The sequence below is a fragment of the Phodopus roborovskii genome, unplaced genomic scaffold (assembly GCF_943737965.1).
Source record: "Phodopus roborovskii unplaced genomic scaffold, PHOROB, whole genome shotgun sequence".
Taxonomy (NCBI): Eukaryota; Metazoa; Chordata; class Mammalia; order Rodentia; family Cricetidae; genus Phodopus; species Phodopus roborovskii.
Genome location: NW_026125264.1, coordinates 2,365,874 through 2,610,528, shown reverse-complemented (window position 1 = coordinate 2,610,528; position 244,655 = coordinate 2,365,874). Strand labels below are relative to the sequence as shown.

General features: G+C 45.6%; 5 protein-coding genes and 1 pseudogene across 7 annotated transcripts; 4 read left to right on the top strand and 2 right to left on the bottom strand.

The window, feature by feature from the left end:
- Positions 1–16,681: 16,681 nt before the first annotated feature.
- Positions 16,682–59,862, top strand: Hck (HCK proto-oncogene, Src family tyrosine kinase). The gene is made up of 13 exons (XM_051193326.1): positions 16,682–16,874; positions 31,683–31,800; positions 35,790–35,832; positions 36,538–36,637; positions 37,363–37,461; positions 38,493–38,596; positions 41,263–41,412; positions 41,833–41,985; positions 43,247–43,426; positions 44,818–44,894; positions 51,478–51,631; positions 57,415–57,546; positions 59,351–59,862. The coding sequence occupies exons 2-13, from the start codon at positions 31,684–31,686 to the stop codon at positions 59,551–59,553; spliced, it is 1,512 nt and encodes a 503-aa protein (XP_051049283.1). The 5' UTR covers positions 16,682–16,874; position 31,683; the 3' UTR covers positions 59,554–59,862.
- Positions 59,863–70,558: 10,696 nt separating this feature from the next.
- Positions 70,559–114,379, top strand: Tm9sf4 (transmembrane 9 superfamily member 4). 2 transcript variants are annotated; one of them, XM_051193162.1, is made up of 18 exons: positions 70,559–70,793; positions 87,202–87,315; positions 90,566–90,665; positions 95,325–95,493; positions 95,592–95,724; positions 96,890–97,013; positions 98,277–98,395; positions 98,494–98,605; positions 99,449–99,519; positions 101,891–102,023; positions 102,848–102,929; positions 103,028–103,103; positions 104,852–104,935; positions 107,235–107,410; positions 108,011–108,074; positions 109,999–110,118; positions 110,477–110,566; positions 112,527–114,379. In XM_051193162.1, exons 1-18 carry the CDS (start codon positions 70,779–70,781, stop codon positions 112,674–112,676), a joined length of 1,932 nt encoding a protein of 643 aa, XP_051049119.1. In that variant the 5' UTR covers positions 70,559–70,778; the 3' UTR covers positions 112,677–114,379. The 2 variants fall into 2 exon arrangements, with proteins under 2 accessions (XP_051049119.1, XP_051049109.1); XM_051193152.1 differs by having other exon boundaries at positions 87,199–87,315.
- A 9,826-nt stretch (positions 114,380–124,205) lies between these two features.
- Positions 124,206–125,156, bottom strand: LOC127229006 (putative testis-specific Y-encoded-like protein 3; annotated as a pseudogene).
- Positions 125,157–128,091: 2,935 nt separating this feature from the next.
- Plagl2 (PLAG1 like zinc finger 2) lies at positions 128,092–141,795 on the bottom strand. The gene is made up of 3 exons (XM_051193096.1): positions 141,657–141,795; positions 136,240–136,612; positions 128,092–133,052 (listed from the first exon to the last, which is right to left on the bottom strand). Exons 2-3 carry the CDS (start codon positions 136,497–136,499, stop codon positions 131,822–131,824), a joined length of 1,491 nt encoding a protein of 496 aa, XP_051049053.1. The 5' UTR covers positions 136,500–136,612; positions 141,657–141,795; the 3' UTR covers positions 128,092–131,821.
- Positions 141,796–141,855: 60 nt separating this feature from the next.
- Positions 141,856–166,847, top strand: Pofut1 (protein O-fucosyltransferase 1). Its single transcript, XM_051193108.1, has 7 exons — positions 141,856–142,095; positions 143,984–144,105; positions 148,517–148,699; positions 149,584–149,696; positions 158,187–158,379; positions 160,157–160,399; positions 164,747–166,847. Exons 1-7 carry the CDS (start codon positions 141,960–141,962, stop codon positions 164,933–164,935), a joined length of 1,179 nt encoding a protein of 392 aa, XP_051049065.1. The 5' UTR covers positions 141,856–141,959; the 3' UTR covers positions 164,936–166,847.
- A 19,156-nt stretch (positions 166,848–186,003) lies between these two features.
- On the top strand, positions 186,004–228,262 carry Kif3b (kinesin family member 3B). 2 transcript variants are annotated; one of them, XM_051193072.1, is made up of 10 exons: positions 186,004–186,151; positions 189,034–189,115; positions 210,815–212,282; positions 215,968–216,069; positions 216,279–216,401; positions 216,485–216,603; positions 220,381–220,494; positions 221,118–221,223; positions 226,925–227,103; positions 227,416–228,262. In XM_051193072.1, exons 3-10 carry the CDS (start codon positions 210,879–210,881, stop codon positions 227,510–227,512), a joined length of 2,244 nt encoding a protein of 747 aa, XP_051049029.1. In that variant the 5' UTR covers positions 186,004–186,151; positions 189,034–189,115; positions 210,815–210,878; the 3' UTR covers positions 227,513–228,262. The 2 variants fall into 2 exon arrangements, with proteins under 2 accessions (XP_051049029.1, XP_051049040.1); XM_051193083.1 differs by lacking the exon at positions 189,034–189,115 and having other exon boundaries at positions 186,022–186,151.
- Positions 228,263–244,655: the final 16,393 nt, after the last annotated feature.

The window sequence follows — 244,655 nt, the reverse complement described above, 5'->3', positions numbered from 1 at the left end:
TCTTCTCCACACCAAAAACCCCAGACCCACATGTCAAAATTCATCCCTGTCCATAAAACAGACAGTGCTGGCCTGGGAAGATTATGCCATGAGTAAAGTGCCTACCGAGAAAGTATGAAGGCCCAAGTTCAGATCCCCAGCACCCTGTAAAAAGCGGGTGTGATCACATGTCTCTAACCCTAACTGGAGCCAGGAGTACAGAGTGGCCAGCTAATCAGTAAGTATGAGTGAGAGACCCTCAGCTTCTAAAGTACTTATTGCATAATCCTGACCACCTGAATTCAGGCCCCCAAACCTATATAAAGGTGGAAGGAGGGAACCAGCTGCACAAAGTTGTCTTCTGACCTCCACACATGCATACTAAAGTGTTTTCAAGGGCACTTTGGCATCATCGCCATCACCCTGTACATACACTAGCACAGACACTAATTATGATAATTTTTGATTAAAAAAAAAGAGAGCCTTTCTTAACAGGTAAGGTGACGAGAGACTGGAGAAGACACTCAGCACTGACCTCTGACCTCTACATGCATGCAAACCCAGACATGTCCACTCACACACTATGCAATGCTGCATGCACATGAACACAGCATAAGTGATGTTGGAATGAGTTCTAATTCTTCAGCTTCCTTTCATAAAGTTTGTCATTTTGTTATTTGGGCTGGATGGTTAGTGCTGTCATATTTGTTCTTTTTTTTTTTTTTTTAAGATTTATTTATTTATTTATTATGTATACAGTGTTCTGCCTGCATATGTACCTGCAGGCCAGAAGAGGGCACCAGAGCTCATTACAGATGGTTGTGAGTCACCATGTGGTTGCTGGGAATTGAATTCAGGATCTCTGGAAGGTCAGCCAGTGTTCTTAATTCAATTCCCAGCAACACACACACCAGACAAATATACATATAGCATGCATTCTATTTCTGTGTTAATCCTGAGATCTGTGTTGCTGTTGGAGATAGTGCCTCATGTAACCCAGGCTGGCTTCAAACTTCCAATCCACCGAAGTTCTGGGACTAGAAATGTACACTGATACATGACTGGCTTGAGGAATGCTCACCATCAAGAATGCCAGTTGAGCACTCTTCCAACTAAGGATCCCTAGCCTCATCCTGCGATTTGGACAGTGAACTTTCCTCTGCTATGGACTGCTCCTTTACTGTTTGCTTCCTTCCATTGGGTTTCCTGTGTTTTTTACATCCATTTGTAAGAATAGCATTCAGATTTTAGCTATTACTCCGGTGTTGGATGTTGGTGTTCCACATATCTTCTCCCAATATGTTGCCCATCTGTTGAGTTTCTCCATAGCATTGATTGACTAACTTCAGTGCACCCTGGAGCCTCCGGGAAGGCTTTCTAGAACAGACTGTTGAGCTGCATACTCAGCAGTAGGATAGACATGAGACCGGAAGTTTACACTGCCAACATGAATGCTAGTGATGCTGCTGATCCGAACTCAGTGGAGAGCAGCTAGTCCACGGTGTCTGCCTTTGAACAAATGTTTTCTATTGAACACACTCTTTAATTCTCATGTTGCCATGCATCTCTCCTTAGCCTGTGAGTGAGTGGCCTGGAGATCAAGGAGGAGACATTAAGAAGCCATGTTGCATAGTGAACTGCACTATGAACTTAACAACAGGGCTCATCTTTTCAACGTCCTCCTGCCCCAAAGAAGGTGGCCATGCGAGGTCACACTGGGATCTGAGGCCCTCGGATCTGAGGAAGTTACTGAGGGAAGCAGTCTCTTTTAAAGGCCTTGGGCTTTTAACACCTCAGATTTTGCCCATAGTCCTAGTCAGGGTACCATGGCAACACTGTGCGGGGGGGCACTAGAATGGTTCTTACCCCACATCCCTGAAATGGGGCAATTTCCCTCCCAGTCAGGGAAATTCATGCTTGCCCCAGAACTATCCTATTACTGAAGTCATGTGACCACTGCTGTCAGAGGTCCTATGGGTCTGGCTGGAGTAGCCTAAGCAAAAAGCCTAGGAACTCTGGCCACGCTTCCTCCTGTGACACACAGACACCCTGCCAGGGTCACTTCCTACCATGGTTCAGTTCCTGGCATCCAAAGAAGGGGAAATCCCCCAGGGTAGGACAGCTGGCTCCCAAAGACCCCTGGGGATCATGCAAGCGTGGAACTTCATCACCAGCTGGCCCCTCTGGGGACTTTGATCCAAGTGGTAAGTGGTGAGATTAGTAAAACTATCTCTCAGAAAGTGTCCTCTACAGGGAGGTCTCTCCTACCTGAGGATTCTACAGCTTCCCCTCCTTCCTTGCTTCTTTCCAGCTGGAGACTTGTCTTCTGGAAATTTCCAACTGTGTGAAAAGGAAGAGTGCTGAGACCCCTGCTATTCAATTCAAGCATTTAGGGAACACCCGTGGCTGTGCCCAGTTTTGTGCTAGACACTAGAGGAACAGAGCTTACTTCCTGCCAATGCAGTTCCTGGGAATGGGGTGGAGTGGGACATGTAGTCTGGATGGAGGTCTCAACACCAGCTGAGTGTGGTGGAACATGATTGTAACTTCAGCGTTTGAGAGATTGGTGTAGGAGGATGGTGAATTTGAAGCCATCCTGGGCTATGGAGCTATCATGGATGATGATGATGATGGCAGAGTTTTATCAGTTATAAAATCAAAGGGTGATAAGCCCTCTCTTTTGAGGGATCTGGAAAGGAGTTTGAAACAGAGGTGATTGCTGAGCAAGACCTTCCATGACAAACAAGGCTCTGGGTAGGTGGACAATGGAGATGAAAAGTCCTCCAGGCAGGGACAGAGGCAGAAAACTCAAAGGAACATGGCAAGCAGCTCATGTAGTGCAGTGAGCAGGAGCTGTGGTGGAGGGTCAGATCAAATGGGTTTGAATCACAAAGCTGTTATCTGTCAGTTGGGGAAAGTTGGGTAATCCCTTGAATGCTTCTGGTTCTTGAGGTCCTTGTCTGTAAGATGGAGATAGCAACACATCACAGTCATGGAGAGTCGTGCAGCTTGAACAACTATGTAGCTAGGATCTCTAGGTCTCAAGTTCAAGACCAGTCAGGGTCATATACTGAGAGATAGCTCAAAAATAGATAGATAGATAGATAGATAGATAGATAGATAGATAGATAGATAGAGTACATGTAGTAGGTGCTCAATAAATGTAGTAAATGCAGACATTATTATTGCTGGTGGAGCAAGGGGTGAGATGGAATCATAGTGGGTAGAGCTCATAGGAGACGATCTCAGAGAAGCAGGAAGATTAAGGAGCCCTGCAGGAGCAGGCCAGGAGCTGCTGGAGAGGGGGAAGAACTAAAGAGCAGAGGAGAGTAGGGTGGGGTAGAGGCTAGAGTAAGGGTCAGGTGGTAAGAAAATCTCAGAGGAGAGGAAAGATGAGGGTCCATTCAAAGAGGACTACTTAGCACTTACATGCTGGCCTCTTGGAATTTAAAGTCTAGTAGTTGACAGTAATGGGTTTCAGTTTTTGGTTTTTTGAGGCAAGATTTCACACTCTGCCACCCAGGATACTGTCAAACCCTCAGCCATGCTCTGTCTTTGCTTGAGTCCTGGGATTACAGGTGTGAATCACCTGTAATCTGGGTTCATGCTACTGTTAAATGATATTCCTTGCAATCTCTGGCTCCAACTACTCCTCATCCAGGCCAAAGGAGCAGGTTTGGACATGCTACTCTTACATTTCCATCCTCCCTGGGGTGTTTCAGATACAGGCAAATAAGCTGAGGCCATAAAGCTAGGCCAGCCTGCCTTGCCTGAGTGCAGAGTCTTTAGTGCCAGCCCCTGCCACCAAGTGCAAAGCTGACAAATGCCCTGTCACTCCTCCTGTCTTCCACCACTGTAGGTCCTAGCTTCACTTGGTAGGCTCTGTACAATGATACGCAGAAAATGATGTCCATAACTAGTTCACAACACATGAAGGTATTTCCCGCAGTGCTCTACAGCACACTGCCCAGCGCTTTGTCAGCACTTACATTAAGTTGGAAATACTTCTGTGTCAGCACAGAGACAGCCTTATGTATGGTTGCATGGTATTCCATTTTCTTCAGAACCTACAGTTCGTCTAACCAATCCCCCATCATTTGGTGTTTGAAACTCCTGTCAGTAACACGTCCATCCATATGAGTAAGGATGGATAGGCTTCCAGGCAAGGAACTGTATTGAAATACTGGCATCAGTGTCTGATCCCCATAGCTTCAAAATCAGTCATCAAACATTCTGAACATTGCCAATCACAAAGCTGGCAAATGGCTTCCCAGTGTGGTATTGATTTTGACCTCTTTCTTCATGAATGAGGTTGATTGTCTCATCAGAAACAACAGGGTTGCTCATATTTTGTTTTTTGCAAACTGTGTGAAAACATATCCTGCTCATGCGGATCTCTTTATTCGTTCTATCCCTTTGTCTTGAGAACTTGATGAACTTGAGAAATTAGTTGTCTTTTGAAACAGGTGTGGGCTTTGAGGTTTACTATGCTCAGGATACCACCCAGTGTCTCAGTTGACTTCCTGTTGCCTGCAAGACTCTCAGCTAACACTCCAGTACCACATCTGCCTGCATGCTACCACGCTCACATCTGCCTGCACAACGTCATGCTCCCCATCATGATGATACTGGACTGAACCTCTAAAACTGTAAGTGAGGCACCCCAGTTAAATGTTTTCCTTATTAGAGTTGCCATGCTCATGGTGTCTCTTCATAGTAATAAAGACCCTAAGACAGGGGTCAGTATCTAGCACCTACATGGCAACTTGGAACTGTAACTCCAGTTCCAAGATATCCAGTGTCCTCTTCTGACATCCATAGGCACCAGGTATACACATGATACACAGACATACATGTAGGCAAAGCACCTGTACAAGTAAAAGAATGAAACAAAAACATTTTAAATTTAAAGAAATAATTTATTATGAAATGCATCTAGAAATAATGTTAACAGGATCATCACAATGGCTCCGTAAAGCACTTGCTGTGCAAGCCTGATGTCCTGAGATTGATTCCTGGAGCCCATGGAAGGGCAGAACTGACTCTAAAAATTTGTCCCCTGACCTCCACACTCGTGCAGCGGCATGCCATCAAATACAACCCCCTTATACACACTCACAATAATAATGAATGAATATGTTTTTAAAGGAAAGGTAAGTTGGTGCTGGAGAGATGGCTCTGGGATTCAGAACACTTGATGTTCTTGAAAAGGGCCCAGGTTCAGTTCCCAGCACCCACATGACTACTCACAGCCGCCTGTAACTCCAGGTCTCCAGAGTCCAACACCCTCTTCTCACCTCAAGGACACTACATGCGTGTGGTACACTTTTACACAAGCAAGCCAAAACAAAGCCAGGTGGGGTGGCACACTCTTTAATCCCTACACTTAGGAACAGGGGTAGGAGGATCTCTGTGAGTTTGAGGCAAGACTGATTTATATAGCAATTTCCAGCCAACTGGGGTATACTGTCCCAAAAAAGAAAGGAAGAAATGATAAACTGGGAGGGATGCTTGGCTCAGTGGTAGAGCCCATGCCTACCATTAGAAGTTTCTTCCACAAAGATGAATTGTGGTTTGGGAAGATGGCTTAGCACATGAGAGTGCTCGACACCCACAAACGTGAAGACCTGAGCATGAATCCCAAGCAGCTGTATAAAAAGCTGAGCATAGCTACGCATGTACCTGTGACCCCAGCAACATGGTGGGACCTTGCTGGCCAACAATCTAGCTAGCTTCAGTATCAGTGAAGACTCTGCCTAAAGGAAATAATTGGAGAATGTTCTTGAAGGACACAGAACATGAGCACACAAATGATGTGTACACACACGACACACACAGGATGAATTGGTAGGCACACGTGGGATAAAGAAGGTAGTACATTCACAATAGAAGAGAGGCAGTGAACACAGTATTGCAAAACTCTTTCAATCCTGTCCCATGTTTAAAAACGTCATAGTAAAGTATTTGTGAAACAGGACACTTCATATCAGTATACCCATTCCTTTGTTTATTTTTATCATTTTAATTGCACAAAAGCATTCTAGTTTAAAAAAAAAAAGTAAAGTAAAAGCCAAATATAGAAAAAGTCACTCCCCTCTCTGACCCCACATCCCTTCCTCTTTAGTGCCACCCTGTTTCCCATGGGCTGGGTGGGTGGCTTCCAAACTTTTCCCTAGTGCATTCAAAGGGTAGCAACCTCAAAGGACTGGGCTCTCCATGCTCTTCTTTGTTCGGGGTGGGGGAGTTGAGAAAGGGTCTCATTCTGCAGCCCAGCCTGGCCTGGAACATGCAACAATCCTCTCACCTCTGCCTCCCAAGGGTCAGAGTTACAGGGATGAAAGAGCATGTCGCCCAGCTTGTTCCACGCTCCTGTACACACGTGTCATGGGACTCCTTGGGGTTAAGTCACACACATCACCAAGTTGCCAGGTGGGGGACTTGACTTCACTAAGATGTAGTCTCAGAGAAGAGGAGCTTTGACTGGTGCACGAGGCATGTTAGATGTGCAGACAGGAGCAAGAAGATGGTGGACCAGGAGCCTGGGCCCCAGTCCCTACCCTCACCACCACCCCAGAAAACAAAACAGAGAGGGGAATGTTCTCCCATCTCCCAGATCTCGCAGCCCTGCCAGAGGGTGCTCCAGCCAAATAGGCTGGATAGGGAACATGGCCATGCTCAGGCCCTTGTAGAAGAACCTGCAGGCAGGTCTGGTTCTGCCCCTTCAGGAAGGAGCCTGGCTTGGTATACCCTGACCAAGAGGAAGTCCACAAAGTGCTTCCTCTTTTCTTGCCCTCTGGAGACACTGGGGGAAGGGCAGAGGATGTTATGAAACTTAGCCCTCCCCCAGCCTCCTGGGAGGACCTCTCAGCTGGAGGTCGCCCTACAGATGGGGCAGAAAAAGCAGTTTCAAGGGTTTCCCCAGCCACCCCCAACCACCCCCACACCCGAATCTCCTATCCCACCTGGCCCCGTCCCAGGAGCAAGGACCGTGCCTGGGGAGGTAAGTTTTGAAGATACCCAGACAGGTCTCAGCCTCACTGTGGCCCTGTACCAGGTGGGAAGTGGGAGTTCACAAGCAGACCAAGCCCCTCCCATTGCTAGGCTTCCCAGGCTGCCTGTGACACACTGTACACCCGACTGTCTTGTTATTTTACCATCACTGTGACCAAACACCCGACAACCCCAAATCCAGGAAGGAAGTCTCAGGGGAAAAGCCCGGTAGCAGGAGGCAGCTAGCTGGTCATGCGGCCTCCAGTGTCTGTTTTATTCCCTTTGAGACCTCAGCTCATAAATTGGACTGCCCACGATGAGAGTGAGTCTTCCTAAATCCGTGAACATAATCCAGACAACTCCTCACAGACATGGGTTTCAATGGGGATACTGGACCTCACCAGGCTGACAAGATTAGCCCTCCTATCAAGCATCTGGTGCCCTTGAGCCTTAACTCATCTAACAGGCATCTCAGGTACTCCTCCTTGGTGCCACCCAGGCTGGACTCTGTGTCCTTCATCAATATCACTCTTAGTGCTGGTCCCCTACCCCCGCCCCATTGCATACACAGTATTTTCCCCTCTCAATCTAAATCACAGGTTTCCATGTTTGCCTCTGTAACTGAATGGTTGGATAGACACTTGGGAAGTTATTGGGCACCAAGACCATCTTGTCCACTTTTGTGTTCCCAGGCCCCAGCCTGTGGGGCCGGTGGGTAAAAGCACTTGCCATACAAACATGGTGATCTGAGTCAAACCCCCAGAACACATGTTTTAAAAGAAGAGTTGGATGCAGTAATAAGCCTGTGTAATTCCGACAGTCCTACTATGAGATAGGAGTCTAAGGCAGCAGAATCTCCTAGAAGCTCGGGACCAGCTAGCCTGGGTTATGAAGCACAGCAGAAAGGACTGCCTAAGACATGGGGGAAGGAAAGAACCGACTCCTCGAAGTTGTCCTCTAACCTCCATGTGCACACTGGGGCACATGCACACACGACGATGATGAAACTTGCAAAAAGAAATGCATACCACAAGCCTCTGTATGTACTATCAGAACTGGAGAATGAAGACAGAGTTGGGATACCATCCTAACATTCACTGCTGGCTCCTACCTAAATGAGCCTCAGTTTTTTCACCTGTGAAATGGGCACATCGGCACTCCCCGCATAGACCTTGAAAAGCAAGAGAGAGGACAGGCCACCAATAGATTAAACATGTGACTGTGCCACAATACCCACCAGGGACAGGTGACAAGTTCTATGGTGACGAGTGGGGCTAGGGGTAAGAGCTGGAGATGTTTGGAGAAGGGAGGAGATCTTTTGGGAAGCAGGGTCAGGGTTGCTAGGAACATCTTAAGCTTTGTCTTCCCAGGCTAACGCTTGCCCCTCTTGTTAAGGGGGCAGCAGTGAACTTCTGCCGGCAGAATGTGTGTGAAATGACTGTGACTGCTTTGCAAACAAAAGGGGAAATAGTGGAGGCCTGAAGTAATGATTGCTGCACCCCCCCACCCCACCCAGCTTGTTTTGAATAGGAGATAATCAACAATGGTCCCAAGGAACTTAAAATATGAAATGCAAATGCCCATGAACATAGGAAAATGTATTCTGGAAGAATCCAGCATCCTGTCCACTACTAAGTGAAGCCTGTGTTGTTTCCTGGGTCCTGCCCTTCTGGGATGAGATCTGTCTGGGTCCTCCGATCACCAGTGCCCCACCCCATCCCCTGATATGTTGATTGTACATATTGCAGACATAGCTGTTAAAGGCACACAAAGCATACCTATTGCCATGAGAATTCGAGTCCTTGCTCTGCTACTTTTTGACTGTATGACCATTGTCAAATGCCTTTACCTCTGGGAGTCATCCACTTAGCACCATTTCAACTCGTTAAAAATTACGAGCTAATGTAGCTGAAGGCAGAGAGATCCCAACTGGTGAGCCGCAGTGAGTCCAGCCTCTGCCCTTGGCTCTGTCTCCGCTCCACCCCAGGCCTAACTGTCAAGGACACCATCAGAACGACTCTCCTAATTCTTCATCCTCTAAAATTCCTGCCCAGCCCCAATTTTATTTTGTTTACGAAATCTCTAGGGTGTTTGCGTGTTACAGGGTCTCTTGTAGTTCAGGCTGGTCTAGAACTCTCTATGCAACTGAGGGCCACCTTAAACCCATCATCCTCCTGCCCCCCAAATGCTGGGGTTACAAGTATGTACCATGACACTAAGCAAGAAGTTTCTGACTTAGCCTGTGTTCCTTTAAAAATCTGTGGGCTGGAGTGAAAGGGCAGTGAAAAGTGCTTCCTGCTCTTCCAGAGGACCTGAGTTCAGTTCCCAGCATCCACAGGGAGGCTCACAAATGCCTGTAACTCCAGGGGATCCAACGCCCTCTTCTGGACTCCTCAGGCAACCCACACATATGGCACACATTCACACCTACACATAAATACAAAGTCTTTAGAAACATTAAAGAAGTAAAAGGTCATTGTGCTGTCTGAGAACAGCTAATATATTCACATGGCTCACAAGAGACAGGTGGAAAGGACATCCTACAAGTCCCCTCCCAGGGGGAGACCATCCAGCTGTTCAATTGACTCAACCCAGATTGGGTCTTAGCTCTTTCTCTTGTAACTAATAAACAGTATAAGAACTGTACACCGTTTTTCTTGTTTCCCAATTACCCATGTATCTTGGCATTTGGACTCTATTAGTACATTTGGAGCTTCTTGTTCGTTTTCTTTAAAAAAAAAAAAAAGTGTCTAATTGGGACTGAAGAGATGACTTAGCTGTTGTTAAAAGCACTCACTAGCTACTCTTCCTGGGTTCAGTTCCCAGCACCCACCTGAAAGCTCACAACAGTCCATAATTCCAGAAGGAGATCCAACTCCCTCTTCCTACTTCCACAGGCTCCTTTATACATATGGTGCTTATAAACTCATCAAAGCACATGCACATACAAATAACAAATACATCTAACAAAGAAATCTTTTTAAAGTGTTTGCATTGAAGAATTATTTACATGATACAGAATTCACCATTTTAGTTTTTACAGCCCAATGGTTTTTGACATATTCATCCTTCACAGAGATGTTCACCTTTATTTTCCCAGGCCCCAAATTATAGACTTTCAGGTTGTTTCCAAATATCTATGATTCTCCCAGTACAGCCCATGGGGCCTTTTAGGCATCCTACTCATCTCTCTGCTCTCATGATTGTTAAGTTGCAAGCACTCAAGTGCAAGCCACCACCGTCTCCTCTGATTGACTACCTTAGCCTGTTTGCCCTCTTGGAGTCCACGCTTTACACAGAAGCCAGAGGGACCCTATTCAAAATTAGCCTAGTTTGCTCACTTTTCTACTCAAAACCCTATCGAGTCTCCCTTCTCTATCAGAGGCAGTGATGGCTAATGCCTTTAATCCCAGACAGGTAAACCTCTGAGTTCCAAGCCAGCCTGGTCTACAAAGCAAGTTCCAGGACAACCAGAGCTACACAAAGAAACCCTGGTTTGAAAAACAAAAACTAAAAACAAACAAAAAACAGAAAAGTTATTATTGGTACCATTCATGGCCTTCACACTCCAGCCCACTCACTGCCTCTGTCATAGGCTCTCTCTCGTTCTCCTCTGCCCCTGCACTCTGGTCATGCTGACCCCTGTACTCAGTGAACAAGGGCTGTTATCCATCAGGGCCTTTGCACGTCCTGCTCCTTCACGGGGCTCTGCTGGGCCCTGCCTGCTCCACCTCCTCGCTGTAGCAGGTCTTGCCCTAATGCTACGGCCTCACAGAAGCCTTCCTTGACGGCACATGCCACAGCCTGTGGCCTCTTGCCTTCACCTCTCGTGTTTTGTTTTAACCCATATCATCCCCTACAGAAGATGTGCTTGCAGTCTCCAGTTCTTGTCCACTTTCCCTACAGAAGGTCAAGTCCAAGAGCACAGACGTTAGCTTTGTTCATCACTCGTATCCACAGCGTCCAAAGCAGAATACAGCAGGGAGTAGGTATTTCGCAAACCGTTGAATAAGCGATTGATCCTGCCTATCTGTGTAAAGCAAGCCAGTGGCTTTCTGTGGATCTTACTAAACGATACCCTCAATTGCAGAGGTCTACAAGGGCCTCATCTCCCAGTCAACTTTGTAGTCTTCACCTTGGGCCCCTAACTACCACACTAGAGCTCTTCAGACACACAAAGCAACCTCCTACCTTGAAGGCTGAATCTCACATTAGTTCTCAACATTGTACAACAAATTACCCCAAAACCACTTTGAATTGTAAGGACTTAGCTGTCTTACCCAGTTCCTGTGGTTCATGAATCAGGGTGACTGCTGAGACTTTAGCCAAGGTGTTGCCAAGACCACATCACTCCAAAGCTTCAGGGAAGGACACACTGAGCAAGGAGCTCTGTGTGTGGCTCCCAAGCTGCTGGTGGTTATTGGTGGGAAGCCTCTTCCATGGGCAGCTGTGTGGAGCTCTGTACACAGCAGGATGGCTGGCTTCCCCCAGAGGAAACAACCCAAGAGAAAGCCAGACAAAAGCCGTGTTGCTCTTGCTGAGGGCACACAGAAGGACAGAAACAATGCTACCAGATCTAACTTACTGCTCCCTGGAGTGTGTTCAATGAACTGTTCTTCCTTTAAAAAGAAGAGAAGGGGGAAGAAGAATGGAAGGAGAAAGAACTGTGGATGTCGCTCAGTAGGTACGTGCTTCTGTGCAATCATGAGGACCTGGGTTCAGATCCCCAACACTTACACCAAAAGGTGGGTGTGTGGGTGCCCATAACGCCAGCATTTGGGAATAGGTGAAAGGTGGAGAGCCGAATAGATCTCTGAAGCTCATTGGCCAACAAGCTTACTTGTTAGGGAGAAATCTTGTCTCAAAAAGCAAAGGAGGTCAGAATCAAGGAATGGTCTCCTGCTTGACCTCTGGCCTCAACATTCACAGATGTGTACACATCCTACACTGACAAGTACATATACCACACATACACACCATACCACACATACATACAGACAGAGAGAGAGAGAGAGAAAGAGAGGGGGAGGAAAGAAGGAAAATAAAGAAAAAAAAATCAAGGAGTTGGGAAAGGAAGCCTCTTGCTTTGGAGTTTGGATGAAGTATAATGCCAGCTGCCAGTCAAGAATCCCAGCCTAGAACACAAATGTGATGTGAAAGCCGCCTACACAGAGACCACCACATACAGGTGTTTCCGGGAAGCATCACTAGGACAAACTGTGTGAGTGTGTATGGCATTGAGTGTGGTCTTCCCCCCTGGCTGTAAACCTGCACTTTTCTAGGAAACAAGACAAGAAATTCCATTTATAGTAGAAGATGTTGGTGAACCTGTGACCAGCAGTTTACCTTCTCACACTGTAAGCTCACCAAGGCACCACAAACTGCTTTATAATCCTATCTCCTGGGGGAAAGGGAGGCTGGAAATGCTCCGTAGCAATTCTTTGGAATGTGACTGGAGAAACGTCAACTGTCGGGGCACTTATATGCAACTCTCTTGGGAAAGCTCCATCCACACTTGGGTGTGTCTTATCCTTTCCCTTGCTAACAATGACAGACTCCAGTTCTGTTGGTGTAGCCCATCCTGTGGCCAAGTTAGGAGCCTCAGCCCCACCTGATGGGAAAATCTGTAAAGAAGCTGGGCTGCTCCTGGTCACAGCTCAGAGCTGGGGTTACTGGGCCACACCCTTCACTACTGATGCAACCTAGCTATAGAAGCCATAACCATCTTTTTTTTTTTTTTTTTTTTTTTTTTAAATGTCTTAGTGACAAAGTTCATCTGTCTTCAGAGAGGCAGGGAACTGATCCTCCAAAGGTCTGAATGTTGAGGCAGGGGGCCTCGTGGAGAGTGGGTACCACACACCACTATTCCCATTGCTTCTTTGCCTCTCTGGCTCTGATTCAGCCTGCGGTCTCAGCCCCTTGTCTTGGCTCACAAGTCCAGGAAGTCTTTGCTTTCTTCCCCTGTGGGTCTCTGCATGAATTCCCACCTTCCGCAAAGGGTTACAATTCTAACCTGTCCTTGTTTATGTAGCTACTTAGTTACACAAACTTCGCTGAGATGAAGCCCCTGAGGCCCTGGCCAGGAGCTGCCTCATCCTCTGTTTCCTTAGCTCCACAACAGTGTGCTGATGGAATGAACTGGAGATATAGAGTGGCACACCCGGGGTTACTTCTGGAGACAGAAGGAACACTAGAATCTAAGTGTAGATACTCCCAATCAGAACGGCTTCCTGTCCCCAGAATTTCAATGGCAACAAACATCTTTCCAGGATTCCCATAGCCCATGGTCTCAGGGTCCATTTTTCCTCCCGGGGATAGCTTCTTTCTAAGTTGCATGCTGCTTTTTGTCTTTGGAACAAATCAGGTGGGTCAACACTGGCTCTAAAATGCTGATCCAATCAGAGCTCAATCCGAAGTTTCAAGTCTCAACAGTGCAGGCAACAGTAGAAATCAGACCAGGCTTTGTATGTTTGATTTTCTTGGTGACCTCCTTAGGGCATTTTCATCTTCCCTTCCCAAGTGCAATGATCACAGGTGTGTGCCACTGTGCCCATTTATTCGGTACTAGGGATCAAACACAGGGCCTTTTGCATGCTAGGCAGGTCCTTTACCAACTGAGTTGTAATCCCAGCCCAAAATATGCTGTATTCTGATTAAGGGAATGGTTCCATGGGCAAGTATTACTTGACCAGATTTACCAAGCTTAATATTTATAATTGTACCACTAAAAATTTTTGCAGGTACAGGAGGTTTCAAGACAGGGCTTCTCTGTGTAGCCCTGGCTTTCCCTAGAATTCGCTCTGTAGACCAGGCTGGCCTTGAACTCAGAGATTCACCTGCCTCTGTTTCCTAAGTACTGGGATTAAAGGCATGTGCCACCATCATCCAGCAAATCCTAAAATTATATTTATTTATTGGATGTGTATGTGTGTGGGTGTTCATGTGACATGACATGTATGTAGTGCTCAGAAGACAACTTGTGAAAGTCTGTTCTCTTCCTCTACCAGGATCCAACTCAGAACATCAGCTTAATGGCATGTGCCTTAACCTGCTAAGCTGTCTCCCCAGCCTTAATTATGCCTTTTGTTTATAAAAATTATGTTTCAACAGGGTTGATGAGATTGCTCCGTTGGTAAGGATGCTCGCTTTGCAAGCCTGGTCACTTCAGTTCAGTCTCTGGAACCCACAGCAAGGTAGAAGGAGAGAAACAATTCCACAATGTTGTCTTCTGACCTCTGTGTACATACTACATGTGTGCACACCAGTGAACACCACAAACATAGTAAGTCATCTGGGACAGAGAGTAGGTTAAAGCCCTTGCCATCTAAAGCTGACAACCCAATATATAGTAGGAGAGAACCAACTCCCAAAAGTTGTCCACGCATGTGCCATGGCTCATATGCATATCATGCACACAATAAGAATGAAATTTGAAAACATTTTTGAAGTAACTCTACTGGCTGGCCTGGAACTTGCTGTGCAGACCACGCTGGCTTGGAACTTACAGAGATCTGCCTCTACCTCTCAAGCGCTAAGGTTAAAGGTATGCACCACCATACCCAGCCTAATAAAAATATTTTTTAATTGTGCCACAAAAAACATGGAACTTTAGGAATATGAATGCGGACTTTAATGGCAATACTATTTTAACAAAAAAACTTCTAGGAAATGGTTTGAAAAGGGAATGTGTTGGCTCTCTGTGGTTCTTTGCCATCAAATGGCACCTTATCAACAGAGATGTAACTGATGTTGGTCATATTTAATATCCCCTGGGCCTGTCTTTCTCTTCCTGGAGATCCTGAGAGTATGGTTGGGGCAGGCCAGAGTGCTGGAGGTCTGGTGCACTCCAGATATCCCTCACCTACTGCCCCACAGAAGTGAGCGTTTAAATGCCCAGGCGTGTGTGTGTGTGTGTGTGTGTGTGTGTGTGTGTGTGTGTGTGTGTGTTCCCAGCAGGACAGAACCTCGGTTACAGGTGCCAGTAGTTAGTTCTGTGATGCTCCCTTCATTGGCTTCCTTCCCATCCCAGTCTCCTCCACTCCTTCCATAACCAGTATTGTTTACTTCTCCTACACAGACCAATTCCGCTTCTGCGTTGAAGTCAATTAAAACAGCTCAAGACTCAGTCTATTTTTATAAATAAAAGTACATAAGAAACATGTAAGTGTAGGGTGAGTGCCTTTCTCAGTAGTGGTTACAGCTTGAGGGGGAGGGGCAGAGAACAGTTGACCAGGCTATGGGGCAGCTCTGGTTGTCAGAACTGGGGGAGGGGTACTAATGGCCCAGTGGGTGGAACTCAAGGGCGCTGCTAATACTGGGTCTTTTCAGAAGAGTCCATAGCCAGTACACAGTTCTGCTGCTGAATGCGTGCAAACATAAACTAACCAATGAGAGACACTGGTGGTCTGGCCTGGCTGGAGGATTCCTACAGGTTTTTGCAGGCATGTACCACAGTGTCAGTCCCTGTCTTTTTGAATGAATGTTCACTGCCCCTGTCTCATGCTGGGCGGTATGCCCTACAAACAGGGCCTCAGTAGTCGGGGAGCTGGACTTTCTTCCTCGTCACCTTTAAAGGCCCTCTGAGAAATCCCAAATTCTACCCAGAACAAGGCAAAGAACTCCCGTGTGTATGTGTGGGCTGTGGGCGCCAAACTTTGCATGGAGTTTGAATAAGTGCTGGGAGGGTAGAGAGGAAAACCCTTGTGTGTGGGAGGGACTGAAGGGATGTGGAGACCCGCCAGAATCTGGGGGAGGCGTGGTTAGACTTAAAGGGGGCTACATTCCTTCAGAGGCTGGTTGAGAATCTTTGACGTGAAAAGGTAGGATCGCTTGGTAGTTCAAGTGCAGGATTCGAGATTTGGGACCTATGGGATTAGAATCCAGGAGATGGTTGGTGGTGTAGTACAGACTATCTGAAACAAGGCCTTGGATTCCATCTTCTATAACACACACACATACACACACACACACTCGATATTAAAATCCTTTCAGAAGGTTAGATTAAAAATCTAGAGAACAGGGGTAAGGACCCTTCACTTGGGTGGGTTAGAAACCTTAGGGGCAGAGCAGAAAGTGAGATTAAAAATCCTTGCGGGGTGGGGGGGGCTGGGAGTTAGCTGGTAAAGGCGCTTGCCACCAAACCTGGCGACCTGAATTCAATACCGGGAATTCAGAGTAGAAGGAGAGACCCTGTCCTCCTAACCTCCACACCTCGCTGAAGCACGAGTGCACTTACACGTAACCAACCAACCAATCAATCAATCAATATAAAATAACAAAAGCCTTGGGGGGGGCGCAGGAGTCTTTGGGTATTGGGTCTCTTGGGTGGGAGTCTGGATCCCTAGGGTATGGTTTAGAATCCTTTGTACCGGTTCAGACCGTCAGGCAGAGTTTAAATTCATTATTTGGGGGGCGGCGAGGGGAGGGGACTGGGAATCTTTGGAGAATGGGGCAAAGCTTGGGGTCTGAGTGAGTCCTTTAGGGACTGGTTAGGGCCCCTTGAGGACAGAGTTAGCAAGGAAATGTTGAAAATCTTTGGAGGTGGATTAAAAACTGGGGACAGAAGGACCGAGTAGGGTAAGGATCTTAGGAGGAGGAGTCTGGTCATTTGGGGGCGGGATTTACATCGCCTAGGGCGCGGCTAAGGCTCCTAGGTGGCCAGTGAAAGCCACGGGGTCGCGGTTTCCAGCACTCCGCGGTGGCTCTCAGACGGGTGGGAGGGAAGCAGAGTTGCTGGGGCCAGCGCCTTCGACCCCCTCGGAGCGCCGTCGCAGCCTCCGCAGCCTGCAAGTCTTCGCCATTTGCTCCAGTCTTGCGACTCCTGGGCTGCCAGGGACCGCGGAGCTGGGGGGTCGTTCGAGCTGCGAGGATCCGGGCTGCCCGCGAGGAGAGGAGCGGGCGCCCAGGTGAGTGAAGGGTTGGGATGGGACCCCGAGAAACCGTGGACCTTGGGCACCAGGGAGTTGGGATCCTGGACGGCTGCAGAAGCGGCGAGGAGAGAAGGGACAGTCCCAAGTATTGGTGGTGGGATGCGCCGTCGACAGCTGGTGGAGGGTAAGCAGGTGGCCAAGTGAAGCGAATTGACGCTGCCCAAGGCGACCATGGGATAGCCCTAGATAGAGGAAGCTCAGGCAGGGGAATGACAACGCTGAGCTAACGCTTCTCTGACTGTCCAGGTTCCCCTTCTGCGCGCGCGTGCGCGCACACACACACACACACACACACACACAGAGAGAGAGAGAGAGAGAGAGAGAGAGAGAGAGAGAGAGAGAGAGAGAGAGAGAGAAGAAGAAGAAGAAGAAGAAGCAGGAGGGGAAATGCCCGTTCAGTTCCCAGTGGGGGTGGGTGGGTGGTAGGTCACGCAGGGTAGGCAGTGGGCAGAGCTAAAGGAGCAGCTGGGCCAAGACATGCCAATGCCTGCCACACCCAGACCGGGCTGCAACACTAAGTCTGAGTCCCCTCTTCAACCTCTTCCCCTGCCCTCCTGGATGACCCCTAGCAGGTCTACATCAAACTCCAGAACCTCTTACACAAGGGCCATAATGTACCACAACCTCCTGCTTGTGAGACCCTAGGCCGTCACGGGCGGCTGTCTGAATTCCAGCTTCCTCCTCTGTAAAATGGGCTATTTTAAATCTCCCGTTGAAGCTGAGGGGTCCAGGCAGGGAAGCAAGGCTGAGTGACAGTGAGCTGGGAGTTTGGCTTTTCTGTGCCTCTGCTTGCATAGTTGAAAGATGGGTTGTAAGATAGGGTGAATGTCCCGTTCAAACTGCTTAGAATTGGAGGTGTTTAGAATTTCAGATTGAGGCCGAATTTTGGATATTAAGTGCACACGGTGAGGCATCTGGGGGATGGAACCTAAGTCTGAAAAGGAAATGTGTGTGTGTTACACATACTTCTGTGTATGTGTACAGTTTGGTGTGTGTGTGTGGCCAGTGGACAGCCTCTGTATTGTTCTTTGAGCAAAGTCCTCTTTGGTTTTGGAGACAGTGTCTCTCATTGGCCTAGGGCTTGCTGGGTAGGTGGGGCTGGCCGGCCAGTGAGTCCTCTCTCTTTCCACCTCTACAATACTCGGATTAGCACAGCACAATTCCCAGCTGCTTTTTGTTTTGTTTTTTTCATGGATTCTGGGAGGTATAACTCAGTTCCCCCTGTTTACAAGACACTTGCTTTACCAACTGGGCTATGTCCCCAGCCCATGATTTTTACATTGTACATTCATAGCCCAGAGACAACTAATGACTTATTTTTGGTTGTGAGCCTAGCCTTTAACAGCTGAGCCATCTCTCCAGCCCTAATGCCTTATTTTTAATAGCACCTACATTTTTACTTTAACTCATAGCTTCAGATCAGGTGTAAACTTTTCTGCTTGGATCATCCTGTCAGGGCTCAAAATGTTTCAGATTTAGGGTTGGGAAGGCTCCCTCACTACTGAAGACAAAACTAAGAACTGACAGAAAGAGGGGAATGGCTATGCAGTTGGGGGCCCTCACTGCTCTTTCAGAGAATTCTAGTTGAGTTTTGAGTTCTCACAACAGTCCAACAAATGCCTCATGGCTGCCTGTAACTCCAGCTCCAGGGAATCCAATGCCTTCTTTTGGCCTTGTGGGCACTAGCACACACACACACACACACACACACACACACACACACAGAGTCTCAGAGAGAGAGAGAGAGAGAGAGAGAGAGAGAACTGGAGGAAAAGCCCTTGGAGCACTGACTATTAAGTGTATTTTCCATTTTTCCCATCCATCCCTGAAAGTCTCATACCAGCAGCACCAGGAAGCATTGCTAGGGCAACCCTCAGAGGAAAGTCTGGGGCAAGATACTGAGGTTTTTTTTTGATCTCAGGACTGCTGATGCTGCCCAGGAACCCCACTTTGAGAATGCTGGCCAAGCCTAGCACTGAGCCAGAGAGACCTCACAAAAACAGTTACTATCTAGTGATCTTCCCACCTGCCACTCTCCTTTTCTGGAGGAGGAGGGGTGCTGTTTGAAGGAATATATATCCTGGTGTCCCAGGAACATGCCACCCAGAATTAACTAATGGCAGTGTGTGGGCATGTTTGCCTCAGACTTTTATAAAATAAAATGGCTAAGCCTAATGGGTAAAATCAAAATCCCCTACCTGGGATTCCTCTCAATCTTCTTTCTCCTTCTATAGGAGACCCCAGTGTCAAAATCCAATCCTTCCTGTCTGCCTCTACAAACGCAAACATGTCTTCCATGCTGTAAAGATTATAGCAGAGCTAAGTGTAGTGTGCACACCTGCAATCCCAGAACTTAGGAGAAGAGACAGGAGGAGCAGGAATTCAAGGTCATCTTTGGTTTTATAGCAAGAGCTGGCTATGACATCTTGTCTGTAACAAAACAAAGCAACCTATAGCTATTTACTTTGCTCAACAAGGGGGGGGGGTGCATTCCAAGATCCCAGCAGATGCCTGAACTGTGGACAATGCTAAGCTTCATGTATACCTTTTGTATATATATGAAAGCTTTTTTTTTTTTTTTTTTGAATTCTGAATTGACAGCATCACTACTCCTGTGCCTGGGGTGTGTTTTAAACAATAAGCGTAGCTTAAACACAAGCACAGAAACTATAAAGTAGGCAGTGCATACAGCATGAATCCACTGGATTACAGGGTGGTTCCTTCTTGGGGAGGACAGGGTATACTGTATGATTTCATCACTCTGCTCAGAAGGGCATGCAAACCTAAAACTTAGGGCTGCTTGTTTCTGGAGTTTCCCCACATGATAGTTTCAGTTTGTGTTTCACTCTGGGCTTAAAACTGCAAAGCTAACCCTCTGCCCAGCAGTGTATTGGAACTACTCTACATGAGTACCTATCTAACTATGAGGTTCTTCTGCAACTTGTTTTCTCCTACCTATCACCAAATTGGGATCCACCAAGGATAGGACTCGAGGTCTAATTCATTCCTGGTTGCTGTAGTGTAGTCATCCTGGCTGGTGACCACTGTTCCTCTTTTTTCCTACTCACCCACTGACAGATATTCAAGTTGCCGCCAGTGTTACTACAACAAATAATATTGCTGGGACCATCCTGTGTGTGTGGCCCTGGTTATGTGTGCAAGTGTTTCTTTAGGAAAACACTAAGGGACTATATAGCTCTCTAGGTGGCAGTATCACCTGAACCTTTTTAATGAGAAGAATATAGAGTCGTGAAAGGTTGCTTATGGAGTTTAGGGGGAGAAAAAGAGTCAGCTCTGTGGACCTCTCAGCTCACAGTTTACCAGGCCACATGCTCTCTGCTGTGACAAGCTTCAGTTGCCTGGTGCATAGCACATTTGCAAGAACTGGGAACATGAATTTTGTTAGTGCAAATTTCTTCTACATAACTTTTATTTAACATGACAATTCTCATGCTTGATCTTGTGTGTGCCATTTTTGTCCTACTTAAATGTTTAGCATTACATTATTAACACTTTCCCATTCATTAAGATCTCCTTGAATTTTGAAATGACTGTATAATATTGCAATTTGGGGCAAATTATTTTTAACCTTTCTAGACTAATACAAGGTTTTGCAATTTTAATGTGTGCAAGTGTTTCCCTGCATGTGTGTGCCTGGTGCCAACAAAGGCTAGAAGAGAGCATTGAATCACCTAGAAGTGAGTTACAGATTTTTCTTAGCTGCCATGTAGGTTCATAGAACTGACCTTGGATGTTAACTGTTGGGCAATCTCTCCTGCCCATAATTTTTCAACATTTTAAATTGACATACGGCTACCTTTCCAGCGGCTGGTTTATTTTGGCTCTTAGTTTGGGGGCCCAGTCACAGTAGCTCTACCCGTAGTGTGGTAGGAGCCACTGCCACCTCCTTCTCTTCATAGGACAGCCTAGAGAGGATAAATAATGTTCCCGAAGTTACACAGCCAATTTCCCTCAGCCTCTATTCCTCAAAACAAGCTTTGGTCCCCACCCTGTCTCTATAGGCTGGGGAGTGGAGTGAACTTCTAGAAGTGCAGGTGATGATAGAGAAGAAATCTTTTTTTGGATTTAAAATGTGTCCTTGCTCTTGGCCTGTGGCTGTGGCCACACATCCTGCAAGTCAGCATAACTCTGTGTCCCCTGGTTGGTGTTCTCTTAGGATTTGCATGCCCATTTTTTTCTGTGATGCACCAACTGAGCTCTCAACACCTCCCTGAAGTGCTTGGGTCCTGGTGAAATGGAGAGATGAACCACAGATAAGCCTGGGTTTGAAGGCCTGCTTGAGGGCCTGTCTCATACAAGCTGTGGCTCACCGTGCTAGCCCCTTCTCTCAGACTTAGTCTACTTCGCTGGAAAGTGTGCACAAGAAGGATACCATGCTCACAAAACACTCACTCACACGCATGCACAAACACACACACACACACACACACACGTGCACACGCACACGCGCGCACACACGCACAAACATATTAATGATTTCAATGGGTATAAAGGCCTTAATGTGTGTTTTCTCCAGAAGCAGACCCTAGACCAAGTTTCTCTTGCAAATAATTTACTTGGGAGTTGATTCCAGAACCCTTGATAGAGGAGTAGGCAAGAGAAGGAAAGAGGGAGCAACCCAGCAGTTCTCGCTGTGGCCCTCAGAGCCCTATCCCACAGGCTATCTGGATGCAACACAAGGCTGGTTCCAAGGTGAGAGGCCTGGAATGTTGGCCTCCTGCCTGCCAGTCCTTGGTTGAAGGCTGCTCCTGTGGGTGTGACAGTTTGTTGGCGTGTTGGCTTGTGAAGCTCAGACAGAGCAGGCACCTGTAGTCACAGAGAAACTTCTATGGCACAGAGGTGCTAGCCAGCAGTTGGAGGTCCAGCCAGAACGTTCCAGAAAGGTTCAGTGCTGAGGGTCAGGGACAGGGCATGTATAACACCTGCTTGCACATACAATACACAATGGTTAATAAGACCAAGGCCAGATGTTAGCAGAGGTTACCCAGGTCAAGGAGAGAAGGGAGCCACGGGGGGAGGGGAGAGGCGGAGAAGAGTAGCCTAAAGGGGCCTCAGGTTCACTTGTGAAGTTTAAACTTTCAACGAGTGTGTGCCAGTATCTCATTAGAGGGTAACAGAAATTCCACTACATTTATTTATCTGCGTGTGTCTACATACACACATGTGGGTGTGCATGGGGGGAACCAGAGGACAACTTGTGAGACTCGGTTCGGTCCTTCCAACATGTGGGTCCCAGGGATCAAACTCAGGTCGTGAGACTTGACAGGATGTGCCTTTGATTCTGAGCCACCTCACCAGTCCCAAGAGATGTTTTTCAAATCAAGCATGTACATTCCGTAGGATGAAAGTACATTATATACATGTATGAAATGTCACCATGAAACCAACTGCTTTATACAATTATATATCCAAATAAAGTGTTCTGAATCTACACCCTCCTAGAGACTGGAGAAATGGCTCAGTGATTAGGAGGATTTACTGGTCTTCTAGAGGACCCAAGTTCAGTTCCCCACACCCTCATCAGGCTATAACTCCAGGGGCTTCATCGTCTATGGTCTGCACAGGCATATGTTTTCATGTGCGCATACCCACATGTAGGTAATACAAAATTAAAAGTGATGGGAATTAATCCTTAAAAGAATACCCTCCAAAACATAAAGGAAACCAGGGCCTAGAGAGCTATCAACTGGAAGATGTGAAAATGTATTCTTGTGGCTTTTCCTTTGGGGTGTGTGTGTGTGTGTGTGTGTGTGTGTGTGTGTGTGTGTGTGTGTGTGTAGGCTGCAGGTTGATGTCAGGAATCTTCTTTGATTGCTATCTACTTTATTCATTGAGGCAGAGTCCCTCAGTCAAACCCAGACTTTGCCAATATAGCTAGTCTCCTTACCCAGTTTGTACTACAGATTCCCTGTTCCAGCTTCTGAGGCTGGAATTACACACAGGCTGCCATGCACACCCAACATTTATGAAGGTTCTGGTTATCAAACGCCAATCCTCTTGCTTTAACTACTGAGCCCCACCCTAGCTCTCTCTGTCTCTGTCTCTATCTCTCTCCCCCTTCTTTTCTTCCCTTCCTTCTTTCCTTCTTCCAAGGAGGGCTTTTGATTCTTCTGCTTCTACCTACTAAATGCTGAGGTCCGGGGTACATGCAGCAACCCTTGGCTTATGTGGTGCTGGGAATGGAACCCAGGGCTCTGTGTACGAACGCTAGCTGAACACTCTACAGCTGAGCTACATCCCCAGACCATGGCTTTGAGGAGTGCATCTTTGAGACACGGTTGGGTTTCTGAGTTGGGAACAACACAGCAGATGAGAGTGAAAAGTTGTCTGTTGCCAAGCTGGCGACCATGGCCTGTCTAAAAGGGACAATCAGCCTCGGCCAAGGAGCACCTGGTTTTGTCAAGGAAAAATGAACAAACTAGAGAGCTCTCCCTACCCAGACACCTTTGTAACTGCTAAGGAACCTGGGTACTGAAGAGGCTGATGTCCTCAGGAATTTGCTATGTTGGCTGTGTTTTCTTTTTTCCACATTCTCCTCCTTATTCCCTTGAGGTAGGGTTTCTCACAGAACCTGAAGCTAAGCTGGTGGCCAGAATGCCCCAGAGATCCTCCTAGCTCTTGTCTCCCAAAACACCGGGGTTTGCAAATATGTGCTGCCACACCCTGGTGCTAGGGATTTGAACCCAGGTCCTGTGCTTGCATACCAAGCACTTCTGCCCAAGAGAAGAGTCATCTCTTCAGCTATGTTTTAAAGAACTCTTGTATTTCTAAAAGAATGAAGATTCTCACCCAAGTGATTTCACCCTGTACTTCTCAAACTGCTGGCCTCAAGACAGCTAATATGAGATTAAACACATCCCAGGAAAGTTCACAGATGCTACAGATCTTTGGAGCTGACCAGTAGCCTAAGGGTGAAGTCCTAAGAATTTGATTGAGAGTTGAACCAGCCACTGGGGTTCAAGCATCTCATACCAACTTTTTAGCTGGGTCACACTTGGGAGCAGAAGCCAGCATCTTCCTCTGGGTAGTGGGGTCCTTAACTTTCAGGAGACCCAGGGCCCACTGTGAATCCTCTCTTGAGATTTCACTCCACCTGAGAAGGAAAGGCTGCACCTGCAAGTCTCTTCCTGTATGCACTGAACTCACAGTTTGGCCAAAGGAAGCAAAGTCTCCAAAAGAAGGTGTGTGAGGAGTGACCCCCAAATGTCCACTATAGACAAGTCACATAGAATAAAGATGGTTCTCCCAGAATGTGGCCAGGGTGCCTAGGGGGACTCTGCACCCCAAAAAGTGCCTTAGCAAGGAACTTCTGGTTAGAAAGATGCCCCAGCCCCATGGCTGAGCTGTTCCAAGAACAGACAGTTCCTCTAAGCCGGCAGGCAGTCGTAAGCCACAGGCCCTATAGTAGCTGCAGCCTCTCTGAGCTTCCTTTTTGGGTTCCTCGCTCCCCCACACCTTGTCCAGTAGCCTCTGTTGCTGACCCCAAGGGAAGCAACAGGAAGGAGAAATCATTCTCCTTGCCACTGCTCTTTGCCACAGGAATTTCTTCTCTGAGCCTTCATTTTCCAATCTGAAGAATGGGTTTGTAATTCTGGGCTGCTGGCTTACAGCTATGTATGGTAAGGACTATCGAAAGGAGAACACAATGTACTCTTTCCTCAAACCCAGATGGTGGACCTGTCATGTGCCAGGCACTTACTAGGTTAGCTATGGCTTCATGGCACCAGCTCAACGCAATCCATATTCCCCCGTCCCCACTGTCTGTGGACCTAGTAGTTTAATTTCTCTTATACCAAAGCCTGCTAAGAGAAGTTTTGGCTAATCAGCCATTTACTCTTGAGTGTGAATTTCAACCCCCTCCTAAGAATCTTCTATGTTCTGGGCAGAACTCTACGCATGCTATTAAGGAGCAAAAAATATAATTTAAATTATCCCCAAGCAGCAGAGGAGATTATTGGAAAGTCCACAAGACTCCAACTTCAGGCCAGGCTGCACTTGAGTTTGGAAATCTGGATGTCTCTATTTCATGGCTTTTTCTGGCTACTTAAGAAAACATCTTTCCCAGAGAGAGGCCACAGACTGATGCTCCTTGGTCAGAACTGAGACACACCCAGCTTGGCTTCTGTAGCTATAGCTCTGATTGGTCCAACTTGGTTGCAGACCTACCCTACACAAGATGTGGGAGAGTGAAGCCAAGGCTACCTCTGTCCATGAACTGAGACAGAAGGAGGGGTCCACAGAAGAAAACTGGGGAGCTTCTGCTAACAGGGGCAAACAGACACCACATAGGAAGAAACTACAGCTATCTCCCTCAGAAAACATCTCACTTCTGAGAAATGGAGGCTTGCCTTGGGTTACATGGTGAGCTTTTGGCAAAGGCAGGACTAGAGAATAAATACTTTCAGAATCCCATGCCTAACCCAAGGATGCTCAAGCAGTCCCAGTCCCCTCCTTGGCTTGAGGTCTAAGAAAGCCTGCAGTCAGCAAGACAGCACTGGGAAATGGCCAACCAGGATAGCTGGCCTTTTTCTTTCTCTCCCATGGAGCACCTACAGAACTGAGATGTCTTAAGAGTAGGGTCGGGGGACTGAGGATTGTCCTAGACACAGTCAATAGTTCTGAGTCAGTGTCTGGCTGAGGGCTACTTCTGCTCTCAGTGTCTTTTAAGAACCACATTAGAAGGGTGCTGTCATGGTTGGGTTGTTGAAGAAACTACCGGACTGGTGGGATCAGCTGTGTGTGACACTCCACACAAGATGCTAATGATATTACGAAACAGTTCCCTAAACATGCTGCCTATAGAAAATACACAGAACAGATCACCAGTGAGAAGCTGGTTATGGTCAAGGCAGAACCAGATGTTAAAATATTAGAGACCTTGCTTCAGGGTGGTAAAGTAGAAGAGGTGATTCTTCAGACTGAAAATGAATGGAGTCTGGCAAGGAAAATGATGTAGTGGAAGCCAGGGAAGCCACTGGTGTAAGTGGCCAATACGATCACAGGTTCTGATGGTCGATGAGAATTAAATGTTCTGTTATGCAAAAAAAAAAAAAAAAATAGACAAGAAATGTTCATTTGGAGAGGTTTTGAAGTTTGTCACGGCTTTGTCTCAGCAGACTCCAAATCAAGTCTGAGAATCGAGTGCCTCCTAATTACAAAAAAGAAAACAAAAATCAGATAGGGAGGGCGACTTGTCCAGTCTCACAGTCAGTCTGTGGCAAAACCTCAGGACCCAAACTCCCTTCACTCCACGACACTGGGAGTCTCAGATTTTACTGTTTCCTTAAACTGTTCCATAAAATAGAAAGAGAAGAAGACTAATCTCACCCAAACTAGCTTTATCCTGATGCAAAACAAGACACACACAGCCATGTTCCTGACAAACATGATTGCAAAAAAGAAATCGCAATATTGCAAACCAAATTCAACACACTTAACAAACCGTACACTACAGCCAGATTGGTTTAACCCCAGAGATACAAGCATGGCTCAACATTCACAAATCAGTAAATGTAATATAACTCTATTGATGTGCGATTAACACATAGATAGACTTAGGGACAGAACTCACATAATCATCTCAATAGATTCAGAAAATATCTTTAATGAAGTTCAACATCTCTTTGTGATAAATAGCCCTGAGGAAACTAAGGATAGAAGGAATAGTACTCAGCATAATAAAGGCTTTATCCTCAGGTTGACAGCCAGCATGATATTAAGTAAGGGAAAACTGAAAGAATTTCATTCCAAATCAGGAATAAAATAAGGGTGTTTATTCTATCCACTCTTATTCAATACAGTGCTTGAAGTCTTAGTCAGAGTAATAAGAAAAGAAAAAGGGAATACAAATAGAAAAGGAAGAAGTCAAATCATCCCTATTTTCAGGTTACATAATCCTGTACTCTTGGGTTTGTTTGTTTGTTGTTTATTTTGATTTGGTTTGGTTTGTGCATTTTGTGAAACAGGGTCTCTCTGTAGTGTCAGGATGGCCTTGAACTCTCTGTGTAGCTTAGATTAGCCTCCAATTCATGGCATGCCTCCTACCTCTATCTCTCAAGTACTGTGTTTATAGATGTAAGCTGCCATGTCTGGCTTATGATCCTACACATAAAACCCTCTATAGAATTCACCAAAAAAAAAAACAAAAAAAAAAAAAAAAAAAAAAAAAAAACTCTTAGCCCTAACAAACACTTCTAGATAAATTATTCTAGCATGATAAAACGTCAACATTAAAAATCAGTAGCTTTTCTATATCTGAATAATGAACTTATGGAAAACTAAATCAGTAAAAAGAATCTTATTGACAACAACTTAAAAAAAGTACCCAGGGATAAATCTAACCAAAGAAGTAAAAGATCTTGATAGTAAAAACCTTCAAAACACTGAAGAAGACATTAGAAGATGGAGAGGCCTTCCATTCTCATGGATTTGCAGACTCAATATTGTAAAAATGACTGATACTGAAAGCAATATACAGTTTAAACATAATCATTAAAATCCCAATGGTCTTATTCACAGAATTAGGAAAAACATTTTTCTTTCCCCTCATCCCATCAATTACCCCTTTCTAGTTTTCTGGATTCTACAGGCATTTCAAATCTAAAAATTCAGAGCTAGAACCCACATGTGAGTGAGAAAATTTGACATTTGTTTTGCTGGGTCTAGGAGACAATTTCTAGCCATGGGAGCAATAATGGTATAATTGGTAGGGGAGAAACAAGAACATTATGATCGGATCGAAAGCCTGTTCTGCAGAAGGAAATGCATGCCCAGATTTTTGTAAATCTGTCCAAGAACCCACAGTTGGGGGAGTGCATAGGCTCCAAGGGGGAACATACTACTATTATTTTGCTAAAGGACATAGTACCAAACTACCCATAGATTAGTGCTACTCTCAGATCTCATCAGAGAAGTTTCTTAGTTCAAGACACGATGGTTAGTGTAGAAATTCAGTTTATAAACTGAGTGTGCATATGTAAGAGACTGGAACTAGATTCACATATCTCACTCTGTACAAACATCAACTCAAAATGAACCCTCATGTGAAACTGCCAGGGAAAGCATAGGCAATGCACTTCAAGAGAGAGGCATGGGCAAGGACTCTCTGTAAAGGGCTTGTGGGAAATTGCTCTGAAGTCTACAGAACCGAAAAAGTTATTTTCCAGCTGTAAGCTAGAAAAGTGATTAATAACTATAATATCAAACACTGCCAAAGCTAAATGTCAAGAGCCCAAAACTGTAAGTGGGATATGAACTGAATAGGTGGTTCTCTAAGAAAGAAATACAATAGCCAATAGCATTTGAAAAAAAATTCTTCAACATCTTTAGCCAACAGGGAAATGCAAATTAAAACTACACTGAGATTCTATCTCACCCAGTCAGAATGAAAACTATCATCAAGAAAACAAATGGGGCTGAGGTAGGAGGATTGACGTGAGTCTTAGGCTAGTCTGAGATGATGAGAGCCTGTGTCAACAAACGAAACGAAAAGACAGTGACAAATGCTGGTGAGGGTGTAAGGAAAGAGCCCCTGTCACTGCTGATGGGAGCATAAGCTAGTGTAGTCACTGTGGAGATCAATGTGAAGGTTCCTCAAAAACACTCAGAACAGAGCTACCATATATGACCCAGTGGGCCACTTCTGGTATATCCCCAAAGGGTTGGGAGTCAACACAATTGCACATCCTTGTTTATTGCTGCACTAGTCACAGTAGCCAGGAAATGGGATCACTACAGGTCTATCAGCAGCTAAATGGGTAAAGAAAATGAAATACATATACGGAATGGTGTCTTCTAAAACCAAAGATGCCTCCATTCAGCAAAACTCCCCACATCCCACTCCAGGCCATAACCAATCTACCACTGTCTCTAACGGCGGCTTCTCCATGTGTATGTGGCTTTGAAATGTCATTCTGTGTGTTCATGTTTCACTTCTCAACTTGATCCATGGAGCAAAAGCCATATCCTGACACTTCACTCTAAAGAGCGAGGTGCTCTGAGCAGGTGGTCAGTCACTGGAAGATGTAAAATGCTCACCAGCAAGCCTGACAACTTGAGTTTGGGTCCCCATGTATCCTTATGGGAAGTGGAGGCAGGAGAATGAGAAGCTCTCAGGCTAGCCAGCCTGGCAGATACACCAGAGAACACAGGGCTATGGACATCCCTTTTGTAAGGAATTAGTTTATTATGGAGCATAGTCAGGAATGCAGATCAGTTTACCCCAAACTCCTTGTCCCAGCATGGAGTAGTCTCATGAAGGTTGTTTGATTTGTTTGTTTGGTTGGTTGGTTTTTTGAGACAGGGTTTCTCTGTGTAATAGCCCTAGCTGTCCTGGAACTCACTCTGTAGACCAGGGTGGCTTCAAACTCAAAACTCAGATATCTGCCTGCCTCTGCCTCCCAAGTAATGGAATTAAAGGCATGTGCCACCACCACCCCTTGGCTCATGAAGTTTTTATAATAACAAAACGAAGAGAATTATGACTCAAGACACATTTGAAATGCATCATTGGGAACATGAGTTAGGTGGTTATGGCAAAGCAGGAAAATCTCCACTATAGGCTTCAGAAGCTGTTGGATTGCTTCCATTGGTGGAAGATGGGGTTTTGTTAAATCAATACATTCCAAAAGGTTTTCTTAATCTGTTAGCCACAGGGTGCTAGAGGTGGTCAAGGAATGGCTATTTGACCTGCAGCCTCTGTACATCACCAGGGATCTAATCTGTTAATCAGCCTCTGTAGACAAGGCTCCATTCCAGGAATACTCCTTTACAGGACCCTGTCTCAAAACACGGTGGAGAGGAGGGCCAGCTTCCAAGGCTGTCCCCTGAAGCCCCTACACACATGCCGTGGCACATGCACACCTGCTCCACACTGATGGGAATTTCCTGTTTCGAAAGTTCCTGCTGTGTGAGGTGGCTGAAGCTCCTGGCCAAAGGACTGCAGGCTCCCCTTGCCTCCTAGCCGCTTGTTTGTTATCTGGAAGGGGATAGGGCTTGAACCCAAGGCAGCCCTATGCCTAGCAAGTGCTATACCACTAAGTCACACCTCCCACCACACACACCCCCATTTGGTGGCACATTTGTTCATAAATAGAAATATTAGGGCTGAGGTTTCTGTGGGGCTCACTGTGCCCAGAACTTTCACTTCTGTCAGCTCCCTTAGACACCCCCACCCGTGGGACAGAGTCCACATCCAGGCTGAGGGCACAGCTCAGGGGTCAGGTTCTTGCTCGATATTCACAATGTCCTGGGTTCCATCAATAGCACCAGGAAAGGAAGGGGGAAAGAAAGAGAAAAAACAGAGGACACCCCCCTACCCCCCACCCCACCCCCACTCCCCACCTTCCCACCCCCCCACCTCCCCCACCTCCCAGACCCCACTCCCAGGATAGACAAATATTGGCAAAAAGAAGACATCATGCTGGTTGTTTTGCTCTTGTTTGAGATTTAAATTGTTTGTTTTGAGACAGGGTCTCACGTAACCCAGGCTGGCTTTAACAACTTTAAGTATCTGAATTTTCCCACCCTTCTTAGCTTCTTCAATCTGGTGAGATACAGTGTGTTTGGGTGGTAGCCAGTCTGGAAAATAAGAGTAAAGTGAAAAGCAGAAATTGAACCCCAAAGTCTCCACAGTTCCCACCCTCCTTAAAGTCTAATTCCTCGCTGGCCTGTGAGATGTGGCGGCCTTGCCACATACCTTTCCTGCTTGGAGAGTTCCACCTCTCCAAACACATCCTGGCCTCAGGGCCTTTGCGCCTCCTGTTTCTGCTGCCTTCAGAGAGTCAGTTGAGCTGCTCAGAAACCTGGGCTAACTTCACCCCAGGAAGGCGGTCGCCGCTGCCCTGCCTCCAGAGCCCTGCCTACTTACCCCCACTGCATCTGTGCCAATGCCTTCTTCTCACTTGCCACTAAATTTGTCATATTGGGTACCTGTTTGCTACTTTGTTACCTTATCTCCTTTTCATCTACAATTGATCTCTATAGGACATGAACTGGCCTGTCTTATTCATGGGTTAGAAAAATAACATGAATGTTGGGCAGGGAATGGGACTCAGTTGGAAGATTGCTTACCCAGCATACACAGGGTCCTAGAAATAGGAGAACGTGTCTTTAAAAAAAAAAAAAAAAAAAAAAAAAGAGTATAACTTGAATGAACAAATGAAGGAAGGAATGACCAGATAAATCTACCAGAAGGAGGAGGAAGGGAAGGAAGAAGGGATGAGACAGAGGAAGGATGGAGTTATAAGCTAATCCAAATACAAGGGGTATGGTGCCCGGGTATTTTTTCTGGATTATTGGAGCTATGTTATACATCTTCATTGCTGGGACTTAACACATGGTGGCAGTGTAGTTTTATCTCACATCAAGCTCTTCGGGGTGATGGGGTGCCACCCAGAGGCTGTGCTGAGCGTCCCCCATTGCCATAGGTTCCCCCATCCTTTCGGTGCTCTGGAGTAGGGGTGCGAATGACAGTGAGGTGCGGGGGTGTGCAGGCGCCAGGGATCAGGCCAGCTTCCTAACCCCAGGCCAACACTACCCACCACTCACATCCCCACGCTGCTCCACAGCTCCGGTGTGCGTTTTCCTTAACAGACTCCCCATTCTGCTGGTCCTTGGAGCCCAGGACTAGAACACCATGTGGGCTCTGGCCAACCAGCAGGGCAGACAGACCAGGGAGAAGCTGAAGGCCCAAGCAGTTTTACTCCAGGCTGGCAGGCAGGGTGAGGATTTGAAGACTCCTGTTGTCCCTTCTTTTGGCTACAGGATGGGATGCGTGAAGTCCAGGTTCCTTCGAGATGGAAACAAGGCCTTGAAAACAGAGACAAGTGCCAATCAGAAGGGTCCTGTGTATGTGCCGGATCCCACGTCCTCCAGCAAGCTGGTGAGTAGAGCACACCAGGGACTGAGTTGCCCAGCATTTGCCATAAGTCCTTTGAACCCTTTCTCAACCTGGCCTAGTGATGTGAACTTAGGGTGAGATGGTACCCATGAGCCACCTCCAGGATGCTTCTCTAGGCATGAAAACTGCCTCTTCCATGGCAACCAGGGCCTGGCCCAGGTCTTTGCCCCTCAACTTGAGTATGTGCCTTAAGCCTGGGTCCTCTCTACAGCAGTGTAAGCAGACCCATGACAACAGTAGTAACATGGCTGCCCATCTGCCTGACAAGGGTATAATAGCAATCCCAGCAAGGAGAGTGCCAGTTGTAGTAGAGGCTAATGGATGGATCAGTGGATAAAATACTGTTGCTTACTTGTGAAGACCACACTCTGGATCTCCAGCAGTGTCTATAATCCCAGTTCTCCTAGGCAGAGACACAGGCTCTCCAGAGTAAACTGACTAGGTAGACTAGCCAGTCAGACACCCTCCCTCAATATATAATGTGAAAAGGAAGGAAGGAAGACATCAACTTCAGGGGCTCCATACATGTGTGCACCCATGTACACACATACCTGTACATAGATGTACGTCTACACACATGAGAACATGCATAAATGTACATCACACACATGCAAACAAAAGACAGCAAGCAATAGTGGCTATATTAGTTACTTTTCTATTACTGTGATTAAACACCATGACCAAGGTGACTTATAGAAGAAGGGGTTTATTTGGGCTGATGGTTCTAGAGGACGAGAATCCAAGATGCTGGAGCAGAGACAGCAGGCAGCCAGCATGGTGGCTGGAGCAACAGCTGAGCATTTACAACTTGAGCCATAGAGAAGGAACAAGAATGGTATGAGTCTTTTAACTCTCAAAACGACCCCATGTGCCACGCCTCTTCCAGCAAGGCCACACTCCTCAGCCTCCCAAACAGTGCCATCAGTCGGGGACCAAGTGTTCAAACACAGGAGCCTTTGCAGACCACCACAGTGGCTGCAGGGGCAACAGTGAGGACAGTCAAAAAAGTGAAAGTATAATACAGGAAGCAGCACACAGTCCAGCCGATACAGTGCTTTCCACACAAGAGCCCAAGCTCCATCTCTAGAACCCGTCTTTTAAAAAAAGAAAAAGAAAGAAACGAAGCCAGATACAATGATACACGCTTATAACCCCAGCACCGAGGAGGCGGCCGCATGCAGATTCCTGAGGCTTGCTAGCCAGACAGCCTAACCTAATCAGAGAACGCTAATGAGAGGTCTTGCTCCAACAAAACAGAGCAAATGCATGGCTCCTGAGGAAGAATGACCTAACAAAGACCACATGGTCAACAAGAGCGTGAAGTCAAGAGTTGCTGAGGCAGAAGCGAACACTCACACAGGGTGCTGTGGTTGAGGTGGCGCTAGGGTAACAGTGTTGACAAGCACAGCAGGTGGCTGGTCCCACACAGCCACTGTGGTGGTTCCCATGGGCTCATGAATCTCAGAGCTTGACAGCAGGGATGATGGGAGCTAAGGTCATGGCTGGAGTCACAGCAGCATAGCAGGTGTGATTGCTGTCCTCTAGACACACACTCTGTTCTGGGTACAAGAAGCAGTTGTGTCCCTGAGAATCTTCACCTGGGCCTGGGAAGGGGGAGGCTGCTGCTTGCTGTCGGGGTGACTAAGGTTCAAAGTTGAGTGGTGGGGTGAGGAGATAAGCATCTGAGAAGCCATCAAGTCTGGGGTCTTTCAACTCCAAACCTGGAGCTCTATCTGCTTTGTGGCCCTTTGGTCCTTCCATCATTTGGTAGTGGAGAGGGGAACCCACTACTCAGTGTTTCCCACAGGGGAATGCGCCCCACATCTGCTAGTCCTTTAGAAGTCAGGGAGGTGGGTCTGGGATGAAGGCACTTGCAATGCAAGCTTGACAGCCTGAGTTCAAGCCCCAGCAGAAACACAAAGGTGGAAGGGAAGTGACTTCACAGAGGTGACTGCAGACATCCATACTCACACCATGACAGGACACCCACATTCTCACACATGCACTCACAGAATACACACGATAACATTTTAAGTTCTTCATCGGCCAGGTGGTGATGGCACACACCTTTCATCCCAGCACTCTGCAGGTAGACGCAATCGGATCTCTGAGTTCCAGGACAGCCAGAGCTACACAGAGAACCTCTGTCTTAAAAAGAAAACAAAAAGTTCTTCCTCTCTGAAAGGAGGTCAGTTACATATAATCCCTCCAACTTTATCCCAAGCCTGCCCCAAATATGTAATGTCCCTCCACCCTGTGACAGCCCACTGTGAAGGCAAAACCTTACCCAGGTTCAGTCCTTCTGAGCCCTCTTTTTTTGGGATGTGAGTCCTATGTGTCCTTTCCCAAGTGAGGCTCAGAATAAGACTATTCCTGGGAAGGGGAGGATAATTCAGTGGTCGCCTTTCTTCTCTTTGCACTTGACCTCTGCTAACACAGCCTGTGGTAACACAAACATCTCTCGCTGGTGACATCCTGATTTGGTTACAAACTGTTACCCTTAGCCATCCATGGGTCTTTTCCTCACTTGGAAAACCCTGGTTCGAAGGACAGCTTTGGGTTGTCCTTCCTAAGAGCAGATGAAAGGGTGCAGTTGTCAGCTCAAGTTGCTCCCTCTTTCTTGGTGCTGGCCCAGAGATGGAGTAAGTTAAGAGAATGTTTCTCAGAGAGGGTATTCCCAGGCCAAATACGTTTGAGAAACCCTGGACGACCCAGGCATCTTCCTTAAGAACATCTCAGATCCTTTGAGAATCTTTCAAAACAAACAAGAATCAAGTATCCTTCAATGCTTCCTCAAACCACTATGTAATGGCATGTGTGACAGGAGACACACTCTTATTGAAGATACAATCATGAATTACAGAGCTCTGCAAGTGACGCATTCCCTAATGTATCAGTCATTAACAGTTTGATATGGACACTAAAAAAAACCCTTTCCCATGCATTTATCAACCCTCTACAAAGTATGTGTCCACGGGAAATATGTATGAGTGTTTGATATAAATATTTAATGATTTGTTTGTTTATATGCCTGCTTTTGAAGACGGAGTCTCACTCTGTAGTCCAGGCTACTTGGTACTCACAACAGTTCTGCTTGTCTCCCAGCGCTGGCATTACATGTGTGCACACCACCATGCCCAGCTTCAATAATGTAGTGTTCAACAGATGTCTTTAGAATTTCTATTACTATGAAGAGATACCATGACCACGACAACTCTTATAAAGGAAAAACATTTCATTGGGGGGGTGCCTTACATTTTCAGAGATTTAGTCCATTATCATCATGGTGCAACATGGTGGTATGCAGGCAGATATGGTGCTGGAGAAGTAGCTGAGTGTCCTACATCTTGACTTGCAGGCAACAGGAAGTGATCTAAGATGCTGGGCATGACTTGAGCACATATGAGATCTCAAAGCCTCTCTCCATGGTAACACATTTCCTCCAACAATACCACACATATTCCAACAAGGCCATACCTCCTAATAGTGTCACTCCCTTTGGGGCCATTTTCTTTCAAACCACAACAGCTGAAGTAGCTGTTTTCACCCAGCAATGCCTGTGAAGTCCTCTAAGTGATGCTTAGAGCCCCATGGTCCTGGTGGCCAAGCCCCTTTGGCTGACTGAACACTCAGATTGCTCCACATGCATGATGGAGTCTGTCCATGAGAAACCTGGTACCCACGGTACCTTAAGACATCTCTAAAAACATTGATCTGGACCAGCTCTCTCATTCTGTGGAAGGATCAGTCCATACTTTCTCAGTATTTCAAGGCAAGAGCCCAGGTCACAAGCTAAGAGATCTTCATCCTTGAGTAAGCCCTGCCCCTTACTACATCATGTAATTATACTTATGCTTGTAGCAATCGTCTCCTATCAGAACCCAGGGCCAGAGCAAGATATCCTTAGGTATCCTTTCAACATAGGTTCCTTACACTTTAGATCCATGTCCTTCTCCTGTTTCTTCCTGCAGAGGCCAAGCAACAGCAACAGCATGCCCCCAGGGTTTGTGGAGGGTGAGTATTTGGAAGCCGGGGTTGTGGCATTATGTACCATCTATTAGCTTAGGGTCTGAGTTGTAGCTAGTAGGAAAAAGTTTAAACCATCTGTATTAATTTGGCTTTGTTTGTTTGGTTTTTTTTGTGATGCTGTGATAAAACACTATAACCAAAAACACTTTGTGGGAGGAAAGGGTTTATTTCATCTTACAAATCCTGTCACAGAGGGAAGGCAGAGCAGGAACTCAGCAGGAAGCTGGAAATAGGAGCTGAAGCAGACATCACTGAGGAACAGTGCTTGCTGGCTTGCTCAACCTGCTTTATTACACAATCCAAAACCAGCTGTTCAAGAGAAACACAGCCCATAGTGGGCTGGACCCTCCCACATCAATCATCAATCATCAATCGAGAAAAAAAAAAATGCCCCACAGAGTTGTCCCCAGGTCAATCTGATTTAGGCAATTCTTTATTTGAAGTTCCCTTTTCCCAGGTGTAAAGTTGATGAAAACTAACTAGCACACCATCCTTGAATATCCTCTGAATTACCCCTGAGTTCCTTGCCTGGGCTCTTGTGATGTGGACAGAGTCCTGCAGGTTTTAACCAGTACCACCCCCCCCAGCACTGGGGGCTGCTCGGTTGCCCTATGAGACAAAGCAGTGAGCCCAGAGTGGGGTTCTGGGGGCTGGCATGGGGTCCCATGCTGGCATCTTCCTTCCTGGCAGGCTCTGAGGACATCGTTGTGGTTGCACTATATGACTACGAAGCCATTCACCGTGAAGACCTCAGCTTCCAGAAGGGAGATCAGATGGTGGTCCTGGAGGAGTGAGTTCTAGCCTGGTCCCCCTAAGACACACCCACCTGTAGGGCTTAGTTACATCCCTGTTTTGCATCATTAAAGAACCGTAGAGCCTGTCTCATTCTGGGAGTAAATGACAGATGAGACTCTGACTGCATACTATAGAGGAGGAAGGTTTGCTACATCTTGGGTAACAGAAGCAGTGACAGCAGGCTCTCTGCAAACCTTCCTAAGGCTCCTGTGCCTGGGCTCCAGGTGTCCCTGTAGGCCTGATCCCTTCAAAAAGCTTTGCATTCAGACATCCTGGGGTCTCTGGGTTTCCCACCTGTGGTCATCACAGCTTTCACCATCAGGGCTGCTACAATAGTTCAGATTGTACTGAGATCCCTGAATGGGACCAGGCCTTCCACAGTCAGAATCTGAGCCCACAACTTTAGCCTCTGGGCCCCAAATGAACTAATCAATGTGAGCACTCCCTGGACATAGGTCCTGGATTGAGTCTGGGTAATCCAGTCAAAGATAAAAGTCCAGGAAGGAAAAGGAATCCAAAGATCCAGGATGTGGTCTGTGCCTTGGGGACAGACTTGACCCCAGACTCCTGTGGAGACTATCAGTTCCCCTACCCTAGTCCTGGACACATGATGACTACTCTGCACCTCACCCTCCTGGCTTCCTGGGTGTGGGGAGGGGGAGCTTTCTAGACCAAAGTGGAGGCTACAAGTGGAGGCCCACTGACCATTCTTTCCCTTAGGTCTGGGGAATGGTGGCGGGCACGATCCCTGGTTACCCGGAAAGAAGGCTACATCCCAAGCAACTACGTGGCTCGTGTTAACTCTTTGGAGACAGAGGAGTAAGTGTTCCATCCCCAAGGTCTTCCAGAAGGCAGCCTGAGACAAACTAGCCTGTGCCCACCTCAGCACCTTTGAGCATACTCTCTCCTGTCCGGCACTCTCTTCCTGGGGCTCTTGCTCAGCTGCTTCTTTCCTATGCTTCAGGTCACAGAAGCCTGTCCTAACACTGTCCAAAATGGCTCCCAAGAAGCCTGTTTCTACTTCCTTCTGGAAATATCCCACTGACAAAAGGGGACTTTGGTTTTTTTGTTTTTGTTTGTTTATTTGTTTTGTTTTGTGTCTACATACACACTATCTGCCCCCTTTTTGCGTATGTGCTCTGGGCTCTGGAGTTAGACTGTCTAGGTTCTAATCCTGTCCTTTCCACTTCCAAGTTGTGTGACCACAGACAAGCTATTTGTCCTGTTGTTTCCCCAAATAAGAATAGTAAAAGTAAAAAATGCATAGAGTTAGGTCTCTTGTTGAGTTGGGACTCAGGAGGCAGGGACAAGCCGATCTCTGTGAGTTTGAGGCCAGCCTGGTCTACATAGTGACTTCCAGGACAGCCTGAGCTACATAGTGAGACCCTGCCTCAGAAGGGGGAAAAATGATAAATGTTAGCTATCCTTCTCCATTGTTGATAACTGAAGAAACAGAGGATAGAATGAAAGTCACCCGGCAGGGTGAGGCACGCTGACATCTTTCCAAGACTCTCTTACCCATGTTGGTACATGAACTACTCCTTATCCCAGTGAGGGAAGAACTGCTTTCAGCTGCTACAATAGGAACTTTTCCATTAGTACCCAGCATAGCAGGAGAAAGAGAGAGAGGGAAGGAGGGAGGGAGGAAGGAAGGAAGGAAAGAAAGAAAAGAAAGAGTTGTTTCCCACCAACCCACCCCAAAAAGTATGAAAAAAAATTGATGCTACCTGAAGTCAGGTGCTTGGACCCTCACCTCTGGGTGCTCTCTGCTGGGTATGGCCTGCGCATCATTTGAGCAGGACAGATGGGCCCATCCTGAGGCTCACACTGACCTTATTCATTCCTGGCAGGTGGTTCTTCAAGGGTATCAGCAGGAAGGATGCAGAGCGCCACCTCCTGGCTCCTGGCAACGTGCTAGGCTCCTTCATGATCAGGGACAGTGAGACCACCAAAGGTGATACCATCTCTTCCTGCCTTCCTGTGCCCCCTGGTGCCACCGCCGACCCCAAGGGACATTCTATGAGTAAGGCTGAGCAGCTCAGTCAAGTGGCCTGCTGCCAGATTTTCTCCCATCATTTGCTGCTCTGAGAGATGGGAGGGTTAAGGGTTTTTGCTGGGTGGCTCTCCTCAGTTTGGGTAAATGCAGGCTTAGGTCAACGGAAGTGGTTTGAGCCCTGGTAACAAACAAACATCCTGCTACCACTTGGTACCCACTAACTAGCTCCTGGACCAATTTTTTTTAAACAGCCAGCTTACTGTGTCCTGTCCACAAGTCCCATTCCTCCCTGGTGAGGAAACAATGTGCAGTGAGGTAAAGCTAGACCCAAAACAACCTCTGCGACTCACTTAAAATTCTCTCTTGGTGGGGGCAGTAAGATGGCTTAGCCGTAGATGTCTGATGTCGACTTTGACAACCTGAGTTCGATCCTCAGGATGTACAGGTAAAAGGAAAGAACCAACTCCTGAGAGTTGTCCTCTGACCTCTACAAGCATAGCATGATATGCATGCGCCATACCCCATAAAGACTTAAAGGGGGAGAAGTTCATTGGGGACATGTGGATAGGAAGATGTCATGGATGGGTAGAAGTCAGGAGTCATGTCCTGATTATTTCTGTGCTGAAAGAATGGCATCTTGAGTGGGTGACCAGAGTTAAAAAAAAAAAAAAAAATCACCTCAAACCACAGAGTGGTCCCAACTAGCACCGCCCTGGTGAGTTTCCACAGGGCAGCAGTGCCTCAGGCTCTACGTGAGTTTAGACTCTACAGGTGCAGTGAGCCTCTGGCTGTCATTTGTTCTCAAAGTCACTTGATTTGAGCAGGTCAAGCCACTTGTATAAAGTGTGGCTTGGTTGGTACTGTGAGGCACATCGTTTTCAGGACATTGAAGGCATCTGTGTGTCTGGGACCATTTCTTCCATCTGTGTGAGTTCAGCAAGCTCTTGCCTCCAGCAGCTGTGCCTAGGATAGCTTGGAGATCGGGTTGTCCAGTTCTGCAGAGAAGCAGAGAGATCAGCAGGCACTGTGGTAGACCTGTGGACAGGATGGGATGGGCTAACTTCCACAGCCCTGGGGCAGGGGCAAGGGTTTGCTGGGGATCAGGAAGATTTAGAATGAGGCCCCAGGCACTTGGCTGCTTCCCAGATCCTGTACACTCTGTCTAGCACCAGCTACTCTGGCCCCCTCTTGACTGGGACAGGGTGGCTAAGAAGGGGCCCTGGAGCCAACTGGCTGGTTTGGAACCCAACTGTGCCACTTACCAGCTATGTGACACTGGGTAAGTTATGCTACCACCTCAGTTTCCTCGCCTATATAAAATGAGGCTGATAATACTATAAAACCTCTACCTCATGAGACTCTACACTAGGATGAGCAATATAATCCATGTAATTTTAATTTATTAAAATGTATACTATTCCCATTCATTTATCATGTAATCTTAATTTATTGAAATGCGGACTATTCCTATTCACTCGCTGTTCCTTTAGCCAGCATGCTTAGAACAGTGCTTGGCATGTACGGTCAGCTGTCACTCAGCAACCAAAACCTCCCCCAAATCCTATGGCATTGTGCTATTAAAAAAGAAAAAAGAGAGAGAGGCAGAGAGGCTAGTGAGCTCAGCTCATACATGGCGAACTGTGGTCATGGACTGGAAGACTTGTGTCCCTCTGGTCTATGTGACAATCTGTGTCACAGCTGCAGGCTTGGCAGCTTAGAGCAACCTATCTATAATACCTCACGATTCTGGAAGGCAAGAGTCTGAGCTTGCTGCACTCGGGTCAAGGTGTCTGAGACTGGCTCCTCCTGGGGGCTGTGAGAGGCCACCAGCATCGCTTGGCTCATGGCTTCTCCTCCCCAGCATCTGTTTCCGCCTATCCATTCACTAACCACCTCCCTCCAATAAACACCTCACTGGGATCCCCCGAGGATTCTATGTCATGTAAGGTCACATATTCCCAGGTACAGGGATCCACATCATGGACCATTATGCAGCTGACCCCAGTGCCTTTTTCACATTTCTGTAATCAGAACAGATTTTCTTCATTCTTTCCATTTATTTATTTGTATATTTCTGTCTCTCTTTACCAAGTTAGTATGCCATCTTGGCTTTTAAATAAGTGACAGATGGATAAATGGTTGATAGATAGATAGATAGATAGATAGATAGATGATAGATAGATAGATAGATGATAGATAGATAGATGGGTAGATAGATGATAGGTAGATAGAAGATAGATGATAGGTAGAAGGATAGATATAGACAAAAATTATGAAGTGATGGTGACAACCAGCTTACTGGCTGTCTCAAGTCAAGTACGAGCATTACTTCTGTTGATCACTGGGCAATGTGATGAGATGGAATGGCTAATCCTATTTTACAGGTGAGGAAACTGAGCTATAGAAAGGCCGTGCAATCATTTGTCCAAGAGCTCACAGCTGAGAATGGCAGAACTGGGATGGGAACCCAGGCAGCCTGATGCCTCAGCCCACTCAGTGACATGAGCCCAGGTGCCCATGTGCTCATGTGATGCCAGCAGAGGCCTCACAGGGAATCATAAGGCTGTCAAGATACTGACATCAGAAGGCCAGGCCTCTGAGGGGCTTCTCTTGGACCAATGCAGGGAGCTACTCGTTGTCTGTTCGAGACTACGACCCCCAGCATGGGGACACAGTGAAGCATTATAAGATCCGGACACTGGACAGTGGAGGCTTCTACATCTCTCCGAGGAGTACCTTCAGCAGCCTGCAGGAACTTGTGGTCCACTACAAAAGTGAGTCCTGCCCAAAGCCATGCCCCACATTTGACTGTAGAGCCTAAGCTGGTCACCATTGCACAGGGTGCACCAGCTGGGATGCTGTCACTAGCCACAGCTTTAGCTCCTCAACACTTTGGCTGTGTTTTACAAGGGTTGTTTGGTTCTGGGGAAGGAATGAGAGGCTGGTGCATGATAGGCAAGTACTGGATCACATCGGTCCCAACTGAGAAGGGCCTGTCTCTCAGAACCCCAGTCACATGGGATTCTGCATGACAGCCTTGAGGCACTCAGAGGTCCTCCTGGCCTTGCCAGGTGAACAACCACTCAGGGCAACCCTGAAGACTTAGGCTTGTTGGACACGGGGGTGGACATACATGGGTAGCATTCTTCATGCTCTGCTCTTGTACAGCCTGCTGACTGGGCACTCTGTTTCAGAGGGGAAGGACGGGCTCTGCCAGAAGCTGTCAGTGCCATGTGTGTCTCCAAAACCCCAGAAGCCATGGGAGAAAGATGCCTGGGAGATTCCTCGAGAATCTCTCCAGATGGAGAAGAAACTTGGAGCTGGGCAGTTTGGAGAAGTGTGGATGGGTAAGGAGCTGGGGCCAGAGTCCACAGGGCCATACTGGGAGGGCCCTGCCAGTGCAGGGTTATCACAGAGCACAGGGGCATTTAAATAATAACCCCAGAGGGCCACTCCTCAGATAACAAACCAAATGTCTACTGAGGAATCACTGTTTTGCCTTTGTGGCCAGGCTTAGGGGTCAAAGAATTTCCCTTTAGGAGTCCCGAGTCCTGAATGGTGAAAGCCCTCTGTTGTGTGAAGCTGACATACCCAGGGCCTCTTGGGATGGTGAAAATCACATTGGTGGAAAGAACTTGGGCTTTTAGGTGAGTCCAATGCTGGCAACTGAAGACTAAGCTGTTCAGATCATGAGCCACGATGCCCAGTTTCAGATGTGGTGGGGCACCAGAAAGTTCTGGCACCCCTCTGTGGTCCTTGCCCCAAAACTTTAAGATCAGCAGTTCTTGTTTCATGGGGAGGTAGGTGTTCAAATGCCTGGCCCACTGTATTATCGCTCCCTGTGTGGCTGTTTGCTTGTTTGGTTGGTTAGTTTGGTTTTTCAAGACAGTAAGACCCCTGTTCAAAATAAGAAGTGAAAGGGAACTGGAGGCAGAACTCGATGGTAGAGCACTTCCCTGGCATGAGGCCCTGGCTCAGTCACTAGCTGTGAGTGTGAATTGGGGGTGACCTTGGTGGATGACAAAGACAGAAAAGCTAGCATGGCCAGGCCAAGCAGGGTCTGTGGGGCACAGCAAAGCTGGTATTTATTTCAAGGCAGTTAAGCACTGTGCGTGCAGGCTTGGGCTACAATCTAATTAGTGGTTTAAGGGTTACTACTGTTATTACTATTATTTCACAGTGCTGGGAATCAAACCCAGGGCCTTGCATGTGCCAGGCGAATGTTGTACCGCTGAGTGAGCTCCAGTCCCAGCCCTTATTTGAGACATGGGCTGGCCTGTCTGGAGCTGCCAGTCCTCCTACTTCACAACCTTGGGAGATCTAGGGCGACATGTGTGTGCCCCAAGCCCAGGCAGAAGGATGTCTTTCACTCTTGCAAACAACCCTTCCTTCCGAATGAGTCCTTCTTTTCATTTCCACTTGGCAGAAGAGGAAAACACAGCGCAGAGAACTCAGGTGCTTTGTGCAGTTGCTCTCAGCCAGGAAGCAGAGAGAGCAGCTGAGGCCGAAGTGGCCCCCTCTCTCTGTCTTACAGGGCTAGGTAGGCAGGGAGGGCTCCTGCAAGGCTGCTAGATCCTAACCCCCTTCCTCGCTCCGTGCTTTCTCCAGCCACCTACAACAAGCACACCAAAGTGGCGGTGAAGACCATGAAGCCAGGGAGCATGTCTGTGGAGGCCTTCCTGGCAGAGGCCAACCTGATGAAGACGCTACAGCACGATAAGCTGGTAAAGCTGCACGCCGTGGTCACTCAGGAGCCTATCTTTATTGTCACGGAGTTCATGGCCAAAGGTGCGTGGGCTAGGACGGACTGTGGTCCAAGCAGACTTCTTTCAGACTCAAAGATGACCTTGACCTGGCTCTCCTGGCACTTCCAACAAGCTCTCTCACAAAGCACCACAGTCAGTCCAGCCTCCTGGCTCAGAGTGAAATCGTGTGAAGGGTGGTTTGTGGATAGGAAGGGCAGGGGCTTCCGAGCAGGGAGCATGCGGAGCCCCTCGGACAAGAGAAGAGGCATGTGGCTTCCTTGTGACTTGCACCTTGGAACCTTGATGCTGGGCTGTAAAGAAGCCCTGTGTGAAGTACTGAGGGACAAGAAGCCACACGGAGAGAGACATCATCTTGAATGCTCCACCTCTAATACCTCACGTCATGGTGTGGCCCACCTAGCTGGCCATGTTCAACCCACAGAATCGTGGGAAACGTCCATGTCACTTCAGGCTGCCCTACCTGTTATCATTCAGCATATCTAGGAATGTTTGAGACAGGATTCCACTCTGTAGCCCAGGATCTCCTGGCACTCACTGTGTAGCCCAAGCTAGCCTCAATCTCACAGCGGCCCTTTGCCTCAGCCTCACAAATACATGTGTCTCCACACCTGGCTTCTCAGGGTTCTGTTTTTAATTGTTATTGGTTTGTTTTTGTTTGTTTTGTTTTGTTTTGTTTTTGTTTTTTGAGACAGGGTTTCTCCATGTAGCTTTGGAACCTGTCCTGCAACTAGCTCTGTAGACCAGGCTGGCCTCGAACTCAGAGATCTGCCTGTCTCTGCCTCCCGAGTACTGGGATTAAAGGCATGCGCCACCACTGCCTAGCTGTAGCTTTATTTTTTATTTTTATTTTTTTAAAGATAGCTGTTCCATGGCCATTTTCAGCCCCTGCTCATTTTTGGAAAAACATCTCACACAAGATCATTTATGTGATTTGAAATCTCAAAACCATTTCCACTTTCCAAATTGACAATCAGTCGACTTCCTAAAGCCAGGCCCCGGGGCACCCAGTCTCATGAAGCTGCATCAGACAGAGTCCAGCTAGCAAGCAAAGAGTCCTTTCAGAGAGATTCAGGCTCTAGCACTCAGATGCTAGGAGCAACAAGTTAACCTTTCTAACTCTAGCACCTCAGCCAGGCAGTGACAAAAGCTATTTTCTATTCTGCTAGCTAAATGGAAAGATAGCTGGAGTCCAGGAATAGGAGACCAGCCGGACAATACAGCAAGATGCTGTCTCAAAAAGGAAGTCAGTTGGAGAGGTAGCTCGGGGTAGAGCACTGGCCTAGCATGTGTGAGGCCCCAAGTTGAATCCCTGTACTACAGAGACGGAAAAAAAAAACCTCTACCGCTATGAACAAATGTTACCTAGTTTTCCTAAGGACTGGTAGAAATGTTCCTTCTTGCTTCCCTCCTTAGGAAGCCTGCTGGAGTTTCTTAAGAGTGAAGAAGGTAGCAAGCAGCCACTGCCAAAGCTCATTGACTTCTCAGCCCAGGTGAGCCAACAATGCTCAGGAAAAGGTGGTGTCACTTGAGTGTTCTGTGTCCTTTTGTGTGAATTCTCATCCCCTCCACATGCAGAGGGATTAGTTCCAGGACCCCACAGACACCAAAAATGTGTGTATGCTCAAGTCTCATAGAAAATAGGGTATTATTTACAAATATCCTAGGCACATTCTCCTATATACTGCTTAACTCATTTCTGGTGGCTTATGGAATTTAATATAAACACATAAATAGTTGTCAGTTTGTATTATTTAGGGGATAATAATCTTTTTTGTTTGTTTGTTTGTTTTTTGTTTTTTCAGACAGGGTTTCTCTGTATTGCTTTGGAACTAGCTCTGTAGACCAGGCTGGCCTTGAACTCACAGAGATCTGCCTGCCTGTACCTCCCTAGAGCTGGGACTAAAGGTATGCACCACCAATGCCCAGCTAATAATCATTTTTAAAAGTCTGTAGAGACAGAATGTAGAGCAATTGTTTTTAGAATGTTCTTGGTGTGTATTAGTTGGATCTGCAGGTGCAGAACCCACAGACATGAATGTTCTTCATATGGACCAATTCATACAGAACTCACATCACTATAGAATGGGTGTTTTAGAAAAGATTTATTTTTTTTTTATTTTATGTATATGGGTACTTTGCCTGCATGTAAGTCTGCATGCCACATGCATGCCTAGTGCCTGCAGATGCCAGAAGGGATCATCAGAGCCTCTAGAATTGGAGTTACAGATGGTTGTAAGCCACCATGCAGCATGGGGACCTAACCCAGGATCTCTGGAAGAGCAGTCAGTGCTCTTAACCACTGAGCCATCTCTCCAGCTCCTGGAATAATTTTGTTGGTTGGTTGGGTTTTGATATGAGGCATGGAACCTAGGGCCTCACATGCAGAGAAGGACTTTACCTTTAGCTAGCCGTGGAAGTTATTCATTCTTTATGTGACAGATCACCTCAATGCTTAGTAGCCAGAAATAACTTTGAATATTTCCCATGAATCTCTGGACTGACTGCAGCAGGCTAGGAGGACCACTCTGTGAACTGAGGGGATGCTAGAGCGTGTGCAAGGTGATCCTTATAATCTCTCTCCATGTGGCCTCTCATCACTCAGCATTTCAGCACAGCTTCTTTATAGCGCTGCATCAGAGCCCCAGGGGGGACCCAGCCAAGGAGTGGGTAGGTAAGCCTCTGTTTGCACGGACTTGTCAATACCCTGTTGGCTGAAACCAATCACAGTAGCCAAGACCAGAGTCAGTGCTGGACAGGAGCGATGAGACCTGGTAGGCACGTAGAGTCTGGTCACAGGACCTGAATGGAGGTGTGAAGACCTTAAGTACAAAGGGCATGATGGTCAGTGTAACCCTCCTGAATGTTAATTCAGGAGGCAGAAGATGGATGATCAGGAGTTCCAGGCCAGGCTTGAGCTACAGACTGTCTAAAAAAGAAAAAAACGTTAAACACCAATGAGGAAACTGAAGCCCAGGGAGGCTCTGCTGGCCTCCCTGGCCAACTTCAGATTAGGGGGAGGGGTGGGTGCAACAATGATGAACAGGCAAACACTGCTGGCCTCTTGCAGTTCTCTTGCAAATGAGACCATGGGGGTTAAACAATGGGCTCCCCTGACCCCACCACCCCATGGCCTGGGCTCACAGTCTGAAGAGCAAGAATCCGGCAAAGGGGATATGTAGGGCTTGGGGACAAATCACAAAACCCATATAAAATGGGTAAGCACAACGAAAATGGTTCAGTGGGTCAGCTATGCTCGGTGCACAGCACCCTGGTTTTGTACACCAATGCTGTACAGAGAGAGAGAGATTCTTTCTTACAAACACACACACACACACACACACACACCCGCCACACACAGCACAAGTGCTGTTTTTCTCCAACCCTGGCTCATGCTTTCGCCTCTCTGTGGGAAAACATGCTGCTGTGGGAACTCACAGCTTGGTCCAGCTTGGTCACAGAAGGATTCACCAGGAAGTGGTCTCTAGGAGGAGCCTGGGGATTAGAAATTCTGCACATGCAGAGGAGTAAGAAAGGAGGTCTAGACAAAAGAAACAGCCAGTACAAAAGCCCTAAGAGAAAATGAAGGGGCTGAGCCTGGGCAGCCAGAACGAGGCACAGATGAAAGGGATGTGTCGTGCAGCCCAGGGGGAGCTGAAGGAGTTTGCAACACAGCCTAAGGCTGAGCCTGGTGGAGAGGCCTAGGTCAGAGCTCATTTGAGTATGCAAACACCAGGGGCCCAGAACCACTGGCAAGATCTAACCAGAGATTCTACTTTCAGAACCCTGAACACTAGAGGCATATGGAAATCAAGGCCTGGCACTTCCATTTCAGTGGGCCCCAGGCCTCCTGCAAACAATAGTGTGGCCTGTTACTAAAGTATAACCATCAACCAGCAGAAGCCTTGCAAGAGCTACTGTTCAGGCTAGGGACATAGCTGGGTCAGTAGAGAGCTTGCCTAGCACACATGAAGTCCCAGGCTTGACCCCCAGCCCCACATAAACCAGATGTGCTGGTGCATATCTGTAATCTGAACATTTGACGGGTAGAAGCAGGAGGATCAGATGTTCAAAGTTATCCTTGGTTATTTAGTGAGTTCTAGGTCAGCCTGGCTGCATGAGATTGTCTCAAAAAAAAAAAAAAAAAAAAAAACCACTCTCCCTGTTTCACAGCTGAGGAAAGCAAACAAGGCCGGAGAGATATTCTGGTCATGGTACATTCAAAAGCAGAGGTTGGTTCTGAGTCCAGGGTGAACAGATGCTACCTGGGGACCTGGTTTTGTGACTTCAGTCCTCCTCTGCTTCTCGGGCTCCCTGTCTACAGTTTGATGTTTTATATAATAGATCTGTTTTAATGGCCTAAGAGAGCTATTCCTGGACTGGAGATATGGCTCAGAAGTTAAGAACACTGGCTGCATTTCCAAAGGACCCAGGTTCAACCCCCAGCACCCACATGGCAGCTCACAACTATAACTCCATTTCCAGGAGATCTGACACCCTCACACAGACATGCATGCAAGCAAAACACCAATGCACATAAAATAAGAATGAATATATTTTAAAGAGAGAGAGAGAGAGATCTAGTCATAATGAAGTTGGCAAGGAGTGGCCTTATTTGTGACCGTTCTTTTGTCCTGAGCATAAGTCCTGGGCTAGAGACTGGGGATGTAGCTCCAAGGTAGAGCACTGGCCCAGTATGCAGGTCCTGGGTTTAGTTTCCAGCAGGATACATACATATACACAAAAGAACCATGGACTAGAATCTGCTAACCAGTTCTTCTGGGACTCCCTGATGCTCTTGGAAGCAGATCCAAGTTCTCCTACCTGACTTCATGGGGATCTGCCTGGTGGTTTTGAAATCTCATTGGCTCATCACCATCAAGTCCCAGGGACACCTGATCGCAATTCACCTATCCTTACATAGTTGGCAAACATTTGAGAAGCAACATTCTACAAGTGTAGGGTTTGAGTGACTTACAATGTGTTTGTGTTGGTCCTAGCTCTGCCAGTAAAGCTCTGGTCAAGACACTGGGCCACTCTATTGGCATTCATTACTAGCCACCTCTGTAAGGGCCTACTATGTGGAAGACTGTCCTTATCTGTGCTCCAAGCTTCAAGGTTAATCTCCTTATGAACCCTGGGAGACTGGCTTGAGGTCACAGAGCTTGGGGATTGAGATGAGCTGGTCCAACTCTGGATCCTTTAGCCATGATGCTCCATTACCTCCCAAGCAGAATTAGTATTCCTGCCCCATTGAGCCCCAGCGGTGTATGCGTGTCAGCCAATGGGAAAGCACTAGGCACAGAGAGTGAGTGGACTCAGCAAAGCCATAGCTCACAGCCCTTGTTCTGGAACTTTCATGCTATGCAGCTATGAATTGGTTATTTACTTCTCTGGGCTTTCATTTTCCCTCCTGTGGAAAGAGATAGCAAGAATACCTCCCCAAGCACATGGGGTGAAAAAAAGAAAAAAACCTGTTATCAATTTATAATAAATCAGCTGCAGTATCATCCTAATAACATGTGCTGTTCTTTTAAGGATGCCCTATAAATTTTCCACACTCTTCAGGTCAATACTGGTCTCACTCCACTACAACCTCTATTCCAGACAAAATCAGTTTGGAGATTGCATTCAGAAAGTTGGATCTGTTTCCAGTGCCTTTGACGCCCCCTGCTGTTCATTCTTTGCAAGTGCACTACCTGTCCCTTTAGGCTTTGCAGTTTACTAGACAGCCCTGCTTTGGTCTGTCTGATCAGAGGCTACCACTCAGGGTTCCCCAGATAGTCTCACCTGATAATTCAGTCTAGGCTTCTAGAGTCAGCCTGATCTGAAGCTGATATTCAGGACAAGTATCTCTTTGAGTGGATTGTGATGATTCTACCTTCACAAAGCTCCAAGATAGTTTCCTAAATTGTACAACAACCAAGATTCATCTTCCACTGCTTTTGTCCTAAACTTTGTAGGTAAGAAAATCTCCAAGTCACAGCCATCTATCTTTCTACCAGAAGTTTCCAGAATAAGAATTCTTCACACTGGCCACATGTCATGGGCTGGCCAACTCGGCTGCCATGACGGCTGAGATCTAGTGCTTCAAGTCGGTCCACCCCAACAACTACTTCATCTACGAGCTGCTAGAGCATGTGGAGGGGCTGGCGCTATAGAGCCAGATCCAGCAGCATGCCATAGCCATCAAAGATGGAAACCTAAAGCATGGCTCTGACTGAGGATGGGAGCAGCTCCAAGGAGCCTGAGAAACCCATGGAGGCTTACAAGGGAGATGCATCAGTGCAGAAGGAGTCTGAAGAGCCACAATATCTGTGGAACAACTCTGTAAAAAGCAGATCCTATGGGAAGATGCTTTTAAAGAGTGCACTCACGAAACTGGAAGATGGCAGAGCAGAACCACGCATGGAGAGTGTGACAAAACTAAGATGCAGAGATGGGAGCAATGGGGGAGGGTACACTGGGGCTGCCACTGCTGCTCACCCTTGTGGGAGCAGCACAATTGTGCCCTGTGAGCCTTGGGCCTGCCAGCACCAAGAGCAGGGAGGTGTGCTGTGGACTGGTGTTCTCTCAGATCCTGCCCCTGGATGCCCTGCCTAGCCACAAGATCACCCTGACTCTGAGCAACAACCAGATATCCAAAATGAGTCTCAGTGACAGGCCAACATTTATGGTGCTTTAGAAACCAGCTACTTTGAACCAAACCAATGACCCATTGCAATGAATATTTGCATGTAAAGCTGTTTGGGGTGTGTGTGTGTGTGTGTGGGTGGGTGGGTGTGTGTGTGTTGTGTGGGTGTACTATGTGACACACTGCAGTTTTCAATGCCATTTCAACAAACAAATATGAGATGGATAGGTGGGAAAGAAGGAGGAACAAAGCAGCATGTGCACGATGGAGAGAGGCAGAAATAGAGATGTGACATCGGTGACAGGTGTGGGAGAAGGCTGCAGTGGACATGGGACAGAGGGGCATGTCATTGCTGAGTAGCAGCCTGGAGCTTATGCAGGCTCTTTTCCCAAACACACTACCCAGGGCACTATTGCCCTGGCTCTGAGAAACAAGATGTCCAAAGTGAGGAACAGCTCATTCTCTGGGTTGAACCTCCTAGAAAGATCCCCATCATCCCTGCTGCCCCCGGAGGCCTTGTCAGTATCTGTGGTCCATGCTACAGCTGGAGGACATGCTGGTATCTGTGCTGCCACTCTATCCATGTTGATGCCTGTGGATGCCTGTGGTTTGTGCCACCACTGGAGGTCATGCTGATGTCTGTGGGGCATGCTGCAGCCGGGGGCTGTGTTAATGTCCATGAACTGTGCTGCCACTGGAGGATATGTTGAGGTCTGTGGTCTGTGTTACCAACAAAGATCATGTAGATGACTGTGGTCTATGCTGTCACCTGAAGTCACGTTGATGTCTATGATCTGTACTGCCACTGGAGACCACGCTAAGGTCATAGCCATATAGATCTCTGTGGTCCATGCTATTGCCAGAATCCATGTGGAAGTACATGACCCTTGATCTGTGTTGTCACTGACTGTAAAAAGCAAGGAAGCTACTTTTGCAGTGGTATGGATGACTGCAGAGTCACCATTGAAAAGAGGTCCATAGAAGGCTTCTGTGACAACCTCCCCCAACCCCCACCCTTCCCTCCCTGCAAAAAGGAACAGTCTAGATAGGAAGCCATTTACAGGAACTCTTTAAAACTGTGGTAGGGATGCTAAAGTATAGTTCTTCCCAGGTGGTGCCTTCCAGCAGGGGTGAGGGTGAGGAAGGACTCAGTCTTCTTTAAGGGGCTGACTTGGGCATTTGATCATGCTACAGTCAGTATATAGGCTACACAAAATGGAGTTGTGGAGTTTTGTTTTGTTTTTTTCCTTTTTTTTTTTTTTTTTTTTTTTCTTTCCTTGGAGGAGGTCACAAGGGTGGGGGTGGACCTGAGGAACTGGGAAGTGATTGTAATCAGGTGCATTATGTGAAATTCCCAAATAAAATTATGTTAGAAAAAGAATTCTTTGGAATTCTTTATTAGAATTTAGTAGTGGGGATGACATTGTCTCTTTCGGATGCAGATTTCGGAGGGCATGGCCTTCATTGAGCAAAGGAACTACATCCACCGAGATCTCCGGGCTGCCAATATCTTGGTCTCTGCATCACTGGTGTGTAAGATTGCTGACTTTGGCCTGGCACGGATCATCGAGGACAATGAATACACAGCTCGGGAAGGTAGGGAATGCTGCCCTCCTGAAAGGGCTGTGAGATCTGAGGGTGGACACTTGTAAGAGAGACTGGAAACACAAAGACCTGTCCTAGACTAACTCTTGCATCAAATTTGGCAAGATTCTTGTGCATTAGTTGACAAAATACCCAACAAAGGGTACTTAGGGAAGACTTTAATTTGGCTTACAGAGAAGACAGTCCATCATGATGGGTCACTAATAGTATAAAACTGGTCACATTGTATCCACAGTCAGGAAGCAGACAGACAGATGCTGGTGTTGAGCTTGCTTTTTCTTTTTTATGTGGTCCACCACCCATCAGATGGTGCTGCTCACATTTATTGGTCTTGCCATCTCAATTAACCCTATGTAGGAAGTCTCTCACAGACATACCCAGGGTCCTTCTCCTAGGTGATTTTATATCCTGTCAGGAAGACAATGTTAATGTCACACACACACAAGACTTGAAGAGGAACATTTCAGATTAGATTGTGAAGTGACAACTTCAGCAAGTACAGGTAGCAGTGAGAGGTGAAAGTAACTTTATGCCCAGGAGAGAAAAACAGCAATCTAAATGTCCCCAAACAGGATGTGCATATCAACTATAGCACTCACAGAGTGTGGCATCGTACAGCAGCGAAAAAACCCATACCAGGGGCTGGAGATGGCACTCAGGGATAGAGGCTAGACTAACACAGACGGCTATAGGTGCAATCCCCATCACACCGTGCACCAATGCCACCTGCAACTAAAGGGGAAAGGTGACATCCCAAAGAAAGAAGAGCAGATGCCAGAAGGTTCCACAGACAGGGAATCCAAAAGCAGGCAAAAGTTATTTGTGAAGCCTCATACTGAAACATCATCCTAACTGACACCCATCAGTTGATGAACACATGAAGAAAATGTGGAGAATTCAGAGCACAGAATAGTGTGTGTGATAACAAGAAATGGAGTGTTGAAAGGTACTGCAGCATACACAAGCTTTGGAAGCCAAGCACAAATACAGATATCTGTAACTCTTGGTATGAAATTCCCAAGAGAGGCAAAGAGAGCTGTGGAGGCAGAGAGTGGAGCAATGGTTGGATAGGACTGGGTGGGGGGCTCGGGAGAAAGGGGTTCTGATGGGACTGGATGACATGTGATGAAATAGTCTAAAATTCACAACTTTTCCGCTATTATAAAAGTCACTGGAGTACACACTTTAAATGTGTGGGTTTTAATGGTCTGTGAATTATATCTCATTAAAGCTGTAAAATTCACTTACTGGTGGGAGGTACTGCCCACAAGCAGCTGGAAAGAGCCTTCTGAAAAGCTGCAAATGTTCTCAGCCTTAATCTGATGATGATCACACTCAGCTATTGACCACCAAGTTAGAACTTAAATATCTGTATACTTTAGCTGGGCCTAGAGGTGTAAGCTTGTAACCCCAGCTACTCTGGAGACTGAGATCACAAGTTCAAGGCCTGCCAGTAGACAAGTTAATGGCCCTGTCTCAAAAAAAAAAAAAAAAAAAAAAAAAAAAGGCAAAGGGTAGTTCTGTGGCAAAGCACATAGCTAGCATGTGCTTTGTGCTAGACTCAATCTCCAGTAATACACACACACACACACACCATTTGATTTCTATCATGATTGGATAAAGTGATATAAAATGAAAAGTTGGGTATATAATCTAAGTATGCAGAGAATAAGTGGGATATGAAGAAAACTCTCTAGATATAAAAGATGGCAGCTGAAGATGTGGTTTGGTAATAGAGAGTCTGTCAAGCATGTTCAACTAAAGCTCTGGGTTTAAGATTTTGTGCCACCCAAACAAAAGTACGAAATAAAGAAAACAGCTGCCTTAGAGTTAGGGCTGTAAATCCTAGCACTCGAGAAGCTGAGGATTACCATGAGTTGGAGCCAACCTAGGATGTGTAGACCCTTTCTCTTGAAAAAAAAGGAGAGGTTGGGGTGGGAGGAGGGGAGGGGAGGGTGGTCAGGGTGCATGTGAGGGGGCAGAGAGAGTAAAAAAGGAGGGAGGTAGGGGGAACTGGGATCGACATGTAAAATAATAAATTAAATTAAAAAAAAAGAAAGGAAGGAGAGGCTGGAGAGATGGCTCGGTGAATGAAAGCACTTGATGCTTTTGTAGAGAACCTCGGTTAAGTTCCTGGCACCTACATGTTATTTACAACCATCTATAACCCCAGTTCTGTGAAGCAATTATCTAAATTGCTCTATTATTAATAACTCAAGAGTCAGATATTGGGGTAAAACCCTGATAAATCAAAAAGCAGAGAAGAATGACCAGCTGGACCTGTCTCTAGACTTCCCAGATCAATAGGACTTGAAAATCTTTTTAAGGCCCTCCCTATTCCTTCCTGTGTCTCTCTATCATATCTTGGGTCCTCCAAAATCTCTTTGGCTAATTCCAATCAGCTAATCATTGGCTCCACCCTTTGATTCAAGGTCAACTTTATTAATAGTCTCAGAGTGTCACAGTTAAATAAAATATCCTGCAACATTTCCCCCTTTTTGTCTAAATAAAAAGGAAAGGTTTTAATTATAACACAGTAAAATTATATATAATAAGAAAAATTACCAGGTATTACCTAAAGAAAAAGGAAAGGTTTTAACTCTTAACATAGCAAAACTATATACAATAAGAACAATTATCAGGTAAGAATTACATTTATAATATCTAATCCATTTTTATTTAGCAAATTCAGAGAAATTACTCTATTATCTATCTTACTTTGATGAGTCTTAAATTTTACACTTAAATCACTTGCTATCAAAACTTGCATTACCATCCTAAAAATATCCTTAAAACATTTTCTTAGATAAACAACTTAAGCTTTTATGTCTTTCAACCTTATAAACTTTACATCTCTTTTGTAAGTTTCTTTTCTGAATTTGGTAACAGAAAATGTTATAATCATCTAGTCTTCAACCCCTCAGAGACCCAAGAAGGATATAATATTACCCAAGTAAGCAAGAAGTACAAAGCAAACAACTTTCAAAACAATAGAAATGGCAGAGACATCTGGCTGCCTGGACAGTCACCCCAGGTTCCTCTGCAACACTGGGGCATGCATCTTTGGCCTACAGGCCTAGAATATCTTCTAGACATTTTTGTGGAGCAGGAATTTTGAAGGACTGTTCTACCTTGTCTTGGCAAACTTTGGCGTTGTCTTATTTTGTGTCCTGCTTACCCAGTTTGGACAACATAATGTCAGCAGTTGAGGCAAGAGCAGTTTCTTGCCCAGTGGCTAACTTTGCCACCAATGAAAGAGACTCCATATGGAGGTTCTTTGGTGCCCATCATCTTCTCTGAAGTAGATCGGTGCTTCCAGGAGCAGATGTATCTCACTGTCATGAAAATCCTTGTGTTATTAAAACATCTTAAATGTCATATTCTGTAGATCTCTGAAGTGTTTGAAGACCATCTATCTAAAATATAGGTCTGACCTTGAAAACACACCTAACATGACTACAAGTTTGATTGTTATAGTTGACTAACTACTAACCTGCATTTCTTAATTATCCTAAGTAGTTTATAATAATAGCTTTCAAGGACTAGAACATTATATTTTAAAATGAGCTGCAGAGGTAAAATACCCTAAACAAGGGTATATAGACATATATACAGTATGTTAAAATAAAAACAACCTTAAATTTATACCAATATACAAAAGTCCCTTAAATAAGAGTAGAAACACAGATACAATATTTTCTAACAAAAACAACTTTAAATTTATATCAATATACAAAAATCCATACCATGTAAATTATTTGAGATTAATAGTTGCTTGCTAGTTTAAAAGTAGGTTCAATAATCTACCCTTTTATCCCATCATTCTTATACGCCCCCCTTTTATCTTTTCAAAAAGAGATCCCTGAATCTGACCTCCTTTTCTTAGTTTCCTCCCTGGCCATTACCAATAACAACTTGCAACTAACCCCCGCAAGTGGTGATAAACATCCATAATCCACCAAATAACCAAAAACCACCCCCACCTCTTGGGAATGGGGGTGTCATGTTCTTAAAATGATTTCCTGTTTTCTGGGGCAAGGACATCTTTAGTGGATTCATCATTGCAGAGTACCATCATCTTCTTGGAGAACTCAAAAGTCACTTCTAGGAATGGCCATGGTTCACTGCAGAAAATTTAAACATTTAAATATGTCTTCTATTTTTAATTGAATTGGAACCACAAAAAGGCCATTTGCCTTATATGTCTGTAGAGAAGTTGCAACGATTGGGAACTAATTCAAATTAGCATCATGTGACAGAGGGTGACAGTGGTCCTGGTGTTGGGGGCGGAGCTCAGTCAGTGGTTTTGGGGTGGCCCTGGCTCTTTCCATAGGCAAGAACCAACCCTAAGAGGAGGCATTAGAGTCAACATGGCAGTTTGGACTGCAGCAAGAACTTGGGGCTCAGTGTCCTCAGATCCCTCCCTGAGTCCTGGTTAAGTCGCTTTCTTCCCCTGATGCTGCTACTTTCATGATGAAGCCAGTCAGGGTTATGGCAACTCTGAAAGGCTCCTGTGTTCATGGCTGCTCAGGGTGATGTGTGCCTTGTGGGCATTAAAGCATTCAAGACGGTGGCCTGGCTGCTCATCCTATAGGCCCGCTTTGGCCATGAAGCCAAGTGCCCTGCTGAAGTCTTTGAAAGGGAACCCTAGAAGCCCTGCTGTTTGGCAGCTGCTGGTCCTGCCCCTCATCTTTCAGCCTGTGTGCTCTGCCTGCCATGATGGGGCATGGACAGTAGGTGGCAGCAGAGAGTGGTTGAGAGCTGGGCCATAATCGCGAACACTGACTTTCAACGTTGTGATAGTGCAGAAATAGTTGCATTCAGAAGAAATGATGCAAAGGTGGGCATGATGGCACATGCCTCCAGTCTGGGCAATAGGGAGGTGGAGGCAGACTGATCAGGAGTTCAAGGCCATTCTCTCTATGAAGTGAATTGAGGCCAGCCTAGGCTGTATGAGATCCTGTCTCATAAGAATGAATGAATGTATCAATGAATGAATGAATGAATGAATGAATGAATGAATGAATATGCTCCCCCTTTGGATATTGATTTCTTTCTCAGTCTAATGATAGGCTGTCCTCCCTCATGATACTAAGACAGGGCAGTCAGCTCAGCTCTGCTTTAGTCACCAGAGGAAACAACAAAGAAGCCATGATGTGAAGTTGCTGAACTAAGTGAGCTAAGTGTTCAAGGCATTTCTGAGTTCTGGTTTCTGACTTACCGTGGGTTCATCAGAACATAATCCTAAATCAAGTATCGGTTACAAACCATGGTCACCAATCAGACTGTAATGGAGACAAATACCCACAAACAGCTAATCAAACCCATCCCAGAGGGAAGGAGGGAGGAGTCAGGAAGGAACACCCAGTGACTAGGGCAAACCTCTGGCAGCAGCTGAAGTCCTCTCCTGTACCCCATAGCTGGGGGTAGGCTAAGTATCAACTGTAACCTGGACTAAAGCCACCCTAGAGCTCCTCCATCCCCAAAGACCTCCAGGACTCCACTTCTCAGAGTTATGATTCACCTGGTGTCAAGGAGGTGGTCCCCAAAGCGAGCGCCTGCATTGTATCCTTATTCCCGTTCCTCCTTGCTTCAACTGTCTATTCTCAAGACAAATGTCTCTTGATATCATGGATCTTGGAAGCATATTGCAAAGGCAACACGGTTTGCAAGCGGCAGCAGGTGTCCCTGTCCTGGTTCCTCTTTCCCTAGCAGAGGCCCAGCCCTCACTGTTGTCCAGACTCACTTTGATTCTGCTCTGTCCAACCCTGCAGGAGCCAAGTTCCCCATCAAGTGGACAGCTCCTGAAGCCATCAACTTTGGTTCCTTCACCATCAAGTCAGATGTCTGGTCCTTTGGTATCCTGCTGATGGAAATTGTCACCTATGGCCGGATCCCTTATCCAGGTAAGGAAAGGGATGTCGGTCTAGGGGTACGTCTAAAGCCCAACCTGGCCATGATCCATTCTGTCAGCATGTCTATTAAACTGGGCTCTTGATCATCCCCCAACCTCTCTTCACCTCTCCCATTTCAATCAGAGGTACCACCATCCGCCATTCCTCAGCCTGCACATATAAGGGATTTGTTAACTGTTTCCTCTTTCACACGCCCTGTTGCACCTAAGCAATCAGGTGCAGGTAGTGGATAAGAAGATCTGGAGAAGCCAGACTGGCAGGGTGTGTGTTCGGTAATGAATGTAGATGTTCACTAAAGTGTCTAGGAAGCCATGACATGGCATGGGGCTGGGAAGAAGTCCAATGAGTTGTTTTTTTTTTTGAAACAGGATCATATGATGTAGCCCTGGCTGGCCTGGAACTTGCTATGCAAATCAGGCTGGCCTTGGAGATCCATCTGCCTCTGACTTCCAAATTCTAGGCCTAAAGGTGTACACACATGGATGCTTTCTACCTTTAAGAGACATATGCTTGAGGCTGGAGAGGAGAATCAAAGGTTAAGAGTACTCTTGCAGAGAATGGTAGTCCCATTCCCAGCACCCACATGGCAGCTCACAGTAATCCATCACTCCAGTTCCATGGGGTCTGATATCCTTTTCTGGCTTCCAAGGGCACCAGCATATATATGGTGTATATATGCACATGTATATATGCATGTATGCATATATATACACACAGAAAATATAAATAAATAAATTATGTGAGGGATCAGGCTTTGGTTTAGTGTGAATGGATGAGAGGATGTGAACAAGGTGGCTCCAGGCAACTGGGGACAGGGTGCTGGGACTAGCAACAGAGATAACCTAATGAACTGGGCCACATTTCAACAGAAGCAGATAGATTTGAGGATGCCTGTCCTGGCATGGAAGGAACTATGGACGTTTGATTCACTTGGGGTGATATATAGACATCCAAGTAAGATGTTCAAGGTTTCTTTGGTTCTTAGGTTCTGCTCTTAATCATTGAATCATCTCTTCAGCAAACCCCAAGTTAAAAAGCAAAACTAAGAATAAAAATAAAGTTGGTGATGATAGGTATTTCATGATTGTTTTTATAAATAACAAATGTAAAGTTAAATAGAATAAGGAAATGATCCTATTCAGAGTGACCTTGAGTCTGGCCAATGGTTTTGTGTGCATACTAGTAAAATCCAGACAGATTACATAACCTACATCCATTCAGATGCCTGAGGCTGCAATTAACAAAACTAATGGACAGCCAGCTGTGGTAGTACACACCTTTAATCCTGGCTCAGTGAACTTGAGGCCTACTGTTCTACATAGTGAGTTCCAGGATCAGAGCTACATAGTGAGACCCTGTCTCAAAAATAAAGATAGGGACTGGAGAGATTGTTCAGCTCTTAAGAACACTGGCTGCTCTTCCAGAGCACCTGGATTCAATTTCCAGCACCCATATGGCAGCTCACAACTGTCTGTAACTCCAGTTCTAGAGGCTCTGCTAGTCTCATACAGACATACATGCAGGCAAAATACCAATGCACATGAAATAAAAATAAATAAATAAATAAGATAGAAAAATGAGAGAGAGAGAGAGAGGACATCCAAGAGTGGGGGAACAGTAGGTTGGTTAATGCTCTGCCTCCTATGAGATCTGGCATGGTTTTGGTGGCCGGACAAACTCAGCAACTGGACAGCTATCGGGACTTAGTTTCTGTATCTTCCCCATATATTCAGATGGGAACTACAGCTCCACTTGTCACTTCTCACCCTGACTAAATTCCACACCTCTTTCTCAGGCATGTCAAACCCAGAGGTGATCCGGGCACTAGAGCATGGGTACCGAATGCCTCGACCAGAACACTGTCCAGAAGAGCTCTATAGTATCATGACCAGGTGCTGGAAGAACCGACCAGAGGAACGGCCCACCTTCGAATACATCCAAAGTGTGCTGGATGACTTCTACACGGCCACTGAGAGCCAGTATCAGCAGCAGCCTTGATGGGCAGGACACGAGCAGAGCCAAGTCCCAGGAGTGCCTGTGACATGCTTAACCTTCTGAGTCCACTCCCAGACACCAACCCCTCCTTTACACACTCCAGCCACAGATTCTTCAGCTGACGAGTGGGTGGGGTGGACTTCACAATCTCTTTTTGACTCTAGTCATCTGCAATCTGCCATTCTCAGGGTCCCCATGTTGATATTTCTTATTTGCCTGAGATGATTGAATTCAAGCTATAGTCTGTGGTTTAAGTGGGAACCTTAAAATATTATTTAAATAAAGATATGAATGTCAAAGGCTTTCCCCAAAGGTCAGCTTCTCTGTTCCCAAATGTCTATTTCTCTTCTTGCTGTGTGACATATTAGAAAGAAGAAGAACCTTCCCAGAGGCCAGAAGTGTGAAGAAAAGAGAGAATCTAAATGGGGAGATGGCTCAGTCAGTAAATGCCTATCCTGCAAGCACAGGGACCTGAGTTCAATCCCCAGAACTCATGTAAAAATGCTGTGTATGGTGGTGTGCATTTGTAATCTCTGGTGGGGGTGAGGGGTACTGGAGACCAGAGGATGCCTGGGACTCACTATCCAGACAGTCTAGCCTAATTGGTGAGCTCCAGGTTGGTGAGAGACTCATCTCAAAGGAGATGGATGGCATCCTGGACAGTGACACCTGAGGTTATCCTCTGACCTCTACACACATGTACACACATATGTAACTCCATACACACAACACACACCTATGCATAAAAAGGGGAAAGATTAGAAGCAATGCTCAAGGTTTTCCAACCATACTAAATTACTTGCTGGCTGTACCAGCTTCCTTTTGTTTCCTTAACAAATCCCCACAAGCTTGGGTGGCTTCAAATAGCTTGGGCAGCGTGGGGAAGCCCTGCCAGCAGGGCTCTGCTGCTCCTGTAGATTCAAGGGGGAGAGATTGCTTCCTTGCCTCTTCTGGCTTCCAGAGGCTGCCTTCACCTTTGACTGTTTCTGCACACCACTCCAAGTCCTACTTCTATCTTCTGGTCTCCCCTGCGCCTTCATCTACCTCATCCTCTAGCATAAGTACACTGGACTCACTTAACTAAGCCAGAAGAATCCTTCCACTTCATGATCCTTAATCACAATTGCAAGTCCCCTTTGCCACAGCAACATCTTTCTCCGCTTCTAGGGATTCACACATGCACACCTTTGAGGGACCATTACTCTGCCTACCACACTGTGGGCCTGGGTGCTCTATGGTTTTGCTTTCCTTTCAGAAGCTGGGCCTGACAGGACACCACATATGACCTCTTTCCTGTTGAGCCATACTAATACACAAGCTAGGTCTCCCTCAGGGATGCTGGCCATTGCCCATGGACACACAGACATTATGACTGCTAAATTGGCTCTCATTGGCTGCCTATAAGCCAGGCTCTCCACAGCTCCCTCCTTGGGTTCTATTAATGTTCTCAAGCTGCTTAGGGAACTCAGGAAGAGAATGGGGTTTTACTGTTTTATCATAAAGGATACAACAAAGGAAATGATGACAAAATGCACAGTGGGAAAGGGCTACGTGGCACTTCCACGTCCTCTTTAGACCTGTGACTCCATAGAAATCTCCACATATCCAGCTATCTGGAAGCTCTCTGAACCCTGTCTTTCAGAGTTTTATGGAGACTTTATTGCCTAGGTGTGATTGCTAATGAACTGGGTGGGAAAACCTAGCAAGGCCTGTTTTGTTTTGTTTTGTCTTGTTTTCCTCTCCATGTGGCTTTTCTACCTTCAGGCTATGGGTTAGAATCCCACTGGAGTGAGGAGACCCTTATCACATACTATACAACAAAAGACTTTATGGCCAGCTCCCAGACAAAAAGCCTGGGGAAGGATAAGGACTGTTACGACCTACTTAGGGAAAACAGCTTCGCTTTTATGGTCTGACTTGAGGAGGAAGTAATAAAATGGAAACCCTGCACAAAATCTAAAACTACATCACACACACACACACACACACACACACACACACACACACACACACGCACCCCACAACTTACCTGATTGCTTTCTTGCTTTGAGGTTTGGAATACATACTTTGGAAAACAAACCCCAGGGCCTTACTTACAACCTTGCACTAGAAATTTGTTCTATTTCCATTCATTAATGCATGGGAAGGAAGAGCAGCCGTCCCTGTCCCACTGATGCTGGGCTTGGCCATGAGACTTGTTTCGACCAATTGCACATTAGCAAAAGCAAAGGAAACAAGTTTAGAGAGTTGTTTCTGGTCTTCCCCTCCAGCCTTCTTCCCTGATTGAAATGTGGCCTATGGAAAATGAGTGACATGAGGAGCAAATCTGGACCAGTCTTCAGGTTGGCACCAAATCCAGCTGAGCCCAGTCTAGGCTGGCTGAACCCCAGCTGGTCCTCAGACATGAGAAGGAGAAACAATTACCTTAAGCTTGTGCTTTCTAGGGTTGTTTTGCTACATGAATATTATGGTAATGACTGACTAACACAGGCCTGGTTTCATTTTCTTAACAAATATTTTTTCAATATTTTAAATTATTTCTCTTTTGAGACAGGGTCTCACTATGTAGTCCAAGCTGGTCTCAAGCTCCTGATCCTCCTGCCTCTGCCTCCTGAGGGCCTGGATTATAGGTGCATCCTACCACAGCTGTCCAGTTTCTTATTTTTAAACTTCCTCATTGCAGGGGGTTAGCATGTGCCACAGCACTCACGCGGGGTCAGAGGACAAACTGTAGAAGTTGGTCCTCTCCTTCCACCATGTGGGTCCCAGGCTTGAACTCAGGTTTGGTGGCAAAGCACCTTTATGTGCTGAGCCATCTTGCCAATCTCAGTTTTTAATTATAATGAAGTACAGTCAACCAAAACATACTGTGTTGGGGGCTAAACAGATGTTAAAAGCACTTACTGCTCTTGTGGAGGACCTGGTTTAGGTCTCCAGTTACAACTATCTATAACTCCAGTTCCAAAAAATTGGATGCCCTCTTCTGGACACCTCAAGAATGGCATGCACATGGTGCACCAACATACAAGAATGGTGTGTGTGGGGGTGGGGGCATATCACAGTAGCACATATACAGAAGTCAGAAGACAGTGTTGTCAAGTGTAGGTCCTCACCTTTGACCTTTCACCTTATTTAAGACAGAGTGTCTTGACGCTTCCATCTCTGTGCCAGGCAAGCAGCCCTGAGAGCTTTTGCAGCCTCTGTTACAGTTTAGTGGGTGCTGCCTGCTTCTGTTTAAAGGGGTGCTGCCTGCTTCTGTTTAAAGGGGTGCTGGAGTTACTGGTGCTTGCATTACTTACACACGGCTACTTTTTCATGGAGGAAGAGTGTGGGACAGGGTCTCACTATGTAGACCAGGCTGGCCTCAAACTCACAGAGATCTGCCTGCCTCTGCTTCCCTGGGGTTTAGAGGCATGGCAATCATTCTTGGCCCATGCCCAGCTTTTCTTTTTACCTTGGTTTTGGTTTTGGTTTTTCAAGACAGGGTTTCTTAGTGTAGCTTTGGAGCCTGTCCTGGAACTAGCTCTGTAGACCACGCTGGCCTTGAACTCACAAACATCCACCTGTCTGTGCCTCCTAAATGCTGGGATTAAAGGTGTGCGCCACCACTGCCTGGCCCATGCCCACCTTTTTATGTGGGTTCTGGGGATCTGAACTCAGATTAACTCAGTCTGTCAAGAGTACTTTAGTCAACTTCTCTACCCCTCCTCCCTGGTTTTTGTTTTTTGTTTGTTATTTTTTCAGGCAAGATTTCACTAAGTTGCTCAGGCAGACCTCAAGTTCCTGGGCTCCAGCAATCCTCCTGCCTCAGAATAAAATCTTCTTTCACAGACTTATGCTCTTGGTGTTGTATCTGTCTCCATGCTTTCAACTGTCTTTTCTGTGATCTGGGATGAGTCATTGTTAGATGAAATAGTAGGAGAGAAGGAACTGACTCATTGACCTTGTCTATATAGTAACAAATTCTAATCCCTGTAACTCCAGCACTTGCAAGGCCAAGGCAGGAGGATTGGTATGAATTCAAGACCAGCTTGGGCTGCATAGCAAATACCAGGCCAGCCGGGGCAAAACAGAAGAAGGGAGAGAGACAACTCCTAAGCTTGAAGAATACGTTTTCAAAACATTTATGTAACTGGGGACTAGTATCCAAAATATACAAAGAGTTCTCTTGACTTAATAAGAAAACAACTCGATTTCAAAGAGCAAGATTGGAAAAGGCACCTCATGAGTGGCACAAGGACAACAGATAAGCAGGAGAAAGATGTTCCACATCACATGTCACTGGGGAGATGAAAACTAAAGTGACCAGGACACACTTAGACTGACTGAGACTCCAAATGCTGACAACACCAAACCCTACTGCAGCACACTGTTGCTCGGTGCTGCAGGAACTCAGGACCCCACAGTCCCTTGGGAAGATGACCCAACACTTCTTCTACAAAACTAAACAATCTCTTAACTGTGTGACTCACCAGTTGGGTCTCCTGGTGTTTTGCATAAGACTGGAAGATGTGCATCCACACAGGACCATCAGAGCAGCTTCCTTCATTATTACTGAAGCAGGCAGATGGCCTTCCAAAAGGGAATACGGAAACTCGGTAACAGAATATTAGTGCTAAAAGGAAATCAGGTATGAAGCCTGGAAAAGAGAGAAGGGAATCTTACCCAATTCCTGGGAGAAGCCAAGTTGGTTCTGGGGATCTCAGTGATCAAGCCTCTGCCTGGCATACACAAGGTCCTAGGTTCCACCCCCAGCACAAGGCGGGGGAGGGGGTCACTGGCCTATAAAGAATACACACTATAGATTTCAGTTACATGACATCCTGAAAACAGAAAACTGAAGAAAATAACCAACCAGTGGTAGCTCAGAATTTGAGAAAAAGGATCAAAGAATGATTAAATAGAACACAGGCAGTTTTTATGGCAGCAAGCTATTCTGTATGTTACTACAGTGGTGACAACTTACCCTTAAGCCTATGTCAAAACCTATTGAAGGTATGGCACAAAGAACTGACCCAAACAAAGCCAGGTTTGTTGGCACATGCCTTTTGTTTGTTTGTTTGGTTGGTTGGTTGGTTTTATTTGGTGTTTGTTTGTTTCAAGACGGGTTTCTCTGTAGCTTTGGAATCTGTCCTAGAACTTTCTCTGTAGATCAGCTGGCCTCAAGGGCACAGAGATCCACCTGTCTCTATCTCCTGAGTGCTGGGATTGGAAGCATGTGCCACCACCTCCTGGCATATTGTGGGAGGGGGATGCATGCCTTTAATCCCAGCACTTGGGAAACAAAGACAGGTGAATCTCTGAGAGTTCAAGACCAGCCCAGTCACATAATGAGTTCCAGGACAGCCAGGGCTACATAGTAAGACCCCAAAAATAAAGATGAGGGGCTGGAGAAATGGCTCAGCTGTTAAGAGCAATGGTTGCTCATCCAGAGGACCTGGGTTCAATTCCCAGCAGCCACATGGCAGCTTACAACTGTCTGTAGCTCTGGTTCCAGAGGTGGGATCAGATAACTTCATACCAATGCACATAAAATAAAGTTAGATAAATTATTTTTAAAAAAAAAAAAAGGAGGAAAAGGAGTAGAGGAAGAGGAGAAGACCCTGAGGTAATGTATGATCTTGAGTTTGTTGAGCTACTAGTTCATTAGCTTCCATAAATGGACCCATGCAAGGTATAAAACAAGGAAAACCAAGTATAGGATGGAAAGTTACATGAACCTCTGTTCTATCCACTCAGTACTCTATACTTAAATTTGCTTCAGTCCATTTGGTATTGCTCTAACAATTACTGAGACTGAGTAATTTGTAAAGAACAGGAATTTTTTTCTTAGGAGTTTTAGGGGTAGAATGCTCATTTCAGCAACATGCATAATAAGATTGTAACAATATAGAGATTGGAGCCCTGGCTGGACCAGAACCCACTGTATAGACCAAGCTGGCTAGAAACTACAGAGATCTGCCAGCCTCTGCCTCCCAAGTGTTGGAACTAAGGGTATACCCACCACACCTGGCAAATAAATAAGTGTGTGTGTGTGTGTGTGTGTGTGTGTGTGTGTGTGTGTGCGTGCATGCGTGTGCGCGCACGCACGCGTGGAGTACCCACAGAGGCCAGAAGAGGGTATCAGGCCCCGTACTAGCTGTGATTGCAAACAGCAGGGAGAATTTCTAATTGCTGGCGCTTTCCTAACTGCTGGACCCTCAGTAACTTTTTACCTCTCCTCTTCTGCCTTCTGCCTATAATAGATTTTTAAAAATAGATTTATTTATATATTATGTATACAACATTGTCTCTCTGCTGGGCCCTCAGTAACTTTTTTTTAAACAAGTCAACTGCTATAGGCTCTTTGTCCCTTATTTTTTACCTCTCCTCTTCTGCTTTCCGGCTATAATGGAAGTCCCTCTTTTTAAAAAAAAAATATGTATTTATTATATATACAACATTTTGCCTCCATGAATGCCTGCAAGCCAGAAGAGAGTACTAGATCTCACTATAGATGGCTGTGAGCCACCATGTGGTTGCTGGGAATTGAACCCAGGTCCTCTGGAGAAATAGCCAGTACTCTAACCTTTGAGCCATCTCTCCAACCTTTTAATAATGGCTTTCTTTAGAAGCCATACTAGACTCTGAGGAAGATGAATGACCCAAAAGGAGCATAAAGCTGGGTGGAGCCTGAATTCCTGAGTAGTGTTTAGAGTACTAACACCATATCAGCCTGGTCTGTCCTGCCCCTGGCTTTTACTTCCAAGGTCAGGACTCCTTTCTCTTATGACAGGTGGTATGCCTTGGTATGCATTACTGTGCCTGGGATGGATATATTATGTATATTTTTAAACTGCTAAGGCCTCAGAAGCTAATGTTCCCAGAACGCCGAGGTGTGATGGAATTAACACCCTTTGGAACAGTACTCCTTTTATGAGTCCAGCTCCCTCTCCTGGATGGTCAGGCTTTAAGGCAGCAGTTCTCAACCTGTGCACCAAAACCCTTTGCGGGGCAGTGGGGGACAGTGTCAAATGACCCTTTCACAGGGATCACCTAAGACCATCAGAAAGCACAAATATTTACATTACAGTTCATAATGTAGCAAAACCATAGTTATGAAGTAGTAATGAAAATAATTTTATGGTTGCAGTCACCACACCATGAGGAACTTATGAAAGGTTTGCATTAGGAAGGTTGAAAACCACTACTCTAAGAGATGTGTCTTCCCAGATTGCTCACTGAAAAAGCTTCAGATACTCATGATGGCAACTTGCTTGATGTCATACCCTTTCCAGATAGAGTTCAAACATTAATACAGGTTTAGGCTTTGTCCATATTCATGAATGATGTGAAAGAGAATGCTGGGCATAGTGGTACATGCTTGTAATCTCAGCACTAGAAAGCTGAGGCAAAGCTTGTGCAATTGAGGAACTGTTTTAGCATAGAAAACAACGAAAGATGAAAGTGAAATAATGAAGACCTGTCATGACTTGACTCATCAGTGACTTGAGCAACTACGTCAAATAAGTTGAGAGTTTCAAACTATCACATATTTTTGTGGTTATAATGTAACAGCATTAGACATTACAGGCTGTGAAATATAATCTACAATACTGGGCAGACCAGATGGTTCAATGAGTAAAGACACATGTAACCAATCTCAAGATCTGAGTTCAATCACTGGGTCCCCCACTGCAGAAGGAGAGGATCAACTACTGAAAGTTGTCCTCTAAATTCTGTATGTGCAACAAGGCATGCAGTCATATGTGCACACCCAAAAACATATATACACTAAATATATGTAATAAAAATGTTTAAAAATCAACAATATTGGAGCTGGGCAGTGGTGGCACACAGCATTAATTCCAGCATTCCAGGTGGATCTCTGAATTTGAGGCCAACCTGGTCTACAGAGTGAGTTCTAAGACTACACAGAGAAATGCTATTTCAAATATATTCATTCATCAATATCAATATATTCTTTTACATTGTCTGTAGTGGGGTGTTTTGCTGCATGTATGGCTATGCACCATTTGCATGCCTGGTGCCTGCAGAGGCCATAGGAGGGCATCCAATCTCCTAGAAACTGGAGTTACAGACAGTTATGAGCAGCCATGTGGGTGCTGGGACTTGAACCCTGATCCTCTGGAAGAGCAGCCAGTGCTCTTAACTGTTGAGCCATCTCTCCAGCTCCATTAGTATTCTTCTTTAAGCAGACATAGAAGAGAATTCCAGGATTTAAGCTGCAGAAGAACTGGTCACAAGTCTGCAATTCAGTGTTACTGCAAGACTCTGATAAACCCTTCCAGTTTCTCTAGCTACCTGCCCTTTGGGAATATATCTGTTCTTTGAGATGACAGGTATAGCCATTCATGGATTTGTATTTCAGGCTACATAAAAAGCCATCCCTAAAACTAACACAACTAAATTCAACCAACTAATTCTTTTGTTCTACACAGTGTCAATAAGGTTATTCACATAACTCTATATTTAGTAGTTAGTAATTTGACTAGGTTTGGATTGTCCAAACTAATTTTATTCATATATTTAATGATGAGAGGTGGAACTTCTAGGATCCCTTGAGAAACAATAGGGCTCTCCAATGAGACACCTAGCCTTATTTATACCCTTGGGTGAAAGAAGCTGCCAAGCCTCCTATGGCCTAGATGTAGAGCTGGAAGACACTTGTACCTCATTTTACTGGTCAAAGCAAGTAACTCAACCACTATATTCAACAAGAGGAAAACAAAGTCACCTTTTAATGGAAGAACCAGTATGCTCATACAAGGATAAGAAGACTGTTAGTAGACATTTATACAAAAGAATCTACCACAGTGGTGATCAGTGTTGACCATAGTGATGGTTAGAGTTCAACTGTTCCCTGACAAGATGCAGAATGAGACAACTAGGAGTCATTGTTTTGTTTTGTTTTCAAGACAGGGTTTCTCTGTATTGCTTTGAAGCCTGTCCTGGAACTCGTTCTGTAAACCAGATTGACCTGGAACTCACAGAGATCTGCCAGCCTCTGCCTCCCGAGTGCTGGGATTAAAGGTGTGTGCCATTGCCTGTCGAAATAACTAGAAGTCTTAACAACTGTTTGGCACAGAACCAAGAGCTATAGCATTCAGCAATGCTGAGTGTTTTTTTTTGGGGGGGGCTATTGGGAAGTAGCCAGTAGCTCTCTCTATAGCTCAGACTGGACTAAAACTCACTATCTAATGCAGGCTGACCTTGAACTCACCACAGCCATCTTTTCTCAGCATCCTAGGCTCTAGAATTACCAATATAAGCCACCAAACCTGGCTGGTCATTATTTTTATTATTATTGTTATTATTATTGAGACAAGGTCTAATGTATCCCAAGATAACCTAGAATGCTTCTTGCCTCCACCGTCTGAGTTCTAGAATTACAAGTGTGCTCTAGCATGCTTTATGTGGTGCTAAGGATTAGGCAGGCACTCTGTCAAAGTGAACTATATCCACAGACCTCATTATTATGCTTTTAACAATTTTTTTGATCCATCTGAGAAGACAACCCTCACTCTGCATTACACACTTTATAGTGATATATATATATATATGGACAAAATGAAGTCTTTCTTCATCATGATTCAGAGTCATTTGCCCTCCCCCATCCCCAAACACCCCTTTTTTTTTGTTTTTGTTTTGTTTTAATTTTTCAAAACAGGGTTTCTCTATGTAGCCCTGGCTGTCCTGGAACCAGCTCTGTAGACCAGGCTGGCCTCAAACTCAGAAATCTGCCTGTCTCTGCCTCCCAAGTGCTGGAATCAAAAGCATGAACTACCACTGTGACCCCCAGCCCTTTTTAAGCAATCCAGAAAACTGATGTTCAAGATGACTAAGTAATTTGCTTCAAGTCATACATTAAACCAGTAAGAATGGAGAAATCCACATTAAAGATGTCTCCTTCCAAGGTACACACCTGTAATCCCAGCACCGGGGAGGCAGAGGCAAGCAGATCTTTCTGAGTTCCAGGCTAGCCTGGTCTACACAGTGAGTTTTAGGACAACCAGAGCTGTTACACAGAGAAATCCTGTGTCAGAAATAAGATAAAATTAATTAAATAATTTTGTCAAAATTTAGCAATCAAGAAAATGCCACATAGATATGCCCACAGGCCAAAACTGACTGAGGAAATTCAATAGAGGTTCCCTCTTCCCAGGTGTCTCTAGATTGTGCTAAGTTAACAATAAGAACTCACCTAAACATATTAATCCCACAGATACAAAGAGAAAGATCACCAACCCAAATCACCATGGCCAAATTAATCAAAGCAAGCTTTTTTTTTTTTTTCCCCGTGTACATTGGCTGTCTCTCCCTAAAATCTGGGTTCAAGAGATCAGCATTGGACATGGGTAAGATAAATAAATGTTTTTATAGTTCAGAAGGGGGGAGTTCCAAATAGGGGATTCGGAGGCAAATAGTTGGGGTTACAGAAGCAAAAAATAATCATAATAAGTTGATTATATCAGCTTTTTGAAACAACAACAAAGGATGTCTCCTTCCCCTACGTATGCTGCTTTTCATTCACTCATTCAAAAAAGTGTATCGTTTGAGGCACCTACCATCTATGTGAAGAAATGTACATAATCATAATGACAACCATTTATCGAATACTTCCTGTGCAAGATTGTATCAGTAAATAATCAACATAAGTCAATAACGAAAGTAATCTAGAAATCTCTGTCCCATTTTAAGGATGACAAAACGGCAGTGCAAGGTAAAAGACACTGAGTCCTACCTTCATAGGGATTACGGCCGATTAGTATTACAGGATATAATAATCAAATAAATACTTAAACATATAATTACAAATTACTTGGAATCCAGCTGCTGTCAGAGAGGGTTTACCATGCCTTCTGTCTCACAATTAAGGTCTCGGGTAACCCTGGCAACGGGTCTTTCTGCCAATAGTAAAGATGGTATCAGAGAGCGTGCATGTTCCCACACACCCTAATTACCCACAATGCAAAAGGGGTAGGGGGAGGAGCGGTGTCTGCCAGGAGTTAACATGGCTCCAATAGTTACACCGTACTCTCTCTTCACCTAGTCAGAGATCTCACTGCTAAGACCAGTTTGCTAAGGAGAAATTAAATCTCCTTTACCTCTACAATACTGCGACTTCAGAAGCAACTGAAGCGAGGCGGACCCCTTGTTGAGTTACAGTCCGTACCCACGGAAGCACCACTTCCGCTGACGTCATCACGCCGACACGTGGATCCAAGATGGCGGCGGCGATGGTGAGTGAAGGAGACTCCGGGAACCGGAGCTGGAGCAGGGTCCCCTGGCCAGTCCAGGACCTTCCGGCACCCCATGCTTGGTCCGCAGCCTCCTTCAGAACCCCTGCTCGGGTTACCCTGGACCGGGTTGGCCTCTCACAAAATCCCTTTCTCCAACCTTGGCTTCCACCTAGGCTTGTCAGGGCCTGGAGTTTTAGGGGAGGTGCCGCTTGGAAGGAAGACCTCAGCTAGAGTCTCGACTGTTCTCATTTCGGCTTTCGTTCCCGCCCCCTTGTCACCCTCATTTCCCAATTTTCACCTCCTGGCCTTGTGTCATTCTGAGAATCCCCCGCTATTTCTACCTTTGCTCCTCACGTTGAGATCCAGCTCTCCCCACATCCCCATCGCCTTGACCAGTCTGCGAATGCTAGGATGCTACCTCGCCTCGGACCAGCCTCTTAGCCTAAACCCTGTCCTTAAATGCACCCTCAGCTGTCCCTATAGCACGCCCCGCTGCAGGATCAGTATATCTTGTGCCCAATTTTCATCCCCAAGTCCTTCCCTCCTCCTGCCTTTTTGTCAAAACTCATTGCCTCTCCTAAAGTGTTTTTATCTGATTGGTTCTTAACTGTGATGGGAATCTTGGGTTCTGGATGGGGAGGCATGTTAAAATACGGTTTCCTGAGCCTCACTCTCAGTGCCATTCCTTAGGGTTAGGCAATGCTCAGGAATCTACACTTTCACAAGCAGTCCTGTGATTATAATGGAGGTGGTGCCTGAGCTACTGTTTAAAAACACCTCTGGTCCTACCTGTCTGCATCCCCTTCCCATGCTATACAGCTCCTTATAGATGAAGGCTCACTGTCATGAAGCCGGCTAGAATGAAGTCTCTTTAGGGATGAGAGTGGAGATAACAGAACTGTGCCTAGAAGGTGGGTCACAACTTGCTGGCTTCTGTTTTGGAACCACAGAGTTAAGTTTTTGAAGGACTGGCTTTTCTTTGAGAAGTTCAGCTCAAATTCTCTTTGCCAAGGAATAAGAACAAAGATCCAAAGTGAATTTTCCTGGGTGGTCCTGTATATTGCTTCCTCAGAAGATAAATTTTATTTCATCCTGGTAGTGAATAACAAGAAAGACTCAGAGATAAAGCTTGTGACATTTGACTCTACCAAAGGAAAATTCTTGCTTAAACCATTTTGGTGTTGGTTTTCTCTAAACAGGGCCATGCTAATTCACTGGAAGAATTCCCTTCTGTTAGCAGATTGCTAACTTATCTTGTTTTTGTTTGTTTGTTTGTTTTGTTTTGTTTTTCTAATGAAGAAAACTCCTTGTTTGTAAACTTGGACATCAGGTAAAAGATTCCATGGCTAGGAGGAGTGTAGCTCATTGGTAGAGCACTTGCTGAGCCTACACAAGATTCTGAGTTTGGTCTCTGGCACTGTTTTGGGGGAGGAAATGTCTTGAAGCCTTAACTGGTTTCTGAGGCCTCAGGCATCAGTTTGAATCTATGAAATGGGGCAAATCCCCAGAGTGGAATGTTGAACCCTTTTTCTCCTTGGCCACATTAAGAACATGGCTGTTGGGAGGAGAGGAAGTCACACCCTTAGAGAGTTCAATAAAGTGGCATTTATAGCACTGCACTGGGAAATTTCAGTCCTGTTCAGTTTTAAGAGTTTATACATTAACGGTATGTATTTCTAGTATGGGTTTATTTAATCAGCAAATATTTGAGTGCCCAGTTAGTGCCAGGAACTAGATGTATAATTGTCAGAGGGTCAGGGTTCCACCTTTGTGGAGCTTCTCTCATTCCAGGAAACCTTCAGTGAGCAGTGCCGTAGTAGGATAATGCTTGGTGGTGCCAAGTGCTTTGAAGACAGCAAGGTGAAGTGATTGGTGATGATATAATTGTGATTGAGTAGCAGAGTCTTCTCAGAGAATGTGATATGAATTGAGGCTCAATTCATCACAAAGAACCAGCCTTGCAAAGAATGGCCCAGGCAAAGAAAGTGGCAAGTGTGAAAGCCAAGTGGTATGTTTAGGGTTATACAGAAGGCTAGAACACCAAAACATGGGGAAAGGTGGGGTAGGAGACAGTGATCAAAGATGAATTGGAGACAGATAAGAAAAAGGTTTCTATACATGTGCTTGTGATTAGGTGGATTGTAGCTCACAGTTTACAGTCTGTGTACTGTATTTTGAAATTGATTGTTCTATTAGGCTGGTGTCACTTCCTTAGGGGAACACATTAAGGGAGCCAACTTGTTCTTAGTGTACAAACAAGCCATGGCAACTAGTTTAACACATTTCAATAAATGGAGAATGTGGTGCCTAGGAGACTGAAGAAGGTGGCTGTCTATGAGTTCAAGGCCAGTGTGGTCTAGTAAGTTCCAGAAGAACCAGGACTGAATAGAGGCCCTGTAGATAGATAGATAGATAGATAGGTAGGTAGGTAGGTAGGTAGGTAGGTAGGTAGGTAGAATAAATGGAGAATGTGTTGTATGCAGAGACCAGTTTAAAAGGTACAGAAGAAACTGTATGCTTAGTGAAAAGGCTCAGAAGCAGGTTTGTACAGAGGGATATGTGGAGTCACAGGTAGAGATATGAATTTGGTCTGTGCCAAGTACATTACTACACAGAAGTCGGAACCATCCCCACGCCCTTATACACGTAAGCTATTTCACAACCTTCATGGGTGGGGCATATAGATCTAATTTGGGGTGGATCAGCTTCTGAGGCAAGTCATGCAAGGAGGAACTTAACTAGTGGACTCAGGGGCCATGTGAACAAGCTGGGGTTTGAGCAGGCTGTTTGCTTTGAAAGTTAAAGTTGTGGATATACAGTTCAAGGGATTCTTTCATGAATGATTCTTCCCCAGTTGTGCAGATGCTACCCAGGTCAGCTAAACACAACAATGTTTCCTTAATCTACAGAGTAAGACTTCTGTGGCTCTAAGGAAAAGAAGCCATGAGTTTTCCTGCTGCCCTGGATTTAGCCCACCTTATAAAGTTACAGGATAGAATTCATTGGGCTGGGTCAGAATTGAGAAGCAGGCTCATATCTCATTACAGGAAACTGCTCTTGGGAATATTTTAATGGGAACTTGGGAAATGCTCATTGAGTACATTCATAGGCATATAATACTCTATTTCCCTTATGTGTCTTCTCCCTCACACTGTTTTAGCTTTTATTATAGTTTTATCTGTGGATATAATTCATATACCACAAAATCACCCCTTATTAAAAGATCTTTTCAAATTTTATGTGTTTGCCTGTGTACATATATGTGCATGCCTGGTACCTAAGGAAATTAGAAGAGGTTATTGGAACTGGAGTTACAGGTAGTTGTGAGCCACCTTGTGGGTTCTGGGAAGCAAACACAAATCCTCTGCAAGAGCAGTGAATGCTTCTAACACTGAGCTCTTTTAAAGTTCACAGTTCAGTGGGTTTGGTGTATTTAGAGGATCACTGTTTAATTCCAGGACATTTTCATCAACCTAAAAAAGAAGCATTCATAGTCATTCCCAGGCTTTGCTCCCCCTAGTCCCTGGCAACCATTGATTTTCTGTGTCTCTGAGGACCTACCTTTCCTCATTTCATATAACGAGAATTCATGATGTGTGGTTTTTCTTACCTAGCTGCTTTTACTTTCCCATGATATTTCAAAGTTCATCCATGTTGTATGTAGCATTCCTAGCACTTTATTCTTTTTAAATGACTAAGCCATTCTGTTGTGTGGGTAGACCACAGTTTCTTTATCCCTTTGTCTGCTGATTGGGACTGTCTCTTGTATTAGCTGTTTGGAACACTACTGCCAGGAACTTTGTGTGCATTTTTTGCATAAATGTGTTTTCTGTATTCTGGGATACATGCCTGGGTCAGTTTATCTTGTTTTAAAGAATTTATTCCTTGTAGGGCAGAGTAATGGACTGCCTGGCACCAAGGTTCCTTGGAGCCAATAGAGGCAGTGCTAATAGGGCAATTGGATGGAAGTGTCCTGGAGCAGGACGCAGGAAGCTCCTCTGACTCTTGGTTTCATGTGGTGGCAGCTGCCGTCTCCTTTAAGCTTTCAGAGCATCAACCAGCACTGGAGTAGGAGGCAAGAGCTTGGCTGATTGTAGTACAGTCATTGATTTCGTGTGTGGGCTGGCAAATGGACTTGACTTTCTTGGTCTGTTTTATGTATATGTCATATGTGGCATTAATATTTGAACTTCACCTGGGGGTGGTAGCACATGCCAATAATCCCTGTACTCAGGAGACAGAGGCAAGTGCATTTCTGGGAGTTCTACCAGCCTGGTCTACGCAGGGAGGTCTAGGCCAGCCTGGGCTATAGAAAGATCTGCTTAACACCCCCCCCCCCCCCCCGGACTTCATGATTTCTCAGTTTCAAGTAGAAAGTCCTTCAGTGAATACTTAACAGGGAAACTACTTTTGCTAATGTACTGTGCAGTTGGGTTGTTTTGTATCTATCATCATTCTTGTGCTCCCTCCAGAATGTTGTGTTGGGGATATTTTCTGTCTGGCTCCTTGAGTAGCCTCACCTGGCACACACTCTTCAGGAACCACTACATCCTGGGAACTGAGTGCCTGTACCAAGCCTTGGTTCATGTGTTTCTCTGAACAGTCTCTTAAAGGAGGCCCTCAGCCTACAGGAAATGCAGAAGAGATGGCAGTTAGTTGCCTCTTGGTCTGTTTTACAACTTGGACAAAAGGTCCCCTTTGATCTTGGACTTAAAGAAGCAGGTTGCAGAATGTTGGAGAAGGTTGAGTTTTGATCTCTGGGCACTGGCAGGGAGGTGGGAAGGACCCAGGATGAGCTGGGCCATCTGGCCATAGATGAATGATAGGGGCCACTACCTTGTAACCTGCTTTGATCCCTGAACCATTTGCTGTCACTATTGTTTCCCAGATGGAGTGGGGGCACCCAGGACTTCTCAGTTCCACCGCATTCCTCTTCATTGCTTCCTCTTGTGCTGGGGTATGTCCAGTATGATTTCTCACCAACATCCGATGCCTTAAACTGACAGACCTCCCAGGCTTTGAGGTGCAAGTCTAAGGCTGGGTATACAACCTGGGGATAGAATTGCTTTTGTGACTGGCAAACTTCTTGCTTTGTTAAGCCTGTTATGTTTTCTTAATATTTTCATTGTAGTGAAATGGACATAAAACTCATCATTTTAACCATTTGTGTAAGTTCAGGACATTGCATACATTGACAGTGTTATGCAACCACTACCTCCGCCCATCTCCAGAGCTTACCCGCCATCCCATACAGAATCCATTCCCATAGTTTTGAACAGGGGATGAGACTCCTTCAAAGAACTGTGATAAATGAATCTGAGTGAAGTGTTGCAGGCCTTGCCTTGTCTGAGCCTACTAGCTGAGAGCTCTTTTGTGAATACCCCTGAGGGCAGGGAAGAGCAGTGATTTCTGCACTTCTCCTCCTTCAAGGTTAAGTCTGGCTGCTTATAGCTTTATGAAGATAGTTGGTTTCACCTGGACTTCCTTTTGATAGGCCTTCCCCTAACCCTCTTCACCTCCCCCAGCAGTGTTTGAGTCTTTCTATGTTTCTATTCAACAACTGTCAGGACTCTGTGCTCTGAAATAAAGGCTGTATTTTCAGTCGATAGTGGCTAATTTAGTTCTGGGTATTTGTTTTGTTTTGTTTTCATGTAGCTGGGTGAGTTCTTTAGCTCTGTGGGGCTTCTTGGTAAGTGGTCTTTAGTTGTCACTAGCCTTCATTCACATGTGGTTGAATTCTTAGGGAGCTTTAACTAATTGGATAATTGATTTCAGTCAACTGTTGGCAAACAGTGCCTTGGAAGCCCCCCTACTCCCACTCCTGTGCCTCAGCTCCCTAATCTGAGGAGTAGGTAGTAACTGACCTTAAAATGGTGCTGGGCTTAGAGGGGAAGAACACTGTAGTGGACTCCAGTCTGCTCTGAGAAAGGCACTGCTTCTGCTGCAGGGAGGAACAGGAACGGGCTGTTCAAGATTGGTCCCAGATATGTGGCTAGGTGATGCTGTTGGATTTGGAGTGATGGAGGGCTCCAGAAAAGAAGAGGCTAACCTCTAGTCACAGATATGCCATTGAATGAACACTTTTCAGTTTTCAGGAGAAAATTCCCTATTTTCTTTGGGAGAGGTTCACAGTAAATTGGCAATTGGCAGAACTAATATTTTTTTCATAGTAGCCTTCCCTTAGGTTGCTGTTGGGAGGGGTTGTTGTTTCTGAACACCCAGACCCCAAGAATTAAAAAGGAAAAAAAAGGAGCAACTGATTCTTGGGTTGCTTGAGCTTTTCAGCTTCCCAGGTCACTGGTACTTTGCCAGGAGTGGAGTGTTAGATTACCTGCAGAGAGTTCTCGATTGCCATCATTCATCTGGTTCCTTGACAGGCTGACCCTACAATCTTGTGACTGGGACATCAAGTAAAGCAGAATGCTGCGGAGTGGATGTGTGCTTGTCTCTTAGAACGCACCCTCCTTTAGGGCTCTGGTCATACCTGACTTTGTACTGAGCTTCACCACAGTTACTGAGAGGATCAGTTAAAAGTCAGTGGACAAGAGCAAGGCTCAGTGGTTAAGAGCACTTCTTCTTGGAAGGTAACATCCATAGTTCCAGTTCCAGGAGAAGCAATGCCCTTTTCTGACTTTGGGCACCAGGATATTGTGGTGTACAGATATACGTGCATATAAATACTCATTTATAAAATAAAAATAAATCTAATAATAGTATTTTTGAAAAAAGGTCGAAGAACAAGACAGAAATGTCCCAACAAATAGGGATTCTGCTGCCTTTTACAGATGTGAACCATCGGCCACCATCCTGTCAAGCTGTCAAGGACATATAAACTACTAAGTCTTCAAGTCTCCTTGAATCGTGTAACATCCTACGTTTGACATCAGGATATGTAACTCTTATCAACTTCTCATAGGAGTTTATGACCCTCCTAGAATTGCTGATTTAGTTACCTGCAAACCTGGTGGTCAAATTAATCTATGCAGGACATTCCATATGTCTCCCATCTAGATTTGTTTGGTTTTGTTTTTAGATAGGGTCTCTCTGGTAGCTCTGGCAGTCCTGGAACTTTCTCTGTAGACTAGACTCTAGGTATTTCTATAGGCAGTTCATTTCCTTGCCTTTAAATATAAGTGTAAGCAGGTGGTGGGGGTGCACACTTTTAATCCCAACACTAAGGAAGCAGAAGCAGAGATAAGCAGATCTCTGTGAGTTTGAGACCAGCCTGGTCTACTGAACTAGTTCTAGGGCAGCCAAGGCTATACAGAGAGACCTTGTCTCAGAGAGAGAGAGAAAGAGATAAATGTAGTCCTGGGAATGTCACTCAGTTGAAATCATGAGGCCCTGGGTTCCACCTCCATCCAGCACTGTATAAACTGGTCATGGTAATGCACACCTATAATCTTGGCATGTGTTAGATGAAGGTAGGAGAATCAGAAGTTCAAGGCCAGCCAGGGCTATATGAGACGCTATCTTAATTTAAAAAACGTGTGTGTGTGTGTGTGTGTGTGTGTGTGTGTGTGTGTGTGTGTGTATACATATGTACATATATGTGTATGTTTGTGTGTATCATGTATAATGATGATCCATGTATATAGGAAAATGTATATGAAAGTATGAAGAAATATATAATCAATGTGTACAATTTTAGTTTGTTAACTTTTTTTTTAAAGCTGGGTCAAAAAGTAGGATAAATTACTTGTCTTGCAAACCTGACAACCTGAGTTCAGTCCCTGGAATCCAAGCAAAAATAAAAGAAGAGAATGGACTCTACAGTTCTCTTCTGACCTCCACACACACTGTAGCACGTAAGAACAGATGTCATGCACACCACAGACACACAATAACAATAAAGGAAAAAATAGAAAAGGCAAAATAAGTCACATGGCTGCCCCTAATCCATTTTTCAGGATAATGTCTCTGATTTTAAAAATTATCTCTAATATTTTATGCATATATAATTCCTACTTTTAAAACTTTGTTGTAGGTTGAATGTGGTTGGATGTCTTTAATCTCTACACTGTGTTTGGGGATGCAAAGGCAGGTGGATCTCTGAATTTAAGTTGAGCCTGGTCTACGTAGGGTGTTCCAAGCCAGCCAATATTACGTAGTAAGACCCTGTCTCACAGCGAAGTCCAACTCATTATAATTTCAGCATATACCAGCATAGAAGATAGAGTACAGCTATTGTCAGTTGTCACCCAGCTTCACCGACACTGCCACGTCCTTTCACCTCTACCCTTCCTAGCTGGTTCCTTTTTCTTCAGGCATATTAAGCTATACTTTCCTACTACAAGTCACCATTGTGAATGTACAGAGCAGTGACCTTTAGCTATGTATTAACTTGTGCTTTTGTCACTACAATGACACAATGTTATAGAACCATTGCTACCCAAGTTCCCTCACATTGGTCAAGGGAGTGATGCAATCAGACCCTTGTTCCCACAGTCAAACCACCGCTAATCTGATTTCTGTCTCTGTAAATTTCCTATGCTGGGTATTCTGTAGAAACAAAGTCATGTGTTATGTAGACTTCTGCATCAGGCTTCTGTTACTTAGTATAGTGTGTTCTGGGTTATTCTTTCTTGTGATGTATATTGGTAGTTCTTTTTCTTGCTGATAGTATCCCATTATATGGAAAAACTACATTTTTTTTTTTTTTCCCCTGCTTTCACTAATGACTGAGCTTTGAATTAGAGTTTTCAGTTTTGAACTATAGTAGCCCTCCAATCTGAGGGTGTGTGTTCCAAGCTCTCTAAGGAGATGCTTGGAATCCTGCCAGTATAGAATTCTGTTTTCACTATTTTGTGTACTAGGAATTGAACATAGGGTATGTGCTAAGTAATTGCTATGCCCAGACCTCCTTCTACTATTTTGAGACAATCTCATTAAGCTGGGCAAGCTGGCTTTGAATTCACTCTGTAGCCAGGCAAGCCTTGAACTAGCTTGGTGATCTCCTGCTTCAGCCTTTCAGTAACTAAATTATAGGCCTGTGCCATCAAGTCCATCCCATATGCTTCTCTTCACTTGTGTATCTTACAATAAAGTTTAATTTTTAAATTAGACCTAGTAAGACTAACAGAGCTGGTGATGTAGGTTGGATGGTAGACTGCTTGCATAGCATACATAAAGCCTTGAGCCATAGTCCTCAGTACCACATAAACTCAAGTGTGGTGGTGTACTCAGGAGACAGAGGCAGGAAGATCAGAAGTTCAAGGTCATCCTGGGGTACATGAGTCCCTGGGGCAGGGGTGAGTAAGAATGTTTAATAAATAAAGTAGAACATTTACACTAGTATATAGTAATAAAAGTTAAAGGCTTATGCATCATTTATCTCTGGAATTTCCTGTTTAATATTTTTAGACCATGGTTGACTGTAGGTAAACCAGGGATAAGAAGACCACCATTGTGATTAAATTTGCCATGAACACAAGTCTGAGTACATATCTTTCTGTTCAGTTGATGCCTAGAGTTGGCAGTACTAGCCAGTGAGTTTATGATTAACTTATTAAGCTACTACCAAACTTTCTAAAAGTGGCTGTGCTATTTCACATTTCCATCGATGAAATAACGAAGATTTCTCTCCATATGCTGGTTCATACTTGCCTGGTTTTTATTTTGTTTTGTTGTTTAGTAGTTCTAGCATGTGGTGGTACCCCACTATAGCTTTGGTTTGGATTTCCCTTATGATAGATGATAGTAAATATCTTCTAATGTGCCTTTTGTGTATCTGTATACATCTTTTCTGGTGAAATGAGTGTGCAAATCTTTCATGCCATCTCCTTACTTCCCATGTTAGGGTCGACCCTAAATTTGATAACACTGAATCATACCCCCGAATCATACCCCCAGGCCTTGCCCACTTGTTAGCTGGAGTGTTTGCTGTCTCATTAAGTTGTAAGAGTTCTTTATGCATCCTGAACCAGTCTCTTATTACATGCATCACTTACAGATTTTACACCTGTCCATGGTCTAGAAGTGTAAAGGTTTTCATTTTTATGAAGTTTATTAATTTTAATGGATTATATTTTGGTGGCATATCCAAAACATCTTTAACTCAAAGTGATAGTTTTTCTTCTAGAATTTTTTTTTAATTATCTATTTGTATTTTATGTACATTGGTATTTTGCTTGCATATATATATCTGTGTGAGAGTGTTGGATTCCCTGGAACAGGAGTATTCCCTGGAACAGTTATACGCTGCCATGTGGGTGCTGGGAATTGAACTCAGGTCCTTTGAAAGAGCAGCCAGTGCTCTTAACCTCTGAGATAGCTCTCCAGTCCCTTCTTCTAGAAATTTTAGTTTCAGCTTTTGTGTTTTGTTTGTTTTAATCTGTGGTTCATTTTGAATTTATTGTTTTTGTGAATGGTCTAATGTTACTGGTGAACATGGTCACAATATAGTTAAAGCACTTGTTGAAAAGACTGTCTGTCCTTATTGGATTGCCTTGGCGTCTTTGTTGAAAATCAAATTACTATAAATGGATTTTTTTCTATGCTTTTAATTTGGTTGGATTGATGTGTGTGTGTGTGTGTGTGTGTGTATACATAAATATATATACTTATCCTTACCAATTATCTTGTTTGTTTGTTTGTTTGTTTTTAGACAGGATTTCTCTGTGTAATAGCCCTGGCTGTCCTAGAACTAACTTTGTTTTATATATATATATATATATATATATCTCAAACTACAGGACAGCCAGGACTACATAGAAAGACTATTGCAAAAACCAGTGTGTGTGTGTATGTATGTGTGTTAGGGTAAATTCGTCTGTGAAATAAATTCGACATGCTTAGGTTTTGGTAGGGATTAAATCTAAAGATTAGTATGGAAGTGGGGTTTTCTTTTTCTTTCTTTCTTTTTTTTTAAGTTTTTATTCTTATTTTATTATGTATGTGGGTGTTTTACCTAGATGTGGGTCTGTACTACCATGCCTGGTGCCCACTAAGGCCTAAAGTTGTTGGATCCCCTGGAAATGGAATTACAGCCAGTTGTGAGTCACCATGTGGCTGCTGGGAATTGAATCTCATTTCTCTGGAAGAGCTGGCAGTTCTCTTAACCACTGAGCCACCTCTTGAGCCCCAGAAGTAGAATTCCCTATCTTATCTCTGTGGAGTATTCCAGTTTGTCAGCATGGAATGTCTCTAATTATTTAAATCTTTCGTTTCTCTTGGCATTGTTTTGTGATTTTTCAGTTAAAAAGAAAAGTTCTTAAAAGTCATATTCATGTACCTAGACATGGTGGTACATGCCTATAATCACAGCATCTGAGAGGCTGATGCAGGAGGATTACCAAGAGTTTGAGGCCAGCCCAGACTACATAGAGATCACCATGCCAGCCACGGCTACACAGCAAAACTCTGTCTCGAACCAAAACAAAATGCATATTTGTTTTCCCTTTTTTCTCTTTATTATTTGTAGTGTTGAATGTAACTTGTGTTGAGCATGCTGGGCGGGTGCTTTGCTACTCTGCTGCATCCAGCCTTAAATCCTTTCTGATCTTTCCTCAGGGACTGGAAAGGTATCCGAAGTCAGAGCACTTGAGTAAACCACATGGTGGCTGACAACCTCTATAACTCCAGTTCCAGGGCATCCAACACCCCTTTAAACCTTCTCAGGCTCTCCCACACACAGTCCCACGCATATGGTACACATACACTAAATTGTGCACATGTACACATATAATAAATATTTTTAATGTATATTCTTGAATTTTTCAATACTAAGTAGAACCATGTTTTAATTTTGTTTTTGAGTTGCCTAGAGCCAATGTGTAGAAATACAATTATTTTTTATTTATCAATCTGATATTCTGTGCCTGTCCTCAATTTGTTTAATCCTAGTTAGTTATTCTAGAGTATTCTAGATGCATGATCATGTGATCTACAAATAAAAGCATTTGTGACTTAATTTTTCAGTTTGGATGTTTAACTTAATTTTATTTCTTTTATGCACTGGTTTATAGCATAGAATTGATTAGACATGGAAAGATTGTATATTCTCTTTTATTCCTCACCATTTTCACCATTAAGTGTGATGATTGCCTGTGGATTTTCTTAGCTGCCTTTCATCTGGCTGGGGAAGTTCCTTTTTAGTTGTACTTTAAGTTGTTTTGATGACTGTTGGATTTTGTTAACTGCCTATTCTGTGACAGTTATGATGGCAGCATGTTAGTCTGTATGTTTCTTCTATGGTATACTGTAAAAATTGACCAGCTAGAAAGGCATCCTTGCATTCTTGGGATAAGTCAGACATCAACACGTTATATTGCCAGAATGACCTCAACTCATTCTCTTGCCTCTGCCTCCAGAGTGCTGGGGTTGCAGGTGCAATTCACTATACCTAGCTGTAGATGTTTTTATATGTTGTTAATTGCAGACACTTTCTTAAGGATATTTCCCATCTGTATTCATGCTAAAAATTTTTGGTAGTTTTCCTTTTTGATTACTTTGTTTGGTATTGGTATATACTTAAAAAAAAAAAAAGATGGGGTCTCATTGTGTATTCCTGACTGGCCTCAAACTTGCTATGTAGACCAGGGCTTCAAACAGAGATCTACCTGTCTCTGCTTCTGGACTACTGGGATTAAAGATGTGCTACCAGGCCCACTGGTATATGCTGTCAAACATTTGAACAAACAAGAATAGGCTATACATACATAAACAAGGATCAATTTTCATATACCTAAAAGTTTGTGTTGGCAGTACTTAAGAATAGCTCTGCCTCTTAGATTGCTAATTTTCTCCTCAAAGATGATACAGTTTATCTCCATCTAGCGTACTCTGGCTTTGTTTTGTTTTGTTTAGCAACTGTTTATTTATTCTTGTGTATGTATATGCATCTATGTGAGTTTATGTACACCATATATATATATATATATAGATGCCTAAGAAGCCACAGAGCACTGGATCCTCTGGAACTGGAGATACAGACTGTTGCGAGCCTTCTGACATGGGTGCTGGGAATTGACCCCAAGTCCTCTGCAAGAGCAATAAGTGCTCTTTAACCACTGAACCATCCTTCTACCACCACCACCCTTTTTTTGAGATGGGATTTTGCTATGTTGTTTAGAGGTTAGTCTTGAACTCATAGGCTTAAGTGATCCTCCCATCTCCGCAGCCTCCCAAGTAATTGGGGTTGCAGGCACATGTCACAGCTCCCACCCACCACCCAATTATGAAATGGGAATACATGAAAAGAACCTAAAACTGTGCTTCTCACAACTGTGCTGTTATCATCAGCATCATGCATTATGGTGCTGACTAGGCTATAGAGGTTAGGCTGGCCTCCAACTCAGAGATCCTCCCGTCTCTGCCTCCTTCGTGCTGGGATCAAAGGCCTGAGCTACCACCACCCCAGCTCATCATCATATATTAAAACTCACCTGCCTCAGCAGAGCACACATATTCCATCATCACATTTGGGTTGTACGACCTGGGATGAGTTATTACTTGAGGGAGGGGAGTGAGTTGAGATGGGATCTCACGTAGCACAGGCTGGCCTAGATAACCTTGAACATCTGTCTATTCCTCCTGACTCTGTCTCCCAAGTGCTAGGATTAGAGTGTGTGTCACACCTCTAATGTGATGCTGGGGATAAAACCCAGGGCTTCGAGCATACTAGGTGTGTACATTACCTTCTAAATCACACCCACAGCCCCCAAGTTATTTTATCTATCTCAGGTTAACTGGCAGTCCTCTTCAAAATGGTGGCAGAAGTATGCAGGTAGCTGTCATTGTGAGATAAGCAATCGGTGTGGGAGGTGCTTAGCACAAAGCAGAAGCTAGGTAAATAGAAGGAAGTTGCTATGCCCATGCAGTTCTGTGTTCTTCACAGGTGTTAGTAACTCTGGTTCCTTGTTGCTTTTTTACTGTTGCCTTCCTGCTGGGTTGAGCATGAATCTCACTGTTTATTTTGGGGTATTGTTTGTTTGGGGAGGAGGAAGGGCTTCATTGGTTTGAGACTTTGAAAGTAAATTGAAGTCTTCCCGGATTTACTTTTCATTCCTCTGCAACCCGAGCTCCCAAGGGAACCTTGTGCTCCCCGGGGCAGTGTTCTCAGTTAAGTCTAAAGATTCTGTTTCTGAAGGAGGTAGAACTAAAGTAACTTCTTAGATTTAATTGGTCTGATAAGCTTGGAAGATTGTAATCCTCTGCCCCTGCTTCAAGTCACTTATCAGATGAGGCTAAAGGTCCGGTGTCAGGCTTCTTAGGAGGGAATTTAGAACACGTTTTCTTTACATTAACAGGAATAGTGATCTTGGTGACTTACATGTGAGAGTAGCAGCTTGGGGCTGGAAAGATGGCTCAGTCACTAAAATGCTTGTCATGCAATCATGGGGACCCTGAGCTCAGGTCCCCAGCACCCACACAGAAAATGAGCAGGCACAGTATTGCATATCTGAACTGGTCTACTCAGTCCCTGAGGTTTGGGTTCATTGAGAGAGCTTGTCTCAGAGAAAAGGTGGAGAACAGTAGGGAACACACCAGATGTTACACATATGTACACACACGCACATAGATGAATACACACACACAAAGTTAGTAAAAAGAGTAGTTGGGACTAGAGAGATGGCTCAGCAGTTAAGAGGTCTGTGGTTCATTTCCCAGCACCCACATGGCAGCTTATAACTGTTGTAACTCTAGTTCAAGTGGTTCTAACACTCTGTTCTGGCCTCCACTGGCATCAGATACACATGTGGTGCAGAGATGTATATGCAGGCAATCACCCACATCATCATCATCATCATAGATTTAAATATAATAATAGAGTAGTGACATAGAGGTGGGTAAGCGGTTTCAGGTGCACATTGGTTTCAACCCCACTTCCCCTGCATGAATCCCTTATAATAAATGAGGACAACACAGAAATGTTGCTGGGCCACACCTGCATAGCTGAAGAGGGATACAATGCCCTGCCATTATATGAGGACCCCAAATCTAATGCCTTCTCTGCTTATGGCAGCCACCTCCCTATTGATTGTCAGGATACACTTTTAAACCTGGCCAGAGAGAATTAGAGACCCATACTTCCTCCTTCCCAGTTGACTCTTGGGGGACACTCCTCGCCACTCCCACAGGAGTAGTTCTCCACACTGACTGCTAGGCTGTCGTGCAGAATTTACAGTGATTCGACAGGCCCAGGGCATAACCTGAGTGTCTGTGCTTCTAACAAGCTTCCAGACAATGCTGTTTCTGCTGCACTCTGCAGATCTCACTTTGAGTGTGAGCACCTAGAGACCTTTAAACATACTGAAACTGGGACATTGACTTCCAGACATTCAGGATGATCCATAATCTGGATGAAGTCCTATCTACGTAGTGAGTTCCAGGTCAGCCAGAGCTATGCAGTGAGACCCAAAGTAGCAACAACAGTAATAATAATCTGGCAGTGGTAGGGCTGTTTTGTTTTGTATTGTTGGGGCCAGGGTGGTGAGACGGGGTTTCTTTATACAGCCCTGGCTGTCCTGGACTTCCCTAAATAGACAAGACTGGTTTTGTACTCATAGAGGTTACCTGGCTCTGCCCCTTGAATGCTAGGATTAAAGGCATGTGCTACAATGTGCCCCTCCACCATTTGTAGTGAGATATCCACCCTGCCCGAAACTGTTGCACTGACCACGCCCATTGGTGGTGGGGACAGGTGTGGGCATAACCTGGGAGAACTAGGTCTGGGGTCTGGGACCCCAGCAGGTACTCTCTTGCTTCCTGGTCGGAGACAGCATCTGGAGGCATCCTTGGGACGGGAAACTGCTGGCGCTCATCTGTTTCTGTTGTGATTTCTCCCTGAATAAACATCCATCAGCCTATTTGTTTTTCCAGATTCTTATTTATCCACGATACCTAGTCTCATACAGTATAGGCTGGACTGGAACTTGGGATCATCCTGCCTCTAATTGCTAAATACTACTGGGATTGTAGGTGTATATTACCATGCCCAGCTAATTGTTTTTCTGGAGTGATGTAAATGTATAATTCTATACAAAACATTAGAAAGAACATACACAGAAGAAGGGAAAAAAAACCTATCCATTTAATATTCTGGTAAATGTCCTTCCTTGTATTTTGGGAGAGTTGACATATCTTTCTTAACATGTCTAGGAATAGTCCAGGGACTGGAGAGATGGTTCAGTGGTTAAGAAGGCTTGCTGCTCTTCTAGCAGACTTTAAAACTTAAAAAAAAAAAAAAAAAAAAAAAAAAAAAAAAAAATAGAACTGCTGGGGACTCTAGGAAATAGGTGCCAAGTTGCCATCTAGAAATTTCCCAGTTTGTATCTGCCCACCATATCATAGCACAGAGGTGACACTGGCCACTGCAAGCAGATTTGAAGGTTCCCACTTGATCTGCCCTAAAGGACAGTTCACTCTTCTCTCCCGATTCCAACTACAGTCTCTCTCTCCCCAGCAGGTTTGGTGGCCAAGGTTCCTGCTGCTTCTCTATCTCACATGTAAAACAAGCACCTTCTATGTCCCTGGAGTCGCGCCAATCAACTTCCACCAAAACGACCCAGTAGAGATCAAGGTGAGTGAGTGCTTGGATCTTAGGCACCTGTACTAGCAGCCTGGCTAGAGGACTGTGTTCAGTTGGTAGTGTCCACCCTGGAGTTACAGAGAACACAGATGAGGACCAGCTCCCATGGGACAGAAGTAGAACTGCCTACAGTTCTACTTTTCAAATTCCCTTGTCTCCTCACTCTCGCTTTTACCATGAAATGTGTCACATGCCTCCCCACCCATCCGTGTGTTACTCTGCTTGCTTCCTATGGCTTCCTGCCTCCATTTCTCATGTTCCATCCTCTTTTCATTACCAGCTTTCTGAGTAACACACAGCAGCTGTTCAAATGTCTGTGTTGTAAGAAGCTCTCTTCCTTACACCTTGCAGGAAAACCATGAAAGTAACATTTACTGAGGGTTTTTACATGCTATGCATTGGGCTCTGCTTAGGTCAAGATGCCCCCAAGAACCCTCTGAAGAAAATTTTATGTTTTACAGATTTCCTGTATGTTTCACAGATATGGAAACTAATGCACAAAGAAGTGAGCCAACTGGTCACATGCAGAGAAATCCAAACATGAACATCATTGACATTTCATACATGAAGTGAATACATGGCATCATGTCTGTCTGAGGTCAGCTCTTGATTCCAGGGCCCTTAGGAACCCTTGGGTTTGAGAGCTATTGGAACGCCAGCTTGCTCACTATAGTGCTCTTTCTTTCACTTTGGCCTTTCTTTGTCCATGGCCCAGAACAAAGCCTGGTATAGAGGTCCAGTGGTATCTGGCTGGCCTCTAGCCCCGACAAACTACAGTCAGAGAGGACACCTGGGCTGGAAGGAGAACAGAAAGGTGGAACCTACCTCTCTGTGATTGTGGAGCGTAGTTATATCTCCACCCCACTCCCATTGTCCAGAGAACAAGAAACAAGAATTAATAACAGTGATTTAGGGGTAATTTTTTCCTTAAGTAATTCATAATTTGCTTTTGTTCGTTTTGATTGACTTGATTTGGTTTAAAGACAGGGTCTCATGTAGCTTAGGGTGGCCTTGAACACTGGGTAGCTGACAATAAATAGCTTTGAATTCCTGATCTTCCTTCCCAAGTTCTAGAATTGCAATCGTGCCACTACACAGTTTATATGACATGCATAACCCAGGTCCTTAGTGTCTTCAGGCCTGCATCCCAAAAGCTCTAAAACCCAAGGTTTCCTAAGAACCCTGGAGCCAAGAGCTGACACAATGCCATTTACTCACTGCATGTATCTCACTTAGTGTCAATATGTTTCTTTGCAAATGGTTTTGGGATATAAGTTATTATTCCAGATACAGCTGGGGGTGTATATACACCCACCACACTGCATGTTTAAATTCCCTCAGATTTCTTAATTCCTAAGTAAGAGTTTTAAGTAAGGGTTGAAGAACTATTCTAAAATTATTTATACTTTTAGATGGTATATGTGGAATAGTAGGTAGTTCCCAAGTAGTTAAAAATAATTTTAGTTAGCCGGGCAGTGGCGGCACACACCTTTAGTCCCAGCACTCGGGAGGTAGAAGCAGGTGGATCTCTGTGAGTTCCAAGGCCAGCCAGCCTGGTCTACAGAGTGAGTGCCAGGACAGGCTCCAGAGCTACACAAAAAGCCCTGTCTCAAAAAATAAAATAAAGTAAGATAAAAATTAATTTCAGTTATATTTAAAGGATTTTAAAATTATTTTATTTATTTCTCTGTGTGTATAAGTAGGTGTGGTTTCATGCCACAGCACACTTGTGGAGGTCAGAGAACAACTTGAGGAGTTGTTTCTCTTGTTCCACCATGTGGGGCTGTGGGATAGGAGCTCAGGTCATCAGACTTGGTAAAAAGTGCCTTTATATCTACTCAGCCATCTCAGTGGCCCTAAAGTTTTAATTTTTTTTTTTTTTTTACAGTATTTTCGCTGGTTCTGTTTTTTCTATGATTTAGCAGTTTTCTTTATTGTTCATTAGACACAGGCTCTCCTGTAGTCCAGGCTGGCTTCAAGCTTACTACATACATAATGTATGTGGGGGTAGGGCTGGGCCACATCAGGGATGTGCAGGTCACAGTAAGTTTTGTGCAAATGGTTGTCCCCTTTATCCACCAAGCCCTGGGTTTGATTCCCTGTACCACCATGCCTGGCTGGTAGCCAAGAATAACCTTGAACTTCTGATTCTCCTGCCTCTACCTCCTGAGTGCCAGCATTAGAAGCATGTGCCACCATGCCTGCTTTTTATGGTGCTAGGGGATCGAACCTGTGGCCTTGCATATTCTCATCAGGCACCCTGCTAACTCGGCTATACACCTAGACTGTCTCTGTCTGTTCCTGTCTCTCCTCCCTCCCTTTCCTTTCCTCTTTCCTCCTTCCTCCCCCTTCCTTTCTTTCCTCTTTTCTTTCTTGGTTTTTCTCTGTAACTTGAGTTTACCATCCTCCCGTCTCAGTCTTGAGTGTATCATGGTTGATCAGTTTCCCATTGTAGAGGGCTTTAATTGTTTTTATGTTTTAACTCTTTGGTCATTTAGCCAAATGTGAACATCTACTGTGCTGTGCTCTTAAGTGGAATAAACTGATTTTTAAACACATAGGAAAGGCCTGGGTGTGGTGGCTCACACTGGTAGTGAGGGCACTGAGGATTGTGAATTCGAGTCCAGCCTGAGCTACAGAGCAAGACACTGTCTTAAAAAGGAAGAAGTTGAAAGTTAGCATATAGTAATTGCATTTTATGTGACATGCTCTGAAGGAAGCTGAGAGAGTTGAAATGGAATGATGAGTTCATTTAGATACAGTGGGTGGGGAAGGACTCATGGGTTAGGAGAATTTTAGCTGAGACCTAGATAGGAGAAATCATCAGATGAGCACAGAGGAGAGCAGAGAGGAATGTCAGGGGGAAAGCCTGAGATAAAAAGCTATAGGCTCGAAGAACCTAAAGGAGAAGGTTACATGGGTTGCAAGGGAGGCACAGACCCCTTTGTTCTTAAAGCCTCCTGTGGAAGGGCACTCAAGTGATACTATCTTGTCCAAGGTCAGCCCCACATTTACAACTCAGTGAATATTGAATCTCACTATGGCTTCAAACTAAATCTGTGGTGCTGTCTATAGCAAAATCCAGAATTGTGGGCAGTGTAGGTCCTGTCTCCTGCAGTGAACTTGCTTATTGGGTTGCAGTGCTAAGTGTGCTAAAGATGAATGAGTGTCAAGGAGATGTCTTGGAACAGCCTTCTGTTTCTGGTGACTTAAGGAATAACAGCTTCTCTCCTCCCTGCAGGCCGTGAAGCTTACCAGCTCTAGAACCCAGCTTCCTTACGAGTACTACTCATTGCCTTTCTGCCAACCCAGCAAAATAACTTACAAAGCAGAGAATCTGGGTAAGCTTCTTGTACTGCCTCACAGGGGAATCTGGCATGGTTTTCATAATAGTGGCAGCAGCTGCCTTACCTAGTGCTTGCTAGACGCTGTTGTTGATAGTTTATATGTATGTTGGTTTATTGAATCATAATGGCCTTGCAGAGATAGTGATTGTGTATATGTATATTTTGTAGACTGGCTTGCCTTTGGTTATGTCAGGTAAAAGCTAAGCTGGGCTTTACCAGTTTTCAGGATTAGAGCATTCAGCTTCTAACCATAGCAGCTTTCCATTGGTTTCTAGATAGCCATTCCTTTTTTGCTATCTTCTGTTACTTGCTCTGTCTTCATCCTGGTTTTGGTGTGTGTTGGCCAGAGGTTGACATTAAGTATCTTCCTGGATTGCTCTCCACAGTACATATTGGGACCTGTCCCTTTGCTTGAACCTCACTGATTTGGCTGCTCTAGCGTTCCACATTGCTCTGGAGATCCCTTGTCTCTATTTCCCTAGTGCTGGGATCACAGGCAGGCCACCACATCCTCCCAGTATTTATGTGGGTGCTGAGGAGCTGAACTCAAGCACTTTACCCATTGAACCATCTCCCCAGATCATTGCTCTATCTTTAATTAAAAGATTGATGTAAATATAGTACTTGTATATGAGATTCTCAGAAAATAAAGGAAATGCAAAAAAGAAAAGGCTGGGTGGGAGTGATACACGCCTTTAGGCAGAAGCAGGCAGATCTCTAAGTTTGAGGCAAGCCTGGTCTACATAGTGAGTTTCAGGATAGCCAGGGCTACGTAGAGAAACCATGCCTCAAAAAGACAAAAAGGAAAAGGAAAGGAAGGAAGGAAGGAAGGACGAAAAGCATGCAGCAAGCAAAGACATTGACATTCTTGCTAAGCTGAGCAAGACTTACTCATAAAGTGTGGGAAACATCCTGCACAGATTCTGGCCAAGTGGTAAAAAGTAGCCATGATTCTAGGTTGAATATTCTTGGACTAGAAGTACCTCTTCAGGACAGTTGCACGTGTTTCCTCTCTGCCTGTCTCTGCATTAAGTCCTAGAGAAGCAAGCAGGCAGGCACTGCTTGGATCTCAAGGGCCTCAGCAAATTTTCCTCTTATGTCTTGCAAGGAGTTGGAAGACATGTGTTCTCTCTGGGTTTTTGTTGTTGTTCTTGTCATTATCTAAAGATCTGCTTTATCTATTTGTGTGCTTCTTTGTGAGCATATGTGATATGTATATAAGTAGACTTGGAGGCCAGAAGAGTAGTTGCCTCAGGAGTTATAGGCATTTGATGGTACACCTGCCTTGTTATGTGGGTGCTGAGATGTGAAGTCCGCCATCAGGATTGTGCAGCAAGTGCTGTTTTCTGCAGAGCCATCTCTTCAATCCCTCTTTTTGTTTTTGTTTGTTTTTTTCGGGGGGATCCCCCCATTTTTCTGAGCTAAGATCTCTACCTTCCAAAAGCTGATCTGGAATCTGCATGCTGCCCATTGTGATCCTCCTGCTTCAGCCTTCTGAGTGGTAGGATCCGAATTTCAATCCTCATGATTGTGCAACAGTTGTTAGCTGCTAAGATATGTCATGCCACCAGGTAGGTGCTGGGAATCAAACCCTGGGACTTAGGTATGCTGGGCAAGTGCTCTACACTGAGCTACACTCTAGCCTTTGAGAATTGGTACTTTTAAAAGCTTTTTTATTAGCATATATTATTTAGTCACATCATGGTTTCTGATTCATTGTTAGAAGGAGGTGACATGGCCCTGCTGTCCTGGCTACTTCAGAGGCTCATCAGGAGGACAGCTTGAGCTTGGAAGTTTGAAAACAACCTGGGTACATAGTGAGACCCTCAAAAAAAAAAAAAAAAAAAAATGTGTTGGGGGGGGAGAGACTTAGCTAGACATGATGGCCCATGCCTTTAGTCACAGTACTCCAGAGGTGGTGACAGGTAGATTTCTAGGAGTCAAGACCAGCTTAATCTACATACTCAGTTCCAAATCAGCAAGGCAACGTAGTGAAACCCTGTCTCAAAAACAAAAAAAGGAATAGTTCTATATTTTTTGGAAATGAGGCATTCTAGACCAGGATGTAATATATGTTTCTTCTCTGTTTCTCTCCCTCCCTCCCTCTCTCTCTCTCTCCCTCCCTCTCTCTATCTCTCTCTCTCTCTGTCTCTCTTTTGGTGGTGGTGGTGTTGATTTTTTCGAGACAGGATTTCTCTGTGTATGTAACCTTGGCTATCCTGAGAACTTGCTTTGTCAACCAGGCTAGCCTTGATTCACAGAAATCCACCTACCTCTGCCTCCTGAGCACTGGGATTAAAGGTGTGCGCTACCACTGCCCAGCACCTTTTTTTTTTTTTTTTTTAATTCAATTTAATTTCCAGATTTAAGAAGTGACTGCCTTACTTAGTTTGTGGCCCTTTCTCTCTGCAGCTTTTCCTGTCTTCAGGTCAGCTCCTTATTGACCTGCACAGAAATGAGCAGTAGGACGTGTAAGGAGAGCGCTCACTCTGAGGATCTGCCTGTCTAGTTCTGCTGGTCTATAAGATGCCATTTTAGCCATGAGTTGGCTGTGCAGATGTCCTGTTGATGTGCTCAGTCTCTGTATGCCACTGACCCCAGGCTTGCTTGCAGGGTCATGTGCACTGTCAGGCATCTGATACTTTTCCTCTCCTCAGTAGCCTGTGCCATTCTCAAGGCTGCGTGCTGTGTCCAGTATGGTAGTCTGTGGCTCTGCCACTTGCACTTACATACCAACAACTCATAGCATCCTGACCTTTCCTGTCGACAGTGGTCATGAAAACCTGACCAGCATGCACCTCTTTCCTCGTCCCTAGTATCCAGCTTTCCAAAGTTTTAGCACCGTCACTGCTCTTTATTCTGTGTGCTGTGACGGTGGCTTCCCCACAGTCTCTCTCTGTGTTTGTCCTTACTTACTTCATGACTGATGCCTCACTCCAGCCAGCTTTTTACATCCCCTTTTCTACACAAAGCAGTCAGAGTGACCTTTCTGTAACAGCAGACAGGTAATGTCTTCCCCCTCCCTGTTGGAACCCCTCATGAATTCCTTTGCATTCTGGACACAGATCATATTGTGTGTGGTCCACCTTAAGGCCAGCCCCAACCCATCTCTTAGCCATCTTTCCAACTCTCCCAGGTCACTCTCAGGCAGTGCTTTGCCACCACACAGGTAATCTCAAAGTCACCGCCCCCAAGCAGCTTTGCTTCTGTCTGAATTGTTCTCTATCTCTCTGCCTGGTTAATACTGCCCCTCCTTCAAGCACTGCTAGCTCAGATCTAGGCAAGCTAGCATGGCTGTTTGCCGAGATCTTCTCCCCATGACAGTACTTACACAGTACATTTTCACTTTGCTGATTATTTAATCAGTCAGTTTCACACCAGAACTTAGGGTCATAAGTTCTGCAAATGTGTCTGTTCAACATTGTATCTTCAGGCCTGGCACACAGCCAGTTCCAGTATATGTTGGTGAATGAATGAGTAGGTGAGTAGATAAGGCAGAGTGAGTCTATCAAGTAGATCCACTGGCATATGTTGGACTGAGCAGTTGTGGAGGTGGTAGCCCTGCTGTTGTCATGGTGTCTCCTTCAACCTGCCCCAGTTTCATATCATTACTGTTGAACTAATGAGCAGCTCAGCATGAAAACACAGTTGGGTTTAGTTGATGCTTCCCAGCTGTTTATTGCCTGTGAGTGTAACATTTGGCGTCAGGTTCCTCAGGGGAAACAGGCATGAGGTGCCAGTACATTAAGTAGTAAGTTTTGGCACAGAGAGCTCTCTGATAGTAGGGGAGTCAGGCCTACACATATTAACACACTGCAAAGTAATGCCACTGATGTAGAGGAGCTGCACAGAGTTAGGAAGTTTTTAGGTAGGAGGCCAGCTGGCTGCTTAGGTGATGCCAATGACGCAAACCCCTGTTCTTTGTCGCCTGCCTGCTCTGCCTGGGAGTAGATTAACCCCTCAGTTCTCGGTATATCTGTAAGGAAAATACAACTGCTGTCTCATTTTCTGGAGGAGGAAATTGGAGCTCAGTGAAGTGATGCGCTGACTAAGTTGGTAAATGTCAGGCAGGGTGCATTAGCAGGTAGCCTAGAGTCAGTGTAGACAATACAGTGTGATCTCTGTGCAGAGCGGGGACAGAAGAGAGTGACAGGATCAGCAAAGGCTGCTTGGGGGTGGTGACTGAGATTACCTGGGTGGTGGCAAAGCAGAGTGTCTCGGAGTGACCTGGAAGAGTTGAAGAAATGGGTAAGAGATAGGTTGGGGGCTGGCCTTAGGGTGGACCACACACAATATGCTGTTTGTCCAGAAAGCAAAGAAGTTCATGAGGGGCTCCATCAGGGATGGAGAAGACATCATCTGCTTGCTGTTACAGGGTCAGAAATGGTTATCTAAAGAAAGGGGTTCATGGGTCTGGTTACATGCCAGGCATAGGAAGCCACCCAGGGCTCTAGAGGTACAGGAAGATGTGGAGCATGTACCAGCAATGGAACATAGAGTAGAGAGGGTGGTGGGACAGTTGAAACAGGTGGGGTGGAGCCTGCCGGCTAACTTGTGACACTGCTGACATCCTTGGAGCTCCAGCCTTGTAACTACTGACCTCAGACATCACAGGGCTGAAGCTCTGAGCTCCATCTGTCTCTCTTATGGCAGGAGAGGTGCTGAGAGGGGACCGGATTGTCAACACCCCTTTCCAGGTTCTCATGAACAGTGAGAAGAAGTGTGAAGTTCTCTGCAGCCAGTCCAGCAAACCAGTGACCCTGACAGTGGAGCAGAGCCGACTAGTGGCCGAGCGTATTACAGAAGACTACTATGTTCACCTGTAAGTTACCCGCTGCTCCCTGCTGGCCTTGAACACAGGCTGGGGAGAGGTTGGTGGGAGTGTGGTCCTGAGACACTGAGTGAGGTCTTGGTTTCCAGCATTGCTGACAACCTGCCCGTGGCCACCCGGCTGGAGCTCTACTCCAACAACCGTGACAGTGATGACAAGAAGAAAGAAAAGGATGTGCAGTTTGAACATGGTTACCGACTTGGCTTCACAGATGTCAATAAGGTAGTGTATCTGGCATGCTCAGAGGGCTGGGTCAACAGGCTGCTAGATGGCACAGCAAGTAAAGGTGCTTGGTCCCAAGTCTGATGACTTGGGTTCAGTCCCTAGGAGAGAATTTGCTCCCACAAGCTGTCCTTTGACCATCACATGTGCTGAGATGTGTGTGTGTGTTTTTATAAATGGGGTCAGCCAGAACATGTTTCTGCCAGTGCCTTGTGGTAGATAGCCTGTGAGACTTCTGTGGCTTTGGACGGGCTCTAGTACACACTATAAAGAGATAAAGGGATAGTCACTAGAATATTAGATTCTGTTTCTGTAAGATTAAAACTAGAAAAGGAACCTGGAATTGTAAAGTGTGTAGGAGAGAAGACCATGTGATGATCGAGAACACACTGAAGGCTTCCTGGGCTGAATGAATCCAGCATCCACCATTTGCTAGTGATCTGAGTGTCTTTGGTCCAATGTTTCAGTGTCTCTAAACAGTGATGCTCACCTGAGTGGTTTCGAAAATCAGTCTGTGTGTACACTTCATAACACAACTCCTGGGAATAAACTAGTAATGACATAGACTATAATTGTGTCTTCTTTATCAGACTAAGGCTGACATTCCTTTGTAGCATCGAAGCCTTGTTCTACTTTGGAGAGAACTGGTGGCGTGAAGCCCTGAGTCTTGACTCCCTGTTGCTTTCCACTAGCCAGGGAGCTGTTGTGCATTCTTGATGTCATGGAGGAGTGAGGGGTGGAAGAGTTGGGCTGAGTAGAAGAGAAGGAGGACAGCATCCCAGTTGCTGTAATGGCTGTAGGCAGAGGTGCAGGGTAGGGACTGCTTATGAGGCAGGGACAGGCTGACAAGCCCAGGTAAGCTAATGTGACAATTGGTAGGGCAGTGGATGAGTAAGGCAAGAACAGAGTATTTTGTATGCTGACTTAGGAAAATAAAAAAAATAAAAAATAAAAACAAGGACAGTGACAACTTGGGTTTTTATCTAATGAGCCCCAGGAAGCCATAGTGGGTATCAGAATGAAAGTGACCAGAGCAGTGTTTTGAGAAGGCTGATCAACCATGTGGGCTGGACAGAGGAAGGCTCTAGTGCTTGGGGTGGGCTCCCTGAGTAGCCTGCTGGTCTAGAGCTGCTGGCTCTTCTTACCCTCTGTTGCTCTGCTTTAGATCTACCTGCACAATCACCTGTCCTTCATCCTTTATTACCACCGGGAGGACATGGAAGAGGACCAGGAGCACACGTACCGTGTCGTCCGCTTCGAGGTGATTCCCCAGAGCATCAGGCTGGAGGGTGAGTGGGGAGGTACCACCAGAGGGGCAGGGCTGGATGGGCCTGGGCTTCCATACACAGGGTCTTCTCACATTCTCACCACTGTACTGGCTGACAGGCCCAGGTATGGCACATAGGTTCATCCTAAGGCCACTGTACCCCAGGAGAGCAGGGTAGGAATGAGGGGGAGCTGTACCTACTGTCTGGTGGGCTGGGTACCCTGTGAGCCTACCACCTCCCTGCAATTTCAGGAGATTGGAGGTGATTATAGATGAAGAGCCAGAAGCTCATGAGGTTAGTGACTTGGCCAAGACCAAATAGCAGATTAAGGCTTTGTTGAGCCTATTCCCAAGAACTATTTCACCTATTTGAAAAACAAGAGATGAAAGTATTGGGAAGCAAGTTGCAGGTTACTTTGTCTCCCTTTATGTGGGTGATGGCAAGACTAAAATTGCCCAGGGCCAACAGTAGACCAGCAGTTTAAGAGCTTAGCCCATCCTGATGGGCCACACAGGATTTGATGGAACTTTGCTTCTTCCTCCTCCTGCTTCTGGGATCACAGGCATGGATCACTACTCCAAGCCTTTTGACCACAGTCGTGATTTTCTGGCTTTTTGAAAAAGTGTGGGACATGACTTTCCATATGAAGCAGTCATAAAGCATAAAGCCGGAGCTGTAAGGACGTCTTGCCTCTCCTGTGAATGTCACAAACACAGTTCAGCACTTACAGATGATTTTTTTTAGAGGCCTCTTACATCCTCAGTGGCTCTTCAAGATTACACTCCGTCTTTTTCTCAACAGCAAGGTGCTGATCCATATCTGGTGTTTATATGTTGGTTGGCTAGATGAGGTGGTAATGCCAGCAAACAGATGAATGAAAGGGGAAAGCATAGGAATGGTTGGATTACTAAAGTAATAAGCATGAGTGAGTGAGCAAACAGGAGGAGCCACTGTGGTGCATGTTGAGTGGGCCTGATTGAATGGTGAATGAGTCACTGGATGTTTGGGTTGAATATAGAAAGCCACCTGCTTTTTGGATGGAGGGAGTTAGACTCAGATCCTTCTCTCCTTCCCCCATGTACATAACCTTTTTACTCCTTCCTGAAGGCCCTTAAGAAAGCCAGGGCTCCAGGGAGTGTAGCTATAAAAGTCAGTTACCTCTTATGCTCCCAACTTCCACTAAATCCTGATGTCAGGGCAACTTTGAGATCCCTGCAGAGCAGTCCTACCTGGGGCAGTAGCACTGGCCACTGTGAGAGCAGACTGGGTCTCTGTCTCTCACAGACCTCAAAACAGATGAGAAGAGTTCATGCATCCTACCAGAGGGTACCAACTCCTCGCCCCAAGAAATTGACCCCACTAAGGAGAATCAGCTGTACTTCACCTACTCGGTGCACTGGGAGGTGAGACAGAATGCCTGCTCTGGCCAGGGGAGGAGGGCTTGCTCTGGGCTGGGATTCGCTGTCCAATGGGCCTAACTCTGCTTCCTCCTGCCTGCCAGGAAAGTGACATCAAATGGGCCTCTCGATGGGACACTTACCTAACCATGAGCGATGTGCAGATCCACTGGTTTTCTATCATTAACTCTGTCGTGGTGGTCTTCTTCTTGTCAGGTGAGAGCTCTGAGTGTTGAAGGTGGCGTTGAGGGTCTGAGGTGTCACATTACATGAGGGGAATTTCTAGGGTGTTGTCAGGGCCAGGAGTGGTTAGAAGCAGTCAGTCACCGTGTCCCTGTGCTAGGCCTCGTGGGTGGAAATGAACAGGAATTAGTCTCTGCTCTGGTGAGCTTGCTAGAGAAAAGCAGATACGTTTGTCTGTGCACAGTCATTGATTCATTCAACAACTCCCAGGAGCATGGTTCCTACCGTGAAAGAAGCTTGTCAGGAAGATGGGTGGAGAAAATGTTGGGCAGAAGTAGAATGAGGACAAGTGCATCCATCTTGTGAGAGGCAAAGGTAGCAGTAGCTCCTGCTTATCTATTGCCTACCCAGGCACTGGCTGCTGCCCTGGCTTTGCAAACCTCAGTTCCCAGCTCAGGAGCTAAGCCTGAAAGCATAAAGTAAGATCAGGGTCTTGAAGTCCATATCCTATCCATCTTGCCGCTACCTAGGGAGAGAGACAGGACAAAAGAGGCAGAGTGACAGTGCTGTTCCCTGAACTGTTGAGGGACACAAAGAGGTGAAGGCACCCCAGGTGAGTCAGTTATTTGGGACTTTTCCAGTGAAGAGACATTTCCCGTAAATTCTCCTCCCTGACACACAGAGCAGAATCCTGTAGCCATCTCTCCCATCCCAACAGTTTGTTTCTCTTCACATCCCTTCTCAGTTGGAGTGCAGCTCTGCTTGTGTGGGAGGGGTTTGTGTAGTCTTGTGACCAGGCCCTGTTGGAAAAGGTCATGGAGCTAGAGCACTCTGTTAATTAGCAGTGCTCACCCCTTCCAACCCTGTCATTTGCAGGCATCCTCAGCATGATAATTATTCGGACCCTGCGGAAGGACATCGCCAACTACAACAAGGAGGATGACATTGTACGAGGTCTTGGCTGGGGTGGGACAGACTGGAAGAGGGGGGAGGAGCTAACAGTAGAGCTCTCCCCTGGCCAGGCTTGCCTGCTTGCATGTGCATGCACACATGTGTGTAAGAGAGCTCATAGAATAAACCTCAAAGGCACCGAAAAGAAAAAACAAAAACATTTCTTAGTCACCCAAAGTGATAGATTTGGAAGAAGTCACAGAAAGAAAACTTGGTTAATTTGTCATTTTAAGTAGAGTTTTTGAGATGGCACATTGTGGTAAGGGTGCTTGCCACCAAGCCTGAAACCTGAGTTTGATCCCTGAGACCCACATGGTGGAAGGAGAGAACTGACTCCCACAAATTGTTCTCTGACACATTATTATGCCTACATGTCCCCTTCACACACACATAAGTATATTTTTCAATTTAAAACTAGAGCCAGGCATAATATTACGTGCCTGTGATCCTAGCACTCAGTAGGCCGACGTAGGAGAATCTAATTTGAGTTGACTCCATAGCAAGACCTTGTATCAAAAACAGCAAGGCCTATTTCTTGAGAGGCAGAGGCAGGTGGAGCTCTATGAGTTCAAGGTCAGCCTGATCTATATAGTGAATTCTAGATCAACAAGGATCCAAAAAAAAGAAAGGACAAACAAAAAATCGCCATCAGCACCAACAACAACAACAACAACAAAAAAAAAAAAAAAAAAAAAAAAAAAACTAGAAAATTCTAAATTTCTTATGTACTAACATTTCTTATGTATTTACAGACAAGAAACTACACATAGCCAATAATCACATGACACTTCAGTAGTTGTTGTTAGGATTAGTATTGGTGTTGTTATTATTATTACAGACATGTGCTCACCGCCCTCTCTCTCTCTCTCTCTCTCTCTCTCTCTCTCTCTCTCTCTCTCTCTCTCTCACACACACACACACACACACACACACACACACACACACACCACCCAAAATTCAGATTCAGACTGTCATAAGAGTGGTCTTGAGGCAGATAAATAGCAGAGATTTTTTTTTTTTTCTTTTTTTGAGACAGGGTCTCACTATGTTACCTAGGCTCTTTCAAACTGGAGATCCTTCTGCCTCAGCCTCTGAATGCTGGACCACAGGTATACAGCACCACACAAGACTTCTTTTTCTTTCTTTCTTTTTTTTTTTTTTTCTTTTTCTTTTTTGTAGTACTAATTGTGGGGCTGGGAGTGGGTAAATTGTGGGTAAAAGTCTTTGCTTTGCCACACAAGCATGAGGACCTGAGAGTGAACCCCGGTACCCACGTAAAGCTTATATAACCTTGCTGAAGGGAGAGATGGATTGGACCTGAAGTCCAGAGAGAGACCCTGTCTCAAAAAATAAGGTGGAGAGCAATTGAGGAAGATGCCAGAGATTGACCTCTGACCTCACATGTACATACACAAAATTGTTAGCAGGATTGACATGAAAGCCTCTGTTGGTGGCACACACCTTTAATCCCAACCCTCAGGAGGCAGAGGCAGACAGATCTCTGAGTTCTAGGCCAGCCTGGTCTACAAGAGTGAGGTCCATATAAAGCGATACCCTGTTTCAAACAAACAAACAAATAGATTAACATGGAGAAATGTTCAAAATCATGTATCACTTGAAAATAACAGATACACGGAATGGCCCTCTATCATTTAAAAATATTATTCATGTGTGTACATGAATAACCAGATAAAAGAAAACAATGGTATCCTTTTATGTTAATATATATAGTTCATTTTAATTTTAGATCTTTCTACCATATAGAAAAGTATGTGTCTGAGTAAACACATGTGTTGAAAAAGTCTCTTTTCACGGTGCCCAGGCTGACCCTGAACTCTCAACCCTTCTGCCTTGCCCTTCCAAGTGCTAAGACGACAAGCATAGACCACCACACTTGGCCTTCTGTGTTTTTAGTTTTGTTTTTTGGTGTTTTTTTTTTTGTTGTTGTTGTTTTTGTTTGTTTGTTTGTTTGTTTTGTTTTTGGTGTTTGGATATACTAAACTTTCTGTTTCTTAAATGTATTTGTATTTCATGACATACACCATTTTTATACAAGTAAATACATATTTTATTTATAATCAGAAAAAAATAAATTGCTTCAGACTCTTACCACCCAAGACTATTAACATTTTAGTGTGCTGATGTTTGCATTGTTTCCCGTTCTCTTATTTTGTGGATTTAGGGAGATTTTTTTCCTGAAGCTTCAAGCATCCTGTTCTTGGCCTCCTTTCCCCATGTAGCATTCCTCTGAGAAGCCTGTGGCAGAATGGTTCTGGTCTGATGGAGCAGCCTGGGTCCCTGGGGGTGTTCCCTGCAGGGACCTCCCTGTCCACACAAACCTACCTCGCTCTCTGCCCTTTGCTGCAGGAAGACACTATGGAGGAGTCTGGGTGGAAGCTTGTGCACGGTGATGTCTTCAGGCCACCCCAGTACCCCATGATCCTCAGCTCTCTGCTGGGCTCAGGCATTCAGCTCTTCTGCATGATCCTCATCGTCATCTGTGAGTGGACCATGTAGGCTGGGTGTGGGGGTTGAGGCATGGCCACCTTCTGTGACTTAAGCAAAATGGTAGGCTTATCTCCCAGGAGCAGGCCAAGCATTCTGGGCAGCAGTTCTAGGCCCTGGCCGTAGTGATGGCTCCTCACTCTGTTCACAGTCACTGTGAGTACTTGGTCAAGGAAACCCCGTCAGCACTATGAAGCTAACTTCTGCCAGAGTAAGCAGCTAGCCAGACTCAGGTCTCTTCCCCTCTCCCTCTCTTTTTCCTTCAAGGTTGGGTCTTACATGTGACCCGGGCTAAGATGAACTCTCACTTTTTCTGCCTGTGCCATGGTACAGCAGGACTTTTTTTTTTTTTTATTAATATAGAAAAACCCTCACTAATACATAGTCTGGAGTCAGTCTGCCTAAATTTGTTTCTCACCTTCATGCCTTTAAGCTTTATGACTAGATAGCCACTTAGTCCTGTTAGGCTTCAGTTTCCTTGTTCAAAAAAATGGAGAGTCTAACTACCATCTTTCATATTCAAGTTACATCCAGCTTGTAGGCATTCAGAATGCTCTTGGCCCGTTATGTGGTTCATTCCAAGGACTCTGGGGACCAGAAGCTATGGGTAAATTCAGACAGCCAAGGCCTAGCAACTGCTCCACCCCCAGGCCCCAGCTACAACCCAGTCTTTTTTGTAAAGAACTGCTTTTACAAAGGCCAAGGAAGAAGGGAATCTCTTCTAGCCGCATTTGTCTAGTGTCCTGTGAGTCTGCCCGCCAGGAAGCCAGACCAGATAGACACCCTGATCCTGACCTTGCCCTCTGCTTCCCTCTGTAGTTGTGGCCATGCTTGGGATGCTGTCGCCTTCCAGCCGGGGAGCTCTCATGACCACTGCCTGCTTCCTCTTCATGTTCATGGGGTAGGTATATGTGAGAATGTTCCCAGGGGCTGGCACAAGCCTGCTTCATGCCATTTACAGGATCTCTTTTTTGTGGATTCTGCTTTTTTCTACAACAGGGTATTTGGTGGATTTTCTGCTGGCCGTCTATACCGAACTCTCAAAGGTCACCGGTGGAAGAAAGGAGCCTTCTGTGTAAGTGTCCTCCTCCTGCCCCCCCCAGAACTCAGTAGGGCCTAAGATACTCTTCCTACACTGCTCAGGGGCATACGTAGGCCCCAGTGGGGATATTTTTAGGCTAGAGGCTAAACAGCATAATAATGGAGCAGGAAACTCTAGGGCCCACTGTCATCAGTTCTAGAAGGCTCTCTTAAGCCTACAGACGGATCTCTCAGAGCTGCAGATGCTTCATCCATAAAGTGATAAGAGGATTGAACTTGTGTGACTCTTAACTTGCATTGTCCAGTGGCTCCAGCAAGAGAATAGCAGATTCAGAGTGATCAGCAACATCGCAGGAGGACACCGTGCCCAACAGACTAGAAAGAATTGTGTGCCAGAGGAAGAGGCCAGGCTTGTGTAACAGCTAGCCAACATGCCAACCACTGGAGTGAGGAGACATCTTGGAGGCAGAAAAGTCCATAAACATGGGGTGGTGCAGAGCTGATGTTCTCCCAGGAACTTTCTTCTTTCTGTGCCTAATAGCAGACTTGGTGTTCAGACTGTAAGTTTCAGCCAGAAAGGAAAATGAGGAATTCTCTGCTACTTAGAATGAAAAAGAACAAAAAGGAAAAGACATCTTGACATTTAAACTGTGCCTTGAAGATTTTAGGTACCACCCAAAATTCTTGAATTGCCAAGATCCTAGTTTTGACTTGACTTTACTTGATGGATAGTCATGAACAGCCCACTGAGCCTCTGCTTCCCCTCTCTCCCTTGGAGAGGTTCTCTCCCTTGGAGAGGTTGCATCTACTTTGCATCAGGAAGCCCCTGGTACATTCATAACACAGATGTTGATGACTACATGAAGACCCAGAGATAAGAACTAGTGAGCCAAAGAGGAAATTAGGGTAGTTGGAGTGCTAGGTTGCTCGAGATATCCAAGGGCCTTCCTTGGTCATTGTGCTTATTGACCCACCTGGATGCCTAGATCCCAGTGTGGAAGAATGAGACTCAAGGGTAAGCCTGTGGCTTTGGTTCTCTGTGCCGTTGTCTAGCCCAAGAAACTGACTAGGTTACATTGCAGGAGATTAAGAGTGGGTTTTGGAGGCAGGCTGTCTAGATTCCCGCTGTAGAGTGGAAGGATACCCTCATCTTTTAACAGGGTCTCTTCTACACCTGTAGTGAGGATCAGGTGAGATGATACGAATGGAGGCCACGATTATCTTCCTTAAGATGCAGTTAACACTGAACCATTATTTTAGGTGGTTTGGAACTGGGGGACTTAGGCATACTTATTTTCTAATAGTTTGATTCATTTAGTTATGATACAAATACTTAATTGAGTAGCTACTGTGTTGTGTGATGAGAATATGGTAGAGGACAAGATTTGGAGTGTGTTGGGAAGACCGACATTGATCAGGCAGCAAAGCTGCATGCAGGTGCTCTTTGTCTCAGAGAGGCTACATCTCAGTTGATAGTGTCCTGTGATGGATGTGCATCTAACACACCAAATGTAGTGTGGTTGCTACTGAGTGCCTTTAACTGTCCAGTCCATCACCAATGCAAAGAATCCTAGGTAGAACCTTTCTGAGCTGGGTACCATCTGTAATTACAAAGTGGAATAAGGGCAAGGAGAAAAAGCAGTTTCAGGGCTCTACAAAGTGTCTCATAGAGCAGGAGGCCTGTTTGAGCAGAAACCCAAAAGACCAGAGGTCTGTGACAACTCCCAAGGACCAAGTAGGAGCCCTAGATGCACCTTGCCAACCTGTCCTTTTTGCTCACAGACTGCGACGCTCTATCCTGGTGTGGTGTTTGGCATTTGCTTTGTGTTGAATTGCTTCATCTGGGGAAAGCATTCGTCAGGAGCAGTAAGTGCCTTCCCCCCACTATCCTGCCCCTCTCCAGTAAGGAGAGCACTTCCTGTTGTTCCCTTCTTCCCTTCCCTTTTCTGAGTCCCCAGAGTTCTGTTCCCAGCTGTAGGGGTGGAGGGTTGGCTGGGGTTTCCCCAGCATTGCCCATCTATCATCTGCCAGTGCCCTGGTCCTGGCCTTTCTGCAGGCTTAGAAACAGCTGTCCGTAGCTCACTTCTCTAAAGGGAGGTTTCCACATTCCAGGGGCCAGTTGGGGAATTCCCCACGTCTTAACCAAGTGAGAGCTACTTGGTGTGAGTGGATACGGTCAAAGTGCTTACCTCTGCTCCCCTTCAGCACCACTCCAGCGTGGAGTTCACACTAGCCCCAGGCTGTGCTGTTGCCAGCAGCTTCTCTCAATGAAATTTCAGGCTCTGGCTGATGACTCTCAGGACTGCAGGACTCAGGACTGCAGCCTTACTGTGCTGAGCCGCCTGCGCCCTGCCTGTCAGTGTCCGCTAAGAGCTCTGCATGGGGTTTGAGTGTAGACTGCTTCTTCCCCTTCCCAGCAACATAGGAAACCATGAGTATCCATGTAGACTTTCTAGAGCACATAGTAGGAAATGAAACATGACCCCCAGTGGAGCCACTCCGAGGTAAACACTTCAGACATATTTGATAGGTCTTCTTTCAGGCGTTTTTCTTCAACAGAGATGTTTAAAATGAGATTATATGATTTAAGAATTATAACAAATTATGCTTGTTGTAATAAACACTGTTCTAAACATTTAATGTGCTCTCTTTTTTTGTCGATTTTTAGGTTGGCATACAAAGTAATATATTCCGTTATGGCATTTTACACGTGTATCACTATACCTTGTTCTCATTCATTCCCCTCACCCACTGCCCTTCTCCTTGTCCCCTTCCCCCCTCTGGCTGGTCCCCTTCCTTCCCCCACTAACTCCCAACTTCTGCTTTCTTATCACATGTATTCCATTACCCTATTTCCCCCTCCTTAAAGATCTCTTCCTTCCTTCTGATGATCCCCTTTCTAGTTTCACAAGTTACACATACACATATATAAATACAAATATATACACACACATACACACACACACACACACACACACACACACATATAATAGAGAAAACATACAGTACTTGTCTTTCGGAGTCTGGCATATTTTAACATAGTGGTTTCTAGTTCTGTCCATTTCCTGCAATTTGTCATTATTTCATTTTCTTTATCTTCTGTGCAGTTCCATTTCCTGACTGTTGTGACTAGTGCAGCAGTGAATGTGGACATGCAAGTATCTCTGTGGTGTGCTGACTTAGATCCTTTGTGTGTATACCCAAGTGGTATAGGTGGACCACATTGTAGTTCTAGTTTTACTTTAAACTGAATTCTAGAGTAGCTGCACAGGTTTGCATTCCCAAATTAAGAATGTAAACACTTTTTGTACAAGTCTTAAAGAAAATGACTATACAGAAGATGACGAGGAGATGAAAAAACTCAGTTCAATCCCTGTGCCCCATCCAAGAAGTACTGTTAACTTTCATTGTAGGCCTTTCAGATACATGCAAACATTGAATTTGGGGACTTGGGATGTAGTTCAGTTAGTAGAGTGCTTGCCTAGCATGCTTGAAATCATGAGTCCCATCCCTAGTACTTCATGAACTCACTGTGTAGTGCATGCCTTGTAATCCCAGCACCCAGGAGGTGGAGACAGGAGGGTCAGAAGTTCAAGGTCATCCGTGGCTACATAGTGGGTTCTAGGCCAATCTAGGATACTTGAGGGAGGCCCTGTCTTTAAAAAAAAAAAAAAAGAATTTATTAAAATGGAGTCCTTTTATAATCCAGGCCTATGCCCTGCTTTTCCCCACCTGGAAGAATATTATGGTGTGTCATTTTAACCAAACTGGAGCAGTTTTGCTCTTCCCCTCCTCTTTACTCAGCAGACCTCACACTGTCCATTCCTCTGGTCCCCTTCACGGCTCCTTGGGGTTCTCAGTTCTACTTCCTCCCTGGATAATGAGCTCCTGGGATGCTGAGGTTCCATCTTTACTGGAAGCTCAATGGCCCTCATCTACACTCTGCTTTCCCCACAGGAAATTCTTGGTCTCAAGAGATTCAGGCCAAGAGCCCTGGGGTGGAACAGTCTGCTGGACCTTCCCCACCACAGTAGCCCTACTGCGCATGTGGCTTCTCCTTCCCTGGAGCCCAGAGCTGCCCTTTCCCACCACCACCACCACCACTTGCATGGCTTCTATTGTAGGTCTCACTGCCTCTGGGGGCCTCACAGCACTGTGTCCACAGGTTCCGTTCCCCACCATGGTGGCTTTGCTGTGTATGTGGTTCGGGATCTCCTTGCCCCTTGTCTACTTGGGATACTACTTCGGCTTCCGCAAGCAGCCATATGACAACCCTGTGCGCACAAACCAGATTCCCAGGCAGATCCCCGAACAACGGTGGTACATGAATCGATTTGTGGGGTGAGTCTTGGCAGAGGTGAACAGGGGACTTTGGGATGGGCAAGGCCCAGTGCTCTCCTAAGGCATCTCCTTAGGAGAACACAAAGGGGCTGCCTTCCCTAAAGGGTGCTGAGATCACCGTGCACCAGCAGCAAGAGCACTAGTGGATAGATGGCCTGCAAGCTCAGCTTTGTGCCACAATGAAGGCAAGGTGCTACAGACTTAGTGTCTGCCTAGAAACTAGATCAGAGAAGCCCAGGTAGGAAAGCTGGGGATATAGCTCAGTGGCACAACACTTACTTACCTACGTTGCATACTACCCTAGGTTCAATCCCCAATATCCCAAAACCAAAAGGCCACATGGACGAATTGTACTTAGAAAAAATAAAAAAGATGACCACCTGAACCTTGGGCAGATCACCCACCATTCTATATGAGCTCCCATCTATGGACTGAAGAGACTTTTGCCCACCCTGCTCTTAAGAAGAAATAATGGTGTCACAACATGGCAAAGCCTTAGAACTGCCACCACGTAGGCGTTCTCTGTACTGATGTCAGGCGGGACAGGGGCTTCCCGATGGCAGGGGCCTCGGCACTATTGACATCCCTTCTCTTTTGCAGCATCCTCATGGCTGGGATCCTGCCCTTCGGTGCCATGTTCATCGAGCTGTTCTTCATCTTCAGTGTGAGTACTGCTGACTTGCCACCTCTATATGCAGCCTGGGCTCTTGCTCTCTGTGAAATTGCAGGATCCCCCTTCTTCACCCTTGAATTTGATAATGTGTCCTGACTGTCAGGACACTTACGAGAGGTAATGGAGACATGCTGTACATGAGGACGAGGGGCTGGTGCATGCAAAGGGCTCAGCACGTGGAAGCTGCTTCAAGTGATGCCATCATTTGCAACAGTGATTGATAACACGTTTGCACCTGCTTCCATTCCTGGGTCCCTCACCCTCTTCACCTGCCAGTGTCACCCAGAACTTCAGGCAAATAGAGAGTAGGACCCCCAGCTTTCGGGGTCATTGTGAGAACGTGTGAAACAGGAAGCCGCTGACTTAGCTGCCCAGCCCAGTCGTGCCATGTCAGTGCTATACAGGTCTCTGCTATTCCAGAATAGTCCTTCCCTTCCCTGCTAAGAGCCTTGCCTGCCTAGGATAGCCACAGAGGATGAGTTTGCTGCTCTATCCCCAGAATAATCCCATGGGCTCTCCTGTTGTGTTGAGGCTCTGAACCAATCACTTTGACTTTCTCAGATGTAAAAGGCCTCGCTGGGGCTGCAGAGAATGCTCAGCACTTAAGTTCCTCACTGGCCCCTCTTCCAGAGAGCCTGATTTCCAGCATCCACATAGTGGTACACAATCATCTATAATTCCAGTGTCAGGAGGTACAACACACTCTTCTGGCCCCTGGGCACCAGGCATACACATATATACAGACATACATACAAGGAGAACATTCATACAGACAACATAATTTTTAAACTTTTTAAAAGAAAGGCAAGGACCAGGTGTGGTTGTGCATGCCTTTAATCCCAGAATTTGGAAGGCAGAGGCAAGCAGATGTGTAGTCAACCTGGTCTCACAGAGAAACCCTGTTTTGAAAAAAGAAGAAAAGCCAAGGTTAGGAGTAGTTGGCCAACACAAAACAATCTCAGTGCTATTTTAATAGATTCTTTGTCTCATTTTGCTTTGTTTGATTTTTTTTTTTTCCCCTCTTAATTGGTTTATTTTGATTTTTGTTCAGGGGTTGGTGGTGGGAGTTTTTTGTTTTTAGTTATTGTTGATGTTTTTGTTTTGTCTTGTTGTTTTGGGTGGGTATATATTTATTTTTATTTTGGTTTTTATGTACATTAGTGTTTTGCAAGTATATCTGTATGCAGGAATCAGATCCTCTAGCACAGGGGTTACAGACTGCTGTGAGCTGTCATGTAGGTTTTGGAAATTGAACCTGGGTCCTCTGGAAAAGCAGTCAGTACTCTTAATCACTGAGCAATCTCTCCAGCCCCTTGGGTGTTTTTTGTTGCTAATTTATTTTTGTTTATTTGGTTTGATTTGGTTTGGTTTTTCAAGAAGTGATTTCTCTGTATAGCTCTGGCTGTCCTGAACTCACTCTGTAGACCAGGCTGGCCTCAAACTCATAGAGATCCACCTGCCTTTGCCTCCCAAGTGCTGGGAATAAAGGCGTGCACCACCACCACCCAGCTGTTTTGTCTTATTTTGAAAGACAAAAGGAACATAAAATTAAGTGGGGACATCCAAGAGAAGTTGGGAGAGAAGGAAAACATCAAAATATATTATATAAAAATTTTTTTCAATAAAAAGTTGTGGGGTTTTTTTTGTTTTGTTTAAGGCCAAGGTTGCACAGGTCTGTGTGTATCGATAAAGCCAATGGATACAGCATTCACCTGTCATGGGGTGAACTGTGCCTTAGTGGTCACAGCTGCTGTATGATTTTGATTGGGGTAGGAATCACCTTACATGCTGGAGTCCACCCAAACATTATTCTCCTGTGCCACAAGCCCTGCTTAAGAGGAGCCCTGGTGGAGGTGTTCTGGGGGGGAGTGGCTGCTGAGCTGCAAGTTGCTGAGGCCATCTCTGGTGCCCACAGGCAATCTGGGAGAACCAGTTCTATTACCTCTTCGGGTTCCTGTTCCTTGTTTTCATCATCCTGGTGGTGTCCTGTTCACAAATCAGCATCGTCATGGTGTACTTCCAGCTGTGTGCAGAGGTGAGGGGAGTAGAGCAGTAGGTGGAGGAGGGAGGAGGGGACAGATCCAACACTGACCATCTTTATGGGACTGCAGAGAGTGGATATCCCAAGTGGGTATCTCCTCAAGCTGCCTTGCTCCCCTGCTCAAGCCATTTTCCTCTCCACTGGAATCCATGATGCCCCACACGACTGTGATTTGTCGGCACCACATCCACTCCAGGGGTAACTGCAGTTGGCAGTTGGATTAAAGGTGTGAACCACCACTGCCTGACCAAATGTGACTCTCCTTACCTAGAGTCTTGAACTCTGTTGACCAAGAGATCTGTGGGAAAATGACCTGGAGCCTATGCTGACCCCTCCTCTGTTTTCTTCGTAGGATTACCGCTGGTGGTGGAGGAATTTCCTTGTCTCAGGGGGGTCTGCATTCTATGTCCTGGTCTATGCCATCTTTTATTTTGTTAACAAGGTACCACCCTCCTTGAGCTCCCCCAAAACTCTCTCTGGGGCAGGATGGTTGGGGGTGGGGAGGAGGCTGTTGAAATAATCCAAGTGTCTAGATTGTGCTTTCATACTCAAAGTGGAAATGACCACAGTTATTTAGAACTGTATAGAATGTTTGGGAAACAAGCCTTAAGTCTGAATAACAGTGAGAGTTCTGCGTGCAGAAACCTGTGAAATACTTGGCACTAAAAGCCATACAGCGTGTAATCTCAGTGCTGGAAAGGCTGAGACTGAAGGGGTTGAAGTTCATATGTGCCGGCCTGAGGAATGTATGTATCAAGACCATTTCTGCTGTGACACATGTGGCTTTAAGTCCTGGAACCCTGGCGAGGGAAGGTGAGGGAATGAAGAGAAGGCAGACACAAGTACAAGACGCTGGGAGCAGGTGGGGTCTACTATCACTGTCAGCCTGGGATCTCTGTGCATTTGTTGTGTCTATATATAATATGCAGTGGAAGGGTAACCTTTGTAGGAGGTCTGTGTAGGCAAGCCGTCTAAGGTTGGAGGAAGTTGCAGTTGCCAGTCTTTGCACATACTGATTAATCATTCATAAATACTCAGACTCCTGAGGAAAGCTTTGCCATTCCTCTTGAGCCCAGCATCAAAATGTCAAAGTGTACACTCACTCAGGGCTTCCTCCACTCCCTGTTCATCTCAAAGGCAGTGAGCTACATTGTTGTACTTCTGCTCCGAAGTAAGGCTGGTAACAACATTTACCTCAAGACATAGGGGGAAAGGACAATAACATGAGAGTAAAAGCAGCTGAAAGAAATGAACAGAGATAGACTCAGTCTGGGGAAATGGCTTGGTCTATACGGTGTTTCTGTGTAAGCATGAGGACCAATGCCCCAGACCACATAGAAGCTGAGACCGGCACCATGCACACTTAGACACAGTGCTCAGGAGGCGAAGACAGGTTCCCTGGAGCTTGTGGGCAGCCAGTCTAGTCTGGTGAGTTCCAGGTTTTGAGAGGCCCTATCTAGCTCAGAAATAAAGTGGAAAGTGACTGAGGAACACACCCAGTGTTGACCTCTGGCCTCATACCCATGTGAGTACACACAAGTGTATTCACAGAAAGACCAAAGCAGACTGTTTACCATTGGAAACCACATCTAGGACCTCAGCCATTATGGCTCTGGGGTCCCCTTCTCTTCACTCAAGTACTCCTTGCATCTGCCTAGCAAAGGGAGAATGAACCAGGCTCGTGTCTTGGAGGCCTGCTTGCTGCATGAACGTGATCACACAGGTTAAGTGTGGGCTAGTAATCAACAGGAGTCTGGCTTAGCAGGTAGGGCGAACCAGACGGGCCAGTTAGAGGAGCTCAGGAGGTTTTGGTGGGTAGCTCACCTCCAGCACAAAAGGTTTGACTTTGTATGCTTTACTTAGGGTCTCTAAAGCCCAAGGGCAAGCAGTCCTCTGCTGGAAACCAAGTTATATTTGCACAGTAAGAGCTGCAGGGCCGGTGGGTAAACTCGGAATGCCCAAGTTTCCCCAAAATACCAGGTTGTGGAGAGGACTTCCCAGCAGATGGTCACATCTGCTTCAGAGGTCAGCAGACTGGTTCCCAGGCCAGTGGCCAGCTCGTGAAAGGACATTTATTGGAATACAGCCATGCGCATTCATTCACACGTCTTATCTACCGCTGTGATTAAACACCATGACCAAAAGCAACTTGGGGAGCAAAGAGTTTTAGTCCCATCACTGAAGGAAGTCAGGATAGGAACTCAAACAGGGCAGGAACCTGGAGGCAGGAGCTGATGCAGAGGCATTTTCTCAATTGAGGTTCCCTCCTTTCAGATGACTATAGCTTGTGTCAAGTTGACATAAAACTAGCCAGCACAGGGTGAGTGTCAGTCTTGTCATAGCTCATAGCTGCCTGGCATTAAAAGTCCATCCCTGTTTTCTGTGCCATCCCCCCCCCCCAGCTGGACATTGTCGAGTTCATCCCTTCTCTCCTCTACTTCGGCTACACCGCCCTCATGGTCCTGTCCTTCTGGCTGCTCACAGGGACCATCGGCTTCTATGCAGCCTACATGTTTGTCCGCAAGATCTATGCTGCTGTGAAGATAGACTGAGTGGCTGGAGCAACGCTAGGCCCACTCTATCCTCGGACAGGAAGCCGCCTGCATAGGGGACTGCAGGCACACAAATAAAATAACTCCTGCTCATTTGGAATGTAACTCCTGGCACAGTGTTCCTAGATCCCCAGGCTGCATGGGGGGCAGGAGGGCCTGTAGATACCCTTGCATTCCCTTCATCTTATTCCAGTCTGTAGGATACATTTTCCTGTGAGTTTTCTTCAGCTGAGAGGCGCCTTCAGAAGGAGTTCTCTGACCTGATAATTCAGGGGTTTTTTGTTTGTTTGGTTGGTTGGTTGGTTTGGGTTTTGGGGGGTTTTGTTTTGTTTTTTAAACAGATCCAGGATGGATAAATGTGAGGATTTGATCAATGTCCCCACCAGCTAGCTCCTCAGAGCTGTTGGCCACCCTAGCACTAACTGGAAGAGGAAACTCCAGGGCTGTGGTGAGGGCTCCAAGCCTCTCATTGCCCATCCTCGCCACTGATGGCCACGACACAGCACAGCTCCAGCCCGGACAGTAACCTCAGTGCCAACCAACCCCTGCTGCCCCCCCTCCTCCCGTTCTCTTCCCCAGCCTGCCCTCTGCCGCCCGGAACAGGGCTTCCAGCCAGACCTTCGGTCATCGTTTTGACCAGGAGCAAGCCCCAGCCTTGGTTACTACAAGGACATGTCCTGGTTCCCTAGGACAGCAGGATTCCCCTCATCAAAGCAACCAGAGTTTGCTGGCCACCGAGGAAGAGATGAGGCCTGCAGTGAACTGTTCTCGTGCCAAGAAGCCCTGGGCTAGGGCCAAGTGTTTCCAGAGCCAAGCACCCATGTGTGTGTCTGGGAAGAGGTGGCTAAGGCCACTAGGGTGCTCACCCCTCAAGATTGCTCCCCAGTCCTTTCCTCGGGAGGCACCGCCCTTTCTAAAGGGTGATGGTGGACCTCCTCTTCCTAACTTTCAGGTGTGGAGTCCTCAGATCTCTTCCTTGAGGTGGCCAGAGAGAGGTTCTCTCTCCTCGTGGCCCCTGACCTCAGCATTTATACTCAGTTCTTTTAGCGAGACCTGTCCCCTCTTTCTCCCACGCAAGTTCTTTTGGGGACACCCAGAAAACTCTGAGAAGGAAGATGGAAGGTAAGTTGGATTGCTCTTCTCCCAGTTCTTAGGAATAGGCAAGAAGCCAGTCCCCCAAGTTGGAAGGAGGCTGCCCTAGCTCCTCCCCCCAACTCCAGCCCCTGTGAACCCTGTGCAAGTCACAGACTTGCTCTTAAGTAGCAAGAGACCAAACGCACGCTGGGTGTAGGGGTCAGTAATAGCCACTCACCCTTGCTCCAGTCCTTTGGGACCCTGCTGGGAGACAAAGCTCAGGATGCTGCTTATGCTAGGAACACACCCTGCCCCTCACTGCCCCAGCCTCCTGGGGACCTGCCACCATCATCAATCAAATCAGTGAACCTCTCAATCTTGCCTCACAGTGGCATCCACCAAGAATCAGGCTGGAGAAAAGGGAGCCCAAAGAGTAGAAAATGCTTGGGAGTTACTTGTTCATTCAAATCTTGCATTTTCCCCTCTAAGGTTCTCATTTGGGGTGGGGGTGGGGTTCAAACATTGTCAATTTTTCTGACTTTTTAAATCATCATCATTATTTTTAATTAAAAAATGCCTGTATGCCTTTTTCTGGTCCAGTTGTAAATAAAAATGCCATTGTCCTGTTACATCTTGACTCATGTAAGAGTGTGGGGTTTGAAGTGTGACCATTTCACCTAACGGGTTGAGTAGCTGCTCTTGAAGCTCAGTCTCACATTCACATCCACGTTCTCTAGGATTTAGCTATTTGCCCCTGAATAAGCGGGAAGTGGCAAACTAGTATGGGCTTGGATAATGTTGAAACCTGGTTTGAAATTCCCACCTTGCTCCACTCTGTGTCAGGTAGAATGCTTTCAAAACAGTAGAAACCCAGAACCTGGGAGGCAGAGTTGGGTTTATACTGATTTACAGTTAGAGGAGGTATATTCCATTGAGACCAAGTCATGACAGCAGGAACTTGAGGTGGCTGGTCACATGACATCCATAGTCAGGAAACAGCTGTGAACACCAGTTACATTCCCTTTCTCCTTTTTAGTTCAGTGCAGGACCAAAGCCCATGAAATGGTGCCACACATAGTGGGTCTTCCTGCCTGGACCTGATCTAGATACTTCCTTGTATCTGGAAGCTTGTCTCCAAGGTGAGTCTAGATCTGGTAAACAGTCTAAACCATCTGAGGCCTCCTTCAATGGGAAGGCTTTTCAGATCTTACTGTTAGATTACACCATCCTCTGGACCTGGCTTCTGACCGGGTCGTGCTAGTGCTGAACTCAACAGTTGAGCACAATCTTGGAGGTGCCTGGCGCTGTGCACAGGGTGACAGTCAACTGGGGACATCTCACTCATTCATTGACTGCCAAGTCAGCTTCCTGGCTGGCCACACTGTCATGGACCACAGCCAGCAGAGACAACTGGAGAGCCCTAACATGCCCACTGTCTCTGTGGTCACTGCAACTCCTGCACTGCCACTGTGGCTTTTTAAAATGTATATTTATTAAGTGTGTGTAAGAGACAGAGAACCCTGTGAGGCACGGGGAAGTCGCAACAACTATGAAGAGTAGGTTCTAGCCTTCACCAGTCGATGCCAGGTCTCATTTCTGTACCTCTGCTACATATCCCAGACTAGTCCCTAAATTTCCAGGTGACCCTCCTGTCTTGCCCTCCCAGCTGACCTTAGGATGACAGATGAATGCCGCTGCACCTGGCTTTGGATATTGTTGTTTTTTAACGTGGATTTGGGGAATTGGACTTGGGTTGTCAGACAGACTTACACATTAGTGCCTTCACCCACTGAGCTGTCTCCCTGGCTCCTTCTTGAGCTTTGTGCATACCAGCTATATTCCCGCTTTTCAAGTAACTGTTAAAATCAGCTTTTCGAATCTCCATATGAACTTTGAAACTGTCCTCTTGACTTTTATAAAAAGCTTGTCTTCAATTTGGATCTTTGGGGAAGAATTGCTGTCTTAGCAAAGTTGTGTCTTACTTCCCATGGACATTCATTAAGGGTGTCTTTTGTTGCTTTTTTTTTTTTAATGTTTAAATTTTATTGTGGGAGTGTTTTGCCTGCATGTGACTATGTACACCTTGCAGAAGCTAGAAAAGGGTCTTCTAGAACTGGAGTTAAGGTTGTTGTGAGCCACCGTGTGGGTGCTGGGAATCAAACCAAGTCCTCCAACAACAGTAAGTGCTCCTCACTGTTGAGCCGTCTCTCCAACCACACTTGTTGCTGATTTGTAGTTTCTGTTGTGGGTCAAAGCTGTGTATGGTCTAATATTTTCAACTTTATGGAGACTTATTCTATGTCCACACTTATAAACTCTCAGGAAAGGTTCATATACACTGGGATACGTCCCTTGTACGTAGCCTAGGAAACAGGTCTTCAGAGTGAGCTTTGTATACACTGGAAAACAATGGGTCTTCTGTGGTTTTGGGTGGAGTCAGGTCATGTTGGCAATGGTGTGCTGCTGTTCAGATCAACTGTTCAAGAATCCCTGACTGCAGTTGTAGGCTTGATAATTGGATTGGATGTCAAACATTGTGGTTGTGTTTTTGGTTTTTTTGCTCCAGGATCTTATGTAGCCCAGGCTAGCCCCAAAGTTATGTATCTGGGGCTAACCTTGAACTCATGATCTTCCCACCTCATCGTGTGTGTGTGTGTGTGTGTGTGTGTTACTAGGGGACAACCCCTTAAGGCCACCATTCTACCACTAAGCTACACCTCTAGTGCTTTTGTGTGTGTGTGTGTGTATAATGTTTTATTGAGATAGTATCTCACACACAGATCAGACTGACCTTGGACTTGCTGTGTACCCTAGGTAGATCTAGAACTTTCCATCCTCCTGCTTCTGCCTCCTGGGCCTTGAAATTACTAACATATTCCAGTGATCTGACCCACCTAAGATGCCATAGATTGGACATTTTATCTCATAGGTTCTTAGATACACTTAATCCTATAAATCTGAAGTTTGCTCTGGGACAGTAAAGTACTTGGAAACATTTTTTCTCTGGGCTTACAAGATGTTTTATTTGCAAATCCACATGAGCTCTTTCTACTGGTAACGTTGGCTATACAGTGACACCTCCCTGGGTATTTTGCCTAGTACCCTGTGATGGCTGGCAGGATAGACACTGTGCCCGTGGGGGACAGCACACATGCCTAGCCCTTCCTGAATGTTCTTCACTTGGTTTCAGGCATCTTACAATGTGTTCAGAGTCTCTCTGAAGCTCTCCAAGGATGTCTGCAAAGTCTTACTTTATGAAAATGCTTGACAAAATCCAAGAGCCATGGTGATCTCTTGACTGTCAGCTTGGTCTCCTCTACTCCTGATAGTCACTGACTCTGGGACAGTAATCTCTCCTTACACTCCTCTCCATGAAGACCAGGCTGGCTTTAAGCTCATAGAGATCTGCCAACTCTGCTTCCTGAGTGCTGGGATTAAAGGTACGTATATGGTCTCACTGTGAAACTCTGGCTGGCCTTAAACCCACAAAGATCCCCCTGCCTCTGCTTCCAGAGTGCACCATCATGACAGACCTAAAAGATACATCCTTTAGCAGGGCAGGGGTGGCACTGCCCATTGAGCCACTTGGCTCTTTTCTGGTAGCGTCAGCTAAGCAAATAACTTGTTCCTGCCTTAACTGGACACAAGTCTCTAAAGTTGCCTTTTTGTCTAAAAACCAGAGACTCTGAAGGACTGCACGATGAGTTAAATGAGAGTCCTCTACATGGTAATCAGCTATTTCTTCCTGCCTGCTCTCGCAAAGAGTCCAGGTTCTGTTCCCAGCACCCACATAGGTAGGGGCTCATCTCAAGTCCCAATTCCTGGGGTTTGGAACCCCTGCTTCTGATCTCTTTGAACACCAAGAATGAACGTGATAAACATGCGAGACACACATGCACATAAAATCTTTTTTTAAAAAGCACTTCTTGCCTGCTTAGTTGATAGAGACTAGTAGTTTAACTTGATTTAAGGAATGTTCTAGAAGTCAATACCCTAGATCCCTGAGGGCCACCACAGCCCTAAAGGGTCCCAGGAAGTACTAGATTGTAGCCACTGCAGATAGGTACCTCCCCCATGTTTACTTTGAGCAACTTGCAGTGGCCTTCCCCTCTGTCAGTAATAGACTCCAGAGTGGGACCCAGTTCTAGCCAGCAGGCTATAGGAAAGGACAGAGGCCCCTTGACAGGGCTATCTCCCTTTGGAGCAGAATCAGGGTAGTTGCTGGTATAGCCAGCCCAGTGTGACCCTTGGAGCTACTGCCTTGGCCCCAACCTAAGAGTGAAACCAGTATGAAGAATGGCGGATAGGACAAAGTCCTTGAAGACATCAGTGCGCTGATAAACTAAACAACCCCAAGCCTGTCTCACCTTAGCAGACTCGTGTAAAGGAAAGGCTACTGTGTGAGTCAGTGAGTCAGATGCCTCCAAAAACATTGTCACTGAGTCAGTCTCTTAGAAGGCTAGAGGTGAACGTGGAGAAGGGACCCTCTAAATCAGTGGTTCTCAACCTTCCTAATGCTGTGACTCTTTAATACAGTTCCTTATATTGTGGTGACCATGACCATCAAATTATTTTCATTGTTACTCCATAACCATAATTTTGCTGTTATGAATCATAATGTAAATATCTTTGTTTTCCAGTAGTCTTAGGTGACCCCTGCCAAAGGGTCATTCGACCCCCTAAGAGGTCATGAAGCACAGGTTGAGAAACACTGGTCTCAAGGGACACTGTCTTCCCACTAAGGAATTCCCAGTTTCTCCTTTGGGGCAGGAAATTGGCTGAGGGATCTAAAAAAAACAACAGGAACACTTAGTGGGGAATGATGGAGGGCAGGAAGTGCCTCCCAGATGGTGCCCATTGGACCACAGCTCACCACCCCCACAGCTCCCACACCCCACGGTTCCACACCCCACGGTTCCACACCCCACGGTTCCACACCACCACCCCACACCTTACACCCCCCCACACCTTACACACCCCACGGTTCCACACCCCACGGTTCCACACCCCACGGTTCCACACCACCACACACCTTACACACCCCACGGTTCCACACCACCCCCACACCTTACACACTCCACAGCTCCCACACCCCATGGTTCCACACCACCCCCCACACCTTACACATCCCACGGTTCCACACCACCCCCCACACCTTACACACCCCACAGCTCCCACACCCCACGGTTCCACACCCCACGGTTCCACACCCCACAGTTCCACACCCCACAGTTCCACACCCCACGCTCCCACACCACCCCCCACACCTTACACACCCCACAGCTCCCACACCCCACGCTCCCACACCACCCCCCCACACCTGAGTCAGCTAGCTCTAGTGGGGCTGTGGGTGGGGAGTCGACATTCATACTCTAATCAATAGCTCTGCTGCTGAGCAAGGGGAAAGCTAACATGGTACTTCCTTGAGTTTTTTTGTGGTGAAATAGTATCCCTGAAGGAAAATATCAAAGTCCCCTGGGCTATAATCAAGGCAGTTGCTGATTATGAGCAATTGCCATAGTTTAGGAGCAGGTTTTTCTCAGATTGAAAGTAATTTGTCTGAAGTTTTATTTCTAGGTCAAAAGAACAGACACCCGAAATGAGGTGATTAAAAACGGCTCAATGCTTTCCATACCAGAGCAGAAGCCCCTGCTCACTCTGGCCTCCTTCCTCTTGCTTTGGAACCTGCAAGCTCAGTCATCTCTACAGGAGGGGTTGGGAATGGGAATTGCTCCAGTCCCCAGGCTGTCTGGAGAGTTCCTATCCCTTAAGAGATTTAAGCCCTGAAGTGCCTTCAGTAGCTCCATGCCTTGTCCACAGTCTTTTGCCCCCCCCCCTGGAAACCCTCCATATAGAGCAACTGAGTTCCCAACTGTGCCAAGCCTGACTTATTCCAGGTGAGGGGAGACAGTGAAGAAGTCCCTGAGGGTCCCAGGGAAGCAGCTGTTTAGCCACGTGCTGTAGTAGTGGGGCAATGGTGGCACACTCTTTTAATCCCAGCACCCAGGAAGCAGAGGCAGGCAGATCTTTGTGAGTTCCAGGCCAGTCTGGTCTACAAAGTGAGTTCCAGAACAGCCAGGGCTGTTACACAGAGAAACCCTATCTCAATTCTTTTCTAAAACAACAAACAAACAAAATGTAGTAGCACCTCAGTCAGTGTAAACCTCCAAATAAGATTCCAGTCAGTGGAAGGGGAGTACTACATGGTGACTTCCAGAAAGGTTTCACCGAAGAGATGAAATGCTTTTTCAGATGTGCTGGGAAACCTGAGTGCAGCAGTGAACCAGCCATGCTGATACCTGGAGAAGGCTCCAAGCAGAGGAAACAGGAAGCAAGACGATGGCAAAGGGTCTTGTGGGCTGTGCAGAGCCAGCTTGCTTTTGTTCTGTAAGATCTGAGCCCCAGGAGGGTTTGGAAAAGAAGGACATGGGCTGACTCATGTATGGAGATCCAGTCTCGCTGCTGTAGCCACGTAAACTCCCAAGACTCAGAAGTGCTGGTGGGCAAGCATTGGATCCTTGAGCTGGGGACAGGGACCTGAGCAGAGAGGGTATTAAGATGTGTGGGTAAACAAACGTGCCAGAAGCGAAGAGTTCCTTCTGCAGGCAAGGCTCATGCTCCACGAGGGCAGGGTGCAAGGCTGAGCAATGAGGGAAGCCTGGCACCGACTGTGCAGTAAGTAAAGCACCTGTTTCACTTCATTGCTCTGCCTGGGAGCTGGGAGAGGAGCAAGGCTGCTAAGCCCCAAATTAGGCAAGAGCCAGAGTGTACCTGACAACCACAGTGCTTCCCTGATTCCCCTGAAAACGGCAAGGACCCGTTTAGGGCATAGACGGGAAATCCAGATGGTAGGAGCCAGCCAGAAGCTAGTGCCAATGCTTATGCCGTACTTGGGAGGTGGCAGGACCACCGTGGGAGTCACGGAGGCTTCTGAGAAGGGTTACAGCCTGGAGAGGCAGATAAGGCCAACTGAAGATACTGGGGCCTCGGAGTGGCACTGCCCTCTCCTTGTTTACCGGCTACCCTAGGAGCCACGCCTCCTCCAAGCCACACCTGCCACTCCTCCCTGCTGTCCACAGAATAAAGCTTCAGCCTGGCATTCCACCCAGCCCTACACATCTTCCAGCAGGCAGTTGTGCTCAGCGCGCCGCATTTTCATACATCAGTGTCTGTATACTTAGGCAGTTTGCCCCGCCAGGAAGTGTCTCCTCCAGACTCACATTTTATTTGTATTTATTTGCATTGCTGGGATGGAACCAGCACCTCACATTCGCTAGGTTACTAAGAACTCTCACTGAGCTACATCCTCAGCCAGAACTCTGCTTCCTAAACTTTTGCCTACTCCTCAAAGGCCACCTCCAGGCCAGGCATGGTGGAACACGCCTTTAATGCCAGCATGTGGGAGGCAGAGGCCAGTCTGGTCTACATTAACCAGTTCCAGGCAAGCCAGGGCTACATAATGAGACACTGCCATCTCCAGAATCTCTATACCAAAGAAGTCTCCCACCTCCATCACCTTCAGCTGAGATGAACTACTAGCCATGCTGGATTAAATCAGGGTTTCTTCTTGGAGTGAGCATTGTGTGCCAGTGTGGCCTCTTGTCCTTGCCTTGTGATTTCTAGGAGTGACTTTTTTTCACTTGCATATGTGTTCCAGTGGGATGACTGTATAGTCACCCCTCATCACCCCGCCCCTCTCCACCCAACTACAGCTCTTTGGGCAGGAGCCATGCCTTGTTCTTTATCTTGTCAGACCCTCACACAGCACTCCATCACACTTGGATAAGGTCATTCATTCATGCTGATAATGGGGGGTGTTAGACGGTAACCCATGTGAGCAAAATATCAGGAGGTGGGTCTGTTCTCCTGATTGATGGGAGCATGGAAGAAATCGCACAGGAAAACAGCACTTGTAACAGAGTTACAAGTAATAAAAAGAATAGCCCCAAGGCACGTGCAGGGAAGGATTGCAAAGAGAGGTTATTTGAGACTTGAATAAATTGAAGGATCTAGGAAGCCAGATGTTGGTGGTGCACAACTTTAATCCCGGCACTCGGGAGGCAGAGGCAGGTGGAACTCTGTGAGTTCGAGGCCAGGCTTGTCTACAGCATGAGTTCCAGGACAGCCTCCAAAGTCTCAAAAAAACAAAACAAAACAAAATTTTGAAGGAACTAGACCTGTATCTGAAGAAAAATTCCAGAAAGGGAAAAGTGAGTGCAGAAATCCTGAAGCTGGAGCATGTCCGGTTTCTCCGGAGCAACAAGGTGTGTGTGTGTGTGTGTGTGTGTGTGTGTGTGTGTGTGTGTGTGTGTGTGTGGTGTCAGGGGGAGGGGGAGAACCAATGAACTGAGGGAGGTGGTGGAGAGGCCATAAGGGTGGGCAAAGGCAGGGCTTGGGCAGCTGAGATAAAGATCGGAAGGTTCATGTGTTTGCCAGTTTGTGAATAGAGGCTTTTAGAAGAGAGAATAACATGGTCTAATTCCCCCAGATCAAAAGGTTTTTACTCCTTATGGTTGTTGTTGTTGTTGGAATAAAGTGCCACAAACTATCTTCTGACTATACAAAGTCACCTAGGAACATTTCTCCATTTGGAAACAAAGATGTCAGAGTTGCAATATGGCCTGCAGGGCCCAGAAGCATTAAGACCATCCATTCCACGGTTACTTTTGGGGGATTGTTCTCACAGAACACAGTAACAATGCCCAGAATTAAGTCCTGCAAATTCACCAGATTCAAACTCTATTTGCAAGATGAAATTATAGCACCAGGCCACAACTTGATAACAGGCTTGAAGAGTCACAAATGTCCAAGTGCACAGAGCAGTTACAGTGGCCATCTTATAAATGTCCTCAGCTGGACACAAGCAGACTTGTACAGCTCACTTTCCCAGTAAGAGCAGAGGAGATGCACAGGTCTTACTCAAAAGGTGCAAAATGAAAAACACATTAACATTCTGCCCACACAAGCTCATAACTGGACCAGAAAACAGCCCAAAAAATGACAGTATTATATTTCTCTTCTAATTTACAAAATATATTGACATATCGAAAGAAAGCAAGACTGAGGGTTCTCGGTCCCCATTACTCTATGTCTCCCAGTCCTAGGGAGCAGAGAGTAGGGCCTTTCATGAGATAGAGACAACCTGGAGGGGACTTAGAGGGGCAGAGCACTTTAGCCTTTATCTACAAAACCCACGAGGGGTGGGGGACAAAGGAGGAGGAGGGGAGACTAAAGTTTCTTTAAACGAATACAGTGTCAAATGAAGTGATTAGCTGACCCTGTCCCAGGCCTGCACTGTACACCCTGACTATTCTAAGCCTTGCAAGGAGCAAGGCGGCACAGAGCACCAACAGTTCGGAGATCAGGGCAAGAGGGCAGAGAGCGGTTCCTGAGACAGTCTCCCTCTCTGGAGACAGGCAAATTCAAGAAAGTACCTCCTCAGCTATTTGGAAAAAAACTGTTCGTTCAGTCATTCATTTCAGAGTTGTCCCACTAAAACTGTGAGAGCTATGCCAGTGTAGACAGGTCACATGGCCAGAAGGCCCTCCTCCAGCACCCGCAACCGGGCAACTTAAAAACAGGTGGGTGTAGAAGAAGCTGACAAAGGATCTGACTTCTGTGTAGGTCTAGAAATGAGGAGGCTTCTGGAAGGATTCCCATCCCTACTCCTACCTTGAGCACATGCCTTGGTATGCCAGCCTAGTGCAATCTCTGGAATTAGGAGCTCTCACTTCACCGACAGGTGGCTTACAGACCTGAGAGCAGGCAACAAGGATGATGGTAGGCTGGGCAAACCTCCTCAAAGAGGCAATGGCCAGGCATGAGTGGGCACAGTATGGGTCTTCATGAGCCAACAGCAGTCTATGAGAGGAGCACATAGGATAAGAACAGCACGATCACAAACAATGCACTGGCCCCGGCTTCAGGCCCTAGGCTTCGCCCATGTCTGATCACTTGGCTGTCCAGGTTGCAGATGCCCAACAGTCCAGTGGATACAAACAGCTCTCTGGTGCTAGAGCCATGGGATAGCCAAGTCTGGTTGATCGCCAGGACCAAATGTACCCACTTCATCTTAGGTGATACACTTCAGCTTGGGATAATCAGTACAGTTGTAAAGGCCAGTATATCGTACCTTCGAAGCACTGAGCCTCAAACAGGCACTGGTCTGAAGCCCTGTAGTTATATAATGGTGTCAAGTGAGTGGAAAGGCTATGTTTTACAGGTGGACCCAGGCCACGCAAACGAGGGCAGTACAAGTCCATAGCATTGGGTGCCCGCTATAAGTGCAGTGGCATGTGAGAACGACAAGAACAGCATGATGGTTGCAACCATGGCCCTGAATTCACCAAACATGCTGAAGAGCCAGAATTCACAGGAGAGAAAGCAGACAGCAGAGCTCTGGACAAAATATAGGTAGGTTGACCAGCAGAGGAGTCCTATGTAAGCACCATGTATTTAGCCAGACTGGAACCCTTAGGGCCTAGGCTGAGCCTGTGGCGACCACCTTGCAAAGCCTGGTCTAGCTCTGCAGGACCTTTGCCCCAGTAAGTAGTATTGCAAAGGGTTGGGCCACAGGTCATCTTTAACGATTTGGGCCACTCTGTTAGCTTCTGGGAGGGTATGCTATGGATACCAGCTGAAGAAGCTTTGCATGGTGTCCTGGTTCCTGTGCATCAAGGCCGGGGGTTCCTAGCCTTGGTGCCAGCAGATGCGAGTAGTGATGGACACCACCCGGGCTGAGAATCTGCAATCATACTCCTTCACTATCATCTCATTTCGGAAGTACAGGTTGCTCCCAAACAGGAACTTGAATTTGCAACCTGTTCTGGTGTGTCTGAGTTCTCTCACTTCCAAATTCATCAGGTAGCCAAGCATGTCTTCATCCCTAGAGCTGATCATGGCTGATAGCTGTGGGTAGTTCAAGAAGGCAGTGCCCCAAAAGCCAGGAATGTTTTAGATGATGAAGCTCATGCGGGCTAGGCACAACCGGCACATCCTCCCAAACCTATGCTTCAGTCGGAGGTAGGCCCCATAAGCCTGGACACTCATGGCCTCTAGCTCCCACTGGATAACCTCCAGCGGATCTAAAGGTCTCAGGCTCACGACAACTTCTAGCTTCTCCCCTACCTCCACTGACTCCTCCGCAACTAAGGGCCCTCCTTGGTCTTCACTTCCTCGGCTTTCCCTCTGATCCCCACTTAAGTCCCCCAGCCCTGCATACAGCCCTCGGGAGTTCAAGACGCTGGAAGTGGGGTTCTCTCTAGTGTTTTCTGGGGCAGGTGGTGTGGTCCCAGGGCGGGCTGCGGGGTCAGAGGGGCAGTCCCTGGGGACGCTGCATGCCGGGGCCAGGAGCACATGCTGGTCTTGCCTGGGCGGTGGGTGCACGGTAGGATCCAGAATCCCCATTCCCTCGCCCGCCCGCCATCTCTCTCTAGCTGAGCCTGAAGAGTACCCGCAGGACTGTAGTCTGTTGTCGCAGTAGGACATTGGTGGCAGATGGGTCTCGTCTCTGGGGAGAGCTCCGCCCCTTAATACTCCCCACCCCACCCTTGCCAGATGTGGCCTGCTAGGGTCCCTCCACTGAAGAGGACGGGGAAGACCACCCGTACCAAACAGAACTGGTTCCAATTAGTAGGGCAGGTGATGAAGAAATGCAGGGCTGGTGTGGACTAGGCAAAAGGGCAACTGGAGCAGTCATCAAGGGACAGGCCCACTCCTCAACATGGTTATAGCCTCCCATCATGCAAGGGAGGACTGTTTCCCTTGCCTGGCTCTTTGCAGCTAGGACACTTGCAGCCTTGCACAGGATATATTATTCTAGCACAGAGGGCTGTCCAGATTCAAACTAGGAACTAAAGATAAGCATAACTGACAGGCAATCAAGCTGCTGGAAAGGAAGGCACTAGAAGGATCAGAGGCCAGAAAGATCTTAAATTGCTGCAAACCAGGAAGCAATTTTCACTAGCCTGGTTCCCACAGGAGCTGGGTCCTCCTGGGCTATTGTTTGAAATCAGGTGGACCTTGCTTCACATGGCCCAGGCTCAAAGCTGCCCCTTGCTCAGTGCCATTTTATAGAGATGGATTTTAAAGAATACATAAATAATGGGCAGTGGTGGCCCGCACTCTCGAGTTTGAGGCCAGCCTGGTCCAGGACAGCCAGGGGTACACAGAGAAACCCTGTCCCCAAAACACAAGGGGGTAGGGGGATTCTGCTAGGTACAAATTGAGGTCTTGACTCAAACAAAACAACAACAACAACAAAAAGGGCCAAACAAGGTTACACAGCACTCAGGAGGCAGAGGCAGTGGAATCTGAGTTTGAGGTTGCACTGCTCTATATTCTGAGTTCCAGGCCAGTTGATGCTACATAAGACTGTGATAGCTACTCTCGGTCATCAATTTGAGATAACTGGGAAAAGACCCTCAACTGAGGAACTGCCTCTATCACATTGGCCTGTGGGCATGTCTATGGAACACCTTCTTGATTACTAATCAATGTGGATGACACAGCCCATCGTGGATGGTACCATCTCTGATCAGATGTGTCTTGGCTGAACACTGGGGAGGAGGAAGCATGGAGTCAATGTGTTACTCATAAGGATTAATGCCTCAGACCCATGAGAACTGGCAAAGCCTTCCCCTGGTTCTGTGTGGGAATGCTGACAAAGGTTCAGAAAGCATCAACTGTAGCCTGAGACATGAGACTGCTCAGCCAGAGAGACCCCCCTACCAAGACTCATGTTGTACATAATAAAAGCATTGAGGTTCCAATTGCTGCATGGTTAGTTTGGCTCCATAAGAGGCCAACCTAATCCCAGCATTTCATACATGTATCTTATCTTTCTTCATTCTTGTTCCTTCATCTCTCCGGTCCTCCAGGAAACCCATTTCCAGGGCCAAGTAATGCATGGTCTCTCAGTCCCTGCTCTGCTTGAGTTCTTACTCTAACTTCCCTCAGTGAATGAACAGTAACCTACATGATGAAATAAACCCTCTTATCCACAAGCTATTTTTGGCCACTGTTTTATCAAAGCAATAGACACCAACTACGACAGGGATCTCATGGATCTGGTCATAAAAAAAAAAAAAAAAGGTCTCAATGCAGGGCCTGTGTCTGGACAAACTGAGAGCCAGAGTGGAACTGGCCCTGCATGCCCTTCCACTGTGATTGCATTCCTGTCATCTCAGCTCCCATACTATGGAGGCCAGTACACTGAATACCTTGATGGTTCTGCTGAGATGTTTCCATAACATCCTCCAGAAAGCCTTCCACCTCATTCTGTCAAAGGATGCCACACTCTTCCATCTGAACCCCTAGACCAGTGGTTCTCAACTTTCCTAATGCTGCAATCCTTTAATACAGTTCATGTAGTGGTGACTCCAACCATAAAATCATTTTCACTGCTATTTCATAACTGTAATTTTGCTACTATCTGAATTACAATGTAAATATCTGATATGGGACCCCTGTGAAAAGGGTTTTTCAACGCACAGGTTGAGAACCCCTGAACTGCTGCCCTTGACCTCTCCTAAATTGAATCCCTTGAAGTCCTGGCTGGGGTTCTGACCCACTGGGGTAGACAGTGGATACTTGTCAAGAGAGGCTAAAATAAAGGATCAGCCCTCTCTGCCTTTGTGTACCAAACACCTACACATTGATTCTTCCTGTCCCCACAGCCTCTTGGGCTAGACTCCAAGTAACTGCTTAGCTTTGGACAATGGCTCTAATCCCCTAGATGGGAAGATCTCAGTGCAAGGGGCGGGGCCTGGGATGGCATGACAATCTGTTAAGAGACAGGCCAAGCAATAGTATTAGGTAAGGCCACAGTAGCCTGGAAACACTATCAAACAGTGTTTGAGCACAGTGTAAGGCTGAGTTGTGTCAAAATGTGTGCACCTTAGGGAGCCTAAAAAGGGTTCTCTTCCCGTCAGAACTTCATGAAGACATCTAAAATCACCATCCACTCCAAGATACCAAAGGTGGCTTTTGTTGGGCAAAGGACAATCACAGCTGCACAAAAGAGGGCAGAGAATTAGGAAAGCTGAGATTGAACACATTTGAGCCTGTGCATCAAAACAAATATGAAGATTTAACTACCTCTGACATTTTCAGTTACTTCAGTGTTTAAAGCCCATTTGATCTGGGTTTTCTGAGCCTCACATCCAATATTAGTTGATATAATGAAGCCACTTACCTCAAAGACATTCAGTTAAGATCCACTGTTTGCCCTATCCTCATCAGCATCACCTCTGACGCTAAAGATGCCTGCAGATTCCCATTCTTCACAATTTCAGGCTCACTCCAACCCTTCCCCAATAAACAGGTTCGAAACCTCAAAGCACATCATTCAGAAGTTTTTAATAAACAACTTCATTATAAAAACTTTTTTTTGAAAATTAATTCTGTAAAACATTGAAAAATCTACTTTAACAAAGATATGCCCTGTGCATTTTCTAATGGCACTTATATTTTACAATTAAAAACCTTGTTTTATATAAAGCCAAAAATACTCCAAGAGGTTATTCACTGTGTTTACAAAGTGCTAGAAGGTTTTTGTCTTGTAATTTTCTTTCTTTAAATAATCTGGCATTAAGAAAGAGTGGCTCCAAAGCTTCAACCAACTGAGAGTGAGAGAAGGGTGTGCAGTGGTGTTCAGGGATTCTAGTGCCAGACATGCAGAGGTTGTGCATGTGAGAACTGGCAGCTGATGCCAGCAACACCTGAAGCAAGTAGACAGGAACAACTCACACAGTCCAAAATTACACAGTGAACACCCTTTCCACACCAGACCCTACTCTCCAGTGGTCAAAGTCATAGCCACTTCCTTCCACAGCAGGTTCAGAGCTCCAGGAGAGGCCAGGGTGAGGTCCCAGAGAAATCTGGACTTTTCTGGCCAACACCTGCCTAAGGCAAAGTTTCTTATTACATAAATATCCTTGTTAAAAAGTAAAATATTGATCCTGTATAATACAACCTGTTTTTTTTGTTTGTTTGTTTTTTTGTTTTTTGTTTTTTTTTTTTTAAATCATGGAGAAGGGGTGGGGAAAATAGCTACCAAAAAGGGGAAACTTAAAAGGCTACTAAGGGTGGTTTAAGGGGATATCTATGAACAAAAAGCAATCACACCTGCTTCCCCAGATTTGCATTAACAAAACACCATGTAAAGTTGGGCAGAGATGCACTGCTGCACCCTTCCCTGCCTCCCACCTGTTTAAGATGGTGCTAGGATCCTCTGAGCCGACCCCTGGGCATGCTAATCCCTGGCCCCAGGACAGGCCTCACCTCTGACAAGCTGCTGTGCACAATGAGGGGTGCTTGTCCCCTGTGCAATCAGTACATTGCTGACAAGCTAGAGCACATGGCAAGGAAAAAGGACATCATTCTTTTCTGGTCCCTGATTGGTCTGTGCCACATGCCATGGCTCCTGTCCTGGGCAGATGCCCTTTTGGCTCTCTTGGCCTCATAAGGGGTACTTAAATGAGTTTGGGCACAATGTACAGGATAAATTATTCTTATATTTTTAACAACTGGCCAAAAAGGCTCTTTTGGGTGGTAGGTTGGGAAAGGTTTAAGTAACTGCAGGGTGGTTTGTGGTCCAAAAAAGCGAAGGCAGATAACCAGCAAAGTTCACAGTGAGTGACGGGAAAATTCCTTAGAGTGAGGACACTGAGAAAAGATGGGTGAGAGAAGATGGGAAGTGGGAACAAGGCCCAGTTACAAGATCTACAATAGGTGCACTGCTGTCCTATGAGCACCAAGAGAGGGACAAGCTCAGGACAGGTCTCCTCAAACAGCCCAGGGCACTGTGCTCTGTGGCTGGGGGCTACTGGCTTCTGAAAATGAGGCGATAGGGGGTGGCAGGCAAAGGGGAAAAGGGGCCTGGGTCTAGTGAAGACCACACACAAGGACAATGGCAACAGCGAGCTCCACTTGGATTCTCACATGCCATTTCCTGTAATACGAGTCCCAACAACATGCATAGCATGCAGGAGATGGTTGCGTACCAAGGTAGACGCTTTTAAAAATAAACCTTAATTAGTCCCTGGGACTCACTGAAACTAATCTTTAGAAGCAAATCACCTAGTCTGATTCCAGTCCTGTCAGACATATTTATATCCAGTTTTTGTTTTTTTTTTTTTTTTTTTTTTTTAAGGTATTCCAAGATACCTTGCTTAAATCAAAACATCTTATTCACTCCACATTGCTTCCAAACAAGGGGCAGGGAGTTAAATGCGAAGGCTTTCACCTCAAACAAGGAGTACTGGCCTGGGCTGAAGCAGGAGTCCAGGTCTTGGGCCTGCACAGTTCCCAATGATAAACTGAAGTGACTCTAGACAGAAGGGGGAGGCAGGGAAGAACTGGTGGGAGATTGAGGCAGTTCCTAGGTAGTCTGTCCTGAAACCCTAGTGGAGAAGCCAGCAAAAGGCACCGCTGACGGAAGTGCCCAGGCTGCTGGCTACATCTGTAGGAGTTAACAGTAAAGAGGTAGAAGTGTGTTTCTGAATCAGAGAGGTGTCTCCAAAGGTTCCACAATGGTGGTCCCTGAGCTGCCTCCCTTCCATGCATGGGAAAAGCCCATAGAGAACCGAGATGAAATGGGATTAGGGATTCAACTGCTTCTGGGCAAGGGCTGCGCTGTCTGTGGCAGGGAGCCCCAAGTTAGCAGAACAACTAACTTCTTGCAAGAAACATTGCTGGATACTGGATACTAAGAGCAACTGAGGGGACCATGGCAGGTGGAAGGTCCACAACAGAAAGCAAAGAAGACAATGCACAGTGCCCAGAGTCCATGGGGACTGCAAAGCAGGAAAGGGAGAAGGGACACTGTAGGTAAGGACATTTTGGTATGAGAGGCAACAATGATTTGATAGATTAGGACTCAACTATCTGCCCAATCCTAACTTTCTAGAAACTCTTCTTACAGTTCCATTATGTCCTGGAAAAAGGACCAGCAGGAGAGAAGCAAACAAAGGGTGCATTCCCTCTTCTCTGCTATCCAGCCCAGAGCCCAGAACCCCTCCTTCTAAGACATATAACAACAGCTCATGATGTCCAGGGTAGGGCTAGGGATTGGAGAAATGGTGGATATGGGATGCCTTTCATTTCTTCCCTTCTCCAGTTCAGGAGGACGAAGGTGTCATGATGTACTTGGAGAAAAACCAAACTGCAGACCTGTGAGAAAGCTGCTCCAATCTTCTTGCCTATCTCCTGTGGACACTGCCATGGAAGGCAGGAAGAGAAGCTCATGGAAGATGGCAGAAACTGAAGCAGTCCAAAGTCAATTTCCCCACAGGGGAAAAACGTGACCTCAAATGAAGAGAAGTCAGCAAGACCCGACTCCGCCTTGTAAACAGGGCTCAGTTAACACCAGGTACCAAGTGCTTCAGGCTGGTGGCAACTGAAATGGATTGGTGGGAATGAATTCACGGTGTGTAAACAGTGTTCACTGCAATTACTCTAAGGCTAACAGTGTGGTGAGGGAGGTGAAATGGTGTCTGAGGAGAATGTGTAAACGGTACCGTTGCTGGACAACACTGACTGAAATGGAGCTGCTAGGAGAGTAGGGATGGGATTGCTAAGAGTAGAGGCCCTTTTTCCTGCCTGGTAGCTGGAAGCAGGTAATAGTCAAGAGACCTTCCACAGCAGGAACTCAACAACCAACTGCTGGAGGGTCTGCAGTCGGGACCAGAAGGCGGGCTTCTTCAGCTATTTCTCTCGAGGTCATACAAGGTGAAACCCTCTGTCTCCAAGAGGCTTCACCTTCTCCACACTGAAGGTGGTTCTGATGCTGCGGAGAGGCAGAGGGCTAAAAGTAGCTCCCAGTTCAGACAAAAAATAAAAGTAAAAATACCTGAAAGTCCTATGATAGACTGTTCATGGGGCTGGGTTCAAGGATCCCTTTAGATTGATCCTGGCGCCTGAACCCTCAAACCAAGTGCTCCATATAGACACTGGATTTTCTTTTTAACCCAGCCCTGAAAGCTCAGCTGCCTTCATGGGGGAGGTGGACGGGGCAGGTACTAAGGTTCCCTTGCAGAACCAAAAGGCTGAGTGGGGGACCTCCGTGGGGGCTACTGGAATGCTTGATGGAAACGAGGCAGGGTGGTGGTACTCAGGCCAGAGGTGAAAACAGGAGGCAAGGAGTGCAGAGGCCCAAAGTTCAGGGGTCCCCCAGCTCCAGGGGAATCTTGAGGCTGAGCCTGCAAAGTGGTGAGCAGAGGCTGTGCCTCAGCTTGGGAGTAGCCCATAACCAAGCCTCCTGTGGCCCCTGGCGGGTTACATGGGGGTAGGTTGAGTGGAAGAAAGCCCAGTAAGTGAGAGAAGTCCACATTAGCAGCGCAGAGGGCCTCAGAGAGGTTGGCGGGACTCTTGGTGAGCAGGGCTTCATCTAGGAGGGCTGCAGCTGCCGCCGGCTGAGGTGAGGCGGGCTGGGGTTCAGCCGATGAGAGAGACAGGCTTCCAGGAAGCTCTGCCAGAAAACTATCCACCTCCACTTTGGGCAGTTTGTCAGGCAAGTATGAGGTAGATCCAAGCTGATATTTTGGAGGGAGCTGAGCTGAGGAGGAGATAGGAGAAGATTCCAGAGGGTAACTCATACCCATGGGCAGCGTGTTGTGCACCAGGGAGTGTGGCATGCCCGCACTGGGCATGGTAGGGATATGGGCACCATACATACCCATGGGCAACATACCAGGGAAGGCCTTGGCCCCCATCACGTCCCGAGATGCCATGCAGAGCACAGGGCTCAGCTCTTCCTTTACACTTACTGTGGAGCTGCAGCTCAGTAAGCCTAACATATCCACTGGCTCTGTCTTGATCTTGAGCAGCTCCTGTGAGTGGCTCTTCTTGACATGGCGTGTCAGGTGATCTTTGCGGCCAAACCTCTGGGCACAGTACTGGCACAGGAAGTCTTTACGACCAGTGTGCACCACTAGGTGCCGTCGAACATCCTTCCGAGTATAGAACCGCCGGTCACAATGGTCACAGGGGTGCTTCTTTTCTTTGGCACCTCCTGCTACCCGGCGTGAGTGAGCTTTCAGGTGCTCCAATAGGGCCTGTGTACTCTCAAAGGTCTGCAGGCACACCTTGCAGCTGAGATCACCACTGCTGGCAGCATGCATAGCCAAGTGGCGACGGTAACCCAGCTTTGTATTATAATTCTTACCACACTCAGAGCAGTGGAGGGCCTCCTTGTTGGGGTCATGGGTCTGCAAGTGGTTCCGTAAATGGTCCTTTCGGTGAAACATCTTGTCACAGTACATACACTGGTGGGGTTTCTGGGCCGAATGAGTGGCCATGTGCCTGTGGGTAGAGATGGAAGATGCAGAGAAAGCTGAAAGAGGGAAGTTCAAAAGGGCTAACTAGACAACCAGATGTCTATGAACAGGAAACTACATATAAAAACTTCAATAAAGAAATGCAACAGAATACTGTATCAACTATATTCTACCAATATCCCTACAAAATCATATATGTATTGCCATTCTTGGCAGCATTAGTTTTAGTACCAGAAAATCATGAACAATCTCATTTACTAATAGGAAACCGGCTAAGTCTGTAGTATAACTCTGATTTTTAAAAGGTGAGCTTTATATGCACCTTCAAAAACTAAGCTTCTTACAGACATTAAAAGTATTGAGGTAGACTGTGAGTTTGAGGTCAGCCTGGTCTACAGAGCAAGTTTCAGGATAGTCAAGGTTATATAGAATTTCTGTCTCAAAAGAAATTAAAAAAAAAAAAAAAAAAAGAGGAAAAAGCAATGGAACACAAAGAATGGTATTTGCTACATAAGAAATGATGTCTGCCTGCTTGTATATGCCTGCAAATAAGAACCAGAGATCAATGTGACCCTGAGGGGGGAAAAAGCCAAAACTGGACAGTTTATAAATGGACTTGATGGAGAACTTCCATTGTAAGCCTTTTAATACCTACTGAATTGAGTCATAATGATTTCCTCTTCAAAAGTTTACATGTAATTTTTTTAATGTTATAATAAAAGGGAAAACAAAATATGTAATGTATGTAAACTTCCTGATCTGGAACAAGTTCCCAAGATATATAAGGCCAAGTCAAAAAAGGAAGTTCAACAGTGCACGTAATACAACCCCCTTTGAAAGCCAAAAGGAGAATAAACATTTGAATGTTTCAAGGATTCACAAGAAATGAATCCCACCAGCTGCCTTGGGAGAAAAATAGCTGTGATGAGTATGAGGACAATTCATTTTTCACTACAGGCCCATTTGTATCATTTCAATTGTTTAGTTATTCATTGTCCTTTAGTTCACATGCTCCTGTCTGATTGGAAAACAGCCCAGAGACAAGGAACTGGATCCACAGATCCATATATATTCAGAATCAACTCACCAAGACCTGCCATTTGCCAAGCTGTGGGTGAGGTGTCATTAACATCATTCTCCAGTTAAGGACAGAAAGTACCAGGTAGCCCCATCCATGAGTCAGTCAGCAGCAAAGGCTGCATTTAAACACTGACCCTCTTGAGATAGTCAGCACATCATAGCTGTGTCTAGTACCCAATGACCTTTTCTTTTTCTTTTGATTTTTCGAGACAGGGTTTCTCTGTGGCTTTGGAAGCTCATGTAGTCAAGGTTGGCCATGAAATCACAGAGATCTGCCTGCCTCTGTCTCCTGAGTGCTGGCAGCTGGCATTAAAGGCATGCACCACCACCGCCTGGCTCCACGACCTTTTCTATATAGAGCATCACCTTGTTACACGTGAGTATTCATGTTTATGGGAGTTATTTATTATCACCTCCTGACATGCAGAAAGGGTGACACATTAGAGGCAGTGCTGTTTCCTTCATTTCACAGGTAGAAAACTAAGGCCCAAAAAAGTTCAGAAACTCACCAAAGATCACAAGTAAACTGTCAGGGCTCTTGCCTCTTGAACCAGGATTTTACTATCAGCCTCCCATGGGTATCCAGACTATCACAAGGAAGCCCAAGAGGATGTCCCTGACTAGGGTCCCCTAAGATATCAACACATACCTAGGTCCACACAACTGTCCTGAGGGCAAACCTGGCCTCTACACAACCCCTGATGCCTATCTTGGTTCCTTCCTACCAACTGTTTTCCAGATGAGGAACTGGGGCTTTCTGTGGTCATCTCATTGTATTTATGGGTTTGCTGTCTGTCTCCACTATTGAGAAAGGATACTCAAAGTTTGTACTTAAGTGTAAAAAAACAAACATCCTTTTTGCTCATTATTCTGTCCCTAGCAATGAGCACTGTTTGGTGTATATCAGGAGATTAATAAATAATAGATGACGAATAGCTAGATGTACCAGGTTAGCCTACCTCATTTTATCAGGGCAAGTTCATGGATCCTTTACTGGAAAGGCAGGGGATCAAGTGAATACAGATGGCTCTCCTCAGGTCCTTTCCCTAACAGAGCTGTTCTTATCTACTCTAACAAGGGCTTTCACATTCTCTTTCACTTTAAGTAAGGGCTTACAAATTTCAGGAAAGGAGCTGACCCACAGAGCAGCAGGGACTCTACAGAAACAGAAGCAGTCATCTGATTAGCAGGCTGAGTCAGAAGCAGGAGCACTGTGGGACAACACTCTGTGATCCTGGATAAGTCACGAGAGCCCCAGCATTAGAATGGACAGATTAGACCAGAGGATCTCCTTTTCTTTCTATACTTCTAAGACAAATTTGTAAGTTCTGGCTTAGATTCTGACAATTTGCCTGACAGGAATGGAGAAAGTACTGGGGGAAAAAAAAAAAAAATGTTAGGTCTAATTTGTTCATGGCTGCTTTATAATATACTCACCAGACTCTACTGTCTCAATAAAAATACCACCATTTTGATGAGAATTCTACGTTAACTCCTTTTTCAAAACAAACACTAATTTTGCTTGCTTGCTGTTTAAAAAAAAATGGGGGGGGGTTGATACAGGGTTCCTTTGTGTACCCTTGGCTATCCTGGAACTAGCTCTGTAGACACAGGCTGGCTTCGAACTCACCAGAGACCCACCTACCTCTGCTTCTCAAGTGCTGGGATTAAAGGCATGTACCATCACTGCCCAATTAAAATAACTTTCATTACATTTATTTTGTGTGTACATGTATGTGTTTAGGGGCCAGAGAGCGCTTGCAGGAGTCAGTTCTTTCCTTCAACCATGTGGGTCCCAGGGACTGAACTCAAGTTGTCAGGCTTGGCAGCAAGCTCAATGGGCCCTAGGTGGTTTGTTTTGCAAGTCTCACTCTGTAGCCCAAGATGGCTTTGAACTTGTGTGATTCTTCTGCTTCAGCCTTGTAAGTTCGAGAATTAATGGCATGTGCCCCCATGTCTACCCACACACTATTATTACATAGTGACTTCAAATGGTTAGAGTTCAGAATACACTTACAGGACAACTTCACTTTTTACTCTTTTGCTACCAACAAAGTCTCACACTCAGCTGAGGCTCTGGTTCTCACCTCTGGGAAGCTGGGGGCTAAAAGAGGTATGGGAGTGCCACCTACCTATACAGCTTGTACTTGGAGGCAAAAGCCTTGCCACAGTGCAGCTGAGGGCAGCTATACGGTCTCTGGTCCGGATGGGGAAGGCTGTGAGGCCTTAGCTTCTCCCCATTTGAGAAAGGTGTCCCCGAGATTTCACATTGGCACTTGACTTGACTCTCTGCCTCCCGGGCCCGAGGCCTGGGAACTAGTTTCCAGCCCACTTCCTCCTCCTGCTTTGCATCTTGAATCCAGGGAGGGACGCTGGTGAAAAATGTGGTCATGGCAAGGCTAATGGCAGAGGGCCATGTTATTCAGAAAGTCTCCCCATCAGTTCACATGGGCTCTCTGCTCGGTCACAGCTTCCAACACAGCCTTCAGAAAATAGTCTCTTCACCTGAAACAGATCATCTGGTATTAGAAGCCCCATCCCAAGAGCACATAGGCTCTGCTAACAGACAACTCCCAAGCATACACCCAGCCCTCTCTTCCCACTTAGAAGTGGTGTGACTTTCAAACAAGCGCTTGCCTCACAGACCTGCTTCCTTATTTACAAAAACAAAAACAAAAACAAAAAAAAAACACAACCTCCAAAATCATGTTTTGGGGGTCAATGTAGCCATGAATATAAAGCTTCTATGGGTGCTGGATGCTAACCAGTGCTCATCCAAGGTTATTACTAGTAACTCTAGGTTAGAAGAGACAAGGTAGTTTGAGGAACTAAAGATCAAAACACTGAACTTTCTCTTCATTTTTACATCCTTCCCACAAAGCTTAGTTTTCTCCTCTTCCTACTCCCCTCCACCCACTTTCTATTATTCCCCTCACTAGATATGCTAAAGAACAATAAAATATCCAAAAGGCAACAGAGAGAAAGAACTTTCATAGGAAATTCATACCCAAGAGCCAGGGCCTGTGCCACATGTGTTCTTAGCAGAGCACTGACATCAGGAGGTTCCTTCTGGAGGAACAACAGTAGCCTCCAAGAATTTTTCCTAAACTAGGTTCCACTCTGACCTCTACCACCTTTCTGGATCTTTTGTTCTCCAGCTCCATCTTTACCAAAGCCATGGTTTTTGTTAGTTTGTTTTCTTTTAAACCACAAAAACCCAAAGTGATGTACTGAGCTGTTCATCCTACAGACTCAGAGGGTACACATAAAATTCTCTACTAGGACAGATAAACATTCTTGATTCGAATCTAAGTCTTCTCTATCTGACAATCTTTTGAGGGAACTTTCTGTATTTCTTTCATTCCCATATACCTAACATCTAGAGAAATAATCTCAACTTCCTTTTAGATGAGTACATTACTCACTAAATTCAGGTTGTTACTCAGGGGCTTATTTTATACCCAGAAGTTCTAGTTTAAATAGGGTTTGCCATCCTCCAGAGAGAGGAGCCAAAACTTGAAATCTGACCCTTCCCCTTGCTGGTAAAGTGGTGTAATAAAGAGAGGAAGACAAAGCAACAGTAACATGACCCCTTCCTGGCACCAACTCAGAGACTATCCCAAAATTTAGTCATGAGGATTTTCCATGCAAAGAGAGCAATGATGGTTTATCTGTGGATTGGCTACAAGAATCTGGGGAGAGCTTCAACTGCACAAACTAGCTGTGGATCATGGAATGCTTGCTCAGCTAATTAGCACCTGCTGCTTACAGTGACCATTCATCCAACAGACTGGCCATGAACGAGATGATAGTATCAGCGGGTTCATGCCCCAGAGAGCTTTGCTCATCATAACATGAGCTACATCCTGTTCAGGAACCATTCCTTTTGTTGAAGAAACATTGTAATATAATATGACAAACATTTCCCCATCACAAGTGGGGATTTGCCTAGAATCATCTGCATAAAAATGGCAGTATTTTGTACTAATCATGTACTGGGAAGGGCAAGAAATTACTGAAAACTAGACTCACTAGAGTTATCCTGGCATATCTGGCTGTTCTCTATACACCTCAAAGGCCTCCGATGGCTGGCTTTCATTGTTCAAATTCCCCCTCCTGCGCAAGGGTGGAATTACCTGTTTATAATACCAGCGATTACTATGTACCCTGGAACTGGATAGAGGAGCTCCAAGTATGCCTGTGTAGTTTAGAGAGAATTTCCCGTACCTTCAAAGTCAAATTATGCTCGAACTTTGTATCTAAATCATGCATCTCAGCCTTTGGAAGTTGGGAATGGCAGCTAGAAGAAAGCAAATCACATCACTCTGGGTGATGGGAGGGGGAGTCTAACTCTGGAAATTCCGTACAAACTCAGAAAGAGAATGGTACATCCCCACCTCCCACACGTCCACCTCATCTGTTCTGTTGAACATGCACAAACAAGACACAGCAGTTTAGCATGCTGCTACTGAAAGAGTGAGTAATGGGCTTCTAGGAAACAGGCTACTTGTGGCTAAGAGCTCAAAAGGATGCAGTTAGAACTAAAGAAAGAAGGTGGGAACCATGTGCTCAACTTGATCAGCTTTAATGAGGTTATGGCTTTAGAAGAAAAGAGTCACCACCAAAAACTCAGTAAGATCCTCACCTACAACCGGTGGCCACCAGGCTACTGGGCAGCCACAGTTGTTGGTGTTACCTAGGAACCTTTTGGAGATCTAGTCTCACTTTCTGTTTCCTTTGTCTGTATACTCCTCTGATCCAGAAAAAATTCCTGGGTTTGATTAATACAATTAGACCTATTCCTTCAGACTTCTTGCCAAAACTGAAGAATTTTGCTTCTCTTTCAAAGCTGTTCTTCTAGTCTCACACTCTAACCGTAGAAGCTGACAGAACCTGTTTCCATAAAACAAACACAATCCCTCCCAGTTACTGGTATAAGTCAATGTATTTTCAGCCCAAGATTCTTCTGGCATCTGATCTGAAGGGGGAGGCAGCACAGAAAGAACCTTGGACTTGCTATCAGAAGAGCTACCACTCACTAGCTGTGAAACCACAGGCAGGTTACTTCATTTCTCCTCAGTTTCTGAAAGAGATTCATTCTCGAGAGGATGAAGTGAAAAGGTACGGTTGAGACTGACACGAAATGTGAACACGCCAAGGCCACGGGGCCACAGCGCTGCTGACATTCTTCAGCAGTGGCAAGTATAACTTTTCTCTCCCTCTTACTGTTACTTCTCATGCCTCAAAGTCAGTTTCCTTCCCTTCCCAACATCTCAGAACTCAGCCTTCCTCTTTGCCCTCACTGTTAACTCTCAGCACAAGCCCTTTACCTTCCTCTAGCACATCTCCTGGGACAGAGTTTTTTCCTTGCCTGGATGGCCACTTTATCACACCCTCTTCTATTATTAAAGCTCCATACCCAAAGTAAGAATGCTTGCTCAATACTCTGCATGGCCTTTGGAAGCTCCAGTCTGTCTCCTGTAGTGCTGTGATGTAGGCTGCCCTCTGATGAAACTATAGTTTTTATGGTGTTACATCATCTCTATAGAAACTGCGTTCTTTCTCCATTATTAGCCTGTTTCCTCATCTGTAAAGCTAAAAATACTTACCTCACAGTCTGGTTGTATGGATTATTTTAGTCAGGTATGCAAAAAGCTCAGCACTGGGTTTAGCCTGCTCAAAGTGCCCAGCAAAAGAAAGCTATTATCCTGATCTTTGTATTGAATTTTGAGTTCCCACCTTCTGCTGCCAGTCCAGTTTTCCCAACTCTCCCCATCAAATAATGCTGAGATAGCCAGCAGTCTCTGCAGCAAGGAAAGGGTTAATCTCTGAGTGTTCTTAACTAAAGAGACCCACAGAGGATTAACAGCTCCACTTCAGTGACTACCCTAAAATAGCTTTTATCCCTCCTGCCCAAGAGCTACTTGGGGATCTGAAGAACTCAATTCAACACCTGCCTAGGAGGAAACACACCCAGAAAGGTTCTTGGAGGTGGAATCTTCCCACAAAAGAACTTAAAATAGCAACTGGGAAATTATAAATAGCGTTAGAAGGGAAAACAAAGCAGGCCTTGACCTGGACAACAGAAACAAATCCAAAGGAACACTGCTTGGCTGGAAAACAGCAAGAAGGGAAGGAGCAATGGGAATAGCTGCCCACTTCCAGAGGCCAGTGCACACACAACACTCCGGAATGGTGGGAGAATTAAATTACAGGGAGGCCTAAGAGTCTCAATGACTTGCATCATTCCAAGAAACATCAAACAGGATTAACAGGGGCAGGATTTACTCTCGGGCTGCTAGTTCTTCTGTCAGTGTAGATGGGCCTCTTTGGAGTCCCTTTGATTCCCTATTTCCTCAGATTCCCACTGCCTCCCACCCCTGGGGAGGCCTTGAGCAAATGGTTGCAACTCAGGCCTCATTTTCACCTACCCCCCCCCACACACACACACACAACTCAGCCGACTTTCCTTGGAAGGAGAGGGTTAGAAACCAAGGCCAGACTTATCACTGCCCCAGGCTGACAGGTGGAAAAACACACAAGCCAGGAGTCAGGGTATGCTTGCAAGTGAAAGCACCAACCCCGCAGCAACCAGGACCCTTTCCCCATCTGTCCCAAGGTGGACCACAGCACGGAGCTGGAGTTGTAAACAGTCTAGTCTTTGGACCAGCTGCTAGATCACCACATTTTGTGGTGTGAAATGTTAAATTCTCCCTGCCATTGGTAGGTGGGCTTGGAGAGTGGGCAGAAAGGATGAGAATTCAGAACGAAGTTTAGATAGGGTCTCGGAGATGAGAAGAGCAAGCATGCACGGTAAAGAATCATGAACACGTTATTTGGGTCTCTAAGAGACCACCACGAGAAAGAGGTAGGGAGATTCTAAAGGTCAAAAGAAGCTGGGGGGGGGGGGCTAAGTTCTCTGAATTTCAAGAGGGTCTAGAAATGGGGCCCTCAGGATGGAAAAATGTCCGAAGTTTTCTCAATATGGTCACTGGGGAGGCAACTACAGGTAGGACCGTATTTGGGGTTCTTCGGACCGAGATATTGGAGAGAAGCCTCAAAGTAAGTTTATGAAAGTCTGGAAAACGAAAGAGCGAAGAGAGTAGTACTATTTGGAGCAGGGAAGGGGGTTATGTGGGTCGGGGTAGGCGTGTCCGAGGGAGGGAGCAGGTGCAGCTTATCTATGGCCCCCAGACCGCGATCCCGAGGAAGGTCAGCAGCGTGTTATCTGGGTCTCCAAGGAGTCTGGGGGGGTCGACAGTGGGGGACCCTCAGGGCTGAGTCTCCAGGTCTAGAAATGGAGGGAGCCTGAAGGGCTTGTTCCGGTCCCCCGGGCACAGGTCTGAGGTCCGGGGAGCGTTTTCGTCACCACGGGGCCTATCCGGGGCCCGGCTAGCGCAGAGGGGGCCCCCAGTCAGGGGTGTGGGCGACCGCGCTGGGCGGCCCGAAGTGAGGGGCGCCGCCGCTCCGAGTGCCGGGCGTGTGGGCACAGCGCGACGGCCTCCCGCCCCGCTCCCCGCCATCCCCCAGGACCCTCGCCGGCACTCACTGCGCTCGGGACCCCGCGCTGCGGGCCGGGCCGCGCTCGGGCTCCGCCAGGCCCGCTCAGGCCCCGGTAGTGGCGGCGGTCGGGCCATTGTGCGGTGCATTGTGGGAGCCGCGCGAGCGGGCGCTCGGGTCGTGGAGGGGGCGGTGCCGCGGGCTCTCTATGGTCCCGCCCGCCCGCGGGCTAGAGCGGCCCAGCCGGCGCGCGGGCGGCGCGCGGGGAGCGTCGGGAGCGGGGCGGCCACTCGCGCCTCTGTTTTCCTCTCCCCGCCTCCCAGCCGCGACGCTCTGAGGCTCCGCCGCCGACATGGGCGCCGCCGCGTGGGCACCGCCACACCTGCTGCTGCGGGTGTCTTTTCTGCTTCTGCTACTGCTGCCGCTTCGGGGGCGGTCGGTGGGCTCCTGGGACCCGGCCGGTTACCTGCTCTACTGTCCCTGCATGGGTAAGGCCTCTCGAGCCCCCTGCTCAAATGGAGAAACTGAGGCCGGGGAGGCGGAGCCTCTTCTGCGAGGCGCTTAGAGACGTCTCGTCAAGTCCAGGAGAGACCTCCTGTGTGGGGCAGGGCATGTTTTTCGCTGCCCTAGTTGCATGGGTACAGAGGGGCCAGCAGTGTTCAATTTGCAGTTCGTCGGACGGGAGAAGCTAGGTGACTCACTGGAGGTCTAATCCTACTAGGAGACCAGTAAATGGAGTTTGTAGGGCAAGACTCGGCGGCGCTGTCTCGTGGAAGTTCTTACATTCATTCAGCAAATATTTATGTGCCACACTTTTCTTTTTATTGTCCCAGGCGCTGTCTTCTGTGTTGGTGATGAATGAGACAGATAAACCTCATACATACCCTTGTAGATCCTTCATTTAGGGAGACAGATAATAAAAGTTGGTTTTTTTTTTTAAGTACGTGAATAATTTGGTACAAGATGATAAAAACTGGGGTACTAAAAGATAACAAGGACTCTTAAGAGAACGAGTCTAGGGATGCAACTTAAATGGAATAGCGGATCATCTCTGTAAAATTCATTCCTTCTTAGAACCCTTCAGTGGTCTGCATATCTGACCATGGCCGTCATCTTGCATGGTTTAGCTCCACTCTGGTCTTCTCCATACCCCTTCTCCCTTGGCCCTCCAGCTACAGCCACACTAGCCTGCTTTCTTCTGTTCCTCACACACACAAAGGTCTATGAGCTATTCCTTCTTCCTGAAACACCCTCCTCTAATTTCTGTCTACATGCCCCCCACCCCCATTCCTGGACTGTCATTGTAGGTATCCATTGACCTCTACTCAAGTAATTTCCTTAGTCTCCCCATCACCAAATATTTTCATTTCTTCCTTGAAACTATCAAAATCTACCTTAATGAATTTGTCCTCATGTTTAGTTATCTCTTTACCTGAGTGCCTGGAGAGCAGAAATCTTATCCTTGCTTGATTTTATATTGTAATGTCTGGCACATTTTGGCCTTGCAGTACTTTTGCAATGAATGAATGAATGCCATATTGATGATAGCTGAGTGTGGTTGCATACAGCTTTAATTTCAGCACTGGAAGCCAGAGGCAGGTGGATTTCTTTGAGTTTAAGACCAGCCTGATCTACGTAGAGAGTCCCAGAGCAGCCAAGCCAAGACTACATAGTGAGAATCTGGCAAAAAAAAAAAAAAAAAAAAAAAAAAAAAGCTGATACGAACAGCTGGAAAGTGAAAAAAGACATTTGATGGAGAAATAAATACAAACAACCAAGTTATGGCTATAGCTCAGCATGTTTAAGATCCTAGGTTAAGTCCCCAGCACATAAATAAATATATAATCTGATTACACAGCTGTAATCCTAGCACTTAGGAGGTAGAAGCAGGAAGATTGTCACAGGTTCAAGGACAGCATGGTCTATAGAACGAGTTCCAGGCCAGCCAGGACTACACAGACCCTGTCTCAAAAAAAAAAAAAAAAAAAAAAAAAAAAAAAGTAACTCAAAGCGTGCTGAGCATGCTGAGAGCAAAGGAATTGGATAGGAGTTGAGGAGTTGATGAGGTATCAGGGTCACCCCCCCCCCCTTCATGCGCAAATAAGTAGAGACGGATAAAGGAAATTCCTAGCAAAGAAAACAGCAAGAGTGGGGATTATAGAGCATGCTAGGGAAACAGCATGGAATCTGGGGTGGCTGAGGTAAAAGGAACAGGACCTACAGGGCCTTGAATGTCCAATGTGGATGGAAGTCTAGACTTTCTCTTAGGTGCCAGTGTCCCTACTTGGCCATCTTGAATGCACATCTTTTCTGAGCCCTTCATACACCATGCCCTTAGTGGTCCAGGCTACTCTACCCACAGTGTTCCATTTCCAGGGCGCTTTGGGAACCAGGCCGATCACTTTTTGGGCTCTCTGGCATTTGCAAAGCTGCTGAACCGCACCTTGGCTGTACCTCCATGGATTGAGTACCAGCATCACAAGCCTCCTTTCACTAATGTGAGTACTTACTCTGACCTCGGCCCCGTCCACCCTTCCCTGTGCTGGCTGACTTGCTTCCCTCCAAGGCCTTTGGGTGTTCCTTCCATTCTAGGCTTGTCCTTTTCTCTACTTAGAATTGTCTTCCTTGAAATATCGACTTTTTTACCCAACACCTGCCATGTGCTGGCACTGTCTGAACACTGCATGAGGATTAGCTCATCTTTCCGGCAGCTCATCCTCCAGGAAACCCAGGTTTAGAGGGATGAGGTAACTTGTCCAAGATTGAACAGCCTATGGGTAGTACTTGCATTTAACCCCAGGCTGTCTCCTTCCAGAGATTGTGTATTGAAACTGAAGCCTCCATTTCCAGTCCAGTCCACCTTATTTATGTATATCCTTTTGGTCATTAATAGGTGATAAGTGCTCATATCAATTTTAAAAGAGAGATAGAGGCATGGCTTAGTTAATAGTATGTCCAAGGCTACCATCCCAGTCAGTCTGGCTCCAGAGTTGCCTCTCATCCAATCAAGGGGCTCTCTGGGCATGATGTTCTCGTTGTCCTCTGATACTTAGCTTATTCTTTGTGTCTTCCAATGGCCCTCTGTTTCCTTTTGTTCACTGTGTCCCCAGAGACCTGGATGTAGGAACTTACTACTTAATGAATTGGCTTTAAAAGTTTAAGCAATTAACAAAATTATACTTAGCATGAACAAAGTACCATATTTAATTCCAATGCTTTTTCTCTGCATATATTTTATTTTCTCCTTTGCATGCATACTTCTTTTTGGAAAGGCTTCCACCCTTCCTGTAATGCTAGAGATTGCACCCAGGTCTTATAAATCCTAACAAAATGTTCTTCTGCCAAGCTGTACCCCTACCCCTGAAAGGCTTTTTTTGGAGACAGGGTTACTTTGGGTAGCTTTGAAGCCTGTCTTGAAACTCACTCTGTAGACCAGGCTGGACTCAAAGAGATCTGCTTGCCTCTGCCTCCCAAGCGCTGGACTTAAAGGCATGCACCATCACTGCCCAGCTGTTCCTGAAAAACTTTCTTACAGAAATAAAAACCCAGACTGCAGATTGCAATTTAACTTAGCCATTTCCTAATTATATAGCCTGGGCAAACTACTTAATCTTTCTGTGCCTCGGTTTCCTCCTCTTTACAAGATGAGGACTAAATGAGCTACTGATAGTAAATGCCTTGACCCTGCCTTATGCCTTCCTCTTAGAATCAGCTAGGCTTCTCAGTATACAAAACCAGGACACAAGAAGTTCCTCAGCTCCTGGGATCCTCAGATCTGATTTGTTAGACTTCACTGATAGATTTAGATTTTGCTTATCTGTCTGTCTTGCTGGCTTGCTGTATCCTAGCCTCCACCAGCTGTCATACTGAGTCTCCACTTGTTTGCCTTCTATGGGTTTTCTCAGCCTATCTCAAGTGAGTTTCCAGTTCCTAAAGTGACTATTCTCACTTAGGTCACCAGGGTCCTCAGAATTGCCAATTCAAGGTTCATTTCTCAAGCTGTGTCTTACCTGACCAGTGGCTCCTCATCCTATGAGCCTCTCCTCTTCCTAAACGTCCCTCCTCTCCTGGATTCTAGCACATTGCTTATTCCTTCTGCAGTCCTCACCTCATCAAGGTCCCATTTTGTGCCTCAGTTGAGGCTTCTCTCTTCACTCACGATTCTGCTGGTGCGTGTCCTCTCTGTGCTTGGTGTTAACCCTGTGGCTCAGATGAGTCAGATGAGCAGATCCTTACAAAAGGCTGAGTACAGTACCTCACACTAAGTCAGCACTCACAGAATAGCAGCTGCTGTTGTTATCATGGCCTTGCTTCGTTTCTGGTTCCTGTTGACTGGCATAGCTTTCACTGTTTTCCTTACTTCTCCAGTACACCTCTGGTACAGATTCTACTCTGACCACAGATCAGATTCAGAAAGCTGGAACTCTGTGTCACCATCTACAATTCCAGCCTCAGTATACACCGTCTCTATTTACCTCGGCACCAAACTGGTACTCTAGCTTTCATCCTGAATGCCCCTCCTGAGTACACACTCAGCTCTTAAAGCCTCAGCTTCACCTTTTATATCTAGACCACTTCATCTCTCACTTAGATGTTTGGGAGGTACATATTAACTGCATGCTTAATACGCTGATTGTAGTGGCTCATGCCTATAATTCTGGCTCTTGGGAAGCTGAAGTAGGAAGATTGCTTTGAGCTTAAGTTTAGCCTGGGCTACATGGGGATATCTGCATTTAAAAAAAAAAAAAAAAAAAACTAAGTGAATAAATAATGCATTCTTGAACAAATACAAGGATCGTTATAGTATCTTCATAATTCCCCTTTCTCTTCCGATCTTGTTTTTGTTTTGTTTTGTTTTGTTTTGTTTCTCTGTGTAGCCCTGGCTGTAGTGGAACTTGCTTTCCTCTTGTGATCTTAATTGGTCAGTGAATTTTCTTCTCTGTCAGCAGATCAATTCTTCCCCAAAAGGCAATTGTGTCAGCTGTGTTAAAGGCCTACCTACCAGTGGGAGGCTGAGGCAGGAAGATTGTAAACTCAAGGCCAGTCGGAACTGCATCCAACTAACAGGCTAGCTAGGGATAGATTGTGAGACTATATTTCTTAAAAAATTCCTGTCTAGTTTCAGAAATGCTAGTCCCAATTCCCATTCTCCCAAGATTTTAGATTGACAGTATACAGTAGCACAGCAAAGGCCTGAGAAGTCCTGCTGTAGAGAAGAAGCCAATTTAAAACAGAATTTCCTAGATCTCCCCATCACTGGAGCCTTATTTATTTATTTATTTATTTATTTATTTATTTATATGTTTGTTTTTTGAGTCAAGATTTCACTCTGGTTGTCCTCGAACTCACTCTGTAAACCAGGGTGGCCTTGAACTCAGAAATCCACCTGTCTCTGCCTCTTGAGTGCTGAGATTAATTGTATTCACTAAGACACCTGCAGCTCTGGAACCTTTTTCCTGCACCTGAACTATTGCAATATGCTTGAGAAATCTTTACCTGTAGTATGGAATCCAAATTCTGTTCCATGGTAAGAATATATTTAAATTAAATTTCTTTTTCTTTTGTTTGGTTTTGGTTTTTTTTTTTTTTTTTTGAGACAGTCTCATGTAGCCTAGGCTGATCTCAAATTTGTTCTATAGGTGTGAGTGACTTTTGATTCCTGCTTCTATACCATACACACCTGACTCAGATTTTTCTTAAAAATATCTGAAAACTTAAGTTGAATATAGCCATCATCCATGAACCCACTTGACTAGAAGTGGTCCTCATAAACACATTCTTCTCATTCTTGCTTCATCATTTCTATTTTCCTTTATTTTTGCTTTCTGAGACAGATGTTTATAAAGCCCAGGTTGGCCTTGAACTCCTGCTCTTTCGCCACCATCTCCAAGTGGTTGGATTACATTCATGCAACACCGTGCATGCTTTTCTGATCACATGCATATACTACTGTACATGCTTTTCTGATCACATGCATGCCTGGCTTTTCTGTTAGGAAAAGAAACAAAGCATTGAATGGGTGGTGGTGACACATGCCTTTAATCCCAGCATCCCAGCACTCTGGAGACAGAGGCAGGCAGATCTCTGTGAGTTCGTTGCCAATCTGATCTACAGAGCAAGTTCCAGGACAGGTTCCAAAGCAATACAGAGAAACCCTGTCGAGAGAGAGAAAAAGCACTGTCAGTAAAGTCTATAAGTTTGCTAACCCTGGTCTTTCTTCCCTGGAGGAAACTACTCTCACAGACTTTATGATATGACTCCTGCTTCTTTCCTGTGCTCCTGCTGAGTCACTGAACAATGCCATCCATACCTCCTATAGAATGTATGAAAGTCTCTCCAGGATAAATACCTCCTATAGAAGGAGCATGTCATGCTGTGGGTAAGGACCCAAGTAGCTGTTCTAAAGCAGGCACTTTTACCAGCAGCCCTGTACAGAAGGTTGTAGAGCTCAGTGTTCTACATTTGTTCAATGATGAAAGCTTACTTTAAAATTCTGCTCGTATGAGAAAAGGAAAGCCATTAAAGCTGCAGCTTACCTTTTTGTAACTGCTGGTGAGGCTGCACATCTTTTGAATGAATGGGCTGGATGGATTTCCTTTGCTGTGAGTTGTTCACTTGCCTGCCTTTGCTTGTAGATCATCAGGTATTGTGGACACCAGAGATGCTTGTTCTAGAGCTGGATGATAGCTTCTCTTAGTTTGTCTTTGTCCCAACTTTGGTGTCTGGTTGTGACTGTTGTAATAGGGATGAAGCCTTATGCCTCATGCATGCTAGGCAGGCACTCTACCACTGAGCTTGATTCAAAGCCTACTACAGGTCTCTCATATCACGTAGTCTGGGCGTCAGAGCGTATACTTTTTAGTAACGAGAATACTGTGGAGACTTATATCCCTCCTTTTTCTCCTTTAGCTTCATGTGTCCTACCAGAAGTATTTCAAGCTGGAGCCCCTGCAAGCCTACCATCGTGTTGTTAGCCTGGAGGAGTTCATGGAAAAGCTGGCACCCGTCCACTGGCCCCCTGAGAAGCGAGTAGCATACTGTTTTGAGGTGGCAGCCCAGCGAAGTCCTGATAAGAAGACATGTCCCATGAAGGTAGAGCCTATTCTGTGTCCTCTAGGCCCTTGAGGTGGCAATATGGGGAAAGATGGGGATTTGGTCTGTTTCTGGCATTTGTTAGCAGTGTCACTTTTGGCACACTGTTCTCTGAGCTTTATTACTGCCTGCTCTGGTTGGCTCATAGAGAGTAGGCTCTATGTTGCAGCACCCACTTCTCAGCATGTAGATGAGGAACTGTCATGGATAATTAGTAGAAATTTGCATTTTGGTGCTTTGTGAATATGATACACCCCAGTTATCTTTTGGTACAAATGGTAGAAAAGGTATAAATTGTGAAAGGGCCTAGCTTGTATTCCTTATATTTCCCTTACCAGCTGCCTGACCCTGGGCACGTGTCTTACCTTTGTATGTCTGATTCCACCTTAAACAGTAGCATACTGTATTAGCCTCTTAAAGCTCTAGTTTAGTGGTTCTCAATATGTGGATCACAACCCCTTTGGGGTCAAATGACCCTTTCACAGGGGTCCTTAAGACCATCAGAAAACACAGATATTTATATTATGACTCATAACTAGCAAAATTACATGATGTGACAATGAAATAATTTCATGGCTGGAGGGGTCACCACAACATGATAAGCTATCTTATAAAGGGTTGCAGCATTAGGAAGGTTAAGAGCCGCTGCTCTAGTTCATAGTTCCAGCCCAGGGTCTTCCTTGCCCCACCACTACAGAGTTAGTGGACTTTGACATGTGAACTGAATTTCTTCAAACACAGCTGGAAATCAAAAGAGAAGCCATTCTATAAGAATTCTTTACTAGGTGTCAAACCATCTCCCAGGGCCCTCTCTCTGCCAAAAGGCCCCATTCCCAGGTAGCTTTCCCTTCTGTTGAGTAAGCTTTCCACCACTCTCTTTGCAGGAAGGAAATCCCTTTGGGCCATTCTGGGACCAGTTTCATGTGAGTTTCAATAAGTCGGAGCTGTTCACAGGCATTTCCTTCAGTGCCTCCTACAAAGAACAATGGATCCAGAGGTACTTGAAGGGATAGCAGTACTGAGTTTCGGGAGGGCTGGGGCTCAGGGGCATCTAGCTCCTTCCTGGCCTTTCCAGCTCTACCCCACCCTCTTGTAAGAGACCAAAGGTGCAAGCACTATATTCTGTCTGTTGAACTTGGGATCCTATGTGATCTGTTTCCATCTCATTGCCTGACACAGCGGGATGTTGACCTGCCCCAAGGTTGAGCAAGTTTCTCAGCTGATAAGGGGTGTCATAAAAAGAACATTGTTCAGTCACATGCATGTCGATTTCCTCCTCCAGGTGTGAGAATCACTCCCCTTTGTCTTCCTCTTCACAAGGTGAAATCTGGAAGCATTGCCTGGAGAATGGCTCAGGCAGACTGAGAAGTGATGTCACCCTCATAATTACTAGCTAGACTTTATTAATTGTGTGCCATAGGCCCTATTTAAAAAAAAAAAAAATAGGTTAGCAGGACAGGGGCACAAGCTGTGAAATATTTATGGAGCGTCTGTCATGTGTGAGACACAGTATTCAGAGACCAAAGATGTATGTAACAATGAGGATGGCCCAGCCCTGGTATTTGGAGAACCACAGTCTAGTCAGATTGATAAACTTATGTGGGGAATTTGTCATTGTTGCTCTGGCATGGCAGGAAAGGACCTGGGCTTAGATGTCAGAATAGGGGCTGCTACAGACCTCACCTAGCATGTATGAGGTCCTGGGCCTGTCTGTAGAACCACAGCTACCTCCAAAAATAAGTCAGATTAAAAGCCAAGCATGGTAGTCTGTGCCTTTAATCCCAGCACTTAAGAGGCAGATCTCTGAGTTGGAGGCCAGCCTTGTCTACAGAGAGTTTTTCAGGACAGCCAGGGCTACACAGAGAAAGTCTGTCTTGAGGGGGAAGAAAAAAGCTCATTAGGTTAGGGGGCAAGAGGAGCATGTAAATTGAGAGGGGTCATGCACTTAACATTTAATGGCCAACAGTAGACTACAGTAGAGACAGGAGTGAACCCTGAACTCAGACACAGCTTTGCCTCTTTCTTGGGAGACTGAAAAACCACTCCAGGTCCCTGGTCCCAGTTTCTGCCTTGGTTTAATGGAAAGAGCACTGAAGTATTGGCTTCCTAGCACAGAAAGTATATGGTACATAGTAAGCAACCAGCCAGCTGTCCTTCTCCTACTTTATGCTAAGTATGTCTGTAGGAAATTTCCTGAAATAGCTACTATTATCAATTTCATCTTGAGAATGTTGGGGATTAATCTCAGGACCTGATACATGTTGGTAAGCCCTCTACCACTGAACTACCCATTCCATCAGTCAGTCCTCAATTTTACAGAAGGAAGCAGAGGTCATTGAAGCTAAATAACCTACCCAAGGCTGTCACATAGCCAGCTTAAATCTGCATGTGAATATTTGAAATAGTAAAAGCTAACACATATTTTGTGCCTGCTCTATACCACTGTTCCTAAGTTTTGGTAGGTTTAAACTCAGAATTAGTGAATCTTTGGGATGGTATTGTCATCTAAGATACACATATAATACAGAGGAAGCAGAGAAGAGTGAAGTCACTTGTCCAAGGTCATGAAGCTTGGGGTAGCAGAGCTAAACAAGTCTGATCCAAAATACCCATTCCTTCTTTTTTGGGGTGGGGATGGGGGTGGTGAGTGGGTTGGAGCTTTTTAGAGAGAGCTTCTGGGTTGTCCTGGAACACTCTGTAAATCAGGTTGGCCTCAAAGTCACAGTGATCTGCCCGCCCGCCTCTGGTTCCTGAGTACTGGGATTAAAGGTTCCTACCATCACTGGCTTGGATAGGTCTTTTGGCTTGGGTGTTTTTGTTTTGTTTTGTGCTTATTTGTAAAGAGTACGGTTTTTCCGCCTGCCGCCGCTGGTCTTGTCCCGCCTCCGCGCCAGCCCCAAATAATGTACAGAGACTCTGTATTTGATGTAATTCTGTTGGCCAGTTACTTGTTTCTTATCGGCTAGCTTTGTCTTAAGTATTAACCCATTTCTATGTATTTCCACGTGGTCTTACTGAGAGCAGAGGAATGGCAGTTCTGTTCTCTCCAGGCTCTCCATCCTGACTCCTTCTTACTCCTTCCTCTTTCCTCCTTGTCTCCTAGTCCCTCCTATCTTCCTTTCCTATTGGCCAACAGTGCTTTATTCATTAACCAGTATGAGAAACATATACAGAATGACATCTCCCATCACTTATTCTCCATTATCTTTATGGGATCTCTGCTATACAAAGTTTAAATCCAGGTTAACCTTTATTTTGTCAGAATGAGTGGTTTAGAATATCTACCACAGACTAGATAGTTTTTGGAGGTTTTTTGTTTGTGTTTTGTTTTGTTTTTATAAAGAAACAAATTGGCAGGCATGGTGGCTCACACCTGTAATTTTCACACTCAGATGGCTGACACAGGAGGATAAGGAGTTCAAGGCCAGTATGAGTTTAAATCTAGATTGGGCTACATGAGACCCTGTCCAAAAACAAAACAGCGAAATTAAATTTGTTTAATTTAAGGAGAACCACTAGTCCTTTAGTAAGTACATTTGCTATTCTGCATTTTTATATCCATATACACATCTATATACATAAACTAAACTTGTGTTTGCTCAGGCTGGTCTTGAATTTGTAAATAGTAGTACTAGTAGGGTCCATTTCAAACATGAAAATATGAGAATTCAAAAGAACATTATATGTATGTATATTTATGTCAATGGAGTTTTTTTGTTTTTGTTTTTGTTTTATTATTTTTGAAACAGGTTCTGGCTTGCAACTCATTATGTAGACCAGACTGGCCTCTAACTTCCCATGTTCTTCCTGCCTCTGCCTTTCTGAGCGGGGATTACAGATGTACACCACATGCCCAGCTCAATGAGCTTCTTAAAAGCACTATTATGTGCATTGCAGTATGCAGCCATCGCAACCCTCCATCTTCAGAACTTTTTCTTCTCAACCAGAGACTCTACTCAGTACAGGCTAACTTTCACTCCCTACTTCCCCTGGCTGATACTAGTGATTCTGCTTTGACTCTGAACTCACTCATTCTAGGAACATCAAGTATTGGATGGACAGTCACATAGTATTTTCCAGTTTATGTCCAAGTTATTTGTATAGCATATTGTCTTCAAGGTTTGTCAGTACTGAAGCATGTGTCCAAATCTCATTCCTGCTAAAGCCAAACAGCAATTTGATTAGCCATTCAGTACAGTCATCTCCCATCACATGGATCCATCACCTGGATTCAGAGGATCCTTCCAGCTCTACCGTTTCATTCTCTCTCTCTCTCTCTCTCTCTCTCTCTCTCTCTCTCTCTCTCTCTCTCCTCTCTCTCTCTGTTTATCAAGACAGGGTTTCTCTGTGTAGCTTTGGAACTTGTCCTAACACTCACTCTGTAGACCAGGCTAGCCTTGAACTCACATAGATCCACCTGCCTCTGACATCCAAATGCTGGGATTAAAGGTGTGTGCCACCACTACCTGGCCTAGATAATGTGTGTTTATTTGCTCTTGGAAGTATATGGACCTTTGTGTTGAAATTATCCTCATGTATTAAGAGGAGGTGTCTGAATATATGGTGGTAGCTTTCTATCCTGTGACAAATACCTGAGAAAATAAACTTTAAAAAGGGAAGGTTATCTTGGCGCATGGTTTCAAGGGCTTCAATCCATTGTCATTTGGTTCTGCTATTTCTGGGCTTGTAATGAAGTATGGCGTTATGGCAGGGAGCATGTGATGGAACAAATCAGCTCACATGGTGGACAGGAAGCAGAAAGAGCCAAGGAGACAAGACAGTACCTTTAAGGGTGTTCCCTAGGGATCCTACTCCCTCCATCTAAACCACACCTCCTAATCCATTCAACTATGAGTCCATTGGTGTATTAATCCATTGGTAAGGTTGACGATCTCATACCTTAGTCACCTCTGGGCCATGCTGCACTGGGAGCCAAGACTTCAACACATGATGCTTTGAAAGAGTTCATATCCAAACTGTAGTACATTGCTGGTCATTCTCCCAGACTGCAGCCTTTCTGAGGAGACACAGAGATCATGTGTGATCGGCAGGGTCTACATGGCTTAATCTGTGAAGACCTGGAGGTTAACCCAGAGCTCCCACACAAAGAACAGAAGGGAAAGTGTCCTTTATGGCAGGGACTTTGAAAGCAAGACTCTGCCTTGTTTGTGTCTCTGTGTCCTCTGTACTCAGCCTGGTGTAAACTACTGGTCCCATCAGTGTATGCTGAGCCTAGATTATCTCAGTAGTCAGAGTTTGATGATGATGTACCCCTGAAGTTTACCAGGTTCAGCAGTGGGAAGCCAACCTTCCTCTGGAATAGTGGCCAGGCTAAGACTAAGACTAACCTAGAACGAATGGTCGGGTTGGCTGGTGGAGTTGGTCAGGTTTTTTTTTTTTTTTTTTCAAACAAGACCTTCCTCCAGCTCTTTCTCTAATCAGTTCTCTCAGATGTCACTGAAGGAGAGGAGAGTGAGCAGCTGAGTCTTGACCTCTTGTTGCCTGTTGAATCACAGCTGATGTGGTCCTACTGGGACAGCTCTCTGCTGGCCCAGGTCCAGGGCCCAGGGATAGACATTCCAAAACGGGAATTCACTAAGGGTCAGTTCCAAGCTCTTCCCAAGAGAGCAGGAAGGGTATAAATCCCAATTTATCCTAGTGACTCACAGCTTGTTTTCCTTTCAGAGGCCCCTGAGGTGATGTCTGAGAAGAGCTTAGCCTGGGGCCTCGCCCATAATAGGTGCTCAAGGAATATTAGTTTCTGCCTCCTTTACCCACCACTGTCAGCATGCCCTGGTATTTTTTATAAGGCCCTGATCCCCTGCGTTCAATTCTAAAAATACTTATGGCACCTGCTGACTGCTAGGAGCTGCTGCTCAGAGAAGTAAGCCTCATTCCCCTATGAGGAGGTGCTCCTTGACTGGGTAGGAAAATGAAAGTAAGATTTAGGAGTCAAGAACACAGCTAGTAGGACTGTTTAAGAACACGGCTGAGCCAGGCATGATGGCTCTCCTAGCACTGGGGAGGCAGGGCCAGGATGATCTCTGTGAGCTCAAAACCAGTCTAGTCTACGTAGTAAGTTCCAGAACAGCCAGGAAAAAACCACTTGCTGGGCAGTGGTGTCACATGCCTTTAATCTCAGCACTTGGGAGGCAGAGACAGGCAGATCTCTGAGTTCAAGGCCAGCCTGGTCTACAGAGCGAGTTCCAGGACAGCCAGGGCTACCCAGAGAAACCTTGTCTCGAAAAAACAAAACAAAAAAAACAAAAAAAAAAAAAAGCACTTGGTGTTCTTGCAGGGGACCCAGGTTCAGTTCCCAGCTCCCATATCAGGCAGCTCACAACTTCCTTTTTAACTCTAATTTCAGGAGGTCTGGCACCTTCCATCTTCAAAAGGCACATACATACACTCAGATACATATCCATGTCCGTATATCTTAAAAATTAAAAAACAGTGAAGCAGGCTGCCTGATGCACACCCCGCTTCACCAGTTCCCACCCTGTGACTTTGCATGTCATTCAGCCTCTTTGTGTCTACCTTCTTTATCAGTAAGATAATAGAAGGCACACTTCCCTCGTAAGGCTCTTGTGGAAATTAAATGAGTTAATATGCAAATAAAGCAATTGCTTCTCACATAATATGACTCAGTACATTATTGCTGTGTATATACACATAAACAGACTCTCAAGAGTGCAGCCAGCCAAACATCATACAGAGCCAGGCTGTGGAGGCCCTCTGACCAGTGCCTGGGGAAATCATGGTAAAGAGACTGCTAGGGCCGCTGTCCTTAGTGCTTTCCAGTTCTGGCAGCAGAAATGATGGCTGTTGAGCATGCAGAGGACAAGGAGCTGAGGCCTGTGAGTGCTGACCCATCTGGAGACTTGGAAGGCGTTTGCTGTATACAGTGTGTTTGGGTCAGTGTGAAGAATGGGTAGCAGGTGCATTGCAGTTCTGTGGTGTGAGTGGAGGTGCATTGCAGTTCTGTGGTGTGAGTGGAGGATGAAACAGCCTCGCTGGCTAACAGGATTTACTCATGCAAACTAGAAATTTTCAAGAGATGTCATCATGACCCTGTGATCTCTATGATCAACATGGTCCAGTCACTTTTTTCAACTTTTTTCAAAGTTGAACTAGGTTATATGTAACATGATGATGATGCCCCTGAATTTTGTAAGACCTTTCTTTGTGCCAAGTACTGCTCTAAAGATTTTACATATATTAATCCACTTAATCCTCTCAGTAGCCCTATAAATGGGTATATTAATTAGCTTGACTGTGCTGATCATTGCATGTTGTATACCTTAAATGTACAGATGTGTTTGTTAATGGTGTTAGGAGGTAGGACTATTCTCAGACAAGAAAATTAAGGCATGGATGGATGGTGGGTAGACTCATACATGAAAACATCTTCAGGGGGGAAGAAAAAAAAGAGAGAAAAAGGTGGTAAGGTATGGCTTTAATTTCTTAAATTTTTCTCTGGTTGGTGTGTGTGTGTGTGTGTGTGTGTGTGTGTGTGTACAACTAACAGGAGTTGGTTCTCTCCGCCTTCAATGTGGTTTCCAGGGAATCAGCTGAGGTTCTCAAGTTTGGTAACAAATACCTTTACCCTCTGAGCTATCTCACCAGCCCTACGTACATATGTTTTTAAACCCTGAAACAAATACATTATTAATGTCTGCTGATGAAGGCCATTGGTGTGTAAATTATTTCCCAAAATTGTTTTAGGGTTTACAATATTCCATAATGTTTTACATTTTTCTTTTGTGTTACTTTCATTACATTAGTTTGGAAGGGCAGTATACAGAGGACAACTTACTGGAGTCATTTCTGTCCTTTTATCTTGTGGGCCTGGGAATTGAACTCAGGTCATATGGCTTGGTTGGTAGGTACATTTATCCCATGGGTCCTTTCTTCCATCCCTTTCATAATTTTTACTTTTTAAAAAATAAAAATTGTAGATCCATATACACTTTAGAGATATCTCGTCATATACCCTTGACTGGGTATACTAGCCAGGGTCTTGACAGTGATGTAATCCTAGTTGTTCAAATCGTCTTTTTTTTAAATTTATGTACAACTGTGTATATGTAAGTTCTGTATAGTTAGTGTAGGTTTATACATCCAGTACCACAGCTAAGATACTGAGTGATTCTTTCGATATAGATATCTTTATATTGCAAGCTTATTGCTATAGCTGCCTCCCTACACTCACACTATCCCTAACTCCAGCAACCATTGGCCTCTTCTCCCTTTGACCTTTCAGAGGTATGTAAGTGGAGTCATATGGTTTGTACCCTGTTGGGATTGGCTTTTTTCACTTAGAATAATTCCCTTAAGAGCCAAAGCTTGTGCTGATAGCCCATGGTTTTTTATGGTGTGGATGTACTATTATTTCTATTCGGGTTGTTTCCAGTTGATGGCAGTTGGAGTAAAACTGCTACGAGCATTAGTGTACATGTTTGTATGTGAATACAAGCTTTCATTTACCCGTATAAATGCCCAGAAGTGCCATCACTGGGTCATATTATAATTGCATGTCTAATTTCATGAGAAATTACCTGCATGCATTTCCAGAGTAGCTGCACTTGGTTGTAATGGTTAGAAGGGATTTCAGCAGGTGGGGAAGATGTTTCAGGTGGAGATAGATGCAGAAGTCTAGAGTCAGAAAGTGCATTGCAAATTCATGGGCAGCAAAGTGCTCTATATTGCTGGACTGGAGCCTGGGTTGAGCTGAAAAAGAAACACAGGTTTACTACTGTGGTTTACTGAGCCTTCACATGCTCCAAGCAGTAGTCGAGGTGCATGGAAGGAATGGCCACTGAGGTGCATGGAAGGAATGGCCACTGAAGCCTGGCCTAGTGAAAGAGAAGTTGTGAAAAATTGCAGAAAGGATTTTGTGTGATGGGGAAGATTCTTGAGAGGGTATGCTGAGTTTCTCTACAGACCTCTGGTATACAGAATGAAAGTAGGATCTTGCTGTTCTCATTCTTCCTGGGTCCTGACAGACCATCAGTAAGTATTTGGTAAGCTCTGAGTGACTGGCCTAATCTCATGTGCACAGTCTTTATGAGTGTGACCAACATTGTCTATGTAAGCAGCTTCATGTCTCAGTCCCGCCGTGTGGGTAAAAGGGCAAGGCTTGGTCCAGACACCCCACCCTGGAATGAATTACCACACCACAGATTGGAAGCCAGCATGATATATAAAATGTTGGAATGCCCTACTGTAAATTTTTTATTGTTAAACAAGCAAAGAAGGTTGTAAATTCTGTGCAGCAGGAACAGTATTGCATATTGTGCCTGCTGTCTCCACCAAGGTTTCTTATCAGCCCGTTGAGATTTCACAACCTTTGCGTCTCTTGCATGTTATAAGGGCCTCCCCACAGGGTCTCTGGGGAATGGTGCAATGTCATCCCTTTTCCCGTGGGGGTAGCAGCAGGGTTGTCTGTGCATTCTGTCTGACTTCCCCTTGTCCATCTTATGCCTAGATTTTCTCCAGAGAAACATCCGGTGCTTGCACTGCCGGGGGCCCCAGCCCAGTTCCCTGTCCTAGAAGAGCACAGGGCACTACAGAAGTACATGGTGTGGTCAGATGAGATGGTAAAGACAGGAGAGGCCCAGATCAGCACCCACCTCATCCGGCCCTATGTGGGCATTCATCTTCGCATTGGCTCCGACTGGGTAACTTCCTCTTCCTCTCTCTGGCTGACATTTGCCTAAGCAGAGCCCAGGCCTATAGTGATTGGTGAAAAGTCTCAGCCTGGAGCAGAGGCAGCTAACTCTACCAAGTCTGGATTATATCTCATGATCTTACTACTACAATACATGTCAGAAGTATGTATCTAGAGCACCTGCTGGAAAGCTAGTGTTTAACAGATGCTGTTTGTACCTTGTGTTTGCAGATGGGTAAACTGAGGCATTAAGTCATATCCCAAACTAGGCAGAAAGCTAGAGCGAGGCCATTGGCCTAGGAATCCTCTGCCCCACTTCAGTTAGCCACTAGATTGCTGGTGAAAATGAAATGTGGCTGTGGGGGTGGTGCACACCTTTAATCCCAACACTCAGGGAGACGGAGGCAGGAAGATCTCTGTGAGTTTGAGGTCAGCCTGGTCTGCAGAGGACAGCCAGGGCTACACAGGAAAACCCTGTTTTGGAAAAACACAGAAAGAAGGAAGGAAAGAGAGTAAGTGGACTGTGGCAACCACTGGGGACTTCTCTTCAGAAGTTAGGGTATTTTATTCCTCCCAGAATTTGGAATCTGTGTGAATGTGTTAAAGCCTCATCAGATTATCGTTTATTCGAAACATCGGACCTACACAGACAATCTCTTTCATATACCTAGGGAGATAAATAGATGTGTTAAGAGATGCAGGTAATTGAAGAGTGAAAGGTTCTGGAACAAAAATTAGGATAAGTTCATTAATAGGACTGGGATTGTGACTGAGTGGTAGAGCATTTGCCTGGTAGAGGCAAGGCCGGAGTCTTTTTCCCATCACCACACATGATTAATAGTAATTAATGGAGTAATCTCACAGCCTCTAGACTTTCCCTGTCTACTCTGTAAGGAAAAGGATCAGGCTTAGAATATTCTTTGAGTAGTCTGTGAGGTACCATCTGTACCTTCCTGGAACGTAGAAAGATAAAAGATGCCAAGACTGGGAATGTAGCTTAGAGGTAAAGCATTTGCCTAGCATGTACAAAGCCCTGGGTTCTATCCCAGTACTACCAAAAATACTAATAACCAAACTTAGATAAAATTCCTTAATTAGTAAACATAGGAGCACAGATCCAAAGTAAAATATTAACAAGCAAAGCCCATCCCAGGAATTAAATTCATTGTTCTAATACCTAAAGAAGAAAAACCATGTAGTCATCTCATTAGAGGGTAAGAAAGAGCTTGATAAAAGTCAAGTGCATGAGAAAAACTCATAACCAGCCAGAAATAGCCTGGACCCACCTTAGCGAGATAAAGCCTATCTCTCTGAAACCATAGCAAACATGTGCCTCAGGGGAGTGATCAGAAGTCCCACCTCATCAGGAATCAGATAAGCCTCCCCTTATCGGTAGTGCTGAGCTCCACTGAAGTCCCAGATAATAATGAGAGCAGAAAAATGCTTTTCAAACCCCACTCAGAAATAACCAGTATTGCTGTTTTGGTATATCCTCACTCCAAGATCCTGTGTAGCCTAGATTTGCCTTAACTTCTTAATCCTGCCTCCTCCACCTCCCAAGTGCTGGGATTACAGATGCTAATATGTGTGTTAGGGGGTAGAACATGGTGCTTAGTATGCACAAAGCCTTGTGTTGAGCGTGCACACCCACCCACACACACCGGAGCACACGTTTACACAAGCACTAGGTTTCTCCTGTGTAGTCCTTACCTACTTATCCATTCCTGTGTTGAGGTCCAAGACAGCAGCTGCTTCTCTTAACTTTTGGCTACCCATCCCTCCTGTAGAAGAATGCCTGTGCCATGCTGAAGGATGGAACTGCAGGGTCACACTTCATGGCTTCTCCTCAGTGTGTGGGCTACAGCCGCAGCACAGCGACCCCCCTCACCATGACCATGTGCCTCCCTGACCTTAAGGAAATCCAGCGGGCTGTGAAGCTATGGGTGAGGGCACTGAATGCCAGGTCAGTCTACATCGCCACAGACTCTGAGAGCTATGTGCCAGAGATCCAGCAGCTCTTCAAAGAGAAGGTATGCCTGGCCTAGAGGGAGTACAGCAGGAAGGGAATGAAAACAAGGGTCTGCTAGTCCCACAGCTCTAACACCTGCTTCTGCTCCCTGCACCGGCTCTTTGCCCAACTACACATTCCTCTTCGATTCCTAACCTTCATTCCATCTACAACTCAAGCATCACTGAGTTCTCTCCAGTTTCCATTCCACTCCAGAAGCTTATGCATCCCTCCTGGAGCCTCCCATGGCCCTTTCTTTCCTTGAGGCACTTTCTAGACCATCGAAGACTAATACTGGTATAGACCCACTCTTTTGTTCTCTGAGGTTTATGGTAGTACCTAACCATGTATCTCATCGTGGTGTCAAGGACACTGCCTGACGCACAGTGCAGGTGTTTTGTTGAATTAAGATACAGTAGACTCTGAGAAGGGATTCACAATTACTGAGAAGTTAAGAGCATATACTCTGTTTTTTGGTTTTATTCTTGAGGCAGGGTCAGGTCTCGTGTAATCTAGACTGGCTAAAAAAAAAAATGTAATATGTAGCTGAGGATGATCTTGAACTCCTGATTTTCTTGCCTTCACATCCAAGTGCTGGGTTACAGGCCTGCACCATCACACCTAGCTTAAGAAACATACTATAGCTGGGTGATGGTGGTGCATGCCTCTAATCCCAGCAGATGTAGGCGCATCTTTGTGAGTTCAAAGCCAGCCTGGTCTACAGAGTGAGTTCCAGGACAGCCAAGGCTACACAGAGAAAGAAACAAACAAACTCTGGAGACTTGAATTCTATTCATTATACAGCCTTGGCAAAAGTTCCCTGAGCTCTCAGTGTTATTTGTCTTAATAGGGTAGGACCAGATAGCACCTGTGTCCAACAGCATTTGTAAAGCTCTGTCTTTTCAAAGAACTGATGATGTTTCCTACTGTAAAATAACATTCAGTAAGTGAGCTCTCCTTAGCACCAGAAATGAGTAAAGGGGAGATCTTTTGTGTGTAGTGACTGTTTCAGGAAGTGCTGCCCAACAGCAGAATTTGTGTGGCAGATGTTTTCAGTACCAGGGAGCAGCTGGTGACAAAGTGTGCCTGTATGATGGTTGAGTGACTAAGTGAGCATTCAGGAGACCAGAGTGACTGCTGACCTCCCACTGGGCAGGCCGAAGAGGAAGATGGTAGAAAGACAATTTTCAAAAAAAGTATGAAAGAATAATTTAGAGGTTGTCAAGGACTCATGTAAAAGTGTTTTCAAGTCTGACCAAGAACTCCGCATATGGAAACAGATAAGAGGAGAATATTTATTTTATTAATATGAATGTTTAAAATCAAAGGGGAGGGAGACATTGGGAGCTACCAGCCTATGTCATTGGGTGCCTTTCTGTCCTTTCACTTACTCCACCCCCTAAAAAAAGATGCCCCAACCAGCGAGGAAGTGTGGGGCCGGTGCCTTCTGGTCTGGCCTGCCCATTCCCAGATAGAAAATCAGCTGAGAGACCTCAAGTCCTCTCACTCTACCCCTGCATGCTGGAGTTGAGGAGAGCTGCTGAGAAGGGGCAGAATTAACCTAAGAGGTCTCAGAGCCGATTGTGGTTGGAGTGACAGAGCAGGTGAGTGCAGGGAGTGGGTGGGATGGTTTGGGGGGTTTTGGCTGAGATTGTGATAGTACCTTTACTACAACCCAGGCGGCAAGGCTCATGATGTCAGAAACCTTGGCAGAACAGCAGAACGCTTTCAGGCACCTCCACGAAGCTGAAGCGTGGAGAGTCCCAGGGAGTTTTCATGAGCTTTAGGGTCGATGCACTTGTCAGGCCTTGAGCCTCTTGATATTTCCTACTTCCTGTTCCTGTACTGGTGTTCTTGCCCCACCCCCACCCCTCAGCCCCATTTTCCGTGGGCTCACAGTCTATTCTCCTCCTCCTTTTTTTGATGTGTGACATTTGTATGCATGTCCACACATGTGCAGATTTGTGTGTGGATGTCAGAAGACAACTTCAGGTATCATTTACCTTTTGTTTTGAGACAAGCCTGAAGCTCTCCAGGGAGGCCAGGCTGGCAGTTCAGCAAGCAGTCTCTTTTCCCAGTGCTAGGAATTTTGAGCACACACCACTAAACTAGCTTACTTTCTTTTCTAAAAACAAAAAACGGAGTCTCACTGTATAGCTGTGGCTGGTTTTGAACTCAAGGAGATTCACCTGCCTCTGCCTCCTGGGTGCTGGAATTAAAGGCACTGGGTGCTGGGATTAAAAATGAGTGGCAGCACTAATTTCTAAATGTGCATTGTGGGGATTGAACTCAGGTCTTTTTGCTTCCAAAGCAAACATTTTTCTGACAGAGCAACCTCCCCAGGCCCCTTCTTTGTTCTGAGTGATGCCTTACAGCTTTAAACTGGGAATTCAAATTAATGAGATGTGGTCCTGCCTTCAGGGCCACAGCCTAGACTGGAAGACTTTGTGGGTCTGAAAACAGGAGTGAGGACAAGGTCTGTTCAACCAGTGTCTGTTGAGACTGAGCAGAACAGCCAAGATGAGCTCAGGTCCAGCAGGACAGGTCGCTAGAGAGCCACTGAGGAGTGAGAGCTACGATAACCATGTGCCTGGTGTGTGGGAGGGGGCAGGAAGAGTAGAGCACAGGGCTCCAGCCTGGTAGGCCTTGGGAATGGCTTCTTTAGAGGTGTGCCAAGTGATTCGGGAAGTAAAGGGTAATCGGGAGTCATCCAGGTTTACTCCCATGTCTTAGTTATGGCTACTAGTGCCATGATAAAACACCATGGCCAAAAGTAAGTTGGGGAGGGGTATTTGGCTTGAGCTTCCACTGTTCATGACTAAAGTGAAGATAGGAACCCAACACAGGGCAGAAACCTGGAAGCGGAAGCTGATACAGAGGCCCTGGAAGGGTGCTGCTAACTGGCTTGTTCAACCTGATGATTTTTTTTTTTTTTTTTTTTTTTTTTTTTTTTTTGAGCCAGAGTTCCTTCGTGTAGTCCAGATTCTCCTGAAACAAGTTCTGTAGGCCAGGCCTAGAATTCAAAGAGATCCACCTGCTCTTGCCTCCCAAGTGCTGGGATTAAAGTTGTGTGCCACCACCACCTGGCTAGCCTGCTCTCTTATTAGGGCACTAGCCCAAGGGTGGCACCACTCACAATGGGAACCTTCCCACATCAATCATTAATTAGGAAAATGGTCTACAGCTTGCTTACAGCCTAGTCTTATGGAGGCATTTCCTCAACCAAGGCTCCCTCTGCTCTGGTGACTCTCGCTATTTAAAGTTGATGTTAAACTAGCCAGGATCCCCCATAACAGAACAGTATTTGTAAAGGTCCTAAGGAGAAACAAAAAGTGAGTGAGCTAGGCAGATGGTGCTGTCTCCTGAAGAACAGTGGGTGATGGGAGAGCCAGCCTAGGCAGGCCTTATCAGGTGCATTGATGACTTGCCATCCTTATCTAAAGGCCCAGGACACCTGTAAAGGGTATGCAGCTTGGATAGCATGAGAACAGGAAGATGGGTATCTCAGAAGTTTCTTAGGGCAGTTCTGTAGTGACCAGACCAGAAGAGGCAGTGAGAGACAGGGAGGAGGTCCTTGAAGTCAGTCATCCCGGGGAGAGGTAAGCCTTTACCTTTGCAAAGGTCTCAGGGGTGGGTAGATTGGACAGGACATTGGGTCTAGGAGTGCTGCTTGAAAGAGGAGGGCATCTTGGCAGCAGGACAAGGTGACTGCATGCTCTTTGCCAACCAAGCAGCACATGAGCTGGCTTGAAGGGTTTCTTGGGAGGATTGTTTGATGCTGGGGATAGAACCCGGGGCCTTTTGTCATACTGCACACATAAGTACACCTCCAAGCCTGGGCAGCCTTTTAATGAGTTGTGAGGGCACTGTAGGGTAGGCAGAGGAAGGTCCACCAGCAGGAATGGTGCTCAGGGAGCTGTGCTGGGAAACAGGGCTCAACCAGCCCACATCTTCATCCCCTCCAATTCTCCCTGTGTCTGAAACTTCAGTCAGGAGAGGTGTTGTGTGATATTTTGTTTGTGTTTTGACAAATAAAGTTTGCTTGGAGTCAGGGCTGAGCTCACCACTAATTAACCAAAGAGGTTTGGAGGACTGTAGACAGATAGGAAGTGATAAGGCAGGACAGAGAGGTCAGATCTTTTTTGGTCAGGTAATTAGGAGAGGTAAGAAGTCTCTGGTGGCTGCTGCTCTGCTTCTCTGGTCTTTCAGCTTTTACCCCGATACCTGACTCCAGCTTTTTATTGATGAGAGTAGTTAGATTAACGCTTCATCTAGTACCCAACGTGGGGCACAAACCCATGATCCTTAGATTGAGTCTCAGGTTCTACCAACTGAGCTAGCCTGCTCATGCTCTTACCCTTCCCTACAGGTGAAAGTGGTGAGCCTGAAACCTGAGGTGGCCCAGATCGACCTCTACATCCTTGGCCAGGCTGACCACTTCATTGGCAACTGTGTCTCCTCATTCACTGCCTTCGTGAAGCGGGAGCGGGACCTCCATGGAAGGCAGTCATCCTTCTTTGGCATGGACAGACCCTCTCAGCCACGGGATGAGTTTTGATCACGCCTGGAGCCCTGCCAGGCATGCCAGAGATGGAGAACAGTGCCAGGGACTTCCTGGAAGAGAAAGGCAGACATTCCATCCCAGGCACAGGCTTCCGTGCCCCATGTGCTTCCAGGGAACACACACATACAAAGCAGCTCGCCTCTGGCCTGGGGCTTGCCCTGCTCTGAGCAGCCTGCAGTGCTGAACTCTCAACCAAGCAGAGGAAGATTCTTTTATAGGGTTTCTCGGCTTGGGGTGTTGGGGAGGGAGGAAGCAGTGGGGTTAAGATGATCTCATATAGCCTAGGCTGGCCTTGAACTAGTCCTCCTGCCTCTACCTCCTCAAGTCCTGAGATAATGGGTGTGTGCCAGGACACTCAGTTGATCTCTATAGTTTTGATGCAAAGCCATGACTACCTGAACCCCACCCCGCCACCCCCCATTTTTAAAAATCAGTGGAATCCCTTAGCCCAGCTACCTAAAGTGACCTTATAAATATAGACAAAGCCATGGAGCAAGTGGGCCTATTGGCTACTTTTTAGGAACTCATCTCCACTGCCAAGCTCGGCCATGTCATCCCTGGACCGCTCTGTGATAAACACTGCTGGCTGGGGTTTGCAGTCCTGTTGTGCAGTGCTCTGCCACAGGCAAGTGCTCCCACAGCAGGTGACAGTGTTAGGGCCCCAGCACCATCACTGGGCTGGTCCAGCTGTCTGGTCAAGCTAGGTGCTCTGAAGTCTCTTGTCTGTAAGGTCCTTCTCCCAGCCTGGGCCTGTGGTCTCAGCCCTCATGTAGTTATTCCCCAAGGACTGCTTGCCAAGCCTCCATTAGTGCATAGAAGTTGCATGAAGCCCCAGCTTGGGAACAACCTTTGCCTTTCCAGCCAGTGCACTGCCTGCTGATGTGTGGTGAGGTGCTTCTGAGACTACAGTTCTCGCTCCTCAGAGCCTGAGAGTCCTGATCCGGTGAATCTAAATCCTGCCTTGCACAGGGACATTGAGATGCTGGGGCCTTGGTGGGTGGCCATGCAGACCATCCTGTTGGCACAGTATTCCTGAAGGGCGCTGGGCTCTTGCCTGTGGTAAGCACTGTACTCTTTGCCTCAGTTTCTTCCCTGTCAGTGTTGTCTGACAGTTTTGTAAGCTTCAAGTCAGCTATTGCACGTTATAAACGTGAAAGAGAGCCATTGTGAACCACCCTGGCTGCTGCTGCATATCTGCTGTTGGCTTCTGCTGCCACCTCTAGAAGAACGAGACAGACAGGAAGCCTACCAGTAGCTTCCAGCCCTCTGGAAGTGTTTACACACCTACTGTGTGCAAGGAAAGGAGGATGTGGCAGAGAAAGCTTCAAGGGATTGGATTGCTCAGAAAGGAAGGAGGCAAAGCATGTGTACTGTGGAATGCAAGTGCTGTGGAGAAAGCCAAGGGTGTGGAACAGGAAAGCCATTTTAATAAAAGGAGAACTTCCTCAGCTAAGGAGGCCGCACATTCTCAGCAGCAAGCATGGCATCTGCCAAGGCCCAGAGGCTGGAGAGGGAGGTATAGCAAGGACAGTGAGGAAAGAACAGTAGGCAAGCAGAAAGGTGACACCCACAGACTTAGCTTTGTGTGGGGCCACAGGGCCTCCTCATGGGTTTTGGACAGAAGACGGAGATCTGGCTGTGTTTAATGAGGAGATGGATGAGAGGAGGGGTAAAAGCAGAGGCTGGTACTAGCTTGGCTGAGTGGCCAGCCCATTATGCTAGAGGTTGGAGAAGAAACCACATTCTGAGTATATCAAGTTATTTTTGTAATTCAATTTTTTTAAGATACCAATCTACATTACCATGCAGAATATACTGTTTACTATCTTGGGTTTTTACTTAACTACACATCATGTTTTCACTGTTCACACATAGATGAATAAATGCTTTTAATTATATAAACTTCCACTGACGGATGTTCCATAGTTTGTGATTTACCTACTTTGAGACCTTAAATGTGTTCCCAGTTTTTACTATTGTGATTTGAAAATGGCTACCTGAAGCTTTTTCTTTAAGATACAAATTATGAGCCAGGCAGTGGCGGCTCATGCCTTTAGTGCCAGCACTGGGAGGCAGAGGCAGGTGGATCTGAGTTCTGAGTTTAAGGCCAACCTGGTCTATAAGCAATTTCCAGAGCAGCCAGGGCTACACAAAGAAACTCTGTCTCCAAATATGTATGTATGTATGTATGTATATATGTGTGTGTGTGCATGTATTATATACATATATATTATATGTACATATATATATATCTCCCAGAAGTGAGATATATAAGACTTTATATCATAAGAATATTCAACTATGCATAAAAACTGTGAATTTGATAAACTGGGCTTTGCCTTTATTCCCAGGACTGGGGAAGCAGAGACAGGCAGATCTCTGGGAGACCAGGCTGGTCTACAGAGAGTTCCAGGACAGGCTCCAAAGCTACAAAGAAACCCTGTCTCAAAAAATAAAAATAAATAAACTGAGCTCACAGTATTAACAATTGTCAGCATTTTACCAGCTAGATTTTTGTTGATTATTTCATTTTGTTCTCTGTGGGAGAGTCTTCTATTGTTTAGTCTGGCCTTGAACTCTTGATGTAGCCAGGGCTTGTGATGAAATCCCAGTCCTCCTGTTTGCCTCACAAATGCTGGGATCTTAGGTGTGAACTGTCTCACACTCAGCATGGGTGCACAGAGAAGTGCCAGCGGGAACTGCTGTGATGTAGCGAGGAAGGAGAGAAAGGAAAGCCTCCCTGCCCCCAAGGGCCCACGCCACAGAAGGAGCTCAAGTAGGGCTGTTCTCTCCCATAGTTCATCTCCAAATTCCAGCGTGAAGTGGGCATCTTTTCTGTGGAGTTCTGCAGGGCAAAGCACTGAGTCCATCCACATCATTGGCCCCAGAAGCCTAATCCTCTGGAGGCAGGAGGGGCTTCCTCCCCAGGTGACTAAGCTCTCAGGTTCCTGTTTGCTCTGACAACAGCTGGGAAAGATGGTCTCACCTTGAGCAAACAATGTGGGTGGGTGGGGGGAAGCACAGGACACTTCTGGAAGGCCATGCCCACATGGTCTGACAGACTCCCAGGACTGCCCCAATCCCTACTGAGGCATTTCAGGCAGGATGGCTTGATCTCCCTGGCAGCCCTGTGCCCACTGCTCACAGTTGAAGAAAGAGCTCCAGACAGGGTCAGCAGCCTCATGGAATGGCAATGCTGTGTCATCACCAAGCCTCTGGGGTGCATTGGCCATGGCTACAATGTCACTTCTCACAGTGACAGGCAGGGCAGAGTGGAATGATGTTACACACAGGCTTCACAGGTTGGGGCAGCATTAGTATGTACAATTTTTAAGATTTTCTGCGTTACAAACAAATTCAAGGGCCAGTGAGATGGCTCAGTGGGTGAAAGCACTTGCTGCCAAACCTGAAGGTATGAGTTTGGTCCCAGGGACCCACATGATAGAAGAGAATCAGCTCTTGCAAGTTGTTCTCTGACCTCGATATGCATGCTGTGCACATACAAACACACACACACACACTGAATAAGTAAAATGTAATAAAGTTTAAAAATAAATAAATTCAATTTGTAGAGTATTGTAGCACATGCCTTTAATCCCAGCACCCTGGAGGCAGACCAGTCTCTGAGTTTGAAACCAGTCTAATTTACCTATCCAGTTCATGCCAGCCAGTGAGACTTTAAAAAAAAAGAAAAAAAAAAATTTAAAACAAGCCAAGAGCCTAAGAAGATGGCTCAGTGTATAAAAGCACTTGCTCTGCAAGTATGAGGACCTGAGTTCAATTCCACAGAAAAAGTCAGACATGACCACTTATTTATACCTTTAACCCCATTATTAGGGGAAAGGGACAGATGGATCCTGGATACTCAGTGGCTAGCCAGTCTAGCAGCACTGGTGAACTTCAGTTTCACTGAGGTGTACCCTATCCTGAGGGGATGAGGGAGATTGATAGAGGAAGGTAAATGATGTCCTTTAGCCTGCTCACACAGCCATGCATGCACCACACACACCAAACAACAAAAACAAGAAGCTGGGTGTGGTAATACACTAGGGAGGCAGAGGCAAGCAAATTGCTGCAAATCAAGCCCAGCCTGCCCTGCATCATGATTTCCAGGTCTGGCCGGGCTACATAATGAGAACCTGTCTCAAAAAGCTAAAAGACAAAACAACAAAAAAGTAAATTAGGGCTGACAAGATAAATGTTGTCTTAATGCTTTTGAACTTGACTTTAAGGGGAGGTGGAAGTCTGCCAAAGACATCTTTTCCTTACAGACATAGGCTGTGAGTATTAGCCAGTGATTGAATCAGGGTTCATCTGAAGCTTCCTAGGCTACACCAGCCAGGTCAGCACAGCTTTAGAGTGAAAGCCAGCACATTCACATCTAAGTCCACAGCATGTGAAAACCCAGAGAAGTGAAAACATCCAGCCCAGAAAATCTGAAGGAGTCAAATGGCCCAACACGGTCAGTTTTCATCAGAACTGGAGTTTTCGAAATACTGGGCTGCTCTTCCAAGCCATCTCCCCCAGTGGTCTTCCTCTGAGTCACTACCCTGAGGAGAGAGGCTTCTGGGAAAGGGCTTTTGTTGCTGCTCTCCTCACTGTTTACCTGGTGATGCCTGCAACCTGGGACTGCTGATCATTTAAGTCTTTTATGTAGAAACCTGCCATTCCTGTCTGCTGTTGCAGCCAACATTTCAAAGGAAGTGTTCCAATCCTCAATGAATCAGTTCCTAAGCAGAGATTTGAATTAAGTCTCACAACATAGATTTTGCCAGGTCCTGACCTTTCAGGTTCCCAACCCCACGCACCCCCTACAACTCCGGTAAGGAGAGGAGGAAGGGAAAACAGCTTTATTTTCAGGCCATTGGGCACTAGCTTACCGAGGCTGTTAGTTTTGTACACTAGGCTTCTTTGATGTGAACAGAAAGCAGGGAGAAGAGATCAACACTAGCTTGGTTTCTTCTTCCTTCTCTTTTTTCTTTCTATGTTTCTGTGGGGCTGGAGAGATGGTTCAGCAGTTAAAGGCACCACAGGCTTTTAACTCACACCCAAGACCTGGGGTGAGTTCCCAGCACCCACATGGTTGCTACCATCCTCGGGTCTTTGTGGACATAAGACATGCATGTGGCTCACAAACATACAGCCAAAACTCCCATACCTGTGAGATTAAAAACAATAGCAAAAGATTCCCTTTGTTTACTCATGAATTTGGGTCCATGAATTTGCTCTTCTGGTTATACAGCCTATCCTACCCATCTCCCCACAGCACGGGAAGAAGGAAATAATCCCTCCAAATGGCACTGGGTGATTGCCAAAGCTCCCTTGGTGAGGGTATCTAAGAAGCTTTCAGGAAGAAACTAGGGAGAGCTCCACAATCCTTACTGCTGGGGGCAGCAGCCCTCTGCAGACTAGGCCCACTGCTGGGCTGCCTCCCAGAGGCCTGTAGCAGCTCTGCATCCACAACTTTTTTGTCTTGAAGAATTTGAGACAAGGTCTCATTTTGTAGCCCTATGTGTTCTCAAACTTGCTATGTAGGTAGACTAGGCTGGCCTCAAAGATCTATGTGCCTCTGTTTCCCAGGTGCCCCATGGGATTAAACCATTCTCTGTTTTAAATTAAATTATTTTTTGCATTAATGATTGCTGTATTTGTATGTACATGTTTGTGTGTGTATGTGAGCATGTGAGTGTGTGTGTGTGTGTATGTGTGTGTGTGTGAGAGTTTTTATATATGGAAGCCAGAGATCAATGTTGGGATTCTTAATGTCTTCCTGATCTGTGTGCATATGTGTATGTGTACAGTGTATTTATGTTGTATATGCATAATATGTGTATTGCATATAAGTATAATGTGTGTGCTACATATTAATAATGTTTGTGTTATATATGTATAATGTATTTGTGATGTATACAAGTTGTGGAATATTCTTTTTTACAATGTAAGGATTATGTTTGTCAAGGCACCTTCTGATTGGTTTAATAAAGAGCTAAATAGCTAAATAAAAGAGCTAGGCAGGAGGTATAGGTAGCAGGAGGTATAGGCAGGATTGCAGGTACAGAGAGGACTCTGAAGAGAGGCAGAGAAGCCAGCCAAGTGTGGAAGAGTCAGACATATAGAATGGGAGAGAAGTAAAAGCCACATAGCCACATGGTAGAACATAGATTGAGATATATATATATATATATGTGTATATATATATATATGGGTTAATTGAAGTTATAAGAGCTAGTGGAACAAGCCTAAACTAAGGATAAGCTTTCATAATTAATATGTTTCTGTGTCATTATTTGGGAGCGACAAAAAGGACTATTACATATAAGTATGTGTGTGTATGAAGTCAAGCCTTATTTGAGGCTCACTACTGCACATGCCAGGCAAGCTAGCCTAAGAGCCTAAGAGCTTCAGGTAGTTCTGTTGACCTGTCCATTTCTTATAGGGCATAATGGGATTACAACAAGTGCTGTTGTGTACAGCTTTTAGGTATGCTCTGGGGATCTCAGACCAGGTTATCAGACTTGCACTACACACAAATTTACCCACTGAGGTATTTTCCCGTTCCCCAACCTTGTTATCTGAGACAGGGTCTCTCACTGAGCCTCTCACCAATTAAAGTATACTGCCTTTTTGTTTTGTTTTGTTTTTTGAGACAGGGTTTCTCTGTAGCTTTGGAGCCTGTCCTGACACTCACTCTGTAGAGCAAGCTGGCCTCGAACTTACAGAGATCCACCTGCCTCTGCCTCCGAGTGCTGGGTGAGAACTGACATTGCAGCCATGGCCAATGCACCCCAGAGGCTTGGTGATGACACAGCATTGCCATTCCATGAGGCTGCTGACCCTGTCTGGAGCTCTTTCTTCAACTGTGAGCAGTGGGCACAGGGCTGCCAGGGAGATCAAGCCAACCTGCCTGAAATGCCTGGTGAGTCTTGGAGGGCCTCAGTAGGGATTGGGGCAGTCCTGGGAGTCTGTCAGACCATGTGGGCATGGCCTTCCAGAAGTGTCCTGTGCTTCCCCCCACCCACCCACATTGTTTGCTCAAGGTGAGACCATCTTTCCCAGCTGTTGTCAGAGCAAACAGGAACCTGAGAGCTTAGTCACCTGGGGAGGAAGCCCCTCCTGCCTCCAGAGGATTAGGCTTCTTGGAATAGAGTTCAGAGGGCCCAAGGCTTGGGGCCAATAATGTGGGGTGGAAGGGATAGTGAGAGGCAAATAACTTGGTGACAGGTTCTGTCCACTCTGAGCTACTGTCTCCTCTTCAACTGTGACACTGAGGGTTTGACACTGGATAATCCTTTGAAAAGGACATCAGGCTTGTGACGAAAAGGCTTGTGTACAAGACCCAGCTTTGCCACCAACCAGTGAGTAATTACTTACAGTGACTCGGTGTTCTTACCTACACAAAGTGCAGAGCCAAGGAAATGGCTCAGTGGTAAAGTGTCTGCTGTGCAAGCATGAAGATCTGTGTTGGGATCACCAGCCCCCAGGTGGGAAGCTCTGTGTGTGGCAGTGGTCACCTGTAACCCCAGTGCTGGACTTGTGAAGACAAGTGCTTCCCTTGCTGACCAGTCAGTCAACCAAAACAATGCACTCCAGAGTCAGGAAGAGACCCTGTCTCAAAAATTACATAGAGAATGTCCACGAGGGTGCACATCTTTAATCCTAACCCTTGGGATGCAGAAGCAGGCAGATCTTTGTAAGTTGAGGGCAATCTGATCTACATAGTGAGTTCTAGGCTATCCAGAGCTACTTAGTGATACCCTTTCTCAAAACATCAACAACAAAAAATTAAATGGAAAATGATAAAGGAACACCTTTGGTCTTCACATGCACACATAAAGATTGAGAGCTTGCATGCATGCATGTTTGTGCATTCTCATGCACACTCACATGCACGAATAGGTCTGCACACACACATACACACACATACACACATGCAATATGAGTTAAGTTCCTGCTCCCATTTTTAATGGGTAAGAAAGAGTTTAGAAGATTACAAATTTCAGGGCATACTGAGCTACATAGTGAAACTGTCTTAAAAAGAAAGAAAGAAAGAAAGAAAGAAAGAAAGAAAGAAAGAAAGAAAGAAAGAAAGGAAAAAAAGAAGAAAGGAAGGGAAGGAAAGGGAAGGGAAAGTAAAGGAAGAAGGGGGGGTTGTGGTGAGGCTACAGTCAGTTGTTGGCTGGGACAGCAGTTGCCTGAAGGCTTAGCCAGTGCTACAAGCTCCATCTCCAAGGACTCCAGGTGGTGAACTGGGGCTGCCAATTGGCCAAGAACATGGTTTTCCCCATAGGGCCACTCTGAAGTGTTTGCAACAGTGGTCCAACTTCCAGAAAGTGCATGGCTCTAGACATCTAGAAAACACTGGCAAATGTTTTTTATGAGCAGCTTCAGAAGTCACACATTGTCCCTTCTCTAATTTTTCTGGAACACTAGGCTAGCTCTAGTCAATGGGACAGGAGACCCCAGGTCACAAGTACAAAGAGGCAAGGATCGTTGTGGATCAGCTTAGAAGCTGGCTACTACTGGCTGTTTGTTTGTCTTGTCAGAGAATGAAATTCACCCTGTTCTTTTTCTGCTGTGTGTACAGATAGTTCTATGAATTTTCACACATTCAGGTTTGCATAATGAACACCACAAACAGGATACAGAGCAGTTCTGTCGACTGGAAAAAAAAAAAAAAAACCAACAACAACCCTCCAATTTCTCTTTGTAGTGACACACAGTCCTCCCACTCCTAACCTGGGAAAACACAGATTCATCGCTATCTATGGTTTCACTTTTCACATAAGCAACATCCTATAGTAGTAACCCTTTGAAATGTACTTTTTTTTTTTTTTTAAGATACAAACATTTGCCTGTGTGTATATCTGTGCACCGTATGTTGTGTGCAGTGCTATTGGAGGCCAGAAGGGGGCATCAAATCCCCTGGAGCTAAAAATGGTTGTCACCTGTAGGTGCTGGGAACCAAACTCAGGTCCTCTGCAAGAACTGCAAATGCTCCAAACTGCTCAGAAATTGTCACCATTAGCCCCAGTCCTGTCTTGAAATGGCCCTCTTGCAGTCCTTGCTGACCTTGAACCCTCAGAGAGCTCTTGACTTTGCCACCTTAGTGTTGGGATTAAAGCTATGTGTGCCACAATGCCAGAGACCTTTTTTTAAAGTAGCATTTAAAATTACATTTTAATGTATCTATTTGTGTGTGATCGTGTGCAAGTGTGCGGTTATTCTGGACTTGGTTCTCTCCCTTCCACCGCATGGGCCCTGGGGACAGAACTTAGGCTGTCAGATTTGACAGCCTGGACCTTTACCAGATGGGCCATCTCACACCCTTCTCCAGTTCTCCTCCTCTTTCTCTACTTCTGGTACTTTTTTAATACATATATTTTACATTATTTTATCTTTTAGCTAGGCCATCATGTTTCCCAGGTTGGTCTTAAATGCATTATGTTGCAAAGAATGACCTTCAACTTCTGATCCTCTGAGCTACTCCATCCAGTTTATGTGGTACTGGGGATTAAATTTAAGGCCCAGTGTATACAGGGCAAGCACTTTACCAACAAGCTACATCCTTACCTCCAAGGGAAATCTCAGTTAGGGGTCCTTGAAGAGATCCCTTGGAGTGAAGCAGTGGTTTCAAGCCCCTTTCTTCTTCTCATGCTTGCCTCCTGGCCACATGTGCAGCTTTGCTCTACCATGACATCCTGCCACAATGTGTCCCCTCAGCACAGATTCTAAAAGCAGTAGGTCCAGCCAATTACAGATTGGGGGCTTTTTTTTTTTAATTTTGTTTTTTGCTTGTTTGTTTAGAGACAGGGTTTCTCTGTGTAGTCCTAGCCGTTCTGGAACTCATTCTATAGATCAGGCTGACCTCAAACTCAGAGGACCACCTGCCTCTGCCCATCCATCCAGACTGGGACTTCTAAACTCCGAGCCCTAACAAATCTTTTGTATAAATAAACTGATTGATCTTGTATATCAGTAATGACACTCTGCCCAATATACTTTAGAAAGTCTCAAGTGAAGAATGACAGGCTGAAGGCCCAGTGCTGTGAGAGAGAAGGCCATGAAGTCAGTAGCTAGGGCAGAGGTTGAAAGGCAGATATTGAGCACTGGTTTCTGTAAGTTAAAGAAAAACAGGGCTTAGGAGATGGTGCAGCAGGTCAAGTGCCTGCTGCATAAGTTTAGACCCTCGGAACCCAATGAAAAAAAGTGAGTATCTGGTTAGTGAGAGCCCATAGTGGATAAAAGCACTGGCCAGCAAGACCGAGGACCTGAGTTTAGACTCCTGAGACCCACATGGTAGAAGGACTAAACTGATTTGATTCCTGCAAATTGCCCTCAGACCTCCACACATACCACATACACCATAACATGCACACACCTCCAAATACACACACACACACACACACACACACACACACAGAGAGAGAGAGAGAGAGAGAGAGAGAGAGAGAGAGAGAGAGAGAGAGAATAAATTTTATTTGAAAAGTTAAAAAGCTAGATATGACAGTTCCCAGCCTGGCCTGGTGCAGAGGTGATGGGACAGACAGGTAAGTGAATTCCTACAGTTCAGTCTAGCCAAACTGATGAACTTCAGATTTATCAAGAGATTTTTATACCCCCCCCAAATTGTTGAGCCATTGAGGAAAGACACCTGATGTCTACCTTGGACCTTCACATGCATACACACACACACACACACACACACAAAGAAAAAGGACAAGTGATATTTTCCATAAGTGAGTGAAGAGGGGAAGTCCCCACCCCCAGATGAGAGACAGGATGTGGGGATACAAGGGAGTGATAAGAGCTTGGCAGGGAAAGGTGCATCTCTGGAGAAGGAGGGGCATGTATTCACAGCCACACCCAGCTTCTCTTGGGCCAGGGTAGCTATGACTGACCCAAGCCCTATCTGCTTTAGTTCCCAGGGTTGTCTTATTTCCAAAGAGCTTGCTGCACATGAGATGGGGTGTATGGGAGAAGATGTAGCATGGGTTCAGATGTGTGTAACAATGAGCCCAGCTGATGTGGGATGTCCTTCTGTTTGCTGCAAATGTGTGTTGCTTTTATTGGTTGATGAATAAAGCTGCTTTGCCTATGGCAGAGCTTAATATATCTAGGCTCCTCTGCAGCCTCTGGCTCTTACAATTCTTTCTGCCCCCATTCCTCAATGATCCCTGAGATCTGAGAGGAGAGGGTGTGAATAGAAGTACGATTTAGGGCTGAGCATTCTACAGAGTCTTAGTCTCTGCATTCTGACCAATTGTGAGTCTCTATACTAATTGCCACCTACTGCAAAAAGAACCTTCTCTGATGAGGGTTGAGAGCTGCACTTATCTATAGCTATAAAGATAGATACAATATCCATTTAGCAAAATAATAGTGGTAGGTTCTCCTCTAGTGCCTGTGACCTAGCCACCCATGAATTCCTGTCCCAGCTGATAGTAATATTCATGAGTTCCTTTTATTTTCTTTCTGGTGTGTGTGTGTGTGTGTGTGTGTGTGTGTGTGTGTGTGTGTGAGAGAGAGAGAGAGAGAGAGAGAGAGAGAGAGAGAGAGAGAGAGAAGAGAGTATCATGGTGTACCCCTGGCTTGCTTGGAACTCACATATAGATCAGGCTGGCATTGAACTCACAGATCCATCTGCCTTGGCCTCCCAGATGCTAGATTTAAAGGCACGTGTTACCAATCTGACCTTGACTTCGTTTTCTTGAAGCAGCAATAAATCCAATCAGAAGTAGTTGATTACTCCCATAACGTTCATGCCACGGTTGCACCAATGGACACATCTGTCCAAGCTAGTAATGTTTTAGGTACAGGGTCACAGCTTCACAGCTGACTAAAACTGTTGATTACTTTTCTCCCCAGCAGACTGTGTAGCACCTTTAGGCACTAAGAAAGCTAGCCATTAGGGATAAAAATGTTCAGGTCATTAACAACTTGATTTCTCCATTTCCTGTGACACAAGTATGTGGTATCTTCAGCAACAGAGTCTTACTGTCAGTTCTGAATAGTAACCAAGAGCAATGGCAACACCCTGTAATGCTGAGAAGTGGGAATTGTCTATATAGGACCTTCCTGATCAACGTCAGGAGAGGTAATCTACATCTGACACTGGTCATTTTGTTTGATAGCCTTTGGCATCTGGGGGGCATGAGCAACCCCCCACAGGATAAGGTAACTTCATTTAAACTCTTTATATATATGTATACATACATATATACATATATAATTTAGAAAGCTTCTAAAAAAGATCTTTAGTGTTTATCCCTCTTGGTAACCCCCTTCTTGTCTCTGTCCTTCCATCCCTTTCCCAACTTAATCCTTCCCCTTTCTCTCTTCACACCACTGGTGTTTTACTATCTTCACTCCTTAAGAATACTCTGAGAAGTGCTAAATAAGTATTCACCATTTCATCCTGAAAGAAACTACTTATGCACTCTGTAATCTAGGTTCTCTAACTGCATTTGTTTTTGTTTTGTTTTTTGAGACAGGGTCTCATATTTTCCAGACTGGCCTCAAGTTTGCCAGTTAACTGAGAAGAAGATGGTCAAGAATTTCTGGTCCTTTGGCCTCCACCTTTTAAGAGCTGGAGTTATAGGCCTGTTTTCATGCAGTGCTAGGGTCCAAGCCCAGGGCTTTGAGCATGTTCGGCAAGAATTCTATCAACTAAGCTAAATCTCCAGCCCTCCCTTCCTGGGCTTTTGAAATCCCTCCCTAATACCCCTAGCAAGTAGCTCCTAAGTCTCAGCTTACAAAACTTCAGTGACAGGGGGACAAGACCAGGCCATTCCAACTGCTTAAAAGGACACCAACATGGCAAAGTTAAATGCTTCTAAGAGTCAGGTAGGCGATGAGAAGGAAGGAGACAGAATGGTGGGGAAACATCAGAGGGAAGTGCACATTTTTTATTTAGTGGGGGTACGCTGCTCCTTCCAGCCACTTGCTGTCATGAGAGGCCTCGGGGCTAGTGTAGCCAGGTTTTGTTTGTTTGTTTTTAATTTAGTGTGTGTGGGTGAGTGTGTGTATGTGTGTGTGTGTGTGTGTGTGTGTGTGTGTGTAAGTACACGTGGATACAGGTGCTCATGGTGATCAGAAGAAGAGATCAGACCCCCTAGAGCTGGAGTTACAGGAGGTAGTTGTGAGCTGCCTGATGTGGATGCTGGGAACCTAACCTGGCACCTCTGGAAGAGTAGCCAATATTCTTTGGAGCCTGTCCTGGAACTCACTCTGTAGACCAGGCTGGCCTCATAGACTCACGGAGATCCACCTGCCTCTGCCTCCCTAGTGCTAGGATTAAAGATGTGCACCATCACTGCCCAGCTTTATTGTTTTAAAACAGGGTTTCCTTGTGTAGCCTTGCTTGTCCTGGAACTTGCTCTGTAGATCAGGCTGGGTGGGCTTGAACTCACAGAAATCCACCTGCCTCTGCCTTCTGAGTGCTAAGATTAAAGGCATCCCAATTTTGTTTTTGTTTCTTGAGACAGGGTTTCACTATGAAGGCCTTCCTGACCTTAAAACTGCCTTAGCCTCGTAAGTGCTGGGCTGCATGCGTGAGCCACTATGCTCAGCATCATCTCCCCATCCCCCTATGTGGAACATGTTTCCCTGCTGGAAACTGAGGTCAGGATGGGGACATAGCTCAGCTGGTAGGATGCTTTCCGAGACACATGCAGCTGTGGGTTCAATCTCCAGCACTGCATTAGTGCTTGGGGTGGTGGTACGAGGCTTTAATCCCAGCATCTGGGAGGTGGGGCAGGAGGATCAAGAATTCAAAAACATCTTTGGCTACACAGAAATTTCTGGGCCATCCTGGGCTGTAAGAGACTTTGAGACAGAAAGAAAGAAAAGGTTGGAAGAAGGAAGAAAGGAAAGAAAGAAGGGATAAAAGGAGGAAGGGAGAAAGACTGATTGCTTCTAAATCTTTGGGAGTATTGTATGGGAAAAGGACCAGCTAAAGAAACACACCCTGAGCAGAGCCAAAGAAACACACTTTGGCCCTGCAACCAGAGCCAAAGAAATACACCCTGACCCTGAAACCAGTGCCAAGGGAACACACTTTGTCCCTGGAATCAGAGCCAGTGAAACAAATAACACCCTGGTCCTAAAATTAGAGCCAAAAGGCTAAAAGCCCCAGTGAAAGAAACACACTTTGGCCCTGAAATCAGAGCCTAATCTGACCCAAAACCTGTGCGGAAAACCAACCAATCCTTGAGCACAAGATCTAGCCAGCCTGAGCTCAAGGACTGAAATCTGACCAATTCCCCACCCTGGAAATCTCCCTGGGAAAACTCCTTCCCCTAAGAATCTCTATATAAACCCTGTGTCTGTTCAGCTTGTGGCTGTTGGGCTACCAGGCTATCCTCTGCCACTCTGGCAGAAGGCAGCCACTCTCCAGGATTCTTCCCTCCCAATAAATCTCTTGAATGAAGTTTGGGTGAGATCTTCTGTCCCTGCAAAAGAGAGGACCCTGGGTGGAGTGGGCAAAGCAAAGTTGTTACACTCCGCTCTCTGGGGAACCGGGGAACCCTCTCCTGCCGAAGCAGAGCTGATACACTGGAGAAGCCTTTCCCTGAAGCAGAGGTCTGTAAGCTGCTATGCTTACTGTGACCTGTGGTATTCCTTGTTTCCCAAGTACCAGAAGACCTTTCCATCTGAGCTGTAACACTCAGTATTCTGGCTCCCGAGTGCCAGAGTCCCTGTCCATCCCATCTGAGCTGTCAAAATGCTTACAAGTATGTCTCCTCATTTTCTCAAAATAAAATTTACAAGTAAAAAGGTTCAACTGAAATAGCTTCTCATAACTGAATTTCCCTTATGGTCTGTGCCGGTCTCCCACTGTCATCATTAGGGTTTAAACACTCCACTGTCCATCATTTACAGCACTAACATTAAGCTAAAGAAAACAAAAAGCTGCTGACAAGAAGTAAGTGCTGACTTTTTCTTCCTTTTCCTGAAGATCTGCTATATCATCCAGGCCGTAGTCACTCTTCTTGCTTGGGTGACTGACTGACTATCTAAGCAGCCTCAGGAAGGAAGTTTATCTTGGCTCATGGTTCAAGGGGACACAGTGTACCCTGGTGAGAAAGGCATGGTGGCAGGAGCAGATGGTGGCTGGTCCCACTGCATTTGTAGTCAGCAGAAACCACAACTGCCACTCCATTCAGTTTCCCCTGTTTCATCCATTCCTGAACCCCAGGTCTTCCCCCACTCACTCAGATCTTCCTGGAAGCACCCTGCTGGAAACACCCAGGGGTACGGTTCTGCGATGATTCTGAGAGAGGGAGGTTGACAAGAAAAATTAGCCATTCCTGTGACCTTGAACTTGCAAGCCTTCTGCCTCAGGACTCTGGAGCCATGATTACAGGTGTGTGCCATCACCACCCCTTGTTTAGTATACTTCTCTTTTTTTTTTTTTTTTTTTTTTTTTTAAATTGCTTTTCTAATTGTGTGTGAGGGTGGATTGGCTGGAGAATATGTGGTGTGTGTGTATGTGTGTGTTGGGGTGGGGTGCACATGCCTGTGTGTGTCCACATGGGGGAGCTGGAGGAAGATATCACAGATGCTGTATCACTCTCCACTCAATTGTTTGCAGCAATCTTCTGTCGCTGCACTGGGCTATAGGCTAGAGTTGGTTGGTACATGGATGCTGGAATCCAAACTCAGTCATCATCATTTGCACACTAAACACTATTAACAGCTCATCTCTCTCTCCAAGATCCCGTAATTTATGTTTTTAACAGTTATTTTATGTGTGTGGGTGCACATGTAACGTGACATAGATGAGAGTTCTGTCCTTACACCATATAGATCTTGAGGACTGAATTCAGGTTATCAGTCTTGGCAACAAGCATCCTTAGCTGATAAGCCATCATGCTAGCCCTAACTTGTGCTTTTTCTTTTTCTTTTTCTTTTTTCTTTTTTCTTTTTTTTTTTTTTTTTTTTTTTTTTTTTTTTTTGTTTTTGTTTTTGTTTTTGTTTTTGACATAGGGTTTCACTCTGTAACCCTGGCTGGCATCACAGAGATCCACCTGCCTCTGCCTCTCAATTGCTGGGATTAAAGGCTTCTTTTTTGTTTGTTTTTTTTTTTTTCAAGACATGGTTTCTCTATAGCTTTGGAGCCTGTCCCCGCTGCTGGCCTCGAACTCAGAGACCCACCTGCCTCTGCCTCCGGAATGCTGAAATAAAGGCTTCCAATGCATGTTTTTAATAGGTGTCTTTGTGTGCTGCTATGGGCTGGCCACTGTGCTGCAGAAGATGTACATATAAAAGATAAAATCAAGTCCTGGGAGTTATGTACAAGCCCTGGTTCGGTCACCTGGCTTCTGTGACACCATTACTGTCACCATCCCTTGTCATTTACTGTGCCTTACATTTAGGGTAGTGTTTAATGCTTATTATCCCCTTCACCAAATCCTCACAGGAAGCCTTTAAGGAGGCACTGAGGAAAATGAGGTCCAAGGGTTTGAGATTTAGTTCCATGTAGCGCTTCCCTAAGAAATTCAAGATTGTGAGTTACATCCCACCCAGCACTGGGGATAGGAGAAGAGAAAAGAGGCCCAGAAGGGTGAACATGTCCAAGGTCACACAGCCATTAAGTGCCTGAGGAGGAAGCAATTATCATCCAGCTCTTGCCTGGCTTGCTTCAAAAACATCAAAGATGTGAATTTAGAAGCTGTTAGCTCCATCCCCAGTCTTTGAGCCTCTCTCAGGTCACACAGTCTCATCCCTGCTGAACCTGGGCACCTTGCCAAGCGTCAACCATTAAGCCTGTCTCATGTACTTGGCCTCCATCCAAGCTCAACGTCTTATTTCCTCTTGAAAGGGGCTCAGGGGTACCACCTCCTTACCATGCAATAAATAATTCCTATTCCTTTAGAGCCCTTTTACATAACCCCCTTCCAGCCCTCTTCCCCAAATAGCATCAAATATCAAAGAACACTGAGCTCTATTACTGGCAGGGCCTCTCACATTGGTAATTGGTGCTGTGCTCGGGGCCTAGCTAATAAAGTTTTGTGAGGGTTTTCTCCCCCTTCTGTGTGTCAGGGATTGGAATCCAGGGCCCTGTGCATATTCACCAAGTGTTATAGCACTTACTCCATAGTTCAAGCTAGACTTGAACTCCTGATCTCCCTGCTTCTTCTGCCTCCCAAGTGCTGGGGTGAGAGGCATGCTACACCATACCTGGCTCCATATTTTATTTAATCTTTCTGGCAAACCTGGATGTTGTCACTTATAGATATATTTTACAGGTAAAAATACGGATAGATTTTACCCAGCACTAAAGAGGTGAGTGACAGACACTGGGTTACCTACTGGATAAAGAAAGGAATTGGAATTCAAGCCCCACACTGTCTATTCCTAAAATCCGTTAGCCTAGAACTGTGCTGTGCAGCGTGACAGCCAGTAACACAGGTGACAACTCAAACATGAATTAATCAAAACGGACTTAATTCCTCAGAAGCTCCACTGTCGTTTTGGAAACTGAGCAGCTACATGTGATTGGTGGCTTCCATATTGGATGATGCCTACATAGAACATTTCCATCACAGCCACAGATCTGCAGACAGCCCTGTTCTAGAATGTCAGAGAAGAAGAGAAACAGTGCCTTTGCCACACTATGGAGAGCCGGGCCTTGCTATTGGTCAACTCTATAGGAAGTTCATTAGGAATTCCTTCCTCTAGGCAAGTTCATAGTACAGGCCAAGGATGCTAGCACACGCCTTTAATTCTAGTTCTCAGGAGATAGATGCAGGTGGCTCTTTGTGAATATTAGGATAGCCTGGTCTACACCGTGAGTTCTGTACATAGTGAGACTCTGTCTAAAAAGAAAAAAAAATACAGTAAAGCCAGCCATGGAGGTATGAAGTGATAGTTCAGTGAGTTTGTTGCACAAGCATGGAGATCTGAGTTCAATCCCCAGCACCCACATTAAAAGCCACATGGGCCTGGCAGTGGTGGAGCAGGCCTTTAATCCCAGCACTTGGGAGGCAGAGGCAGGTGGATCTTTGTGAGTTCAAGGCCAGCCTGGTCTACATAGCAAGTGCCAGGACAATCTCCAAAGCTACACAGAGAAGCCTTGTCTCGAAAAACAAAAACAAAACAAAACAAGCTACATGGAGCCTAGAGAGTTGGTTCATTGGTTAAGAGCACTTATTGCTCTTGCAGAGGATTAAGGTTCAGTTCCCAGAACCCACATGGCAGCTCACAACTGTCTCTCTGTAACTCCAGTTCCAGTGCATCTGATGCCCTCTTCTGACCTCCTCAGAAACCAGGCAATCACATGGTACACATACCTACCTGCAGGCAAACACTCATACACATAAAATAATAAAATAAAGAAGTATAAAAACAATTAAAAGTCATGTGTTAGCATGCATTTGTAATTCACAGCAGGGGCGGATCCCAATAAAATACTTTCTTTTGTAAATAGCATTGGCCATGTGGTCTTGTCAGAATAACAGAAAAATAACTAATACAGGGACCCTGTCCTTTCTGTAATATGAGATGGATTAATTATCCCCCTCCATCTAGGAAGAATCACCCCTTAATTGGTTCAAACTCAAGAAATATCCTATAGATTGCCCCTACATACCTCCCTTCCAGGCTCTCAGGAAGAAAGCACCTTTAGGCCATGATGCTTTTTTGTTGTTGTTGTTTTGTTTGTTTGTTTTTTGAGACAGGGTTTCTCTGTATTGCTTTGGAGCCTGTCCTGGAACTAGCTCTGTAGAGCAGACTGGCCTTGAACTCAGAAAGATCTGCCTGACTCTGCCTCCTGAGTGCTGGGATTAAAGGCAATTGCCACCAACGCCCGGCCCATGATGCTTTCTTGACATTATGATTGGCATATGGTCTGCTAGGACTCTGTTGTGATGAGGATTACAATTATACTAAGCAACTGTTCCTAGCTATAGATACAGTTCTCCACAACCCTTCCCTCCTCCCCCAATTCAGGCAATAACTCAGCATACGGAATTAGCACCTTTGACAAGAAACTCACTGGCAGGAGACCTGGTTCTCCAACTGGAGGTGGCACAAAGGCCAATGCTTGCACCCAGAGCTACCGCAGCAGCAGAGGAGACATCCAAAGATGTTCAGTATCTTAAGAAGGGGTCCCCCTAGGGGATGCTTTGGGAACCCACATGCACACACCCAGCTCTCCTCCTTTGGGTGAAACAGACCACTAGTTCTCCATCCCCTCCCCCCCTTTTGTCTTCTCTCCGTTGCAGGTGATCATGGAGCACTGATCTTTTGTTCTGCTGGCCTCTCCCCTGGAATGTATCCCTACCACTGCTTTGCTGATCCAGATGTCAGGGGAAAAAAAAAAAGCTTATTACATTTTGCTGAAATACCGAGTGGGCCCATTATCAGATAGGAGGTAGAAAAAGACATCCTTCAAATGTTAGCTTTACCTATAACCCTTCCCTTCTGTTAGATCTTGACTATAAACGGCAAAAAAAAAAAAAAAAAAAAAAAAAAAAAAGAAAAAGAAAAAAGAAAAAAAATGGTCTGAGATCCCACATTCATGAGCCCTCCACCAAGACACCTCCAGCTATAATAGAGCCAGCGAAACCAAAGAGATTTTAGAGGTTTAGTCCATTGTCATCAAGGTGGGGAACATGGTGGCACACAGGCAGACATGCTATTGGAGAAATAGCTGAGAGTTCTACATCCAGATCAGCAGGCAGCAAGAAGAGAGAGCCACTGGGCCTGACTGGCTTGGGCTTCTGAAACCCCAAAGCCCACCCCCAGTGACGTACTTTCTCCAACATGTCCTAATCCTTTCAAATAGTGCCGCTCCTTATGAGCCTATGGGGACCGTTTTCATTCAGACTACCACACCATCTTCTGCACATGGCACATATACATACATAAAACTCAAATACATAAAATAAATAAATGTAGTTGGACATGGTGACACAAAACTTTAATCACATCACTCAGGAGGCAGAAGCCAGCATGAGTACAAGGCCAGCATAGACTACAAATTGCAAGCTCGGATGTCTACAGATTAGTATGCTAAACTTGATGTCTAAGAGGGGAGACCAGAATCCTTTCACAGAAGAGGCAGCTGGGCATGGAGAAGTCCCAGAGTAGAACACAAAAGCTAAGAGAGAGAAATGAGGAGAAAAACAAGGGGAAAAATGATAAGCTGAGTTCACAAGGAACAACTCTAAATAATGAAGTAATAGAAGAGTTTTAAAAATGAGAGAAAAAAACTACTAAAGAAATAATACATTTCTAGATCAGAAGCATATCAATCTCTAAATGAAAGAGCCCAAGTAGCATTGGATGGACAAATTGGAGAAGTGCTTCCAGTTGTTTTAATGTCACAGATAAATAGAACTATCTGGGGGCTGAGGAGATTGCTCAGTGGATAAACTGCTTGCCAGGCAAGCATGAGGACCACAACCCATGTAATGACATAAATAGCCTCCATAATTTGTTTTGTTTGTTTCAAGACAGGGTTTCTCTGGGTATCTTTGAAGTTTATCCTGGCCTGAAACTCACAGAGATCCACCTGCCTCTACCTCCTGAGTACTAGGATTAAAGGTGTGCACCACCACCTCCCAGTCTGCAATCTTAGTATATCTGAAATACAGCTAGCCTGTATACCCAGCAATGAGCCATGAGTGACGGTGGTCTGGCCTTGTTTGTGGTGCTATCTCTTGTTGGTGGAGAAATGCAGGGATATTTTAAAGGCTGACTGTGGGACGCTGTGGCTGAATGGAGGTGACCGGCAGAGCAGAGTCGAAGATTTTCCTAAGGATTTCGCTTCATCCCTGCGTGCACCTTAATTGTGAGCCACTCAATACTAATCTGAGACCTAGATCAGAGAACTGACGCGAAAGAGCTTTCGGAAGGGGACGATGAAATCGCTCGCTCCGTGCGTCCAAGGCACTGAGCTTCGTTTCACAGACGGAGAAACAGGGACCGGACACCCGCAGATGGAGTCAGGGCCCCTAGGCGGTTCAGACTGTCCGCGCGCAGGGAACCTGGGAAACGCCCCTGCACACCGGGTCCCGCCCTCGGTGGGCTGTCCGCGTCCGAGGCCCAATAAAGTTATTGAAATTGACACGGTTGCTAAGGAAGTGGGTCGCAGAGCCTGGTTGCTAAGGAAGTGAGCGGCCGCGTTCTCTCCCCATCCGGGGCAGCGGGGAATGGCTGAGCCCGGGGTTCGCCGCCGCCGCCCGGTCTCGGCTGCGGCTGCAGGTGAGTTTGGGATGCGGGATCCCCGTAGAGCTCCCAGCGTTGTCCAGGCGAAGCTGCTCCGCGAGCTGCAGTATCCTCTGCCCGGCCTCTGGGTTATCTCACCGCCAAGCTCCTTCTCGGGCGCGGCCGGCACGACCCCTAGTCTCGGCCGCCCCTGCTATGTCCTCACGGCTGGTTCGCGGTCGTAGTCCCGGGTCCTGGCTGGGAATGCAGCCCAGGAAGCAAGTACCTGAGATCCGAAGCTCGGGGCTGTGCCTGGCTCGCTGTGTGACCTTGGACAAACCCCTTGCCCTCTCTGGCAGCAGCAGACTTGTCTATCCAGTGGGGTCCTGACACTTGCTGAGAAGACGTGTGCATGAAAGGGCTCCAAGTGGGAAGAGGGAGCGTGGCCAGGGTCCTCTACGTGGGGACCAAGAGCCCTGTTTGAAGTCTGTGTGCTTGAGTTTGAAGCTGCATCGCTTCTAATGGAGTGCTGTGGGAAGCCCATGGGGCAGGGCGTCTGGAGTAGCATGGCACATGGGGCTTTTTATTCTTTTTTTAATTAGCAGATGTTAATTACACATAATGATGAGTTTCATTATGACGTTTCATGTCTCATATGTGTGTATAATGTATTTTGGTTATATCCCCCTCTCACTGGCCCCCTCCCTTCTTCCATTTCCTTCTAATTCCATGCTCTAGGGCAGCTTGCAAGAACCTGGTGCGGGGGGTTCTTTGCAGAGCAGGAGCATTTTACCAGGGGCTACACCACAGAAGAAAATTCCTCCTACCCCCTCAATCACCATTAACTGGTCAGAGGTGCAATGTGGGGAGGGGCGACACTAGAGTGGGCGGGGTCTTGTGAGCCCCTCCCCCTAGCAACCGTTAACTGCCTATAAATCCTCGTGTAGGGGTGGGTACTTGTGAGTCCCCCCCTCTACAAAACACCTGGTTAGTGCTTACCGCACTATAGTAAGGTGTTTGGAATGGGATGGAGCCTCCCAAGGGGAAAGATAACTTGGGGCCAGAGGGCTTAAGTGTGTAGCTTGTCAACTCACGGGTAGTCCTACTACCCTGGCCATTCCCCACCCACAGTTTGACTTCTTAGTCTGCTAAGAGGAGGGATGTTGTTGACCTCTCAAGAGGTACTGGTGGGAAGAAACCCAGAGATAAGATTTTTGTATGCGGCAGGGTTGTGGTTTTGTTTTGTAGTTGTGCCTTGTCCATCGTCCCGTGTATTCATAAGAAGAGTAAGGGTGTGTTTATATCTTCTGGGAAGTGCTTCAAGCAGTAGTGATCATTTACAGCTTGATGATTAAGAAGTTTTTTTTGAGGCATACTATCTCATTTAATCTTCACAGACTCTGTCAGGCAGCTGGTGATGTCACCCGTCTCATAGATGAGGAAACTGTGCCTGAGAAAATTGAATTGGCTTGCCTAAGAATCTGAGGTTTACAGTGTGATGGAGCTGGACAATCATTTTATCCCCTCCTCCCCGATGCCTCTGCTTTCTCAACAGTAACTGCTAGAAGGCCACAAGGGTATTTTGAGTTGCTTCTAATTGCTTTGGCTAGAGGTTGTTCTCCCAATGGCATGGAAACAAGATCTCAGAAAAAGCTTTGTTTGTTGAGTTTGTTTCTAGCTTTTGTCTAATAAATTTCATTGACCTTTAAGATTTCTTTTATTGCTGTAGTGTGTGTGTGTGTGTGTGGGGGGGTGTATGTGTGAGTACCAGTACCTGTTATGGTATGTGGAGGTGAACACTCAGCTTTGTGGGTCAAACTCAGGTCAACTCAGGTTGTCTGGCTGTGTGGCAAGTGCTTTACCTGCTGAGCCATCTCCCCTGCATCATTGTGACTTTTTCCCCCCCTGAGACAGGGTTTTCTTCATGTAGCCCTGGCTGTCTTGGAACTCGATCTGTAGACCAGGCTGGCCTCCAACTCGCAGAGATCTGACTGCCTCAGCCTCCTGAGTGCGTTTGATACCACTGCCTGGCAGTGAGGGTTTTTTTTTTTTTCCAATAAGAGTATAGGCAACTTATTAGTGCTTCAGTGACTGAAGGCCACCATTAAGTGCCTGTTGGTCCTCATGGAGGAGTGGGGTCTTATGGAGCCCTTTTCCCTCCATGACTGAATATTATATGATGGGCTCAGTCTCATGTATCTCTCTACACAGGTAGCCACAGCTGCTGAGTTCAGGGGCCCACAGCTACATCCTACCCAAATACAGCCTTCTACACACTCAACTCCCTTTCCTCTGCCTCTTATGTTCTTTCTGCCCCCTCCTCTGGTTGGGGGTAAAATGTCCCCATTAGGCTGAGCACTCAATAGTCCCTTACTCTCAGCACTTTGACCAGTTATGAGCCTCAGTAACCACTGCCCACTGCAAAGGAAGCTTCTGTGAGCAAAGCTGACTCGATCACAAATCTATAGGCATCAACCTAAATACTTAGAACATAGTTTGACAGATGCATCATGTCTGTTTAGTAATACAACAGCAGTGGCTTCCCACTAGGGCCTATGGGCTTTTGACCAGGTTGCAATACCAGATGGGAACTCCTTTCTGCAGAGAAGGCCTCAAATCCAAGCAGAAAGTTGTTGGTTACCCTATAGCAGCCACAGCACTATTGCACTGGGGGTACATCGTCCTGGGCAGGTCGTTATTGTAGGAGGAAACAGCCACAGCCCAGTAACGATGTTGATGGTAGTTATTCCCCAGTAAGCTGCATAGCACCTTTTAGCTCTGAACCACAGCCAGCAGCAGGGAAGCTTCCAGCTCAGGTTCAGCTTGGGTTCTCTGTGTTATGAAACCAAAGCTCATGGTATCCTCAGCAATAAGCTCTTACCATATCATTCTGGTGGGCATCCAATAGCAGTGGTGTTAACCTGTTTTGGTCCCTCAAGGGCATCTCCAGTGATTTGAATGGGGACTGCTGAGACATCCAGCCCTGTGGATTGAACAACTGCCTGTTTCTTGGCCTCTATGGTGAGTGACAGCCATTGTTGGACTATTGCATCCTGTAAGCCAATCTAATAAATCCCTTTTTAATAAGTATATTCATTCTCAGTTCTGTTCATTTAGTAAACCCAGACCAAAATAGTATCATCATTCTCCAACAGCCCACCTGTGGCACTAAAGTTTTCCCATAATAATTTATGGTTTTTGGGGAAAAAGTGTCACTGTAGTAGATAGCATTTGGGGTAAGAACCCCCCACCCTATGCTGGAATGTTTAAAAGCAGCATTCTGTCTCTCAGCTCCTCTTTAGCTAGGGGTTTGGGCTAGATGACACTAAAGGACCATCAGTGCTGTAGTGCTTAAAAGCACACAGTAGGGCTGCTGGGTTAAAATCTTGGTCAGCCATTTTCAGGCTGTTTGCCACCAGCAGTTGCTTTACCATTTTGTGTCACAGCTTCCTTACCCATAGAGCAGATGACAACATTAACAACTTGCAGGGCTATTAGGAAGATTGACTTGAGCCTAATCCATGCAAACTGCCTGGCACATTTGGTAAAGGTTAGCTGCCATTATTTGGGTTTAAGCTAGCACCTGTACTATGTTTCATATGCTGTTTGTGGTTGATGATTGAGTACAGTGTGTGGTTATAATCTCAGATCTGTCCTTCTTACAAGATCTTCATAAGCACGAGACACTTGCCACTGTGGCATCATGTAATGCTGGTATTATTGCAGGCTTGCCACTGTGGCATCATGTAATGCTGGTATTATTGCAGGCTTTCTCCAGGGACCAGGACTTCCATGTCTTATGGGCTACAGAGAAGGGAGAAATCTGGGGCACGGGGTAGCTCAGTTGGTAGAATGCTGGCCTAGTGTACATGAACACAGGATTTCACCCCTGGAGCCACATAGAGCCTGACATTGGTGGTGCATGTCTGTAATCCCAGCACTCAGGTGCTGAAGGCAGAAGGATCAGAAGTTCAAGGCCACCTTGGCTATACGTCAACTTTGGATCAGTCTGAGCCATATGAGGCCTTGCTTCTGTTTGTTTGCTTTAAGGAGACTAGTTATAGAGTTTGAGGCTTTGTTGCTTGGCACCAAATTCTATAAATATGTATTATATCTCTATCCCAAGGAAATGCAGGCTGTTGTACCCCCACAGCCTTCAAGGAACCCAGAGCTTAACTTGCAAGTATCTGCCATTTGACAGAATGGCATTTGACAGAGGCTTTGTGCACGCTAGGCAAGCACTCTACTAACCGGCCCCATCTCCAGCCCCTTGGTTTTTGATTTTCCATAGGGAGGGTCACCTTGTTGCTCTGGCCACCCTCTTAATTTCTAAGCTCGAGTGATCCTGTCACCTTAGCTTCCCGAGCAGATGGGACTGTGGGTGTATGTCAATATGCCTTGACATGTCTGAATGGATTCATGTTTTGTTTGTGCTGGCCACAGTGTAAAGCCACTGCTGTCTTCTACTGTGTCCTGAGATATGTCCTAAAGCACTTGGGGGTGGGAGCAGGGGGGGGGAGGAGTGGGGAGCCTCAGGTTGCTTCTATACCTCTTTATTTCCTTGTTATCTTTCCATTTCCCCTCCTTTTCCTTTTTTCCCTCACTTCCCATTTCTTCTTGTTTTCCCAGGGTTCTGTTATGTAGCCCAGGCTGGCCCTGCGTGCCAGATCCATACACATTTCATTTGTGGGTTTTCAGGTCACAGAGAAAGAACCTGGTCGTGTGGTAGTGGACACACTGCTGTCTGTATGGACCTCGATGCTTTTGAGGTCTGAAATGGGCCTTTACTCGGTCTCACTGGTACTCCAGGAAGGGGAAGGTCAGATTCAGCTCTGCAGTGGACGATGGGAGGACCCTGAGGAAGAGCAGCCATGCTGCTGGGAAGTAGCCCACCTCACAGTGCTCTTGCCGCTGTGATCCTGGGCTTCATTTGTGTGACATTTGCTGAACTGGTACCCTGTATAGTCTGGGGGAACAGTGATGAGATAGATGGGTAAGATCCCTGGTCTCGCAGTTACAGTTCAGCAGGCTCAACCTGGAAACAAAAAAGTAGACAGACAAGGGAGTGTGAGCAGGATAAGCACTGTGGAAACAGCTCAGTGGTGGGCTAGTGAGGTAGTGACTGTTGTTGTTGTTGTTTTTCAAGACACGTTTCTCTGTATTGTTTTGGAGCTTGTCCTGGAACTAGGTCTGTAGACCAGGTTGGTCTGGAACTCACAGAGATCCAAGTGCCTCTGCCTTCTGTGTACTGGGATTAAAGGTGTGCACCACCAATCCCCGGCTGAGGTGGTGACATTTTTGTTGAGGTTTATTTTCAGAAAGGGGCCCACTGTTTGAAGGTATACCACAAGGACAAAGACTTCAAGGTGGGAACAAGCTTGGTAAGTTCCAGAAACTGTAAGAAGTGGCTGGAATGGGGTGAATGGAGAGGTGGATGGAGGTGCCAGTGAGAGTTGTTACCATAGAGGGACTTATAGGCTAGAGTAGTCTAAAAGCAATGGGAACCATGGAAGGCTTTTGAGAAGAAGGTGTCATGATCTGGGTGTTTCTGTTTTTGTTGTTTTTTAATGTGTGTGGATGTTTTGAGCGTATGTATTGCCCGTGCTCCACTTTCGGCATGTCTGCAGAGGCCAGAGGGAAGTGTCCAATCTCTTGGAACTGGAGTTACTGAGGGTTGAGAGCCACCATGTGGGTACTGGGACCTCTGGAAGAGCACTCACTGAGCCATCTCTCCAGCCCTTAGTTGCTGTTTTATTTATTTAATATTTTTGGAGACAGGGTCTCATGTAGTCTAGGCCAACCTTACGCTCTCTTAAGTAGTAGTCAACTAAGGATGGACTCAAACTTGTGATTCTTTGGCCTGTCTCCCGTGTGCCGGGGTTGTAGGTATGTGTCACCACACAGCGCATGCAGGGCTGCTGCTAAAATCAGAACCTTGTGTGTGCCAGGCAAGCCCTCTACTAACTGAGCTACATCCCCAGTCCCTAGTTTTTTGTTTCACTTGTTTTTCAATCACTTGGAGGGCAGATAGTGAGGTTCAGTGTAGAATGCTCTCCTAGTGTGCATGCCCTCTGTTCTGTCTCCAGCATCACACAAGGAAACACAAAAGAAAGGGAAGTCATTCCAGCCTCTGTGGCCTATAAGCTTGGGAGAGCTTTCAGAGGCAGCCAGAAGACTAGGTAGGAGGTTACTAAGATGGTGGTGGCCTTCTAGGGTGGTGGCAGCAGAAAGACATGTTTTGGAGGTGGGGCCAGCAGGATGAGAGGATTAAGGATGACTCCTAGGTTTTTGGCCTGAGCAGTTAGGTAGATGTTAGAGGTGCCATCTGCCTCTAAAACATTTGAGAACTTCTCGGTGAGGTGCCCTGAGAGGAACAACTGGATTATTCTAAGAGGTGCAAGGTACACACAGTACCTTAGGCCCCTGGGAGGAAACCCCCAGCTTCTTCTGAAGGAAGACAGCCAGGAGCATCTGACAGAGCTCCATCTCTAGTCTGTGCAGCAGTAATTGTGGGCTCTGCGAGGTTTCATGCTTACCTATCTCAAGCTGTTAACATTGCTGTCCTGGCTTGTGGATCTTGGCTGATGGAGGTTGGATGAGCCTAGTCAGCCAGCCAACTCTGGGGGAGAGCATAGACTCAGTAACACAGCTCTCTTCCAGCATCTCACATGGCCATGCTCCGCCTGCCAAAGCGCCTCCTTCCTGGCCACTGGACAGGAGGTCTAAAGGTTCAGAGCATTTTAGAAAAAGGGGAGGCTTTGAAAGGCTGCTATATTCTGCCAGGATTCCTAGAGGACTCTTGAAAGTAGCAGCTCATTCAAGCAAGGGATCCAGGCTTCATTTCACATGTACGAGGAACAGCTTTATAAATCTGGCATCCATTAATGTATGTTCAGCGTCGTGGACAGTGGCATGCACGACTGCACTGGCTGCTCCGTCGTCTCTGGTTTTATGGTGCTCCTTCCTGAGTGTGTCTCCAGCCCAGTCTCAGTCGTGGTCATGTGGAGTATGGGTTGTCCTGTTTTTCCAGATGAGGACATTGAGATGCTGAGAAGCCATTCCTGTTTGTTAGTGTATTAATGAGCTGCAAGTGCTGAGGTAGGTGGATTCTTGTTGGTCCAAGTGTGTTGTGCATGACAGAAGTACTCTAAGCCTAGATTGGAAAAGTCAGGGTCTGGATTTTACCACGGGCCTAGGTTACCGAGCAAAACTAGGGACTCCTTCCATTTTCCTCCCAGTCAGGCCATGGTAGCTGCAAGCAGCACAGCCATGCAAGAGGGAGGAGCTACTGGGAAACTGAGGGTGGAGCCTCCCGAACAGCTGGATGAATTTTGGATGGATCTGTTCAAACAGCTGGATGACCTGAAAGTAGAGCTATCCCAGCTGCAGGTCACTTAAGTAACTGACATTGTCACCATCATCTGCCTATGCAAGATCGGAGTTATCAGATCCATCTCTGGTGTCACTGTGCTTAACCAGACTCAGAGAAAAACCCTACAAGGCAAGAAGTACGAGCCAGAGACCTAAAGCCTTAGGAGAAGAGAGCCATGCTTACCCACCACCTCCTTCACCATGGAGTGGCTGTGCCTGTGCAAGGGTGTGGCCATGGCCTGGGGTCGCCCCAGTGGTGACAGTGACCGCAATGATAGTGATAACAAGGAGGTGATAGTGTGTAGCAGTAACTAATGTTTGCTGAGCCAAGCACTTGCAAGCCCTCTCGTTCCACAGCAGGCTTGTACAGGAACTGTTCCTCCCAGAGTGAAGTAGAAACACCAAGAGTCAAATATTGATCCCACATGTGCTGATTAATTACTTATTATTGTGTGTGTGGGGGGGGGTGTGTGTGGGTGTGGGTGTGTGGTGTGTGTGGATGTGGGCAGGTGTGCCACCGTGCACCTGTGGAAAGCCGAGGACACTTTTGTAAAGTCACTTCTCTCCCACCTTTATGTGGGTCTCAGGGTTCGTACTCCGTTGTCCACTGAACCATGCCACAGGCCCTCTGCTACCCCTCCCTCCCTTCCATAGAACCCAGAGCCTCTTGCGTGCTAAGCACATAGTCTACCACAGAGCTCCATCCTTGGCTATATCTATTTTTCAGGTGAGCAGTGACCACAGCATTCATGAGGTTTGTCCGAGGCCTCTCTTCTGAACCTGGGTAAATAATTTGAAATGCTAATAGAAACAAGTGATAGCAAGCCAGGTGCGGTGGCACTTGGTTATAATCGTAGCACTCAGAAGGTAGATGCAGAAGGGTCAGGAGTCTAGGGTCAAGGCTGTGCAATTCCTTTGAGGTAGGCCAGCCTTACAAGAGATGCCATCTTAATACACAAAGAAACAGACCTCAAAGCTGTTTGAGGAGGTAGGAAACTCCTCAGACCTTCTAGAGTAATGATGAGTCTCAGTATTTGATGGCTGAGACTACAGAGACCCAGCTGTGGGCCAGCTAGGCTAGCCCTCATGCTTTGTAGTAGTCTAGCTCCAGACCTCACGCAGCCAAAACTGGACCCTAAGCTTCTGAGTCATTTAACCCCAACCCATTCTTATTCCTGCTGATTACATTACAGTAGGGAGAAGAGGGCGATGGAAGTCTGAGCACCTGTAGAAAGTTTCTTGTCCAGGGCTGGGAAGACAGCTTAGTGAGTAAAGGTGCCTGATGACCTGAGTTCAAAGTCGAAGACACACTTGGTGGGCAGAGAGCCAGCTCCTGCAGGTTGCCCTCCAGCCTCACGTGCACGGTGATGTTCACCCATGTACACACACAAACAGATCAACACAATATAACAAACATACCCTTAAACATTGGAAAAGCAAACAAAACTGTGGAGGTGAATGTTTTTAACACAGCACTCTGGAGGCTGAGGCAGGTGGATCTCTGTGAGTTCAAAGCTATTGTGGTCAACATATCCGGTTTTAGGCTTGCAAGGGCTAAATGATAAGACCCTGTCTCAAACTCATTCCCCACCCAAATTTAGAAGTATTTAAAAAGATTTATTGGCCAAGCCTATGCTTGCACAGAAGATTCTGGCAGGATTTTAGTAGTAATTCCGCCACTTGCGTTGTGACATGGCAAATAAGTCAACCTGTCTGGACCTCGGTGTCTGTCTCTCCCTGTGTATGTTTATGTTTGTATGTAGCTGCATACACAAACACGTGACTGGTCTGTGAGATGGACATTTTCTTCTCCTTTGGTGCCTCTGTGCTAGGCTTTCTCCTAGACCTTCTTAGAATAGTCAGCTCTTCCTGTCATTGCTGCCAATCCGCATTGCATCTTTATTTATTTACCCATATATCTATTTAATTTGGTTTTTGAGACAGGGTTTTGCTGTGTAACAGCCTTGGCTGCCCAAGAACCCACTCTATAGTAAGCTGGCCTCAGGTTCACAGAGATCCATCAGCTTCTGCCTCCTGAGTTCTGGGACTAAAGGTGTGCACCACCACCAGGCTGCCTTATATCTTGAGGTGGGAATGTTTAAGGATCATTTAATCCTGGCAACGCTTTGTGTCTCCTTACTTTGTCACCTGATTGCAGACACTAAGCTCTTGGCTGCTGGCAGATCTACCTTTAGCATACTGTTGTATTTAAATCATAGTTTGCATTAGAGATCTCTCTCCCCTGTGATAATGGGTTTTTAGTTTGGGTGAAGTAGAAAGATGACTGGGGTTTAGGACATAAATGCAGTCACTCACACTGGGATCCTTCAGCACTGGAATCAGTGGTCTGTGTGGCTTTTGTGTAGGCAGAATAGGAGCTCTGCATGCAGTCTCTAGCAGCCCAGGGTGGCAGCAGTTGTCACTTTGCTGGTGACTCGGGCTTGAGCACAAAGCTGGCTGCTAAATCATGGACCACAAGTATCTGCTTAGGTGACTGAGATGTACAGAGGGTGGTCTTCAGTGTTGCAAGAGGAACAGTAAGGAACTGGAGACACTGAGAAATGGAGCCTTTCCTAAATGCTTCACTTGACAGCCTTTTTAAAAAGGGAAAATTTCTTTTTTGTTTATGAAAAGAAAAATTATTTCCATTGGGGAGATATTAAGAAAATCATGAAAAGATCAAAGTAAGGTTCACCCCAAGTCCTACCACACTGTCCGAGTGCAAATGTGTTCTGAAGTGTGTTTTACCTTCAAGATCTGCAGGCCCAGTGTGCTTCTCCCACTGTCCCTAAGGCTGTTTCCAGGGTCTAGAGACTGTATGCTACCAAGGGAACGAGATAGTGATGGTTCTCATGCAACTACATCCTTTGCCCACATTTCTGGTATTTGTTGTTGTTATGGTACTGGGGACTGGAACTAGTGCCTCTTGCACACTCCACCCCAATTGGTATCTCCAGCCCATGTCTTCTTTTATTTTGAGACAGGTTTTCACTAAGCTGCCCTTGAACTCAAACTGGCATTGACTTTCCAGTGTGTTTGCCTCGGCCTCCTCAGGAGCTGAGACTGCTGATATGTTCTGCTGTAGCTAGTAGTGTTTATATTTTCAACCACGATTAAAAGAAATTTTTTAGTGAAAAACTGTTGGCCAGAGTGTGTTTTTGCCCTTGCCCATTTTGGAAACCTCAAGCACAGAAACTAGAAAGGAGCCACATGTGGTGGGGCATGCCTTTAATCCCAGCACTGGGGTGGCAGAGGCAGGCGGATCTCTGTAAGTTCAAGGCCAGTCTGGTCTACAACTCAAGAACCAGGACAGATAGGGTTGTCACACAGAGAAACCCTATCTGGAAAAACAAAACAACAACAACAGAAAAAAAGTAGAAAGGAACTGTGACCCATCGCCTCCAGCATCAGGCAATCTCCTCCACCAGCCCTACCTACTGCACCCTGATTATTTTCAAACAAGTTATAGGTCATATACCTTCATCTGACAATGCTTGTGTCTATCTTAAAAAGATAAACTATGTTTAAAATACTGATTTTTATTCTATGTTTGTGTGTGTGTGTGTGTGTGTGTGTGTGTGTGTGTGTGCCTGCATATATGTATCTGCAGCACATGCAGAGGTACCTATGGAGACCAGAAGATGTCAGACCTTCAGAAGCTGGAATTACCGACGGTGGTGAGCCACCTAATACAGATGTTATGAACTAAATCTGGGTCCTGTGCAAGAGCAGCAAGTACTCTTAACTGCTGAGCCATCTCTTCAGTTCCTCTTTTTATAAACATTTTATGTAGTGTGTGTGTGTGTGTGTGTGTGTGTGTGTGTGTGTGTGTGTGTATGGTGTATATGTGTGTGCAGGTGTGTGTGTGTGTGTGGTGTATATGTGTGTGCAGGTGTGTGTGTATGGTGTATGTATGGTATATATGTATGTAGGTATATGTGTATGTGTGTGCCAAAGAGTAAATGTAATGGTTAGAGGATAATTTACAGGAGTTGGATCAAATTCTCGTTTTCAAGCTTGCTCGGCAAGTGTTTTTTATCCACAGTGAACCTAGAAACTTCTTGTCTTTCCTGGATCAGTACATGGAATGAGATGTTTTTGGCAGGAGGCTTTTCCAGCCCAGTAGGAGTTCAGAGTATGGTTCTGAGTGTCTGGTGACATGGGGAATGGGGCCCACTGTGAGTGAGTTGACAGATGGTAGGCCAGTGCCTTCTGTCAAAAGGAATGTGTACAGCATCTTCATCTCTAAGAGTGGCTCCTACTGGGTCCTCCACCCATCCTCAAGGGCACTCATGACAGCACTATTAGAAAACAGCCACACCATGGCCTTTAGCCATGACTAAAAAGCTCGGCTGACCTGTGCAAGAGAAGTAGGATTGTTTATTGTGTCCTCCACCTGTGTTACTATTTTTCATAAAGAAGTAGGGAATGGGATTGGGAAGATGGCTAGGTTAGTAAGGTACTTGCCATGCACCCATGTGGACATGTATTCTGATCTCCAGAACCCACATAAAAAGCTGAGCATGGCCATGTAAGCCTTTATTCTCAGTGCTGGGGATATGCTGGCTCCTCAGGCTAGCAAATCAGTAAGCTCCAGAGCCAGCGAGAGACCCTGAATCAAAACAGTAAGGTGGAGGGGTGATTGAGAAAGGCCTCTGGTTTCCACTCCCACACCCATGGACACCCGCACACAAGAAGGGGAACAAGGCTAGTGTGGTGGCACACACACATAATCTCAGCACTTAGGAAGAGAATGCAGAAAGGTCAGGAGTTCAAAGTCATCCTCAGCTTCATAGTTCATGGTGTAGGGCTGGATACCCTGGGCTACATGAGACCCTGCCTTTAAAAAAGGAGAAAAAGTAGTGAGGTAGATATGAAGGGAGCTTCGCTACACTGTGTGTGGGGGCCGGTGACCGACACAAAACCCCAGGTTCACCATGGCTCCATGGACTGTCCTGGGAACTTGAATATATTTGTAGGAAATTTATGGGTATTTCACTATTAAATACAAAAAAGGGGTTTCTGCCCTGGGTAAACGGTGTGTTTCTGTCACCAAACGACAGTGTCCAGTGCCAATCTGGATTCCGGGCACTGTTGATCTTACTGGGATACACTTTCTTAGAACGTGTCTGTCTTCAGGTGCTCAAACCCAAATCAAGGTGCTAGCCTGTCTCCCCAAGCAGGGAATGGCTTTATTGCTTTCTCTCAGGTTGATTATAGAAAACCAAATATGTAAACCCATCAAAAAGTCCGAAGAGCAGAAAGATAGACAGAAGAAAACATGTAAGCTCACTGACTGGAGAGCACTGTGGCCTCTGGCCCTGTCGCCGCATGCATGGGCACAGTTCTTCAGGGCATGCTTCTTGACATGAGCCTTACTTGACAGAAGAACTTCTGTTTTTTAGACAGGGTCTAATAGTGGCACTGGCTGACTTGTCACTTGCTATGTATATCAGGCTAGCCTCAAACTCACCGAGATCCTCCTGCTGCCTCTACTGGGATTAAAGATGTGCACCACCATTGCCCGTTTTACATAAGATTTTTAATACTGAGAGCCAGTGAGAAGCAGCATAGATACTTCTGCCTATGGAGTTCTGACACACATGTTTGAATTTTTTTTTTTTTTATTCACAGTAAGCATTATTTTTTTAGATTTATTTTTATCTTATGTGTTTGAAAGTGTTGCCTATATGTATGTCTGTATACCATGTGTATACACACCCAATGCCTGTAGAGGTCATAAGAGGGAGGGTGTCAGATCACTTGAACTGGGGTTACAGATGATTGTGAGCTGCTGTGTAGGTGCTGGGAACTGCTGAGCCATCTCCAAATCCTACCTACATTATATATATATATAAAAATGTTATCTTTATTTTTATTTGTGTGTGTGTTTGTGTCTGCTGTGTATGTTCAGTTGCTCGTGTGTGTGTGTGTGTGTGTGTGTGTGTGTGTGTGTGTGTGTGTGTGTGCTGTGTATGTTCAGTTGTTCAAAGAGGCCACAAGAGGAAGGCAGATCCCTTGAAGCTGGAGTTACAGACCATAGGAAGTTACCATGTGGGTCCAGGGAACTGAGCCTGTGTCCTCTGTAAGAACAGGCAGCGTTCTTAACCATGGAGAGCTCTCTTAGCCCCGATTTAATTGTTTTAATTAGGTAATATATTGAAATTACAAGAGGTGCTGAGTTCAATTCCCCACGTGATGGCTTACAACCATCTATAATGAGAACTGGTGCCCTCTTCTGGGCAGAACATGGTACACATAATAAATAAATCTTTAAAAAATAAAATAAAAAAGTTGACTAGATAATACATTTCCACACAACTTAAAATCCAGTAGGTATTATAAAAATACACATAGTGAAGTTCTCCTGCCCTTGCTCTTCCCACTTGGCTCATTTAGAGGAAACCAGCTGCACCTGACAATCATTGTTGCTACCTAGAGGAAACCAGCTGCACCTGACAATCATTATTGCTACCTGACTCTCGCCCTCCAAATATTTGGATGTTGGATGTGTTGTTACTTTTGTTATTTTTAGACAGAATCACTCCATGTTGTCCACGCTGGCCTTCAAGTCGCCATCCTTTGCCTCAGGCTCTTGAGTGCTTGGATTACAAGTGTGAGATACCACACCAGGCTACCCTCCAGTTATATTTTATGCACACACAAGAAAATGCAGAACTAATCCCTTAATGCAAATATATTATTCTTTTAGTGATGTTTTGGAACCAGAGATGAGCAAACTCTCTCTCTCTCTCTCTCTCTCTCTCTCTGTGTGTGTGTGTGTGTGTGTGTGTGTGTGTGTGTGTGTATACGTGTATACTGGTCTGGTCTCTAACCCCTGGGCCCTGGGGTCACCCCCACATCTTACCTCCCTAGTACTGGGATCACAGGTATGAGTCATTGGACCCATCTGGAAATCTTGTAACTCCCGTTGTGATGACATCTTAGGGACCAGGGTGCAGAATGTACTTCAGGTGTGTTTCAGGATTTCAGAGTCCTGAATCCGAGACTAATGCTTCCCTAGGTGAAGCCTGCACGTGGAGGTGGCTTAGGCTGGCATCCAGTGTTGCTTTTATCTTCCTGTGGTACTTTTCTGATGGTGCACATGATCAATGGCACAGGCTTCCTTTCAGACACTCCAGCCTTGAACCTGAGCTAGGCAGTTGGCAGGCAATGTGGTCTCTTAGAGGACCCACGTTGCAGTATATTGATTATAGATGTATCAGTGCGTGCTCTGTGTGTCTGCACTGCTTGTAGGGCTGCTCCCATGGAACTGCCAGACATCTATTTTTATCCCCGTTTGAAGAGGCCACGCACCCATGAGAGGAGGCTTTGGAAAATACAGATATGTTGAAAGAACAGGGAAATCTCCTGCATTCCCATCACCAAAAGTGGACCACTGCTGATGTTTCAATGAGTGTGCTTGTTTGTTTATCAAGACAGGGCTTCACAGGATAGCCCTGGCTGTCCTGGAACTCCATCTGTAGACCAGGATTGTTAGGAGTAGGTTTTTCCTGCCACTGGTCCCATCGCCACACCAGCCCCAGTTAATACCCAGAGATGCTGTCTTTGATATAATGCTATTAGCCATTTACTTGTTTCTTATTGGCTAGCTCTGTCTTAAGTATTAACCCATTTCTGTTAATCTAAGTATTTCCACGTGGTCTCATCTTACCAGGGAGTGGGGCCCGGCATCTGGTCTCCCCAGTCTCTCCATGTTGACTCCTCCCTCCTACCTCCTCTTTCCTCCTTGTCTCTCCTATCTTCCTTTCCTATTGGCCAACAGTGCTTTATTCATCAACCAATAAGAGAAACATATTTACAGATTGACATCTCCCATCATAGGATGGCCTTGAACTCATAGAGATCCTCCTGCATCTACCTCCCCAGTGCTAGGATTTAAAGGTGTGTGCCACCACCACCCAGTGAGTATTTTATTTTTATATAATCATGGTGACATGGAACTATTCATATCCATTTTACACACTGCCTTTTCATTTATAACCATTTTCCAGTCATTATAGAGCTTTGCTAAATGTCTTTTTTTCTGCTTTAAAATATGTTATTAGAATCTTTTTAATTAAACCAGTACTTGTGAGACAAACTAAATTTTAGTCACTGTTAGCTTTTGCAGAAGCTGGGGGGGGCCTCTCACTTCATTTTTTAGACTGATTTTAAACTCAAGCTCAGGTCACCTCTGGCTAAGCATCCAGGGTCAGCCAAGACCAGTATCTTTTTAAAGATGGAATAGTGTGGTGACTTTTCTTTCTTTTTTCTTTTTGGGATAGAGTTTCACCATATAGCCATGGCTCCTTATTTAGATCAGACTGGCCTCGAATTCGCAGTGATCTATCCGAGTGCCTCGGCTCCCAGAGTGCTGGGGTTAAAGGTGTGCACCACATGCTCACTTTAGTTTTAAAAGAGAAATTATAAAATAGTGCAAGTTAAGTTGAATCTGTTTCTGTCTCTGATTGCATCTTCTCACTTGTCTCCTCTATTGTCCAGTTTGGACAGCTGGTAATCATCATTGGTGTGTACCCTTCTCTGTGACTTGGTGTCAGGTGGTTGGTTTTTTGGAGACAGGGTCCCATCATGCAGATGAATCTGGACTAAACTTTGCCAGTTCAAGGATTGGCTAACTTTCTCTGCAAAAGTCCAGACTGGTAAATATTTTGGGGTTCAGAGGGCTTATTTTCTCTGTTACAGTCACTCCACTCAGCCATTTTATAGAAATTGTAGATCTAGGCATATGCTAACAAAGGCTTATGGCTATGTTTCAGTGAAATGCTATTTATAGAGATAGGTGTGGACTAGATTTAAACTGTGACTTGTTTTTTAGACCTCTTATTACTTTACTGACTGCTGTACTGTAATAGATGTACTATGTTTTAATTTTGATTTCCCTATAAATGTCCTTTTTTTTTTCTATTATAACATTGCTGGCAGCTGGAGACCTAGCTTAGTTGTTGGAGTATTTGTGTAAACTAGACATGGTAGTACATGCCTGTAATCCTACCGCTTGGGAGGTAGAGGCTGGAGAATCAGAAGTTCAAGTTGGTCTCGGTTATGTGGTGAGTTTGAGGCCAGCCTGAGCTATGTGAGACTCTGTATCAGAAACAGAAAATAAGCATCTTTGCCTTGCTTCTTTCTGCACATATGCAAAGTTCCATCAGGACATGAACACATGGAAAAGGTAGAGGTGCTGAGGGTTTTGATGCTGGAGAGTGACCCCTGGAATTCCCATACCCTAAGCACAGCTGTACCACAAAGCTGTTATCTTTCTGTTGTTTTCTTTGAGACAGGAGTCACCATGTAACCCTGGCTGGCCTAGGACTTACTATGTAGACCAGGCTGTCCTTGAATTCACAGAGCTCTGCCTTCCTCAGCGTCCTTAGTGCTAGTCTGTTTTTCTTTTTTAAATAATTGTATCTAATTATTGTGTAGGATGTGTTTCTAAGTGTGAATGTGTGTGAGTGTATGTATATGTACAGGCATGGACATGTCATTGTGTATGTGTGGATGTTGGAGGACATCCATTGGGAGTCCATTCTCTCCTTTTACCATTTGGCTTCCAGAGTTTAAACTGAGGTTGTTAGGCATGGCAGCAAGCGTCTACCCAATAAGCCATCTCATTGGTCCTCTCTTGTTTTGTTTATTTATTTATTTATTTATTTTTTAGAGACTGGGGTCCTATATATGTAGCCCTGGCTGGCCTGGCCTCAAACAGAGATCTGCCTGCCTCCACAGAGTGCTAGGATTAAAGGTGTGCAACACCATACCGGGCCTCCATTTTTTAAAAAAAAAATAAGTAATTAATTGTACATCCCAGCCACATTTTCCCCTCCCTCCTCTCCTCCCATCCCTCTGCCCCTTTTTTAAACAGCACACTAGTCAATAAAATGTAAGCAGAGGGCTGGGAGTATGGTTCAGCGGTAGACCCTCATGTAGCATATACAGAGCTGTGGCCTCAGTGACTGACTACTCAGACACTTTAAACAAAACTATTTCTTGAAGAATGTGACCGGTTTGTGACCTCTGTCCTAGTAACTGATAGTTGGCTCAGAATGTAGTCCACACCAAATTCCAGACTTTGAGGTGAGTCTCCACGACAACCTGTAGGACACCATGTATCCAAAATGAAGTACTCATGGAAGAGTGTGGAGGGCTGTGGCTCCGCTGAGAAACATGTAACTGATCTTCTCAGCAGGCACAAGCCCCGAGGTTGGAGAACTCAGCTCTGCACAGCCAGCCAGCCAGTGGGTCTTAACCTGAGATGTGGGTTCTGACAGAGAAGGTTCTTTCGAAGCAGGCAACTGGCTAGGTTTCTCTCAAGATTTATCACCCTGTGATTAGACCTACAGGAGACCAGAAGGAAGGTAATAGAGAGAGAGTCTGGTGTCCTCCTGAGAATGCCCTCTCTGCGGAGGACGACCCAGATCAAGATTTGAAGCTCCGGAGGCAGGAAATTGAATTAGTCTGTCTTCTTGACGTAAAACATCAATAATACATGGCTACCACTCTAACTGGGTGAGCCCTGAAAAAAAAAAAAAAAGTGCTCAGAATTGATGGTTTAGTGAGAGGACTCATCTTTAGGAGTTTCTTCTGTTGTCAGGAGTTTTGAAGATGAATGTGGATCATTAAACACATTCTTTTGTTTATATAACACTTTGTGGCTCAAAAAATGTAGTAGCCAGGCCTGTGGGTGTTTGCTATGGGCTTGTTATGGAACAGGCTCAGGCCACATTGTTTTGACAGGTGTAAGTGGGGATAGACTGCCTCCTCAGGAGGACATGAAGCACTGGACCCTATCCTCTCTAATAGGTTTTCTGTAACGTGATGATAGGTGTCTCAGCCGATGCAGTAAGCCAGATCAAGCCAAACTGAAAAAGTAAAAGAACGGGTTTATTTGAGCAAAGCAACTTCCTGGTAAGTGCTCCAGCCCCAGAGATCAGGCAGGAGAAGTCACATGGCCAAACTAAAGCAGGGAGCTTATATATCCTGTAGGCAAGGGGTGATGACTCGATCTCCACAAACAGGGTTTGTGCCCAAGTATGGTCAAAAACTGGCTTTAGGTGGGGTCTTGGGCTACTGGCAACTTCAGGGGGAGGAGCTACCACAGCAAGAAGGCCGAATTGGGCCTCTGGTCCTTTGTTGGAGATTCTCTGAGGGGGCGGGGTTTGGAGAGAGAGGAATGGGGCTTTTCCGGATCAAGCAGGAGTGAGCTGGAGGTTCCAGCTGAGCACTCTCACACAGCCCTGCCTTTCTTCACCCTCCATACCTTTACCTCCTTGAACTCTACAGTCTACCTGTCTGCTGCCAGGCGCTATATCTGAAGCCTTCCCAAAGCAGGCTCTGGGGCCATTGTTTCCCTTTGTGCTCACAGCAGATTTGGTAGGCTTCTGTTGGAATTTTGAGAGATATGGCATGTCCAAGTTTGCTCTGTGTTGCTATGATAAAACACCATGAGCAAAAGTCCCCTGGGGAGGAAGGAGGATTATTTGGTTTACAGGTTGTTATAGTCCATCATGAAGGGAAGCCAAGGCAGGAGCCTGAAGGCAGGAACCGAAGCAGAGGCCTTGGAGGGGAGCTGCTTACTGACTTGCCCCTTCTGGCCTGCTCAGCCTGCTTTCTTATAGAACCCAGGATCACCTGCCCAGAGATGGCGGCACCCACAGTGGACTTGCCCTTCAGTCCTGAGTTCTGAGTCATGGAAATGCCCCATAGGCGTGCCTACAGGAGGATCTGATGGGGCATCTTCTCAGTTGAGGTTTCAGTTGAGTGTAGATTGTATCAAGTTGATGAAAACAAACAAAAACCCCTAACCACCACAAGGGGAAACTAGGCACAGTTTTAGCCGGGGGACATTCCACAGAAAGAAAAGCCATTCCAGCATTTGGTTCTCCGTTCTTTTTTTTTTTTTTTTTTTTTTCTTTCTACCTTTAAATTTATTTACTTACTCAAGACAGGCTCTCACTTTGTAGACCTGACTGGCCTGAAACTCTTTGTAGCCCAGGGTGACCAGGCTGGCCTCAAGCTCACAGAGATCCACCTGCCTCTGCCTCCCCAGTGCCAGGATTGAAGGTGTGTGACACCGTGCTTGGCTGAGCACCTGGTTCTTTCTTCCCATCTGATAACATGTCCACTTCATTTTATTTATCTATTTATTGGCTTTTGTTTGTTTTTTGAGACAGGGTTTCTTTGTGTAGCCTTGGTTGTCCTGGAACTAGTTCCATCGACCTGGCTGGCCTCTAACTCACAGAGATCCACCTGCCTTTGCCTCCTGAGTGCTGGGATTAAGGGCACAAGCCACCATGGCCCAGCTTGGTTTTATTTTTTTAAACTTCTTTTTTAAATTTTTATTTATTTTATTTCATATATATGAATGTTTTGCTCACATGTACATGTGTGTACTACTTGGATGCTTGATGCTCACAGAGGCCAAAAGAGGGTGCTACATCCCATGGATGGAGTTATGGATAGATAAGCTGCCATGGGTGCTGGGAACTGAACCTCAGTCCTCTGCAAGAGTAGTCAGTTCTCTTAACTTCTGAGCCATCTCTCCAGACCTTTAATAAATTAACATTTATTTATTTATTTTATTATTATTATTATTTTAAACAGGATTTCTCTGTATAGCCTTGGCTGCCCTGGAAGTAACTCATAAACCAGGCTGGCCTCAAACTCACAGAGTTTGCCTGCCTCTGTGTCCCAGGTGCTGGGATTAAAGGAGTGTGCCTTTAACATCTTGTGATGTTTAATGAACAAAATTAAGGTTTAACCACAGTCCCTGTGGTGACCATTGATGAAAGTTTTAGAAGAATGTTTTTTCTTTCTTTTCTTTTAAATTCTGAGAACTAAACTCATGGCATCCTACATTCTAGGCATCTGCCCCTCTGTAAGCTACCCCTCTAACCCCCAACCCTTTAATATTAATTTTAATCCCTCTTTATATCAGCATACAGACATGGTGAGACTTTGTACCTTTGCCAGTGCCTTGTAGCTTAACAGTTGCCCATATGAAAGGAGAATGACCCCTGTTTTTGTAGAACTTACAGAAAACGCGTTCAGCGAGAGTAGGAGATGTCTCTTCATCCCAATTTTTACTTTTACCTTTTACATAATATTTTTTATCAATTCTTTGAGAATGCCATACAGTGTATTTTGTTCATATTTACCCTCTACTCTACCCCTCCTTTTATTTCCTCCTAGATCTACCCTCCCTGGCCCCTTCCAACTTCATGTTCTCTTTTCTTCTTTTCTCGCTTACTAATCCAAGTCCAGTTGGTGCTGTTGGTTTACTCGAGGGTATAGGACCACCCACTAGAGTGTGGTCACCGACCAGGGCCACACACTCAAAGAAAGCTGACTCAGTCTCCCTCAGAAGCTGTCAATGGTCAGTAGCTCCTCAAGTGGGGCTGGGGGGGCTAGTGAGCCCCTCCCCCACAAATATAAGACTGTGGACCAGCTTGATCTTGTACAAACAACCACAGCTGCTGTGAGCACGTGAGTGTAGCAGTGAATCTACTTCCTTGCTTTCCTCTGGCTTCTACTGTCCTTTTTGCCTCTTCTTCTACCACGGTCTGTAATCCTTGTATGGGAAGGGTGGTACAGATGGCCCATTTGTGGCGGAACACTCCACAGGACTTTTTCTCTGCATTTGGCCAAGTGAGAGTTTCTGCATTAACTACCATTCGTTACACAAAGAAACCTCTCTGATGAAGTCTGACAGCTGCACTAATATATGGGTATAGGTATGCAAATGCCGAGTACAGTTTAATATTATGTCCATTTATCAAAATAATAGCAGTAGATTCACTCTTGGAATCTGTAAGCTCCCTATCCATGGGTTCTTGGCCAGTTTCACAGTACTAGGCATGCATTTCTCCCTGTGGTGTGGACCTTAAATCCAACCAGAAATCAGTTGGCCACCTCCATATTATTCCTGGCACTATTACACCCATGTGCCCAATTTACCCCACCAATCATTTCAGTCAGTAGGATTCACAGCTGAGTAAAACTGTTGATCACACACACCCTCGCCCTTAGCAGTCTCATAGCACCTTTCAGGATGATCAAAGCTAGCCTGCAGGGAGGGAGCTTCCTGATGGGTACTGACTTGATTTCTCTGTTCCTGTGACCACAGTGTGTAGTATCTCAGCAGTAGAATCTCACCATTAAGTTCTGGTGGACAACCAAGAGCAGTGATCATAGCCTTTATTATTTGGGGGTCTCTGGGACACTCATGACCAACCACTTGAAGGGTGGTATTCTGCATGTGGCACTGGGCTTTTTCATTTGGCAGCTTATGGCTTCTGGGAGGAGCATTGTCCTCTGTGTAGCATAACTCCAGCTCTTCTGCATGCTACAGTTACAGATGCATGCATCATTCGATTCAGCAATGCAGCCTCTGAGAATTTACTTTTACAGGTATGTTTGTCCACACCTTAAATGATTTTGTATCCTAGGTTTTTACAGTGGACTATCAGAAACAACTAAAGTGTATCTATTTTTTTCTTCCTTTGCTTGAGAAAGTTTTTATTATGTAGCCCAGCCTGGCCTCAAGCCCATAATCCTCCTGCCTTAGCTGGGTAAGTGCAGGGATTACAGGTATGCACCACCACATCCAGCAACGTCAGTGCTCCTGTAGCTCAGCTTAATTAAGTTATGATGTATCTGTACAGTGGGATATTATGCTGCTGTCACAAAAGAGGAGGCTCCCTTTGTTAAGGATATGAATTTCAAAATAAGTTGTAGTAAGAAAGAGCAATATGTAAGCCATTGTGTGTTGCTGTGCATAATGTTGTCACATTATTTAAAAAATAAGTAGATTAAACATCTCTGATAATGGGATTAGAGAAATGGCTCAGTACATCAAGAGCACTGGCTGCTCTTCCAGAGGACCCAGGTTCAATTCCCAGAACCCACATGGCAGCTCACAACTGTGTGTAACTCCAGTACCAGGGGACCCAGTGCTGCCTCCTGGCCTCCGAAGACTGCATGCGTGTGATGCCTAGACATACATGCAGACCAAACACCCACACACAACATAAAGATGGAAGGAAAAGATCTGAGGACGTTTATCTGTGGACAGGAGAACTGAGTGACTGGAGAATGGCAAGGGAGTGATGTCTGTCTTTAATGGGCTTTTGAATACTAATTTTTAAAAGTATTAATTTTTAAAACATGAATCATCTATTTTTTAAAAAATCATCTGCACTGAGGTTATTGGGAGCTTCCGGTCTTTGTGTCTCTTGGCTCTGATCTAGTCTCTCCTTTGTCTTTCTTAAGGACACATCCAGCTACCTATTCTGCTGCCTTCTGAGTTTCCTGGCAGCAAAAGAGCTTCTGTTTTTCTTTTCCTTTAATTTTTTTTTTTTTTTTTTACCCTTTCCTCTTGCATTCAGAATCTATTAAATTGATGACTGAATGCAGTCTACTACTCCACATTCTCACTTATGAGTACATTTTACATCTTTTATTGATTCTTAGAATTGAGATGATTCCCAGTACACGTTCCCCCTATTTTGTGGTACTGGGGGTAGAACTCATAGTTTTGTACATGGCACCTGTGTCCCCCTAAACAAGGCCATGTCATGAAGCACAGACTGGCCTCTACTCAAAACAATGCTGCTTGTACCTCTCAAATGCTAGGACTACAGCTGCCACAGTGCCCAGCTTCTCCCCTGCCCAGCCCCCCCTTTTTTTTTTACTTGTTTGCTTATTCATTTTCTTGTGTGTCTTTCACGTGTTAATTTGGTGCTGGGTGTTGATCAGAGGCTTTGGTTGCTAACAGGTACTCTTGCTGAGTTCTACCTCAGTCAGTAGTTCCATGCGGGCTCACTCTCATGTCCCCGTGTTAAACTCACACAGTGTAAGCTGCACACTGTGCTTCACTTATTTACCTATTAGATTTTGGTATGAATTTGCTTAGATTAACATTAAAAATAACTATACTGGATTCCACCGTGTATATGAATATATTTAATCATGCCTCTCAATGGAAACTGGAGCTGTCCCCATTCTTTTTTTTTGGTTTTGTTGTTGTTGTTGTTGTTTTTGTTTTTGTTTTTTTTTTTTTTTTTTTTTGCTTCGAGACAGGTTTTCACTATAGCTTTGGAGCCTGTCCTGGCACTTGTTCTGTAGAGCAGGCTGGACTCAAACTTACAAAGATCTGCCTGCCTCTGCCTCCTGAGAGCGGGGATTAAAGGCAGGCATCACCACTGCCCAGCTTTTCTTCGTTGTTTTGAGACAGGGTTTCTTTGTGTATGTAGCATTGGCTGTCCTAGAACTAGCTCTGTAGACCAGTCTAGCTGTGAACTCACAGAGATCCACCTGCCTCTGCCTCCTCAGTTCTGGGATTAAAGGTGTGAGCCACCACCACCCATCAAGTTGTCCCCGCTTTCTTGCTATCACAGTGTCACAACAGGTAACCTAGGAGAGACATGCCTCTATATAAGACATTATCTGTAGGATAAATTCTTAGAATTGTTAGGCATGGTCTGTACATTGAAAGGTTGGAAACAGTTTTATTATAATTTGTGTGTGTGTGCGCGCGCACAAATCTTGGAGTGTGGTGAGGTTATGCAATAATATATTAGTATTCTCCCCTTTCACTGTGTGGATTGTGGGAACTAAACTCAGACCCTTAGGTTTGGTGGCAGGTACCTTTATCCACAGAGCCATCTTGCTGGCCCCTGTGCATTTAAAATTTTGATCATTTCAAGTCGCCATCCTTAGACATTTAGTAGTTCATAGGATATAAGGTTACACATGTTTTCAAAAGACTTCCAGTGAGGGCTGGAGAAATAGCTCAGTGGTTAAGAATGCTTGTTGCTCTTCAGCAGGTTGGAAGTGAGTTTCCAGCACCCCTGGTCAGGTAACTCAGAGCCTTCCCTAACTACAGATTCAGGGGATCCTCCATCCTCTTCTGGCCTCCAGGGGCATCTGTACGTGTGCACATCCCCACACAGAGACACACATATACATAATTTAAAAGTAAAATAAACCAAAGAATGAAAAGACAAAAGTGTGATGCTTCATGCTTGTAATCCTAGCATGTGGAGATGGGAGCAGGAGATAAGGCTGAGCCCGTTCTCCAATAAAAGGAAAGCAGAAAGCTTCCTGTAGTTTCTATTCATAGTATAAAATCAAATATTAATTGAGGGTGGATAAGAATTAATGTTAGTGGACTAGAGCCTTTAACTACTGAAGGTCCTGTGAAGAGAAATACTCTGTACTAAAATGATTAAATGTGGCTATCAGAAGCAAGTGAAGATGACTTATGTACCATTGCTGTCAGGCAGCCCCTGATGACAGCTGTACCACGCTCATTACTTTTTTTTTTCCTAGGACTTTAGCATCCTGAGCCATTTTCGATTCATAGCTCTCAAAGCTAAGCTGGTCAGAATTCATCATGTCCAAGTTAAAAAGCTCAGAGTCAGTCCGGGTGGTGGTTCGCTGTCGGCCCATGAATGGCAAAGAAAAGGCTGCATCCTATGACAAGGTAGTAGACGTGGATGTGAAGCTGGGGCAGGTGTCCGTGAAGAACCCCAAAGGCACATCCCATGAGATGCCCAAGACCTTCACCTTTGATGCCGTCTATGACTGGAATGCTAAGCAGTTTGAACTCTATGACGAGACGTTCCGACCACTCGTGGACTCTGTCCTACAGGGATTCAATGGCACAATTTTTGCCTACGGACAAACGGGAACTGGGAAAACCTATACTATGGAGGGAGTCCGTGGTGACCCTGAGAAAAGAGGGGTCATCCCCAACTCATTTGATCACATCTTCACCCACATTTCTCGATCGCAGAATCAGCAGTACCTGGTCAGGGCTTCTTACTTAGAGATCTATCAGGAAGAGATCCGGGACTTACTCTCAAAGGATCAAACCAAAAGGCTAGAGCTCAAGGAGAGACCTGACACAGGCGTGTATGTGAAAGATTTGTCTTCCTTTGTCACCAAGAGTGTGAAGGAGATAGAGCATGTGATGAATGTGGGGAACCAAAACCGGTCTGTCGGTGCTACCAACATGAACGAGCACAGCTCACGGTCACATGCGATCTTTGTCATCACAATCGAATGCAGCGAGGTGGGTCTAGATGGTGAGAACCACATCCGGGTAGGAAAACTGAACCTTGTAGATCTTGCTGGCAGTGAGCGGCAGGCCAAGACTGGCGCTCAAGGGGAAAGACTAAAGGAGGCGACCAAGATCAACCTGTCCCTTTCAGCCTTGGGTAATGTTATCTCTGCCCTGGTAGATGGCAAAAGCACCCATATTCCATATAGAGACTCAAAGCTGACTAGGCTTCTCCAAGATTCCCTTGGTGGCAATGCCAAAACTGTTATGGTAGCCAATGTGGGGCCTGCGTCTTACAATGTAGAGGAGACCCTAACCACTCTGAGATATGCCAACCGTGCCAAAAACATTAAGAACAAGCCAAGGGTCAATGAGGACCCAAAGGATGCTCTGCTTCGAGAATTCCAGGAAGAAATTGCTCGGCTCAAGGCCCAGCTGGAAAAACGTTCCATTGGCAGGAGGAAGAGGAGAGAGAAGCGGAGGGAAGGTGGTGGCAGTGGCGGGGGTGGGGAGGAGGAGGAGGAGGAGGGAGAAGAGGGTGAGGAGGAAGGGGATGATAAGGATGATTACTGGCGGGAACAGCAAGAAAAACTGGAGATTGAGAAGCGGGCCATTGTAGAGGACCACAGCTTGGTTGCAGAGGAGAAGATGAGGCTGCTGAAGGAGAAGGAGAAAAAGATGGAGGATCTGCGGCGGGAGAAGGATGCTGCCGAGATGCTGGGTGCAAAAATCAAGGTACTGTGCCCTTGCTTATGTCCCTTCCCCTTTCAGTGCCATTTCTTTGATCAAAAGAATTATATAGTGGGGGTTTGGCATAGTTACAAACACAGTTAACCCCAGCACCCAGGAGGCAGAGGCAGGTGGGTATTTTGTAAGGACTACATAGTAAGTTCCAGAACAGCCAGAGTTACAGAGTGAGACTTTGTCCTTCAATTCCCCAAAGTAAAAGTCAAAACCAAATTGCATTCATGATAGTTGCTGTGTATGTATGTGCACTGTATGAAGAACAGCAATAAAACTAACACCCAGGTATCCTCCCTTCCCGTAAGGGATGGGACAGCCCTCTTCTCCTTCCTTCCTTCCTTCCCTCCCTCCCTCCCTCCCTTCCCTCCCTCCCTTCCTTTCCTCCCTTCCTTCCTTCTTTCCTTTCTTTTTTCTTTCTTTTGAGATAGTTTCTCTGTATAACAGCCCTACCTGTCCTGGAACTAGCTCTGTAAACCTGGCTGGCCTTGAACTCACAGAGATCTGCCTGACTCTGCTTCCTGAATGCTGGAATTAAAGGCACACAGCACCACTGCCCAGACTCTCTTTTTTCTTTGAGAAAGTAGGTATCACTTTAATTATTCAATGTTTGTAGAGCAGTCTGGCTCTGACTCAGCAATCTTCCTGCCTCAGCCTGCCAAGTGTACACCACTGCCTAGAATGAGCACAGGTGTATGCCACCATGCCCATTCACCATGCCCATTTTATGTGGTGCTGAGGATCAGAGCCCTGGAGTGGTGCATGTGGGCAAACACTCTACCAATTGAGCTCCAGCCTCAGCATCCATTTTCCTTAGATGCTCCTGTGTTCCCTCTTCCAAGGGTAGTCATCTTGAAAACAGTGTTTGTTGTTGCCTTGCTTTTTGTGTGTGTTTGTTTGTTTTGTTTTAGCTCATCTGACTGGTTTCACTGGGCTTTTGCTTAAGGTGCTACCACAGTTTGTGGTACAGGCATCAGTAGGTTCATCCCTGACAACCTGTACTGATGCCTGTGGTTGTGTCCATCACGATTACTGTTCTGAATATTCTGTGATGTCCCAGTCTCCTCTTCTGGACCGTTTGTTTCCATGTTCTACTGTGCCTCTTCTTGTACTTGGTTCCAGGAGACTTGCTGACATCTTTAGATTTAGAGTGAATCTTTTCCCTTTCTTTCTTTCTTTCTTTCTTTCTTTCTTTCTTTCTTTCTTTCTTTCTTTCTTTCCTTCCTTCCTTCCTTCCTTCTTTCCTTTTCTTTTTCATTCTTTTGAGACAGGGTTTCTCTGTGTAGCCCTGGGTGTCCTAGAACTCGCTCTGTAGACCAGGCTGGTGGAGAACTCAGAGATCTGCCAGCCTCTGCCTGGCTCTAGAGTGAATCTTTTGAAGCACTCACTTTACCTCTCATCCTACCGACAATGGTGATTATCTGAGCAACTTTTGTATATAGTGAGAATAAAGTATCTTTGTGTGTTTTTAGCCCAGTCCCCTGGTTGAATGCTGCTGGTTAGTTCTACCACCGCTAGCCAGGGCCATACCCCTGCTAAGAATGACCTCTTGACAACCCTACTCTCCAGTCCCCTCATTTTATCTTTTCATAGGCTGTATCAACAGGAGCTGGTACACAAGGAGCTAAGTAAGGTGCTAGAAGCAGTGGGCACTGGCGAGGCTGCTGCACCTGGCCTGATCCTACTCCAGACCCCAGTCCACCCCTTTCTTACTGAATTTCTACAAATTTTAATTTCTTCTCTAAAATAAGTGCATGTTCTCTCCCTCTACCTACTCTTCTCCTTTTCTGCAACGTGGTCTCACTCTGTAGCTCTGGCTGGCCTGGAGTTCAATATTTAGAATAAGCTGGCCTCAAACTCACAGAAATATGTTTCTGCCTCATGAGTGCTCAGATTAAAGGTGTGCCACCATATACCTGGCCTCAGCTAAAGTTTCTTTAGTTTCTTTTCTTTCTTTTTTTTTTTTTTTTTTTTTTTTTGGTTTTTTTTCAAGACAGGGTTTCTCTGTGTAACAGTCCTGGCTGTCCTGGAACTTGTTTTGTAGATCAGGCTGGCCTCAAACTCACATATGCACACCTGCCTCTGCCTCCTGAGTGCTGGGATTAAAGGAGTTCGCCACCACTGGCTGCCTAGCTAAAATTTCTTAAGAGAGCAAGGCCGAGGAGGTTTTGGTTTCTGGACTTGCATTGGCTCTCCTGGCCTTAGCTACATGTGCATGCTGAGGCTCTCAGTCTGTACAGCCCGCCCATAGCCACCTTCTGACACTCAGACCCCACAGCCTCCTGCTGACCGCAGCCATCACAGCAGTCTTCCACTTCCTTACCTCAGTGAAGCTCGACTCCTAGGAGTTGTCCTTGCTTTTTTATCATCTCCTCAGTCTCAAGGCTTCTTGCTCTTACCTCACCAGGGCCTTTGCAACCACCCACTCACCCACCCACCACCACCACCACCACCACACACACACACACACACACTGCTCAGTAGCCTCCTGCCTGCACTCCAGCAGCATGCCCCCTTCCACCACCAACACACACACACACACACACACACACACACACACACACACACACACACACACACTGCTCAGTAGCCTCCTGCCTGCACTCCAGCAGCATGCCCCCTTCCAGGAATTCCCGTTTTGGGAATTCAATCTTAAAACACAGTTTGACTGTGTGTGTTCATGCTCCTTAAGGCTCTCAAGCCTGGTTTTTAACAGGGCTCTGAGGCTTTTGCATCAACCTCTACTGGCTTTGTCAACTTCCTTATTCTGCCCTCTTGCTAACAAAAATCTGTTTTGTTTTTTTTTTTCTTAGCAAATTCTTACTCTTTACTTCAGTTTTTTTTTTTTTTTTTTTTTTTTTTTTGTGTGTGTGTGTAGATGTCCCTTTAGACAGGAAGCTGTCCCTGACTTCCTCCAAAAGCCTGCCTCCTCTCCTTTCACCCCTCACATTAGTTCCCCAAACTTCCCTTACAATAGCATCTCATACCATCTGGTTAAAGCCTGTCTACTTGTTTGTGTCCCTGAGTGGGCTCTGGCCTCATGGTCCTCACTGGCAGATCTCCAGTCTGTAGCAGCCAGATAGATTTAGTGTATCTAGAATGGGATTAGTGCTATGGATAAACAACCCAATAAAGGACTTGCTTAAAAAACAAACAAACAAACAGGAGGCTGGAGAGATGGCTCAAAGGATAAGAGCACTGCCTGCTTGTCCAAAGGACCTGGGTTCAATTCCCAGCACACACATGGCAGCTCACAACTATCTGTAATTCAAGTTCCAGTGGGTCTGACAACTTCATACAGATATAAATGCAGGCAAAACACCAATGCAAATAAATACAAATTAAACAAACAAACCCTGAAAGCCACAGCTATCTCAAACATCAGAGTGAAGTCCCATCCCGTTATGGGCAGGGTGCATTTATTTTTCCCTAGGGTAATCTTTTTCTTGCTGACTTTGGGGGAGTGTTGTTTTTGTTTTGTTGTTGTTTGTTTGGTCTTAATATGTAGCCCAGGCTGGCCTGTAACTTGTAATCCTCCAGCCTCAGCCTTTTGAATATGTGGGACCACAGGCATGCACCATCACGCTTTGCCAGTCACAAGAGTGTCCTTCAGGTCTTCCTGCAAAGGGCTATATTCTGGGAGAGACCTCAGGATGGGTTTTACTTTTTTCTCACTCAGGCCATGGAGAGTAAGCTGCTTGTTGGAGGAAAAAATATAGTAGATCATACAAATGAACAACAGAAGATCTTGGAGCAGAAACGCCAGGAGATCGCAGAGCAGGTAACTTTGCGTTCTTGTGTGGGGAGGAAGGTGTGGACTGACATGATTGAGGCCACAGAGCTGATACCTGTGGTATGAGAGCAGCTCCAGAGGGAACGGAGAGGAGCTGTCAGCCCCATGCTAGCCGGAGACCGACTGCGAGCATCCAAACCCGTACTGTGTAGACATGGTCGCTAGGGCAAGCTGATGAATTTTGTGGTATCGCTCAGAAACGTCGAGAAAGAGAAATCCAGCAGCAAATGGAAAGTCGGGATGAGGAGACCTTGGAACTCAAAGAGACTTACACCTCACTGCAGCAGGAGGTAGACATCAAGACCAAAAAGCTCAAAAAGGTGAGAGGCAGAGGTCTGGGAGCCCTGGGGGAGGGGTACCGTCTTCGGACTGCCTTTGCTCATCTGTGTCTCCCCGGCTCCAGCTCTTTTCCAAGCTCCAGGCTGTGAAGGCTGAGATCCATGACCTGCAAGAAGAACACATCAAGGAGCGCCAGGAGCTGGAGCAGACACAGAACGAGCTCACCAGGGAGCTAAAGCTCAAGTGAGTACCGGTTGGCAGGGTCCTGCCATCCACTAGGTCAGAAGACCCGTCCAAGGATAGCCCACCTGCTTCCTGTCAGCTCACTCTTTGCCACCCCACTGTCCCCTGCTGTTCCTGACAAAGTCACTTTTCATTTCAGTCTGTTTCTGTGAGATTACCACGTGATCTCCCCATTCCCTCTGCCTTATCTCTTTCCCCATTGAGAGCATCTCCCCGTTCCCTCGCCCTCATCCTTGTCCCTTTTGAGATGCTCTGGCCTCACCTGTCACTCAAGAGAGAATCTTTTATTACCTTTGTCATGAACTTATTTCGAACACCTTCATACCCACCAACCAGAGTACAGTAAGAACCACTGTTCTCACGAAGTCTGGGCATCTTTCTTTTTGAGACAGGGTCTCATGTAGCCCAGTCTGGCCTCAGATTTGCTGTGTAGCCAAGGATGGCCTTGAACTCCTGGTGATATGTACCATCATGCTTAGTTTATGTGGTGCTGAATATCAAACCCAAGGCCTCGTGCAAACACTGTTCTGCATCCCCAGACACCTGAGCAATGCATTTTTTTAATGCTCTGTAGATGATACAATATAGCAGAACATGTCTGTCATTTCAGCACTTGGAAGGTTGAGGCAGGAGGATCACAAGCCCAACCCAGACTGTACATGAGATCTTGTCTTAAAAACAAATAGCCACAATGAAAAACCAGCTTGAGGTGATGTTAGTGTTTCAACCTACCAACAAACCAACAAGAAGGATCTCTGGATCTTTTTCTTTATTTTTTTCTGAGACAGGGTCTCATGGTGCAGCCCTGGTTGACCTGGAACTCACTAGGTAGACTAGGCTAGTGTCGAACTCACAGAGATCTTCTTGCCTGTGCCTCTGCCTCCTGAGCACTGGTATTGAAGGGATTTTCTTTTAGTTTGGCTTTTTTTTTTTTTTTTTTTTTTTTTTTTTAATCTTACATATCTACCTCATTTTCTCTTCCCTCCTCTCCTCCCAGTTCCTCCCCCTCATCTCCTCTCCTCTACCTCACCCCATTCACTCCTCCTCTTCTCTTCAGAAAAGGGCAGGCCTCCCATGGATATCTACCAGCCATGGTATATCAAACTGCAGTGAAACTAGGTACCTCCTCTCCTATTAAGGCTGGATGCAGCAACTAGTGGGAGGAAAGGGTCCCAAAAGCAAGCAACACAGTCAGAGACAGCCCCTGCTCCTACTATTAGGAGTCCCACAAGAAGACTAAGCTATGTAACTGTCACATATATGTAGGGGGGCTAGGTCAGTCCCATGCAGGCTCCCTGGGTGCTGGTTCAGTCTCTGTGAGCCCTTATGAACCCAGGTTAGTTGATTCTGTGGTTCCCTAGACCCCTCTGGCTCCTATAATCCTCCTTCCCCCCTCTTCCTCCGGCTTCCCCAAGCTCAGCCTAATGTTTGGCTGTGGATCTCCGCATCTGTTTCCATCAGTTGGTGGGTGAAGCCTCTCTGATGACCATTGGGCTAGGCACAAGTCTATGAGTATAGCAGAATATCATTAGGAATCATTTCATGGCTTTTATGGCTTTTTTCTTTTTCTTTTTTTTTTTTTTTTTTTTTTTTTGCCAGTTGTGTTTGGTTCTATGATAGGTCTCTGCGCCACCCCACATCTAGGTCCTGGCCCTCCAGCCAGTGTCAGGGTTGAGCTCCCTCTCATGGTGTATGTTTGAGCTAGAGCAGTCATTGGTTGGCCACTCCCACAACTTCTGTGCCACCTTTACCCCAGCACATCTTGTAGGCAGGACAAATTGTAGGTCAAAGGTTTTGTGGCTGGGGTGGGGTCCCAATCCCTCCACTGGAAGTCTTGCCTGGTTACAGGGTAGCTGATTCAGACTCTGTGTCCCCCATTGCTAGGAGTCTTAGCTAGGAGTCACCCCCATAGATTTCTGAGGGTTTCCTTTGCACTATGTTTCTAGCTCTTCCCAGAGACTCGCCCCCTATTCCAGTTGTCTCTCCCTCCATCCTCCCCCTCTACTGATCCCTCTTGTTCCTATCCACACTGTCCCTATCCAGACTCCTCCCCTAAAGGGATTTTCAAACAGGTTCTTTTCCTGGTCAAGTTTTAAATTTGGGAAGAAGCCCTTAAAATTCAATGTGTGTAAGGGGGCTGAAGAGATGGCTCAGTGGTTAAGAGCACTTGCTGCTCCTACAGAAAACCTGGGTACAGTTCCCAACACCCACATGGCAGTTTATAACCATCTGTAACTCCAGTTTCCAGGAAATGTGACACCCTCTTCTGGCTTCTGTGGGCACCACAATGGTGCCCAGACTTAGATTTAGGCAAAACACTCAGATGTATAAAGTAATCTAAAAAAATTCGCCAAGCAGTGGTGATGCACACCCTTCATCTCAGCATTGGAGAGGTAGAGGCAGGCAGATCTCTGTGAGTTCAAGGCCAGCCTGGTCTGCAAATTGAGTTCCAGAACATCCAGAGCTATAACACAGAGAAACCCTGTCTTGAAAAACAAAAAAAAAATTCAATTTGTGGGGTTGCTAAGATGAATCACAGGTAAAGGTCCTTGCTCTGCAACTCTGGTGACTGGAGTTTGATCCTTAGCGGTAGAAGGAGAGAATTTAATAAATTCCCTGACCTCTACACATGCACTGTTGCACTATTACACTTACACACACACACACACACACACACACACACACACACACACAAATAACTCACAATTTCACTGTTTGTTTCAGTCTTCTTTGTAGGCGTGTACTTCTAGACAAAAGATCAGAACAAGAACTGTCAAAATAATAATAGTCATCCATGGATACTGGAATTAGGAATAATTATATTTTCTAATACATAAATAGAACCTTTGCAATCAGAAAATCATGTTGTGAAAAATAATCCTTGAAATATCAAACAAAAGAAAGAGAAAATGTCACATCCTCAAACTGTTTGAGTAAGCCATTTTTTTCTTAGTGCCTTATACTTCTGAGGCCATTGTCCCATGTCCATCCCATAGTAACACCCCTTTGCTATTGTTTATTCTGTAGTTTTGGAATAATGGAGGCAAATATGGGCCAGTCACAACCACAGAGATAACCTAGTGAGGTCTTGTTTCCTGTTTAATGTAGTCCTTTTAGCCCCGGCTCACCTGTAACTCACTGTGTAGCACAGGCTGATCTTGAATTCATGGTCCTCTTGCTTTAGCTTCCAAGTAGTAGGACCACAGTATGTGTCAGCTGCCTGGTTGTTTGATGCTCTTTTCGGCCACTGGTCAGGCAGAGGCTCTTGTCAGGAATCGTCTTTATTTTGGAGTTGGAAGGAACTTCCATTCATTCGTTACTAACCTGGATGATTAGAATGGATAGTGTTGCAGCTTAGGCAGCAAGTCACAGAACTGGATCACACATACATACATGCACACACCCCTTTGTTCACTCACATTACAATGCCTGGGTAGAAGTGACCTTTCCTTATTCCTGGGACAGCCCACTCCTAGCACCTGTCAGTGCTGTACTGCTTTCTCTTTGTATCAGGTAAGGACCAGGTGTCTTTCATGTTTGTGTCTCGGTTTTGTGTACGGTATTAACTTATAGTACTTGCTCAGTATATGTTTGCTGAGTGACTTGACTCTTATTTTGTTGTTGTTTTTGAAGAAAGGACCTCACTGTAGCCTAGATGGTATCATAGACTCAAGGGGACCTTCTGCTCCAGCTTCCCGGGTAGCTGCTATAGGTGTGTGCCACTGCCTGGTTCTGTGCGTATTCTAAATCTGTATTTATCTATGTGTGTTCTTATAGGCATCTTATTATAGAAAATTTTATCCCCTTGGAAGAGAAGAATAAAATTATGAATAGATCCTTTTTTGATGAAGAAGAAGACCATTGGAAATTACATCCTATAACTAGACTGGAGTAAGTCACTGTTGACCTAAAGTAGACAGGCTGGTGGGAAAACAGAATGTTGCATGATTGGACTGGGCCACTGGGATATGGGGAGAATGTGCTGAAACTTGGAGCCTACCTGCCTGATGTTGTGGCAGCCACAGGTCCAGGGGGTACAAGCTGGGTCCCAACTATGACATTAGAAACTGGGAGACTTTGTCACTCATGAACTAGTTATAGCTTTTCCCATGACCTTAAAATTTCCTTTTCCCCATCAACTGAGGTATGCTAGGGAATGGGACAGAGGAATCTACACCTAGGCCATGCTGGCGATGTGGAGCTGTCTGTCAAGGATGCAGGAATAGTAGTGCTGGTAAATATACTTGTCTGCTGCCTGAGAACAAGACAATGACTGAGGTCCCTTCCAGGTTCAAAGAAGTGTGATGCCCACATTTGGATCACATAGCTCCTCAAGCAAAAAGAGCTAAGCATTTAGCACATGGCTTCATTAGCCTTAGTCCCGGAAGTTACTGCTTGTTCTCTCTGGCTTGGAGCACTTCTCAGAGTACTCTCCGAGTATTTATCCCATTGGCCTGGTCCTGGCCTGTGGGGCATATTCCAGCAAGGCCTTAACCGCTGTCATCTGTCTTCAGGAACCAGCAGATGATGAAGCGGCCAGTCTCTGCTGTGGGATACAAGAGACCCCTGAGCCAGCATGCACGGATGTCTATGATGATTCGGCCAGAACCCCGATACAGGGTGAGAAGACTGTAGTTGTTTGTTTGTTTTTTTTTTTTTAAACTCTGTGGTCTTTGCCTCTTGGTTCTTTGCTCTTTTGGGGGTTCGACACCCAGCTCCCAAATAAATCCCACAGAGTCTTCTTCTTTGTTTTGAATGCCCAGCCTTAGTTTGGTTTGTTTCTAGCCAGGTTTTCTTAATTTAAGTTATGCTGTCCACCTTTTGCCTCAGGCTTTTATCTTTATCCTGTATACCTTTCTTTATGACTTACTCTGCGGATTGCTGTGTAGCTGGGTGGCTGGCCCCTGGAGACCTCCTCCTCCTCTCGATCCCAGATTTCTCCTATTTATTCTCTCTTCCTACCAGTCCCGCTTATCCTTTCTCCAGTCTTGCTATTGGCCATTCATCTCTCTTTTATTTTTTATTTTTTTAGGCCAATCAGGTGTTGTAGGCAGGCAAAGTAACACAGCTTCACAGAGTTAAACAAATGCAACATAAAAGAAGGCAACACATCTTTGCACTGTTAAACAAATGTAACACATCTTAAATTAACATTCCACAACAGAAGACTGTGCAATTTGAAAAAATCATTTAAATGACATTCATCTTTTAAATATATGCATGCGTGTTTGTGGGGGCGGAGAGGCATGTATGCATTTGCTATAAGTATCAGAATTCGACTCGTGGAAGCTGGTTCTCTTCTTCTACCATGGGATCCCAGGGATCAAACTCAGGTTGTCAGGCTTTGCTGCAAACATTTTTAACCCTCTAAGCCACTTCACTAGACCCAATGTTTGTGTGTGTGATTTCTTTCAGAGGAATTTAGGTTTGAGAAGTCCTCAGACACCTTTATGCCAAGTCATGGGCGTGGCCCTGACTTTCCCAGAGATCTGAGGGCATGTACAATCATTTTAACAAATCAAATATGAAATTGCAAGCGGATGATGAATACTAAATGATGGAAAGGTAGGGGTTGAGGATGACTTAGTAGTAAAGTGTTTGTCTTTTGAGCAGGAGGACCTGGGTTCAAGCCCCAAAAACCACACTCAAGTAATCAGCATGTGGCGGTCAGAGGACAATTGCAATTCCTCCTTCCACCATGGGAATCCTGGGCATTAACCTTAGGTGAACAGGCTCCGTGGCATGCGCCTTCATTCACAAACCGCCTTGCCAGCTCTGGTGGTGTGCCCTTGTAAACAAAGTACTGTCTCTTACAGGAAGGTTCCTGGGTCTGGCTGGCCATCCACTTTAGCCTAATTTGTGAGCTCCAGGCCGGAGAGAGACCCTGTCTCAAAGGAGGTGGGCAGCATTCCTGAGTATGATGCCTGAGGATGTTCTCTGGCCGCCACAGGCATGTACATACATCTGCACCTGCAGTCACACACAGAGATTGAGAACAAGAGAGGTGGAGTAAGATTTAGAACCCCAGGACAAGGAAGTGGGTAGAGAATAATCGCCCTGTCCAGAGGCCAGTAAACATTAACAGTTAAGGAGATGCTGACAGTTCTGAGACACCTTTAGAAAGATACAGAAGTTTAGTGGTGGGATATGGATATGATAAATAGAAGTAGCAGTTCCCTATGTGTCAGTTGCATAGTCATGTAAAATGACATAATTGGGCACTGCTTAATGATAACCCCCAAATACCTTGCAATAAAATGCTTCCTGTCTGCTGGGCCTATGCCTGATGTCTGACTGTCTTCTCCTGTTACAGCGCAGGTAGCTAGTAAGTGATGGACCAGGAGACAGCGATATATTACTAAGTAGTAAGGTGGTTTGTACTATTCATGATAGCATACATCTGCAATCCAGCATGTAGGAAGTAACTAAAGGCCAGCCTCAACTATATAACATGTTTCAGATCAGCCAAGGTTATATATAAAGACCTTATCTCAACAAACAAACAAAACAGGATTTTAAAAAGTTTGTGCTGGAAATGTATGTATGAATTAAAAGTGTGATGTGTGAAGTATGTGAAAATGTGATCTGCTTGCCCCTGATTGGTAACGTGTACTCAATTTAAAGTTCCTTCATTTCACTTAACTGTATTTTTGCATCTGTCTATGGGCAACCAATGTTATTTTGGTAATGAAAGAGTTTCACAGGATCACATTCTGTAGCTCAACCTGCCTTAGAACCAATATGTAGCCCACAATTACTTCAAACTCATGGCAGTCTTCCTGCTTCAGTCCTAAACACTTAAGAGTACAGGTGTGAGTCATCATAAGTGGCTTCGATTAAAAATTTAAAAACATTTTTTTTTTTCAATCTCCCTTCAAGCCAGAGCCAGATGAACTGGGTGCCCTTTGTCCCAGTGCTTAGTCATTTAAAATCGAGAAAGAAAAGCAAAAACTGCCTATTATGTGGGGTTTTACATAGAGGAGGAAGGGCGGCGTCAGGCAGAAGCCTCAGAAGCATTTTTCTGTCAGTTTCAGATGGTGCACAACTTGCTGGGGTTTTGTAATTTAGCCAAAAAAAAAAAAAAGCCTTTAAAGTGCACAGAAGTGCACAAATAAAATACGTTACTTTCCAGGGGACAGGCATGACCGAAAGTGGAATTGAAAGCAGCAACTCTCGTTGTTTGGTAATCAGTCTATTTCACTGGGGAAATTCTGTGCAGTCTGGATATTTAAAACTGATGAATGGGCCTCTCTGGAGCCCTAAGGCGACGAGACTTCCTGAGACTTCCTGGAGGCCGTGGCAGCAGCTGTGGAGTGGCGTGCGCCACTCTCTCTGGACACTTGTCTTTGGAGCTAGGAAGGACTCATTCACCACACATGATGTTTTGTGATGGAGGTGGTGCACAAACCAATTATGAAGCAGGGCCAAAAGCTGCTCCTTCAAGTGGAGCTCAAGCATGTACCTGGCCCTGCACCTGCTCCCCAGGACATACAGATGCTGCTGCCTCCAAATCAGCTGGAACATCTGTGTCAACTATTAGTGACTTTTGTCCTTGTACCTTTTCATATCTCATATGAGACATGTTTAGTGCAAAACAAAAACAAAAACCAGAAATGTTCAAAAAAGCAAAGTAGAAAATTAAAATCACCCATCTTGAATATGATGGGTCACACCTGGGAGGAGAATTTGAGGCCACTTAGTGTACATAGGATAATTAGGATATAGGAGTAAATCACACACACAGAGAGAATTCAGAAGACAGCTAGAATAATCTATAAATAGAGAAAATAAGGCAAAATTGTTATGATAAGGAACATTATATAATCATAAATGTTCCAAGAAGTTGCTAACACTTACTTACTATCATGTGTACTGCAAAGCCCAGATACATGAAGCCAGACTGAATGAATTGAACATTACAAATTAAGCCTAACACATCTGTAAAACACTTAATTTGTTCTCCCCATTGGCCCCCCAAATAATTCAAAACATGCATTATTTTTTTAATTTAAATTTGAAACAAGCTTCTTTTACATGCCAATCCCAGTTTCTGCACTTCCCATCCTCCCCTGACCCCCCCCCCATCAACCCCCATTCCATTCCCTTTCTGCTCCCCAGATTCCCTGAACATGCATTAAGTACATATTGGATGCTGTGTTTACACCAAAGAATTGAAAACACATGTCCCAGTTAGGTTTAATTGTCAATTTGACACAGCCTAGAGTGGTCTGAGAAGAAAACTTTGATTCAAGAATTGTGTAGATCAGATTGACCTGTGGGCACGTCTGTGAGGAGTTACCTTGATTATTAATTGATACAGGGGGGCTCAGCCCACTGTGGTTGGCATTATCCCTAGGTAGGTGCCCCTGGGCTGTATAAAAAAGCTAGCCACGTGTGAGGTGGTGAGTGAGCTAGCTGGCCAGCAATATTTTTCCGTGGTTCCCACTGTACTCCCTCACTGTTAATGTGTTCCCTGCTCAGAGTTAATGCTGCATGGAATAGCAAACGGCTATTCCATGGTTCCTGCGTTAGCTTTCTGCCCTGACTACCCTTAATGATGGACTGTGGTCTTGAAATATAATAGGAAGTCCTTTCCTTCCCAGGTTGTTTTTGGTCATGGCATTTGTTACAACAACAGAAAAGAAACTAGGACACATGTTCACATAAAACTTGTATATGAGGAATTGTCGTTGCATCTTTGTTCAATACTCAAAGGCCAGAAACAAATGTCTATCAACTGTCTATCATGAATGTACATGAATTGGGATGATTATGCAGCAACTTTTATTGACCATATAAAAGGGAATGAAGCATTGGTCTGGATTTCAGTACAGATGACTCATAAACATAATATTAAGTGACATCTCTGAGTTTGAGGCCAGTCTGGTCTACAGAACAAGTTCCAGGACAGCCAGGGATGCACAGAGAAACCCTGTCTTGAAAAAACAAAACAACAAAAAGGCAAAAAAGAAAGAAACAAAACAAAAGCAAAAAGAAAATGAAATGAAAACAGCAGACATCAAAGGCCACATGTGAAGCCTCTTGAGTAGACTAAGCATAGACGTGGAAAGCACGCTAGTGTTTGCCATGGGCTGTGGGAAGGCGGAAGTAGGACAAATATGTCATACATAAAAATATCCTGGAAATACCTTGTGATAATTGCACAAAATGAACATGCTAAATACTACTGAATTTTACAATGTAATATGGCTAATAGTGAATAGTATGTTCTGTAGATTTTATTTTAGTAAAAATTAAAAGTAAAGCCCGGTGGTGGTTGCCCGGGCCTTTAATCCCAGGACTTGGGAGGTGAAGGCAGGTGGAGCTCTTGAGTTTGAGGCTAGCCTGGTCTACAGAGTGAGTTCCAGTACAGCCAGGGCTACACAGAGAAACCCTGGAAAAATAAAACAAAGCCAAAAAACCACTTTCAGTCCCACCAGGAAAAAAAAAAAAAAAAAAACATAAAACATAATTCCTGGGGCTATGGAGGTGACTCGGTTGGTAAAGTGCTATGACTATAACCATGGGTATGTGAATTCAAATCCCTGATACCCATATAAAAAGCTGGGAGCTAAGCCTGTTCTACAGAGTAGTTCCAGGATCCCCAGGGGCACACAGAGAAACCCTGACACAAAACAAAACACGCACACGCACACGCACTGGAAGCTGCAGATGCACCTGATGAGCTTGCAGTCTCAGTGCTGAGGGGGATGAGATGGGAGGAGACAGGAGGAGATGGGAGGATCTTGAGGGCCTGCGGCCAGCCAGTCTAGTTGATTGTTAACTTCAGGCTCACATAGGTACCCTGTCTCAAAAAACAGGTGAAGTGCATGTGCATGGGGTAGTGCACGCTTGTAATCCCAGCCCCTGGGAGGCACAGGAAGTTGAATTTCTGAGTTTGAGGTCAACCTAGTCTACATAATGAGTTCCAGCCCAGCCACAGCTCCACAGTGAGACCCCGTCTAAAAAAAGTGAACAATAGAAGACACCTGACATTTGGCTTCCATAAATGTGTTTGTGTATACACATGCAACACTATTATTTTGGGCAGGCTCTTTTAAAACATGTTTTTATTATTATATTACATTTATGTGTGTTTGGATACACATGTGTCATGACACGTGTGCAGATCAGAGGACAACTTATGGGAGTCCATTCTTTTGACTTTGTGGGCTTCAAGGATTGAACTCAGGTCATCAGGCTTAATAGCCAGCACCTTTTATTGATGAGCCATCTTGCTAGCCCTCCTGGGAAGCTCTTAATGACAAGTAGCTTACAATTCTGTTCTCAGAGGTTGCTGATGGCTGCTTTGCTTCTGCAGGCAGAAAACATCATGCTCTTGGAGTTGGATATGCCCAGCCGGACGACCAGAGATTATGAGGGCCCAGCCATTTCTCCCAAGGTCCAGGCTGCTCTAGATGCAGCTCTGCAGGATGAAGATGAGATACAGGTGGATGCATCATCCTTTGAAAGCACTGCAAACAGAAAATCCAAGGCCAGGTGAGTGACTTCTGGTGACCTGTGTCTCAAAGGATGTAGGAGCCAGGTGTGCAAGTGAACACTTTAATCCCAGCACTCAGGAGACCCTGGTCCCAGCCCTTGTTGATTTTGGCCTGCACTTGCTGAGCATCCAAGTCCCTCCTTTCAGGTTTCACACCTCTCCTGGAAGGTGGGTTAACCAGGCCCAGATGGTCATGCTAATCTAGTCTAGTGGGTTTATAGTTCAAAGGATCCTGGTTTTCAGGCCTTTGAGAAAGGCCACCTTCAAGTACGCATGCTGCTTGGTAATGTGCATTTGTTTGCCTTTTGCAGGCCCAAGAGTGGCAGGAAATCAGGATCCTCCTCTTCCTCCTCAGGAAACCCTGCATCTCAGTTTTACCCACAGTCTCGGGGGCTGGTTCCCAAGTAACCCAGCACCCCCTCCCAGGGTAGGAACAGCGTTGTCTTCTGAGAGAAGAGCGAGCACAAAACTGCAGAGATGACTTGAGCCTAAACGCAGAACCATTCCCCTGAGGAGAAGAGATGGCCTCTTTGCAGATTAGCCAACTCAATCTGCCTGAACATGCTGGTCCTGATTTGGCACTCAGCTCCTCTGGGAAGTGTCCTTGAATTAGCATCTCAGAAATGCATGGGTAAGGTAAAGTGCAAAGTCCAAGTGGACAGCAAGAGAATGACCACAACCTTGCTTTCCTTCTTACCCCCTTCCCCACCCTCCCTTCCTCTCCTGTCTTCTAGCCTCTTCCTCACACCAGGTTCCCTTCTTGTTAAACAATATGACGTCGAGGCCTCCTTAGGACCATTTGTGTGGAGGCCTGGAGTCAAATGACAGTGGAGCTGGGGAGTAAAAGCCCTAGAACTCGAATAGGTGCCTGCTTTTGTCAGGTGAAATGAAGAGATCTCACTTGGAACCAAGGCCCAGGATGGCACAGCCAGCGATCCAGCTTCCAGGCCCCTCGGTAGGAGTAGATCTGCCTGTGGAATCTGCTGAATGGGGCAATGGCTTCCAGTTCCTGCTCCAGAAGGACTTGGTGTTGGAAGCAATAGAAAAGACATTCCCTTTGCCTCCAGGGAGAGTTTGGGGAAATAGCTTTTTTTAAACCTCAAAACCATGAGCATCCTGTTAAAGACCTAAGTCTATAAACCAGTGCCATGTCCATCTTCCATGTCACTTTACTCTTCATTTGTCACCGTCTTTCCCCAAGTGTACATGCTGAATGGACTCGTGCAGACACACCTTCAGAGTGTGCCCACAGAGTGTGCTCAGAGGTGGGCTTCTGTACGGGAGGAGGGAGGCTGACTCTGCCTTCTCTGATGGCACTAAAGTTGGGGCAAGGCCTCAGGAAGGGACACCTTTGAATTCCTCAGTTAGGTCCATTCTATCATGGGAGCAGTAGAATGACTAGGTAATGCAGAGCTGAAGGCAGGGGACTCAGGGCGGGGGGGGGGGGGGGGGGGGGGGGAGACAGACATGAAAGCAAAGGAGCCTGTCTGCCTGGAGCAGAAAATCCACTGACTCCTAGAAGTGTGGCAAAAAGAGTCTCTGAGGGAGTAGGCTCAGAGGAGAGTTCACACTTCCCGTTTACATAGACAAATTTAGTCTGTAAGTTTTAGTTCTTCATATTATGGCACCTTGAGCTTTGTTTTATGTTGGTCATTAGGTGACAGTTACTTATTTTCCCCAAGTGAAATGCATGAGTGTGTGAGGCTGTGTGTGCCTGTGCTCTGGGTGTGTCTGGAAGAGAGAGTGAAACCTTGCCCATTTTAGAAATACTCCCAACGTGCAGTCTTTGCCCCTGTCTGTGGTAAAGGCCCAGTGAATGGCTAATCCAGGCTACAAGCATGCCCCCATGTGTGTCTGAGTCCATGATCTAAGCCTGAGGGGACAATCTTGAGCCCCCAAGTCTGCCTGACACACTGGTGCACCTTGCTGGCATGGTGCTTCAGGAAGATGGTAACTCAGGTGGGCCTTGAGATGCATTTTTAACTCAGCTGCTCTGTCTCCAGGTACATTTCTGGATCAGGACCCATGGGAAGGAGGAGGTACCAAGTATAATGTCTTGACATTCTGCAGAATGGAGATCCATTCATCCCCATATTAATTAGCATTCATTTTGAGCCCAGGGCCCTATTCAGCAGTTCCTAGGGTATAATGGATCCTATCCTTACCTTTTCTTGGGTTCAAACCCTGCTTTTTCCTTATGTACTAAGAATTTGCCTGTTTGAATAGGAACCAAATGATGAGATGTGTGGTCTAAAATGGCTGTCTGCTGGTGACGCTGTCTTTGTTACCACATTTCCTCACAGCTAGTCTGAATTCTGTAAGCTGAAAACATTCATGTAGCAAAGCGAAGGATTGCAAACTTGAGGTGATACCATACCTTAAAACTGGTGTCTTGAGGTGGCTAACGTGAGGGGGGTGTTGGTGGTGGTTAAGGGGTACACAACTTTTCCAGCAAAATAAAAGAAGAAAGCCAGCTGACAGTCGCGATTATTAAAGCTAGCTTTGCCCTGTCTTCAGCTGTATTCCTACAGTGTCTGTGGAAACCAAGTCGAAGGGCCATGCATGTGGCCATGAAGCTGTCTCTTCCTGGGCAGCTGCTGGTGCTTCTCTTCTCAATATGGATCCGATACTGAAAAGATCAGATGCTAAAATGTCTTGCTCCCCCAGAATGCTGCTGCTTGGAGCTCTGAATCGAGCCAAGAGTAGAGGACAGATCAAGCTCACTGAGGGACCAAAACTTTATACTGACAGTTATCTAGAATGTTCTGGGATTCTGGAAGGCCCTCATGCCTGCAGCAGCTGTTGTAGTCTAAACGCAAGTCTTTAAAAGGATCTGAGAAGAGCATCTGGGAGGTGTTTGAGGCTGAACACACAATCTTCATCAGACTCTCTTTTCCTCTCATCAGTAGACTGTATCTGACTTCAAATGACACAATTCCCAGAACCCTAGATTCAGAATCAGAGGCCACAGATCATAGGCATGAAGCACTTTTTTAAGACTGACCTGTGTTGAGTTCTCCCTGTCAGATGCCTGCATGCTGCTTGAAATGCTCCACCTACACCTCCATGACCAAGGGTGCCAGAGTGTGGTACAGCTCAGGCATGGGCCACTGTCTGCCCTTCCTGACTCTTATTAAGTCCTCCCTTGCTGAATGTAGACTCCGCCAAGTTTCTGAGAAGCGTCGATTCCCTGCTAACATAGGCTATCAGTTCTGCCTCCCTTTTGCCTCTTGAGTTTGAGGAGTACTCTGTGAACACCTTGGGCCATCCAGATACCATCGATGGATGAAATGGGCTACTCATGTACTCTGAAAGCCATAATGCAAAAAGCTCAGAGGAAACTAGGTAAGGACAGCGTGCTCCACAGTTATCATGTGAGTCTTGGTCTGGTACTTTCGGATTCTGGCACCTCCCTCTCTAACCTGTCTCTTGAATGAAATGTCCTGGAGGTTATTTATGAAAGGATTGATGTGGGCAGGCAGGAGGTGGGGGTTTGATGGCTCTTTGGAGTTACTAATGATCTTGACCTTCTCTTTGGCGGTCGTTAGACAAAGGATATGCCAATACTTGGGATTCTTAAGTTTTACAATTGATATTTATTTGTATTATCTCTTTGTCTAGCGATGTAAAAGTGATTCTTAACTAAGATGTGTAATAAAACGCAATCAGATTTATTGTATCTACAAAAAGGTGTCCTTGTAAATGATTAGTGCCTTTTAAAGAGACTTGCCTGTAGCTGATATGCTGTGGTTTTTCTTCCAGTGTTCAAGGAGAATAGCGTTGAGTGTAATACTGACATTCAAAAAACGCAGCAATGAAAGTGAGAAGGAGCACAGGGCTGGGGTGTGGCTCAGTGGTTGAACTCTTGCCTGACCTGTACAAGGCCCTGTCTTGATCCCCAACATCACCAAAGGGGAAGACGAATAGAAGGAAAGAAAGAGACCAAAAGTTTGTGTCATATTTTGTGGCAGTTCTGACCTTAGGTCCTTGGGCCTGGGCAAGAGGCATGAAAATTTTCAACTTTATATTTTGTCTTTTAAAGTTATTTTGAAGGTATTATACATTATACAATTTATTTTAAAATACAACCATGTCTCTTTTAAAAAACAAAATGGCATGTTGTTTACCATTAAGAAATCAAAATATCAAAACTGGGCCTCGTGTCTTGTAGATCCTCATACCCTAAGGCATACTGGGTGCACCTCAGCAGGTTCTGCACCCCCTCTAGAGAAGTGGGACCAACAGAAGGAACCTTGGATTAGTTGCTTCTATTGCTGTGATAAAGTTCAATGGTCAAACACAACTTACAGAAGAAAGAGTTTATTTTGGCTTACAATCTCAGAGGGTAGGAGTCCATTGTGGCAGGAAAGCATGGCAGCAAGTAGCAGGAAGCTCAAACCTCCTATCTCTGCCACACACAGGAAGCAGAGAGGAAGAACTGGAATGGGCAAAGCTATAAACTCTTACGCCCACCCCCAGTGACGGACATTTTCCATCAAGGCTCCTCAAAGTTCCCAAAGTTCTAAAAGTTCTATAATCCCCTTAGACAGCTTTAAATCTATAAGGATATGGGGGATGGTTCGCATTTAAACCACCAGAACCCCAGACTTTGGACTCTGATATGGGTTTGAATTCTAGCATTGACTTGGCTTTCTAGCTCTGTGAATATGAGGAATTTAATTTACTTCTCTGGATTTTGGAGCCCCTATCTATTAGGTGGGGTGAGAATAGCCTTGCAGGGCCCTTCTGGAAGCAACCAGCACAGTGTGTGCCCCAGAGCAATGTTTAACAGTATGGTCATTGCTACAATAAGGTCACATTGATGTGATGAACAATCAATGACTCAGGAAACCAGGAGCCAGTGCTGAGCAAATCAGTTTTACATTTGATATTAGACAAAGGCTTAAAACCATCTTTAGCAGATTCTAAAGAAAAGCAACTCCTCATTTAACATCCTCAACTACCTACTGTATACCAAGCCACCAGTGTACTAAGTTGGTTACTGGCACATGGAAAAAGGATGGTGCTTGCACTTTAAAGGGGAAGTGTTAACCAAGAGTATATAAATAAAGGCTTCAATCCCAGCACTCAGGAGGCAGAAGCAGGTAGACTTCTGTGAGTTCAAGGCCAGCCTGGGCTACAGAGCAACTTCCAGGACAACCAGGGACGAGAAACAAACCCTGTCTGGAAACAAACAAAAACAAAACAAAACAAAAAAAACCAAGCAAACAATAGAACCCCATAATCTTCATAAATCCCATGAAGTAGCATGACAATATAAAGGATAGGTAGTAAATGAAGCATGGGCTCCTGAGAAATGGACTGACGGGGGGGGGGGGGGGGGGGCCTGGAGCACAGGAGTGAGCGGGATGGGGAGGAAGGAAAGAATCAGTGACCAGGTGGGAACAGCACTCGCAAAGGCCTTGTAGAAGCTGGCACTGACGCTGGTGGTGCCGAGGCACACGTGGTCCTGTAACACTGAGCTGCCGCCTCCAATCCCCTGCAGTCCTATACACTCCCCCGGGGGAAACACCTTCTACAGAAAGGTTATGTAGCGTAGAACCCCCAAAATACCAATAAGAAATTCACACGTGAGCTGGAGAGATCGGTTCAACAATTGAGATCAACGCTGTTGCTCTTCCAGAGGGCCCGGGTTTGATTCCCACCCCTCAAATGGTGGCTCAGAACTGTAACTCTAGTTCTGGGGGAATCCAATGCTGTCTTCCGGCCTCCACAGGCACTAGGTACAGACATACATGCAGGCAAAACGCCCATTAACATAAAATGAGGAAAAGATTCACACAGCACTAAGATAACGACTTGTATGACTTAGGCAAAGTTTTATTTTCTTCATAAAGTATACTCAAATTTTGTGTAGCATGCTTTTACTTTCCAACCTGTTCCATAAGGAAACCCAAAGCCTGCCTTGGCTTAATAAGTACTAGTGGAAAATAGAATCTATTAAGTTGAAACCAAGTACTTGAAGGGCGATCTGAATTGTATGTGTGTGCGTGTTTTCTTATTTTACATAGCCATCCCAATTCCCTCTCCTTCCCATCCTCCCATATCCTCCACTGCCCCCCAATCCCAGCCCCCATCCACTCCCCAGGGAGGGTGAGGCCATCCATGAGGGAACATCAAAATCTGTCAAGTCATTTGGGGTAGGGCCTAGGCCCTCCCCGAATTGTGTGTTCTTAAAGCATATTAGAACTCTGAATTGGGTCAGGGACTATCTCAGTGAAGGTAAGCCCAGGACAGGGTATCCAAGTGACTTGGATATCTCTGCCAATTTAGTTGTATTGTCATCTTAGACAATACTTTTAAAAATTATTTGAGAACCTGCTGAGCCTTGGAGACAGCTTTGAACTTCACACCGATCCTGTAATCTTGGGGCCTCTGGTTTTGACAGGCCCTCTTAAACGAGAGTTGCCATCTGATTCAAGTTTACTCTGAGAATTTGGTATCCACGTACCATGTGGTGGTCACATCTGCCGGTGAAGTTGTTGGCGACATTTGTCAAGGACGTGCGTAACTGTAGCTCTTGCAGCTGCTGTCATTGCAGCCTTGGTTTTTATCACTGGGTTTGTGGTTAACCAGTCCCCGGTTGCTTCAGTTAGGCAAGCCAACTGGAGACTTGCTGGCAGGGTAGGCGTGTGCAGAGGCAGAGGTCTCTTGCTGCAGCTCTGGGGAATCATGCAGCCCATTGGTACCTGGTGTATACACACTGTATGTTAGGGGTCTTGTTACCCAGGACATAGGGAGTAAGATGTATTGTGACCCTTCTGAGCAGGTGGGAGTATGTGTCAAAAACAAAGGGCTTTGATTTTGAGGTCCTGGTACCTTTGAGGTCTGCCCCTTGCTTTGCACTCTTCCCAGACCTTTGAGGCTAGGTGACACAGCCTCCATTTGGCTCTCTTCCTGCTGGCAGTTTCATACATGTACTCTCTGCCTAAAAACATTCTTTCTACTCTACATGGATAATTCCTACTCATCTCTTAGTTACCAGGGTGGATTGTTTTCCACCTACCCAGGGAGGGGGGGAGGGTGTTCCTTCCTTTTTTTTTTTTTTTTGTTTTTTTTTTGTTTTTGTTTGTTTGTTTTGTTTGTTTTTTTTGAGACAGGGTTTCTCTGTGGCTTTGGAGCCTGTCCTGTAACTCCCTCTGTAGACCAGGCTCACAGAGATCTGCCTGCCTCTGCCTCCCGAGTGCTGGGATTAAAGGCTTGCGCCACCACTACCCGGCTCCTTCCATGTTTTTGAGTGTCCATATGTAGCCCAGGCTGGCCTTAACTTGAAATCCTCTTGCTTTAGCCTTTAAGTGCTGGGATCATGGAGTGTGCAACCATGCCTGGCTCTCAGAAACCAACTTAAGTCACCTCCACTGTCATATTGGTTCCCTTCTATCTCTGCCTGACTGGAGGGTCTCTTGTACCTTGTTCTCTTCTCATCCCTTTTTCATTTATATGTGTATAAGTGATGACCTGATTACCTCTCTGGGTCTGGCATTTACATGGCTTGGTAGGTACGGACACCTGCAGCAAGTTGTCATCTGTCAGAGGAAGAGTGATGTGCTCCAGGAGTGGCCAGAAGCTTTGTAGAGGAGGTGACAAGTGTGTCACCTACTGAGTATGTCTTGCCCACTGGGCAGAGAGAGAAGAGCATGCCAGATGAAGGGAACATGAACAGTTGCCTGAACACTCGTAGTGACTGGGGAATCTGTAAGGCTTGGAGTGATGGAGGACCAGGAGAACTGCTTAGAAGAACTGCAACTGCACAGCATGTTCTGTAGCTACTGTGTCAATGTGTACACCTCACATGAGGGAAGCACAGCCCTGTTCATACCCCACCATGCTCTAATTAAGCCTTGAATACTATTATTTCCCTTTGAAATAACAGAAAGCAATTTTTGTTAAGTGCTTAGAGTAAGCCTGTCTGCCATTCACATAAATGGGTTTTCTGGGCGTGGTTGGTAAAATCTCCACCAGGAGTTTTCTCTGGCACAGTTCACCATGCAAGACATTATTCCAAGCACTGCTTCAGCTTGACGCCATACTCTTGGTCCCCTAGGAATGGGGCCAGGCCACTTTCAGAGCAGGGTCTGGGAGGCAGCTCCCTTGCTAGGATTGAGAGCAGGTCATTTAAACTTCTGTCATTGGCTTTGAAATGTACCTTGTGTACCAATCAATATTCCATCTGCCGTTCATAACTCTCATGGGCTACAGCCATGAACCATGCCCTTCCCAAAACTGATAGGTGAGTAATGGCACTGATATGATTTCAGATCTTAATAAAGGATATCCTTTTTGCTTTAGGTTTTTTGAGACAAGGTCTTGTTATGTAGTCTGCCTGGTCCAGAATTCACTGTGTGGACCAAGCTGGTCTTGAACTTACTATATATCTCATGCCAGTTCTGAATGTGACCTGTCTGCGTCAGCCTCCAAGTTCTGGGATTGTAGGCACACACCACTAGGCTCAGCTCTAAAGGGATCACACACCGATTGCTACCTTTGCACGTTTACCCCAGTAGTAATGAGAGCAGCCAGGTCTTGGTGATAGGTTCATGTGTTCATTTGAGCACTATACACAGTTGAGTAGTGTTCTATGCTCTACGCATACAAGATGAAGCTTCTGCACAGAGGGATGTCACATCTAGTGCTGAAACCCGATGGCTAGCAAAGTCAGTTGCAGAACTGTGCCAGGTGGTCAGGAGTTGGATGGAGGGCCCCAGGGCACCTCACAGCCAGGCTCATGAGAGCCAGATTGAAATGCATGACTACCAAGTGATGATTTTACTACGCCAGATGCAATTTGAAGGTGGCAGAGCTGTGTAAAAAAGTTGGCAGACAAGACTTTGCAACATTCTCATTTACATACTACATGGTATGTATGCTTAAATGCAGTATGCTTAAATGCATAGTCTAAATTTAAGCACTGCAGTCAAACCAAGTGCTACAAGATGGAGATGTCAGGCCATGCTGACAAGCAAAGACTCAATGAAGGGAGTGTGCCACTAGATCAGTAGGAGAGGATGCCACAAACAGGGAGGTCAGAAGCCACAGCATCTATCTGGGTAGAATAGATCCTGCAGAGTTGCTGAAAAGATTAAAGCAGCCATCCTTCAGGCATGCAAGAGGAGGCATATATTACTAAATAGTACATGGTACTAACAGTAGTGGTGCAGCATTGTGGAAAGTTCCTGTGTCACCAGACCCACATTCAGACCCTGATAAGCCCAGAGCAAGTTGCTTAGCTTCTTCAAGGCTTGGGTTGTCTCCTCACCTCTATAGTACTGAAGGAGGGTCTAGTGTGATCTTATACATCACTGTATCTAGTTAAATATCCTGATAGTAAAAAAAAAAAAAAAAAAAAAAAAAAAAACACACACAAAGGTTGAGTGTGACGGGGTACACCAGTAATCCTAGCACACAAGAAGCTGGAGATCACACGTTTGAGTTAGCAGAGGCAACATAGTGGAAGCCTATCAAAGGAAAAAAAAAAAATCGAACAATACAAAAACATTTAAAGAATCAAATCACTGGAAAGTCCATTAACTAGAATTAATGATCTTTTGAGTATCAGTGTACAATCTTTTAGTTTTGCCTTCATAATATATACCAGGGACTGTGGGCTTTGTTCAGGGACTAGGTGTCGTTAAGGTTATTCAAGGCTCTGGGTTCTACCTCCATCACCTAAAACATGGGTTCATAGTACATTATTGCTTCCACTCAATAAAATGTTGTGGACACATAAAAAGTTAACATTAATTTTTACTTACTTTACGTGTGTGTGTGTGTTTCTCAAGACAGAGTTTCTCTGTGTAGTCCTGGCTGTCCTGAAACTCACTTTGTAGACCAGGCTGGCCTTAAACTCACAGATATTCTCCTACCTCTGTCTCCTGAGTGCTGGGATGAAAGGCATTCACCCTCACTGCCAGGCTAACTAATTTTTAAATAGACATCTATTTATTGTGCCAGGATTTAACAGCCATGCTGGTCACTGAAGGGGTTTAAACTATCTTATGGAATGCTGTATTAGCAACCTTGGACACAGATTACTGTTCAATTACTTATTTACATATTCCCTGGGGCTAATACTAGGTATACATGACAGATATCTGTTAGGTGCATCTGAGTTCAAATCCTACTCGCTCAAAACAAGTATGATTCTGTTATAGATTGCCAAACTGCCTCCTGAAATACTACATAAGCTTAAGCACCCAGTGGTAGCTTATGGTTATCTTTCTATTCTTGGTAAAAACCAATTTCTGCCAGCAATTTTAACCCTTGCCAGTCTGACCTATCCCCATTTGAGATATTTCTATATTAACTTTCAAGAATTACTAAAACAGGCATGGTGGCCCACGCTTTTGATCCCAGCATTTAGGAGGCAGAGACAGATCTCTAGTGTACACAGTCAATGCCAGGCCAACCAGGACTGCATAGTAACCTCATCACAACAGAACAAGAGCTCTTTACTAAGATTTGTTGTTGTTGTTGTTGTTGTTGTTGTTGTTAGGCTAGTGAGATTGCTCTGTGGGTAATGTTGCCAAGTCTGACGACCTGAGCTTGACCCGCAGAACCTAAATAGTGGAAGGGGAAGCAAGTTGACCTCTGACCTCCACACATGTGCTGTGGAGAGTGCTCCCCCACATACACATACAGCAATAAACATAGCGACTTCTTAATTTCTAAAAGAGATTTTGAAAGTTCTAAAAGCAAAAGCCATACTCTCATATAGCCCAGGGTGGCTTCAAACTATGAACCTCGAACAGATACTCCTGCATCCACTCCTCAAAAGTGCTGGAATTGCAGGTGTGTGGCACTATGCCTTGCTATTAGGAATTTTAAATTTATCATAAGGGTGGAAGATATTTCCCTTATGTTATTGTCTTTACCTTCATGTTGTTGCTGCACAGGAGTTAAATTTAGGTAGTCAAATCAACTGGCTTATTTGATAGAGCTCTTTTGAACTTTCATATTTAGAAAGATTCTGGCTCCAGAATAGTAAAGCTATTTTTCCCAATAATTTCATTATCACATGTAAATAAAGAAATAAAATGTATGCAGGGACATACTTAGAGTTAGTGAGGGAGATGGGATCCCAGCTTGTTTGCTCTTGCTGACAACCACCTTTTCTCCAGTTGTTTTTTAAGGTTTGTTCCTAGGCGCGCGTGCGCGCGTGTGCATACATGTGCATGTGTGTGTGTGTGTGTGTGTGTGTGTGTGTGTGTTGCGTTGCACATTTAGATCCCCTGGAGCTGGTGATGAAGGTGGCTGTAAGCTGATTGCTGTAGGTGCTAAGAACATAACTGCTTTGCAGGAACAGCAAGCACTCTTAATCATTGAGCCCATCTTTTGCTCTTCCTTACACACCTGGCCCTCTTATCTGTACTATTTAGGAAAATAGTCCTGTCTGGCCTTTGTTGAAATTGCCCCATTGTTGTAGCTGCCTAATATATTTTAATATCTAGTTGAAAAAAACCAGGTCATTCATTATGAGGCTTTTCTTGGCAGTAGAGCAGAATGGCTGAGTTCATGGAGCTTGACACTGACCTTTGAGCCCTTGAGCTAGTTTGTTTTTGTTCTCCTGAATCTGTGCTCCCTAATCTGCTTGGTAGTAATGATGTTTTTGTTGTTTTGTTTGTGAAAGTGTCAGTAAATGTTAGACCTTTTGATATGAAAATGATGCTTCTATTTTCCCACTTGAAATTTAGGATCATGTTAGCAGTAAACAAAACAAAACAAAAAACCTTATTGGGGTCTTCACTGGACGGCATTTACTTGGCAGGCAAATTTGGGGACATCACTACTAGAGGATTTTCCATTTGAAGGCGGGTGCCAATCTTCACTGACTCAATAGTGTACTCCTTGGTAAAATTTTTATGTTTTCCTTTTCTTTTTTGAATAGGGTCTCATGTAGTCCAGACTGGTCTCCCACTTTCTCTGTATCCTTGGGTGACCTCGAACTTCTGTAATTTATTTTTTGATCATAAACTTCTGATCCTCCTTTAATCTCCTGAGCGCAGAAATTACACACTTGTGCCAGTCACCATGCCCAGTTTATTCATTGCTGGCGATCAAACCAAGGGCTTCATTTACCTTACGCAACTACCAACTGAACTACATTTTAAGAGAGCTTGTGTCCTCCATTTTTTTCTAAAATAATTATTAGTATATAAAAAGTGGTTACTTTTTATTTTGGGTTGGGGTCTAAAATGCCCAGGCTGGCCTTGAACTTGAAATCCTATTGCCTTTGATTCCCAAGTAGCCGGGATTGTAACAACACTCTACTTTTGGCTTGGAAATTAATTTTAAATGTTTATGTTGCCTCCAAAGTAGCTATAATTGCTAGGTTATGAGCTAATTCCTCCCCAGCTCATAGTAGCCATGACACATTTCTCAACTCCAGCAGTAGTGCAGGTTTCTATAAACTAAGCACATCATCACCTTGCCATCACTTGTCATTCCTCCATGCACACAGCTCACATCCTAGTAGCAAGCGATCAGTGCCAGTGAAGTAAGCAGTCCATGTTGTATTTCTGCTGTTTTCTGGGATAGGAGAGCCCCTTGCTAAGACAAGGAAATGGCTTTACCAGACTGACAGTTGTCTCATTTGCAGCAGACCATGAAGTCATAATCAATGTTAGGAGTAAATTGAGTTTTCCTAATAATATTTTGAATGGAGGCTTTAGAGAACACACAGCCCAGGGAAAATTCAGGTGTAAAAATATTCCAGGAGTCATAGTTGATGATGCCGTAATTTAATCTTGGCTTTTCCTTCCCCACTGAAGACCAGCTTCAACACCCAGGCCTGGCTCAGTGATCATTCAGCAAAGGCTTTTGAGCACCTGCTGTCAGGCCCTGGGCTGTGGGGCTGGGGAAGAGCTGGTATGCGAGCTCTCCTGTGGATTCCTGCTTGTCCCAGGAGGTGCTTTCTGCTCCTTTGCTTGAGCTGTAGGTGTGGCTCAGAGCTACATCACTTGCCTTCAGTTCGATTCCCAGCATCATGCTTACACAGTGACCACACTTCTTCCACTAGATTGCTGACCCTGCTCCAACATTTGCACTTTCCCACGGACACTGAAGCCACTCCATTATACCCAGGTCCTTATTCCTGGAATTTCCAAGTCACTTTTTTCTTGAGCTTTCAAGATCCAGATGAAAGTACCAGCTCCTCATGAAGGACCCCAGTGTGTGTTGCTACATTTTTGTTCTTCTCTAGAGAAATATATTTTTGTTCTGACATACGGTGTTTTGTAGCACAGCCATTATGTATCCAAGAGTGACACTGAATTCACCCCCTGACTCCATGTCCTAAGTGCTGGCTTTTTGTGATAGTTTTATTTTATAGTTGAGGATGGCCTCAAACTCATGGTGATCTTCCTGCCTCAGCTGCCAAAGTGCAGGGACTGTACATGTTACAGTTTCCATCTTTTACGATCCCTTGAGATAGTGACTTTATTTTGCCTTTGTGAGTCCATAGGAATTACAATCAGAATGGAGCCAGAGAAATGTAGACTAAATGTAGTTTAAAATAGCTGGGTATGGCAACATACACCTTTAATCACAGCGCTCTGGAAGAAGGCAGATTTCATTGAGTTCAGGGCCTCCTGGTCTTTGGAGCAAATTCCAGGGCAGCCAGGGATACATAGTAAGATCCTATTTCAATAACAAGAAATATCCAAGTGGCAGAGAGGAGGGAGGAGTACAGCTTACTCATCTGAGAGCCGTGGTTTAGACCTTATAGGTCCATAGAAGCAACACAGGAAGGTAGGCAAACTGGGTTAGTGTGAATCCTGGCTCAGGATTCAATCCAGGAACAGAGATAAGTGGGGTATTTATTGTTGCAACACTAAGGATCAAAGCCAGGGCCTTGTGCAGGCAAGTGCAAGTAAATGCTTTGCCTCTGAGAGATTTTCTAGTCCTGGATATTGCTTTTCCTTCCCTGAATTCCAAGATAAAATACAGCACCACCACTGTGGCTATTGCTGTTATCCGTAGGAGCTCCGGAGGGGCTGGGAACACCCTGGACTGTTACAGAATTTTGTATAAGTACTTTTGCCAAGAAGGCAGTCACAGCAACAACTACCTAGAAGGGAGGCACTCTCATTATTAGGTATCAGCTGGTATGTAACAAATTACTTCAATACTTAAATGACATTGAAAACAATCCATTATCTCCCAAATGACGTTAATTCATTATCTCTGATTCCATGGGCTTGGGATCTAGCTTATTTTTGTGATTCTGCTCTGGGTCTCATGGGTTTGCAGTTAGCATTGTTGGCCAAGGCTGAAGTCTTTTGAAAATTGCCTGTAGTTGGAAGGCTGTTGGAGTGCTCTTGTGACATGGTGGCTGGCTTCCCTAAATGTGCGATCCCTTAAGACAATGCCGAGCAATGATGACTTTTATCTACCCTTAAGATTATACCTGGAACCCCAGAAGTTGGAGGCTAAAGCAGGGGGACTGCTGAGGCTAATGAGTGGCATCCTGTCTTCAAAAAGTAAAATAATAGCCAGGCATGGTGGCACATGCCTTTAATCCAGCACTCAGGAGGCAGAGGCAGGCAGATCTCTGAGTTCCAGGAACTACACAAAGAAACCCTGTCTCAAAAACAATAAAAAAAAACAAAATGATAACACTAGCAGCCCAAAACAAAATCACTTTAAAAGTGTTAACCCCCTATGATTATAGAAGGAAGGACCTAAATGTGGATCAAAAGGATCCATGATACCTCTAAATGTCTTTTTCTAGCATTAAGAGAGATTAAAAATTGGAATGAGTCTTTAATGAAGAAATTTCTTCCAGAAAAACCTTGACGAGCCAGGGAGCTGTCATTTCCCAGTTTTGGTAAAACTAGTGTTAGTCTCCCTTTGACTGTTCTGAGGAGTCCAACAATACTATCTCAAGTGGGAAGAGCGTTTATCATCACAGGTGTTCTCCCACTATTGACTGATACTAATAAAAATATTACTTTTCCATCATAAAGGAACATGTACATTCTAGATATGGATGATGTAAAGGAGAAACTATTATCATAACTGACACCTTAATCTAAGTGCTCTATTTTGTGTCTGAAAGGAAAAAAAATATTTTTTGAGACAGGGTTTCTCTGTGTAGCCCTGGCTGTCTTGGAACTCATTGCATAAACCAGGCTGGCCTTGAACTAAGAGATCTGCCTGCCTCTGCCCCCTGATTGCTGGATTAAAGGTATGTGATACCATTCCTAGTAATAAAAAAAAAAAAAAAAAAAAAAAAAAAAAAAAAACCTTTTAATGTAATGTTGGGCTGGAGAGATGGCTAAGTGTTTTGGAGTACTGGCTGCTCTTCCAGAGGACCCAGATTCAATTCCCAGCATCCACATGGCATATCAGAAGTATCTGTAAATCCAATTCCAGGGGATCTTATAACCTCACACAGACATACATGAAGGGAAAACACCAATGCACATGAAATAAAAGTAAATAAAAATTGAAAAAAATTAATGCAATGCTCTGTAGAGAAAAAGTACCAGTAAACTCTCTGGTCTTACAAAACCTAGAGATTACTACTGTAATTTAATTACATTTTCCAGAGTCATGGGAGGCTGAAGAGTAGAATTTAAATGATGGTGAATGACACTTGAGTTATGAATTAAGTCATCCATTATGTGGGCAGATTTGGCAACTCAATGAGAATGGGGATGCCGTAAAGTCTCTACTTAGCACTTATAGAGATCTGTTTGGGTAATATCTTCTGTCTCCACCCCCCCCAAAAAAAGCTGTTATGAGAGCATTAAATAGTGGATCATTCCTCAGAGACTGTCTACAACAACAGGATTACTGAGATTGGCTCATACACCAACAGTTTGGCTATCTACTATATGCCAAAGACTATGACTGGCATTTGAGGGTACAGGAAACAAATACAAGCAGACACCAGCATGAGTAGTTACCAAACAAAAACCAAATGTAATGTGTGAAGGGTGGGAAGGCTTCATATTAGCTGATCCTCTGCATTGCTGAAGCTGAACAACTGGGATTATTTTGAGATGGGGTCTCCCTGTGTTATGCAGGCTGCTCTCAAATTTTTGGGTTCAAGTGATCCTCCTGTCTCTGCTTCTTAAGTAGGCATGTGCCACTCTATCCAGATCATCCTTTGATTTTGTCACATACTCTGCTGTCCAATGACAATGCTGGGTTGGTGAGGTTTCATAGTTTGTTCAAGGGCACATATCTGGAAAAAAGGCTTCATTTTCAAGCCTGGGTCCCACTGGAGTCCATGACCAATATCTATTCATTGAATATGTGAGATAGACAGCTGTGCACTACTATGTGAGTGCCGGGAATTGAAGCCAGGTCCTCTGGAAGAGCACTCAGTGCTCTTTACCACTGAACCATCTCTCCAGCCCCAGAACTAGTGTTAATATATCACACTGAGGATCAGAGACTCAGGTGTTTGTTGCTTGTATTATTTGTGTGCTTTGTCCATAAATGAAGACAATGACTCATCCCCAAATCGGGCAGGGTTGAATGGCAGTTCTGTTGATTTTATTCAGCCCATAGCACCTGTATTAACTTTCAAAGGTAACCTATAATAAAAGCACTGTGATAAACACAACATAAAAGCACACTTAAAAAAAGAACATGGGAGTGTTCACTGCTTCTGGCAGTAAAACACATTGATTCTTATTAACCGATAAAACAAAAAAGGAGTTTCTTAAGGATTAATAACCAAAGATAACTTTCAAAATACCTCTCTCTCAAAGAATGATATATATATCTCCTAGGTTGCCTTCAAATTCATTATAGTCCAGGCTAGCTTTGAATTTGAACTCAAAATTCTCCTGCTTTCACCTCCCAAGTGATGAAATTAGACATGAGCTGTATCACCCATTTTCAACAGTCCTCCAGACATTCTCTCTTTGATTTTTCGAGACAGGGTTTCTCTGTATTATTTTGGAGCTGTCCTGGAACTAACTCTGTAGATCAGGCTGGACTCGAACTCACAAAGATCTACCAGCCTCTGCCTCCTGAGTGCTGGGATTAAAGGCATGCACTACCAACATACATTCTCTTCATTCTTAATGGTGGCACTATCATTAGTTTGATTCTACAAGGAAAGATATTTTCAAAAATTCACGTGGATTTTCCCACTGCCTGACCCGATTTTCTAGGCATTTCATGCTAATTTGTACCCCATCCATGTTGTGGGATACTATGCTAATAAACCGAGGTTCAGAGGGGTTAAGAGGAGTCAGGGAGTGACAGCTAGGATTCTAAATCTAGATTTGGTTGATACTAGGACTCTCTCCAGGGTACTGCCTCTAAAATAACACTCAGGTGCACTTTGATCTATTTGGCCCTTAAGTCTTTATCTACCACCGGATTACCAGATTCACCTGACAGCAATTCTACTGTAGAGTGCAGGTGCATCCTCGGCAAATAGCGGTATGAAAGTACAAGAGGAAATGGGTAATCGTCTAGGTCGGTCAATCGAGAAATAACCGTTTTACTGACATGAGTGTCTCTTATTACTATGCGCCAGTTGAGTCATTTAAGGGCGGACCAAAAGGGA

What these genes read in the sequence shown, in the direction of transcription:
- Hck (XM_051193326.1), top strand. Translation starts at nt 31,684, where the DNA reads ATGGGATGCGTGAAGTCCAGGTTCCTTCGAGATGGAAACAAGGCCTTG. An exon ending in GGACAGTGAGACCACCAAAG is followed by an intron (nt 38,597 to 41,262) that starts GTGATACCATCT and finishes GGACCAATGCAG; the next exon opens with GGAGCTACTCGTTGTCTGTT. An exon ending in TGGCCGGATCCCTTATCCAG is followed by an intron (nt 57,547 to 59,350) that starts GTAAGGAAAGGG and finishes CCTCTTTCTCAG; the next exon opens with GCATGTCAAACCCAGAGGTG.
- Tm9sf4 (XM_051193152.1), top strand. An exon ending in GAAGACTACTATGTTCACCT is followed by an intron (nt 95,494 to 95,591) that starts GTAAGTTACCCG and finishes CTTGGTTTCCAG; the next exon opens with CATTGCTGACAACCTGCCCG. An exon ending in TACATGAATCGATTTGTGGG is followed by an intron (nt 107,411 to 108,010) that starts GTGAGTCTTGGC and finishes TCTCTTTTGCAG; the next exon opens with CATCCTCATGGCTGGGATCC.
- Plagl2 (XM_051193096.1), bottom strand. Translation starts at nt 136,499, where the DNA reads ATGACCACATTTTTCACCAGCGTCCCTCCCTGGATTCAAGATGCAAAG. An exon ending in TCCAAGTACAAGCTGTATAG is followed by an intron (nt 133,053 to 136,239) that starts GTAGGTGGCACT and finishes CTCTACCCACAG; the next exon opens with GCACATGGCCACTCATTCGG.
- Pofut1 (XM_051193108.1), top strand. Translation starts at nt 141,960, where the DNA reads ATGGGCGCCGCCGCGTGGGCACCGCCACACCTGCTGCTGCGGGTGTCT. An exon ending in ACAAGCCTCCTTTCACTAAT is followed by an intron (nt 144,106 to 148,516) that starts GTGAGTACTTAC and finishes TTTCTCCTTTAG; the next exon opens with CTTCATGTGTCCTACCAGAA. An exon ending in AGCAGCTCTTCAAAGAGAAG is followed by an intron (nt 160,400 to 164,746) that starts GTATGCCTGGCC and finishes CCTTCCCTACAG; the next exon opens with GTGAAAGTGGTGAGCCTGAA.
- Kif3b (XM_051193072.1), top strand. Translation starts at nt 210,879, where the DNA reads ATGTCCAAGTTAAAAAGCTCAGAGTCAGTCCGGGTGGTGGTTCGCTGT. An exon ending in GCCAGGAGATCGCAGAGCAG is followed by an intron (nt 216,070 to 216,278) that starts GTAACTTTGCGT and finishes GGTATCGCTCAG; the next exon opens with AAACGTCGAGAAAGAGAAAT. An exon ending in GGCCAGAACCCCGATACAGG is followed by an intron (nt 221,224 to 226,924) that starts GTGAGAAGACTG and finishes TTGCTTCTGCAG; the next exon opens with GCAGAAAACATCATGCTCTT.